The sequence below is a fragment of the Pantherophis guttatus genome, chromosome 2 (genome assembly GCF_059756535.1).
Source record: "Pantherophis guttatus breed Tessera chromosome 2, ASM5975653v1, whole genome shotgun sequence".
NCBI classification, from domain to species: domain Eukaryota; kingdom Metazoa; phylum Chordata; class Lepidosauria; order Squamata; family Colubridae; genus Pantherophis; species Pantherophis guttatus.
Window position 1 is genome coordinate 215,038,048 of NC_142064.1, and position 225,123 is coordinate 215,263,170.

Sequence of the window (225,123 nt, forward strand, 5' to 3'; positions counted from 1 at the left end):
GTCAGACTGATTAAGACAGCTTTTAAATTCTTACTTAAATTGTGTATTAGTGCTTTAAATTTCTACATGGCAGTAGTTTTATATAATCCAGCTGCATGGAAATGCCCGAGTGTTCCCATTGTAGGTCGTTATAGTATAGAACCAATAATATGGACATATTATAGAAGAGAAATGATTTGTGAGAATGGTTGTGACAATTACTAATTCTTATTATAATACCTGGTGCACATTATTCTCCCTTCTTGCATGGGCCAACATAAGAGGAGCCTTTTTCCATTCCTGTTTGGATAGGAAAATGTTGCCAACAAAGCGATCCATTGTGTGCTTTTTCACAGCTTGACAGCCCAAAAAGATACCATCAATAGAAAACTAAGCCACAAATTGAAACGACAATTGATTATTTTCCTGCAGAAATAATTAGGATGTGAGGAGGAAACTGAGATTTTAATCAACACACAAAATTATTTTTTTTAAAAAAACCTAAAAATATAAGGATGACTTCTTATTATTACCTACACATTTATTTAATCTCACTTATTCAGATTTTTCTTGATCTTTTTTTAAATTCACCAGATATATTTTTTTCTATTTGTGAACATGGGGTGTGTAAGTGCATGCTAAAAGCAAAATTAATTCTCCAGAAAACCTTCAGAAAAATTAACAGCCTTAGAAAAATTTAGAATATCATGTTTAGTTGTTACTACAAATAGTCCTTGCTTAACAACCTATTGTTTAACAATGGTTCAACATTATAATGGACCCCAAAAAAACATACTTATGATCTGTTATACACAAGCCAGCTCCCACAGTCAGTTGTTCATATTTTGGGCATTTGGCAACCGGATCACATTTATGACTGGTTGCAGCATCCTGTGGTCATATGACTACAATTTCTGATGTTTTTTGCTGGCTTTTGGTGTTTCTTGCTGGTTTCCAGTTTTGCTGAATAACTATATGATTTCCTAATGACTGTGATGACTTGCTTTATGACCATCATAAAAGTGGTTATGAAATTGAGTCAGGTCACGTTAATGACCACAATGATTTATGACAGAATTCTGGCCTCAATTGTGGTTGTTAAGTGAGGACTACCTTATCATGTTATACAATAGGTAGGCAAACTAGTGCTTTAACTTTAATCTGATTCTTAATTTTTCTAATATTATTTTTACTGAAAAGTAAATAAGCGGGAGCAAGAGTACCCACAGGGTATTGTAAAACATCAAGAGTTGTGGTGAAGCAGTGGTTAGAATGCAGTATTGCAGGCTAACTCTGCTGACTGCTGGCTGCCAGCAGTTTGGCACTTTGATTCTCACCAGCGTAAGGTTGACTCAGCCTTCCATTCTTCCAAAATTGTTAAAATGAGGACCCAGATTGTTGGGAGCAATATGCTGACTATGTAAACTGCTTAGAAGGGGCTGTAAAGCACTGTGAAGAGATATATAAGTCTAAGTGTTATTGTTAAGAGCACAGCTCATTTGATGCACATAAATAAATAAATGGGATTTTTATCATAGACATCATCTTGATGTCTTTATCTTATCAGTGAGATGGGTGGCATATAAATTAAATAAATACATAAATAAATATAATATCCTATGAAGATCCCTGAATGAGAAGTCACCAAGCTGTAAAATATATCATTTCTAGAAGTACCATATTTTTCAGAGTATAAGATGCACCAGAGTATAAGACGCACCTTAGTTTTGGGGGAGGAAAATAGGGGGGGGGGAAATCCACCTAACAGGTATTCATCTGGCTCATCCTTAGCCTGGTCAGCTTTAGCACATTAGTTCACTCACTGGTTTTGAGGTTGGGGCTGGTTGAGGCTAAAAAAAACAGCTTCTAAAGCACAGCTGATAGTTGGAGGGAACAGCAATTTGAAAATCAGGCAAAGCACGGAAGATCGCTTCGCTCGCAAGCGCCACGTTGGGGCTGAAAAAGAGCTTCAAAAGCACAGCTGATTGTCAGAGGGAGCTCCGGTGACTAAAGCAGGGGAAGCGCAGAAGGGGAAAGAGAAGGCAGCATCTGTTCTGGATAGTCATTTTGGGCACCGCGTGTCGCGTTTTCAGCCTCCATACATGTCATGTTTTCAGACGGCAATCAGCGGCAATGTGGTTTGGTGACCCCTGCAGCCTTGAAGGGCTCTCAGAGTTTTTAGAGGCTGAAAACGTGACGTGCGGAGCCCAAAAACACAAGTCATTGTTGGTGGCAATCTCTGCAGCCAGGAAGAGGACATGTGGAGGCCGAAGGGTGGGGGCCGGCAGGCAGGCAGGCTTACATTCAGAGTATAAAACACACTCAAATTTTCAGCCTCTTTTAGGAGGGAAAAAAGTGTGTCTTATACTCCAAAAAATATAGTAACTTTGAATATACTCAGAAAATATTAAAAATAATGGGTGGCTTTGCACATGTCCAGAAAAGAAAAACATTTGTAGATTTAACACCTCACCTCTAATTTTTAGAAAAATTTAAAAAAAACAGGGCCATTACCTGAAGCGTTCACCTGGTACATAGTCATTCACGATCAGGAAATTAAACCTTTCCTAGTGTTGCAGTTTTACCACAAAATCCTGAGCTCCTATTCAAATTTCTGAACTCTTCAGTTGTGTGGCAGACCTAGAGCAACCCACTTCAGAAAGCTTATCACACCACTCAATGCTGCCTCAGCATTTTCCATCTATGTCACTCGACAGTGCAATATTATACAGTATTTGTAACAAGTCCAAAAGCTTTAGAAAAGCCATAGAACCTGGAATGTGCTTCAAAGAGGTACTGAGCACTTCAAAACCACTTGTCTGATTTTTCTACTTAAGAGTACGTCCCAGTTCAACCCACAAATCAGCTTCAGTTGGATGATTTGATCAAAGCATTTCTTTGAAGCTTTTGAAAGTTTTGTCCAGTATTTTAACTGTTCTTAGCACTACACTTATCTGGACAGAGATCTGATGTTGTTCCTGGGATCTGAGCAAAGAATTCTGACGATATACATATGTGCACACATGCACGAGTGCCTGCACATGCACACACATACACACACACATAACACCAGTGTGAAGCGTAGGTCTGGAGAACAATCTCTTAACCTAAGAACTTGTCATTGTCACAGTATCAGACATCCAACAGTGGGATCAAGAACATGGAAAACTAAACAGTATCTGGCCCAGACATGAGCCACACCTATTGGCTAAAGCAATTAACAGCACTGCATGAATGCCTACTAGCACTGATAAACCAGCTGTTAATAGCAGGCTCCCTCCCACATTGGCTAACCTAAGGAAGGACAGTGCTGATCATGAAAGACCTTCCCAAAGCAATAGCTGTGTCCAACTACCGACCAATAACCTGCCTCCACAACATTGGAAGTCCTACCAAGCATCATAATCGCCAAACTTACAGGATCATATGGGCCAGTACATGAGCACAATAAGTAAGCTGTTCCAGGTAAAGCTGCCTTTTGCAATTGACTGGTGATGATTTTGTCAATGCCAATGATGTTAAAGTAGTGCTCCAGTTGTTTTGGGATTGTACTAAAAGGTGCCTATTTACTATTGGCACTGTTCTTACTTCTTTTCTTTTCTTTCTTTTTTCTCCCCCCCCCCCCCCAGTCATTCTATTTGGAAGTCTTTGTATTTTGCAGGATCCAATCTGGATCGGTCACCGGGATCAGAGTTTTTGTCTTCTAAGTTTTCAGGCTAGTGCTGGAGCCCATTTTCAGGGAACTTTGTATCTTGTCATTTTTTTCCCCAGTTCTTTCTGTTTTATTCTGCTGTCTCAAGGTACTGCAACATCAGCTGTTGAGGCAATTTTTGTCTTTCTTATTGACAGTTTTTAAGTCTGGGCTGTTGTGTGGCAGGTGTTTGTCAGTTTGAATTCTAAAGTCTCAGAGCACTTTAGCTTCTTCATTTTTACTACTTTGTGTAATTTGTGGCCCCACCCAGTTCTTGCTTGCAGGCAAATGAAATTTCTTGCAATGCACTATTGTTGCTACTTCATCATGCCATTGTTCATAACCCGTCTGTGCGATCTTCTTCAGGGGCTAACTGTTTTGTATGTATACATTTTTAAATCATTTTGGAAATCTACTGTATGTAATACTACAAGTAGTTACTCCACTAGTTTACAGAAACTTTAAACTCAGATAATTTAAAAAAAATAATTACGTCAATAGTTATTTTCAAATAAATGTACACAAATAAAAGCAAAAAACTCCTCATTCAAAAAAAAAGCTACACAATGCACCTAAAACAGAAAAAAATCTGGTAATTTAGCTTTAAATAATTACCAAACCTAAGAGTTTTTTCCCCAATGGAAGAGATAATGTAACATTTTCTCATTGACAATATGGGTGGGCCTCCTTAAGAGTGCCGTTGGCCAGGCAGTGTCGTCTGGCGACTCCTAGGGAACGGGCTTTCTCTGTGGGCGCACCTATCTTATGGAATCAACTCCCCCTGGAGCTCTGGGTGGCCCCTGACCTGCGCACTTTCCGCTGTGACCTTAAGACATGGTTATTTCACCAGGCCAGATTGGACTGAATGGGTTTTTAAGGGGAGTTTTAATCGTTTTTAACACTTAATATTGATTTTATCTGTTTTTATTGCTGTGAGCCGCTCTGAGTCCTTTCCGGAGAGAGGGCGGCATATAAGCTTAATAAATAAATAAATAAATAAATAAATAAATAAATAAATAAATAAATAAATAATGATGGATAACACTGTAACCTATCCCACTTTCGCATTTTTGGGTTTGTTTTAAAGTTTCTCTCAGCTTATATCAACCCCCACAATGGAAGAGTATGCATAAAACATGTGATATGACAATTTTAAATGAATTAAAATGATTGAACTGTCTATGGAGATTCTCAGCCATCCAGGTTGTCCCAAAGGAGCTTTTTCAAGAGGCAACTGGACTTTCTTGTTTTTTTTTCTTTGAAGACATTTCGCTTCTCTTCCAAGAAGTTTCCTTTGGTCCCAGCACCTTTGGGACAATGGATTGAACTGTAAACTTAATCCAGCTTCTTTTAAAGCATCAAATGAAAGCTTATTCCTACACATATGATTTCCCTTTTAAGGAATGAAGAATTGCCATAAACACTCAACCTCAAAGAAGAGATAACAAAAAAAAAAAAATGCTTTTGACCCAGTGATGACCCCAGGTCAGCTGTTGATTTATGTCACTCCTAGAGACAGGAGGAAGGGTTAATAGCTTCTATGATTTTCTTGTCAAGTTGCATTATTTTTATATTTAAAAAGTGGGAAAGGTTTAATTAATATTTGTCTTCTTCTTAATATCGTGCTAGGCTGGCACTCAGGGTCACTGGATTGGCCAGAATCTATCACATCATAAGGTAATGCCATCTTGTATAAATTCATGCTTCCTTGGAAGAATTGCTATTGAACTTTAGAATATTTAATTCTGAGCAATTATGGATTGAATTCTTCACTCCATCTATACTAAATTCTATCAGTCTGAACCTGCACAGCCAATGTGAAAAAAATATTCTGGAGGGTCATATGTTGACCATTCCTGTTCTACAGTGCCTCACACACTTGCAGATCATTCACAAAATCACTTCATTTTGCTTCTTATCTTCAAAATTGTACCTTTTGTATCTGAGTATTCTTCTATTCCATTCTTCCTACCTGTGATCATTTCACCATTAGCAACTTTTCTAGACTTATCTAACAGTTGCTGGGCCAAAATACTGGTAGTAATAATGAGCAAAGGCTTTATATTACTTCAGTTATGGCTGAGTAATGATCCAAATATGTTCTGAGTTATTGCTGAAAAATAGCCTATCTCTTTCCAGTCACCATTTTGAATACTTCTCTACATGCAAACATGTTTCCTTCAGAAATCTAAAAAACAAACAAGTAAATAAATAGTAAACATTTGCAAACTCATTTGTCCTTGCTCTGAATTTTAAAAATGTGTGTGAGGAGGGAGTATAAAAACATTTACTTTTGGATAATCTATGTCTCATGAAATGAGTGTTCGTATTTTTGGGTGAAGTGGGAAAAAAAACTCAAGGATATTATCAAGAGAGGTGGTACATGGCAGCACAGGGGCAATCCAAATGGCTATATCTTATTTGAGATCAAGAATGTTGGTGGAGAAAGGAAGGCAATGGAAAATTGGCAGAAAGGTCAGTATACAGGACATGTGGAGAACTGGAGAGGAAATCCTACTTGCTCTTAAGACCCCCGTTTTATTTTTATTTTTTATATAAACTCAGAAGAATCTAAACGTTCCGGGTTTTGGTTCTATGAACCTCAGTCCACTTTGACCGACTTGATAGGACTTCCAAAACACTGGATTTTTTTTTTGTTCTGGATTCAAAACAAAACACTTACTTTACTTGTGCATATAGCTTTGTATGAATTAATGATTTTAAAACATTGTGTGAACTGTATGCAGTGGATCACATGTTGCTCAAGCTGCATTATCTTTTTCTATGGCTGTAGTATGAGTTTACATTATATGCTAGGTAACTGTGAATTCAGGCTAGAATCCAGGAGGCTAGGAGATCTAATCCTGCCTAAAACATGAAAAACTGGCTGGATAATTTTGGGCCAGTCACACTCTCTCAGTCCAACTCATCTCACAGGGCTGTTACTGTAGAAAAAATAAGAGAGGAAGGAGTATTAGTATGTTCACCACCTTGAGTCACTATTAAGTAATAAAGGCAGAATTAAAATCTAATAAACAAAGATAAAATAAAAAAGATTTCAAGATACAGTACGTGGGCAATGGTTAACAATAGATTGGGTTTATTACTTTAAAAAAGTAATAAAATAACTAATAGACAATTTTATTTCAGCTTACTAAAGCTTTGTCAAGCTAAGGAAACAAAGCAGTTTTTGAAAACAATGTGCTTACTGATAATGGTGAGTGGTTATTTATAACACTGCATGATTAAACATGTTTACTTAACACTATTTTTTATTTCACTGTGCTTACTTTTTATGAAAGTGATTCATATTTTAAAATGATTCACCTGTATAGTTCCTTTTTTAGATTTAATATGAGCCATATGCTCAAGGACTTATCCCAACTTGCGTTGGTACAAAGTACCTGTGACATTACAGTAATTCATCACATTTCTTCATTTGTTCTGGGGACTCACTGGAAGGGTATGATAGTGGCTGTAACAATGGTTAATAATATTTATTTTCAATTAAGGCAACATTCTTACGCACAACAATCTAGGAATCAATCTATTGACTAAAATAAGATTTCTGTGAAAGCATGCTAGAAGCTTCCCTGTTTTGAACTCATTGAAGCAATTCTCAAGAACATCCCTCAAGTATCATATCATTAGTGCTTAGACATTTCATTTATAAAATATATCACTAATATTATAGGATCAATTATAGTTTCATAATATTAAAATTAATATTAAATATTAATTTTAATATTCCTGGGTTTTAACTAATCCCTTTGTCATATATTCAAACCCATATTATTTAACACAGTTACCATATCACATATTTCTAACAAACACATGGTTGTAGCTGTGAAAATAAAACCAAGTACTGAAAGATGTCACACATTATATTCATAGGTGTACATCTAAGATATTCTTGGCATATGCAAATGTAAAGCACCAATCTGATAAAGTTTTCAGTTATGCATATTATACAATCATGTTTATCAAAGCACTAGAACTAGTATGCCTTTCCTGATCATTCATGTGTGACATTAATGACACACACAATTTGCTTCTGTATTAAATAGCTCCAAGTGTACAGGGCCGGCAAATGTCCGTCGATTCAGCCCACCAACGCTGCATCAAACACAATGGATATGTATCATTTATACTTTTTTTATTCCCACCAATACTTCACACGCATTAAGTTTCCTTTCCTCCTATAAACTATGTATTCTCTGAAACATCTTATTTTCAAATTCTTAAAATTATTTGAAATCCAGCCCTTAGATATGCCTTTCTCACACTTTGTTTCCATGGATTGCAGGAGCCACAATATAGCTTCTACAAGTATCATCTATATATCTATTTCCTCACAGAAATGTAGAACATGCTTCCCTTTTCTTCTTCAGTCTCTAATTTGGCTGGCTACAAATCCTTTCAGATCTATCTTCCTTCCTTCCTTCCTTTCCTCCGTCCCTCCCTCCTCCCTTCCTTCCTCCTTCACATAACATTAAGCATCATTTGGTACAATACATTTTTGATTTAAGCTCTTTTCTTGTTTCTTGATCAAAGACTCCAAAAAGGAACTGCAATTCTTCAACTAGATTACTGTCTTCAATATTTTCTCTCAGGATTTTGGTACTTGCAAGGTGACCAAAAGAAAGCTGTAGGCAAGAGAAGACAGTAGCTGCTCTTACTTTCTCTCTCCCTTTGTCCCATGGAGACCTTACTTGATTATGTGCCATTTAATTCCTAGTGAACACATTAGATTTTCTCCATGATGAGCTGTCCCTAATCTGGTTTAGAACTTTTAGCACTCACAACATTCTGCACTGATGGTGACTGTGATTGAGTCCAGCTGCTGGTCACTTACTTATGGTCCTTTATAGTCTGCCTATACACGGCTCATTTACCCCAGTCCAATCCGAAGGCTGATTTACTTCCAATCCACACATGATCCAGCATGACAGAAACAAAGAGTAAGTGTAAGTCCCCTGAGTACTCTAAGGCTTGTTCCTTTCCATATGGGTTGTCCATGCAAACCCAGCTCTTCCTGCTGCCTTCTCAAAGCTAAACAGATCATCTGAGTTGCCGAGGAAGAGATCAGGAGAACACCTGGAAAAGTTGCCAAAAAGAGGTCGCATGGAATCCCTCTGAAGCTCCCACCACCACTCTCTTCTCCCAGTGAGATGGCAGGAAGGAATCTGGTTCACCAGGAAGGATTTGGGTGACGGTGGGAAGGGAAGAAATGTCTTCTCCTCTCAAGCCACATCCTAAATATTTCCCAGAGGGAAGGTGACTAAGCAGGGCAAAAGTGCTGCTCCTCCTCCTCTGGTTCTAGGCAACCTCCGAACCAGGTACCAGAGATGCTATATACAGTCCAGAAGAACAAAAGAAATGTCTATGGAGATTCTCAGGTCATGGTTGTCCCAAAGGTGCTTTTTCAAGAGGTGATTGACCATCCAGCCATAGCTGAAGGAGCTTCTTGGATGAGAAGCGAAACGTCTTCAAAGAAAAAAACCCAGAAAGTCCAGTTGCGTTTTTGAAAAAGCACCTTTGGGACAACCATGACCTGGATGACTGAGAATCTCCATAGATGGCAGTTACACACACACACACACACACACACACTTGATTGTTTGAAAAAGTGTGAATCTCTGTTGGTTCTGTCTGAAAAAACACCTTTGGGGCAAAAGCCCCAGAGAGCGGGGCGCAGTAGCTGAATTTGGGCTTTTAACTCTTTCCCACGGACTGCAAGGCAGAACTGCAGGCTGTCTACTCCTTGAGTAGAGTAGTCTACCCCTGTCGCCCTCCTCTCAAAACAAACGCGGCTGCCTTAAAACCGCCCGCGGTGTTCCTAACGTGCGCGCTCAGCCTCGCCGTCGCGTGTAGGTAAGCAGATCCCCCCCCCCAACTCAAGGTAGGTCGCCCCCCGATAGTTTACGAGGAGGTGGGACCGAGGCAAGGAGCGGGGCGGAGGAAAGGGGATCGATGGCGTGGGGTGGGCTGGAGGGTGTGTATGTGTGTGTGTGTGTGGGGGGGCGTTGTTGCACGTTTCCTCCGCATAGGCTGAGCAGTCCAAATCCCTTTCGGCTGTGCGGCGTGGCCGGAGCGGAGCAGCTTTTGCAGCCGGGCAGCAACAGCGCGCAGAGAGAGAGAGCGAGGGAGAGCGAAGGCAAAGCCGTCGCTGCCTATCACGAGCCTTTCCCTCGCTGCTGGTTGCCGCCTCCGCCGCGGGCGCCTGCCTCAGCTCAGCTCACCTCGCCTCGCCTGCCCTCCCTCCCTCCTTCCTTCCCTCCCCAGGCGTCAGTGCCACAGGACGGCCCAAAGGTCTGGTGGACGGCAGCCGCAGAACCAGCGCCGACCTCTTCTTCCTTTCTAGCCAAGAGCGCGGCCGGCGTCCTGGGTGAGTAGCGCTCAGTGGAAGAATCTGGCCTTCTCCCCTAGTCTGCACCAAAAAAAAAAAAAAAAGGGAGGCGTCGGAGGCAGGTCGGGCAGATTTGGAAAGCTGGGCTCCTGGTTCAGGAAGGTGGGTGGGTGGGTGGGTGAGGAGAGAAAAACAGGTAGGCTTTCCCGCTTCGCTCTTCACTTCTCCCAAGTCAAGTCGCCTCCCAGCCCATCATCAGCAGGTGTTTTGATCTTGAGAAGTTGGCCAGAGCATCTCCTGCGCTTTTTGGTCCTTTTGTGAAGGATGCGAAAGCGGACCCGTTTGTGGTCCAAGGGGAAAAGCGGTTACAAGGAGCATCGCTGCCGTCTTGACTCCCCTTCCCCTCCTTTCTTTATATTCTTCTCCAGGCTTTGAGAGAGAGTCATGACAGCTGAAAAGGCTATCCCTATAATTAATGGCAAACCCGAAGATGCTCCGGATCCTGAAGCCTCCAGCACCAATTTGGTCCACAGCAACGATAAGAAGGTGCACGAAAGAGGCCATTGGAACAATAAAATTGAATTTGTGCTGTCTGTGGCAGGGGAGATTATTGGGTTGGGGAACGTGTGGCGATTCCCATATCTCTGCTACAAAAATGGAGGAGGTAAGATGGCATCCTGTCTTAAGTGCAGAGCATGCACGTGCTTTGCCCACCTGCTAAAACATTTAATTTGCTTAATGTAAGGGAAAGGAGTGTGTGTGTGGGGGGGGTTATCATGGTAGGTTAATATTTAGACAACAGGAGGCTATCAAGCAATGGAATGGAATTTAAGGGAGTTAGATATACAAACCGGAAAGAAAAGGGCAGGTGATAAAAGTAGAGATGGATTTGCTTACTGTAGTTGTACTTATAGTTTTGTGATCCTTTGAAAGTGGGTGATTAGTACTTTAGTACGGAGACTGATGATGATTAATTTTTAAAGTAAAATATTTTCCTCCTGTCGTTGGAGACAAAAGTTAGAAAAGAGTAAGCCCATCATCAGCCTATAATTATTGGCAAATAGCAGCTTCATTAAATGCATGTTGAACAAGGATGGTATATTAAAATAAAGAGTGTATCGGTGTCAGTCATGTTTCCATGATATACATTTATATAAACATGACAAGAATAAATCTAATAAAATAAAATCTTTAAACATTTTCAAAACAAACTGAGATTTTAAAAACGGGTAACTTTAAGCAAAGTTAGCATTTATTTTTTCACTTGAAGTTTTATTTCTGTAAGTCATAGCAACAGGTGTATATATAGAGTTTGCTTGATGTGACACTGCAATCCTAAGTGTTTGCTTTAGAACCAAACCCCAATGGGTCTCTATAGGAAATCTGTTCTCTATAGCAAATTTTGTTCTTATCTGCTTTCAGTAAATCCCAAATTTTCAATGATCAATAGAACAGCTAGATTTTATCATAAGCAAAGATAGACTTCCACAAAGCAAAGAGTTGCTCCTGAAGCCATTTCAGAATTTCAAGATTTAGACAACACAAAACAGATTTTCCTTCACACAATTCAAAAAAGAAAAATCCCGAACAGGGGAGAGAAACAGAAAACTTGTTTTGTAATTAACATTTTTACTTTTCAATCAGCTGAAAACTTTAGCACAGGTTTCCTTTTAGTTAAAATGCTTTTAAGAGGAATGGAGAAGAAACCTATCGAGTTGATGACATCCATGCAAAAAATGCAAAGCCTCAAACTGTTCTTTCTCTAAATAAATGAAATCCCTACCTCTGCCCCTCTCCCTTTAACATTCTACAGGTTAATTTCATAGGACCTTTTAAAATAATAGTCCATTTTATACCAACTCACAGACTTCAAACACTACTCTTGCACAAAACTCGTCTGTCTGAAATGAGTGTCCCTTTAGATTTAAAAGAAGACCTGCCAATTGCATTCAATTTAGAGCCAGAATGGTTGTTATTCATTTTCTGATGGAAATTAATGAAGAGGCTTATAAACACTTAGATTGGTTTTGGACCCAAGGCAAACTGGGTTGTATTAAAAGCTCTCTGGGGAGCTTAAAAAAGAATTCAAAACTGTGGTACATGCTTCATTTTGCAAACTGTATGGTTTTCTTTACCAAGGGCTAGTGGTTGGTAGCTTTAATTTTCTTAATTATCCTTCACAATCAATTAGTCTTCTTTAAATTCATGTACTTGGATTTTTTCCCCTGGATTATTAGGTATAACAGTATGCAGAGCTATCAACATTACGTACAATTCTGTATAGAATTGTAATTTGTAGCCATATTGTCTACAGAAAAGAATGTTTTGATTACATTGACATTCAGTATAACTTGAATGGTCGAATCTTGTTTTGCTTATTGAAGATAGAGCACAAGTTACTTCTCAGAATCTCTTGGGAGTTATTACTTTCTTAGAAAATAAATATTTACATGTCATACTCTTGTTTTATTTTATCGTATGGATGTTGTTTGAAAGCAAGTCAGAAACTTTATTAGTACTACCAACTCTTTGATCTTTGGTGAGCATGATAAATTAAGTATGATCATGACATGACACTGGATATAAGTTTACAAACTGTAATATTTTGGGGTATATGGTATTGTGAGCCATATTCCAACTAATATAATGCAGGAATGAAATGTCAGTATAATCTAAATGCTATCATTTGCATGGCAAATATATTTATAAATTCCATCATTACACTGGGAATAGGGTAACCAAAAAGAGAGATTATGCTGTGGGTATTTAGTATCAAGTTTGCAAAAAAAGAGAATGGCAGGCATTGAAAAATAAATTACAAGGAAAGAAAAAAAGTAACCCCATTACTAATGAAATTATTTTGTTAAAGTTATCGGTTTCAGTAGTTTCAAGGCAACATAATTACTAGGAGTATCATTTTAAAATATTTTCTTGTTAAATATTACATCAAAAACAATGAAAATTTTTATTTCAGCTACACACACAAATTTATTCCATGAGATTTTGTTTTGTAGTGATAGCCTTGATAAAGGATTTTATTTGAAGCATGTCAGTCTGTTACACAATAATACATTTTCCCTTGGATATTTCATTTCATCCCTTTGTGTTAAGTATAGAATTGAGCTATAATGCAATTCTGCAACTCAATCCATGGGTTTTGCAAGAATGTTTGACTGTTTTTAAGAGAACATTTTTCCATGCTATGTTGAATTGGTTGTGGTAAAACAGATTGTAGCCATCTCCAACTTTGACAAAACTGTGCTAGCTGGGAATTCTGGGAATTGAGGTCCACCACATTTGGATTCTCCCTAGATCTGGATGTTAGCTATAGAAGCTGAGAGCAATAGCTCAAATTTGGCTTAAATCCTCATACTTCCAAAGTTCACGGGGCTAAAATAATTTGTTCAGGTGCTTCTTCTTCACTGTTGTTTTTCTGCTGATAATGTCCCGCAATTAATGTTGTTGCTGAAATGAAAAGTATCAACATGTATTTGGCCTGTTGCCTTTGCTACTTTTTTTAAAAAAAGCATGATGTGTTGGTGTGTTTACTTTTCTGTATTGCCTTCTGTTGCTTCATAGTGGCAGGAAACCAAGATGAAGTGAGACCTTCTGTTTAATTGTACTTATTGATGACTGCTAGTCTGTTCTTCATGCTTTTATTTTATGATGCTGAACCTAGGCAAGTTATTTTTATACTACATGGCTAACTATTTTTTATTAGCTGATCAACCCTGTTACCCTTATTTTCCAGTTTAGATGCATTAGTAAAATAATGATAAGCGTATAATAAAAGCAAATACATTCTGTTTGACTTTTTACACTATTCACTTAAATATATTTAGACATGCAGTTTATTAGAAATGTATTGTTTTGTTCAAAGCAGCAATGTATTACTCGTCGTATCTTTGCTGTTGTTTAAATAAGGGAAATAACTCACTTGGAATATTTTATTCAGGAAACTCCAGTGAACCAAATGTCTTTACTGATTTACAGGCCCCATTTGCATTTTCTTCTTATAAAGCTTTGTGCTAGAATGAAGAATATAATTCATTTTTGCCTGATTATGTGTATATAATAGTATCCTTTTTGAATATAGTGATGGCTCATGAAGAAATATACAAGTACTTAAGAAAATGATATAAGGTGAAACTTTATTTTTGATAAGAGGTCCAGTTTGGGTATCAAGTAAATCAACAGATTGTTGTATATTGGTACAACAGACTGTCGATATGAGTAATAGATTGAGTGTTCAAAGGAATTATATAGAGAAATTTAATCTGATTGCCATTGTTCGGATACGTCACAATGTGACTTCTAAACCTCCCATATCCCATTTCTATTTTGTGTCAGAGCTCCCCAACTTCTGTCAAACGTGTAGCTTACGATGATCATAATTTTCAGACAGCACCACAGCTGGCAAGATGCCACGTTGAAATCTTAGTTTTATTGATTAAATGATTTAATTCGTTCAGATTTCTGTCCTGTCAGAAATCAGAAAGGTGAACATTTCCTATCTGTTTACAGTAAAAATGTCAAAAAAATAACACCACAAGGAAATTATAATCAGTTCTATGGCCTCTACATCACAAAAAATGCACCTACATCTCAGGAGCATTGCAAGAATCCATCCTACCTATGAAGTAGTCCTGAAGCACCAGATCTTCATCATTGTTCAGAAATATAGTATGGAAGGAAAAGTCATTAAAAATGAGGAAAGATGTTAATCACTGAGAAGGCTTAACCATAATGGCCCTCAAATTGTCATTCCTTTTGCATGCCATTTCTTCCTGTCCAAATTGGATGAGCAGGGTTTTATCAAGTGTAGATCATCTCCAAGATTACTGAAAGTTTAACCATGTAGGGCAGGGGTGTAAAACTCATGTTGTCAGAGCAGCGTCATGTCACGTATCAGGACTTCTTCCCCCTTCGTTAAACCGGGCATGGGCGTGGCCAGTGCATGACGCATCTGGCCCCTGGACAGGAGTTTGACAGCTCTGATGCAGGCCTTTAAAAATGGCATCCAACACCTTAAATTGTATTCTGAAGCAATCCCTCAAACAATGAAGTTGCCACAGCATAAATTTCACATGGGGAAATTTAGGAGTATTCATAACTAAATAGACTGTTATATATCGAACCAGCTAAAGTTTCAATAGCAGTTTTCATATAAAGGGGGTTGCAATAATCTAATCATGAATAGATAAAGGCTGTCAATGTAGCCTCCCATTCCAGAAATAATTACAAGTGGCACACAAGATGGAACTGCACAAAAGTGCTATTGGCCAAAGGCTCTACCTGCATTTTAATGGGTTAACTCCTTTGCATTATTTCAAGAAATCTTGTATTTTTTTGTTTTCAGCATTTGACACATTTTACAATAGGAATGAATAGGTTCTGAAATCTAGAATAGGATTATGTTAGCCTTGTAAGGTAATCTAGACAAATACTATGTCTATCTTTATTGTACTGTAAATTACATCAAAAGAATCTTGCAAGACTGAAAGTATTACTCCCTTCTTTTCTTTTTACTCTCTGGAATATTAAGAAAGGTCCTTCCTAAAATGCTTCACAGGCCCACACTTTTAACTTTGTATCTCATCCAGTGATAAATTGGGCAGCCTTAGAAAACCAAGCTATAAATAAGCAAAAAAATATATTTAGGAAAGTTGGAATAGCATGCATTAGGATATATTCAATGTTTCTCTAAAGCAAAACTAAAAATGAAATGAATTTGTAAAATAAAATAGAAGTGCTTTTACTGAACAGTTAAGATTATGCAGTTGATCCAAATGTTCTGCATGGTTCCGAACTAGTAACTGAAATATAATTATCTGTGGTAACATCAGGGGTGGGTTCTACTTCCCTTTACTACCGGTTTGCAACGGGAGTGTGTGTATGCGCAGATCGTCCATTATGACATCCGGGCAGGTGGGCAGAGCCTTCTGCCACTTTTACTACCGGTTCGCAAGAACCAGACAGAACCAGGAGCAACCCACCACTGGGTAACATTATTAATAAAACTTACATAGATATAAATCTATAAAGCTGACCAGTTATGGAACCAATTAAGGTTTTCAAAGATAAACTTCTCTAGAAAAATACTTTTCTACTACTCTATTTAAATATTGAACAATTACTAATACTAACAGCATTTGAATGTATTGAGCTTTTTTCCATTATAATAAAGCATACTTTCAAATATTGCATTTTTGCTGTAGAATTTGAAAAATAATGATATTTTTGTTTTTACGTGCTTTAAAGTTTTCAATGTATTATATGTACTGTGGCATGCCACAGATAGAAGAGTATCTAAGAATGTTTACTAATTAGTTTGAAAGCAGCATAGAGATACTAATGTACTGTATTGTTTAACTGGAAAAGTACATAATTATTAAAAATATAAATAACATATGTAGGGTTAACTATATATTTATTTATTAACACAGTTTCCTATCAGATTGTCTGGTAACTTCACTTATTTTTAGTGAAACAGTTTGTAAGAACTTAAGAATACTATTTGTAAGAACTTAATACAATGAAATTTCAGTTTAATGAAATAATGGAGAAAAATATGTTCATTATTGAGGCAATCCTAAGAATGAGCAATGATTCATGTCCTCCACAAGAGGACATACTCATATATTGATGCATTGTTTTTGCCACTTTATGTTATTTGAATAATGATAGAAAACAGAGTGATAAAATTGTCTAGTGTGCACGACATCCATTAGATTAAGTTCCAGTGAAGCGAAATTTCATAATAAATTCTTTGTATGATGAATGCTACTAATGAGCAGAAATCGGTTATGGACTATATCCATCACATTATAATCATCAATATCTGATTTCCACATTTTAGTTTCTAGTGAAAGTAGGATTCATTGCAATAAACACTCTATAAACTCACTACAATGAGGTCATTTTAAGTTCATTCTAATAGCATGTATAGTGTACAGTCCATTCGAGTGTCGTTATATTTAAAACAGGAATTTAATGTCTATTTATAAAAAATATCGGTTTCAGCTCTGTATGGTAATGAATTGCATGCAACTAAGATTGATTTTTGGGTAGATTTAAGTAGGATTTGCTGGTAGAGATTAAAATTACTGTTATTTATTGCACAGTCATGAAGTTTTCTAGTGGATATATTACAGCTTCATTAAATCATATTATTAAAAAAATTTTCCATACTTTAAGAAGTTTAGCAAGTTCATCATATTTACTTAATGATTAATACTTTCTTGATTGACTTGATTTTCTGATCTGAAATCATACCTTTTGAGCTCATATTCTCTGGCATTCTGCATTGATATTTTTGGAAATACCTTTCCAACATGAAAAGTTTATAATTTTTATATGTACAAAATTGGTATAATTTCACATGAAAACTATTTTCAATCTGGCAGCCAGCTAAAGATAAACATCATCTATTTGTATCTGTAAGTAAATATTTTTTTTATTTAGACTTCTATACCGCTTCATAGTGCTTTACAGCCCTCTCTAAGCGGTTTACAAAGTTAGCATATAGCATATTGCATATTAGCATATTGCATTAGCATTAGCATATTGCCCCCAACAATCTGGGTCCTCATTTTACCCACCTCGGAAGGATGGAAGGCTGAGTCAACCTTGAGCCGGTGAGATTTGATCTGCTGATCTGCTGAACTAGCAGTCAGCTGAAGTAGCTCCAGTACTGCACTCTAACCACTGCGCCACCTTGGCTCATATAAATAGTAGTTTATAATCAAAAAATTGCATAGGATTTTATTCAAAATTTAACTAAAATTAAAATATTTATTTTTGCACTCAAAGCCATATCTTGTTTGTATTATGGATAGTCTTGTGCAACAATTGCATACATGAAACTAAATGTCTAATTTTATCTTTCTAAGCAATTAGGTCTCATTAATAATATCTATTCAATGTTTGCTTTAGGTGCCTTCCTTATACCCTATGTCATTTTCTTCATTTGCTGTGGAATACCAGTGTTTTTCTTGGAAACTGCTTTGGGACAATTTACTAGCGAAGGAGGAATTACATGCTGGAGAAAAGTTTGCCCACTGTTTGAAGGTATACATCATATTCATTTTTCCTTGCTATACATATTCAAGTATTTTTGTGAGTATAGATACAGAAGCACCTTTATGACTATCGAAAATATTTTACAGGTAGACTGAATTTTCAGTGTTCAAAATGGAAAGAACGTTTCAAATCTTGTTGCCATTAATGACAACAAAATGTATAGTAATCGCCTAATTGCCTTTGAATGTGCAAAGATCTCATGAATGTTCTTTGTGTTTACTTACATTATCCGACTAATAAAAAATGCAGCATAAGAGTCTGAGGTATAAATTTGGGGATTTCATTTGGACCAAGAATTTTCTTCTTGGGAAAGTCATTGTCTCAGTTTTTCAACCTATTTGCAACATGGAAGGTTGAAATATTTGCTTGCCTTACAAATGAACTTTAGCTTAAGATTGTATGCCAAACCTTAAAAGGATTTGGAAAAAGTGATAAATTAAAGTTTGATAAATTAAGTATTCTTAGTTTGGAATGTGCCCATTTGCTAAGTAGAAAAAGACCTAAAAACTGTTTCCTGGGTCCTTTAATCAGTTTATTTTTGGGTATTATTTTTCTCAGCCCCTGCCTTTGTTTTCAGTCTAGCCTGTAGCTTTGGGATTTCCTGATGGTCCTGCATCCAAATGCTAATTAGTTTATCCCTGCTTGCCTTTTTTCAGGGTCAGCTGGGTTCTGCCTTTGAGACAGCCAAACTTCTACCGTACATAGTGCATTTAGACTCTCAAAATTGGAGGATTCTGTTTTAGAAACTAGAGTATGTCAAGTATTCATTGAGCCTGTTTGCTATCTAACCCATGCTTTTGTCTCCATTTATGGCTAAAAAATTACTTTCCATTATTTTTCAGGGATTGGATATGCCACCCAGGTCATTGAAGCACATTTGAATGTTTACTATATCATCATTTTAGCATGGGCTATTTTTTATCTATTTAACTGCTTCACAATGGAGCTTCCCTGGGCAACCTGTGGTCATGAGTGGAATACAGGTACTAGCACAAAAGTGAGATAATGTTAATAATAATAATAATAATAATAATAATGTTAATAATAATAATGTTAATAATAATAATAATAATAATAATAATAATAATAATAATAATAATAATATCATCGACCACCTGATCAGTGGGTGCAGCAAAATTTCACAAACTGACTACCTACAACGCCATGACCGCATTGCTAAGATCATTCACTGGAAATTGTGCCAGAAGTTTGGATTTGAGTACAGCAAAAACCACTGGGAACATCAGGTTGAGAAAGTTTTAGAGAATGAGAAACTCAAGATCTTGTGGGACTTTAGGATTCAGACTGACAGGCACTTGGTCCACCTGACATAACAATAGTTGAAAAGAAAAAAGTATGGTTCATTGACATTGCAATACCTGGTGATGCACGGATTGAAGATAAGCAGCAAGAAAAAATCACAAAGTACCGGGACTTGCAAATTGAAGTTGAGCGACTGTGGAAAAAGAAATTGTGTGATGTCCCAATTGTAATTGGAGCCCTTGGAGCAATACCCAAAGGGCTACCCCGCTATTTAGAAATTCTAAATTTGCCGGACTTGAACATTTTAACTCTACAAAAAACACCTTACTCAGAACAGTTTACATCCTCCAACGATACCTTAACAGTTCCTAGGTTCTTGGTTAGGACTCGAGTTGCTCAGCTATTAGCCAACCTCAAAGGCTGTGAATCTCACTAAAGATTAACCAATAATAATAAATATTCAGTTGACTGAGTTTCATGTTTAATGAATAAAAGTTTATAATAATAATAATTTATTAAATGGTTCATCATACAGTCAGCCAGATGTTTACATTGGATTTGCCATTTTTGTCTGCTTATTGAGTCCTTCCAGGCAGATGTGGCTGTTCGATGGTGTTGCAGATATTGTTGCAGGATGTAAGCTGTTCTGAGTGAAGCTGCCTTTTGCAATTGACTGATGATGTATTTAATCTCATCTCTGTAACAGTTTAATTTTATTAAGAACTGAAATTTTCTATCACCATTCTTATATTATTAAATAGCTTTGGAGTTTTGATCAGCTCTATAGTGTTCGGCTAAATCCAAGAATTTTCATGGATTTCAGTAATTTTTGGCATATATTTCAGAAATCTTATCTAATATTGAATATTATCCAGCTAGTACATGTATCAATTCACTTATGAAGAATTTTTTTTCTTTCCCCAATTTCCGGAACACCAGCTTTACCAGTATGATTATGCTACTTTCTCCCTTAACAGATTAAAGCTTTTAGGTTGCTGCTTATAGCAGATGATTCTCAAGCCAGTAATATGCATTGGGAATTAAATTGTAATCACTTGAATTGCAAAGCATTGTCATTTGTAAAGCCTGTTTCTACTTTTAGAAATTTTAGATTTTATATTTCCATTGGACAAAGGGAAAATATTGAAAGAATGGTATAATGGGAATTAATTACTAAAGCACATTACCTCCATAAAAAAAAAATAAGGCAAATGTTATATATTTTTTTTTGTTCTATTATAGAACATTGTGTGGAATTTCAGAGACTTAATATGAGCAATTGCACTCAACAATATTTGCAGAATGCTACTTCTCCAGTCATGGAATTTTGGGAGTAAGTATTATTACCATTTTATTTTAATTGAAAAGGCATTGAAAAGAAACATTTGGAACAAATAAGAATAAGAAAATATTAGTTTCTGCCAATGGCAGAATTTTAGGTAAAAGTGATTTTCATGTATTCATCCAGGTAAATCAAGACACTTTTCCTTTGATAAGACGTACCAAATAATAATGACTCCTCCTCCTAGTGCTACAGTATTATCTAATAATATTAACTATTTTAATAATAGTTACTATAAGCTAAATCTCAGAATTTCCTTTCAGATGTTTCCTTTCAAATGTTTTCTATGTGAAAACAATTTGCAACATTACATGTTCTATGGGACTAATGCGAGATACAGATTTAATCCCAGCTAGTTGTTAACCAGATGATGATGTCTCCACTTCAGAAGTTAGATAAGGAGAAGAACAAGGAATTTGGTGTTGTAGGCTATACAAGGATGTTAAATATGTCCTGAAACAGGGGTCCCCAACCCCTGGTTCATAGACCAGCATTAGTCTGTGGCATGCTATCAACCAGTCCATGCAAACATGAGAAGTCACATTCGTGGGATGCAGGCAGGATGCAAAACCACGCCCACTCTGGTCTGTGGAAAAAATCTTTTCCCAAGGAACTGGGCTATGGTGCCCAAAAGGTTGGGAGTTGCTTTTACAGTATTGTCCAGAAAATGGCCTCCCACCGACCAGTACGCTCACGCAGGGCCTCCTCAGGGTGCCGCAAGCCAAAGAATGTAGACTGGCGACCCTCAGGGGGAGAGCCTTCTCTGTGCCCTCTGGAATGAATTACCCCTGGACATACAAAGGATCCCCGACCTCCGCGCCTTCCGTCGGGCAGTGAAGACCCTGTTATTCCAGCAATCCTCTCTGATGGGATAAATGATTTTAATTTGGTTTTAATGGGGTTTTAAAATTGGTTTTAAAATGAGAGTTTTAAATTCGGCCTATGATTTAATTATTTTAATCTGCTTTTAAATTCTATTTTTGTACATTGTTTTTATTATGGCTGTTCACCGCCCTGAGTCCTTCGGGAGAAGGGCGGTATATAAATTAAATAAAATAAATAAAAAATAAAATGTCATAATTGTTTTCATGTATAACATACTGAACAGAAAAATAGAACTTTCATGATAAGAAATAAAACCATTGAATTCATGTATATAACTTTCATATTTTTGGAGACAATTATTTTGAATGAGACAGCTTTACCAGTGATAGTCAATTGTTTCTTTTGAGTGAGTAAGCTGAAAGTTTGCATACAGATTTCTTTGTATCGCTATGGATTTTCTTCTGGTAGTATTTATAACCAAAGACATTGTTAGTTGTTCTGAGATATATAAGTATACCAATGTTTGAAGAAACACATCACATTTGCACTTTATTGTTAAAAGATTAAAATCTGTTTTAGGTTGAAATCCTTTGGCACCAGGGTCATCCTTCTAAGCGCCATAGGGTATATTGCATCTTTCCCTCTGACATCAGAGGATGTCTGTCCCTTCTCTCAGGCACAACGGTGTACAGGAGGAACAGGAATATGCCAGGGGAGAAAGGGAATTTTTAGGTTATGTAATCTGCTAAAACACAGTCTATGATGTAGAGGTATCTACTGTCTTATATGTTGGCTTATATTACTTTTTTGAGTAGAGTAGAGTAGAGTAGAGTAGAGTAGAGTAGAGTAGAATAGATGAGAAGAGAAGAGAAGAAAAGAGAAGAGAAGAGAAGAGAAGAGAAGAGAATTCTTTATTGGCCAAGTGTGACTGGACACAAGGAATTTGTCTTTGGTGTATATGCTCTCAGTGTACGTAAGGAGAATAAAATACACTCATCAAGAATAAAAAGATCCAACACTTAGTGATAGTCAATCTTACTAATAAGCTATCAAATCATACTAGGAAACAAATAAAAACAATATAAATTGAAAGATACAAGCAACATGGTTATAGTAATAAGTGCGAAGAGATAGATACTAGTAAGGAAGAGAAGAATAATAGTAACACAGTCTTAATAAATTACTTGACAGTGTTGTTCAACCTACTGAATCAAGTCACAGAGATTTGTGGTAAGAAAATGTAAAGGTGAAAACAGTATAGGACACCATTGTCCTGATGGCACAAGCTCTGTAGGATCAAGATAAGAAAATTCTCTAAATCTTATTGATTCCTGCAGCAGTAATAATGATTACTATGTTGGTGGCTTAATTAAAAGATTGTACAACTGATAGTATATGCAATATGTTTATCATAGGCCTTCTCAATTGACATGTTTACACTGTTCTGCTGTCTCATTGGAAGCAAGATTTACATTATTTACTACTTACTGTTTCATTGGTTTAAATGGGACTTAAACACTACAGCTCGTTTTAAATGGACTTGATCTAATAATCTGTGATGCATTATTGAGTGTTATCTGAGGTGCTACCACCCAGACAGGGCACCCAATCCTTGAATCTGAGTGCAGAATATATTTGGAAGTTTAATAGCTAGCCAGATGCCATATTCATTTTGAAAGTAGGAAGGTAGAAATGAATGAGAAATTTGAGAGGCTGGTGTGCAGGGGAATGCTTTAGTTGGTTCATTATTTTAATTTTATTTTAAAATAGTTAGAAAAGATAGGCACTTGTTATACCTTAGGTATCTGTTGTAGATACGTAAGGTATAAGGCATCTGTTATACCTTAGGTATATATTGTATAATTTTATTAATTTTAAAAGTATTTCCTACCTTTTTGCATTGAGTCCTCATTAGTTTTGTATCACTGCGTGTATGCATTCCTCCCAGCATGCAAATAGACTAGCCCTATAAATTGAAATTTTGACATATGGGCACACAAATAGTTTCACATGAAACAACCGGGTTGTGATGTGTCTTGCACTGTTCAGCACGAATCTTGTGAAATTAGCACGCGGTGAACTTTTGGGAGACTCTTTTCTCTAATGTGTCATTATCTACAATTTATTAATTGTAGTGCTGCAACATTAGTACTCAATAATTAGTACCTATATGCAACCAGCGTTTAACAAAGCCTTTTTGATAAGTTAGAAGCTTTGTTCCATTTAGTTTTGTTTTAATTCAAGTTGTATGCTACTTCTAAACATATTTGTTTTACTTTTGCTTAATTTCATATTAGTGATTTAATGTTTTCCGTAGATTTGTATTTCTGTTCTTCCCAAAGTATGCTGTGATCTTTCACCATCACATTCAGATTGTTAGAAGAAGAAAATATAAGTGTTTTGTTTATGTATGGTTTATGTCAGACATTCTTTCATAGTAGTTTATTTGCATTTCACCACATGACTGCATTTTTGTTCAACACAATGTATAGAATGGGCCCTTTCTGCCTTATTGTTTTTAGACTATGACACTGCAGAGTTTATGGGCTTTTACCTGCAATTTTTATGATAGGCATTCTTTTTAGAATCATCCATTCCTCTCTCCCTCCCTCCATGGCTAAATATTTTTGTAGAAGTTTTTCTAGCACAGCTGTGCTTACTACCAATGGATTAATGCAATTATTACTTCTGAGATGTGTTAAAGTGTTTTCCCTGAATAGTTACAATTTGATCAAAATGTTTTTATTAGCCATGTGTTCTGGAGATCCCACTTCCTGGAATAAGAACTGTAATTATTCAGTCCTATCATAATATTTGGCCAGTGATTCTAGTAAAAGACAATAATTATTGTAAGTTAATTTCCTCTGAATTACTATCTTGTGAAATCTAAATCCACATTTGGTGGATCCCTGAACTTAGTTAATGACCAAGGATTTACAGTATGTATATGAGCTACAACTTTTTTTTAAAAAAATGTTTAATGAGAAAGACTACCTTCAATTTTAGGAAGTATTAAACATCTTATCTGGGATGCCCTCTCATCAGACATGCTTGATATTGATATTATTCCTTTACTTTGAAAAATAATACATTTACTCATACATACTTATACATAGGTATAAAAAAGTTTAGAAAGCAGGCTTCTGTATTAAAATGACCCCTGCCTTCTTAGAAGAATGTCAGAAAGGGAGCTATTAGCTACCTATAATTCTTTAATATTGCTCTTGTTAAAGAATGCTATGCTATTTTCAGAAATATATTCATACTTAAGAAGAGCATATTCTTTGAAGGATTCATAACTTAAAGAATGAAAATAATTAGAAGTTCAATTGAATAATATAAAAATAGTTCACTTAAGTAGCTTTTCTTAGATGAACAGAATTTTCTTTTTTTATGAATTTGTGATGTGTGGATTAACATTTACATTACTGACTTGAAAACTTCTTTTCATTTGAACTCTGGTTCAGTAAATTCGAGAAAATGGAAATAGAAATTTAAATGGGCAGAAAAGGTGATGTTGATATTGGACATCTTTAGCTGAAAAAGCATAACTTTGGAACTAATCTAAATATGTGAGGTCAGTTTTACAATAGAATGAGTGAATTTGGTTACTAAAAAAAACCCCTTTGTCTGATATCATAGGATTATAATTAAAATATTGCTGGGGATTTAACAGTTGCTTATATCAAAGCTGTATCTGCATTTTGTTTTAAGCGATTTCATCCACAAATTGTGTCATGTTGGTTTTCTACACTTGAAACACTGTGGAAGTAGAAACAACAAAAGATCGATTACTATAACTTCTAGTGTTGTTGATCATATGGTACTTTTATTATAGAAAATATTAAATGCCTTTAATAATGATCAACCTTAGTTGTGAATGAAAGTACAGAAATAAATAAATAAAATGAATAAGAACTCCAGCTTCAGTTGCAGTTAAGTCTTACATTTCTATAAAGAATGGTATCTCCAGAAAGTGTGCAGATATATCTGTGAGGGGTCCTTGGTACTCTCTGAACTTGGTTGTTTTCTTGCAGATGTTTCATTACCCAAACTAAGTAACATCATCACTGCATTTCATGCTTTCATGAATGTAACAGTGTTATTTAATGAGCAATCTAATTCCTCAGCTATGGTAAGTATCAGAAAAAAAATAATGAATATTTCAGAATGTCTGAGGGAAGTCTGACAGCCTAGAAAACTTAGTAGGTGATGTTTTGGAAGCCACATAATTGGACATGGAGTTCTATTAATTAATCCCATTAATTATTTACAGCAAGTAAAATGACTGAAGTATAATATTTGCTATCTACACTGAAATGTCTCTTAAGTCATACTTATAAGAATATCAGGGATGAAAATTATGTGTTGTCATAGATTAGATATGCTTCAAACGTTTTATAGCAAGAAAGGGGGTCTTCTATCAAGTGAGAGTGTGCAGTTGAGGATATCCATTGGTGTAATTTCTTTTTAATGGTTCTGCTTTACTGCTTCTTAGAAAAGAATTTGGATAAACAAAGGTGACATGGTGATGAACTTATTTCTGCCTTAAGAATTTCTTTTGTTAGTTAGGTAGCAACTTAAACATCATCTTAAAAAAGGACTTCCATTCACTGGAGGAAGTAATGTATTCTTTATGTTTTCAAGTAAAGCCTAGTGAGAAAATACTTAGTTTTCCTTTTTGGTCAAAGATATAAGTCTATATTTTATAGAAGGAAAAGTTTAAGAAAAAAACTCTTAGTTAAAAAGTGTTTTTCCTAATCCAGGGTGCAAATAACTGCAGGATGTCAGGGTTCCAAGAAATACCCCCAACAGAATTAAAACTCCAAGGAAGCTGTCTTCCTCAAAGTATAAATTTATTAGAGATGTCATATTGATACATCTGGAGAAAACCCGAATATGAAAGCCCTGTGTTTTCCCCACCAAAGTTTGGTGAAACCAAAGTTCCTTCCCCTCCATTCACAGGTGCATCACATGGTCCAATCAGGTCACTGTCCCAGTTAACATCGAGTCCCACCTTTCTAGGTGCTGGTGAGACATCCTTGACTCCCAAGGGAATGAATGTTGTCATGATTACATACCCTACACTATCTCCACCTCCCCCGTCCTGTTCCCACAGCTTGCTGTGGCAGCCCTGAAGACACTCTCCAAAGATGGCTCCAGGGCTGACACAGGAGATACATTATTACGACATTCCTATAAAAAGTCATTAACAAGTTTAGGCCTGATCTTGTCACACTTAGTTCTCGCATACTCATCTCTTCCTCTCTGGACTAGACCTTTCCTTGTGTTCCATTTGAAGAACAGTGTAACATGCCAGACTGGTTGGACCAGTTCACAAAAGGCCGTGTGAAAATATTTGTTCATTCGGATATGTCAGGTTTTTTCCCTCTGTGATTTTGACTAATTTTATTTGAAAAGATTGAATGGGGCTTGAATAGTTATCTTCTTTTGATTAAAAAAAATCTTTTGATTTTTTAAAGGATTAAAAAATCCTGATTTATAAAATCAGGATTTTGATTTATATTGACATCAATTTCAAATAGAAGTTTCTGTCATCTCTTCCAACAATGGGCTCTAAAAAAGATCATTTAAAAAAAAAATCGGTTCAAATATTTACTGTATTTCCAAATAATTTGAAAAAATTTTTTTGTAAAACATTTATTGCAAGCTTTTTAATCTGGAGTGCATATACTGAAATCATGTTTTCCTCTGGAATTTCTGAAGTATTTCTCTATTTGCACTTTTGTATTATTTCTGCTTTATAATCCTAAATTACACACATACGTATAACAATATGGAAGTATTATACTTTATAGCATGTTAAAAAGTTAAAAATTAAAAGCCTTTAAGCATCTAAATTATTATAATTAACATTTATTACTGTTTACAAAATTAAAATGGAGAAAAGTGTTAAGAAGATATGAAATTCCTTCCTCCTTCCCTCCTACGTTCTCTTTTATTTTCATGCTCTTAGAGGTTCATGGATGTTCTTTCTATTGCTCTGGATAGTGCAGAGATTTACTAAATTTAAAAAAAATAAAATAATTTCTTACTTTTCATGATTGAAATGAACACTAAACTGACTTTATACCTTTTGTTTCTAATTTGTGATTTAAAAAATATGCCCCTACCTTTTTTCCCCAAAGGAAAATGATAGGATTTTTTAGAGCTAGAAAATGACCCACAATTTTCATGGTTGAAGATGCATAGTAGATAACTGAAAAAGAAGAAAAAACTAAGAAAACATTTTAATATAATGCTGTTATCTTGATTATATTTAATTTAATGTCCATTCAAAGCTAATTTATAACATAATGAATTATTTTATCAGAGAGATATTATTAAGCTTTGTTCAACATATCACTAAAATGATTCTATTCTCTCTCTCTTTCTCCATATATGTGTGTGTGTATATATACACATATACATACACATAAATATGTAAAATAAAAACTAACAAAAACCAATGCAGAATGATTGCTGTTTTGAACATTGCTCCCCCCAGCTATTTCATTTGTAACATTTGACCAGTTAATCTGTTATTCTGTCTCTAGCCCCATGTACAACGTAGCCAGGACTAATTTGATGTCTCTCTTAAGAGACAGATTTCTGTGGGCCCAATGATAGTGATTTGGCCTTGTATTGTTTAGGGGATGGCTCCTCATACACTACCTCTCAGGTCTCAAAAATTTTTCTAAGAGCCGTAACCATTAGAGGAGAGCGCTGTGGTCCCTCTCAGCCGGGGCTTCTGGTGGCCGGCTGTTCGTGATGTTCTTTTTCCTATGTTTTTCTGTAGCTATGCTTGCATTTTGGTCTGTGACCGTAAATAAATTTATTATTATTATTATTCTGTCTCTAGCTAGGATTCTCAGATTGGTTCAGGGTCAGAATTATTATGTGTTTTAGCTAGAAGCAGATTATCCAGACTCCTTTAAGTCAGGATTCAGGGACTGAAACCCCATGGATCATGTTCTTGGATGATCTCTGGTGGCATCAGGATAGGGGTAGTCCTTCCATCCCTGCTCTTCTTTCCCTGCTACCTTTCAGTAGCATTTCATACCATCAGTCATGGTATTCTTTTCACTCTGCTCAGGGAGTTGGGGATAGGAAGCATGATGCTGCCGGTTTTCCTTTTTTTTCCAGGCTTGATTTCAGTTGGTGTTGGTAGGAGGAGAGAGATCCAGCCCATGGGTCCTCTTATGTGGGATGCCTCAGGGCTCAGTTCTCTCTTCTCTTCTATTTAACATCTACTTGAAACCTCTGATGAGGTGATCTGATGGTTTGAGTTGAGGTACTATCAATATGCAGATGATATTCAACTATATATTTCCAGGACTCTTGAGTGATGCCATATAACTAAAGGGCCACCATCAGTGAGCTGTTGGACAGTATTGCTTAGTCTGTTGTGTGGATGTTTGGGTGGTTAGGGGTGGGGAATTGTGGTGGGTGGGAGTGTGTTTGGGGATTTTGTGTGTTGGACCTGGTCTTTGGGTGTTAAGTGAATTTCGTTGTATGTGTATACTGTGTTTACACATACAATGACAATAAAGTTTATTTATTTATTTATTATTATATGTCCTATCCTAGCGTTTGGAAACTGTTAGGCCTAGATGGAGGGCTCTGACTCAATCCAAACAAGACAGAATAATTTTGGATGTTTAGACTGCCTGGGAACAATGTTCTTTCTGAATAGGGGAGACCTGACCCAGATCAGTCCAGTGTACAATTTGGGACTTCTCTTGGAATTGTGGCTCCTACTGGAGAACTGGTAGCAGCTGTGGCTCAAGGGCCTTTGCACATCTTCAGGTGATAGACTAATTCCACCCATTCCTGGATTAGTGGACTTTGCTTACAGTTACTGGTGCCCTTGTTACCTGTCATTTGGATTACTGCAACATGCTGTCCATGAGCATTTGGAAACTTTACCTGGCGTAAAATGCAGCTGTATGGATAGTTAATTAATTATATGGCACATGTAACATCACTACTATGATAGTGCACTGGTTGCCATTTTGTTTCTGAGTGCAATTCAAGGTGCTGTTTGTCAGCTTTAAAGCCCTACATCCGTTTAAGGATGGGTTGAATGATGACCTGTACATTGCTTTGCTTAGCTTGGGGAGCCCCCAACCGCTTGCATGAATGGTACCTAATGGTGAAGGAAGTCGAGATCGACATGACCCAAACCCAGTGCCGAGCAGGTAGAGTTTGGAGAAAATCCCCCACCCCTTTTTTCTAAGAAGGGCAGTATGTCTGCCATTCATCAGGGGAGATTTTTAATTACTTTCTTTACTTATTACTTTCTTCCTTATGTGTCATGTATCCTGCAATTTATTGATTTATAACTTTTAGCCTGGCACCTAAGCGCCCTGGCATTTTTCGCACCTTTTGGGGAATGTAAGGGGAGGGAGGGCCATGTGGGTTGCATCGCTCGAAAGCCGGCAGAGGATGGCCCTGAGAAAGTTCCCTTATCATTTTCTCAGAGTGGCTGGTACAATAACATCTTCTCACCTGCAGATTGGCTGAATCCACATTGGACTGTTGGGAAAGGTTTCTAATTCCTTTATTCTAACTGTACGGCCTGAGGGACCCTCAGAGCCTTCTTTCTTTTCGCCCTGCTATCATCCCTGTTCAATAAAAGGTTCCTTTTGAAATGCCAAGTTTCGAGAGTGTTTACTTTCTTGAATAAGGGGAAGAGGCTGGACCTTACAACATGGCTTACCTAAGTGACCATCTTCTCCCAATAGTTTCTGTCTAGTAGAGTGAGGATGCTTCAGATCCCATCAACCAAGGAATGTCCATGATAGGAATCAGGAGGTATACCTTCTCAGCAGTAGTCCCTGCCCTTTGGCAGATTCTTCCTTTGGAGCTCAGGAGACTATTAGCCTTTCACAAGGTTTCATGACCTGGTTAGGTGCCCGACCCCAAGATCTTGAAAGTATTAGGGGCCCCACTACATGGTTGCACTGTTAATTTTTATGTAATTATTAGGTTAATTATCAGTTGCATATATGTATAATGTGTAACTCTTTTTCTGTTTTGATATTTTACTTGTGATATTGATTGCCACCTGGAATGAATTGGATTTAGATGGGTAGTTACAGAAATTGAATCAATCAATCAATCAATATAGTAAATAATTGTACAATTGTGGGAGATAGGCAGCAAAATGCAATCTCTAGGTTCTCTATAATGTATTTTCTATATAACCAGCAGGCAGTAGAGCTGCCTGATCTTGGTGGATCTAGAAAGTTAAGCCAGACAGGCCCTGGTTAAAACTTGGATGCGAACCTCACTTGGGAAGTTCAAGAATATAGGAATCCTAAACGAAGGCAATAGGAAAACTTTTTCCATATCACATAAAGAAAATTGAATGTCTTTGCAAGTTACCAAGAGTTAACCTTGTGTTCTGACCTAGGCTCCCTTAACAAGCAGGAAGCAGGAATTGGTTCCGGCAAAACCTCTTTTATTTACATGACTGTGAATTACGTTTATTCATAGTAAGCAAGGTTTGTCTAAACAGTTTTTCAAAGGAATATTTCTCAACACAGTTTATCTTGTTTGGCAAGCTGCCACGTAACTTGTTTCCAACCACAGTACAAGGCAAAACTTGGCACAGAGTTTCTCATAGTCACGGAATGAACGAATTGTTTCCTGCAAAAGCCCACTCCCTGTTCACTCTTCTTTTGTTTCCTATGGGAGGGGCCAATCACCAAAGTGTGGCTTTACTCCCAAATCGACCCTGCTTTCTGAGTTGTTCTTGTCTTCTGGCAGCTCTGCGCATGCGCACACTGGAAACAGGCTCCAACTCTTCTTCTGACTCACTGCTGCCTAGCTCCCTGTCTGCTTCTGACGCAGAGCCCTTGTCCGAGCTTTCCCCAGCCACCAGGCCTGGCCCATGTTCCTCCCCAACCTCCTTACTGTCTGACTCTGCTGCCAGCTCCGCAAGCCACCAGCGGGCCACAAGACCTTGACTCAAAGATGTCTTAAAAATAAAAGTTCCTTTTGTTTGTTTGTTAGATTTATATCTTGTCCTTCCTTCAAAGTGAAATAGTTAGGATACTGTCTTTTTATTTCCCCCACAAAAATTGCACTGTAAAGTACATTAGACTGAGTCAGTAAGCTACAGTTGTAAGGCTGAACTTGAGTCTTTCAGTTCTAGCACCAGAAGACCACACAAGTAGTCCTCGAATTATGATCACAAATGAGCCCAAAATTTCTGTTCCTAAATGAAACAGTTGTTAAGTGAATTTCATCCCATTTTGCAACTTTGCCAAAGTTGTTAAGTGAATCACTGCAGTGCTTATGTTAGAAACATGGTTGTTAAGTGAATCTGGCTTCCCCATTGATTTTACTTGTTGGAAGGCCCCAAAAGCTGATCACATGATCCTGGGACACTGCAACTGTCATAAATATGAAGCAGTTGCCAAGCATTCAAATTTTGATCACATGGCCATGGAGATGCTGCAGTGGTCATAAGTGTGAAAAATGGTCATAAGTCACTTTTTTCAGTTATGTTGTAACTTTGAACGGTCACTAAATGAACTGTTGTAAGTCAAGGACTATCTGTAAACCAAAACTCAGCTATTAATTGGAATACATGTCATGCATCTTCTGAGATTCTAGTATAGAAGCCAACAAAACATGGGCTGGACTATGTACCATTCTGAATATTAATGGGTATAAATTAGTGTCTCTGAATTATACTGGAAGGAAGCATCAAATAACATTCCACAGGGTTTGTTATAGGTCTGTGCTGTTCATTGAATTTATGATGATTTTATGAATGAAATTGGTAAAAAATATTGTCACATTTGCAGAAGATACAAGCTAATGGGGGTGGCAAACATTTTAGCAGGCGTTATCAAGATTCAGGAGGAACTTGTTACTGCTGGAACTATAGGTGTAAGAAATAAACCAAAAGTTTTTTTGGAGAAACTATATATGTAAATAATTGCTCTGAACCATTCTTTAGTTGAAAATTGTGCAGGTTCCTTGTGATCGTGTTAGATTGATATTTCTTTTTCCATTTTTGGTTTAGTATAATTCAGCTTTGAATGTTGTATATACAGTATAATTTCAAATCAGGAGAAGTGCATTAATAGTTTGTTTTAGTTGGATTTGTTATATGACAATCTCAATTTTACTTTTCTGAGTTATCTGCATTTTTTTCTGGAGCCATTAAGTCCAAAAGGTGCCTGAAGTTTCAACCTTAAAAATAAAAACTTTACTACTGCTAGTATGTTTGTTGTGTTTGATTTCTGACTTATTGTATAAAGGTAATTTATACGATATATAAATCTATGTCTTTTGTCTTGAGACATGCAAATAAAAATGTTGGCAAGGGTAATATCGTCTCATGTACGGTTGGTCCTGGGTCTATATTTTGAACGGATGTTTATGATTGATGTTCAGAAACCATCTGCCAGGCTCTCCCACCTCCTTTACATGAATGATCAGCATTGTAAGGAAAAACATGATCTAAAATGGCATCACTGCTCAGCACTGTCTGAATATATAGCCAAGATATTTTAATGAAATTTAGATTGGACAAGTGTGCCACCTGTACTATCAACAGGGGAAAATAGTGAAAACTGAAAGAATCAAGATACCCTATGGAAATAATATCAAGAGACTGGATGATGAATATCATTACAAATACCTGGGCATCATCCACGGCACACATCAAGAAGAAGGTTAGTAGTGAATGTATCATGAGAGCCTGGAAAATCTTAAAGTCCAAACACATTGGAGAAAATATCATCAAGTCAATTAACACCTGGGCAATTCCAATAATTAAATACTGGAATAATGGACTGGACTCAAGCAGAACTAAAAGCCCTTGATAGGAACAACAGGAAAATAATGACAATGAATCATGCCCTTCATCAGAGTTTCATGAGCTATATTGACAGATTCTGCTTACTAAGGAAAATAAGTGGATGTGGAATATTGCAAGTGCAGCAGACAGGAGAAGAAGTAAATGGGGCATTGGAAGAATAGCTAAAGGATACTGAAGAAGATGCACATGTGAAGCTAGTATACACTGAGTACACTGAGCTTATTGAGTACTGGAGAGACCAAACTGGCCTACAAGAAAAATCAAACGAAGATATTTTGCAATATTCAATTTTCTTGCGAATATTCTTGTGAAGCTTTTTCTCCAGTAATATTGTACTGCAAACAAGGGCATACAAAACCTTTGCTAAACCAATTCTCGAATACAGCTTGTCTGCCTGGAATCTGCACTGTATATCGGACATTAATACAATTGAGTGAGTCCAGAGGTATTTCACGAGAAGAGTCGTGAGCGGAGGAATCCACTCCTCTGCTTACAACAAAATACCTTATGCCACAGGCTTGAAATTTTGGGCTTGGACAACTTAGAACTACGCCGCCTACGGTCTGACCTAAGCATAGTACACAAAAGTATCAGCTATAACGTCCTACCTGTCAATGACTACTTCAGTGTCACTGCGTTATTTTATTCACCAGCTGAGCTCATTATTTCTGGACTGTCAGACTCTCCGTAGCTTTGCCAACTTCTTATCAGTAAGCTACGTGTTTCCGCATCCACCCACATTCCTTCTTCACTCTCTTTCCTTTGTTCTCTTTCCAGCAAGGTCCGGCTAAGAGATAGCCGGCCCGAATTACTTTCAAAAATGTAACAATTAACTTTTCTTAGTTAGTGAGGTGTTTTATTTTCTTTATAATAAATGAGTTTTATTAGAAACCTTCCTTCGCGTTTCTTTATCAGAATAGTGCAACTTGGAACATGGGATTAATAAATGCCCTGACATTCAGCTTCAACTACAATAATACACGAGCACACAAGGTAAACTGCTCCAAACTCGATTGTAGAAAATACGACTTCAGCAACAGAGTGGTCAATGCCTGGAATGCACTACCTGACTCTGTTGTTACATCCTCAAACTCCCATAACTTTAACCTTAAACTGTCTACTGTTGACCTCACCCCATTCCTAAGAGGTCTGTAAGGGGCGTGCATAAGCGCACCAGTATGCCTACTGACCCTGTCCTACTGTCCCCAATTATTTGTACCCATTTCCTGTGTTCATAGCCATGTTTATACTTATTCCTGTTATCTCGTACATGTTTGACTAAATAAATAAATAAACGAATAAATAAATGAATAAATAAATAAATAATAAAAATAATAAATAAATAATAAAATAATAAAATAAATAGATAAAAAAAAGAGAGACATGGCAAAGCAAAGTATTAAATATGCAGAACATATAAAAATGAGCAGGCAAAACAAATAACGAGACCTGACAATGGCTAAGAACAGGAAAGTTGGAAAAAGAGACAGATGGGCTAATACAGGCTGCATAAGACCAAGGCTGCATAAAACCGCAACAGACACAAATGCCATATCTGCAAAAAAGCCAAATACCAGCTAATTAACTGCTACAAAATGATTACATATCTGAATACAAGCAACAGCATGACAAAGGAACAACAATGGTGCAATGTAGTATCTGTAAGAAGTACTACTTGCCAGCAAGTAAGAACTGGTAGGGCCACAAAATAGATAAAGTAATAAAAAATGAAGAAGCTAATGTGCTCTGGGACTTCAGAATTCAAATAGTCAGGCACCTGCTATACAACATACTAAACCTAACAATTGTTGTTAATAAAGACCAAAAAAAAGTCTGAATAGTGGATGTTGGAGTACCTGGAGACAGCAGAATAGAAGAGAAAAAACTGGAGAAAATCATAAAATATAAAGACCTGCAAATAGAAATGCAACAACTGTGGCAAAAGAAAGCAAAGATAATACCAATAGTAATAAGTATTTGGCTACAATTCCAGATATCTTGAGCACCATTGGCATTGTCAAAATCACCATCAATCAGATTTCCTTGGAACAGCTTACATCCTACAATGATACTTTTAACACTATTAAACAACACTATCTGTCTATCTCAACTCCTTGGGAATGACTCACTGGCTGTGCAAAAATGCCAAATCTATCTTAAACATTTGCCTGACAGTATAACCAACCATAATATATTGATGGCAAATCCACGTTTATTAAGATACCATTGTCATAAGCATTTGGTATAGGCTTTAATTTAATTTTAGTCACCTCTTGTGGTGGAAAGTAGACTGGATTCCCAGGACGTGGCATTCCAGAAGGCAAAGAGGAACATGGAATGTTTGGTAGGGAGGAAATGGGTTAAAATGACTCCTCCCTAGTAATTCTCAATGTACTGTATATCTGAAGTTATGCAAGTAGTTGCTTTACTTTGGCAAGATTTTGTTTATAGATGAGGAACAATAAACAAAAGTACTGAGAAGTAATCTCAAAAGTACTTTTTCAAAAGGCAACTAGATTAGGTCTTTTTTCCTTGAAGAAGACATTTCGCTTCTCATCCAAGAAGCTTCTTCACTTCTGACTGTATGCTTATTATACTAGTTATGACTTTTTTTTTCCTAATTAAAAGAATCTTTTAAAAGTTTGGACATTGAACTTGGTAGGCACTAAGAAAAGTATTCTTTGCACATTTATATCTGTAAATCAGTTTCAGCTAATTCTGTATCTTTAGCTTATCCCCCTCTTCTTCAGGGCTCTGTCCCATTTTTTGACCCTTAGCTATTTTCAACAGTGGAAATGGATGGTGCTGGGAAAATATAACAGTCTTTCCCCTCCCCAAAATGTTGTTGGGTAATAGTAGAGAAGAGAATGCATTGTTGCAGAGCCTGATTGCTTAGCCAAATGTATCTCAGCTGACTGTGAAATACAAATTAAAAATTCCAATAGCACTTAGACTTATATACCACTTCACAGTGCTTTACAGCCCTCTCTAAGTGGTTTACAGAGTCAGCATATTGCCCCCAACAATCTGGGTTTTGTAGTTCTAATAAGAAAACATTTTCCAGGTTAGTCTTTTGATTTATCATTTTGACTTCCCATTTAATTTTCAAAATTTCAGCTGGTTTCTTTTGTATATTTAGTAAAGAGCCCTTTTCCAAATCATTATCTTGGCCTGTCATTTGTAATTAGAAGAGAAGAGAATATATAGAATTCTTTATGGGCCAAGTGTGATTGGACACACAAGGAATTTGTCTTTGGTGCATATGCTCTCAGTGTACATAAAAGGAAAAAAAAAGAAAGAAAAAAATACATTCATCAAGAATCTTAAGATACAACACTTTGTGATAGCCATAGGTTACTAATAAGCAATCAAATTATACTAGGAAACAAACAGAACAATATAAATCGTAAAAATACAAGCAATGGTTATAGTTATAAGTGGGAGGAGATAGGTAATAGGAAGGATTAGAAGAATAATAGTAATACAGTCTTAATAAATAGTTTGACAGTGTTGTGGGAATTAGTTGTTTAGCAGAGTGATGACATTTGGGGAAAAACTGTCCTTGCGTCTAATTGTTCTGCTGTGCAGTGCCCTGTAGCGTCGTTTTGAGGGTAGAAGTTGAAACAATTTATGACCAGGATGTGAGGGGTCTGTAAATATTTTCATAGCCCTCTTTTTGACTCATGCAGTATACATGTCCTCAATGGAAGGCAGGTTGGTAGCAATTGTTTTTTCTGTAGTTCTAATTATCCGTTGAAGTCTGTGTCTTGTTTGGTTGCAAAACCAAACCAGGCAGTTATAGAGATGCAGATGACAGACTCAATAATTCCTCTGTAGAACTGAATCAGCAGCTCTTTGGGCAGTTTGAGGTTTCTGAGTTGGCGCAGAAAGAACATTCTTTGTTGGGCTTTTTTAATGATGTTTTTGATGTTAGGTCTCCATTTTAAGTCTTGACATATGATAGAACCTAGAAATTTGAAGGTCTCTACTGTTGATACTGTGCTGTCTAGTATTTTAAGACATGGTAGTATAGGAGGGTTTCTCCTAAAATCTACCACCATTTCTGTGGTTTTGAGTGTATTTAGTTCAAGATTGTTCTGGTTGCACCACAAGGCTAGTTGTTCAACCTCCCGTCTGTATGCAGATTCATTGTTGTCTTGAATGAGACCAATCACTGTTGTATCATCTGCAAACTTCAGTATTTTAACAGAGGGATCTTTTGAGATGCAGTCATTGGTGTATAGTAAGAAGAGAAGTGGAGAGAGCACACAGCCCTGGGGGGCTCCTGTGCTAATTGTACAGGTATGTGATGTGATTTTGCCTAGATTCACCTGCTGCTTCCTGTCTGTTAGGAAGTTTATGATCCATTTACACGTGTGGTCAGGTACCTGTAGCTGATTTAGTTTAGTTAGAAGAATGTCTGGAATGATGGTATTGAATGCTGAGCTGAAGTCTATAAAGAGGACGCTTGCATAGGTCTTTGGAGATTCAAGATGTTGTAGGATGTAGTGCAGAGCCATATCAACAGCATCATCTGTCGATTTATTTGCTCGGTAGGCTAATTGCAAGGGATCTAACGTGGATCCATGATGGTTTTCAGGTGGGCCAGCACTAGCCTTTCAAAGGTTTTCATAACTACAGATGTTAGAGAAACTGGTCTGAAGTAGTTCAGTTCCTTGATGGAGGGTTAATTCTTTAATTAATTAATTAAGGGTTAATTAATTAGTTCCACTTTGATTCCTTTTTTGGCTTGTCATATAAAATTTGTGGACATATCTTTAATTTTCTATATCTCCCTCAGAAGTCCAGTTAATCAGTTGGTATTCTAAAGTCAGAATTAACAGCTTGAAGGCTGAAAAGATATTTTTATCAGTTAACTATCCATGAGGACTTTAATATATTGGTTTGCTGAAAGAAAGATGAACAAAGAACGTCGAAGAAGCAGGTTTCAAGAAAGGTTCTTTTTTTATGGAGCATTCTGTACACAAAATTTAGCTATAAACCAACAAACTACAATGTTGCAATATTTTCAGGATCAGACTCAATAAAGATAATAGAAGTTAAAGCTTTAAATATATTTCTTTTTAATTATGATAGGCATTCTATATTCACTGAATATTCAAGGTAGAAGCGACGAGAATGGTGAGGGTGGCTCCTTTTATATACAAGGGGTGGAGCTAGGAATGGGAGTGGTAAGTTATGAATACATTAAAGTCCAAAGAATAAGTTAACCTCTGATGTTCCATATATACATTATTTACACATTGGAGAATAAGGCATTTACATCTGACAAATCCCCCTCTAAATGCCGGTTCGTTACACAACACCAATTACATTCTGATTCAGGACAATATAATACATATAATTTAGAAGTTAAATATTTGTGTTGTTTAGAAGGTAAGGGTTTTGTTAATATGTCAGCTAATTGTTCAGAAGTATCGCAATGTATTGCTTTAATGAATCCGTCTTGAGACAGTTGTCTCACATGCTTAAACTTTATATCAATATGCCTGGACCTTTGCCCAATTGCATCGGATCTGGATATTTCAATGGCCGCTTTATTGTCTTCATGCATAATAAATGGTAAGGTGGGTTTCTTCCAAACATCAGTGATCAGATCATTGAACCATACAAGGTTATTTGCAGCTTTGGACAAACAAACATATTCCGCTTCTGTAGTAGAAGTGGCTACTAGTTCTTGTTTACCAGTATACCAGTAAACTGGACAATCATTCAATAGAAAAACATAACCAGAAGTACTCTTTCTGCATGATGTATCACCAGCCCAATCTGCATCAGCATAACAAGTAATTTTTGGTTCTCTGTCATTATTGGGTTCCAACATTAAACAAAAATCTAATGTACCCTTCAGATATCTTAGAATTCTTTTGACAGCTTCCCAATGATACAAGGTTGGTTTACTAACATATCTTGACAATAGATTGAGAGGTAATGCAATATCTGGCCTAGTCCAATTAGATATATAAAGGAGTGAACCTATAACTGATCTGTAAAATGTGTTGTCTTTAAACTCAGGGGAAGATTCATCAGTGTTTCTAAGAAAATCAGTTTGCATAGGGGTGTCACAGGTTTTAGCATTATTTAAGTTACATTTGTTTAGGAGTTCGATGATTTTATCTTTCTGTGTAAGTTTGAATCCCCTTTTAGTTTTGTTAATTTGCACACCAAGGTATTTATTCACTTTACCCAGAGATTTCAGTGAGAAGTGTTCATTTAACTTATTTACAAAGATTTCCCTGCTCTCTTTATGCTTTCCAATGTATAAAATATCGTCCACGTAAATTAATACAAATTCAATATGATCATTACTCTTTTTTACAAAGAAACAGTTATCAGCAGTGGTGGCGTTGAAATCCATGGTCTTAAGTACTTTTACCAAGCAATCGTACCATCTTTTGCCGGATTGCTTTAATCCGTACAGACTCTTATTTAATAACCAAATTTCGTTCTTATTAGTGTATTGACTGTGTGGTGCTCTTACATATATTTCCTTATCTAATTTTGCATGTAAGTATGCGGTCTGTATGTCATATTGGAATACGTCCAGATTGAGTGCAGATGCTACTACAAGGGCTGTTTTGACACTCTCAGTTCTCACTGTGGGTGAATATGTATCAGTATAGTCTTCTGGATATTTTTGTGCATAGCCTTGTGCAACTAGTCTAGCCTTGTATAAGGTATTGCCTCCTTCTAAGTTCTTAATTTTATAAATCCACCTGGTACCTATAATTGTTTTATCCTTAGGTGCGATCGCAGGTGTGAATACATTTAATCCTTGTAAACTTTCCATCTCTTTTTCCATAGCTAGTTCCCATTTTTCTCTTTCTTCATGTGGAAGTTTCAATACTTCTTCATATGTATTAGGTGTTATTTGTTCTCCATTCATATGCATTATGTAATCTTTGTATTTATTTGGTATTTGGTTTCTATTGTTTCTAATAGTTCTTTCAGGCTTGCTATGGTTATCATGCAAATATCTAGCTTCCTTTTTTGTTAATGTGTCTGTCTTTATTTTATGCTGACTATTAGTCCAAGTTTTGGTTTTGTTCTTACTTTTGTTAATATTTTGATTTTCTGTTGTTCCTTCCTCGCAAGATATCGTATCTTTACATTTATTAGGAAATATTTCATTAAGGTGCAATTTTGACCAATTGGCCTGTTCATGGAACACAGCTGTTCTGGATACTATAAATTTGTTATTACTATCAATAAATCTGTACCCTTTGGTTCCAGTTTCGTATCCCATGAATCTTAATCTCCTGGATACGTTTTCTCCCTTTCTCCTCAATTGTTTAGGTATGTGTACGTCTGCAGTGACTCCAAATATGTGCATGTGTGATAATTTGGGTTTTCTATTGTACATCACCTCATATGGTGTCTTATTCACAATACTGGACCAGGTTCTATTTTGAGTGTAATTCGAATAATGTAATGCCTCTGACCAAAATTGTTTGCCTAAACCAGCATCCTCTAATGTGCACCTAATCATGGTTTGTAGTGTGGAATTTTTCCTCTCTGCGACTCCATTTTGAAATGCAGAAAAAGGATTGGACGTGAAATGTAACATTCCTCTATCCTTTAACCATTGGGAGAATTCTTTAGACATGAACTCACATCCCCTATCTGTCATAATTTGCTTTATTCTGATATTATGTTGTGTTTCTATACGTTTGTAGAATTCCTTAAATTTCTGAAATGTTTCATCCTTGTGCTTTAATGTGTAAACAAAACCATATCGGCTGTAGTCATCCACTATAGTTAGGAAGTAACGTTTTCTATAGGTAATTGAGGGACTTAATGGACCAACTAAGTCCATATGTACCAAATCAAAAATATTGTTAGTTGATCTGTTAGATTTTTTTGGTCTGGGACTGGTTTTTAGTTTGGTGGACTTACATACTGAGCATTCCAAATAATTTTCACAATTTTTTATTTTGACACCTTCTGCGTGTTCAGTCATTTTTTGTACTACAGGAAAGCTTGCATGTCCTAACTTCCTGTGTAAGATGTGAGCACACTCATCATGAATTGGTTTACCTATTTTTGGTTTCTTTTCCTTGTATGTATTTTTGTGATCATGAGTTATTCTACACTCATCATTGTCACTGTTACTGACATTTTCATCATCTGCTTCAATACAATCTTCCATATTTGAATCAATGTTATGTAAACATCTTTCTTTAGTTATCAGATAGGGTAGACCTCCTTTTATCATTACAGTACCTACATTTGTTTTGTTCTTTTCTATAGTTGCTTTCCCCTTTGAGAAAACTATATTGATATCAGATTCTCTGCTTAATTTTATGGCACTTAGTATGTTGTGAGGTATTTCTGGGATTAATAATACCCCCTCTATTTTCCCTAGACCAGGCAAGGTCACATTTCCTTTGCCTAGTACTTGAACCTTTTCTTGATTAGCTACCTTTATCACAAACTTATCTTCTATAAATGAAGATAATATACTTTTGTTGTTGGTGGTGTGATTTGTTGCACCAGAATCAATAAGCCAATTGTTATTCTCATCCTGCTGTGTTCTGGTGCTGTCTTGTTTATTTAGCCCATTCAGTGACCCAGATTTCCTCTCTTTTGAATTTTCTCTACCCCCTCTACCTTCTTTGTAATTTGGTGGGCTTCTATATTTGTGTCTATCTGTGGAAGATTGTCTGTAATTATATTTGCTCCTATATTCTGGTCTATGTCTCTCTCTTGAGACTTTGGGGCAGTCTCTTCTACTATGTTCCCTGGATCCACAATTGTAGCATCTAAAGGCCTCATTATGTTTATCTTGAAAGACTACTTTCCTAAAAGGTTTGTGGTCTGTTTGGTTACTGGATCGATTTTTTCTTGAATTGTCTTCTGCTATCAATTTGTTAGATAGACTTTCTATGGATAAATATCCCAAATTAATGGTATCTAAGTGTGACATAAAGCTATCCCATGATGGATCAAGTGAATTGATAATAACACTTTTCATTGTTTGATCTGAAATCACTTCCCCCCTCAATTGTAGCTCAGCTCTTATTTTGTTTAGATTTATCAAATGCTCACTTATAGAAACCCCTGGTTTTACTCTAGAGGAAAAGAAATCCTTAGACATTCTTGTGGTTGTAGCTACGCTATCGCTGTGAAATAGATTAAACATGCATTGAATTATTTCTGATACAGTTAGGTTTGGTTTGATGCTATGATACATTGCAGGAGACACGCTAGATATTATTATGAAAAATGCTCTATGATGTAAACAATCTATTTTTAAAGTCCAAGGTCTTCTTGGAGGGCTAGTTATAAAGAATAGTAGATTTTCTTTCATGAAAATAACCTGAAGCTGTTGATACCACTCTTGTAAATTAATGCCATCAATTCTAAGTTTTGGGAAGTCACTGGGTAAGTTACCTACATTATTCTGTCCATTACTTACAACCTGGGGCAGTCCGTGATCTCTCAAGTGCAGGAAATTACAGAACGGCATTGGGATGCTTGCAATGAGTCTGCGCGGTTCTCTGGCCAGTTCAAGTCCTTCTGGGTCGTCTACGTAGTTTCGCACATGCGCGTTGCTCATTTCTTCTTTGGTGGCGTCGTGGAAGGTTCTCTCCCTTTCAGCTCTCTCGATCCGCTCCTCCTCAGATGAGTCGGTCTCTGTCTCGGTTTTTGGGGTTCTGGTGGTGGTGACGGTTCTTTTCTTCTTTTTGTGTGCGTTGGTATTCGATTTTGTCTGTGGTGTAGGGCGAAATCGGCATGGCTCTCTGGGCTCGGGCGTCGTCGCTTTCGAAGTCAGGATGGGAGCGTGCAGGTCTTGAGTCGCCGGTTTGATTTCTTGCTTCTTCGTAGATGTCTTGGTAATTTTCAGTCTTGGCCCAAAAGCAGCAAAAAGCGTTTTCATTGCTGATTTTACTTGAGATTTTGTTAAATCGTCTTCACTTTCTGATTTTGGATCATCTGAAGAGTTTGAGACTTCTTTCTCACTTTCTTCGTCTGATAGTGTTTTTCGCGCCAGAAATTTTGAACTGAGTGTTTTGATTGGCTCTGCTCCATTCTCTTTTGAAGTTCGTTGAAACCAAGATGGCTGCCATTCAAAATTTCGCGCGGGATCACATCTTTTCTTTTTAACAACTATTTTCTCAGTAGTCATCTCACTTACGATTTTTTGATCTTTGGGTTTTTCTTTAATGACGTTTTTCTCTCTCGCTGCTCCGCTGTTCTTCAGCATCTCCTGGAGGTCCGCGATGAGACTTTCATCATTCTTTTGGCTTTTTAGTATCTTTAATATCTCTGACCTGAGTTCGTTATTTTCTATTTCGATTTCTTTCTGGTCATTATTTTCACTCATTAGTTCTTCTTCTTCAGTGGTGTATTCTTCGGATTCTCTCGAAATCGCATTGGTGGATTCGTTGATCATCTCTTGATCAGTTTCTATTTCTTTGCTGTAGGCCCTGGTGTTGGGCCTATCTTTCTTGGACATTTTTAATTACTTATTGAGTCAATTAACCATCCTCTGCTACCAGCTTGTTGCAATATTTTCAGGATCAGACTCAATAAAGATAATAGAAGTTAAAGCTTTAAATATATTTCTTTTTAATTATGATAGGCATTCTATATTCACTGAATATTCAAGGTAGAAGCGACGAGAATGGTGAGGGTGGCTCCTTTTATATACAAGGGGTGGAGCTAGGAATGGGAGTGGTAAGTTATGAATACATTAAAGTCCAAAGAATAAGTTAACCTCTGATGTTCCATATATACATTATTTACACATTGGAGAATAAGGCATTTACATCTGACATACAAGATTTCTTCCTTAAGGCAAGAGGATGAAGGATTTGGAGTAAGACTGGAAAAAAATAGCCGTCTCATCAAGCAAATCAAGTAAAATGTCTGATTATATTCCCATGTGGGTGCAGAAAAGGGAGACCATCTTGCAGGAATGCACTTTCAAAGAAGAAAAAGTTATATATTTAGAGGAAAAGAGATTTTTGTTAGAGAAAATAAAAAAGAATAATCTTCCTGGTTTGGATACCTGCTAATTTGAATATGCATCCTGGGTTCTTATGTTGAATGGTAAAGGACCAGGTTTTTTAAAAATTCCTTGGAGAATTTAGCAAATACAAAGAAAACAATACCAAATTCATGGGCTGCACCAGTCCCAAATGACTTTAGGCAGCATATAACATGGAACATTTATACAAGATATATCTGATCAGAACAAAAAGTAAACAAGCAAACAAATAATAAATAAACAAATAAAATAAAATAAAATAATAAAATAAAATAAAATAATAAAACAACTAAACTAAACTAAACTAAACTAAACTAAACTAAACTAAACTAAACTAAACTAACACAACCTAACACAACACAACACAACACAACACAACACAACACAACACAAAACTCTCCCTATAAACTGGGAGACAATCAAGACTTCAATAGTTTCCTGAATAACATAAGGTTGACATATGAATCAAGGGGGTGGGGGAGATCATTCTCTGCAATAGAGTAGGCATGCTTCCTGAGTCCCAGTCTGTATCATTCTTTAATTGATGGGAAATGAACTGCATCTTTTCAGCAGAGATGACTGTAGATAAACCATCACTCAGATAGCAAGCCCCTATGTCATCAAAAAGGTAATAACCACCACCTTAAATTGTGCCTGGAAACCAACTGGTAAACAGTGCAGCTTGTAAAGCAATGGGGTGAGATATGGATAACACAGCACCCCCTTCAGTGCCTGCACCACCACATTCTGGACCAGCTGTAGCTTTGGATGATCTTCAAGTAGAGTGAATTCCAGTAATCTAATCACAAGGTGACTGGGACATAAGTAATTGTTTTAAAGTTCTCCTGATCCAGGAAAGAGTTCAATTGGCACATTAAGCGTACCTGTGACAAAGTTTTGTTAGTCATAGCTTCCATCTGCTCTTTGAGCAGGAGCAGAGACTTGAAGTGGACTCCAGATTGTGTACATATCTTAAATGGGAAAGTGCAACCCCAATGAGAGTCAACAGTAGTATATCAGTGGTATATCTACCAGTGGTAGATCTGGTATATCACCAGATCTGAGATGGTGGTAGTGGAAACAAATATAATCACTCAGGTTTGGGCCGTGATGGTACAGTGGTTAGAATGCAGTATTACAGGCTAATTCTGCAAACGGCTGACTGCCAGCAGTTCGGCAGTTCAAATCTCACCGGCTCAAGGCTGACTCAGCCTTCCATCCTTCCGAGGTTGGTAAAATGAGGACCCAGTTTGTGGGGAGCAATATGCTGATTCTGTAAACTGCTTAAACAGGGCTGTAAGCACTGTAAAGCAATATATAAGTCTATGTACTATTGCTATTGAGTCTGAGTCTGTTCAGTCCCTTCCAGACGCACATAACCTTCAGGCACTATGTCAGGATATTAGCCAGATGGCCAGAGATTGAGATGTATCCTATCTGTGGTTGGTAAGATCCACTGTTTGTCTTTACCCAGTAGAGCTCCAGGTTTCCTTGGCTTTATTTCCACATTTATTTCCTTGGCTCCCCATTTCACATTTGATTTCATATTTATGCAGATATATTGAAATTTTAAAAAGAAGTCATCAAAAGTTTTAAGCACCACTGTAGAATGAAACTATAATTATAAAAAGAATTATTAGTGAAGTGCAACATGATTCCTATATGCTTGACTGGAAATTCTGAAAAAAATGTTGAGAGGATTTCCCTGCTTTTTCCCTTTATTTACCAAATAGCTTCCAAATCTATTATCTTTTTACCAAGATTAGTGATGCAGTTATAGAGATAAATGTTTGCATCCTTTGGTAAGGCAGCTTGTAGGGAAGCTACAGTATACGACTGCTGTCATCTTGGATCATTATAATATTGTTTTGTTCTGTGATGCTTCCATTTTTCTTCCAGACTGATGCACTTTCTCAGACAAACAAGCATCCTGCTTGCCTTCTTCTGGTGCTTAAGAGTACTGGCTTCTCTTTTGGTTACCAACAGTTTTTTGTTGGCCTCAGGGTTGACCAAACTATTGTGGCTGAGCAAATGCTGAGCCAGTTATGAGGACATTTTAAGGGCCCATTTACTTAGGTAACAACCAGATGATGTTAGTGGGCCAAAAGTGTCAAACCAATGTTCAAACCAAGCCATTGAAAAAAGTCAGAACAGAGTTACAGGGAAGATCAAACGTTTTTTAACAAAAACATATGAAGAAATGCTGAGGGCGGGGGCGAGGGCAAACAGTTACCATAGAGATAAGACAAACAGATCTAAACATGTTTAAATGCTGTCAGAACATTGTGGCAAGAAAGATAGGGAAACTAGGGTTTTTTTTCCCATGTCCATTGAGATGAAAACACACAGACTTTTTAATAGGCATTTCGATCTTCTTATTACATGATTTAGAAAGAATAATCTCTAAGATGTTTGATGAAGAACTAGGTAAAGAACTACCTTCTAAAGTATTCATCTCTTGATTCTTTGAAAGGCCAAGCTATCACACAGACAGCTATGAAATGGTTAACTGACACAACAGGTCTTTTCCAAATAAATGAATTCATTCTTTTGCTTCCCCAACTATAAAACAATGCAGTAAGTACTCTGGTACATTCCTTTTTATGAAATGCTGGCAGTGATTAAAACTCTTGCTATTCAGGAGCGTGCAACAACTCTACCATGCTAGAAAGCCTTGTAAAAGAATCTCTTTCCCAAAATTCACTCAGTGAAAGTCCATGGGAAATGCAATGCTGCAATTGCATTATCCCAAATAAACATACTTCTAAGAAATGGGGAAAATATACCTTTGCATTGCTAAAAAGATAATCTATAATAATTTCATATAAATGTTTTCAAACAATGATGTTTTAAAAGACTCTTAATTTCCCCTCCATCAGCACTCTCATCAATTTATGCCTTCCAAATGCATTGTAGTCCTAGCTTATCTGAAGAATGCCATTTTCAGAATTCTGCCTCATAAAGTTTAATTTGTTCAGTATAATAGGTTATGAAATGTTTTCCCAATTAAGGCTATTTATTTAATGTGTGTATGCCTTTGAGTCATTGTTGGCTCTTGGCAACTTCCTGGATTGGTCTCTGCAGTTTTCTTGGCAAAGTTTTATGGAAATGGTTTGCCCTTATCTGCTTCCTAGGGCTGATGAGAAAGAGGGACTGGCTCAAGGTTGCCCAATTAATTTATGTCTAAAGGACTAGAACTCATGGTTTCTAGCCTAGGGTCTTAACCACTACACCAAACTGGCTCTCTATTTATTTAATACGATTGTTTAAATAATTATATGTTTAAATTGCTTTTCAGGATTAAATCTTCAAATTCTAATAATCATAGAGGAAAATCAGCTAACAGCTATGCTAACAAGGAAAGTTATCTTTTCAGGTTGCTTTGAACAACATGAGTAATAAAATGATACCAAAATTATTTTGATTGTTTTCTTAAACTCCCACACAGATGGGACTAAACGCATATCCGTATTGTAGTTGAGCATATAAAAACTAATGTTCAGAATGGTCTTTAAATAGCAGATTATATTGCTTTATGGTGAAAATTCAAGCAGGTCTTTGCACATTAATTTCAGTGAAAATGGGCCTTCAGATAGGCTGATTCCGTGCTATTCAAGTGGAGTTTTTAAATGAGCTTTACAGGAAACTCCAGGTAATATGTATAGTAGTAGATCACTTTGGGGGCCACTAGTACTAGTGAGGACAAGTCCAATAATTTTGCTTAGAATATAGACTTACATTATATTTTTCTTATAGAATATATAAATTATTCCTAGTCAGTGTTCCCAACCCAGCTCACAGGGTTGCTGTTCTTGTTGTGCTGTTGTATATTTATTTCTTAAATATAAATTGTATCTGGTGACCTAAATTCTATTTCAGGGAACTTTATGTAGTTTATTTTTGCTTTCAGCATTCACAGTTACACTCTTTTTGATATAATTAGTAAATTTTCTTGAATTAATTCTAATAAGACTGAACATATGATTTTGGTACTGATCAAGTTCACTTGAAAGAATGGGTATTACAGGGGAAAATACAGATTTAAATAGATGAGCTGGTGTCCATAATGTTCAAAAACAGATTTGATTAGGTTGCTGCAATGAATTTAGAGCCAATTTCTAACGGCCACTGAGCTAAGAGATTTACTGAAGCTGCATTGTACTTGATAGGAAAATGGTTTTTACATTCTATAAATAAAGCTTATAAGTAAAGGCTTTCTTCTTCCATATATTCCGATTGCACAAATCCAATGACACATTGTCCTGCATGTGTTCATTGTAATGGAAAGTCCTATTTCCTATTATTAACATGATTGATGTTAATGATAGGAAATTGATTAATTTTTTATGAAATTTTAAACTCTTATTTGTTAGGATTGGAAGTTGTATTTAGCAGATATATAGTTTGAGAGATCTGCAGCAGAACTGGCTATCCTTGATAGACAAGACTTTTATTTTGGTTTGTTACTTATGGGGCATTTGTAAATGAGGTTTGCAGAATATACATTATTGATTAATTTAGATCTTTCTTTTCACCTATTCTTAATATTAGCTATTTAAAATTGTATGCAATCTTTAGAGGCTACTCTGCAACACTAATAAATAATAATAGCAACTATTTTCCTAGCATTTTTTCTACAAATGTTTTCCCCCCCAGATTGAGTATTATTTATTGGTTGCGATAAGAATTGACTAACCAGCTTGTTCATCAGGTCTGACATTGTGGGCTGACTAGCCTAAAGTCACCCTGTCAGCTTTCATGTGTAAAGTGGGACTAGAAGTCACAGTCTCCTGGCTTCTACCCTGGTGCCTTAACCACTAGACCAAACTTGCAGTTATTATAACAACAACGACAACAACAATGCTAAATTTCAATTACTCTTAACAGATTGGGAGATTTCTGGCAAGTGGTAGCTTCTGCTTTAAAGTTTTAGCACTGATGTTTATTTATATCATTTTTAGACGAAGAGTCTTGGCCATATCAGATGGTATTGAACACATTGGAGATCTCCGCTGGGAACTGGCACTGTGTCTTCTGGCTGCCTGGACTATCTGTTACTTTTGCATTTGGAAAGGTACAAAGTCAACTGGCAAGGTAAAAAAACATACGTGCTACAATTTATGTTGCATAATATAGTCTGGATTCTTTTTCCTTTACTTATAAGTGCTGAGGACTGTTCATGAATTTCCCACAAGATAAGCTTCCTTCTATTTAATATTAAACACTGGTGATCTGTCTGAGCTGCTTCAACGAATACAAAAATGTAACACTCCATGGTGAAAAATATTAACAAGAAACTGGGTGAATCAATTTTTAAAATAGGTATTTTCAATAATGTTTCTTTTTCTTTAAACATTCCAACAAAAAGGACTAAATTGCAAACAGTGTTTTTGCACATCATGGTAATCTAAGATGTGAAGGATCCTTAAATATGAATGAGTTATATGCTAATTCATATGGCTCAGCTGATCCTTACCAGCTATATTTCTCTGTCCTGTCAGAGTAATCAGCTAATCAAAGATTGAAATATCTCTTCTGATTGTTTGATGATGAGGATGATGATAATGGTGATTAATCCAAGAATTCTGGCTTGTCCTCCAAGGAAAAGCTAAGCATGGCTTTTTCTTGGCGACCCACTCTTAGCTTTCTTTAGTTGCTCACTCAGGCATGCTATAATATAAACTAGGAGTGAATTTGGATTAGGACTATGCAGTTAGTCACCAGTGGGATTGATGCAATTTAAAGATTTAAAATGCAATATAATGTTCTGCACAAGGGCTAGCTTTAATCAAAATGATATCTGCTAGGCTTCGGCTTGTTGCTTTAACAAAATCAATATAAATTATTCCCTACAGATAAAAAGCAAGTAAGAGGCATTCTATAATCAATGTCATTTGAAACCATGCGGAATATCACAATGAATTGCAGCAATTTGCAATCCCTTTGCCTACATACATTCTGCCTTTTAGAACAGGGGTGTGAAACTCTCGTCATCACGTCATCGTCACATGATGTTTTGCGACCTTTCCCCCTTCGCTAAACCGGGGGTGGGCGTGGCCAGCGTGTGATGCATCCAGCCAGTGAGCCACAAGTTTGACACCCCTGTTTTAGAATATAGAGCACATGAACGACTGGTATAGCTAGAAATCTCTGTTGCAATAATTTTGAGTATCCCTGTGTTATTGACGTTAAGCTGTTGGACTAGGTTTGGGAAAACTTAGTGTTAAATCAGTGAAATTTAAATCTGAAAAAGCTCCAGGCAAAAGCTCCCCAAGTGACTTTAGGCCAAACACTATGACTTGGAGAATACTATGTATCCTGCCCTGAGTTCTTTAAGCAAAGAAAATGTATATGTCCCTTGACTGAATATGCATATGTATGTGTATCAGAATTAAACTACTTTTTTTTCTTCAGTTTATACTTGAGAGAAATAAAGTAAAGAATAGTGTTTTTATTGTAGTTATGGTGCAGAGCAGTGCTTCTAAACTTTTTTTCTCTAAAGTCCTCAATTTATGACTGTTGATTAGCAATAGTTCATGGATTCCCCAAAAGATACTTATGACCCAGATTCAAAGTTTTTATGGTCAGAAACTCCCCCTCACCCCCGGAAATGCTCAGCAATCAGTCCAATATTTATGGCTGTTTGCAGCATCTCATAGATAAGGTAAAAGTAAAGATTCCCCTTGCACATATGTGCTAGTCCTTCCCGACTCTGGGGGGCGGTGCTCATCTCTGTTTCAAAGCCAAAGAGCCAGCGCTGTCCGAAGATGTCTCCGTGGTCATGTGGCCTGCATGACTAAATGCCAAAGGCACCGGAATGCTGTTACCTTCCCACCAAAGGTGGTCCCTATTTTTCTACTTGCATTTTTACATGCTTTTGAACTGCTAGGTTGGCAGAAGCTGGGACAAAAAACAGGAGCTCAACCTGTTATGCGGCACTAGGGATTCAAGCCACTGAACTGCTGACCTTTCGATCAACAAGCTCAGCATCTTAGCCACTGAGCCACCGCATCCCATAGATACATGACCACAATTTACAACATTTTTTTTGCCAGAAACCAACTTTATCTCTTAATTTCTAGGAAAATTTCAGACAATCGTTCCCTTAAATACCAGTGTTCTCTTAACGATTGCGGCAAAAAAAGGATATAAAATTGGGTATGGTCACATGACTACTCAATTAACACTGGGACAACTTGTAACTCTAACTCCAGGCTCAATTACAGTTATAAGTTGAGGACGGCCCAATATCAAAAATTAAAATCGATGTATTTTAATATTTATTTTTTGAATCATGTAAAAATAATATTAAAACCATTAGATATTAGCATAAATAAAACAATTGTCATGAAAATACTATTTTTAACAAATAAATAATTACATTTTAATTTTTTTCAGGCCCCTTCAATAGCTCACAAACAATTTTGATTTTGTGGAACTCTAAGGAGGTCTTGGGGGACCTAAGGGCCTGAGGACCACACTTTTAAGAAACACTGGTGTTGAACATTACCAACTTCCTTTGGATTAAATGCAATGAAGTACGTTGCGTATACAGTAGGTTTCATAAGAAGATATTTTTGACTGAAAAGCAACCCACAGGGATGAAGTAAAAGCAAACCAGAATAATTTTACATAATTTCAACAAACCCCTTTAGGTTTGGAACAGTCGTACACTTAAATAGCAAGGGATGTTATTTTTTTCTTTTCATCTTCTGGCTGTTTGTATAGCATGGTTAGCATAAGAAATCCTACTGACTTCATTTGCATGATGTGTGAAAGTAAATTTAATTTTTGGTATGTTTACTTACAAAAGCTTAGCATTTTGTACAAATCAGTCCATTTGGGTGCATTATGCTTCCATCAAATGTGTGAACTCAGAATGAGTTAATTCTGCAAACAAATGCTTTGTGTGAATGCAGACTTTATGCACTAGGTTCTATCATTTCTTCTATTTCTTCTTTCAATTCCAAAAATTAAGGTGAAATTGAAAGTTTTTTCTGTTATAGAGCAAACGTCTATTTACCTGTTTACTTTATTATGTATTAACGGCATCTATGACCTAATACCTGGAGTTTAGTCTGCCGTTTCTGATTAATAGGGTAATAATAATAGAGAATCATTATAGAGAATCATTATTCTCTATGCTGCCTAACTGGACAATTCAAAGATTTTTTTTTGAGGCTTGAGATAACACCCTGATCATGAAAAATGTGTGTTTAGCCAATAAGCTTTAATTCCTGCTGAAGAAATATGCTATCAGAAGAGCTCTGGTGGCGGAGTGGTTAGAATGCAGTATTGCAGTCAAGGTTCTCAGCCTTTCATCTTTCTGAAGTTGGTAAAATGAGGATCCAGATTGTTGGGAGCAATATGCTGACTCTAAACTGCTTAGAGGGTGCTGTAAAGCACTATGAAGCTGTATATAAGTGCTATTGCTTTCAGAATCTCAAAATCCCCTCCCTCATACCTCTGGTCTTGTATCTCAGTTGCAAAACCTAGAACTTAATGGAAGTGTGTCAGACATCATGAAGAATATATATATACTCTAATGTCCAGTTTAAAATTACCATATCTGGCTGCAAAAATCTAGGTAGTTAATAAATGACATTAAAGGGTTAGAACTTTGTCTACTCTTAGGTCCCATTTACTGGCCATTCAGATGTTTGCAGTCTGGACTGGTAACCGTAGTTTTTAAAAAAGTACCTGCAACTTGTCTCTGTAGTTTTTTCCTATCGGTTTCTAGTTTCATTACATGTTTAATAATGAAGTCCATAGCAAATGAATGGAACACAGTTTTAAATTTGTTTGTATGCTTATTTATTTAATTCATCAAATTTATAAAACCGCCCATTTCACAGATGTGACTCTGGACAAGTGTGCAATAAAACAAACAAAGCAATAATTTAAATAGTTTAATCATAAATATAAATAAGGTCCAATAAGAATGGACCTGCATCTTGCATATAGGGTAACTGTCTCATGGGTTCCCTGTTTTCCTGGGATCCCCAAGTGTGTTGGAAGAAGCATGTTTTGAGGGATTTCTTAAATGCCAACCCAGATAACCTAGCTGGGAAATTATGGGAGTTGAAGTCCAAACATCTTAAAGTTGCCAAATTCGAAAAACACTGCTTTAACCTTTAATTGCTAAGGGCCTTAATTAAAGTAGCATGAACAAACAGCGGAAGAAAATGTATTCTTATGAAATATTCATGTTTTAATCTTCCAGTTACAATGATTTACCTTCATAGTTTCCATTTTTATAAAGAAAGTGTTGCCTTGATATTAATCATTGACAGCTTTTGATTTTAATGCAGTATCTTTGAGATTCAGTGTCCATTTAAAGAATTCTAAGTAGATGTGCAGCAAACAGTTCAATAGAAGCTGTTCTAAAAGACAACTTTGTCACCAAGAATTTTTGTAGCTGTTGTTCTTTATATTAAAAGCTTTCCTTAACTGGGTGTTCTGCATATATAGTGGACTTCAAATCCCATAGGCTCAGGGAATTGTAGGAATTCTAATTAGGAATTAGATTCCTATGAAGAAATCAGATTGCTATTATCTGGCATGTGCAGCTAAAAAGCTAAGTGGGTCCCATGTATAATGCTTTTTTTAAATACATATAGATATGTATCTTCAAGGACTTGCAGTTTCATTTCAACACAAGTTATAGGAAGAAGAAAAATAACCACAGGTTGTTCACTTGTTTTACTATTAAACTAAGGAAGTTCTTAATCTTCCTGCTTAGCCCCTGCTTTAGCTATTATTTCTCAAGCCTGCTTACAAGAGTGTGGCCAGGAAGATCATGCTGAAGAAAAGCATTAACGCTTAAGGCTATAGCTTGATTAATCACATGTGCAAATTTATAGCGTGGTATTCACAATTTTACTTGGCTGCTCATTAATCTGTTAGCACTGTTTACATATTATTTCTTCATGTGAAACCATGATTTGTTTTAGCTATGATTTAGCTAAGTCCTAATTTTATATTTCATACCTATGTGCCTGCTATTTGCATCATACTTGTTTGCCTCTGACTTAGTATAATGGGTAAAATTGACCCATAGTATACTGGTTTAGCATTATATCTGAATAATGCTTATTCTACAAACAAGTTATCAAACCAAGCTTTTGCATTCTACAGTGATATCACATTCCTAATTAATTTCACTTCAGTTTTTTCCTTTCTCAGATAAGGTTTTAAAAAATAAAGTTGCACATTTTGTTCATATCTGTAAATGAATACTTTCATGATATATAAATTAGGCTGACTCATGTTCTGGAGCATCTACGGTAGTTTTACAAGAAGATAATTTCAGTGATTTTCAGTAAACCCTGTTCATTAAATCAAATCCAGGAGGCAATTTTAAGACTGGTAAAATTTTACTTATCATTTACTATTTTAGGGCATATAATCATATTCAATATGCTATCTTGTTTATGTGTTCATATCAGCTTATATCATATTCAAACACTTGGTCTGTACGCCAGCTGGTCTCCTTTGGACAGAATAACAGAGTTGGAAGAGACCTTGGAGGTCTTCTAGTCCAACTCCCTGCTCAGGCAGAAAACCCTTTACCATTTCAGACAAATGGTTGTCCAGTCCCTTCTTAAAAACTTTCAGTGTTGGAGCATTCACAACTTCTAGATGCAAGTTGTTCCATTGATTAATTGTTCCAACTGTCAGAAAAATTCTTCTTATTTCTAGGTTGCTTCTCTCCTTGATTAGTTTCCATGCATTGCTTCTTGTCCTGCTTTCAGGTGCTTTGGAGAATAGCTTGACTCATTCTTCTTTGTGGCAGCCCCTGAGATATTGGAACACTGCTATCATGTCACCTCTAGTCCTTCTTTTCATTAAACTAGACATACCCAATTCCAGCAACTGTTCTTTATATGTTTAGCCTCCAGGGCAGTAGTGGGATTCGAATCCCGTCGCTACCAGTGGGCTTGGGCACTACACGCACGTGGGCTTGGGTACGGTCATGCACAGAAGCTTCTGCGCATGCACAGAGACGTACGGGCGGGTGGGCAGAGCCTCCTGCCATTCCCCACCGCTACCGGTTCACCCGATCCGGGGCGAACCGGTAGCTACCCACCACTGCTCCAGTCCCCTAATCATCTTTGTTGTTCTTCTCTGTACTGTTTCTAGAGTCTCGACATCTTTTTTACATCATGGCAACCAAAACTGGATGCAGTATTTCAAGTGTGGTCTTACCAAGGCATTATAAATTGTTATTAACACTTTGCATGATCTTGATTCTATTTCCCTATATACGTGTCCTCTCATATTTTCTATCAAAAAAAGGTTGCTGATTGTTTCCCATCCTTTGTGCAGGCTTTTTAGGACATATCTTATTTTTTGTGCATGCATTCACACATGAGTGCACACACAAGTGTATTTTTGAGCTTTGCTTAGCATTTAGAAATTTGTCAGCAGAATTTTTTAAATTGCTATTTTTAATTTTCTTCAGCAAGCTATTCATCCCTTCCTGATATTTGTTGGTTGTTTTTTTACTTAACTAAGTCTGGGAGTGTAATATTTTACCATTTTTCTATTAACCTGGGAAGCAGTGGTGGGATTCAAAAAATTTTTACTACCGGTTTTGTGGGCATGGCTTGGTGGGCATGGCAGCGGAAGGATACTGTAAAATCTCCATTCCCTCCCCACTCCAGGGGAAGATTATTGCAAAATCCCCATTTCCTCCCGATCAGCTGGGACTCGGAAGGCAGATAATAGATGGGGTGGGGCCAGTCAGAGGTAATATTTACCGGTTCTCCGGACTACTCAAAATTTCCACTACCATTTCTCCAGAACTGGTCAGAACCTGCTGAATACCACTTCTGCTGGGAAGTGGCTGGAAATCTTCTATATACCAGACAAAATTATAGCCACTGTGCAATTTCAGCATGGATGATTAAAGGAAAGTGTAGAAGCTATTAGAATACATGATAGGCCCTGACTCCGTTGAAGGCAAAGTAGCCAGTGGATTGTTGTGGTTAGCCTGCAACAAACTGAAGCATGCTATCCCAAAAGGACCAGATTGTTTACTTTGACATAATCTGGATGTAGCATCATTATATTTTGGAAGAAATGGTAAAAAGAGACAGTGGTGTGTTTCACTTTTTCTCTCTTTGCAGAGGCAAAATATACCCACACTCAGAAATTGTTGTTTAAACAAGCTGTTGCATTTCATATTTAATAGTTTTTGATCTAACAAAAGCAAAAGCAATATAGTTTTTAATAAAATCTGTATTGCAACAATTAAGATAAAGTGAACAACATGAACTCTCTAAGTGGCACCTGCAGAGGGGAGAATGTGCAGTAGCATGCTAGGAGCGATGTCTTGTGTGAAAATGTCTTTAGAATTGTGATCATTGATAATTTATGCCATGTACTTCCTGTCCCTTGAATATTTATATAAAGGTGGAAATGTTGGAAGTGTAATTCGGCCAGGGGTACTTTCTTTCACCAGTGGTGGACCTGCCCTCAGATCAGGAAATTTTGGGAAAAGATTCAAAAATAACAGGTGCAAGTTTCCCCCTAACTCCAGATTCTTACTTACTTGGAATCAAACTAAAAGACGTGGGCAAACAAGACTGGCACCTATTTATCCATATTCCAACAGCAGCGAGAGCAGCACTTGCCCAGCATTGGAAAAATACAAATACACCATCAGATCAACTTATAATAAATAAGATATTGAATTGTGCCGAATTGGACAAATTAACATATATCCTAAGAGACAAAAAAGAATCCATATACTACAGTAACTGGGAACGCTGATATATATGACTAAAGAAGAGGACAAACATAGAATAAATAACATAGTATTAAATATATATTTAATTATAATGAGATAGCGTTTGGTATTTAAAATAGTCAACGCTATTTGAACAAAAGGATTTACCAGGATGTAACTATGAATAAGTATCTATAGTTCGATATAACCCCCGGTTAGTCTTTCTTTGTGGTTGTCTTTATGTGTTGTGTTGTGTACCTATATATAACTTATATCTGTTTGAAAATTACATTATATGTTTTTTTATTTGTAAATAATTAATAAAGATCTATTTTTTTTTAAAAAAAGAATATTTATATAAAGGTGACAAAAGCTCCCAGATACCTTCAATCTCAGGTAAGATCTGAAAACTTAGAACCTTCTGTGCAGCAGTCAGCAGCAACGTGTGTGTGTGCACGCACACGCTCACACAAAACAAACAAACACACACACACACACACACACACACACACACGTCCATCCACTGTCATTTAGGGAGTTCCTGACAGGCAGAAAAGTTATAGTCTGGTATACTTTCTTTTTCCTCTGTAACCCTTCTAATTTTTATTCAATAAAACCTCTTCAGCATTTGCACCAGTTTGAGCCTATTGTCTTTGCATCCCAGAATCTAGCCGCTCTTGCCAACACAGTCAAAAAGTGTACTTCAGAAGTAGAGCAGAAAAACATGTCCCGAGGTCACTTTGACAGTGAATGAGGACATCAACTGTTACAAAAAGGATTTTGTCTAAATTATGGGCATCTTTCCCCCTTAGGGACACCAGTAATATCATATAATCACAATTCATATTATGTTTTTGAGAAACATATCAAGATGTTCTTGATATCTAAATATGTTTAAAACTGATGCATGTTAATGGTTTGTGTATGTATGTATATACATTATAAGAATGTAGTGAGTGATCTCTCTCTATCCCCCTCCCCTCCCTCCCCCCTCTCTCTGTCTCTTAAAGAGACAGTTCTATATCAGGTGAAGTCCAGAATACATTGTAGGTAATAATTTTGCATTAAAATCAACAGGATTTAATCCTTTTATTATACACTGGAATGCAAGTGTGTGTGCCTCTGCTAAATGGAAAATTAGTAAGAATGATAAAGTCATATTAATGTTCACTTATATGGAAGAAATTTAAAAAAGAAGAAGATTAATTCCTGGTGAACCTATTTGGAATGATATATTTCATTAGTATTAACACATCTGCACTGTACCGTGCTGAATTAAAAAGCTTTGTAGATTTTATCTTTATAAATAATAATAGTTATTATTATGTACACAAAAATTTGAACTCACAGTTGCCAGTTCTTTAGCTGATGCTGGTCTTCATACACATTAAATTCTTCCCAAGAACCAAAGATGTTGTAATGATTTAGCATAGTATACATGTGTATTATCCAAGCAGTGTGATCTTTTGTTAATTGACTGATGGAAATTTTGTCAATGACCAGATTTTCTAACTGCTGTCCAAGATGTTTTGATATGGTACCCAGTATGTTGAGAACACTGGGACCACCATGGCCAATTTATATCACAATCTTTCAACTTTAATTTTTAGATCTTGATCCTTCAGGGGTTTTTTTTCCAATTCTTTGTTTTCTAATCTATTCAATTCAGTTCAGTTCAAAGCCTGTATTGTCATTCGTGTATACAACGAAATTGGTTTAGCCTCTACTGGTGCAGTCCATACAAGAATACAAGACAACATGAATAATATAAAGAATAATCCTTATACAAGTAGTTAGGGAAAAAATCTAGTCATATGTTTCCATATGTACGTCATATTCAGTGAAACATGTATATTACTCTGGTGTACGATCTTATATCATGGTATATGCATATTACACAGTACATTGGCACCAGTAAAATTCATCATATTAATCTGTTTGTGGTGCTATATTGTGTTTAGGAGGCTGACAGCCCAGGGGTAAAAGCTGTTTTTAAACCTGTTTGTCCGTCTGGCTATACTTCTGTGTCTTCCGCCCGATGGTAAAAATGAAAAGAGACCCTGGCCAGGGTGTGAATCATCCCTAAGTATCTTCCTTACTCTGTTGAAACAGCAAGACCTGGCGATGTCATCCAGTGGTGTTAGGGGGCAACCAATGGTTTCTTGAGCTGAATTAATCACTCTCTGTAGTGCCTTCCTGTCCGCGGCTGTTAAACCAGCATACCATACTGTTATACAGTATGTGAAGACACTTTCTATTGTGGACCGATAGAAAGAAGTCATCAGCCGTTGTTCCACCTGATTTTTCAGCAGGACTCTAAGGAAATGAAGTCTCTGTTGAGTCTTACTAACCACCAGGGATGTGTTGTTTTTTGTACTATCCCCTGACATTGCCATACTAATTATCCACAATTTCTTCTTTTCAATCACAATTATATCTGGTGTGTCATGAGCCAATGCATTATCTGTCTGTATTCAGAAATCCCACAACATTTTAGCCTCTCTCATTTTCAACTCTCTGTTCTTACTGATTTTTCATTACTGATCATTTTTACAGATGCTTTGGGGAATCATTCAGGTGACTTGGTTGTTGTTTATAATCAGTTTATGCAATCATCTTGAATGAGCTGAGTATATGATTTACTGCTTCTGCTTTTTTGTATAATCTGCACTTCGAATCATTTAATGATTTTTCAGTTCTGGCCTTGATTGAATTAGTTCAAATAGCTTGCTCTCAAATCAAGCCTTCAGTTTCTTTTTTAATGCCCCATTTGTAAGCCATTGTCAGGTTTTATCTTTATCCAGTTTTTTTTCAATTTTTTTTGGTAGAAATTGATCATAAATTTCTTTGCCAACATTCTTTTTGTGTTTTTAGATTTTTTGATATCCATGCTTTGTTTCCTGTACCATTCTATGCAATTATTATTCCTTCCTATTTTCTCCACAACAAGAACAGTATCGCATGCATGTCACAGACAGGTGGAGTTTGAAGAGTAACATCACACCATTGCTTTTGTCAGAATGATAAAATTGGCAAGTGCCTCTGAATGCTGTTATTTACTATGAAAGATTGTGAAAATTTGTGTTGTATACAAGAATGATGAGCAGCTCTGGTTGCAGGAGAGATCATTTTTTTGTAATGTAACAAGGGAAATTAGGAAAAATGGACATGGAAGAAAAGAAAAAAATGATAGAAATGAAAGTTAAGAATAGAACAATGGTAGAACAAAATATGAGCCACATTTATAAAGGTATCAGAAGATAAACGCTCAATGGAGTAAATGGAAAGTGGTTCTTAGGAAAGAGGATGTAGAAGCTGCTTGAAATAGAGTGAAAGGAAATATGTTACAGTGTCACTGAAGTGTGTGGAGATTTTTAAAGAGATGTCTGGGAAATGATTCTTGATAGAATTATAAAACGAATGAGGCACGTGTGAGAAATATAGAATTACAGAATGACAGAGTTGGAGGTCTTATAGTCCAACCCCTGGCTCCAGCAGGAGATCTCATACTATTCCAGATAAATGGTTGTCCAGTCTATTCTTAAATACATTCAAGGGAATGATTGTTGCAAAAAATAAGATTTGGGAAAAGTTATTATGCAGTCGACATAATAGTTAATAACATAGACATGAATAATTACAAACAGAGAGTATAGTCAGATAGTAAGAACAATACTGTACATATTATAAAGGACAGAGTAAATGCAGAGTGATTTTGATGGAAATAAAAATTATTTTATTAGCTTAGGAAGAGGGATAAACAAGGATCCTCCAGAGGAGTGAATAAAATTAAAAATAAAAGTGATGCATTTATTACAGATGAAACTGAAAAGAAGAAAGACTGGAAGGAGCATTTTAGACATTTATATTAGGATGACAGTTATACAGGTAGTCCTTGAGTTATGAATGTAATGGAGCCTGCCCATTCCATTTGCAACCCAAGGATTTGTGGAAGTGAATCTCGTACCTTGAACAAGATCACTCCCTCCTTTTGCCCATGCATTTGCTAATTGAATGTGAGGCTCGTTAAGTGCATATGAGATATTTCAGGGTGGGGAAGGCCATGGGGCGGCCTACCAATGGAACAGGCCACCTGCCTAAGACCCCCCAAGGCCTCCCTGACCCACTGAAATACCTCATGCTCTCCAAATTGCTTCCCACCCCCCAACCTGCCACACCGGGTCACTTACCTTGTGAAGACCTAGCAAGGAGTCTCCTCTCCAACCTTGTGTGCCCCTCTGATGTTCCATTTGGCCCTCTGTGGGCCTCCCCCTGCTCATTGCAGGCCAAAATGGACCCTCCAGGGGCTGGATCTGGCTCCTGGAGGCTCCATTTTGGCCTGCAATGGGCCAGGGGAGGTCTCTGGATTGTGGAATAGGGCTTCTAAGGGGTGGATCTGCCGCCCTGGGACTTCATTTCAATCATCAACATGCCGGATAAATGTTGCTGAGCCTCTGCAGTTGTTTGTAAGGAAGAACAACTGCCATGGTGCTGAAAGATTCGTAGTTTTGGGTCTCATTTGGGAACGCTAGGGGGGACTGATCGCGTAACTTCAAACATTCGCTAAGAGAGCGCTCGTAACACAAGGATTACCTGCAGGGCCAGATTTAGATGAAAAGAGGCCCTAGGCTATTCCACTTATGAGGCCCTTTCACCTATAGTGAAAGTGTAATTTTAATTTTGCTAACAATTTTAATGTAGGCCCCTCTTGATCTTGAGGCCCTAGGCTGAAGCCTAGTTAGCCTATAGGAAAATCCGGCCCTGATTACCTGTACACTTGTTTATTATTAATTGATTTATATGTGTTTCTATACCAGCCACCCACCCAACTCTAAAACCTGGAATTAAAACAAATGCAATAAATGTTGATATTTAAGAATTAGTGGCTAAAAAGGAAGACTGTTAAAAAATTGAATGCTGCAGATATGATTATGTAACAGGAGAAACATTAAAATGTGATTCAAATTTGTTTAGGGAGTGACTGTCTGCCTTGTTTAACCTGTCTGTGAAGACCACATCTGTACCTCATAATTGGAAGGATGTCATTGTAAAGGCAAAGATTGTAAAATTTAATGCAATGATTACTAGGGATCAGTTTGTTTAGTGTACCTAGGAATGTATTTGGCGGAGCTTTGATTGAAACAACAAAAGAGATAATAAAGAAGAAAATTTGGAAAATGCAGTGTGTCTTTATGCCAGTCAGAGAGTGTGCAGGATTGGTTATTACTTTTCAGGAATCATTAGTGTGACTATGACAAGGAAAGTTTACTGTATATTCATGATTTATAGAAAAAAACTATGAAAAATTGCACAGGCTTGGATTAGGGAATGTTTTGCACAAATATAGAATTGAAGATTATTTATCAAATGTTCCAAGAGCAGTGCAGTGGGATGAGGAAAAGGCCTTGAGGGACAACCCCTAGTGAGATAACAGTCAGACAAAATCTGTATCTGAATCTGGAGCAGAAATGTAATCTTAAAAAAATGTCACAGGCAAGACTGTCTCTAATGCTAATTCTCATAGTTAAAGGAGAGAATGGGGAAGCACATTCAAATTTGCAAGATTCTGTACTAGATCTTTATAATAAAAGTAAATTTGGCCTGCATGCCTTTGATTTCCTAGTCTGGTCTATCTTGTAAAATTATCAGCATGCATGTGAATAATGAAATATGCTTAGCGAGAGGTTCAGCATTGAGCAAGGAAGAAGAGAAAGATGTGAGAAAAGCAAATCTTGAAAAAATGTTGTTTATTATGTTTAGGGATGTTAAGGTATTTTGGACCCATGAACACATGTACCTTTGATATGCAGATCATACTTTGTTTTGTGATTGGGAACTTGAAACTTAGATGCATGATGTAATGAGGAGGATGGATCTGAAAATCAATGTTTCAGTGGCCAAGGTAGCTGTGTTTTACAGGAAATGTAAATGTAATGTAGTGATTAGACCAAGTTATACATAAATAATGAAAAACCTACAAGGAACTTTTTGTACTTTGGTAGAATATTTACTGAAGACAGAAAATGGAGAAATGTTAAGGTATGCAAAACTGGTGGCAAGATAATTCATAACATTTGCTGCAATATTGTGTTGCAAGGAATAAATATTTGTCAGAAAAAAGTTAAAACAATTGTTTATAAGCATGTATTTAGCTAACTTCTATACTTTTTCATACTATATTATACAGTATGAAGAAGAATGTGGACGTAAAGGTCAGGAAAAACATAAAGATAAGTTGAAAATGAGGAATTGGTACATAAGTTTTATGTACAAGAAGAGATAAAATTAATAAGTGATTAATTAACCTCTCCAAGTCCGAGTGGCTGTGGCTTCCGGCGTCCCGGTATAGTCAGCTGGTACCATCATTGACAATAGGGGATGAGATCTTGCTCCCCACAGAGAGGGCCCGCAACTTGGGTGTCCTCCTGGATTCACGGTTATCTTTAGAAGATCATTTGACGGCCGTGGCCAGGGGTGCCTTTTATCAGGTTCGCCTGATCCGCCAGTTGCGTCCCTTTTGGATTGGGACGCCTTGCGCATAGTCACTCATGCCCTAGTTACCTCCCGTATGGACTACTGTAATGCTCTCTACATGGGGCTCTCCTTGAAAAGCACCTGGAGGCTCCAACTGGTCCAGAATGTAGCCGCGCGGGTGATTATGGGCGCAGCTCATTACGCCCATGTAACACCTCTCCTACGCGAGCTGCACTGGCTCCCGGTGGTCTTCCGGGTGCGATTCAAGGTGTTAGTTATCACCTTTAAAGCGCTCCATGGCTTAGGACCTGGGTACCTATGAGACTGTCTTTTGCCACCAATAGCCTCGCACCGACCAGTTCGTTCTCACAGGGAGGGACTACGCAGGGTACCATCAGTCAAATTATGTCGACTGGCGACTCCCAGGGGGAGGGCCTTCTCTGTGGGGGCTCCAACCCTTTGGAATGAACTGCCCCCAGAGATACGGAATATCCCTGATCTCCGTGCTTTCCGCCATGCCCTCAAGACCCTGATGTTCCAACAGGCGGGGCTAAACATACGAACATGTGAATGATTTTTTAAATATTATCTAATTCTGGGTTTTATTTAATTGACCAAACTAAGTAATAATTTTAATTAGCAATTTTATAATGTTTGTGTGTCTATATTTTTCTTGACTGTACACCGCCTTGAGTCCTACGGGAGAAAGGCGGTATAGAAATATAATTAATTAATTAATTAATTAATTAATTAATTAATTAATTTGGAATGGATATAAAGTTAAATGACCAGTACAAAAAGATGGGTTTTTTTTAGAATTAGAATCAAATTGCATACCAAATATATGAAGTTACATTGAATGGTTTAAGAGAAAGAAAAAGTTTGAATGGTTAAGTAATGTATATATTAGTGTAGTAGTAGAATAAGGAATATTTTGGAAAAAAGAGAAAAGTAGGGATAAGATATTGTATAATGGGAAATGTTGGTATAAAATGGAGGGAGTTGGTTTGTTTATTTATTTAGAAAATGTATATTTATTTATTTATTTATTTATTGCGATTTATATGCCACCTTTCTCCCTAGGGACTCAAGGCGGCTTACAAAATGACAACTTCAATACAAATCACAATACAATACCAAATTAAAATCAGTAACCCAATTAAAAAACGATTTAAAATTATACCAGTGTACCCTCAAACGGATCAGTTTAATTGGCAGAAGAGCCACGTCTTCAGCTCGTGACGGAAGGAAGAAGGTCGGGGGCTATCCTGAGCTCAGTGGGCAATCCATTCCAGAGGGTCGGGGCTCCCACAGAGAATGCCCTCCCCCTGGGGGTCGTCAGCCGACATTGTTTGGCCGATGGCACCCTGAGGAGGTCGACTCTGTGAGAGCGCACAGGACGATGGGAGAACGGCTGGAGATGGTCCTGCAAGTACCCCGGGCCTAAGCCATGAAGGGCTTTATAGGTGAGCACCAGCACCTTGAAATGTATCCGGAGTGCTACTGGTAGCCAGTGCAGCTCACGCAGGAGAGGTGTTACACGGGAGTATCTAGACGCCCCCGTAACTATCCGCGCGGCTGCATTTTGGACTAGCTGAAGCCTCTGGACACATTCCAAGGGCAGCCCCATGTACAGGGTGTTACAGTAGTCCAACCTAGAGGTAACAAGGGTGTGAGTGACCGTGGCGAAGGCATCCCGGTCTAGGAACGGGCGCAACTGGCGCACAAGACGGACCTGTGCGAAGGCCCCCCTGGTTACGGCCGTCAGATGGTCATCTAAAGACAGCCGAGAATCCAGGAGGACACCCTAGTTGCGGACCCTATCGGAGGGAGCAAGGGTTTCACCTCCGATCATTAAGGATGGAACCTCCAGATCCCGGGATGCCGGCATCCACAGCCACTCAGTCTTGGAAGGGTTGAGTCTAAGCCTGTTCCTCCCCATCCAAACCCGCACCGCTTCCAGGCAATGGGACATCACGGAAAGGGCATCCGTAGGGTGGTCAGGGGTGGAAATGTAAAACTGGGTATCATCAGCATATTGATGATACCTCACCCCAAAACCACGGATGATCTCACCCAGCGGTTTCATATAGATATTAAAGAGCAGAGGAGAGAGAACTGAGCCCTGAGGCACCCCGCAAGTGAGAGGCCTCTGGGAGGATCCCTGACCCCCCGCCCAAACAAACTGCAGACGGCCCGAGAGATAGGAGTAGAGCCACTGTAAAACAGTATATGACAGTATATATATCACTGAGTAAGACAATACATATTGTATTACAGAGCATATGAAAAAAATTGTTTAAGAAATTATCTATATTACAATTATTCCTCCAAAAAAAGAAAATAAAGTTATATTCATCCATATAGTCTTCTGCTCAATGATGTTCCGTGGGGGAATATGAAATTTTATTTCTTGAAAAACCTTTTGGTTACCACCAATAAGTTCTGCTTTGGGGTGAGGATTCTTATATATACTATCAAGCGTGCACTCTTTTTAATAATGAAACAGTGCTTTGTTAAAGTTTGAATGATACAAATTAAATTTGTATTCTGAATTTTTCTTCCTTTTTTATATAATACTTAAAACTAATATAATTTAAACATCAAGATTTTGTTTAACATTATGAGCAACATGCTTTGAAGATATTTATTGCTTCATCAGTTATTGACTTCTGTAGAAAGTAATCAGGGACACAGCGGCTCAATGGCTATGATGCTGAGCTTGTCGATCAAAAGGTCAGCAGTTCAGCGGTTCGAATCCCTAGTGCCGCGTAATGGGGTGAGCTCCCGTTACTTGTCCCAGCTTCCGCCAACCTAGCAGTTTGAAAGCAGGTCAAAAATGCAAGTAGAAAAATAGGGACCACCTTTAGTGGGAAGGTAACAGTGTTCCATGCGCCTTTGGCATTTAGTCATGCCGGCCACATGACCACGGAGACATCTTTATACAGCCCTGGCTCTTCAGCTTTGAAATGGAGATGAGCACCGCCCCCTAGTCAGGAACAACTAGCACATATGTGCGAGGGGAACCTTTACTTTTTTATAGAAAGTAAAAAACAAAAATGGAAGAAAAGAGACTAAGGTTGCCTTACATATAGATAGATCCCAAAAAAGTTTCTATAAGAGTTTATTATTTTCTTAAGTTTCTTAAGCAACATTATCCCTTTAGAAGGATAATGGATGGAAGGATGATTAGTATGATCACTATGATATGTAAAGATGAATATTATTGGTGGATTGTTTTAAAGTTTGAAAAATCAGTTAGTCTTTCTAATTTACGTAATAAATAGCACCTTAAAAATAAATAGCACCTTAAAAGCTGATAAACAAATTATAACATACTGTATGTCCCTTTAGATTTATATTATTTATTTAATAGCATATTGTGATTTACAGACCATCTCCTGCTAGGAAGAATGTCTGAATGTTAGCATTGAATAAAATATGATGTTCATTTCTGGAGAGATTGGCTAGCCATAACATATTAATAGCTTGATTGAAATCTTTAGACAAGCAATAATGAATGCAATTGGGAAATGCATTGAGAAGGAATTGCAAAATGTGGGCAGTGAAGACATTTGGACCTACAGCTGGACTACAGATTTGCCAGTTGCTCCTTATTTTTCCCATTTAAAATAGAGTAAAGAACTAGAAAATTGACACCATATGGGGTTGATAAAATCTAACATCTGCACATTCTCATAACATTTAGGAAACATGCCTGTGTATCTTTTATCTTCTGCTGCTGCAGTAGTCCCATCAGAAGGAGTTAAGCTCCTTTTGCCAGCAGTTAAGACTCAGTCAGTGGTTCCACACAGAAAATATTTTTTTTTTTCAATAGTGGACTATATAAAGCCTCTAATGGATTCAATGAGGCATAAAGAAAAGTGAAAAAGGGACAGCTGAAGAAAATAAAAGAGAAAGATGTGCGGGAGGAAAAAAAAAAGAAAAAGGAACTGAGGGCCATTGTAAGGCTTTAGGAAAAGGAACTAGGCAGCAATGATTATATCTCCTGAAGTGTCTTTTGTTTTGGGTTGAAGTAAGAGAGGAGAATGGTCCTTCATAGTGAGGCTTTAACATGCAGCCCAAGATTGATCTCTGTATTCAGAGAAGGAAAGTAGAACATTCATGAGATGCATGCAGAGTTTTAGGCTTTCCAGCCTGAAGTTTTAAAATACTGAAAATAATTCGCTCTCTCCCTCTCTCTCTTAACTCACTGCTGAAAGCTTAAGGATATCTCTCACCTGCCAGCAGTGAAAATCGTTGTGCAAGTCTAGAACACTTTTTCAGTCAACTGCAATCTGCGCTGAATTGCAATTATACATAGAAACTTTTATTTTCACGCACATATACCCCAACAACCCCAACTTGGTTCTTTGTCTCAAATAGCTTATTTAAATTGGCAATCCACTGTATAAACTAATTAGGGTTCAGTCTAATAGACATGAAAAGAAATGCGGTTTTAACCTAAAATTTCGGCTGGTATTTGTTTAGCTATAAAAATTCAGGCATAGGGAAACTCTGAGTCATTACTGCTTTACATGTGCTTATGTGTGAGTCTGTGTGTTTAGGATAAACACAATTGTAGTCATACAAATTTCCATCTTATTTAGCTGGAATTTCCCCATTCATGTAAAGCAAGCAGTGATTTCAATTATCCAAAGATCTGGTCTTCCTGTTTTCTATAATATAGTGAAAATAATGAAATAAGAACACATGTTATATAAGTAAAGGAAGAACAGAAAATAGCATGGCATTTTAACATATGACTGCCTATTTACTAATAATCTACTTTCAGTTTTCATTGTATCCTTTCATATAAACATAATTACATGTGAGTATTTGAACAAGTTGCAGTGAACATTTTTGCAGGCACATAGAGCATACTGATCAACGTGTTAATTATATGCAGATTAGAGAAAGCTGAATGATTTTTGGCATGCAACAAAGAAAATCTAAATGGAAGCTTCAAACTGAAATTATAATAAGGACTTTAACAATGGATAGTTTGATATTCTGAAATCATGGGAATCAATGGGAGAGTAAGACAGGGACAAATAATAAAATGTACCATATAGTGTTCTTTTTGTACATGATTTGTTAAACCGCACAAATATATGAAAGGAATGGAATTGTCATTACAATGTCATGGCACATGCTTTTTTTGTGTGACAAACCTATGGCTCCTATGCTTAATGTCATTACCAATCTGAAAATGGAGATATCAGCAAATAGAAATCATTCTATTTTTCTATATCTGATAAAGAGTTTCTGTTCTTAAAATAGCAATGCCACTCAATTTCACCAAAAGTAAAATTTCATAGTAATCAAAAGAATTTGTATAGATCAGGGATGTCAAACTCATGTAGTCATGGCATCACGTGACGTATTGGGACTTTTTTCCCCTTCGCTAAACCAGGTGTGGGTCTGGCCCGCACGTGACGCATCCGGCCCGCGGAGTTTGACAGCCCTGGTGTAGATCAAAATGCCATGCTTATCACTGCCTACTGCCTAATGCAACTTTCCAAGTGAAACTTAAAAAAAAACAAAAACCTAGAAAGCTTATAAAATAAATTTAATTGTGGTAAGCACAACATGGCAAAATCAAATTTATCTAGCATGTTCATTCTACCATCACCACTCCTAAATTGGAACTATGCATTACCATTGATGTTTCTCCATGTCATATAATATATGTAGGTATATGCATATTTTTGTATTTATTTATTTATTTATTTATTTATTTATTTATTTATTTATTTATTTATTTATTTATTTATTTATGCATGCTTATGTAGTGTATATTGGAGGTGGGGACCATCTGAGAACTGTAATGCAACAATTTTTCATTTTAATGTTTGCCGATTAGTGTACATTTAAAGTGACAATAAAGTTATTCTAAGTTCTAAGACAGTGATCACAACAAGAAACATAAAAAAGAGCCAATGTTAAGAAGAGAGCCAGTTTGATGTAGCAGTTGAGGTACAAATCTGGAAACTAGTCTTGTTTTAATAACAAAGCCAGCTAGGTGACCTTAAGCCACTCACTGTCCCTCAACCCTAGGAAGCAGGCAATGGGAAACCACTTCCAAACAATCTTGTCAATAAAACTGCAGGGGCTTACCTGGGCAGTCAGCAGGAATAAAGACTGACTTGAAGGTGCTAAAAAAATTAAGAATCAAAGTCTAGTACTTCTATAATTACTGTTTCAATTTTAATGGAAATACATTTTTATTAGTATTAATAAATAGGTACAATAGCAGCTGCATATATAGTTTCAAAAGTACTTAATTCTACCAAAGGAAGAGAACATTTATAGCTCAGGGCTGAACTTTGGAATCTTTGGTGTTCTCTGACTCTGGTGGATTTCTTGTAGATGTTTCATTGACAGACTAGGTAAGAAGCACTGATGATGTTACCTAGTGTGGTAATGAAATGTCTGCAAGAAAACCACCAAGATCAGATAGTGCCAAGGACCCCATAGCTATTAATTCTAACATATTCTGGCACTGGCATTTACCACCCAAATACTCATGGGTGAGATGGTTTTATGTACCAAATAGAAGATATGAAACCCTGTGTAATATAAATATTTATTCTAAACTTTATTTTAAATGTTTATAACATTATTTCTCTATTAAATGTTAAAGATTATTAAAACCAGCTTGGAATAGTGATCAGATAACTAATGGGAAACATGTTGATATCAAATAATTATTAATGGCAATATAGTTTGTATTTAAAACTTGACTCAAAACATATGTGAAGCGATAGAAATACTATTATTTGCATGCTAAGCTATCATGACTTAGAACATTCATCATGATTAGTTCACTTGATCATGATAATCTTAATCTTAAAAGGTTTGAATGACTATTAGATATCAAGAAATCAAAGAGTAGAGGACAAACAGTAAACTCTGATTTATTTTTCCAAAATCTTCATTGATGTTTTAAGATGCATGGAAACCAATATGATGTACCAAATTGCTTGGAAAAAAGGAGGCATTGTTGCACAAATGGCTGCTAAATTTAACTAGGCTTTGTTAACCTTAGTTAGTAAAATGTGTGTGTGTGTATGTGTAGTTTTGAATATTTGTGTGTTTTATCTTTCTTGTTAATTTGACTAACTACTTCTGGATCACCAAGAATTGAGGAGATTTATTTTGTTTTTATGTTACCTGTTTCAATATGCAATTTTGAGAAACATCATTTTGATAAGCAAATAAAAAAGAGTAGCATTAAAGTTTAAAGGAGTAATAATGCATGCAAGCAATATAACTAATTAGCTATTTAGGACCTTTACACATTATTTTCATATTGATATTCCTTTCTCACCATGACCTTTAGTCATGTTGCAAGAACAATTCTAGCAATTGCTAGAAGTCCTTTTGGCTACCTGGGAATCTGGATATCGAATTCATAATACAAATAAAGGGCATCATGCTGAGAAGAGAGATGTAAATATGATCTTCCAGCAAGGTAAATTTCTTCATTAAAAAAGCCAATCTTTAATTATTTATTATTTAATTAAACAATAGAGTGCAGAAAGATGATTAGCAATAGCACTTAACACTTAGACATATATACCCTTTCAAAGTGCTTTATGGCCCCCTCTAAGTGATTTACAGAATGAGCATATTGCCCCCAACAATCTGAGTCCTCATTTTACCGGCCTTGGAAGAATGGAAGGCTGAGTCAACCTTGAGCCAGTCAGGATCGAACTCCAGGCTGTGGGCAGAATTAGCCTGCAATACTGCATTCTGATCACTGCACCACCACGACTCTGTTTATCTAATGGTAAATCATGGCAGTGAATCTAAAAATATATAAATAGAAACCATTTTTGAAAATATTATATTTTTCTCTATTTCTACAAACAATAAAGTCCATTCACTTACTCATCTTTACCATTTCAATGGTCTGCAACCTTCTCTTTAGTATTTGGCCCAGAAGGATTATCCTAGGGATGAACTATAATTATTTTGCTTCAATCTCTTTTTTCTCTATTTGAGCAGAAGCATGTCATAAGTAAGAAAATCCAGCTTGATAAATTTATGCATTTCATGTCTGAAAAGTAGTATTTCTGTTAATGTATCTGATATAGTAATTGATATGAGAAAACAGTGAATTTAATCTACTATAAATGTTCATTGATATTTTTAATAATATGGGAAAATCTCATTATGTATTTTTGAAATTCTCAGAATTTACATCTGCTTATTCTATATCTTTGTCCTGAACATGCATATGTGTTGTAACTTTTGGGGATGCTCATTAATGGGAAAATGTGCTACAAATGTGTGGCAGGGTTCCAGTTTCTCAATATCTGGATTAATTCTGCTGGAAGACATATTTATTTAATACATTTTATACCACTTCCTATGTTTTGTTTGGATAAAATACTAGGAAACTTAATCTGATCCATTTTCAACATAGATGGATTTGGAATACCCCATAAACCAAGAACTGAGCTGGCAAAAGCTGGTGAAAAATCACAGTTCCAGCTCAGTCAGGGATATCATCTAAATTAAGGAACAGTTGGTTCTGAAAATCATTAATTATGTTTTCCCTTCAGAATGAGAAAATCAAAGACTAAAGACTCTTAGTCTAAAGAAAGACTAAAAAGATTTTTAAATCAATTTATACATTCAGACCAAAATGGTTATTTTTACCTAAGAGACAAATCAAAGACAATATGAGAATAATTTTAAATACACTGCAGTATTAGGAAGCACATTCAGAGAAACAAATGGCATTGATTTTCCTAGATGCACAGAAAGCATTTGACAATGTGAACTGGTAATTTTTTGCTAGCACAACTAAAAGACATGAACTTCGGGGAGGCATTTATTAATATGATTAAGGCAATATATTATAAACAAAGTGCAAAGGTGATGGTAAATGGAGATATGACTGAGAAAGTTAGCATCAAAAAAGATACAAGACAAGGATGTCCCTTGTCTCCCCTGTTATTTATATTGACACTGGAAGTATTAAATAGAAATGTTAGACAAGATATAGAGACAAAAGGTATGGAAATAAAAAAGGGAAAGTATAAATTACAGACGTTTGCAGATGATTTAGTCTTCATTCTGGAAGATCCACAAGAAACGGCCTAAACTAATAAAAAAAAGTAGAAGAATATGGTGAAGTGGCAGGATTGAAAATAAATAAAGAGAAAAGTAAGATTTTAGTGAAAATTTTTACAAATAAACAGAAAAAAGAGTTAATGAAGAGAATAGATATTCAGATTACTAAGAAACTAAAATACTTAGGGATTCAGCTGACAGCAAGATGTGGAAGATAATTATTATAAACTGATGCAAAAAATTAAAGTTGACCTGGAAAAATGGAAAAATTTGCAACTATCACTGGTAGGAAGCTACAATTAAAATGAATATACTGCTGAGATTATTATACTTATTTCAAACAATTCCAATAAAATTGGGGGGAAAATATTTTTAGGAACTTAATAAAATAATACAAAAATATATCTGGCAAGGGAAAAAAGCAAGAATCGGTTTAAAAATGCTGCAGGACTCAAGAAATAGAGGAGGCTTTGGACTACCAAACTGGGAGTTGTACTATCAGGCCGCGGTATTAACATGGATGAAAGAATGGATTGTATTGAGGCATACAAGACTATTGACTTTGGAGGGACATGATTTGCAACTGGGTTGGCATGCTTTCTTGTGGTATGGGAAAAGTAAGATACATGGTTACTTCCAAAGACATTATATTAGGAATGCACTGCTGCTAGTATGGAGAAAATCAGAGAGCAGCACTACTTGAGGATACCAGTTTGGCTTTCAATGATGGAAGCACTGATTCACCCAAATGTTATTAACATGGGATATAAAGATATTTTGAATGAAAAGGGGGAGTTTAAAACTAAACAAGAACTGAGTGATCAAGGGATTGATATGGCATGGTATATCATGGTATATCATGGTACAAGTTCCGGTACATTCTAGATATGAGAAAGATATTAAATTATATGGTTTCTATAAAGAATTGACGGTATTAGATAAGATATTAACAGGGACAGAAGAAAGATTGATAAAATGACCCTACAGCTACTTACTGGGCATCAAATTGGAAGATGAACTTGGCTACACAATAGAACTAGATAAATGGCAAAAATTATGGGACAGAAACTATAAATTAATAATGTCAACTGCATATAAAAAAAATTTGTACAAGATGTTCTATAGATGGCACTTTGCACTGGTGAGGTTGGCAAAGATGTTTAAAGATAAATCAGCTAAATGTTGGAAATGCCACCAGATACCTGGCTCTTATTATCATATGTAGTGTCCATGCATAGAAGCAAAAAAATACTGGACAAAAATACATACGTGGCTGGAAAAGATGATAAAATAGCACATTGACTTAAAACCAGAAATATTTCTGTCGGGGATTTTACCTGAAACCTATAGTAAGGGGAATGCATATATTCATGTATTAACTGCAGCTAGAATTGTATTTGCACAAAACTGAAAAAGTGAAGAGATCCCTACAGATGAGAATGTGATTAGGAAAATCTTAGAATGTGCAGAAATGAATAGATTAACACTTGCAATTAAGGAGAAAGAACAAACTGAATACTACACAACATGGGAATTATTTTGTCGATGGTTAGAAAATAAAAACGGAAGTTAGAAATAGGGAAATAAAAGAAGAAGATTAATGAAATATAGAAAATATGTTAAGAGAGAGATGTAAATACTATGATTATTATTATGACTATTAGAATTATTATGTTTAATAGTACTATTATATTCTTACTAGAAGATATGTTAAGAGGGAGAAGTGAATATATTTATGTTCAATATTAGTATTGTAAAATCAGAGAATTAGTGTTAATGTAATGAATACTGTTGTAAACTTTTATTATTACTGCACAAAGACAACTATACCCAGACAACACACTGTTTAATAGAAGATGGAATTATTATACTAAAAAATAAACATTTTTATAAAAAAAAAGAATGAGAAAATCAAAATAATTAATTGTTATGATTTAAAAATCCATCTGATTTTAACAAAGGTTAAGAAAATGTGGTATATCAGCACACATTTTTCAGATGGGGATTCTGAAACTGATTCTCTTAAATTTCAAACTTGATTTCTCATAATCTTGAGAAATCTAATTACATTGAGAAATATAGTAACTTTGGAATACGACATTGCCAGGAAAAAAGTCATCTATATAACAAATTCCTTTTGTTTTAGATGGCTTTTGTTGGAGGGTGGGGGGGAAACAAAAGACAATTAGAACAGTTGGTTTTGGTTGCTTTAGTCAGGAACTGAAGAAATATGGAGCAGTAGCTTGATATAGCTTTTGAGTGTGGATATAGATGTTCGATGAGATTTTTTTTCTGATTGCACTCCTTTTTAATACTGTCATTTCATCTTAATGGCAGGCTGTGCAACAACCTGACTTAAAAACATCATTGTATCAAGGGTTATGCTACCCTATGACGTGAAGGAACTTGTAATTGAAGGAAATGGCCGTTTCAGATTTGTGTTCTACTGTGATAAAAAAAAGATATGATATATGGACAGCAGTTATTGAAAAGTACCATCCAGCTGTATCGCCCAAACGGTGCTATTATCTAACAAAAGTAATTAAATGTGTGGAAATGATGTGTCAGTCTTATGAATTAGGGGGAGCAATCTCTTCTTTTTGTGTCACTTAGAAAGTCATACACCTTAGAGAAAAAGCTAAATATAGTTCATGTCATCCAGGAGCTTTAAACATAAACATCCCATCTTAGTATTTCCATGAGACCTATTTGTTTAAACCTTTTATCATGCTTCCTTGCCCCGGCAGTAAATCAGGCATCTCCTGCTGCTTCTCTCTTAACCCCATTATGAGGATAGACCTGGCAGAAGTCTCCAGACAGGACGTAGCCAGATAAGGATCTTTACTGCAGATGGGAGCAGAGCCATACCAAAGAGCTGACTGCCAAATCAGAAACATTAGTGGAAGAAGAAAGTGACAGTAGTTTTTCAGTGACAAAGACTTGAAATAGAAAAAAAGATAAAGCACACTCAAGTATCTATCTAATTACCATTTCATCTGGGGGGGTATTGATTTGTTTCCAGTTTTATGCAAAAGCGATCCTAGCAGCGGTTAGTATGTGTAATATTATGTATTGATAATTCTTACCCATTTTTGGATCTAGTATGCCTAATAGACATAATTCTGGTTTCAATTCTATCTTATGTTCCATGATTCCTTCCAGCCATTCCTTAATTTTGAGCCAATATTTCCTGGTGTTGGGACATGTGGGCCATGACATATGATAAAACATTCCAGATTTATGTCTACATCTCCAACACTCAGTTTGGGAACACTTTGGTCAATCTTGCTGAGGGTAAATGCCATAGGTAGAACATTTTATACAGATTCTCCTTATAGGCTACTGCTTATAATTTCTTTCCTACAATTTGTCCCAATGTTCTAGCTCAATATTATAGCCGAAATTCCTGGCCATGCAGTTAAAAGAAAGAGAAGAATTATAAAACTATTATAAAACTTGGAGTAGACTGTACAAGTGGCTAGAGAATAGAAGCCAAACAAGAAATAAAAGTTCTAAAACCATGGACTATAATATAAACATAAATGTATATATGTATAATCAGAACAGTTATAATCAGTATTATATTATTATAATATAATTATTATACTATTACTAGAATTGTTAAAATCCATGAAAAGGCAAATATTGAATAGGAAATTACAAAAGCAGAATATACATGCTAATACGGAACGCTGTAAAATTGTATTACATTGTTGTGTTGTTTGTTTTTTCTTAAAAAAAAGGCAAAAAGAAAAAAAAATAAAGCAATGGGAAATGCATTCATAGGTTCCTGTAGCTCTGTCCATTTGGAGTCATGTAATTTATTTGCCAGCATCTGAAATAATAATTCATGATAAAAGCTTAACTCTCCAAAAATGGTGAGTTTCTGTTATCATTTCTTAGGAACAGTATTTCAGGTCTGTAATTGCAAACATATGATACATACAAAATCACGCTGTAAGCGACTACGTTAAAGGAATGTTATTTGAATACCAGAAGATTTATGGGCATGATATAAGCAAAGCAATGGAGTAAAATTTATGGTAGGTGGTTCTGTGTTCTGGACTCAATTTGCTTTCAAGCTTCAGTGATATAGTCTGTGAAGATTGAACTGACATCCTGTATTGTAAGGAGAGCACAAGAAATCTATTTTTAACTTTTGCAGCTAAATTCACCATGCTAAGTGCTCCTATTCTCTCGAAGTATACCATATGGTTACTCTGATTCTTGTCTTTTGAACTGGGCCACAAGGTTAAACCTGCTCCTTTTGCATGCTGTGCACTGTGATTTGTGATCACAGAAGATTAGTTTTTAATTAAACTGTTCCAGCAGAGGCAGCAAGTCTTCATATTTACTTTATTTCCTTAATGTAGACATGGATGTTGCTGTGACATAGCAATGGAAGAACTATTTTGAGCATTGATATGCAAATTTGTACATCGAGCAATTAGAAGCAATTAAAGCAGGATGTAGTGTAATTAGAAACTGTTTTGTTCTAATTTTATTCAGAGAGGTTTGACATGTTGTGGAAAAGTTTTAAAAATAAAAGCATAGGCAGTGCCTAGTGCTTATTGAGATGTATGCAGGAAAAATAACAATAAGGACTGCGCATACAATTCTGTGAGATGCTTTCTTTGTGAGCTTTACTTCCTGGATCTGCTTCATAAAGCCATAAAGCAGCCCTAGAAGCTTGAAACCTAATAAAGCTGCTTCAAGAAATAATCAAAGTCCTCAAAACTTGGATGTGTATGTATTGAAGTACCTTCCACTGGAAAAGTTTGGGTAATTATTAATAATAATAATAATCTATATAAATAAAAATGTAAATGTTGGTTTGTTCAAAATCTTAAATCTCCAAAAGTTCTTCACCGATTGCTTTGAAATTTTGACACAACGTTGCATTCGAATACACACGTGTTTTTATATACCTATATTATATAGATGTCATACCTGTGACAGGTAAAAACCATGCCATCTGTTGGACCTGAGTTGCCTTTCTCTACGTTTCTTTTTGGACTTTAATGTCGCAGCACCACAATGGCAGACGCAAGCCGGGTCTTTTCCCCTCAGTGCCACCGCCGCCACCGCCGCCAAACCCACAAGCAAAATGGCGGGAAATGTTAACCGCCGCAAAGCGTCCTCCCGACTAATGGACTATGCCATACCTTTGCCAGGGACCCCGATGCTGCCTGTGGTGCAGAGAGCTGCGAAGGTGACGGCAGTTATACCGGCAATAATTTCCCTACAGAGGGAAATTATTGGCACTTGGTCAAAAAATATTGTATACCCACAAGACTGAGCCACAGCAACGCGTGGCTGGGTACAGCTCGTAAAAATCAATAAAAATTAAAATATAAAGATTCAAGATGGTAAATATGATGAACACTCTTCCTCATTGAAGGCCTGGATGAAGAACCAGTCTGCCTGGCTCTTTTAGACAACGGCAGAATGGGGGCCATCCATATATTATGATGGCAGAATAGGGGCCATTCCAGAGGACAATAGCTGCTACAGCAAAGGTTTTTTTGGGGGGGGGTTGGGGACGGGCGTGGAATCACGACTAACAGCAACTCTCATTGAACCACATTTGAAAACTTCTATGTGTTTGGTTTGAAATTAATTAAAAGAGATAACAGTGCAAATAAACCAAGGTCTTACAACATCTTTGAAAGAAATGTTGCACACTGGGTTAGATGTTCATATACTGTCACCTGTACCACTAGAAAAAGGGGAGGCAGGGTGACTGTATATATGTGTTGGGAAAAATTTATGAAGCAGATGTGCAAGACTGGAAAAATATGCAAATCTGTAACTATTTAAACAGAGACATATCATAATGTCATTCTCCTATGTGTGAAATGCCTGTTTCGCAAAAAATAGGTAGCTCTGAAATAACTTTTTAGTACAGGTTGGCCTCACTTAATGACTGTCGTGACTATTTGAAGTTGCAATGGTGCTGAAAAAGTAACTTTACGTAAAACCCATGTGAATATCATTTGGGCACTTTGAAACCAGTGGGCGTTTGCAATCATTGCAGCATCCCATGGTTGCATTATTGTCACTTGTACATTTCATAACTGGCTTCTGACAAACAGAATCAATGGTTTAGCTGGTGATAAAAACAAAAGTTGCAGTCACATGCTTGTCACAACTGTGGGTGGTTTGCTTAACAACTGTGGAGAAAGTGACATTGTAAGTCCATCACCTTCATATGATGGTTTTGCTTAGTGATTGCATCACTTAGCAATGGAAATAGCCACCCCAATAGTGGTCACTAAACTAGGATTATCTGTACTCTTATTTACATAAATTTATTGTGTTAATTCCAGTTTTGATTTAGAGGTGATGTGGAACTCTTGGATCTGCTTTTTGAAATTTTGTGTTCTTTTGCTATTGATTTGGTGACAGTGAGACTTCTGTTGCATTTATATTTGTTAAAAGCAGTCAGAGAAAGACTGGATATTTTCCAGAATGTTTTTAATGTGGACACTAGGGATAATTCTGGAGCTTTTTGTGCCATGACTGTTTAAAAGAATTGCTCCTGGAGAATCAGAAGCTTTCCTCAAAAGGATCAAAGCAGCAGCATCCCACCCCTTTTGTATGCAATGCCATGTTGCCTGTAGAAAGACAACTGGTAGGACTTGATCACAATATTAATTTCATTAATCTCACATCATTTCTTCCTCTTCCCCCTAAGACACCATTGCCTTCAGATATTTTGCACCTCAGCTTCCCTCAGAAGAACCAAGGTGGGCAAAGGCAAAGAATTTGGAGAATTTAATTGAAAAATATCAAGATAGCCAAATGTCTTATCCTGCTGTAGACATTCACTTTTAAGTGTTTTATGAACATAAGGATATTGTGTGACATAAAGTAGGTGATTATTGGTAAAATGATGTGTTCTTTGGTTTTTCACTCTTTTTTTTCATAGGTTGTATATGTAACCGCTACATTTCCATACGTCATGTTGTTGATTCTACTGATTCGAGGAGTAACATTACCTGGGGCTGCTGAAGGAATAAAATTCTACTTATATCCTGACCTATCTCGTCTTTCTGACCCACAGGTAGGAATTTATAATAAAAACTTAAACATTTTGCGCATTGTTTTTGCTCTTTTCTGCCTGTGTTTTTCATCAGATTCTTAACTATAAATACCCACACTTTCCACTACACACTGAAAGCAAAGAAACACAACAATGGGACTCAGTTTTTCTGAATAATCTATGCTATAGACACTTTGCACAACGTACAATCAAATTTGTAGCAAAATCTGAATAACCTTTCTCTCAAACTCAGCCTATGGTAAAAATGATACCTGTAGCAAACCAGTGAAGTCTGTACCATAAATAAAACTCATGCCTGGCTTTGCATTTTAAATTATCAGCTATCATGTCATTCAATAAGAAGAATGAAACTGATGAAGAGATATTGCTTGTGAACAGAGATGATAACATTCCAAAACTATTCTGATCTGTTTTTTCCTTTGGCGTTCAAAAATCAACATAGGGGAAATGGAAGTGCTTATAAGGTTACATGCATTTTATTGCTTAGTTTTGGACTGCCGCCAAGAAATTAAAAGACGCTTGCTCCTGGGGAGGAAAGCTATGGCAAATCTAGATAGCTTACTAAAAAGCAGAGACATCACCCTGCCAATAAAAGTGCATATAGTCAAGGCTATGGTGTTCCCAGTTGCAATGTATGGCTGTGAAAGTTGGATCATAAGAAAGGCTGAGCGCCAAAGAATTGAAGCCTTTGAACTATGGTTCTGGAGAAGATTCCTGCGAGTCCCTTGGACTGCAAGGCGATCAAACTGGTCAGTCCTAGAGGTGATCAACTCTGGCTGCTCTTTAGAAGGCCAGATTGTGAATATGAAACTCAAATATTTTGGCCACCTAATGAGAAGGAAGGACTCATTGGAGAAGAGCCTAATGGTGGGAAAGATTGAGGGCAAAAGAACAAGGGGATGACAGAGAACGAGGTGATTGGATGGAGTCACTGAAGCAATCGGTGTGAGCTTAAATGGATTCCAGAGGATGGTAGAGGACAGGAAGGCCTGGAGGAACATTGTCCATGGGGTAGCGATGGGTTGGCAACTAACGACAACAGCAGAGATCAGCATGTGTGCTGCTCTTGGAGGAGAAATGGGAGACACCATTGGTCATGTTAAGTGCCTTTCTAGAAATGACAAACTCACCTGTCCTGCTGTACAGTAGATTTTTCAGGTACAAAGGCTGTATGTTTATTCACAGGTCTTTGGATCCTGTGTAGATAAATTAAGTTCTCCCTTTTCAAAACGACCAGTCACTTCTGACTTCAAAACTGAAAAAGGGAAAAATGCTTTGGATTTAGTCACAAGTTAGAGGATTTGGGATGAATATAGCAAAATTTATTCTAACGGTTTAACAGCAGTCTCAGTTTGGATAAACTGTATTGACTGGATGTCCCTGTCATCCAGGGACATGTGTTTGTTAATTGAAAAAGTGATGAAGGTCTGAATCTGAAATAATGGAAAGACCAAAGGTGTGTTTTAAAAATCATAACATTTCTCTCTCAGTCCAGTCCAGGATTATTATGGGAATAGAACTCTGGAAAGCCCATTTGTATTCTTCAGAGAAAATGAAAAATGGAGGACTTCAAGAGATAAAATACTAAATAAATAGTAATATTCTGAGACAAAATTCTGAATACTGTGTTTTCATTTACAATGTAAAATGCAATATTGTAAAATACAATGTGAATTCATTAATCAAAATTACTTACAAAACATAGGCTGCTATTTAGTAGCTTTGCTTTGCAAAATTAAATATAAATATTTCGGCTGCTTTAACTATAGAAGCAGTCTGAAGCAACTGCTATTTTTTTATTAGTTTGACTATTTTTTTGTAGAGGTGTGTCCTATGTGGTGAAAACTAGTTTTATATGTATTTACTTCTAATCTATACTGTTATGCTTAACATGGTGATTTTATTGTTTAATATATATTTTTATTTTAAAGACAATATGTTTTCTAAATACAGTAAAACCTCTGAAAGTTAACCACCCAAGGACTGAACGAAATTGGTCAACATACGGAACAACATGTACATGTGCCACATTTTATTGTAAAGCTTTTCGTAGAGAATGTCATACAGAAACACACATAGTGAAAATATAGGAAAATCAGTCATACAATACTGGATCATACAAAATTAATACATTTACGTATGTATTCTTTTCTCATGGTTTGATCATTCTTTCTGAAAAAAAAGAGAGTCAATTTTAGTCTGTTTCTTATTCTTTTTATGAGAAAAGGAGAAAGAACTCTCAATGCTGGCTATACCACTCAGTGTACCTGGGCATTTTTCTACAGCAAATGTCTTTAACTGCATTATCAAATGACTGACATCCTGTTCTTTTGGAATATTTTCAATTTCTGTGTCCTCCTCACTTAATTCACTTACGTTAGAGTTAAGGGTTAGGATTTTGCTTCTTTGGATGGACCGTAGATTTGTGTTTTACCAATAACCCACTGCAGAAGCTGGGTTCGGTAGTGCATTCTGAATGTTTTGATTATGCCTTGGTTGATTATGCCTTGGTTGAATTTTTGATGTAGTGTTTGGAGGCAAACATGTTAGCTTCATGTTTGTAAGATGATTCACTTGGGGATGGGTAGGACAAGGAAAATGGACAGTTTCTTCTTCATCTCTGCCTCATTTCTGTGTCATCATATATCTGTCTGCTGGTAAAGTTGTATTGCAAGGCTTTATGAGAGACTCAAGGGTGTTGACCTCAATGTCCAGTTCAGCCTCAGTTAGGAATCTTACAGTTGCAGGAAACCCCCCTCCACCCCACAAATGCATAAAATGACAAACAGCCAGATGTAGTTCCTAATAGTTACTTACAGAATGGATAAACCCTGCTTATAACTTTTAAAAAATACTGTCAGATTTGGGGACAATAAATCAATCTTCTTAATAGCATACACCAATTAAGGAAAAGGTAATATTCAGTTTCTATAATGCTCCATTGTGTTGTATCAGTAAATAGTTCTTGTGACTGTTTGACTCCTTTCATTTTTTTCAAACTATAAAACATTTCCCTCCAAAATTGAAGGGCAATGCACTGCCTAATATAGAACTCTAATAGGTTTTTGCACACCTACCTTTCAAATATGAAATATTTCTGATGCTGTGCAACGCCAGGTCCGTGGTAAATAAGGCCCCCCTCATTTACGATCTTATTCAAGAGGGAGGAGTGGACCTGGCGGGTATTACGGAGACCTGGTTGGGCCCGGAGGGAGGGGTCCCTCTGGTTGAGATGTGTCCACCAGGCTTCAGAGCATTCCATCAGCCGAGGGCCCAGGGGAGGGGAGGGGGGGTGGCGGTTATTATTAACGAAGGTCTGGGTCTGAGGGAGACCACTGTGCCACAGATTGCCGGATGTGAGTCCCTCTTTGTGAGATGGGGTCATGGGGTTCAGATGGGCTTGCTGCTTACGTACCTGGCTCCCTGCCGCGTGGCAACGGCCCTGCCTGAGCTACTTGACGTGATAGCCACGGTGGCAGTTGATACACCCAGGCTTATGGTCATGGGTGATTTCAATCTGCCGTCCGTTGGTGAAACGTCAGAGATGGCTCGGGAGTTCATGGCTTCCATGACGGCCATGGACCTGACCCAGTTAGTTCATGGCCCCACTCACAGGGGGGGACACACGCTGGACCTGATTTTTGTCTCTGGCCAGTGGTTGAGTGGTCTTATTATAGGGGATATAGACATGAAACCCTTGTCATGGTCAGATCACTCACTCCTTCGTCTGGACCTTCGAACCGCTACACCCCGCCGCAGGGAGGTGGACCCAATTAGATGGATCCGCCCCAGGCACCTGATGGATCCTGATAGGTTCCAGACGGAGCTTGGGCCAATTCCTGAAGATCTGGCACACGACTCGGCCGAGGACCTGGTAGCTGCCTGGGATCGGGCGGCTGGTGGGGCCTTGGATCGAGTCGTGCCTTTGCGGCCTCTGACCCGGTGTCGATCCCTCGCGGCTCCTTGGTTCACCGAGGAGCTGAGGGAGATGAAACGCCGGAAAAGACGCCTAGAGAGCGGTTGGAGGGCCAGTCTCGCTGAATCTGACCGAACACTGGTAAGGTCGCATATTAAGACCTACCTAGTGGCGATAAAGACGGCAAAGTTTAACTACTTTTCCGCCTCTATTGCGTCATCAGGGAATCGTCCGGCCGCCCTGTTCAGGGTAACCCGCTCCCTGCTCCATCCAGGAGCGCGGGAGGATCCCTTGGAAGGCAGGGCGGAGGATTTCGGACAATACCTGTATGACAAAATCGCTCAGATCCGGGGGGATTTGGACTCTGACTGGGTAGATCAGGGCAGGGTGACGAGGAATAGTCTTGAGAATGTTACCTGGGAGGAGTTTGATGCTGTGACTCCAGATGATGTGGACAGGATTTTGGGGAGACTTAGTGCGGCCACATGTTTACTGGACCTGTGTCCCTCCTGGTTGGTACTGGCCTCCCGGGAGGTTACACGAGGCTGGCTCCAGGGTGTTATCAACGCTTCGTTGAGTGAGGGTCACTTCCCCACCGCCTTGAAAGAAGCAGTGGTGAGGCCTCTCCTCAAGAAGCCGTCCCTGGATCCGGCAATATTGACCAACTATCGTCCTGTCTCCAACCTTCGCTTCCTGGCGAAGGTTGTTGAGAGTGTGGTCGCGCGACAGTTTCCACAATTCTTGGAGGAAACATCCTATCTAGATCCATTCCAGTCGGGTTTCAGGCCTGGACACAGCACGGAAACGGCATTGGTCGCGTTGGTTGATGATCTCTGGAGGGCTCGGGACAGGGGTTGTTCCTCTGTTCTGGTCCTGTTAGACCTCTCAGCGGCTTTTGATACCATCGACCATGGTATCATGCTGCACCGGTTGGAAGAGTTGGGGATGGGGGGCACCGTATTACGGTGGTTCTCCTCCTTTCTCTCCGACCGGTCGCAGTTCGTGTTGGCAGGGGGGCAGAGGTCGACCTCAAGGCCTCTTATATGTGGAGTGCCTTAGGGATCGGTCCTCTCACCCCTCCTGTTCGACATTTATGTGAAGCCGCTGGGCGAGATCATCCGTGGCTTTGGGGTGAGATACCACCAGTACGCTGATGACACCCAGCTGTACATCTCCACCCCAGGCCACCCCAACGATGCCCTTGAAGTGATGTCCCAGTGCCTGGAGGCTGTGCGGATCTGGATGGGGAGGAACAGGCTCAGGCTCAACCCTTCCAAGACTGAGTGGCTGTGGCTCCCGGCATCCCGATATAGTCAGTTGACTCCATCACTGACTATTGGGGGCGAGTCGTTGGCCCCCACAGAGAGGGCTCACAATCTGGGAGTCCTCCTGGATAAGCAGCTGTCCTTGGAGGAACATCTGACGGCTGTAACCAGGGGGACCTTTTGTCAGGTTCGCCTGATCCGCCAGTTGCGGCCCTTTCTTGATCGGGATTCCCTGTGCACAGTCACTCATGCCCTCGTCACCTCTCGCCTTGACTACTGCAATGCTCTCTACATGGGGCTCCCCTTGAGGAGCACCCGGAGGCTCCAACTGGTCCAGAATGCAGCAGCGCGGGTAGTGACGGGAGCAGCCTGGCGCTCCCATTTAACACCGCTCCTGCGTGAGCTGCACTGGCTCCCAGTGGTCTTCCGGGTGCGCTTCAAGGTGTTGGTTATCACCTTTAAAGCGCTCCATGGCATAGGGCCTATCTATCTTCGAGACCGCCTGCTGCCATCGATGATCTCCCATCGACCTGTGCGCTCCCACAGAGAGGGCCTCCTCGGGGTGCCATCAGCCAAACAGTGCAGGCTGGTGACCCCCAGGGGGAGGGCCTTCTCTGTGGGGGCACCTACCCTCTGGAATCAATTGCCTCCAGAGATAAGGAGAATCCAAGACCTCCGTGCCTTCTGCCGTGCCCTTAAAACCTTCCTTTTTCAGCAAGCCGGGCTGGCCTAATTTTTTAAGTGTTTTTAAGTGTTTTGTTTATTGTTTTTAATTAATGGGGCCAAATTTATATATGTATATTTTAACTGTATTTTAATATTTGTACTTGATGTTTTTACTTGGCTGTTCACCGCCCTGAGTCCTCAGGGAGAAGGGCGGTATACAAATTCAAAATAAAATAAAATAAAAAAATAAATATGATGTAATCCTGAATTTTCTTCCATAATACCTAATATCCCTTAAGTTTTCTAAACTTAGCCCCCTTAAATATGTTGAATGTGTCTGTTTTATAGTTCTTGAGATCTGAAATACCCAACTTATGATAGCAATTCGGACCAGAATTTCTGTCACTAAGTGATACAATCATAAAACACAATTGCATCACCTACCAATGGCAACCCCTGCAGTCCCAGTTGCTATCTTCAACTGAATCCCACAGGTGTTAGGCAAAGCAACGTCCTGCAACCAAAGCAGTGGGGAAGCCAGCAGGAAGTTACAAGTCTCAGACTCACAAGCAGGTTCTGTGTGCATTGGGATGACTACTTCCTGAATTTTTGATAGGAAATGTGACCCATAGCCAAGTTGTATTTCATAGAGTAAAATTTGCTCTGGTTCTTTGTATCCCTCAATCAGGAAAGATTCTGACGGGCTACTTTGTTCATCTTCAGGCCATTAAGTGGCATGCTTTAGTAATATTTGCAGCATGACTAGTTGACTTAATATTAATTTCTAGCTCAGATATGATCTTCTCAAATTGATTAAGAAAAAAATTTAAAAAGTCACCAGAACTGATAGAATTTAATTTAATGGACCTCCTCTTTGGTTTTTTTTTTTTTTTTTGCAGTGATTTTAAATGAAGAAAACAATAAAAAAAACAAACTCTGTGATCAGCATGCTGCCTGTATTCATTTCCCATTTGATGTTATGATTATGTGTATATACAAGGTAGTTATTCATACAGAATCTTGTTCATAAATCTGTATGTCTGAAGATAAAACAGTATTTTGAACTTGGCTGCTTTTAAGTGCGAAGGATCCCATAGGGGCAGTCCATAAATCCTGTTAAAAGGTATCTCTGCTCAGCTATAACAAGACACTTGGATGTGAAATCCAGTCGTTCCTGTTCACAGGTCACCTCTTCATGAAAGCAGTGTGTGATAGCACTTTCAGCTGAGCAACATGCTGTTAGTTTGCTTTCAATTTTACATGCTGCTCTTAGACGTTTGTTGTTGGTTCTTGGAGTCATTTTATTATTTTGACATTTCACAGATTGCATAGAGCAATGATTTAAAGTTTTGAAAGAGAAACTAAAGTTTTAGGAAGCTATTTATTCAGTTACTTGCAAATCTTTCTTGTGAATGTTTTTGGACTTACATAAAGGATAGATTTGTATAGCAATTTATTCTCATATGCTGTAAAGCTTTCCATGGAAACGTAATTATGGCAGTGATTTACTATGCCTTTTCATGTTGTACTGTTTTGCTGATGGACATTAGTTAACAAAGTATGGAAGTAGAATCCCAGTGAGCTACATCAGTGACTTTATTTCTGATATATTTGTGTGTGTGTGTGTGTGTGTGTGTGTGTGTGTGTGTGTGTGTGTGTATGATGTAGATGTAACTGCTCAAAATGAATCCTCATTGATTTCTGTTTCTGTTAACGTATAGGACTATGATATCTGTAACACTATGTTGGAATTACCTTGGGAGATAGGAGGAAGATCTGTAGACTAGATGACAGTCAGATAAAAGGCAGCCGAGTCCATAGAAAAAATGGGGGATGGCCGATATCTCAGCAAGATTCCTCCCTAGTTTCTTGGAATGTAAAAGCCAGTGGGGAGAGATATACTTTCAGATCTGCAAGATTCTGTTTATAGAAGCTTACAAGCTTATTTAATGTATATATAACAAACGTACAGCTTATTTATAACAAACTTAGAGCTAGTACTAAGTGTGATTCCTGTCTGGACTAGTTCACCAGGCTGACAGCATCACAACTATGCTTCTTTTGTTACAAATTTCATTCATTCATTCATTCATTCATTCATTCATTCATTCATTCATTCAATTTATATACCTTCCCCACCTCACATTCATGACTCTGGGCAGCTTACTATTTAAACATAATGCAGTACCAAAATAATAAAACAGTTATATAAACAGTGCAAATGTTAAAAAGAATTAAACTCATACAGTACAAGCACCATGAGAGCACAGTTTAAGAATATTACAGCCATTTTATGAGTTCCACATCATTCAAGACCAGATGAAACAACTAGGGCTTCAAGCCATTCCAGAAAGCCATCAAGATCGGGGCCAATTTGACCTCAGGGGAATGATTTTCTGTAAAAATTGTACTGTATACTAAATTATTGTTTATTCCGTCTATCTCTGAGATGAAATGAGTCACATCACATCTCACACAGGAATAATTTGAACCCCTGGAACTCCCCAAAAATCAGTACTATGATTTCCCTTCATTTTTATATTAGGCACACTAAGACATGTGATATAAACCTAAATAGTCTTAGCACATTATTTATTTATTTAGCATATGTGATGAAAAACTTGGATAGTAGCAGTAAAGATGTATAGAAAGAACATAATATGATACACATAAAATGGAAATGTGTGGTTAATTTTGTAAGATATAAGAAATTCAAGAAGTTATATATTAAATTACAAGTTACATTTCGAAATGCATTGGTGCACATAAACTCTGTGGATCATCTAAGTGATATGGGCAGATTTATAGAAGCTGAATACACATTTCTGTGCTTTACTTAGCTAAGCCAAAACATTTCCACTGAAATACTCAGTTCAACAGAACATTGTGCTGCTGTTAAAAGCAGCAATGCCATCTTGAGGTAAAAATGTGTTCAAGCAGGCTGACTCAATGAGCTTTTTAAAAGACCATAATAAATACGGGTTTTGATCTCACTGCAACATGAAAGCACTGAAAATACTGCTGGCTTTGTGATAGCAGTTGCAATCCAACTCGAACACATATTGCTTACTTCTTTGATACCAGGTAAAGAAAACCCTTTTTGAGGCAATCATCTCTGCACCTTTTCCAAACTGCAGATAATTATGATCAGTGTGCAAATTTCATTGGAAAAAGTTGTATGTAAGGAGTTGGCAATAGGCAAACTTTTAAGTGTGGAAAAATTAAAAATAAGCGGAATGAAAAGATATTCCATATTAAAATAGCTTATTTATATTAAGCTATTATATTAATATTTATATTAAAAATATATACTTATTTTTTAAAGGCTACTTTTAAAAAAATCTGTTTTCTTAAAATGTTCCTGTCTTAATAGTATAAGTAGTATCAACACCACAGTATTCTTCTTTTATCAAACAGACAAGAGACATGCCACACTTTTACTTTGCTTTCATTTGCATTTCCCCCATATTACTTCATTTCTGATACATCACTTTCTGTTTTTGAACAGTTTTTGTCTGCATGTATAAAAACTAGGAATGCAATACCTTTATAACTGGAGATAATTATATGCTACAGCCTTCCATTTTCTGTCAAATTATTAGGCACCTTGCAGTTACCATCTCATTAACCAAGAAGGCTGGAAGAATTTTTTTTCAGTCAGCTCTATAATTATGTAGTTCTTGTCAGTTTCCCATCTCCCATCTTTTTATTTCAACAAAATCACACCATTCAGCTCTATTGATCTTGCGTTTTCTCTACATTCCATCTTTCAAACTTAGCAAAGAATGGGAGGCAGAAATTACCTAGCTGGTGCTATTCCATGCCGATCTATTGATCTGTTTTGCCATGTAGTGGGAACTCTCAAGTAATAAGAGAGGAATTTCTTGTAGAAATAGATATGACCCTTTATGTGGCTTATCAGTGGCTATCACAGCAGGCTTAACATGATAACATATTTTAAAATATAAAATGATAGCTTATTGTGCAATGTTCGTAGAACTACAGGAGCTATGCCATAAAATATTTGTAATTTTTTTGCCCAGCTTATGTTATTGCTTATAGGAAAAAGCCAGCACTCAAGATAATCCCAATACCTTTCATAATACTATTCTTTTTCTTGAATAGTCTTTTGATGGTATCTGTACCTAAACATACCATGTTTCCCCAAAAATAAGACCTTCTCGGATAATAAGCCCAATTGGGCTTTTGAGCGCATGCATTAAAATAAGCCCCCCGAAAATAAACCCTCCCTGAAAATAAGTCCTCCCTGAAAAATAAGCCCTCCCAAAAATATTTAAAAGCATGTGCAACAGGTCCCCACCATTTCCTCTTGTTAGGGTTAGAGAGACAGAGATGGAAATCAGGTAAGACAGCAAGAGGAGCCCCGTCTTGCTCCATGTGCCCCAAAATAATAAGAGCTCCCTGAAAATAAGGCCAAGCACTTATTTTGGGGTTCAAAAAATATAAGACAGGGTTTTATTTTCAGGGAAACACGGTAATAGTTTCTACAATTTCTAGTCAGTATGCTCTTGATTGACAAAGATGGCTCTAATATGGTATCATGAATGAAGGCAAATATACATCTTCCAGGATAATGTTGCAGGATCCAGTCTGGGTCAGTCAGAGGTTTACTCATCTGAGTTTTCGGACTCATTCTGGAGCCCATCCTCAGGGAACTTCTCTCTCACATGTTCTGGTTGAGAGAGAAGTTCCCTGACGATGGGCTCCAGAATGAGTCCGAAAACTCAGATGAGTAAACTTCTGGTCCCAGTGACTGACCCAGATTGAATCATAATATTCCAAGTAAAATCACTTAGGGTTTTGCACAAAAACTATGGAGACAGTTGAACAGGCTGGAGCTCAAGTTTCTCTGATTCATTATCTTCTTTCACATGTACTGTAATTCTTTTCCCATTTCCTATCAGTTTCAGAGATAATTAAAATGTATATATGATCATTGACTTAAACTGTGGCTAAAAAAATCAGTTTTAATATATTTAATCTTGATAATTGAAGTATGAAAAAGGCAAGAAAAGTAGTCTGTGGGTAGTCTTTTTTTAAAGGACCCAAGGATCTGGTAAACATATTCCTAATCTTTAAAGGAAAGATTGTACTGGTCTGGGCCATAATGTCTCCAAGGCCAATGTTCTTTTTTGAATTTGGTAGAACTTTCACTTGTTCTTGAAAGAAAAAAATGGTTTAGTTCTTTGGCATGCACTTGCTTTTTCTTATTTAGGCTGACGGATCTCCTCTTGTTCTCCACTAGGCTACACTAAATGGTGGCTTCTTTTTATTATTTATATCTGCAAAAGGTGCTAAAAAGTATTTTAGTTTTATCTTGAAATTTGTTTTTCTTGACTTAAAATTCCTTTAAAATTATATGGAGTTAACATACTTACATATCTGGACCATATGAATTATTTAGATTCTGGGATAAACAAAAAGGTCAATAAAGAAGAATATTTGTAGCTCAGGGTTGAAATGAGGAGTCCTTGATGCTCTTTGAGATAGATTGTTTTCTTGTAGATGTTTCATTAACCAAATTAACTAACATCATCAGTACTAGCACTTCATTTGGGTAATGAAACACCTGTAAGAAAACAAGATTATTTATTTGATACTAAAAAGATCAAAGAGATGGTGTTGCACTAACTTGGGGAATGCTCTCCTTTATTGGGGTCCACAATTCAAAAGTCCTCCATGGTGTTACCTGCCTTAGTTCATTGAAAGAAGTAATGTCTTCTGGAAACATATGGAAATTGTCAATTTCTTTTTGTCAAATAACAAATCTTTTAAAGTTTTAATTTGAGCTACAAATAGAAAGCGTAGGCATTCTATTTGGCATTCAACATGCCAAAACTGCTCGGGTTTTCTTAAGCATACATTGTAAGAATAGACCTGGCTTTTTAGAGTAGCCAAAATTCAGAAGGAGTCTTTTAAGGCTAACCCATTTTTATTTTAAGACATAAGCTTTTAAGAGCTACATCTCACTTCATCAGATGCAACGAGTTCCTTGATTGATGTTGGAAGGAGGATGTGGGAGAAAGGAAGGATATGCTAGGCTAGCAATACAGATGAAGGTTCCATAAAAGATAGGTTGCAAGCACCTTATCAATTAACAAATGTTACACTTATTAATCTAACCTTAGACTTTGTAAAAAGAGATTAATAATGATTTGGCTTCCTCCCCCAAGCTTTGGATAGGGCTGAGCCCAAAAGATTTGGTTGGTGAGGCACCTGATAGGAATAATTGTCTGTTTTTATTGTATTTTATTCATTGTATTTTATTCATTGGGTGTGGTAAACTATTTAGGATTACTGTGCAAGATAAGTTGCCATATAAATTCTTTAAATAATCAATAAGAGCTAGCCAGAGGTGGCAAAAAATCAGGCAAAAACTAGTAGCACTTTTTCCATGGATGATGTTATCCATTCAACTCTTGGCAATTCTGTGGGCTAGGTTTCTCCATGTCTTCCAATCTTGCATTAATTCTTTGAGCTGTTCTATGCTCTGTTCGGTGTCAGCTTAGATGGTGTTTCCAACTAACATATTTTATTAAAAATATGTTTTTGTGAACTGTAGCTTACTTCATCCAATCTTTATCTAGCTTACTTCATCTAACCTTACTAATGTAGAAGTCTTACTTTGGATCTATTGCTGTTAATGAGTACATTTCAAAGCCTATAGCTACATAATAATATTTTTTTCAAAAAAAATAGCATTACACCCAACCGCTGAGTGGTTCACAACAAAGAAATTACAATAAAACCAATAAACCAAAAAATAAATATAAAAGATAGCAACTGTAATGAAATGAGGGACCTGGATAAAGAGAGAGTGAGATATAAATATGATAAGAGATAAAAGTAAAATATGAGTTAAACATGGGTATTATCCACAATGCTAAAACACTTCAAATCTCAGAACTAATCTAAATGTCTTTGAATGGTTTTATATAGTAGCTAAAGAACAGAAAATAGAGGTCAGTCAGTAATGTTTCAGCTAAACATTCTGGAAATTGCCAGCCATGGAGAGGTATTGCTGTGTTTCAGAATCCACTTAAACTAATGTTACATTTAATGGGATAGAAAGTCCACAAAACGTGGCTGGAAAATCAAAGAGAGAATATTTCTTCACTTCTAAAACATATACTTTATTTTCTTGACAAAAGTAACTGATGACTCACAAGCAGTGCTTACATTTTATAAGAGAGAAATTAAGGAGTTAGAAACGTTTAGAAACTAAACATTGGGTATATGATAGCAAATATTTTGACTGTCAAAACTAGGATTGTATATGACAATTTTAGCATTTTCAGGATGCTAAAACATTAATTTAAAAATTGTAAAAAATGACTAAAACATCATAAAGTACTTACAATAATTAAATGCAGGATTAAATATGTTCAGACATCTCTTCTCTAATAATTTTAATAAATTACAAAGAACTATGACCAAACATTCAAGTGAGCCAGAACAGGTACAGGCAGCAGATAATAAATTCAGCTGCAGCCAGGCTTTTCTCATCAGTTTGGATTTTCTCATTCTTTTCTATAAGATCATAAGATCAAACTTATGACAACAGATAGAACCGTGATGGCAGGCGTGCCAGAAGTAGCATGCAGAGCCATCTCTCCAAGCACGCCAGTTGTCACCCGTTGCTCTTCCAGATTCCAGCGCATACATGTGCACCGGCCAGTTGGTCTTTACATGCATGGGAGTGCTGGAAACTGGAAGAGCAGCTCCCAGGTGCGCATCTGCACACTGGGAAGCAGAGCTTGTGCTTTCTGGCACACACATGTGCGCCAGCCAGCTGACCTTCACGTGTACTTGCATGCCAGAAACCAGAAGACCTGGTGACTAGTGCACAAGAACATCTCAGAAACTGGAAGCTCAGCTTCCTGGGAGCGCATGTGCGCCAGGGAACTGCTCTTCTGGTTTCTGATGCTCCCGCGCATGTGCACCAGGGAGCTGCTCTTCCGGTTTTTGGCGCTCCTGTGTGTGCGCACCGAAGAGTTGCTCTTCCAGTTTCCGATGGTCCCCCTGTGCGCGCGCTCCGGTTTTGGCTCTTAATGCCGAAAAGGTTCACCAACACCGAGATAGAACAACCAGACTTAGAACTGACAATGTAGATATTGAAATGGTGGCTAGCTTTTGCCTTTTAGAATCAACCATCAATAATAAATAAGCAGGCAAGAAATATGCTGCAGACTAGCACTTGGTAGAGCACCCATGCAGGCCTAGGATATTCCAAATGCTATCATGTCTCTATATTTAAAAAGCATAGAATCATGCAAACCATGGTATAGCCTGTAAGACTTTATGGAAGCAAAAGTTGGGCTTTAAAGAAACAGAATAGGAAAAGTATTGGTGGTGTCTTTGAACTTGAATGTTGGAGAAGACTCCTGATAATACCGTGGATATCTAAAATAAATAAATATATACATTCTTGAACAAATCAATCCAGAGTTCTCATTTGAGACACAAATGACCAGGCTGAAATGATTCTATTTGGACACATTATGCAAAAACCCAGCACTCTGAAAAACATTGCTGTTGCAATATTTTTAGGATCAGACTCAATAATAATAGTAAGAGTTAAAGGTTTAAATATACTTTCTTTTATTTACAATAGGCATTCTATATTCACTGAATATTCACAGATAGAAGCAAGGAAAAGGGTGAAGGTGGCTCCTTATATATACAGTGGGTGGAGCTATATGAGGGAGTGGTGAAATATGAATACATTAAGAATAGAAGGATAAGTTAACCCCTGATATCCCATTCATATACTATTTACACATTATAGAATAAGGCATTTACATCTGACAAATCCCCCTCTAAATGCCGATTCGTTATGCAACACCAATTACATTCAGATTCAGGACAATACAAGACATACAATTTAGAAGTTAAATATTTGTGCTGTTTAGAAGGTAAAGGCTTTGTCAATATGTCAGCTAATTGTTCTGAAGTATCACAATGCACTGCTTTAATAAATCCATCCTGAGATAATTGTCTCACATGTTTAAATTTTATATCTATATGCCTGGACCTTTGTCCAATGGCGTCGGATCTAGATATTTCAATGGCTGCTTTATTGTCTTCATGCATAACAAAAGGCAAAGCAGGTTTTTTCCAAACATCTGAAATTAAATCATTAAACCATACAAGGTTATTTGCAGCTTTGGATAAACAAACATATTCCGCTTCTGTCGTTGAAGTGGCTACTAGTTCTTGTTTACCAGTATACCAGTAAACTGGACAGTCATTCAAGAAAAAAATATAACCAGATGTACTTTTTCTGCATGATGTGTCGCCAGCCCAGTCCGCATCTGCGTAACATGCAAGCTTTGGTTCTTTATTATCACTAGGTTCTAATACTAAGCAAAAATCTAGTGTACATTTCAGATATCTTAAAATCCTTTTAACAGCTTCCCAGTGATACATTGTTGGTTTGCTGATGTGTCTGGATAATAAATTGAGTGGTAAGGCGATATCTGGTCTAGTCCAATTAGATATATAAAGAAGTGAACCTATGATTGATCTATAAAATGTGTTATCTTTGAATTCAGGAGAAGATTCATCAGTATTTCTAAGAAAATCAGTTTGCATAGGAGTATCACAAGGTTTGGCATTGTTTAAATTGCATTTATTTAAAAGTTCTATAATCTTATCTCTTTGAGTAAGTTTGAATCCCTTTCTAGTCTTATTAATTTGGACACCAAGATATTTGTTCACTTTACCTAGAGATTTCAACGAGAAATGTTCATTTAACTTATTTACAAAAGTTTCTCTTCTCTCTTTGTGTTTTCCTATATACAAAATGTCATCTACATAAATCAACACAAATTCAGTGTAATCATCACCCTTTTTGACAAAGAAACAGTTATCAGCAGTGGTAGCATTGAAATCCATGGTCTTAAGTACTTTTACTAAACAATCATACCATCTTTTACCTGATTGTTTTAATCCGTATAAACTTTTGTTTAACAGCCAAATTTCATTTTTGTTGGTGTACTGACTGTGAGGTGCTCTTACATATATTTCCTTATCTAGTTTCGCGTGTAGATACGCAGTCTGTATGTCATATTGAAATACATCAAGGTTGAGTGCTGATGCTACCACTAGAGCTGTTTTGACACTCTCAGTTCTTACTGTGGGGGAATACGTTTCAGTATAGTCCTCCGGATATTTCTGTGCATAACCTTGTGCAACTAATCTAGCTTTGTATAGAGTATTGCCTCCTTCTAAGTTCTTAATTTTATATATCCACCTGGTACCAATAATTGTTTTATCTTTAGGTGCAATTGCAGGTGTAAATACATTTAATCCTTGTAAACTTTCCATCTCTTTCTTCATAGCAAGTTCCCATTTTTCTTTTTCTTCATGAGGAAGTTTTAACACTTCCTCATATGTATTAGGTGTTATCGGTTCACCATCCATATGCATTATGTAATCTCTGTATTTATTTGGTGTTTGATTTCTGTTGTTCCTAATGGCTCTTTCAGGTTTGCTATTGTTATCATGCAAATATCTTGCTTCCTTTTTTGTTAGTGTGTCTGTCTTTATTTTGTGTTGACTATTTGTCCAAGTTTTGGTTTTGCTTTTATATTTGTTGATATTTTGTTTTTCTATGGTCCCTTCCTCATGAGATTTTGTATCTTTGCATTTATTTGGAAATATTTCATTAAGATGTAATTTAGACCAGTTGGCCTGTTCATGGAACACAGCTGTTCTGGAAACTATAAATTTGTTATTATTATCAATGAATCTGTACCCTTTGGTGCCAGTTTCATATCCCATAAATCTGAGTCTTCTGGATACGTTTTCTCCCTTCCTTCTCAACTGTTTAGGTATGTGTACGTCTGCAGTGACTCCAAATATGTGCATGTGTGCTAATTTTGGTTTCCTATTATACATTACTTCATATGGTGTCTTATTTACAATACTGGACCAGGTTCTATTTTGTGTGTAATTTGAATAATGTAAGGCTTCTGACCAAAATTGTTTGCTTAAGCCAGCATCCTCCAATGTGCACCTAATCATGGTTTGTAAAGTGGAATTTTTCCTCTCTACAATCCCGTTCTGGAACGCAGAAAATGGACTGGACGTGTAATGTAGCATTCCTCTATCTTTTAACCATTGGGAGAATTCTTTGGACATGAATTCACATCCCCTATCTGTCATAATTTGTTTTATTCTGATATTGTGTTGTGTTTCTATGCGTTTGTAAAATTCCTTAAATTTTTGAAAGGTTTCATCTTTGTGTTTTAATGTGTAAACAAACCCATAGCGGCTATAATCGTCTACTATTGTCAGGAAGTAACGTTTTCTATAAGTGATTGATGGAGTTAATGGGCCAACTAGGTCCATGTGTACTAAGTCAAAAATTTTGTTAGTTGTTCTAGTAGATTTTCTTGGCCTGGGACTAGTTTTTAGTTTTGTAGATTTACATACTGAGCATTCCAAATAGTTTTCACAATTTTTTATTTTGACACCTTCTGCGTGTTCAATCATTTTTTGCACTACAAGAAAACTGGCATGTCCTAACTTCCTATGTAAGATGTGAGCACACTCATCATGAATTGGCTTACCTATTTTTGGTTTTTTTTCTTTGTGTGCATCTGCATGATCATGAGATATTTTACATTCATCATTGTCACTGTTGCTAATATTTTCATCATCTGCTTCAATACAATCTTCTATATTTGAATCAATGTTATGCAACCATTCTTCCTTTGTTATCAGATAAGGTAGGCCTCCTTTAATCATCACAGTGCCTACATTTATTTTATTCTTCTCTAAAGTCGCTTTTCCCTTTGAGAAAACTATATTAATGTCAGAGTCTCTACTTAGTTTTATGGCACTTAGTATGTTATGAGGTATTTCAGGTATTAATAATACCCCCTCTATTTTTCCTAGACCAGGCAAGGTTACGTTCCCTCTGCCTAATACTTGAACCTTTTCTTGGTTAGCTACCTTTATTACAAATTTATCTTCTGTAAATGAAGACAATATATTTTTGTTATTAGTGGTGTGATTAGTTGCTCCAGAATCAATAAGCCAATTGTTGTTCTCATTTTGTTGTATTTTAGCGTTGTCTTGTTTATTTAGTCCATTCAGTGAACCAGATTTTCTATCCTTTGAATTTTCTCTGCCCCCTCTATTTTCTCTGTAATTTGGTGGGCTTCTATATCTATGTTTATCTATGGAAGACTGTCTATAATTGTATTTGTTCCTATATTCTGACCTATGTCTTTCCTTTGAAATTTTGGGACAATCTCTTCTATTGTGTTCCCTGGATCCACAATTGTGACATTTAAGTGTTTCATTATATTTGTCTTGGAAAGCTACTTTCCTAAAAGGTTTGTGCTCTGTGTGATTGCTAGTACGATTTTTTCTTGAATTGTCTTCTGCTATCAATTTGTTGGATAGACTTTCTATGGATAAATATCCTAGATTGATAGTGTCTAAATGTGACATAAAACTATCCCATGATGAATCAAGTGAATTGATAATAACACTTTTCATTGTTTGGTCTGAAATCACCTCCCTCCTCAAATGCAGTTCAGCTCTTATTTTGTTTAAAGATATCAAATGCTCACTTATAGAAACCCCTGGTTTCACCCTAGATGAAAAGAAATCCTTAGACATTCTTGTGGTGGTGGCTACACTGTCGCTGTGAAACAAATTAAACATGCATTGAATAATTTCTGAAACAGTTAGGTTTGGTTTGATGCTATGATACATTGCAGGAGACACACTAGATATTATTAAGAAAAATGCCCTATGGTGTAAACAATCTATTTTTAAAGTCCAAGGTCTTTTTGGGGGACTAGTGATAAAAAATAGTAAATTTTCTTTCATAAATATAACCTGGAGCTGTTGATACCATTCTTGCAAATTAATGCCATCAACCCTTAGTTTTGGGAAGTCGCTGGGTAAGTTTCCCACATTATTTTGTCCATTACTTACAACCTGAGGTAGTCCGTGGTCTCGCAAGTGTAGAAAATTGCAAAACGGCATGGGGATGCTCGCAACGAGTCTGCGCGGTTCTCTCGCCAGTTCATGTCTTCCCGGACCGTCTGCATAGTTTCGCGCATGCGCGTTGTTCATTTCTTCTTCGGCGTCGTCGTGGAAGGTTCTCTCCATTGCGGCTCGTTCGCTCCGCTCCTCTTCAGACGAGTCGGTCTCTGGTTCGGCCTTGGGAGTTCTGACGACGGCGGCTGCTCTTCTTTTTCTTTTGGGGGCGTTGGCATTTGCTTCGGTCTGTGGTGTAGGACGGAATCGACAAGGCTCTCTGGGTTCGGGCGTCGTCGCTCTCGAAGTCAGGATGGGAGCGGGCAGGTCTTGAGGTGTCGGCTTGCTCGCTCGCTTCTTCAGTGGCTCTTTGGTAATTTTTAGTTTTGGCCCAAATGCAGCAAAAAGCGTTTTCATTGCTGACTTTACTTGGGATCTTGTTGGGTCATCTTCACTTTCTGTTTCTGACTCTTCCGATGAGTTTGAATCCTCTTTTTCATTTTCGTTGTCTGATAACGTTTTTCGCGCCAGAAATTTTGAACTGAGCATTTTGATTGGCTCTGCTTCGCTCATCTCGGAGGTCTGTTGAAACCAAGATGGCTGCCATTCAAAATTTCGCGCCGGAGCACATTTTTTCTTCTTCGTAATGACTTTCTCTGCAGTCGTATTACTCACTATTTTTGTGTCTTTAGATTTCTCATTAGTGATGTTTTTCTCTCTCGCTGCTCCGCTGTTCTTTAGCATTTCTTGGAGGTTCGCGATGAGGCTTTCATCATTCTTCTGGCTTTTTAATAGTTTTAATATCTCTGACCTGAGTTCGTTATTCTCTATTTCGATTTCTTCCTGGTCATCATTTTCATCTCTTATTTCTTCGTCTTCAGTGATGTATTCTTCGGATTCTCTCGAAATTGCGTTTGTGGATTCGTTGATTATTTCTTGTTCTGTTTCTATTTCTTTGCTGTAGGCCCTGGTGTTGGGCCTATCTTTCTTAGACATTTTTAAGTTTTTATTGAGTCAATTAACCATCCTCTGCTACCAGCTTGTTGCAATATTTTTAGGATCAGACTCAATAATAATAGTAAGAGTTAAAGGTTTAAATATACTTTCTTTTATTTACAATAGGCATTCTATATTCACTGAATATTCACAGATAGAAGCAAGGAAAAGGGTGAAGGTGGCTCCTTATATATACAGTGGGTGGAGCTATATGAGGGAGTGGTGAAATATGAATACATTAAGAATAGAAGGATAAGTTAACCCCTGATATCCCATTCATATACTATTTACACATTATAGAATAAGGCATTTACATCTGACAATTGCAATGCTGGGAAAGGTGGAAGAAATGAGAAGATGTCCAGACACAAGCTGGGTGGACTCAGTTACAGTGGTGTTAAGGACATCGGGAGACTTAAAACAATAGGTTAGGGGTAGATCATCTGGGAGAAAAATCTGTGGTTGCTAGGTGTCAAAATGACTTAATGGGAAATAATAAAATAATGTGGTTGATATTGGTTAATTAGGTTCACATACAGTTTGTGTCTTTTAAAAAGGGAAAATTATAGCTTTAGCGTAAGTAATAGTTAACTGAAAAGGGTGAGAAGCACTAACATCTATTGACAGGGAAATTGCATACTGATTTCAACAGATGCAAAATTTTAGCTTCTTAGAAGAAAAGCAGCCAATGAGTGCAAAGCCTATCCTTTCAGCGGTTCTTAAAAATAATTCTAAATAATTTTACTTTAGCAAATGGCTGAAGTGGTAGTAACAAAAGAACATGTGGCTTTTATCACAGTGAGAATGGAAGATTCCAGGAACTATGAACAAAGCCACAGCTAATGAAAGAATATTGGTATTAATGAGCCAAAGAAAAGGGTAGGATTAGAAGAGAGACAGGCACTCATTATGCAATATTGTTGCAGCTAAAAATCCATAGATGAAGGCAGGGAGCAGATAGAAATGAAAATGAAGAACTAATATGAAATTATTTTCCCCCCAATATTTTTAAAGATTATATTATAAAAGAAAACTTATACAACTATGGAACATTCTCAGCAAATATAATTAATATTAATCACTTATTGCTATCTCTTAAAATATAACCAAAATCTCCTCATTCTGTATCTCACCACAATTTTTAGAAACCTACTTATAGAGCCTCATAGAATATAGAATAGAATAACAAGAGTTGGAAAGGACCTTGGAGTCTTCAAGTCTAACCCCCTGCTTACGCAGGAAATCCTATACCATTTCAGACAAATGGTTGTCTAATCTCTTATTAAAAACCTCCAAAGTTGGAGCATTCGTAATTTCTGGAGGCAAGTTGTTCCACTGATTAATTGTTCTAACTATCTATTCTTATTAAAACTATCATCTATCCTTATTAAACAGTAAAAACTCAGCAAGGATTATCAGAAATAAAACATAGATGTTATAAATTATATCTATGACATCCAGTCTGAATCCAGTCTTCCCTTTTAAACAAATATCTCCATTTCTTCTCCTAAAAATCAATGCTCAATACCACTCAAAAAAAATATTGAAGCATTAAAAGAAATAACTATTATCATCCAGTCCAGATTAAAAATGTTAAACATTTTCCAAAATAACAACTCATTATTTTAATCTTGGTCAAATAAACCAATTCTATATTCTTTCGAAAACAGCCTTTAAAACCTCAAAAAATAAAGTAACATCTATCTTATCATACTCTCGTCTTTTCTTCTTCTAAAAGTTCTTGATTTCATCTTTATCAAGCCCATTTTGTATTTGCAATGTAGCAACTCCAGCAAATCCCTTTGGTAAATCCAGTATGAAATAATCCTGATCTCTCATCTGATTTGTTATTTGTATTTCTTTTCCAATATTTAAGTCATCATTTTTTATTTGTAAGTCTGTTATTCTGATCTTCCTCTTGTAAACTGTAATTTTTAATTCCACTTGTAAGTCAGTTTTATTTTATTCAGTGGGCTTTTAGTTTTATTCAGTGAGTAATATTATGAAAGAGTTAAAGAACTGAAACAATTCCTGTCACCATAGATCAAATTTTGAAGTAGCCATCTCGTGACCTTTAGTGTCTAATTTTCAGTCTTATTATTGGTTTCAGGATGTAAAGAAGTATTTTCCTGGGAGTGAGGAGCCTTTCAATCAATTTCAAAGCCTTAAATCAAGTCCATCTGATCCCTTAATCTTTTAAAAACTTTCTAAATTCAACAATAACTATCTTTCTGCTATATATATATTTAAAAATATAAATATTTTAATTTACAGTTATTGCATATTTGAAGGAATTGAAGGCAATTCACCTTCTCATTTCAGTAAAACTTGTCAATCTGAAAGTTCTCAATCTTTAAAGAAATCTTAAGGAGGAGAAAAATAAAGTCCCAGTGATTAAGAGATGAGCCCAGTCAATCCTTGTTGGTGATATTAAGTTATAAGTACGATGGAATCCCATGATTCCCAGCCAATCATGTATGCAAAAATACAAATTCCTGCCATTTGCTCACAAAAAATGAGCTGTGCAGAGTATATGTCGGTTATCTGATGTTCTTTCTTTAATCCCAGAGAGGTTAAAGCAGCCTGATTCCTGCACTGTTTTGGCCACGGTATTTGTTCCTCCCTTTTAGAGGGATGTCAGCTCATCATTATAGTTTACCCGAAGTGTGATAAATAAGAGAAATGATTGAAACCCCCCAAATCTGTGATTTATTCATAAAATACTCATAATTATCATATGAATCATCTTCTATACAAGACAACACTGCCAATTTTCTCAAAGAGTACTCTGGCCTCTCAATTTGCCAGAAAATGGTATAATTGCAATGACTGGATCTGTTAAAAGACAGCACATGAAAACTGTAATCGTGGCCACCTCTTCATCATTTGATAGGTTACATTATTGTACTGCTCTTTGCTTATTTGGCTTTTTAAACATGGGAAGCAAACTTATTGTGTGCAGTTTTATCAAAAATAAAACTACATGAGTATTTCAGGAATCTGCATCAGTTTTATGTGGTTATTCACTTTATTAGCGGAATACCAGGGAGTTTTTCTGGATGCGTAATTTGCATTTTAATTTGGATTTGCATTTTAGTTAATAATTTTCAAGATAAACAATTAAAATATTATGAAGCTGACAAAGCACAGAAATTGGGAAAGTGCACAGGGAGTGGAAAGATAATTAAATAGTTTGGTATTTGGCTGTCTCAGTCAGTGTTTGAACAGGTATGACAAGAAGACTTGTCTTTCTATCACCACACTCCAACCTGTTGCCAGTATTCAAAATATTATTTGGGTATTTGCAAGTCTGTGAGATAAATATTATTTTTCTATTAAAAAAATACTAGAGCCAGCACCCAGTAATTTGCCCATCCATCAATTTGATGCAGTGCAGATCATCGTAATGAGGAAAGGCTTCTAAAACCTTGAATAACATACGGCTGGGATTTTTTTTACCAGATATTCATAATGAGAAATAAATCAGAGTTAAAATGGATCATTTGCTGTTCATTTGATTCCTGTTCTTCCACTTCAGATGGAAAAAGCACAAAACATTTAAACAGCCTTAACATTCTGTTGCAATGAAGAAGTACTCTAGCTATTATAAAATATAAAAACACACATGTGATAGACTATTGTTCAGCATTGAAAATTGCATTCTTAACATATGGAGTGTTTCAAGTGTATTTTCTGTTAACATGCCTTCCATTTGTAGCCAGATGGTAAGCAAAGTGATATTATTGATTACAATTTTAGCATACTGAATAACTCAAAGCCTGTGGGCAGTGTAAACATTTAGTTATAAGTTTAAATTTTTGACTTATCTTTCAGCATACTAAAATCACTCACAATGGTAACAATTTATTTTTATTTATTTTATTTTACTTCAAATTTATATACCGCCCTTCTTCCTGGGAACTCAGGGCGGTGTACAGCCAGATAAAAACACATAATATAAACATTAAGAACAAATTAAAAGGAAATATCTCAATTTGGCCAAAAATTTAAGAAACATACAAATTTAAAATCATTTAAAAGGCATTGTTAGGCCAGCCCGGCTTGTTGGAAAAGGAAAGTTTTAAGGGAACGGCGGAAGGCATGGAGGTCTTGGATTCTCCTTATCTCTGGGGGCAGCTGATTCCAGAGGGTAGGTGCCCCCACAGAGAAGCCCCTCCCCCTGGGGGTCACCAGCCTGCATTGCTTGGCTGATGGCACCCCGAGGAGGCCCTCTCTGTGGGAGCGCACGGGTCGATGGGAGGTCGTCGGTGGCAGAAGGCAGTCTCGGAGGTAACTAGGTCCTATGCCATGGAGCGCTTTAAAGGTGGTAACCAACACCTTGAAGCGCACCCGGAAGACCACTGGGAGCCAGTGCAGCTTGCGCAGGAGCGGTGTTATGCGGGAGCGCCATGCAGCTCCCGTAATTACCCGCGCAGCCGCATTCTGGACCAGTTGGAGCCTCTGGGTGCTCCTCAAAGGGAGCCCCATGTAGAGAGCGTTGCAGTAGTCCAGGCGAGAGGTGACGAGGGCATGAGTGACTGTGCACACGGAATCCCGATCAAGAAAGGGGCACAACTTGCGAATCAGGCGAACCTGACAAAAGGTCCCCCTGGCAACAGCCGTCAGATGTTCCTCCAAAGACAGCTGCATATCCAGGAGGACTCCCAGATTGGGCGCCCTCTCAACGGGGGCCAAAGACTCGCCCCCGATAGTCAGCGATGGAGTCAGCTGACTATATCGGGATGCCGGGAACCACAGCCACTCAGTCTTGGAAGGGTTGAGCTTGAGCTTGTTCCTCCCCTCCAGATCCATACAGCCTCCAGGCACTGGGCCATCACTTCAAGGGCAATATATTATTTCTTCTCTGGAAGTCCATAACGATACATTATATTTAAGTTCCATTAAATAATTAAATTTAAATTTCAGTTGGAAAAGATTGTGTATCTAGAATTTCATAGACTAGCCCTAATAAAAATACATATTGGCAAAATATTTGTTAAACACAAGTTTTCATATGAGAACATATAGTAAGTTTTAATATGGGAACGTATGGTTGTTGTTTTGGTTTTGTTCTTCTGATTGACCTAACTGAGATTTTAACCAAAAAAATAAAAGAAAAGCTGTCGTTTTAATTTTGTGTCCCATGGGTCATCATTTCAGAGAAATTTCCTTACCTAAACAGAGAAACAGGCAAGCAAAAATGCAGTAGAAACAGGAGCAACTTTTACTTCCTGCCAGCTTCTCCATTTAGTTTTCTTGTGGGAATCTGGCAGGGAGCATCAGAATCCTTCCCTTCCCTTTCCCTTTCCCTTTCCCTTTCCCTTTCCCTTTCCTTCCCAGCAGGCAGGTTAGTGGCTACTGCTGGGTGGCAGAGGGAGAGAGGGATTATAAAACTGTCTGTGAATGTGAGTTCTAGTCCCCCTTAGCCCTGAAGACAACTGGGTGGTTTTGGGCCAGTCACTCTCTCTCTCAGCTCATCTCACAGGGTTGTTGTTGTGGGGAAAATGGGTGAAGAAAGGAATATTATGCATATTCACTGCCATGATCTATATATAAAAGTAATAAAGATGGGATAAAAATAAAATAAAATTAAATTAAAATAAATAAATAAATAAATAAATAAATAAATAAATAAATAAATAAATAAATAAATAAATAAATAACAACAATCCTATGAAATGGTTTGGGTTGTGAGAGAGTGACTGGCTTAAAAGTGACCACCTGATTTTCATGCCTAAAATGAGACTGCAGCTCACAGTCACCTGGTGCCTTAGCCACTAGACCAAACTGGAAAACCATTGCTATTTAAAAAGTTCAAACATCATATTCTCCTTTAAATGATACAAAATTTATTTTAGTCAAAAATTCCTCAACCAATTCCCCAAATCAACAGTGAAATTGGTGACTGATAGTCAAATATTTGAATGATATATCATGATGGTCATGGAAGGATTGTGTTGGGTGAGTATAAGGCTTTATTTGTAAAGAGATAAAAGTCATTTTATATTTGATAGCTTTAACTAAACCCTTTCTTTATTTGCATTCGTAAAAAGCTGAGCAAGTAGAGTTACATTAATGTGTTTAATTATAAATGCATAAATTGACAGATTTAGTGAATTTTTCTAAGGAACCATTTGCTTTGGTAAGCAAAATAAGGAATGCTGAGGAAAAATATTTTCTTTAGATGCAATAGTGGAAGTTTTAAACACATGTAATAGTATATTTTTAAAAGTATATTTCATGGTATAACTCCTATTATTTTTTTTACAATTAAAAGTAATTTTAAATCACCATAGTTTTGTGAATATAAGCCTTTAAATGTGATTTCAAACTTCTATCTTTGACTGACTACTATTAAGATGTGGTTCTGAATTATGGAAGAAATAATTAAGAAGCAATTGAGTTACAGAGGATTAGTATGTTGTAAATATTGTAAAAGCATTTGCTTTTTGAATAAGTCACTTGGCTGAATTCAATTTCTGCCAGGATATTTTGGTGGATACTACAGTTGCATTTATGGTTAGGAACTGGGTGAGTTTGGCAGGAATGTTACAATAATTAACAAACTTAAAAAAAAAATAATGACTTGGTGTGGCATGTCACATGGCCTTTGGGTATTCAGACTGCTTGTTTTTCCCTGCACACTTGTGTAGGCCAAGTGTGCCAGTAGTTTGGTAATACTGAGTTAAAATAATTCACATTTATTTTATTGTGCACTAAAGCCATAGTTCACCACTGCCTGCAACATTGCCTTGAGGTTTTGCAGATTTATGTCCTTGTTTTCTATGGGTCCAACAATGTAGTTTTAGTAGCACTAGCCTCTGGGCAGCTTTGAAGTGCTTGATCTACGACTCCTGCAGATGCTACTTAGAAACAAGTTTGTTAATGTGATAGAACTCTTTATGCATTGTTATGTTGAGAAATGCACTGGAATTATCAGTTTCCTTCTGTAAATAAGTCTCCAATGAGTCTACTATGCTGAAATTTTGCCTCACAGCAAAGTTAGCAAAAATGTCATCAATTCCAGGCAAGGAGTATTCTCAGATAATTAACAGTAATTTTAAAATCATAATTCCTGACACTTTTATCCTCTTAGCCTCCAAAAGCACACAGACTTGTCACATTTTGGAAGTATTCCTTCTGCTTCTACTTGAGCCAGTTCATGGAACAGGACATGCTTTGTGAAACTTGGTGTGGCATTCTTCTGTATTATTATATCTTTACCTTTCATGTGTGTCTCAATGCCAGTTTTAGAGACAGCTGCAGCATCATGTGGTATCTTTTTCAGCTTACTTTTTTGACAGTTTCCTGGCAAGATGTGTGGCTTGGAACTTAAGCCCAGGAGTCATGGTCAATCAGTACTCGTCCATCTGTTTACAGTACCAGTCTACCTGATTAAACAATACAGAAGTCCATTATACATTGCTACTTATTGTATTTACTGTTACATGTATTACTTCAATGAAAATATTTTTTAAGAATCTTTTGGAGTGAGCAGCTATCATAAATCTAAATAATAATACCATGTTTCCCCGAAAATAAGACCCTTTCTTATATTTTTTCGAACCCTGAAATAAGCGCTTGGCCTTATTGCCATGCGCTCAAAAGCCCAATTGGGCTTATTATCAGGGGATGTCTTATTTTGGGGGAAACAGGATAGTAGTAATAATTGGAGACAGCGGAATAGAAGAGAAGGAGCTGGAGAAGATAACAAAATACAAATGCCTGCAAATAGAAATAGAACAACTGTGACAAAAGAAAGCAAAGGGAGTACCAATAGTTATAGGCGCCTTGAACGCAATCTCAAAATGACCTCAGCATAACTTGAACACCATTGGCATTGACAAATTCACCCTCAATCAATTCCAAAAGGCAACTTTACTTGGAATAGATTACATCCTGAAATGATATTTCTGATGCCATAAAAAACATCAATATCTGCCTATCCCAGGTCTTTGGAAAGGAGTCAGTAGGTGAATAAAAATGCCAAACCCAGTCTGAACATCTTTAGCAAATAGTTTGCTTGTGTTGTTTGCCATTCCACCCCCCAATTCATCACAATTTATATTCTATATGAATCAAGCCCCTCTGATGAAATGAGCTGCAGTTTACAAAAACATATGAGAGAAAGGCAAGCCATGAAACTGTGTGGTTAGGTAGAGTTGATGAGATATTGGAAAAGAAAGAACTGAGCAACAAATATGGTTAGGGGCCTGGAGGCTGAACTGTATGATGAATGGTTGTAAAAACTGGGAATATCTAGATTAATGAAGAAAAGGACTAGGTGTAACATAATATCACTATTCGAGGGGCTGTGACAGAAAGAAGGGGGTTTGTTTTATTTTAAGAGTTAAAGAGATGTAACAAATTAATGCAACTTGATTTGCAATAGGAGACAAATTTCACGAACGAAGGCAAATATACATGTCCCAGGATACTGTTGCAGGATTCATTCTGGGTTGGCCACCAGAATGTCAAATTACCTTTGTGAGCACTTAATAGCATTTTTTTCGTTTTTGTAATTAATTGCTCAGTTTGTTTACAATTCTGCTGCATACACTATAGTCTAGGATCTGTGTCAGTGTTATAGCCTTTTAACCATGATCAGCCCTAAAGTAAGTGTGTGTGTGTGTGTTGAACAAAGTGAGTGATACACTTGGCTAGATCATATTTTTGCTATGCTTCTGGTACTCCTTTAAATTTTTATCAGGCAGTCAGAACATTCTTATTAAGGTCACTTGCCTGTCAAAACAGATCAGTGATTCTAAAGCTAATCCAGTCTCAGATTTGTTTTCCCCAGAGGAATAGTTCAGATTGTTTAAAATGAATATTTGATTTTGGAGGTTTAGACGAAGTACTGGAGAAAAAAAAATCAGCACATACTACAAACCCTTCAAATAGTAAGTGTATAGTAAACCTGCTGATCTGGTTCAGCAGGGGAAAAAAGACATTGTTGACATGTAGCTGTCTATTTATCTATTTATCCATCTCTTTATCTCTATTCCTAGTAGCATTGCTGATAACAGTTACACAGCAACAGCTCCATATTGCTGAAACATGATGAGAGATTAGGCACTAAAGCCTTTTTTCATCAGCTCTCTTTACACAAAACTGCAATATCCTTGTTGATGCAAGTTCCTAAGAATCCTTGCAGGCAGAAGTTTAATTTACACAGACGAATGAGGAAGGGACCAATCAATGATCCACTTTTCAGTATCCCATTTCTCTACGCTGATATGAAAAAGTGTTATTTTTGCTAAAATTCCATAGTTAAATAGTCCTTCTTTCCAAACTGCTGAGAGCACATCAAGATAAACTCTTTTGGAGGCATAGAAAAACTTCTAACTAATGTTCTATCAGCCCAACACTCAGCAATATTTTGTTTACCAACTGAATGGCCAGTGTGTTTTTTTACAGATGTAATTGACCTTCAGCTTTCCTCATTCCTTAAATTGATGACAAGATGCTCTGCAGCTACCAGAAAAGACTGACATAGGACTCATAAAAAAAGATATAAACTAACCTATTGTGAATTATGTGAAGTTTTATTGTAATACTTCTTCACAACCTTCCTACGTAATGAGACAAACATGAACATTAAACTAAAAAGTTAATTTATAACTTAGAGACTAATTTTATACCATTATTTCATTCTTATAATAATTAGGATTTCCATATATTCATTACTTGGCATGGTGTGGTAGCCACACTGCATGTCCCCTCCCCCATTCTTATATCTGAAGTTTTCTTAAGAACAACAGCCATAACTATTTTTGAGGCTATGGGGATATGCTGTAGGAATTTATAGACAATTTTTATTATATTTTGCCTTTTTCCTTTATTCTGCTTTAATGTAGCCCAACCCAAAAACAAAGCAGCAAATAAAAAAGAATGTGCAGATTGTGTAAGATTTGACATTGGCTAGGACAAGTTATTTTTATCAAAAGAAAATAAGATGCTTATGAGTTGTAATAAGACTTTGCTCACTGACAGCTCTATTGTTGTTTTGCTGCCTTTGAATCAGTCCTGACTCCTGGCAACTAGTCCCTGCAATTTTCTTGTTCAGATTTCAGAAGTGGTTTGCTTTTTCCTGTTTCCTAGGATTAATTGTCAAAACATCATCCGGGTGGCATTGTGCCTAAAGTAGGACTAGAACTCAGGATGTCCTGGTTTCTAGCCAGATTCCTTTACCACCATTCTAAATTGGCGGTCTACACTGACAACAGGCCTATAGAAATCATTAAATTTCTTAGATTCCATTGATTCCAAATCTAATACTAGTTAATTCTAGTTCCAAGCATATTTGTGTGACATTGATTTCAAATAATTTAAGAAATCAGCAAATATGTTCTTTTATCACAGGGCAAAAATCTTGTTTTACTTAGTGTACTTAGATGAAAATGATTGTCTAATTAGTTGGATCCTTGTGCTTAGTTACGAAAGTATGTGATCGGACTTGATAAATCCTCCCCTATCCTATCCACTTCTCTCCCTCAGCCTTACCCCACAGAAACGTCTCCTATCCTATCCCCTTCTCTCCCTCAGGCTTTCTATCCCCTTCTCTCCATGAGGTTTGTCTCACAAAAGCCTGTTCTATGCTATCCCATTCTCTCCAGAATTATTTTCAAGTTGGGAGGGAGAATAGAATGTCTAACTAATTAGCATCAGAGCATGTTATAATAATATAGGAAATACTAATGCTTTGATGTTCATTTCAAAAAATCCTTTCTTAGTGAGCACCTAGAAGCCAAGAGGAACATATGTGGCAAGTTTGTAGGCTGTACGTTTCTGGAGATTTCGTGATTACGGTGTGAATGGTTTTTGCTTTTATATATAGAGATTAGAAGATGAACTATAAGGCAACCATCTTTATATTCATATTATTTGATATTGACTATCAGACTGGCTAAACTGGACTGGAGCTAGAGAGAAGCAATATGATGAAACTATTTCACATGGAATGTCTCACCATCCTGGTTCCATCGTATAGTTCTTTAAAATTCAGGCAGCTATTCAGAGAAGTGTCTGTCTTGAAATAGCCCATGTTGAACTGTATAGCACAGTCAAACATCAGAAGTGCTTATAATATTTTGTATTATGTTAAAAATGCTTTATAATAATTTGTATGTCATAAAATGTTTTTTCAAATTTGTCAAATTTCAATTCCATAAGTCATGGAGTTTGGAAGTTAGTGCATTTTAAGTATGTGGTTGAAAAGACTTTATCCCACTGTGCACAATTTCTCTCAGTGAAAGGTTATGGGAATGAGAGTTTTAAGGTGGAACAATCTGCAGTTGAACACTCTTAAAACTGTAGAGATCATTGTAGATTTTAGAAGACGCTCTCCTATTCTACCATCTCTTACAACTAGTCTATGTCAACTTGCCATGGCCAACTCACCACAGTCAACTTGTCACAGCCAACTTGCTGCGGGTCGCTGCAGCCAACTCACCATAGGACCATAGGTTCCAGTTTTAGTATCCATTTCAAGTCCTTGTAGATAATACAACCTAGAACCATGAACGTCTCTATTGTTAATACTGTGTTGCCTGATATTGTAAGATGGAATGGGACAACTCACCGCAGCCAACTCGTCATGGCCAATTTGCCTTCTCCAACTCGCTGTGGGACAACTTGACATGGCCAGTTTGCCATGGGACAACTTGACATGGGACAAGAGTTAAACTAATATCGAAGAAATAGTGGAATAGAATCATTAAAGAAAGGATGCCAAAGCAGAGATAAAATGAAATGTGAATGACAAAAATTAAAATATTTTAAAATTTATTTTAAATAATTTAATTAAATTGTTGAGTTGTCCCATAACAAATTGTCCCATGGCAAATTGGCCATGTCAAGTTGTCACACAGCGAGTTGGCGAAGGCAAATTGGCCATGGCAAGTTGGCCACAGTGAGTTGGCTGCAGCGAGTTGTCCCATTCCATCTTACAATATCAGGCAACACAGTATCAACAATAGAGACGTTCACGTTTCTAGGTTGTATTATCTACAAAGACTTGAAATGGACACTAAAACTGGAACAATCATTAAAAAGACACAACAAAGAATGTTCTTCCTGCTTCAACTCAGAAAGCTTGCCCAAGGATCTGCTGATACAGTTGTATAGAGGAATTATTGAGTCTGTCATTTGTACCTCAATAACTGATTTGGTGCATGCAACCAAACAGGAAAGGTACAAACTTCAACGGATAATTAGAACTGCAGAAAACACAATTGCAGCCAGCCTGCCTTCCAGTGAGGATCTGTACATTGCATGAACCAGAAAGAGGGCTGAGAAAATATCTACAGACCCCTCATATCCTGGACATAAACTGTTTCAACTTCTCCCCTCTGGATGCTGCTATAGGGCATTACATGCCAAAACAATTAGACACAAAAATAGGTTTTCCCCTGTGCCATCACTCTGATGAACACCTAATTCCCACAGCATTGTCTTAGCCCTAAAGATATTTACCCATGTAGGCTGTATTGCTATCATCCTTCTCATCTTCTCTACTATCTTCTCCTGTTGTTATCTATGATTATCTCTTGTTGTATCTTATGATTAATGATTGCAATTATGCTCTATGATATAACATTGTTTGTACGAAAACAGAGAGTTTTCGCACCGAAGACAAATTCCTTGTGTGTCGAATCACACTTGGCCAATAAAGAATTCCATCTATCTATAACTGAACTATACCAAACTGAAACTTCCAAACACTTGTAGATTGGTTTTCTCCTAATTTCTCTCTAAAACAGTGGTTGTCATGGAAAAAATATCAGATCTTCCAGTATCCATTCTCAGTACAGCATAATGCAAGTCCAAAACTCTTGTCAACTAAATATGAAAATATAGGTCAACTAGATTGCTCATGAATAAAGGAAAGAGAAAAATGTATGTAAAGTATTCCCCACAAATACCTCTTCCTTTGGTAGCTGACTTTCTACATTGGTTGGCCCCAAAGAAACATGATATAAGTGTGGCTTTTCTTCAAGAATTGTTTTGCTTCATTTAAGCTAGAAGTTGGTTTCTACTCAACATGCCTGGACAAATTACCATTTCAATGTGTGTAAAGTATTCTACGCCTTGGTGCTTATTTCTGGAGGCAGCAACGAATCAACAACAACAACAACAAAACTTGAGTACTTAAGTCCTTCTCTCCTTTTCCCATAATGAATGTGCTCCATTCATTGGTGTCTGTAAGTAACATTAGCAGAAGGTAGGAGAGGAACTGCTTAGCAACTCACAGAAATCCCAAAAAGAGGTGGAAAGGAAGTGATTTTCATGTAATTATTCACTCCCACAAAAGCTGTTGTCAGGTAGACACTAGAAACATAGCTGTTTTATTGTTTCCCTAACCTACTTTTAATCTTTTGAGAATCACTTCTGTTAAAAGAAGGAAAAAGAAAAGGCTTAATTCAGCCATTTTTTGCCTAACTATTTAAGTTCTGCTTTCTCCACTAATGAACCCCTCTGCTTACAGAAGTTGTGTTGTTGAATACCGCACACACACACACACAGTACAATCTCGGAAACAAGAGTGAATCTTGTATCCAAATACAGCACATTTCAGCTATTTTTCTAGACAGCATACTTTGTTTTACTTTATTTTTCTGTTTAATTACAACTGTTAATAGCATAGCAAATGAAAGGCAAAACAAAATTATATGTACACATCGTAATGAAAGGCTTGGGTTACTGTGGTGGAAGGTTAAACACATTTATATCTGACTATGCCACAGCTCTTTCAAATATTCCACTACAATGACACCTGTGTTTTACTTTTGTCAGTATTTTGTGCATAATTGTTAGCTTTGGCTTTAATTTTGTACTGATATTTTATGCTTATATCGGGGTTCTGTTGGCATATTTCACATTGCCAAATTGTCTCCCGAATGGATTTTTTTCTATTGTGAATGTGAATTCAATATAGGTAATCCTCAATTTACAACCACAATTGAATTCAAAATTTATGTTGCTAAATGAGAAACTTGTTAAGTGAATTTTGCCCCATTTTATGACTTTTCTTGCCATGTTTGCTAAGTGAATCGCTGCAGTTGTTAAATTAGTAATATGGTTATTAAATGAATCTGATTTCCCCATTGACTTTGCTTGTCAGAAGGTTCCAAAAGGGGATCACATGACCCGGGGATACTGCAATCGTCATAAATGTGAGCCAGTTATCAAGCATCCATATGTAAATCACATGGTCATGGGGATGCTGCAACGGTCACAAGTGTGAAAAATCATCATAAGTCACTTTGTTCAGTGCCGTTGTAACTTTGAACAGTCACTAAATGAACTGTGGTAAGTCGAGGACTGCCTGTAATGGAAGATTCTTTTCTCTTTGTCCTAATTTTATTCAATTCAAAGTGAAAGGTAAAGTCTGCCTCCTATTGAGTTCAACTTTTCCTAAATCCATGATCATGTCCATGATATTTTCTTAGCAACAGTAGAGAAGTTGTTTGCCAGTTCCTTCTTCCAAGATATTTGTTTCAACTCTTCCATATATTATACAGCCCTAAAATTGTTGGTGGAATCTCCCATTTAATTAATGAAACCTAAATCTGCTGGTCTTTTTTTGAGATAAATGGTGTGTTGCCATTTGCTGAGACAAGTAAGCTGACACAAATCAGATGAGTAGCAAGCTCCATTTATCTTTGGGCAAAAGTTGAGTATTTAACATTTCTGCTGTTCTGTTTATGTATTTCAAGCTTCAGGAGCTGGGCATTTCAAGTGGGGACTTAAAAACTGAAAATTTTGGGCCAAGAGGGCCAAATGATGAAGTGTGCATCTCAACATCATGTGTGCAAAGCCACAATACAAATACAAATGGACAGCACTAGCATTCTGATTTCACAACACACAGTTTGTCACTTGGTACTATCATATTTGGAAAGAAATATCTATGAATTGCCCCTTTCTTGGATAGATTTACATTAAAAAAACCTATGTTATATTTGTTGAAGACATTTCTTTCCCTAGAGAAAAATACTAAATCATGCTGTATTATTCAGTGGTTTCCTGCCAACATTTTGTAGATTCTTGAGAAAGGGAGTATACAAAAGAATATGGGACACATGCACCCTGCATTAGGTATTCCAAATTTACTATGTCCAAGAGACTGAAGGTCTGAATTATGCTGGCCTTCCTGATAATTGGGAAGCAATCCTCTGAGTTGGTTACTCTGTAGCTCAGGAAGGTTTGCCCTTTTCAAGGGCAGTTTTCTTTTCAGCTGTTAAATTTATATTTTACCGACAAAGAAATAAAGGGAGACTAGTATAGATCTATTTCAAACTATTTAGGCCTCGTCAGCTACCCATACCCTTTAGACTAGAGGTGAAATTCAAAAATTTTCTCTACCGGTTCTGTAGGCATGGCTTAGTGGGCGTGGCAGGGGAAGGATATTGCAAAATCTCCATTCCCACTCCACACCAGGGGAAGGATACTGCGAAATCCCCATTCCCTCCCTTCATGGGTGAAGGAGATTGCAAAATATCCATTCCCACTCCACTTGGACCAGCCAGAGGTGGTATTTGCCGGCTCTCCAAACTACTCAAAATTTCCGCTACCAGTTCTCCAGAACCTATTAGAACCTGCTGGATTTAACCCCTGCTTTAGACGAGAGCTAAATAGCTTGAAATAGATCTATATCAGTCTCCCTTCATTTCTTTGTCGGTAAAATATAAATTCAACACAAAAATAATTTGTCATGAAAGCGACTGCCTGTGAAGGCTCCTGGATTGGGGCTGAAAGGTGAAAGTGGAAAGAGTATACTGCGTCCCATATTTGGGGAGACCAGGTTGCCTTGATAGACTGGTTTCACTGGAAAAAACACTTTTTCTTTTCCGCTGTTTTGATAGACACTAAAAATAGTCTTTCAATTATTTATTCGTGCAGCCTTCATCAGGCTTGTAGGGTGAACTTGTGAAAATTGTCATATTCATAAAGGTGCTTTGTGAGTGAACCATCATGAAACGATCATCTTCCTTGCTTCAAAACCAATCTGAGCTTTTTCCCATAGAGGTTGCACAGTGGGAGAAGTCTGGAAAGAGCCTTCTCCTGCAGCTGAGTAGCTCCGCTGGAAGCTGAGTTGTTATGCTATTGACCATGCCATTCAGTGGTGGGTTGTTCCTAGTTCGGTCTGGTTCTATAGAACCAGTAGTAAAACTGGCAAGAGGCTCTGCCCACCCACCACAACGTCATCATGGGTGATCTGCGCATGGGCAAAAGCATGCACGTGCAAGTGAAGCATGCATGTGTGCTCCCATTGGAAACTAGTAGTAAAGGTAAGTAGAACCCACCCCTGTTGCCATTGCATGTGCTGGAGTTAGCTAGCTTGAAGCTTTTTCCAGACTCTTCAAAAGGCCTTTTGAATGCAGCTTAGAGAAACCAAAGATGTGGAAGAGCTCTTTTCATGCCTCTGGACTTCCCCAAAGGCTGATGACCCGATGATGGTTGAGAACACCCAACAGCATGAAATGAATGTCATTTCATACTGATGTCCTTCTCTAGATTGCTGGATGGAAGAAATTAATGGTGTGGAAAATCTCTTTTGCAACTGATTCTTTTATCTGGAGTACTAGCTAGCAGGTGAATGTGGAAAAACACCTCTTTTGTTGCTGAGCTATCCTAATTGCTTTCAGCTATGAGAGCTTGAGAGAGTCCAGCAGTGCAAAGGAGAGCCACTAGCTTTCTGTCCATTGATGGAGAAGCTTTGAAAGCATAGGACAGTGATGGTTAACCTTTTCTGGACTGAGTGCCCAAAGCATGCGTGCATGTGCAAATGCGCACATGTGCACTCGAATCCCCAAAATACAATGCGTACGTGACCCCACACATGCCTGTGGTGCCCTCCACATGCAACCCACCCCCATGCATGCACACATGCCCCCCACATTCGTCCTGCCTCCCCACGGCCCTCCTCCAGCACATGCACGGCAGAGACCCGAAGACTAGCTGACTGGCTGGAGTGTGTGCGCATGTTCAGAGGAGCTGAACTGGGGTGACAGCTCGCGTGCCATCAGAGAGAGCGCTGCGTGCCACGTCTGGTACGCGTGCCATAGGTTCGCCATCACAGGCATAGGATTTGGTACTGATGGCACAGTAGGTAGGGAAAAATAATAATTGGGTACTTTGCATTGGAAAAGCAAACGTATTTTCTGTTAGCTACCTTCTGCAATAAGTAGGTAACTGCAGTCTTCTGTAAATAAAAGTAGATCAAAATACAAATGAATCAAACCAAAGTTCTCTCTAAGCCAGCATTATATTTTTCTAGCAGCTCTCGCCACACCCTGCAAATAAAAATCTTTCAAACAGCATGGGAATTCAGCATAAAGCTCAGTAGTAATAGAAGTGACTATATAAGAATTAAGCAAGTAATCACTGATACTTTTCATTTTTAATTTGCCACGAGTTGAAAAAGTCTCTTTTGATGTTATGAATAGTGATGATCACTGCATTTTCTGGTGAAAAAAACATGTAATTAATTATGTTCTTTGTGAAGCCCTACTTATTTTATCTTGGTCATCACTGCTAGTTTATACTCTACCTCACCTATTTATATATAATAGTAAACTGAGAATTGGAAGTCGTCAACTTTCAAAAATAGAGTCTATCAGAAAAATAAAATTGGGGAATCCAATGTGCCAAACTATGTATTTCCATTACATTTCATATGATATAGTCCTGTGGAATTAATTTTGGACATATGTTCAAATAATAAATTCCAAATAATATTTTATGTATATATGTATCTAAAATGTTTACAGTATAGAGCTGTCCAACTTGAATTGTGCTACTGTGGTCTGTTTACAATAAACAGAACAAAAGTATTTTTTTAAAAAAACCAAACAATACAGTTAAAAACAAGGAACAGTATTAAGATGGAGGCCGATCCACCTGCCAATCAGCTTTTTTCTTATTTTCCTCCCCAAAAACTAAGGTGCGTCTTATACTCCAGTGCGTCATATACACCGAAAAATATGGTAGTCCTCAACTTATAACCACAATTGAACCCAAAATTTCTGTTGGTAAGCGAGATGTATTTGCTAAGTATATTTTTGGCCCTTTTTACGATCTTTCTTGCCACAGTTGTTAAGTGAATCACTGCAGTTGTTATATTAATAACATGGTTGTTAAGTGAATCTGGATTCCCCATGGACTTTGCTTTTCAGAAGGTCATAACAGATGATCACATGACCCCAGGATACTGCAATCATCATAAATATGAATCTGTTGCCAAGCATCTGAATTTTGATTATGTGATCATGGGGATGCTGCAATGGTCGTTAAGTGTGAAAAATGATTACAAGGAACTTTTTTTCAGTGCCATTGTAATTTCAAACAGTCACTAAATAAAATGTTGTAAGTTGAAGACTACCTGTAGAAAAACAATATCATGAGTACCATGAATAGTTGTTGTTTCTCTTGTCTCTTTCTCTTTCCCGTATATTAAAAATAGTGGTTGGTACTAGTCTAACTTTCTGAATTAAACATGGTAAAAATTGGAACTAAAGGAGAATCTTTTAGGAACAGAACAACTGCATATCATGTTCAACATTTTGTGACCAGCCAAATGCATCTGAGAACTCAGAAGGAAGAGAAGATAGCAATAGGACTTTTCCATTGTCGTTTCTAACAAGTGGTTTGAAAGTGTGCATAGTTTTTTTACAATCGTCCAAGAGCCATAAATAGCCCTTCACAAATTTGTCTTTAATGCCTTTAACCATGTCTAAACTGATCTCCATCACAGCATCTAAAGCCGCAAGAGAAATTAATACATTTTTCAAAGAATTTTCTGAAAGAAATGGATGATTGACTGTAGCTGAGACAGTCATAAGGATGTAATAGAATGAGAAAAACATCAACGTTGCCTTGATCTTCTAAGAGATGAGGCAAGATATAAATAATGAAATATATAGAATGAAGCATAGACAAATCCCTTACCATGTGCACTGAAGTTTAACACTCAAAATAGGGGATGTCAAATTTGAATTTTGCTTAATCATCTCATTATTTTTGCCTGTTCCGTCAGTTTGAGAATTCAGAAAAAAAAGGCTATGTATAAAATTAAAAGTGTGATTGGGGTTCTTCTGAGAAATAGTAATGACTTGTTTGCTGGATATCAGTTCCTATACAAATCCACCTTCCTTTGATTGGAATTATGGATTACAATAGCCTTCTTTAACTTGCTGCCTGGGTGTAAATATAGTATGCTATAACTTCCATTTACTCCAATCCGCATTGCCAAAATCCCTGGAAACTGTAGTTTAAAAAAAACATTTTTTTCCAGTGTACTTAATTTCTACAAACATTAGTTCCACTGATGCAATGTTTACAGATGTACTTCGTGTGAGTATCTAACTCAGTGGTGGGTTGCTACCGGTTCTCCCCAGTTCTTGTGAACGGGTAGTGGAAATTTTGAGTATTTCAGAGAACCGGTAAGTACCACCTCTGCCTGGCCCTGCCCCCAATCTATTCGCTGCCTCCCGGTCTCCCAGCTGATCGGCTAGAAGGAAAAAATCAGGGCTCACTTGACAAAGAAGAGGAAAAAAAACCACACCATCACTTAAATTGACAAGCCAAGAAGCCTCCCAACTGATCAGCTAGAAGGAAAAAATCAGGGCTTGCTTCTCAGCCAGGAGATCACTTGGCAAAGAAGAAGAAGAAAAAAAAGACACCGTCACTTTAAATTGACAAGCCAAGAAGCAGCTGCTGGAAGGAGGTTTTTACTTGCAGAAGCAAAGTGACATTCAGCAGTTTGTTTCTGGGTCAGCTGAACAACAAACTGGATAAGAGGAGGGATTATATGGTTCTATGTTTTTGAATTTTTGGGGTTTGTGCAACATGGGCTTTGTGTTTCTAAAAAGGTTTGGGCGATTTCCATTGTGAAATATCCTGTCTTGAATGAGTTTTCTGCCTGCTTGTAAATGGAGCTGAACTTCCGGCTTCCACCTTCTATTATCTCTAAGCACCGGTAGCTGTTTTCTTCTTACAAAGTTTCCTTTATGCAGCTGGCAGGAATGTGGAATGAGTATCAGGCAGGTTCCTTATTAGCAGCTTGATTTTTCCTTGCTTTTCTGGGAGCCTTTTCTTATGAGTAATATTTTATTTGGGGAAATGAAGAGGTGGGAGTTTGATTCCTTCCCAGGGCAGGTTAGTGGGGTGGGGGAAGAATGGAGATTTTGAAGTTATCTTCCTCTGGAGTGAGGAAGAATGGGGATTTTGCAGCATCCTTCCCCTGTCACGCCCACCAAGCCACGCCACACCATGCCCACGAAGCCAGACCCACAGAACCGGCAGTAAAAAATTTTGAAACCCACCACTGTTTCAGTGGTCCAGAAAAGTGCATCTATAGTATATAGATAATAAAGTTGAAAAAAGGTGAACAACATTTTTACAGAACTATAGATATGTTGAGGCTGGGTGTGACAAGGAATAGCTGGGAGGGGAGGGGCCAGACAAGGCACCCCTTGACGTGAGTGACATTAAGTTGGCCATGCCCATCCAGTCACATGACCATCAAGCCATGCCCACTGTCACGTGACCATGAAGCCATGCCCACAAAATTAGCCACGCCCACAGAACTGGTAGTAAAAAAATTTAGAATCCACCCCTGATCTAACTTTAGAGGAAACCCATGGCCTCTTAAATCAGTTTTAGACTACAGTAAGATCATGTAAGGGATGCGGTGGCTCAGTGGCTAAGACGCTGAGCTTGCCGATTGAAAGGTCAGCAGTTCAGCGGTTCGAATCCCTAGTGCCGCGTAACTGGGTGAGCTTCTGTTACTTGTCCCAGCTTCTGCCAACCTAGCAGTTTGGAAGCACGTAAAAAATGCACGTAGAAAAATAGGAACCACCTTTGGTGGGAAGGTAACAGCGTTCCGTGCACTTTTGGTGTTTAGTCATGCCGGCCACATGACCATGGAGATGTCTTTGAACAGCGCTGGCTCTTTGGCTTTGAAACAGAGATCAGCACCACCCCCAAGAGTCGGGAATGACTAGCACATATGTGCGAGGGGAACCTTTACTTTTAAGATCATGTAGTCATAGTAGAAACTTTCTGTCAATAAAACAGGAGTTCTGCCCCCCCCCAAATAAATGAGTATTTATTTTAGGTTTGCTGAAAAAAATAATTGTATTTACATTAGAATAGTGAGTGTAGTGTATCTAGTAAATCTAGTGAATTATTATTCACTAGAATAAACAAATCACAAATAATGGGAGGAAAAGGAATAACAACAAAAGCAACCAAAAGGCAATGTTTATTTTTTAATCGCATGATGATCTTTGGATTTTTAAACTGGTTATCTATCTAAAAATATGGCCACAAGGCCTTCTGGTAATAATATATATGAATTATTGTATACAGTTCTGAAACAGAAAATATTTCTTCCTTCCTAAATTATTTTTGCATTTTTATGTTTGCAGGTCTGGGTAGATGCTGGAACACAGATATTTTTCTCCTATGCTATCTGCCTGGGATGCTTGACAGCCCTAGGAAGCTACAATAACTACAATAATAACTGTTATAGGTAATGCACAATTGGGTCATTCTATTTATAAATCTGGGTGTATAATTAAGGAAATTATTTAGAGATTGTATGCAAGACTAGTTAAAACACTTAAAAACATACATGCATACACACTGCGTACACTAATAAACACTATGCATTATTTAAATGGTTTGGACACTGTTTCATTGGTGAGATACATGTTGATCTCCAAGATAAAATCCTATCTTGGATTGAATATGTTAAAAGTAAAACTGGGTGTGCTTTGGGTTTGGGGCCAGCACATGCCAATAAATGCCAACTGATTGGTATTGATCTCATCAGAAATAGGAAACGCTACATATGGCATCAGTCTCATTATCATTATAATGCATGTTTTATTGGCTCCTTATCTGAGACAGAGTTCAGTTTAAATTGCAGTGATTAGAGCCCTGTATCCACAACCCAACCAATATCTATCTGTCCTATTTCTCTTGCAATTCTGTTCACTCCATATCTTCTTCTCCTCATCATGGAGGAGAAGAAGATATGTTCTTTGGTACTATAGTACCAATAGTAACAGGCTCCTATAATCCCAAAGCAACTGGGGCATCACTTGAACATCATTGGCATTGAAAAGATCACCATCAGACAATTGCAAAAGACTTTTTTATTTGGAACAGGTTACATCCTGCAATGCTTCCTTTAATCGTCATCAAGTATTCACATTTGCCTATCCTAACCTTAGGAAGAGCTTGATAGTTAGATAAAAATGCCAAATCCAGTTTGAACATTGTCCAACTGTGCAATGAATCATATTAATCATATTAATAATAATATTAATATTATCAATAATAACATCATCAAGATAATTTAATAATATTATATTGACCATAAAATAAATGAGTAATATTCATCCATACTGAATTTTTCTTTTGAGTGTAATTTTTAAAGAATTTTAATTACAATAATAAAAACTAATACGAATAGGGAAAGAATAGAAAGGGAAAAAAACAATAAAAAGGGCAGAAAATAAAAAATATAAAGAAGAAAAGAAATATATAAAGAAATGTATTCTAACCTTCATTATCTCAAATATAAACAAAGTTAATAATTCTTAATCCCCTATAACAGTGTTTCCCAAACTTGACCCTTTGAAGATGTATGGACTTCAACTCCCAGAATTCCTCAACCAGGCATACTATTCCTCAACCAGGCATACTGGCTGGGGAATTCTGGGAGTTGAAGTCCATGCATCTTAAAATAGCCAAGTTTGGGAAACACTGCCCTATAACATAGGTGTCAAACTTGCAGTGTCACATTGCCATCACATGATATCTTGCAATGTTTTTTCTCTTTGTGGAGCTGGGGTGGAGGAAGCCAGTTTAACATCTCTGTCCTCTAAGGTTAAATAGGTAACCTTCAGCCCATATCTCATCCCTTTTCTAGAAGCAAATTGATAAAACATCAATGTTTCAATCCTGGTATCAGCACAAAATCCATAAATAGTTGCCAGAACATTGCAAAAACAAAAAGTCTTACTTTAACCTTGATCAAATAAACCAACTTTATTATCCTTCCTTTTATGTCTAACAATCTTATATTCAATTAAATATTGTTTTAGGATTTGATTCTTCTATATCCCATCACATAGTCTCCCCCCTCAATTGTAATACATAAAACATTTTCCAGGTTATTGTTTATCATTTGCATTTCCCTTTATTTTTCTATTCCCTTTTAATTTTTTCAATTTTAATCATTTCTTTCATAGATCCAGTAAAACATCATTTTCTGTATCATACTCCACATTCTGTATTTTGTCTGTCTTGTCAGGTAAAAATACTGAATCTTTGTCAACGTATTTCAGATAAGTCCTTGTGGAATATAAACCTTCAAAGTACATTTAAAACTGACAAACCTGTCAATCTTTAAGGTGCCACAAGATTTTATATTTCTTAACACAAGCTTTCCTCTTTTCAAACTGATTGACAACCATGAATTCAAATATTGTAAATATTTACCTACACAAACTGATATCATATTCTGAAGAAAGTAGAAAACAGAGATTATTAATTAATAGTTACAATAATCACAAGTTATTTGAATATTAAATTGTACACTTAGCTTAACATAATGCTACATTTCACAATGCTCTGGTTATGCATTTCTCCTTAAAGCCTTGCAAGAAGAACTTACATGTGAATGTTATTGTGCATATGCAACATAATGTAGTCAATCATATAATATTGAAATTCCATAAAGCCAATAATTATATTCCATGTGAGATAGTTTGTAGAAGTTTCTTTTCATATTCTGAGAGGACATTGAATTTTTTAAAAAATGCATCCAAATGGAAAATAATATTGACAAAGGCTACCAATGAACAGCCAAATACTTTAGTGGTGCATTTTGGACACAAAGTGAAAAAAGAGGTGTCATTAAAATTCTCATCAAATCTCTAGAACAGTAGAATTTGGTGATACTAAGTATGACAAAAATGTACTATAATCCATTTGACACTATAAATGTACTAGAAGTATAGCAGAGGTGGGTTTCAGCAGGTTCTGACCAGTTCTAGAGAACCAGTAGCGGAAATTTTGAGTAGTTCAGAGAACCGGTAGTAAAAATTCTGACTGGCCCCTCCCCCATCTATTCTCTGCCTCCCAAATCCCAGTTGATCAGGAGGAAAGGGGATTTTGGAGTAACCTTCTCCTGGATTGGGGAGGGAATGGAGATTTTACACTATCCTTCCCCTGCCATGCCCACCAAGTCATGCCACGCCCACCAAGCCACACCCACAGAACCTGTAGTAAAAAATTTTGAAACCCACCACTGAAGTATAGCCAATAAGCTACCTGGAAAACTTCTGGAAGTTCCTGGTTTTCTCTTTCTGAATTTTTTTTCCAAAACTGTGGTAAAAAGTCAAGCACTTAAAATTAAACAATGATTTTGCTCTTTATTTGATAGAGACTGCATTATGCTCTGTTGCCTGAACAGTGGTACAAGCTTTGTGGCTGGTTTTGCCATCTTTTCTGTTCTTGGCTTTATGGCTTATGAACAGGGGGTTCCCATAGCAGAAGTTGCAGAATCAGGTAAGTTATACAAATATATTTGATGGTCTACTTGAATATGGGATTTGAAGATAAGTTAATTGTGCAGGAAAGAAGTTGGACATTTTCTATAAAGAGATTTGATCCATCCCATGCCATCAATTATATACATATAGGGAATATTCATAATGTAATCAATATATGAACAAGTCCTCATTTATGTATCTAATTCCTGTTTATTTCACTTTCAGGACCTGGACTTGCTTTCATTGCATATCCAAAGGCGGTAACAATGATGCCTCTTTCTCCGTTGTGGGCAACTTTGTTTTTCATGATGCTTATATTCCTTGGATTAGATAGTCAGGTACAAATCACAGTTACTGTAAAACTGTTGTAAACATTGCAAACTAATTTCTGTGAAGGTCCCTAAAATGTAGAATTGTTACATAGTAAGAGTTGTTCTTTACCGGTATAAACATACATGACTTGTTAATATATCCAGACAGGTATTATTTGTGAAATAATAAGAGAAAACGGAGAGGCAAATGTATAATAACATGAATTGAAAATAATGGGCCTCAATCCGCAGGCTAAACTTGAGAAATTTAAAAGGCTAACAACCAAGAGTTTGACAGAGAAAAGGCAATGAAGCCAGCTTTGCCATTGGAGCCATGGGTTCATTGGAAAATAGCAGTTCTAAAAGAATGAAAGCGTATACCAGCCACTAAAGTACAGTCGAGAGATAGACATATACCTGGCGAAGTCACTGACTTTTAGGACAGTGAACTAAAGAATTAAGAAATGGTGTTTAATCACATGAGCCATGGTGGCACAGTGGTTAGAGTGCAGTACTGCAGGCTACTGCTGACTGCTGGCTGCCTGCAATCTGGCAATTCAAATCTCACCAGGCTCAAGGTTGAGTCAGCCTTCCATCCTTCTGAGGTGGGTAAAATGAAGACCCAGATTGTTGGGAGCAATATCATGTTGACTCTGTAAACCACTAAGAGAGAGCTGTAAAGCACTGTAAAGAGGTATATAAATCTAAATGCTATTGTTATTGAAGGATTAGATTCCAAGAACATATAATTAATACTGTTGAGTTTGAAGATGGGAATGAAAAAATGGAGAACTGTCCTCAGCCCAGGATATCTCTTTAAGTGCTGAATAATCTAGTTATTCATAGCACAGTCAAGAAATAATACATCTAGTGCCTAATTTTGTGCTAAGAAAACTATTAAAATCTGTCCTGTGTCTCTTTTTGAGGAATAATAGGGATGGTCCAACTCTACTAATGCTAATCCAAAAACCAGCAATATACTTAATCAGAATCACAATTTGCCTCACACGCCATGTCGTTTGAATAAAGCTCCCTATAGCACTGGGCTGGGAATGCTACAAAACATTTCATGCACTGATTACTGCTATAGAAATGGGAATGTATTTGTTTTCCTTGCTTCTGTTTTTTATACAGTTTGTGTGTGTTGAGAGTCTTGTGACAGCAGTAGTGGATATGTACCCCAAGATTTTCCGGAGGGGATACAGAAGAGAAATGTTGATTCTAGCTCTTTCAATTGTGTCTTACTTTCTTGGCTTAATCATGTTAACAGAGGTAAGATACATTTAATAACATTCACAACTGTGAAGTAGGGGAGAATTTTTTCAGGAATTCTATGAAGCATATTGGATGACTCATAAATGATTGGAACCAGAAATATTTATAAAAAATGGTTTTGGAATAAATTACCAATAATTTAGAAATATTAAATCTTCTTGTCAAATGTATTTTAGCATCCTATAAAATGGTGATCTTGATTTGAAAAGCTATGTAGGAATTAGGACTAGATTATCCCTTTCAACATGCCCTTCTCATTCACCAAGTGAATCGAATTTTTGTATGTACAAAATCTCTCCAATCATCACTGATGGATTATGCTTTACTACAAACTCTTGTGAGTTGCCCAGAATCACCTAGATGAAATGGGTGGGGGAGGGGATAAATTGAATAAGAAGAACCATATTAGTAATCAACTATTGAATTGCCATTGACTGTAATTTTTATATGACAGAGGCAAAAACACAGGAGTATAAATAGTTATTATATTTCATAACATTAAATTGAACTTAGTTTTTTCCTGAGTTTACCAACTCCTTCATATTGGCTGAATAAGATATCCATTCTTAGTTCCAGATTGGAATAGGGTAGAATCTGTTTTAATCACTGATGGATGACCTCTGCCAAGATACATGAAATTTGAACCCTCAGTTGCCTTTGATATTGCTCATCAAGATAGTGGTATTTTACTTCATCATCTTCACAGAATGGATTAATCGTAAGCAATCAGGTTACCTTAAAGAACAATTATATCTTTCCCTACAAGATATATGAACTTAAGAAGACATGCTGGTCTCTGAGATACAGTTTGTGATACTGCTGATTACATCTCTGCCATGATTGATATCCCATTTATGGAAACTGTCATGAATTGAACAAGGAATTGGATTCAGCGCACTAAATTATCCCTTCCAACATTGATTTTATGCCACAACCATAAAATATGTATATAAAAGGAATACCTTAAATAAACAAAGGAAGTAACCTTTTTTTAAAAAAAAATCTAATTCCAGAAGAGATATGTGGCTAGTGTCAGGTTTTGGTGTGGAGAGGTAGTCTAGAAGATTCTTTCACTGGAAAATATGCATACAAACCTATTGGAGACATGTGGTAAGCCCTACTTTACACAAGAGGCCAAAGCCTTACTCACAGTGTTCAGCTCTATGTGACTGGAAAAGGATATGAGAGTCACACCACTATTGTCACTCTCCAGAAAATAGTCTTTAGGGGCCTATGTTCATGATTCTGAGGCAAACCTAATTTATCTATTATTGCAGTTGTTTTGAATAGAATTTAGCAAAAGGAGATTTTTTTTCCCAAAGCACACTGTTTCTATGCCTTTTGTTTCAAAGAGTATATATGTTGTACATTCTAGAATGTGTGATTTGCAAATCAAGTTGCAATGTGTATCATGGTCCACCAAATGGCACTGTTGCATCATTTACTGCCACATAAGATTTTTCATTACAATTTTTTTTTTCTCAAAAAACCCAAAACATTCAATGAGTTAAATTTAGGGGGCAAATGTACTGCTGTTGAAAAGAACTGCAATATCCACTCTGGTGCTGTATAATTTCCGAGGAACATTTTAAACGCTGTGCAAATTTTCTTGTCGACTGAATTTTACTTTAAGCTGTATTGCAGAGCTTAGAGTGAACAGCTAGCATTTTATCAGATGTCTCTTACCTAAATTTACTGATGAAGGTTAGCTTTTAACTACTATAAGGTAAATCCTTGCTGTGACACTAATATTACTACACTAATGGAGGTGTCCCACAATGAAAATAATGCCTTTAAAGGAATAATTTTCCTCTTGACTTGTGCAAAGGAGAAGAATGTTGTATTTTCTTCTTTTCCAGTTATAATTTGAAAAATTACATGGTATCCTCCAGTGAATGCTTTCTGAAAATAATCCTCACTTTTAACACTAAAATGTCACAAAGCCACAACCTTCTTATTTTTTTAATTTTCTTTTTCAGGGTGGAATGTATGTTTTCCAACTATTTGATTCCTATGCTGCTAGTGGAATGTGCCTTCTTTTTGTGGCTATATTTGAATGTATTTGCATTGGCTGGTTTTATGGTGAGTCAACTATTGATGTTATTGCCTGAAATTACATAATACTTTTCCGGATAATTTGAATAATGTATTTTTGATGTCAATTATTTATGTCCTGTTTCTCATTAAACAAATATGTCTCAAACATGTTAAATATACACTAGATATACATTGTCATCAGTATCTTTTCCAGGGAGTAGTTGGGGAAATTTTTCTGGCCTTCTGCAGAGAAAGGATCATGCAGGGCAACAAAACAAAATGTTTAGTGTTATCTTTGTTTGCCTCCATCTTTCTAGAATTCTTCCCACAGAAATTATTTCCAAAATGTACCTTGTCAGATAAAAATGTATGAATTGAGGCAAAATTTTAGGATTAGAATTGTCAAGGAGCATGGTTTATGGATCTTCCCTTCTGATAAATATTGTTTCCCATATAGCTATCCTTGTTTAGGATGGTTTAGGAGTTAAGGTTAAGGGTTTAGGAGTTAAATACAGAGTGCAGGTTTAATACCCTTGACTCTTTTGTGAATACTTAATTAATTAATTTAATACTTCTATAATTTAAAAAATAATTTATTTATTAAATTTATGTGCCACCTATCACTCTATCCAAAGAGACTCCGGGTGGCTGTGCTGTCCCACTCATTCACTCACGTGCACATAATGGTGATTTAGTGGGTTTATTAATATTCCCCAGAAATTCCCTTCACCCAAAACCCAGAAGTCTCAATTAAGTCCTTCCAAAAGCAGACTAATGCTAGTCCACAGAGGTGGCCAATGAGTCCACAAGGCACTTAAAAGTTTCCCAAATGAGATAAACCCACCTGGCAAAGTTAAATCCATAATACAAGCGGGTTCACAGGGCAAGGAAAGTGCAGAGTTCACAAGGCACAATCCAAGTCAAGACCTGGTATCAATCAAAGCAAGGACTGCATCACAATGACCAGGGAAAACACAGCTAGGAAATGAACACGTTGTTCCCAGCATCGCCTCCATCTGTCTGCTGTGCTAAATAACCAGCTTCTGGTGCAGCTCATTAAAAAGGGCGAGGCTGCCTCCTTGCAAGTAATCGGGCTGACCTTCGCTGCTCCAGCCTTTTCTCTGCCCTATGTATTCTTGGATCAGATGAAGAAGGCATCACTGACTGGCTGCAGCTATGTGGTTTTCCCACCTGAAGCCTCAGGGCTGTCCCGCTGCAGCTGTTCTTCAGCCAAATCCCTATCAGATGGCTGCTTGGAGCCATTGACCAACTCCCCTCCAGACATGTAACTGATTCATCTTCCCCGAGTTGATATCTGGAGAAGTATCTGGGAAAGTGTCTTGGGGAGTCATCACAATGACTCACAATGCCACAAAAGTAAAAATATAGAAACAATTATAAATATAAGAAAAAAAATTAAACTTACAATAATTAAATACAGACTGTAGTAAATGTGTGAACTGCATTCAGTACTAAGTATATGAGATGCAACCCCATATATGTGGACTACATAAAATGCTCTTAAACTAGAATATTCTCAGAAAGCTGAATTCACCCTGAACAGCAACAGTGGGAGGAATCAGTCAGGAACCAATGGCCCAGTATATGAAATAAAGTATGAATAAAGAGTGTCCCTTGATTTATCAATCTAATTCATTAAAACTGTATTGCTATAGTATACAAGCAAACCCATCCAACTTCCATGAATTAATGGTTTAATACAACATTCCAAATTTAATTTGGGAATTTTTTTTCTAGAGTTAATCGGTTTAGGTACATAGATACTCATCATCTGCCAAAATAAGTGTGCAGTGAAATGGAATAAACATCCTATCTTTCTTCAAGGAAAATAGAAGATCTTATTTATTTATTTATTTATTTATTTATTTATTTATTGGTTCGATTTATATGCCGCCCTTCTCCGGAGACTCAGGGCGGCTTACAATGTGTTAAGCAATAGCCTTCATACTTTTGTATATACCTGCTTAGTAGGGCTTTTGCCCCCCCCCCCCAAGCGGTGTTCTTTTTAAAGATTTTATTGGTTTATTGATTTTATATAGCTGCCCATCATATTTCCATGAGTCTGGGCAGCTTACAAAGTTAAAATGCAAATATAATTTTTAAAAATAGCCAAAATCATAACAATAAAATAATTATAAATAATAAAACTATTAACAACCAGTACAACATAGTATGTGGGAGAATACCATTAATTTCCCCAACAGACTCCAGACCACCATTACTGGATTCCTAGTCAGATAGCAAAGCCAGGTCTTCAGGACTTTCCAGAAGTCCAACAAAGTCAGGGTCAGCTTGACTTCAGGGAACATGATCTTCCAAAGAGTGGGTGTTGTGGCAGAAAAGGATCTCTCTTGGGTCCCATCAGATGGCATTCATTTGTGGATGGGACTTGCAACATGCTGTTTCTGCCAGACCTGATGGGATGGAAAGATATGATTGGGGAGAGGCAGTCTCTCAAATAACCCAGCCCCATGCCAGTCAGGACTTTATAAATCATTATCAGCACCTTGAATTGAACCCCCAAACAAACTGGTAATCAGTGCACTCAATGAACAGAGGTATAATGTGCACTGATCTATGGGTAATCTTTTTTAGTGATTGTCTCATATGGCAATTGTTCAGAGCTATAACAAGGATGAAGAAGTAACTGTCCAACAACCATATTTTTCGGAGTGTAAGACGCTCTGGAGTATAAGACATACCTATCATTTTTGGGGAGGAAAACAAGAAAAAAAATCTGCCTCTGCCTCCCATCAATTTGCCTTGTTGCAGCAAACAGCAAACAGCCTGCTTTAGTTTCATTTTCATTTTCAGCACAAGAAAAAAAAAATCTGCCTCTCAGCAATTTGTCTCCTTGCAGCAAGCAGCGAAGGCCTGCGCAGCAATAAGCAATGGCAATCCCTGCAGCCTGAAACAGCTGACGGTCGGGAGGCCAATCCAACGACAATCAGCTGCTTGTGCTAATCAGGCTGTGCTGAAGCTGAAATGGACTGCGTGCTGCTTGCTGCTAGGAGGTAAATTGCTGAGAGGCAGATTTTTTTTCTTGTGCTAATCAGGCTGTGCTCAAGCTGAAATGGGCTGTTTGCTGTTTGCTGCAAGGAGGTAAATTGCTGGGAGGCAGAGGCCAAAGGGTGGGGGCCAGCCGGTGGGCGGGGCTGCATTTGGGGTATAAGACGCACCCAAATTTTCACCCTCTTTTAGGGGGGGAGTGCATCTTATACTCCAAAAAATACGGTAATTCTTGCATTTATAACCTTTGCAGCAGAGGTGAAATCCAATTTTTTTTACTACCGGTTCTGTGGGCGTGGCTTGGTGGGCATAGCAGGGGAAGAATACTACAAAATCTCCATTCCCACCCCACTCCAGCAGAAGGATACTGCAAAATCCCCATTTCCTCCCCATTCTTGGGGGAAGGATATTGCAAAATCTCCATTCTCACTCCACTCTCGGGCCAGCCAGAGGTGGTATTTGCCAGTTCTCCAAACTACTCAAAATTTCCGCTACCGGTTCTCCGAACTGCTCAAAATTTCCGCTACCGGTTCTCCAGAACCTGTTGGATTTCACCCCTGCTTTGCAGTGCCGTGAAGCAAATAAAAGTTGAGGTCAGCACAGTTGAACTTTAACTTAGTGAACTTAAGTCACTTAGACTTAACAACTATATTCCTGGTCCCAATTGTATTCCCGAAACCCTAAGCCACTCAGTCTTGCCAGGGTTGTATTAAGCCTGTTGTTCCCGTCCTCCAAGGATCGAGACGGGACATCAGTGTTATTGCTTACTTCACCAGGGGCAGAAATATACAACTGGTATCATCAGCATACTGATGATATTTCACCCCATGGCTACAGATGACCTCCTCCAATGGCTTCATGTAAATGTTAAACATTTAATAAAATGTCTTAGCATGATGTTTTTGCTGTTCTCTTTCCCTTTTCTTGCTGATAGTGAAATATTTGATGCTGAGCTAATGTTCATCCCCTTGGAGTCTCTCCTTATCTTTAGCAATAGGTTCCATCTTATTTTTGGGTTACATTTGGAAGGTGGTGGCATCAGGAAGCTTGAGGCTCTTCCCTACTCTTGTAATGTCATAACCTCATGATACAGCATCGTTCTCAGGTGGCTCCAAAGGAAAATAAAAGTGACAGCCTTGTACATCCCTTCCTCAGATGTGTAGTGACACAATGGACATCATGCCAAGAGCACTCTCGGGGGCCTAAAGCAGCACTGGAAAGAACTGTGTTACCATAGCTGATGTAGTTACAGCGAAACCAGACCCAGTAAATAATGGACAATGTCTCTTTCCAGTAACAACCACATTTTTAGCAGCTGCCTTGCCTTCCATTTTTAGGCATTCATTGACAATCACAGAGAAAGGGTGAATCTAAGAAATAGTGTATAAACGTCTGTGTCACTACAGCATTCCAGAAGCATTGTCACTAGACTGAAACTAAGGTGTTCATGGATGCACACTCACACTTTGCTCTTTTATTTCGCATAGGAAGCAATCGGTTTTATGACAACATTGAAGATATGATTGGGTACAGACCACTGGTATTGTTTAAATGGTGTTGGATGTTCCTTACTCCTGGCATTTGTGCAGTAAGTAATAAAACACATGATTAATACGAGAACACAATTAGTAAGGCTCTGGCAAGGTTTCATCCAGATGTCTTGTTCAAATTATTTTGCAGAAGTAGATAATACAAGGAGAATGCAACAAATCTCAAGTGGTTAAGTGGAAAAAAAACCCTTATGAAATATCCTTCCATATACTTAGCTATTTTTTTAATTGATCATGTTATATTAGATTTTTTTTTCCTAATGCACCCTGATTCATGGCAAGAAACAATTCAAGCCATTGTTTCTTGCCATCGTCAATTTGTGTATGTGTGTGTACACATATGTGTGTGTACCTTTGAGTCAGTGTTTACTCCTGACAGCTGCCTGGACAGCCCTGATGTTTTTTGACAAGGTTTCAAAATTAACTTGTCATTGCCTCCTTCCTAGGGCTCAGAGACAATGACTGGCCCAAGGTCCTGCAGCTGATGCCTTGGTGCCTAAAGACAAGAATTCAGGGCCTCCCAGTTTCCAAGCTGATGCCCTAACCACACTGTTTCTTTGTACATTAATTCATATTGCAATGATAGACTACATAAGAGATGTAACTTATACAGTATCTAAATATATGGCATTTTCTACATGGCATAGGAGTTTACTAATCTGCCTATTAGATTAGATTGGACACTTGGACAAAGATGTGGTAGACTAAATCCTAATTGATTTACATAACTCTTGTCTCCAAATCTTGCTGTACCCTGCCCTCAATTCCTGGAAAAAACTAACTTGGTTTGCTGGCACGAGCCATTTCACTCGTTGCCACTGATATACAAAAGAAAATTGATGGATTTATATAGACAAATGTGTGCATGTGGGTGGGTATGGACACAAGCATGCATATAAATACATTCACAGAGGGGTCTATGACAGTGATGGCTAAACTGTTTGCCGTCGCATGCCAAAAGCAGGGGGAGCATGGGGGGGTTGTGTGCGTACGTGCCTACACCCATAATTCAATGGGCCCCACCCCCGTGCATGTGCACATGACCCCTCCGCGCTCCCCACGCTTACGGCATGTGATGGCATGGTGGGCCCGGTGGGCCCATTTTTTGCCCTCTGGAGGACCTCCGGGGGCTGGGGAAGGCCGCTTTCGCCCTCCCCAGGCTCCTAGAAAGCCTCTGGAACCTGGGGAGAGTGAAAAACAGGCTTTCCCCACCCCCCTGGAGGCCGTCCGGAGGCCAGAAACAGCCTGTTTCCCGACTTCCAGTGGGCTCGGAAGGCCCGAAAATCAGCTGGCTAGTGCCTGCATGCGTGCTGGAGCTGAGCTAGGGCAACGCTCACCTGCCCACCAATATGGCTCCATGTGCCATCTGTGGCATGCGTGCCATAGGTTTGCCTATGGGTCTATGACAATTTGCCACAGCCAACTCGCCACGGCCAATTTACCATGGTCAATTCACTGCAGAACAATTTGCTACAGCAAATTTGCCGCAGGACAATCACTGCAGGACAAGAGTTACACTGGTATTAAAGAAATAGTGGAATAGAATCATTAAAGAAAGGATGCAAAAGGAGGGACAGAATGAAATGTGAATGGCAAAAATTAAAATATTGTTTTATTTATTTTAAATAATTAAATAGATTATTAAGTTGTTCCGCAGTGAATTGTTCCACAGTGAGTTGACTGTGGCGAGTTGTCCTGCAGCAAGTTAGCCATGGTAAGTTGGCCATAGCAAATTGGCCATGGCAAGTTATCCCATCTGTTCACATACATACACAAACACACTCACTATATACATACATACATACATACATACATACATACATACATACATACATACATACGAAAGATTGCAAGTAATATAAATGGGTGATTCAGAGATATTTTTGAAGTGATAAAATAAAAATGAAAGCCTTATGTTAACACAGACAGTGATGTAAGACTGTGGTAATTTTCACAACAGTTTAATAATTTTTTAAAGTTCATATGAAATTTATATGCATTTTATATATTCATCTAAATATATGTGTATCTGTATATACATATTTATGTGTGTGTTTTTACAAATTATGCAAGCAATTTTTATGATATAATGCATTTTTCTCTGTGTATCCATGTATGGTTGTGTACATTTTGCTTATTGTATATTAAGTTATATATATAATATATGCTTTGTTGTAACAATGTTTTATTGGAGAAATGCACTGCAGCAAAACATGTGCAGAATTCTCAATTCCTTTCTGTCCTGAACATACCAAACTGTTGTGATTTAGCTATTTGCAGAAATAAATATTCCAAACTTGAAGTGGTTTGGGGTCTATTGAACATTTTGATATTTTTGTCCAGGTTGAGGTCACCTGAAATTGCATACATTGCAATGTTTGTGAGAGGTTTCTGAGAGATAGGAAAAAAATCAACGCAGTAGTATGCAAATGGAAACATGTTCTACTCACAAGCCCTAAGTCGATCTGCACAAATGCAACTTGTGACCAAATTGAAAAGAAGTCTTTATGTCTTTCTTATTTAAATTAAAGCTCATTTGGATTTCAATGTGAAATCTGGTTCCTTTGGGTAAAAAAGGAGACAGATGCAAGTTACGTTGAAATTGAAGGAAAAAGCAGTGATAGCATGCTGTCCATCTGTCTTCCAAAATATGACCTACTATATTAATTTACTAGGATGAAGAGAGTTTCCTGAGCAAGATTTCACTCTCTTTTTTTCTCAAGTATATGTAACATATTCCTTCCTTATTTCAGGCCATCTTCATATTTTTCCTGGTGAAATATAAACCTTTGAAGTACAACAACGTATATACATACCCAGACTGGGGTTATGGTATTGGATGGATGATGGCTCTCTCCTCCATGGTCTGCATTCCTTTGTGGATCTGTGTAAAATTGTGGAAATCAGAAGGAACCATCTTGGAGGTGATGTTTATTTTTATTATAAAGCAGTTTGATATAGTAGACGAGCAGTTCTAGGTAGAAGCCTAGGAAGAAAAATTAGAATATACATCTTTTTGAATACTGAGTCTTTACATTCTGTTGGTAGTACTTCAGAACGGATGGACTTCCGACTGCATAAATTTGTGCCTATTATTGTGATTCAATAAATGCAGACATCAAATGATAGCAATCAATTTATTAACTTACCCAGTGGTGGGATTCAAATAATTTAACAACCGATTCTCTGCTCTAATGACCGGTTGGTTGGCGTGGCCATAGTGGGTGTGGCCAGGGATGTGTGACAGGCAGCACTCGGCCTCCCGCACCTGTCTGGGAGCAAAAATGAGCCGTGGGGGGTATGAGCCCACCGCACCCCATTTTGGGCCTAGTAGGCCTCTCTGAAGCCTCCTGGGAGTGAAAACAGGCCGCGGGGGGTGCACCGCACCCACCGTGCCCCATTTGGGCCTAGGAGGCCTCCCTGCACTTACCTGGGAGCCAAAATGGGGTGTGTGGGGACTCCTGGAAGGGGCGGATCGGGCCAGCCAGCAATTTAACTACTGGTTCACCCGAACTGGCTGAATCCCACCACTGAATTTACCCTTTATTTAATTTATGGTGATACCTATGGAAAAAACCAAGAGACAGCTTGGAAGGGTGCAAAAGTGGACATTTTTGTTACCCAAATAACATGTTTACATTTTGGACGGTTGCTTTGCAGTTGTTGTTGTTGTTTTAATAATCACAAGCCTATTTAAGGACTTATTCCTTAAGTCCTTAAGGAATAAGTTGAGGGCCACAAATTTATGCACATCGTAGCAACAATATTTTTATCTTAAGTAATCTATTATGGAATGAATGGAGAACACATTATTAGGGCTGTGTATGCCTCAGATTCGCTTCCAAAGAGATGCTTTCGAACATGCTTTATTTGAACACATCACCTGACTATACCTGTCACTACAGCTATCTAATCCTGGAAGGAGACGTGACTGCTTTAATGAGGCATAGACTGGTGCTGCATTCATCCTCCCATGCTTTCTGACACATTTCTTCCAAATCAAATCCAAAGCCCTTATAGTCATATTACATACATACATACATACATACATACATACATACATACATACATACATACATACATAGTTTTAAGTTTGCACCATGCAACACCAAAATATATTATGATGTTAAAACCCTGATATATTCAAGAACCAGTGCTTAAAAAGAACAATATGTGTGAACTAGGTTTTATTGAGTTGCCATAACTATAAGAATGACAGAAATACTTAATGTTTTTTTTTAATTTGCTTATTCTTTTCCAGAGATTCAGAAAACTGATTGCAGCTAGCCCAGATCTGAAAATGAGAGGCAAGATCAGAGCTGGCTCATATGTTGCTACAGCAAACGACTACGATGCCAAACTGAAAGGTGATGGCAACATTTCAGCCATTACAGAAAAAGAGACACATTTCTAAATGAACTTTCTATTATTATTTTTTTGTAAAAATGAAGACATAAATAAATGAATGAATACTTCACTTAATTATAGAAAGCAGCTTGTTTTGCACAACTTTATTAACAAGTTAATTTTAAAGTGAACTTGTATAATTGTTTAAAAGTGATTTTTAATTATTATATAAGTAACAATTATATATATAAATATAAATATATATAAAAATGAAATAGAATTCCTTGTTAGTGATGACTTGTAATATTGTGATTCCGGTGTTTTTATAGCTCCTAGAAGGTTCTGTATAATCTGTTGTAAAACGTTTACACTTTTTTAAGGCATGTGTTGTATAGTTACTACACCCTCTAATTTGTAAGCATGTCCAACCGTTTCAGCTTCTACTGTATGTATATAAAGGGAATCACAATGTCATTATGTTAGTATCTATAAGGGTACTTTCTTCAGATATGTAGCTTTGTTTAACACCTAACTTCCTGAATTGGGGCCTGATCCAATACCATGGATGTTGATCTAAATCTTTCTGTGGGCCACCAGAGTTGTTTACTGGAGCACTGATAGCCTTCAGTCATGCTTGTGTATTGTTAAGTAAAGAAATGATACAAGCCTACCTTTGGCCAGGCCAAACATTGACATTTGGCAAGCCTGTTTTCACAGGTTTTGAGGCAATGCTTTTCTGCTCAGCCCTTTGAATTTCTGCTTTGGACTTGTGTTGTCTTGAACAACACACTCCACATCTCATGGAGTCATCTTGGAAGCTTTTGGGAGTTTCAACGGCAGCCTCTTCAATGTATGTATTCAAATATGAGAAATCTCGCTCTGAGTCAGTGTGATGGATATACATATTAAGGTTTCCCTTAGGATTACAGAATATATATTTTATTTATAAAAAGTAAATGAGGAAATGCCTTTTCTAAACTTGTTTCTTTTGCCTGACCTACTTAACATACTTACAGAAATGTGGTGGAGACAAGTTGAATTATATTTTTCCTGAATTCTCATAGAAATTATTTTTATACATTAAAAAAAGCTATTAAGATGCTAGTGATATTAATAGAGTTTGATTTCCCAGGTGTTGGTGTATGAATTTTATTCCTCTTTGTTTGATCCTAGTGATTACATAAACTCAAGTGTTTTGCATTTGACTTTTGATTTGTTTTTAACAGAGAGGCATGCATAGTTTATGCATGTGACATTAAAAGAAAGTCATAGTACAATGGTAGGAAATTATGTCTTCAGTTTTCTCCAACTTGGTAGTACAAGATCTCTTGAATCTGCCATTCCTATAATGCCAATTAGCATGCTTATCTGCTGACCAGAGATTTAGGGAATTCTACTTCTGGCTTATTTGGAGGAAACTGGTTAAAGATGACTTCTTTCATAAGTAGCTAGCAAAAGTTACTGTACTTGAAAAACTGATATATGCAAGTATATATATAAGGCATTTAATAAATCCGTATGTTTCTTGTGCTGTAACATTAGGAAAAAATCCACCAGATATAATATAATAGTTAAAATTATTTTAAAGGTTAGTCTAAAAAGTAAATTTAAAAATAACTAAACCATATTAAGACACTTTGAACTCTGGGGTCTGATATCATTTATTACAGAAGAACTACTACAGGAAGAATGGATTTTATTTAAGTATTGTTGAATTTGATCAGCTTTTTTTTTTTTCATGGGATGCTTATATTGCTGATTTTAAAAAAAAAAAACCAAAGCAGGAAACACTGACAGTTTCAGTTAAGAATCTTTAAATATAAGTCACTAAAAAAATGAATTATATGCTTCAGGTGTTTTATTAAAAGAAAATTCTGAAGTGGGTGGTGGTACAAAGTGGGAAGGTTCATACATACCAAAAACTATGTACTTTTATTGCTGTAAAAGCACATTCAGATATGCTCTATATTAGTCTTCATATCTCCTGTCAAACCTATTGAACTACTGTAATTACATCTCATTATTCAAGGAAGAGGAAAGGTGCAATGTAAAGAACCCTTTCACGAACCTTTGCAGTTGAATACCTACCCACACAGTTTCTATAGATTCAAAAAGAACCGAAAAAGCCAATCACTATATCATATGCATGCTTTGATCTTTTGACTTATCTTGACAGCAATATGTGATAAATCTGTATTATTGACTTTTTTTTATTTATATTTTCTTCATAGACAATTACCCATTGCTAGAATCTATGCATTGCCTTTTTCAAGTTATAGATGTGGTAAGTACCAGGCTTTTTTTAAAAATAAAAATAAAAAAACAAAACAAATCAAGTTGTTAATTTAGAACAGGGGTGGGCAACTGTGGCCCTTTTACAACCTGTGGACTTCAACTCCCAGAATTCCTGAGACAGCTTGGCTGTCTCTGTTGCCCACCCCTGATTTAGAAGGTAGTTTGTATTCTATGTTCCTGAATTTCCTTATGAGTTCCTATTATTACATGAATTACTAAAAGATACAAATCTGCAATTTAAAATTCTTTGGTTATCTATGGAAAGTAGCTTTAAATAATTTAACTATTCATGTATAGGTATTTTCAAAAATGTGAAATAATTGCCTGAGAAATTATTGCTGCCACATCTACTAATCACAATATAGTTTTTTTTTTTCAGGTAGTGTAACCTGTCTTTAAAATACCTTTAGCCCAATCCTATGCAGAGATAAATTCCATTGTGTTCAAAAGGCTTTCCTGTCTGGTAAACATGAAGAGGACCTGTTTTTCATTGTCGTGAGATGATTCGCTGATATGGATTGTCACATGTAGAATGTTGCTTTCATCCAGATGCCCCAACTCAAGAACTATTCTATGAATATGATTCCTATTTGCTGCTATTCACCAATAGCTTTACATACATTCATGTGGTTTGATATGGTCTAAAGCAATGTTTCTTATTTGGTGTCCTTGTTAATTCCCACATTTACTACTTGATCCATTTAATTCTTAGACTTCTTTTTTAATGTATTGCTGGGAGAATTGGGTTCAATTTTCTGATTATGTTTGTTAATTTTCTGGAAGTTTTTTTTTTTTTTCTGGGACAAAATGTGATGATGATAAACAGCAATGGCATTGTGATAACTTCTTGTGATGTGCAGTAGGAAACAATAATGCTCATTTTTGAAGTATATGCAGTATTATTCAAAAGTAAAGAAGAGATGAGATTTATGTACACTTTTACACAAATTTTTTATTTGGTATTCAAGGAAGCACATCATTTTGTTGGCGTACTTTTTAAAAAAAATTAAAGAAAATGGGTAAACGTGTGGTTCTTGCTTTACTTAATCCACTGCCTACTTGGCTTGCATTAAAGGTACACTTTTCTAAATGGATAAATACCTGTATTTATCATGGCAACAATGCAAAAGTGGTTTGCTATATAGTATACCTGTGGAATTGCAGCATTCTCTGTTCTATTGGGCAGAAAAATGAACAGCATTCATCACAACAACAAAATAAAAAAAATGCTGCTTTAGAATTTGATTCTTGGATAGAATCAGTTATTCCATTTCAGCCGGCACTGATTGAACTCTTAGTATTAACCAATGTGTCACCTGAATGGTTCATAAATTCATACCTTTTGATCAGTGTGGCAACATACTAGTCATTCTGATAAGGAGATGAACATACATTTATTAATGTATTAACATAATATATCAAAAGAAGAGCAATGCCTTTTTAAGTCTATGTCCATATATCATCCCTTTGACATCCAATAATCACATATACACAAAGTTATTAATGAAGGAATACTATCTCAAGTAGCTTTACGTGCAAAAACTGTGGATGTGAGACATCAAAAAGGCATTGGATTAAGGCAATGAGGCAAAAATGTGGCCTTTACACATTTTAACTTACAAATTATTACATGATTATTGTCCTTAGAAACACTGAGCAGCACGGTGGCCTAGAGGTAAAGATGCTTGCCACCCACTCAGAAGGTTGAGAGTTCAATCCTAAGCAGCAACAGATGTTTCTCTATCAGGATGCAAAGAGAAAATATCTGCTACGAATTCCATATAGGCATCAGGAAGGGCATCTGGCCAGTAAACGCTGAGCTCCATTCAGTCTCCCCAACCCCCACCCTCCTGAAGCAAAGGATTACAGGGTCATAAAAAGATAAAAGAGTTGCAATGGATGAAAGTTGTTTTTGAAGATAAATGATTATACATTTCTTTTTTAAAAAACCAAAAACTGCTAAAAGAAGGGTTTTTTTCTCTTATCTTACACCACTTAAATTTTTAAAATAAATTTTAGGAACTGTATGATAACTAACTAACTAATTGGCTGGAAAACAGTATGGGTAAATTATTTAGACAGTTGAATTACTTAAGATAAGTCTTGTATTCTTACTGATCACCTGAAAGTAAAATGATACTTTTTTTAATCTTCTAGAAAATTGATAATTCTAATTTGCAGATTATTTTTCCCTATATATGCAGTTAATGTAAAAGGTTTTCTAACATAATGTGTAAGACTTCAAATGCCAGGTCTCTCTGCAGTAAGATCACATTCATTCACAAACTGCTGTGGCTTTCAGATTTGCACGTTTGATGTTAGCCTTACCAGGTAGACTGAGTAGGAAACACAACCAGATAAGCTAATTCTACATTATTGTAAAACTTTATAAACAAAGGCCTGAAAGTACAATTTTCTCACTATCACCTCTACAGTCCAAGAACTTAGGGAAGTCCCTTCTGAGTCTCTTACTCCAGATTCTATGTAGCTGCACTCTCTATTCTGGCTGACCCCGAGTATCTCTTCATCCCATCTCCCAAGGTCATTGCCATATACCAATAGGCATTTGATGCTGTCATTCATGGTATTTTTCTAGATTTCCTACAGTTTGGGGATTCTAGGTACCACCTTCCCATGATTCTGTCCCTTCCTACCAATTGGTAGTCAAGGCAAAGGAGAGGTCACTTATAGTTGCTCACTGATTAAGGGCCATAAAGGTCAATCTTCTCTCCCAACTTTTTAACATTGACATGAAGCCATTGGATAAACCAATGTAGTTTTATTATACACCAGTGACAATCAACTCTAAGTCACCATTCTAGGCTGACCCTTCTCTATACCCTTCCCTAGTGTCTAGAGGCAGTAAGAATTTGGGTGGGACAAGTAGACTTATATTAAAAACTAAACTAACTGAAATGACTGTTTATACATTAGGATTCTATGCCTTTAGTGGTTTCTTGCTTTCTTTTTTTTAATGGGAAGATTTCTGAGAGAGCAAGCCCGAGGACTTTTGACTTTCAGTCTTCCTGGATTCATAGTTCCTGTTAAACTAGCAGAGGGAAAATGTGGCTGTGGATACTTTTGCCCAACTTCAACTGGTGCATCAGTTACCTGAATCAAAGGACCTGGTTGTAGTGCCTCATGCTTTTGTTACTACAAGACTTGACTACTGCAATGTGCTATACATTGGTATTTAGCTGCTTCAAAACTCTTTGAATTTGGTAGTACTTTATGCATTTTGACGTGGAACTATTATCCTGGTATTCAGCATTTGTTTGTTACTTGATGTACTGCAAAAGGAAGTGGTGGACAGCCACAGTGGCCAGACAGGAAGTTGGTCATGATGGGAAGGTCACTGCAAAAGGACATGGGGGACAGTTGCAGAAGGCAGAGAAGAAGCAGGCCATGCTGGGAAGGTCACTGACATAGGAAAAGGGATAGATAGGAAGTCCTTCTCAGCTGAAACAAAGCATCATGATAAGTCAAATGGTTTGTTTGGTACTCATTCTTTTTATTACATGTCATGTCTCCCAGAACCAATTAAGGACAAATACAGAGGTGCTACTGTATATACGGCTGCCTATGCAATTTGTGCCTTCAAGTCAATCTTGGCCACTGGGCCACAATCTGGACAAGTCATTACAGTTTTCCTGAAAGTGGTTTGCTGTTGCCTTCTTCCTGGGGCTGAGAGAGAGTAACTAGCCCAAGGTCACCTAGCAGGCTTAAGATGGGGGTTAAGATGGGGCTAGAGTTAACAGTATTCTGGGTTTTAGCCTGGCGCTTGAAACTCTATATCAGACTGGCTCTCAGATTCAGATTAGATCTTTAGATCTAAAGATTACCAGAAAACTACAATTGGTTCAGAAGGTAGCACATGTATCACAACTGTATTTTGACTTCTATTTTTATCATCAGGTACAATTTAATGTTCTGGTTTTAAATGTCCCAAGCCCTCATGGGTTGGCAGCTAGTCATATCCAGGACCATGTTTCCCAGCTAGAACTGCCCTGACCAACAAGATCATGTGGACAAAAATTACTGCTTCTCACTTGTAAGAAATTGTGGGGCTACTACCAGGAGGCACTGCTTTTTGGTTGCAACCTCAGTCTCCTAAAGTAGCCTTCCCATAGACATCAGTCTCATCTCCCTGTCAATATTCAACAACCACTAAGAGATCCATGGAAATTTTCCATAAAGCTTTTCCTTAGTATATTAATTCCAGCAGATGTCATGTTCTCATTTAATATCTTAAATGTTTTGAATATTTTTAAACCTACCATGGAAGTTTTAAGGCTCCATTTCACTGTCAACTTCAGCAACATAAGATATATGGTCTTCATCTCCTAAAATTCTTCTGCCTGCCCTGCTTGTTGAGGTTGAGAAATGGTGCTATATGTCAGAGTTTCAAGTAACACCTCCAATGAAAGAAGACTCCGAGGCTAGAAGGTCCTCAAAGTTCCATTTTATTAGAGATGTCATATTGACACATCTGGGAAAACCCGAATCTGAAAGTTTCCAAGTTTTCCCCACCCAAAAGAAAGTCTAAGTCCCTTCCCCTGCACCCACATGCCTATCACATGGTCCAATCAATGCATCATCCCAACTGTAATGCCTCCCAGTCACACCACTCCAGGTGCAGACTGAACGTCCTTGACTCCCAGAGAAAAGAATGTTGTTATGGCTAGCTATCACTACAACTCCATGCAATCCCCCCTTCCAGTTTCCCACAGCACTAAGTGTGGCAGCCCTGAAGATCCAAAGAAAAAGATGGCCTCCAGGGTTGACACTATATTTGTTATTCATGTGACCATGAATGTACTTTTATACTTTTTCTGTAAAGCATGATGAATCACTTCGTTGAGATTGGCAATATACAAGTTTAATAAATACAGAATATAAATAAATAAAGTATATTGATCTTGAGGGCAGAAATAAAACATTGCCTTTCCCTTCTAAGAGCACCTTTATGCTTTATGAAATAATTTACCACCATTGTCTTCTCTTGGAAGTTCAAGTAGTTGAAAGAAATAAAATAATAGCCATGTATATGAAGAACTTTGGACTGTCTGCCAAGACTATTTACCAGGATGTGGCCACTGCATGAGTTTTATTCAGCACTTTAATATCCTGACCTTATCTAATTCCTCCATACAACTAGGATTATAGAAAGAAAGTTATTTTAGTTCTCTTGGGGTTCTGAATTGAAAACAGCCATCTTCCAATTCTTTCGGAATACTTAGCCCACTTCTATATCACAGCAAGAATAAAATCACAATGCAACATTTTGGAATTTCCTTTCTTACAATATTCAATTGGTACATATAATCTCTGTGTAGAAGAACAGGATTTAATTCACAGACCAAATGAATTATGTTTTTCCATTATTGTACTTGGCATTACAACAAATAAACTAAGTCACTAGATGGAAAATATGGAGTACTTCATACAAAAAGGCTGAGCAACCATCTATTTCTGCACTTTGGATGAGTTAAGCAATATCTTTCTTATTATTATGGCGAATCTGAGTAGATACACTCTTCAGTGTGTAGAAGATTATGAAGATCATTATGGTTTTTGTTATATAAATAGTGCCAAAGCATGGAATAAATCCTCTTTGTATTTGCTATTTATTTTCCATTGGCAGCAAAAGGTACTTCGCTTGAAATGCAAATAGTCAACGGGGAACTAACTCCTTCCAATCCACCATACAATATTGTAAGCCACCATGAAAACCTGGCTATAGAGGAAGCACATAATTTTTTAAAAATGAAGAATAAATCATTGCAATGATCCCAAAAGCACCTAGATGCTTATGGTTCTTTACAGATGTCAGGTATATAACAGATAATAGACAAGCAGGTGATAGATTCTCACCCACCCACCCCCATCCCATCTTGAAATCATGAATAGTGTTTGGTATAGAAAACAGGATTATCAACTACTGAATCAAAAGTGTATTAATACATATCAGATGCTGCAATGACAGTAGACATCACAGATGCTAGAAATTATGCTGAATGGTAGGAGGTATTTCTTTAGGCAAGCACTGAAATCTTGCAACAAGACTGCAGTTCTGAGCAATTTGATGTTTCCAGTATTGGGGCCTTGCTGGCATGGCATATTTATCAGCAAGAAATTTAGCCATGGATTGTTCAGTTAAACCTATTTTATAGGTTTGCACCAGGGGTGAAATGCTCCCGGTTCAGATCAGATCACCCGATCCGGTAGCGATGGAGGCGGGTGGTTTGGAGAACCAGTAGCAAAAATTCCTGCCCCCCCCCTCCATTGTCCAGCTGAGCCGCGCAATCATCAGAGGCTTTTTTTTTTATTTTTAAAAGCATTTTTCCTACAACCTCTTTGGCCAAAAAAATGCTTTTAAAAGTAAAAAAAAAGCTTCTGAATATCACACAGCTTAGCTGGGATCATCAGAGGCTTTTAAAAGCATTTTTCTATAACCTCTTCGGCCGAAGAGGTTATAGAAAAAATGTTTTTAAAGGGAAAAAAAGCCTCTCCCGATCAGGCAAGTCAGCTGGGATCGTCAGAGGCTTTAAAAACATTTTTTTACAACCTCTTCAGCCGAAGAGGTAGTAGAAAAAATGGTTTTAAAAGTAAAAAAAAAAAAAGAGTTGGCCATGCCCACTCAGTCATATTACTCTCCCCCACCAAGCCACACCCACACAACCGGTAGTAACAAATTTTACATTTCACCACTGGTTTGCACAATACTAAAAAATAAACGAATGACACTGACCATATTCACAAAAGATGCTAGGATAAACTACGGTTGGCTTGTTTGTAGTTCAATGTATTGTGCAATCCGGTCAGTAGATGTTACCAACAACTTCCTCACAGGTTGATCCATGCTTTGCTGGTGGCAGTTTCCTATTAATCATAAGAAGAGATTTTGGGGGGCAGAGGTTAATAATAATGAATGCACTGTTTAATCTATATGCCTTTTCTTTAAAAAAAAGAAAACCTATCATTCTTTAATAATGCTAATACAATATCTTATATACTTGTAATTGTATTATTGTATACTGGATTAGCATTATAACAAAAGCTATCTGCTTTTGTTGTAAACTGAATCAACCCTGCGCAGACAACAAGCTATAGTGTCAGGCCTGCAACCCTGGAACCCTGACATATAGATACAGAAAGTTCCCAAGGAACAATTTTAACTTGGTGTCTTGGTGTGGATGTGGTCTTAGTTCTCCACTAGTCACAGCTCACTCACCACCACAGGTAAGCATTGACTGGACCAAGAATGTGGCACAGATGAGAAAGACAGTTAAGTGAGTCTGAATGCTCTTTCTGGACTTAATGTATAGTTGTATAGATTCTGCCTGTTTGAAAGAATATTTCATGATTAAGCCAGGGATGGGCTGCTTGGGGTTTGCAGGGGTTCGGGAGAACCTCTAGCTAAGATTCTGTGCAGTTCAGAGAACCCCCAAATCCCACCCTTGGCTGGCCCCTCCCATCCCACCCCGCCCCTCCCAGGAGTCCCCACATGGCCCGTTTTGGATGCAGGTAAGTGCAGGGCATGCGTGGAAGCTCAGGCAGGGTGAAAAACGGGCCTACCGGAATTCTCCGGAGCTTGGGGAGGCTGTTTTCGCCCTCCCAGAGGCTCAAAGAAAGCTTCCAGAACCCGGGGAAGGCAAAAATGCCCCCCCCCACATACCATGGTGCAGGAGCCCGACTAGGCCATGCCCACCATGGCCATGCCCATCCAGCAACTGGGCAAAGAACCCCTTGCTAAAATTTTTGAAGCCTACCCCTGGATTAAGCTATAATATAACCACGTTTAAAAGCAAGGAAGTTATGTTATTTCATAGTTAAGACAAAGTTCTATATTCCACACTTAAAATGCATAGCTCTACGGATTGTAACATTTTTTGGGCAAAAAATGCTGGAGGAAACTTGACAAGCAAAATACAGAAATTTCCTCTGTCAAGATCAGTCTCAAACTGGATAACTACTGCTATACCTTCCACTACAATCCAGTTACTTTATGGCAGCAGCAACCAATTATTCATAAAGACTGTAGCTGATCTGTCTAAACTCTGACCCATCCATTTCTTATAAACCGTATAGGCTTGAATTCGTCCATGTCATTTGCCCATGGGAGAAAAATCACAGCTAGAGTGGAGAAAATAGGAGTGTAGAAATAAATAAGCAGGGTTATTTAACTGGTACGAAAGCCTCCCGATCCAGCTAGATTCTTCCCTCAAACCCAACTGCCATCAGCATCTACTGCTATTGGAGAGAGGAGGAAAATTAAAGATGTTTCCAGAAGTCCGTTCCACTTGATTCTTCCTTTCCTTCAGAGAGCCATTCAGCCTTAACCATGTTCCTGAAAAATTAGCCTGGAGAAATGGATGGTTGGCCTTGGGAAAGGGTGCCTCCCCTGTGATGGTTAGTCTTCACTCCTTATTGAGACATATTTTGAGATTTGGATACAGGAAGTCCATTCTCACAGTGAGTAATACTATGTCAGTTTCCATTAGTTCCTTTTATTTACATATAGTTATTAATTTAGCCTTAGAGAAAAAGACTCACGCTGTGCCAAGCACTACTTCAGCTTCAGTTACTAATATTTTGTTTGATTATCCCCTCAAGGTTTGAAAGACAGAGCACATGCTATTTTTACTGATGCACTTATTTGCATATTATATTTTTAAAAGGACCAAGTCTAAATGGAACAGGTTGCATCATTTCTACGGGAACTTGCTGGTGTCAGAAAGAGCATCCTCAGGGATCAACAAGATTCCACAAGCCCAACGCAGCCCTCAGCCATCTCCTGTCCCCCTTCCCCCATGACTGATTTTCCTGTTACACAATAAATATTAGACAATGGGATGCTGTTTCAATTTCCCACAACACCCTTTAAGCATTATAGAAAAATCACTGTATAAAATTAAAGTGGTATTTTCCTAACGTGACGCTCAGTTCAGCATGACTGATGTCGTCTGCTGCTAACAACTGTTGCCACCCAATATTCAGGATAGATGGCAGCGACAGGACAGGACATGCCCCATGATTGCCATTCTTGCATTTAAAACTTGATTTTTAATTACAGCTAATTTAATAGAGCTGCTGCGCTATAGCTACTGTGTATACATTCAAGGCAACTCCAGTTGCACAGCCCTGTCCAATATGCAGGATTTTTTTCCATAACTCCAAGGCTGTAGCTAAGTTGACATTGAGTTGAAAGAATTGCTAGTGCTCTTTCTGTGTTACCATACAGAAAATGGTTCTGAGTTTGGAACACCCATTCCCCTGAAAATCTTCAAGCAGGATAACTTTTAGCACCTATGGAATTTACTTTAGATAAACTTGCTTCCAATCCTTCCGGCAGCAATATTTATTTCTCTCCATCAAATAAGGAAAAGAAAAAGATTCCACCTTTCGTTTAGAAATGTTTTTACAGCTTGTCCTTACTAAGAAACAGTGTGTAGGCAAATAATGATTTTGACGTCTGGAACAATACCCTTCTCTCTCTCTCTCTCTCTCTCTCTCTCTCTCTCTCTCTCTCTCTCTCTCTCTCTCTCTCTCTCTCTCTCTCTCTCCCTCTCCCTCCCTCCCTCCCTCCCTCCCCCACACACATATGGCCATGACCCTATTGGCCTTCAAAATGGCAGTAAAAACTAGGTGTCATACTTTATGGCCAAGAATGATTGGTGTTCCCATATGGAGGGTAGTTAAATTAAGTTGTTTATTTTGCTTTTTGGAAAAAAAGAGAGAGAGAGAAATCAGAGTCTCTTTTGATTTCTTGGGGTGGAAGTCATGTAAAACATCTGTTTGCTCTGAGAATTTCAGGGAAAGTATAATGTATATATCAGCAATTTTCAATGAATTGTTTGTGGATCCCTGGAGGTTCCCCAGATCCTTTTATGTTGGTCCATGAGGTGAAAACTATTTTTATAATAATTCTAAGACATTATTTGATCTTTCAAGTGAAAATTATTACTTTGGAACATACTTTCACTTTCAAGTGAAAATTATTACTATTACCACCACTCTGAACTTAGCAGCTTCCTAATACTTGAGACTTTTCTGGTGCAATTGGTGGCGATATTAACGAATGTCATTTTTTTTATATTGTGTAATAAAATAGGTCAACATTTGATAAATCTGCATTAACTCAGTGAATCAATATTTTCCAAATGACCGATGCATAAATGTTACAAAATCATGGAACATCCATTCAAAGTGCAAGAAAGATAAAAAAAATTCCTCCATTAATATGATTTCAAATTCCGTGTTATACCTTTAGGAAACCATTTTTTTATATTGGTGTTTTTTTAAAAAAACATCCATGATTCTCTACAAAGATATTCTTTTCCAACTTTATTATCTGTGTGAGGCCAGATTTTCTTCATATTCTTGAACCAAAACAATATATAACAGACCAAATGCAAAAGTTTTAATTTTTAACGCCATAACTACTGATAGATAATGCCTACATTAAACCAAAGGTCTTTGAGATTCTGAATAACTTTTGCTTCTAACAATCATAGTTTTTGATCCATTCAAATGCTGTTATGGGTTTTATCTTCCTTTCTTTCTCCCATTTCTAAAGTTGCTTCAAAAGTTTAGCAACCCTTTTTTATAACTTTATCAGGAAGTTATTATCCAGATCATTATCATGGCTTATCATTTGTATTTCCACTTTAACTGCCATTTCTATCTTGTATTCCACAATTCCTTTATTTTTTTTCATAAATCTGCATAAGCTTTTACCTCTTCATCTGTAGCTCTTACAAAAAATTTTCTTTGAAAACTTTCTTTTTCTTTCTTTAGTAAATAATACATACATATAAGTAAATATTTTTGCCTTTGTACCATTGTAAGTCTCTGTCCTCATTCTTCAAAATGTCTTCAAATTTCATAGCATTTGTCTGTCATTCTGTACAATCCATTGCTTACTCTCAAATTCAAAATTGAGAGACAGACTTTTTTCTTTTTTGTTTCCTGCTTGGACTCTTTAGTTCCCTCTAGTGTCTAATTTCTGAAATCATAAAGTCAAAGTCAATTGAAAGTCAAATTTATACTCAGGATTCATGCAATTTTCTACAGAAAAGCCAGCGATTCATTAAACTCCTTCTTGAACCATCTGATGAAGCTGCAATTCATATATACATTCATATATATATATATATACTTACATAAACATATATATATATATATATATATATATATATATATATATATATATATATATATATGCACATACACACACACAAGAAAAACAAAGCACATTTTATTTTTCAAATAGAAATGCATAATTTGTGAACCAAAAAAAATGTGAATTCAATAGTGTCAGTGGCTTAAAAAGTTAGTAAAATATTTAATAACTTGTGGTTTGTTCCTGAAGTGGAACAAAAGATGTTCTTATTAGTTAACCCTGGATATAAACAGCAGTAGTTCTGCTAAAATGTGTGATCATAATATTGTGATATGGTAATGTATTTTGTTTTATTTTTTTCTTTTGGTAAAAGTTATGCTTTTTTCTATGTGTTTCTCCTTATAAACTTAGCATCCTAAATATGTTTTTGGACCAAACCTTCTATTATTTTGGAATTATAATTTAAGTACATTTAGAAGATTCTAAATCAGAGAAGCCTGCCTATTTCTTTAGATTAGTAATGGCTTGTTTCCTTTTGAAGACTGATCAAATGCAATGGTAATTCAATTCTTTTATTTAACTTTAGATTTTGAACTTATATAGTTTAATCAATTGGTCAGTCAGGCCAAAATGTGAAATGTTTATCTGACCTGGGTTAGTCATAACACTTTTTCCAACTGAAAAGAAAAATCGGTCACTTTAAATAATGGTTGTCAAATGCCATAATGCAATTGCATTCATGACTTCTTTGCAATCAGCCAAATCATTAATACTGCATAAGTAATTTCCCACTCAAATAAACATCCTTGTTCATAGCTGAATATCTTCAAATATATAGAAAAATCCAGTAAGTATCCCCACATAAGTAATAATTCTTTAAATATCCTGATATAAAAGTTTAATCAAAGTATCTGAAATATATCTAGCCTAATAAAGATTATAAAAAATACAACCAAAAGTTAAAATAATTCCAAAATAAATTTAGTTTTTAAGACAATCAGATAAACATTTTTCAATTTTAAATTGTCAGCCTGCTCTTTTTATAAGTCAGTTTGGGAAAATTGCTCTTGCCATTACAAATCCTTCACCTCTGTGGGGACTGCAAAACCATCATAAGATTGCTAAATCCATAGAGAAACTAAGAGCCACGGTCCCTGTTCTATCAAGTAATTGTCAAACATAATTTGTATGCCAATACATGTTAAGACACAGAAATAAGTAAGATACCTCAGCATGCAGATCCAAACTAAAGTCTGTTCCTCCCCAAATTATACATCCATTTTTCCATGGAGTTTTCCCTCTAACATAGAACTGTGTCTGGTTAAATATTTTGCACATGATGCTTTCAGGCATCCTTTTCCCATGCCAATAATAATTGTAGACGTTCCTGTACTGGGACATCTTTGCAATACTGACTCGTGCAGTCATCACCTTGTAGTTAGATTACTGCAATGCACTTTTCAGGGGTTGCCTTTGAAGGCAATTGGGTTGCTGATGGGTTCAAAATGACTGCCCCAACTGCATATGGTAGGGAGTAGGCAATTTGCGGAAGTGATTGCACTGATTATCAATCGGCTTCTAGAGATAATTCAATGTCCTGGAATTAAACTTTTCTACAAGGCTTGGAACCCATGCATTTGCAGGATTCTATCTTTTCAACCGAATCGGTCCACAGTGGCACATTCATCTTGAGAAGGATTCCTCCATCCAAAGTGAGGGGCCTAATGGCATGTTTTCTTGGTAGAACCCCTCCCCCATATTGTGCAAGATCTTGCTGGGAAGCTCCCCACCATACTTCTATTTTGCAAATCTGTTAATATTATCCCATTACAATTGGCTTTTTTGATCAGGGGCTACATTTATAATGGTTAGTGTATGACACTCTTATAATGGTTTAATTTTTTCTTCTGTGTTGTAATAAATCATAAAATAGACATGAATCAGGATAAAAATGATGTTACATATCTCCAAAATTCATATATTATTCTTGTCAGAACAGAAACGTTTATGAGCATACCAGAGGCATCTGGATCTTCACTGTGAGAAGTGACATTATGGACTAAAATTGAACATAACCAAGCCACAGGCTCCCTCATGCCTGGGAGTCCATATGTCCAGAAACAAGTAGTAACATTAGCAAAGTTAAGCACTGTAAATATTTCCCTTCAATTTTCAAAAAATGAAAATTCAGAATCTAATAGGGTTTTTAATTTGGGGATCAAAAGAATATTTTCTATTGGAGACACAAATGAATCTGAGTTTCACTTGAAAAGGCAATTGCAGTACAGTTTTTAAATAGTTTGATCTGCAATTATAAACGGCCCGTGTATAATTACTCTCCATAAACAACTGCCTAAGACAGGAGCTATTTAAAGTTGTACATCAACTTAGCATTTTTCTTGACAAGGTTGTATTTTGATTCTGACATGCAGATTGACAATGTTGTGGCATTTTGAATGTTCCAGCCACATTAATGATGTGCTCCTATTTACAAATGCTATTCTTTCAGCAACAGACACTGACTCAAAACAAAGCAAGGAAACAAAATCTGGTAGTTTTCTGTATCCTGTAACTCGGCTGGTTCATCAGGCTTGCTTTATGTAGATATATATTTTGGATCTAGTGTGTGGCATTTTAGAGAATGCATCAAAATTATTTTGAGAAAGGCTTTCAAGGGGAACACAAAAGCATATACATTTGGAATAAATAACATAATTAACCTCTAGTTACAACCTTCGTATTTCTGTGAATAGAGAGAAATTTGGGGATTGGCTTCCTTTTGGAAAAAAATATATATCAATGTCATATTAAATTTTATAATGCTTGCTTTATTTTTAAATCCGTAGTGAAAAACTTTTTATACATGCAAATCTCTAAACAGATTAATATACCTTCCAAGATGCTTTTTTGCCACATTTTCTTTCTTGCTTTATCATTATTTTTCTTCCTTTCTTAAACTGTATTCCTTTCTATGCACACAGACAGGTCCAAAGCAAGGGGATGGGAAACAGTCAAACTTGTTAACCCTCCTGTACCAGAAACTAATTTGGGTGGGACATGGGACATTTGTAATGTTCAAACAATATTTCACTTATTAAAACACCTCCCAAATCCCCAAAAGGACAACAAAGCGGAGTAAAATGTCCCTGCTCATTCTGGGTGGTTCTGGGGCTCTTGGGCTGCCTGTTCATTCATGAATTTTGCACCCTGTCATGTACACATCAATATTTAATTGTACATATTTTGTGTTTCTGAATAATTATTGGGCTCATGCAAACCCTGGATAATGTCTTGTCTTTTTCTGTGATTTGACCATTTGGCAACCGGAGCAATTTCAGTGGAAAAGGAAAGCAACCAAAGCATCTCCATGAACTCTACACAGAAGAGAGGAGGAAATATTTGTTTTTAATTGTATTGAGGTATAAAGAGCCCCTTCAATGGTCTACAGTATGAATGAAGCAGGGGTGAAATCTAAAATTTGTTACTGTCGGTTCTGTGGGCGTGGCTTGGTGGTAGGGGTAATGTGATTGGGTGGGCGTGGCCAATTTTTTTTTAACTTTTAAAACCATTTTTTTACAACCTCTTCAGCAAAGAGGTTGTAAAAAAAATGCTTTCAAAAGGCTCTGACGGTCCCAGCTGAGTTGCCTGATCATCAGAGACTTTTTTTCTTTTAAATGCCTCTAATGATCAGGCAACTCAGCTTGGATCGTCAGAGGCATTTAAAAGAAAAAAACCCTTTTTTTCTTTTAAATGCCTCTGATGATCCAAGCTGAGCCACACGATCATCAGAGGCTTTTTTTTTTACTTTGAAAAGCATTTTTTCGGCTGAAGAGGTTGTAGAAAAAATGCTTTTAAAAGTAAAAAAAAAAGCCTCTGATGATTGTGCAGCTCAGCTGGGCATGGGGTGGGAGGCAGGGATTTTTGCTACCGGTTCTCCAAACCACCCGCCTCCATCGCTACCGGATCGGGCGATCCGGTCCAAACCGGGAGCATTTCACTCCTGGAATGAAGTCTAGAGTACTTACTTATTCTCAACAAATGTCATGTTATCCCCTACTTTAACAAACATTTTCTGTTATTTTTTCATGTAACTGAACAGAAAAAACCCACAAAACCACAACATTATTTTTAAATTCATAACTCTTTAAGCTTTGCACTCATAATGACATTGTAATTTTTTTTACATTAACAGAATAACAGAGTTGGAAGGGACATTGGAGGTTTCTAGCGCAACCCCCTGCTCAAGCAGGAAACCCTTTACCATTTTAGACAAATGATTGTCCAATTTCTTCTTAAAAACTTCCAGTGTAGAAGCATTCACAACTCCTCAATATATAAGTCGAAGTGCTATTGCTATTAATATGTTGTCATGCTAATAACATTATTCAATAGGTAAAACAAAGAAAGTTTTTTGACTGATGGTTCTTTTACTGTCGATAGTCAAAAAAGCAAAAGCTATCCATCACTTCAGTTTCTTCACTGTAAAGTTCATTACTTTGATCTTCTTTATATTTAATCTTACTTCCATTTTTTTTTCATTGTGCTCCTTGACTTTCATTAGTAGATCTTGCAGACATTTGCTTTTTCAGTTATCAGAATAGTTATCAGAACTTTCTTTCTCCACTTTTAAAACCATACTCATCTTCTTCCAATTTTGCTTCCCTGTAATACCGTGTTTCCCCAAAAATAAGACCCTGTCTTATATTTTTTTTAACCTTGAAATAAGCACTTGGCCTTATTGCCATGAGCTCAAAAGCCCGACTGGGCTTATTATCAGGGGATGTCTTATTTTGGGGGAAACAAGGTATATATTCTGCATAAAGATTGGATAAATAAGGACAGAGTATGCAGTCTTCTCCCATTCCTTTGCCAATTTGAAGCTAGTCATTTTTGTCATGTTCCATCCAGACTGTGGCTTCTTGACCCATGGACAAGTTTTGCATGAGAACAATCAGATATCCTGGGAATCCCATTTTCCTAAACACATTCCATATTTTAACATGATCGAGAGACCCAAAGGTCTTTCTATAATCAATGAAGCAGGCATTGAGCTCCCCCCCCCTTTTTTTTGTTTGACTTTCTCAATTATCCAACAGCCATCAGTCCTCTAATTTTTATAAAGTCAGTTTGAAAACGTGACATAACCTTTTCTCTGTAAGGCTCACTTCTGCATTGGATGATCTTAAGCATTATTTTTCTAGCATGCAAAATTCAGAATTTATATAATAATTTGCCTACTGTTAAATTTCACCTCTTTGATATCGGTATATAGACTGACCTGTTATTGATTGTGTTATTCTCCAGATTTGCAGACATAGTTTATTCAAAAATGTTTTAAATATTTCTTTTCTTTCCTAGCATATTTCTGTAAATAGAAATGGATATTATATTTTGGCAGTGGTTTGCTCTCCAAGCTTGTTTCAATTTAGTTTCTGAATGTTTCGTTACCAGACTAGGTAACCTCTTCAGCAGGATTTCCTTGCCCTATTCCTCTTTAGCTTATATATGTCTTGTGTGCCTGTGTGGTCAGTTGTTTGTGTGATTGGTTGTTCGTTTGCAGCTATGTTTAAATTCTGAGCAGCTTGAATGGCCGTGCGAATAGTTTGGTTTCTTACGTATTCATATGCTGGATCTAAATCAATATGCTTGTTAATTTCTCTTTGGATATTATCTATCTAGACATAAGTATCATGGCATTATCGTCTTATTATATTTGTAAAGAATGAATGAAATATTAATTACAGAGAACTCTGAAGCAATTCAAAGAATGTTTCTGTTCCAAAATATTGGTGTTATTAAAAATATACTCATAAACTATCTCAAATCCAAAGTATAATATATTCAGCAAGGATGAAAGAAAACACCCTAGAATTTTGGGGAATAAAGGTTTATTTATTTATTTATTTATTGGTTCAATTTATATGCTGCCCTTCTCCGGAGACTCAGGCGGCTTACAATGCGTTAAGCAATAGCCTTCATACTTTTGTATATACCTGCTTAGTAGGGCTTTCGGCCTCCCCTGACTTTATACAAAGTCAGCTTATTGCCCCCACAATCCGGGTCCTCATTTTTCCTCCCTCGGAAGGATGGTAGGCTGAGTCAACCTTGAGCCTGGTGAGATTTGAACTTGCAGTAATTGCAGGCAGCTGGTGCTATTTAATAGCACTTTAGTCTGCTGCGCCACCAAGGCTCTTAGTTTATGATCCATTCCCTTTGGGATCGTGGTATAAAAACATATGAAGTCCAATGAATTTATCCTATGGGAGAATGGAACTGCAGTGGGAAAGGTGGGATTGTACTAGTTATTTTTTTTGCTGTTGTTTAAGAATCAATTTGTAGGTAAACATATCTTACTGAAGGGAAAGTGATTGTTACTGTTTCCCCCTGTTACAGCTTCTCCCCCCACAAATTCAGAATCACAGAACTAGAAGGGGGAAGTTGGGTCATCAAATTCAGTCTTTTGTCATTGCAGTAATCTGAATTAAAGCATCCTTTAAAAATGGTTTCTTAGCCTCTACTTGAACACCTTCAGTGAAGGAACTGATTCCATTGTCAAACTGCTTCTTAGAGGTTTTCTTGCCATTCATCAGGATTTGCCTCCTTGCAACTCAAGATGATCATTCTCTGTCTTCTGGGTCACATCCTTTCGAGTACACCTCCTTTGAAATGAGTTTGAAGCAACTTTTTTGGAATAATTAAAGGATGGTGTCATTCCACTCTGACAGTAGTAGCAGATGCAACAATTCGGTTCCTCAACTGATGGAGCGAAAGCTGCTAGCCTCATTATTAATTATTATTATTATTATTATTATTATTATTATTATTATTATTATTATTATTATTATTATTATTATTATTATTATTATTATTATTATTATTATTATTATTATTATTATTATTATTTATTTATTTATTTATTTATTTATTTATTTATTTATTTATTTATTTATTTATTTATTGAATTTATATCTCGCCCTTCTCCCTGAAGGGATTCAGGGCGGTGAACAGCCGAAAATTAGAATAACATACAATATAAAAGTTAAGAAAACTAAAAATAAATTAAATTAATCGGCCTCCCAATTTAAAACCCCAAGCTATACAATTAAAAAACTAACCCATAAAACCTATTCAGGCCAGGCCGGCTTGCTGAAATAAAAATGTCTTCAGGGCCTTACGGAAAGTGCGGAGATCCGGGATCAGCCGTATTCCAGGAGGTAGCTCGTTCCAGAGGGCGGGTGCTCCCACAGAGAAGGCTCTCCCCCTGGGGGCTGCCAGCTGACATTGCTTGACCAATGGCACCCTGAGGAGGCTTCTCTGTGAGAACGTATTGGCCGGTGGGAGGTTATCGGTAGCAGAAGGTGGTCTCGTAAATACCCTGGCCCTAAGCCATGGAGCACTTTAAAGGTGAGAACCAACACCTTGAAGTGCACCCGGAAGACCACCGGGAGCCAGTGCAGCTCATGCAGGAGAGGTGTTATATGGGAGCACCATGTCGCTCCTGTAATCACTCGTGCGGCCGCATTCTGGACCAGTTGGAGCCTCCGGGTGCTCCTCAAGGGGAGCCGCATGCAGAGAGCGTTGCAGTAGTCCAGGCGAGAACTGATGTGACTGTGCATAAAGAATCCTGACTCAGAAAGGGGCGCAACTGGCGTATCAGGCGAACCTGATAAAAAGCCCCCCTGGCCACGGCCTCATTCTGGAGATGCATTAACAAGGAAACTGGGGTGGCAGCAATTTTCAGGCCAACATACTTTCTTATTGTCTTGACAACATTGAGGTTGTACGCATGAGCCTTATTTCATGTTTCCTTGTAGTGAGAGAAAATACTTGGGAATTTAGGGAACTTATAATTCATATTAGAGGATAATATTTGACCGTTAAAAACTTCCATTCAACCAGTGACCTAAATATGAAAAAGCAATGGATTTCATTACTAAAGTCATCTCAGGAAAATCAATAAACCATTTCAGCACAATACGCATTGATCTGCTGTCTTGATAAATGTCAGAGGGCTGCTTAATAGGCACCTGATTGCTTCATTTTTTTTAAAAAATTAACCATCTGGCTTAGCTATTTATTTAACATCAAATGAATAGCTTGCTGCTGAATCAACAAATATTTATTTCCTTCTAAGAACATAAAATTAGAAGCAGAACATCAAACAGCTTAGGGCTCAGCAGAAGTTGTATAATAAAATATTCTGCCAAATGTCGATCACTTTTAGGTCCTCCTGCAAATGTGTCTTAAATTGAGATATAAATAAAGATTATGGGAAAATAAAAGTGGGAAAGGGGAATAATAAAGAATTACTTTACACATAATTTAAAATATAACTGGTGGCAATTTTAAGGAAAGTGAATCCTCAACTTATGATCACAATTGAGCCCAAAATTTCTGTTGCTAAATGATACAGTTGTTAAGTGAATCACTGCAATTATTAACTTAGTAACCAAGTTGTTAAGTAAATCTGGTTTCTCCATTGACTTTGCTTGTCAGAAGATCACAAAAAGTGATCACATGACTCCGGGACACTGCAACCATCATATATATATTGTAAATAAACCATCAGCATCTGAATTGTGATCACATTACCACAGAGGTGCTGCAAAGTGCCGTTGTAACTTCAAACAGCTACTAAATGAACTGTTGTAAGATTAGAACTACCTATAAGGTAAGCAGTTTGTTTACTACAGCATTTATTGCTACAGATATTGGAAATGTAGAAAAGTCCATTGAAAAAAGTCTCTCCAAGACTACTTAGCGAGAAAATCTGGAAGAAGACCTTGTTGAGAATGAGCCTTAAAATATTATAGTTTTGAAGGTACATGGCAGTTGTATTCTTTGACACTATTCCTTTCTTTCTCACTATTTTTTTAAAGATTCAGACCTATTAAATGTTAAATTTATCTTTTATGAATCTATGAAACAAAATACAATTTGCTTTCAAGAGGAAATTGGACAGCCATTTGTCTGAAATGGTGTAAAATTTCCTGCTCAAGCAACGGGTTGGACTAGATGACCTCCAAGGTCCAATCCAACTCTGTTATTCTATGTTCTATATCTTGGAAGAATGAAAGCACAATTCTCTATGATGTTGAATTTATATTTTACTGACAAAGAAATAAAGGGAGAAATACATTCAACACAAAAATAGTTTGTCACAAAAGCAACTGCCTGTGAAGGCTCCTGGATTGGGGCTGAAAGGCGAAAGCGGAAGCAGTATGCTCAGTCCCATATTTGGGTAGACCAGGTTGCCCTGATAGACTAGTCCCACCAGAAAAACACTTGTTATCTATGATGGCACTCTGCCTCAAAGTGTAGGCTGTGCGGTTGACACATCTGGCCTTGCAAAGGATCTGTCTGAGGTCACCCTGTCCCAATTAATGGTCTTGCCTTGAACAGAGTGACTTCTCGTTATCCAGACCAGGTAACCTCATCAGCTAAGCACTGATCACTAGAACTGATGTTGTTACCTAGTTTGGATAATGAAATGTCTTCAAGAAAACAACCAAGCTCAAAGAGCACCAGAATCCCCTCACTTCAATCCTGAACTACAGATATTCTCCTTTAGAGTGACTTCTGCATACTGTGGTGGTTCGCTTGCAGTCACCCAGCTCTGAAGTGGGAAAATGTGTTTTTGCTTCATAATTTTGTTTTGTGGAAAAGTTTTGGTCAAAGCTTTCTTGATGTGAGGTACAATACATCCATTATGTGAGTTCATAATTCATCTCTCAGAGATAATATTAACAGAGTGGTGTAGACATTTTCTGATTAGGTTGGTGTGTCAGTTAGTCAGATATCAATCAATCAATATCGGACAGCATGAGTGAATATTTGGGTTACACCTTTTCCCTCCCAAACCCAACCCAGCAACCAGAATGTCCACAAATGATAAAATGACTGATGGATTCCAAGAATTTAAATTCTACTCTACACCCATATACCAATATACAACATTGGGTCACAAGTAAAATAACTCAGAAGTTGCATTATGACATTGTGACACAAAGTGACACTCTTTTTGTTGTATTCTCTTCCCAGTCACTTATGGTAATAGACACCATACTGAATAAATCCGCAATCATTTATTAAGTGAATTGAACACTTGAAATGCCGTCAGTATCAGTTGAGAATTAAACTCAATTCTTTCCCACAAAACAAACAAACAAAATGTCAGATATGCCTCCTTTCAGTACTCAAGAAAGAAAAACCCCAACTCCATTTTCATAGAGAAAAGTACTTTTACTGAGTATGAACTGAATGCAACCAAAGAAAAGCAAGGTCTGAGGCAATAGGTGCAAAAATTACATATAGAAAGCATCCTTAAAACCCTCCCCTGAATGATCCAGTCAGGATTACCCAATCCACATCCCCCCCAAGGGATCATGTGGGGTGCAGCTTCCGATGGCTCCATCCTTCTGGTATGCCAGGATGGTTGATCTTGTCTGGTTATCAGCCCGACTCCCAGCTGCAAGAAACGCTGAGGAAAACTTTCTCCAATTTACTCCACCAGCTCACTTCCCCCCTCCCAACTATCCAGATAGCTCCCCCCTCCCCCGGTTTCAATGGCAGCCATAGCAAGCAAGTAATATAAAAGCGGAGGCTAACAAAAAAGCGGAATTGAAACTGTATAACTTTGACTTCACACAAATTTTGTTCATTTTTATAACTATATTTTTTAAGGAAAATGCTTCAATTTCCTGAAACAAACTCTATAAAAGGATTCTGCAGCATTAGAAGCAGTAAAAATTTAAAATTAACAAGGGCTGACATGATCAGAATTACAGAACTGGCTTACAGCAACTATAAATGATGCATTTCCATGTTTAATTCGTTTAGACATTAAGCTACTGAAAAAAGCTTTTCCTTGACAATGGCACATGCTTATTTTTACCAAGACTTCAAAATTTGACAATAGCTAATTACCATATCATTAAAAATATATTATTTTGTTGGTTGTAGAGGACAATTTTTAATTTCCTTGCTTTTTGAAACTTAAATTTTCCTAATCTCATGATTTCAACTACAGTTGATGAGACTTTATACTGCTACTCTGTTTGTTTGTATTTTTAAATGTAAAAATTAACTATTGGAAGAGAGTTCATAATTGATCATTATTGGAATTGTAGGAAGCTGAGATGGAGATTTCCTCTGGGGCAAAATCCTATAAACAGTTCTCTTACCTTTCTTAAGGGTGCAGACAAAATACGTTTCATTCATGTCTCAAATGTGCTTTTTTTTTTAAGGCAACTGGACTGTTTTTTCCTTGAGGTAGAAGAAGAAAATGTTTTGCTTCTCATTCAAGAAACTTCATTAGTTCTGATGGTGGGGGATTGAAGGATTGGTACTCAGAATTGATGAAGCTTTTTGAATGTTTTCTTCCTCCTCCTCAAGAAAAAAACAATCCAATTGCCTTTTGAGAAAAAGGACCTTTGAGACAACTATGATCTGGATGACTAAGAATCTCCACAGATATGTTTCATTTTAATGAATTTGTATTTTATGAACCAATATATGAGTCAGATAGAGTTCAACCAGTTTTCATAACTTGCTAAATTTGTAGTTGCTCCATTGGAGAATATATTATACTCTGGATAGTTTATCACATTTATCATTTTTCTCCGTTCCTATTCCACAATTTTCCATTTACTGAGTTTTAGATTGTCATTAGAAAATTCTGTCTTGATTATTTGTTTTATGCAACTGTTCTATATTAAGGCTTTTGATTGCTTGGTTGATTAGGAGCTTGAATGTATTATTTGGTACTGGGAGTTCATAAAAAGGGGGTCAGGCTTTGGCCTTGAGCAACATTAGTATTGGTAGACTGCTAGGGAGATTTGGCATAAAGAGGAGCACCTCTTGTCTATTCATCCTGACTTCACCTTACCATTTAATGAAATTTGCCTCCTCTGTAACTCAAGACAATTATTCTCTCTTTGAGATTGACCTTCTGGGTAACATTCTTTCTACAATTCCTTTGAAACTATTATGAAACCGGCTGGGGAATTCTGCAATTGAAGTCCACGCATCTTAAAAGTTGCCAAGTTTGAAAAATACTGTTTTAAATACGGATTATGTAATAGCTCTTATCCACTGTTCTGAGTGATCAGCTATTTGTACAATATGTAATCATAACTAAAATGATGGGCATTTTTTAATATAATTTATTCATAAATTAAATTAATAGGCCATCCAATTTATAAATAACTAGGTGGCATACAGATTCAAAAAATAACCATCACAATAAAAGAAGTACGAAAACATCCTAATGAAACTCCCACAAAGCAACGTAAGACTCACAGTTCCTAAGCTACCCAGCCTGATGATGATACTCCTTTCATCCTAAAACTGACACTTGTGCAATTATTCCTCCTAAAGGGAAAGACAATAGGTATTCTTCATAATTTTATCAGATCAGAGTTATAGTTTTTAACATCTTAACTCTCCTGGATGGTTGGTTGGTTGGTTGGTTGTTGGTTGGTTGGTTGGTTGGTTGAACATGACATCATCCTCTTGGCATTCACAAATCCTGACCTGCAATTATAAGCATAATTGCTCATGATTTCCACGGGCACAGATAAAACACACACATTTGGTCAAACTTAATTTCAAATCTTATTTTTGTTTTCTCCTAAGCCTTCCGTATCACATGCAAGAAATGTACTTTTCTTAGTGTGCGCAGTGTAAGCATTAGCAATCAGGATGGGTTAAAAGTGTGTTAATCAGTCCTCAAATAATATGCCAAATTTGCTAGGACCAGTTTCGAAAACAGTTGTGTGACCTGCTTCTTACCTTATTTTCTCTGAGTTGCTTTTCCCCATCCACTAATTGTTCCTGATAAAATGGGACACAGCATGCTCAGAATTAGTTAATGGAGCATGAAATTCTACATGCAGGCACAGTGAATCCAGGGCTGGGATGTCAGTTATCCATCAGATCCAAGATCAGCTTGTGCCATTGCACATTTCCAATTGTTTGCACTCTTGCTTACAGCATTCATTGTATTCTTATCATCCAAGCACTGGTAAGCTTGGATAACTCATTACACGTTCTTAACCAAGGGCTGTATTTCTTCTTTTTCTCCCTCTCCTTTACAAAAAGAAAAAAAAAGCCACATTCATATTAAATGGATAACCTTTTCCATCCAGTCTGTTCCTCTAGATAAGATGTTGGATTATAAATTCAGAAAGCTGCCTCTCTCAAGCTTTTAGTGTATATATATATTGCCGTTCTGATTCAATTTTAGTAATAACAAGAATAAAAAACAATAACAACATGTGGGAGTCAACATATATCTTTTCCTATCTTGCTAATTTTAATTACACATCACAGGCATAGAATGTTTAAGGTTGGATTTTTTTAAATGGCTAGTGTAATGAATACTCTGACCTTTTTTGCCACCATGAAATTTATGGGGGGGAAAATACAGAACTTGTCTGTATTTATGGGGGTGAGTTGCTTTGCTATGAATAGCTTGCCTTAAGTAATGTATTGCACTAATATTACTGAGCTACTTTTTGTCACAGTAATGAGGAACTAATAATAATAATCTCAACCAATTTGGAAAGCCTTTTTTTCCCATTTAAAAGTCCAACCAGGCACATAGTATAGAATTAGAAATATGAGCCAAACTCAGTCCTTTTTTCTGCTAAATTGTTCTCCAGATATAATCTCTTGATTGATCTCATTTCTGGGATGTCACTTTATACAACTGTAATTAATCTTAACTAGTGCAGATAGATGTCTCACCAATTTATTAACATGTCCTGTTGACATATCTATTTTACTGCTTAAGCCAGAAAAATATTTTGATATTTTTTTTAATGGAAACTTTCGCTTTCTAAGCCTTTTCAAGAGTTTTTTCTGAGTTCCTCCTGAGTGTCTGGTGATGTTCATTTTTCCACTAAATTTTAATTATGTAACTCGTATTAGGGGCATATAAAAAGTTAGAGGATATTCTGTGGGGTGCAGGAAGTATTAAACTCCTTTATTTCCTTCTGAAATAACCTGCTTGTTCTTCCAGTGAATATGGACTTACAAGCACATATTTATCAAGATATCATGAATAGCGTTTTGTGAATCAATAATATTCAGCCTAACAAGACTTAAATTCAGTTCACTTCCATTTATTCTCTTGTCATCTGGTTCTTGAATCAGGTAACAAGAGTACATGAAGCAGAAATATCACACAATAACTTGTTAAATTTATTTGCCAACCATCTCACATGGGGCTCCTCTGGGCAGCTTATAACAACAATTACATCTACACTACATTAATTTGTGCCTTTTAATCTTGAAGATGACTTTTGGACCTTATTGAATCTTGCCCTCCTACTGACATTTCATTCTTTTCATCCAAAAAGCATACATCCTAAGGTTCTTCCCTCTTGAAAGATATAAAGCTGAGAATCTGGAATAATATTTTAAATTTCCCTGCTATTGTTTAGCTGGATGCTATCCAAAAGTAAATATATAATTTTTGAAAGCTGCGATACTTATTTATAAAATGAACTTCATAAATTTCTGTGCTTACCTTCCTGATATCCCCTATTGGATCATAGGAGCATTGATAGGCAGACATTATTACTGTAATGGTAAATTTAAGGGTTGGTTTGGGGGGTATTTTGGGTTTTTGTTTTGTTTTGTTTTTGTTTTGTTTTTTGTTTTGTTTTGGTTTAGTGGTTTTGGGCCTTGATTTTGCTTCAAGTGGCGGGGTGGGTTGGTATAAGGAAATAATATTTATTTCTTCTTGAAGAAAGTGTAGATTGTTCCTCATCATTTCCTTATAATATAAGTAATCAGAAAAAGTAATCATGCTATAGTTATTTTGGTTTATTTTTTCCAAAGGGAAAGACTAGAAATCTAAGCTTCTAATAAGGACAGAAAAGTTAAAAATACACCCATCACACAAACACACACACACACACACACACACACACACACACACACACTCCTCTTAGTTATCTGTTCATTTACAAATACACAGGTTAAGGATGTAGAGAACAAACATACAGCAGTAACTGTTCATATATTAAACAGGCACATAACAGGCGCCATGGGCGAATAGGCGACAAAATAAATAAATAAATAAATAAATAAATAAATAAATAAATAAATAAATAAATAAATAAATAAATAAATAAATAAATAAATACATACATACATACATACATACATACATACATACATACATACATACATCTATTTCTATGTTCAAAATTTGAATGCCATATATGTTTCCATCTAGTCTGTCCTAGGTATTAAGACAGAAACTTAGCTGGTTAATGTTGGTTACACCATAGTGTTTTTTGCTTTTCTATGATCATAGGCAATCAGCTTCACAATGTTTTAAAGAATTATATACATATCAGATGTAAGTTTGTTTACAATAGAAAGAACAATCCAAACTGCTACATCTAGGGGAAATTTAATAACAACTGCAACACTCATTTTCAAATTTATTGTAAGATTCTTAGTTGCTTGCAGAATGAAGAATAACACAATTGAAAATGCCAAAGGTGCAAAATTTGTTTATATGAGCTTGACTGCAAGAGGTGCTCTTTATCTGTGACTGGGTGTACTGTTCATAATACTTAACAACCAACCCTTGCAATAACTAAAGAGGCCAAAAATATAAGATTTGGCTGCCATTGATAGACTTACATAAAAGCTTATTATCCTGCAAATGCATACAAATGTCATATATTTTGTTCCTTATAGGTTCCGACATCCAGTCAGTTTCTATTTAATTCAGAACTGAGATCTTAGAAGGTAAGAACAGCCATCCCAGGTCAAATCAGTAGCCCATCCCTTCCTATGTCTTGCAAAGAAGATCATATCTGATGAATTCAGGATGAGGTGCTAAGACAGCATTCTGTTCCTTACTGTGTTCTTCCAATTTCAGAAATTTAGACAGTAGAAATCTGTTGAAAGGTTTTCCGAGTAGTTAGGTTTGGATGAAAATTGGGTCTTTCTGAATGGAAGGGCTCCTTCTGTTCCTGGAGGGAACAAGAATCCAGAGTGGAATTTTCTAGCTGGAGGAACAGCGTAGAGCTGGTTTCTCAGCCTTGATAACTTTAAAATGTGTGGACTTTAACTACCAGAATTCCCTAGTCAGCTGGTTGTGGAATTCTGGGATTTGAAGTCCACACGTCTTAAAGTTGCCAAGGTTGAGAAATATTGGAGTAGAGCAGCAGTTTTTCCCTAGGACGTGTGTTGCACATCCTAGCAGCTAATCTTCCAGAACAATGTAGGGTGCAGCGTAAGGAAGTAGATTTTTCACTTGATTTCCCCCCATGTTCTGCTTCAACATATCCAATGGAAAATTCTGGGTGCAATTCATTGTTGTTGTTATATACCATATTTCCATCTGAAGGAACTCTAATCACTGTACAAAAACATGTAACTAAAACAATCAACAATAAAATGTACCCTAAAAAGGGAGGAGAAAAATAGTTAATGTTAACTAAAAGATGGTGAGGGAGTAGGATGATGGGGGAGGAGGTGGGATCTATTATTAATCTATCACCCTCTGCCAAAGTGAAGTCCCATTCCTTGGAGTCCCAATCCAAATGGCACAACCAGGTCTTTAAATTCTTGAGGACAGGGAGGTGGAAGCTGACCTCACTCTGGGGGAGCAAGATGTTCCAAAGGGCAGGCACAATGGCAGAGAGAGCTCTTCTCTTGGAACCCACTAGCTGGAATACCCTGGCTAATGGAGCCTGTAGCATGCCTGGGTGAAGCAAGACCATCCCATTGGGATGAGACAGTCCAGGGGTGGGTTCTACTTACCTTTACTACCAGTTCACATCGCACCTGCGCATGCGCAGAAGCTTCTGCTCATGCGCAGATCACCTATGATGACATCCGGGTCAGTGGGCGGAGCCTCCCACCGGTTTTACTACTGGTTCTTGCAAACTGGTCTGAACAGGGGGCAACCCACCACTGAGACAATCCCTCAAGTAACCTGGACCCATGCCATGAAGCGCTTTAAATGTTGAATTGTACCTAGAAGCAGACCAACAGCCAATGCAGCTTGTGAAGCAGTAGTGTTACATGGGCTACTTTTGGGACCCCCAAAACTACCTGTGCGTCTGCACCAGCATATTCATGATAACTCCCCATCCCCACATTCAGCCTGAAAGTTTCCTTCTGGGATTCTTTCTTAAAAATTTCAGTCTAGCCTCTGAAGTCTTTTGTCTCAGAACTCATCAGAGATGACCCTGCTTAGCTTCTGGAATCACCCACAATTAAGTATGGTATTGCTATTTATTTTAGGAATAAATAGCACAGAAATGAAGCAAAAAATTGGCCTTGAAAAGTACTATTTCTTTCACTTTCAATTACAGAGATTTAAAATATGACAATTGTCCTCACTGTAAACAGTTCACAGTCATAAAAATGTAAAAGGCTCATTTCAGTTTTCAATTAACATTTTAGAAATTGAACCCTACATTTCAGTCTCTACTGTAATTATAATCAGCTCTTTTTTTTCCCTATGGAGCTAAAAAAAGAAACTGACAGGCAGAATAAAGCGAAATATTATAAGCCTTTTGCTTGGCTTTTAAACATCTAGTCAATCTACTTTGTAATCAGTATGTAAGTATAAATAAAGATCTTTTGGGAGAAAAAGCATTACAATCTTTCCAATTAAAAATGTTTGAAAAGCAGCATCTAAATTTGCTTTTGCACAAAAGCATAGAAGAGGGTGTATCATGCAACTATGGTTTTGGCTAAAGAAGGAAGATGTCCTATGTTACATAGATAACACTAGGCCCAAGACCTATCAGACAAAGGTTTCAGCCAAGCCATCCAGAGTTGCTTTAAAATGAGATGGGTAGTAAATACATTTAATACATAAATACATACACACACACACACACACCACAAATACACAAAAAATCCTTTCTTCACCTCAAGATAATCCATGGGTGGGACTGAAGGTCCCAGAAGCAGCAGCTTCCTACATCTTTTGTTGTAGAGATATTGCACTGGTCACACCTTGAGAGTGCAAATCAACAATCTGGAGAGCTCTCTCAGGCCTTACACAGCATGCAGAGATCCATCTTTCAAAATGGGGTAGCACAAGGGTCCACTTGGGAAGAAAGTGTCATAAATTATCAAAGGAGAAATGGTGGTTTAAGTCTCTCATTTTGCATTTTAACATTGCAAGAGAATGAGATGAGAATGAGAACATTGATAAAGGAATGAAATAAATAAAAGAATTACAGAAAGGGGGCCAAATTTTTGAGTCCACCCATCTCAGTGGGTTCTGGTGCCCACCAAAAAAAGAGTGATAGATCTTAACTTAATTCACTGAAGGTGATATTTCATCTATGCTTACAGTGATCTTTATTATAAAGGACAGAAAGCTGTCCTTTAGATTTATTTGATTTAATAATTTATTTTATTGATTTTGCTCTTGAATTTTTCTTTATAAAGGAAAGTTATAAACATAAAGAATTAATTTTAACCTTTATGAGTCTCTTTCAGCGTTGCCTCTTTTCAGGTTTGTCCTTTATTCTTTTCAAGAAAATATACATCCATACACCCAATCTACCCACAGCTCTGGAATTCTTAGTTGATTCTCCTCCAACAACTAACCAATGTTAGTTTACCTGTTTACCTTCAGAAAACAATTACTTGGCCAAAAGCCATATCTTAGTTCAAATTTCTGCTTTGCTGTTTACTGATTGTGTCTTTGGTGATGTCATAATAGACAGGGTATCAAACAGACAATTGTATCAAATAGGTCAGTTCTTGAATGTGACATTTGTGTTACATTTGTACCAAAATAGAGACTTTCTTTTTTTTTCTGATGTAAATCGATTTGGAAAGATTTCAGAATGGAAAGCAAAGTCTGGGCCAACAAGTGTTTCTTCTCAGACATTTGTGAGAATAAAATAGAGAGGACTATTTACAGTATTCTGAACTCCTCGTTGAAAAAGGGACAAATTATTAATAGTCAAAAATAATAGCAATCTATTTATTAGCTAGTTTAGTAGTTAGAAGAACTGGATTTTAAAACATACTAAGCTAGGAATCTTTTGATTGATCATTAAACAGATATAGTGGCATCAAATTGCTTATACTTTACCAAATTGCTTGCAAATGAATAGGCAGACAGACAGGCAGATAGTCATGAAAATATTTAAGACTCTGGATTTCCCATTCTTGGTTTCTTTGCAATATTTAAAAGCTGAATCAGCTCCAAATTCTTGATATAATGAATTCAGCTTTTCTTGTGATATGTAGATATTTGATTTCAGAAGCAGTAGTTTCCCTCTTCTTTCTCAGTCATGTTGAAATGCCGACATCTTAGACCTAATGTAAAATGTTGCTTAGCAACAAAACTAACCCTGCTTGGATAAACTGGCTGTTGATTTTCATGAGATATTTGGGGGTTTTATAGTGCCTCTTTTGGCATAATAAAAACACTGCAAATTCCATCTTCTTCGCGTTCATCATTTTTTCACAACTTAATTAATAAGTTTAATTAAAAAGAGAAAATGCATTTTCTTAAAATTTTGTTCTGTTTCTACAATCAGACATTATAGTCACGGAATAAATCCTTGAGCAGCTCACATGTATCCTAAGGGCTGAAAAATAGTTTTTTAGTTCCAGAGGATATTTGGCAGTGGCATTACTCCTAATTTTCAATATGAAGGAGACAGCATTAACTATGGGATAATAGAGAAATATCTTGAACCAGCTGGTGAATGGTCACAAATACAAGCTCTGATTATTTTTCTTTATATTACATTTTTTTTGTATTTCAAAACTTTTTTCATGTCCAGCTCATCTCATTTACAAGCTCTGAATATGTATTGGCAATGTAAAACAAAGCATTTTTATGCCAAATGCACAAGGCAAGGAACCTTACATTACTCTCTGTATTGACACAAGCAGACAGAGAAATGTGACTCACAAACATTGATCGTGCAAAAAAGTAAAATAAATGTAGAAACAAATAGCTAATGTAGAATAATAGGATAAAAAACAATAAACGGTAAATTGCATGAATTTTTCAAGATTTTCAAAACTGAGCGGTAAGAAATGTAAAGAATAGAAGGCAATATATGAATTGATGTATGGATGTGCTGGAAGCCAAAATAGTTTTCAAAGACAGAAAGGGATGGAGAGGTAAAGTGAATGGCATTAGTATAGAATAAAATTAGTTATATTTCCTTTCCTTTCCCTTTTGTTTTTAATTTCTTTTTCTTATCATTTCTACTCTTTAAATAATGCTGCTTTGTATAAAATGTCTTACATTAATGTCAGAGTCTTCAGGAAATACTTTATCATCAGCATTATGAAGTTTTTAGCCCTACAATTAATTTTATAACAGATGATTGGTAAAAAAATGTTGGGCATGTAATAATTAGTACTTCATTTTGCCTGGCTGTCTCTTAATCTAATCCAAAGTTAATGTTTTATAGTGTTTGACAAGTGACAGGTCATAGCGATTCATTATAGAAAGATTGAGCTTCATTGTTAATCACATATTGCTTCAAGTGGACTTGCGGCAGCTCCATAATGTTCTGGATGACATTTATTTTTACTTATAAAAGATTTGGGAATGATACTGTATTTCCAAGCTTTCACAACAAGAAGTTAGTCAATTGTATATTGTTAGAGAGCTTGACCTGTTGTTTCTTGACCTTTGTATCCGCTGTTGTTGACTCGTACGGCACAACAGAAAATGTTTCAGCAGTGCACGATCCTTTTGGGCATTTGCTTTGCATTGTTACATTAGTGGCTTGGGAATGACAAGACTGACAGTCTGCCCTGTAGGGTTCCTTTCCTTCTTTCCCCGTCGTCTGCTGAGAACTCTATTTATACATCTCGGCTTTAAACCATGCAAAACATTTCCTACTATAGCTAAGATATTTCTGGACTTCACCCAATAATCAGTACATGGGCATGCAAAATTATATGCCAATACATTACAATAAATTAGAAATGGGGCCTAATTTACCAATCATTGGAATTTAGGCCAGCATGTTGTACCTTTAAGTCTGCAACATTGCATTCTGTCATGAGAGAAAAAGTGTAAAGACTCTTGAGACATTAACACACTCTGAAAGGGTATGACAAATTCTGAAACAGTAAAGCCATTCCCTAAAGGCACAAAGAACAATCCTTTTTAAATATTGTTTTTATATATATGCTTTTTCCTCAGCGTATGGAACAGAAGCAGAATTTTTTTTTCCTTAAAGAGTTAAAAGAGGTTTTAAAAAACCCTCAAATTATTATCATCACACCAATTTATTTGCACCCATGACATAAAGACATATTACATGCATCAAACAGCCTGTATTTCTTTTCAATGTGCTTGCCAAGTTCGTTCTTTCTCACAATTATTTGTCTGATACTGCCATGTCTGGAACAGTAGCAATATGTATGATTCTGTCAAACTGCCAAGCACTGAATTCAATGGATGACTTGCCTGGGCTGCGTATTCACAGCAGAGATCGATCCAAGTTACGATTGGGTTGGAAGTTTAATAGAATTCTCACAACTCCCATATTTCTTTTTCCTGGCTATACTTTACCACATCTACGGTGCCTCAACCAGGCAAGCATCTATGCTTGCCAATAGATGTGTATTGGGGAGATTCCTGCCAGAGAGCTGGAATTATTTGCAGCTTCTTGACATGTGTAGATTTTTAGCAGCAAAATGAGCTTGTCACTGCATTATGCAAAATAGCCCTAGGGGTAATTTACTGTTAGATATTTATTTGACCACCTTTCAATATATTTACTGTGCCTGCTGGCTCTTAGAAAGCAGATAACTGTTTTCTGTGAATCACATCATCTACCAGGCCTACAGTATTGTCAATGTTGATGAGAGGTTCAAAGCTTCAAGGCTTCTAGAAGCTATTTTCTTCAACCCTCATCCAAAGATGCCAGAGTTGAATTTGGCATTTGCTACATGCCAGATGTTTAATGCTCAGTCGTAAGATAACAGCAACAACAAGCAACAGTAAGAGACAAATTAATCTCATTGCAATAAAACCCAAAATGCATAAGTATAAACTTGCAAGCACTGTACTTTTGCTACAGCAAAAAACAGGCAGTTCCTATCTCCTATCCCATTCTCATCTAAATGCTTTCTCTCTTTTATAGCCATTTTGCAGAATTGTTTTTTAAAAAAACTATTGTATTCTGATTTTCCTATCTAATTAGGAAAAAACATTATTTTACAACCTTCCGTCATCAGTGGTCTTTTTCCATAACAAGCATCACTGTACCACAGATAAGTCCTACAGATTTAACTCTATGAGTTCCATAGGGACAAGAACATTTTGAGAGTGAAATATTACGAATATGGAAATGATTCTGACATGCTGATGCAGTGGACCAAGGCAAACATACTTCTGGAATAGCTGAATGCCTCTCTGGATTATAAACTTTCTTCCCCAAAGCACTGAAAATAGAAGAAACAGACCTCTGCTCTGTCTCCCCAACCTTTTATGTTAAGGACTCTGTGCCTTTGCCTTTCCTAAGTACTATGAAAAAAATGCGGAAATTCTGAACTTACTCTATTCCCCTATGACTGAGAGGGATCTATCAAGGTTTAGGATGTTATGGGCCCTGAAGAAAAGCTATTACAAGACAAGGTACAGTTCTTGATACCTTTTGGGGGATTAACATGTTAAATGGCCGCAATACATTATCATACATTATACCAAGTTTGCCTTTTATTCATTTTTAAAATTGTTTTAAAGATCAATGCTTCCTCTGAATTCAGATACATTAAAGTTGATTGTTTCATGTATTAATCACAGCTTGCTCTGCCTCTAGATCTTTTTTTAAAATTCTATTTGGTCAGTTCCAAGCAATCTGACTCCAATTGTATATTTTTGGCAAAATAGCCTTATACAATTAGCTATTTGAAATGAATAATTGCTATTTTTGTAATCTGTCCAAATAACATCATTTGACTTTAAACAAAAGAATATCCTCCAAATCAAGTCCAAAACCAAAAATGTGCAGATTATTTTTAAAAAGAGCTACCATTTCAAAAAAAATATACCTTATTTACTTACAATCTTTAGTAATGTGAGGTTATTCAAAGAGCCCTTAATGGTATATATTACAATCAGAAACTTACCTGTGACAGCTTAAAATAAAAATACAGAAAGATAAAACAGTTATTCTATTCTATTCTATTCTATTCTATTCTATTCTATTCTATTCTATTCTATTCTATTCTATTCTATAAGAAATAAATTCTACTGTTAACCAAGAAATATATTGCAAAGTATCCATGTACATTTTTACAAATAAATAGGAAAAAAGCAAAATACCAAACATTATTTTTATTTATAATTTATTAAATTTGTTTGCCTCCCATCTTGTCTCAGGGCAACTCATCTGTTTCTTCAGAAAGAGTACAACCTCATTTAGAGCTACATCTGGAACTTGTCTGGAGCTAGAAGATTTCTGGATAGACAACTTCATTTTGCTGGGGTTCTCTCTGAGCCTGTTTTTCACAGGTATTGGATACCATCTCAAGGCTCAATATCCTATCTGATTTTATTCCTCAAAGATTATTTATACCCACCCAATAATACCCAACCCAATGTCTTTGGGACACCATTGCCCCTAAAACAGGAGTTCCCAAACTCCTCCCATTTGTGTAATCTTAATATAAATGCCTATTTTAAAACTCAAAAGCCAAAATAAACACAAATTAACAATGAAAAGAATACAATGAAACTTTGAAAAAATTGGCGATTTATTGTTTGGGAAATTTTGGGATTTATTGTAGAGATATACAGCTAAAAGATTCTTCACACCTAGCCTAGACGCTGTCTGCACCTTCCTGAGGGAGGTACATCCCATATTATAGGAAACCGGCCCATAGAAATGAAGTGTAATTTTAATTGCATCAAGGTGTTCGAAGCCAAATATAATATCCTTATCAAGGATTTCAAGCATTTTCTTTGAATAGCCTCCACGCAAGAAACTTCTTTGCATAAACACAACTGGGTACCATATAATAACTGGTCAACACCCAGATGAGCAAAGATGAACACCAAAAGTAACATAAGACCAACAATCAAGAATCAAATATTACTCCAATTAAGGAACTGCTAAACATGCTAACAATAAACTTGATCAAGGAACTGTTGTGACTTTGGCTCACTTAGTCATTACAGGAATAGAATAGAATAGAATAGAATAGAATAGAATAGAATAGAATAGAATAGAATAGAATAGAATAGAATAGAATAGAATAGAATAACAGAGTTGGAAGGGACCTTGGAGGTCTTCTAGTCCAACCCCCTGTCCAGGCAGAAAACCCTACACCACTTCAGACAAATGGTTATCCAACATCTTCTTAAAAATTTCCAGTGTTGGGGCATTCACAACTTCTGCAGGCAAGTTGTTCCACTTATTAATTGTTCTAACTGTCAGAAAATTTTTCCTTAGTTCTAAATTGCTTCTCTCTTTAATTAGTTTCCACCCATTGCTTCTTGTTCTACCCTCAGATGCTTTGAAGAATAGTTTGAGTCCTTCTTCTTTGTGGCAACCCCTGAGATATTGGAACACTGCTATCATGTCTCCCCTAGTCCTTCTCTTCATTATACTAGACATACCCAGTTCCTGCAACCGTTCTTCATATGTTTTAGCCTCCAGTCCCCTAATCATCTCTGTTGCTCTTCTCTGCACTCTTTCTAGAGTCTCAACATCTTTTTTACATTGTGGTGACCAGAACTGAATGCAATATTCCAAGTGTGGTGTTACCAAGGCATTATAAAATGGTATTAACACTTCACGTGATCTTGATTCTATCCCTCTGTTTATGCAGCCCATTTTGATTGACCCTATGTTTACTGTCTACATAACCTGTGTTGTGCCTGACTGCTCTTGCTTACTTGCCACCTGTTTGATTAATGCACATGGTATGGTACTTGCTATTAAATGCTTGGTTTTGGTTGACAGCAGGGGTGATAATCTTACTCGCACAGACATCTATGTTACATGCACTGATAGCCCTATTAATTTTGGATTGCTGGGGACAGAAATGTTCTGTATCAATTAATTCTCTGTCCCCACTGTTCAGTTTAAATGTTTATCCAGAAAATCTGTGAATGTATTGCTAAGGACACAATTATTCTCAAACAAAACTATTTTATTATAACTGCTGAGAATTACTTCATTCCCAGCCTAGTCCAAATTAATTCCAAAACAAGTCCTTCAGAAAAAGTCCTTCGGACTTATCACAAATCTTTATCTTCTTTGGCACCCGGCCTTTCTTGGCAAAGCCCCACAAAGTTCAGAAACAAGAGACGCTGACTGGAAAACAGATTTAGCAATGTTGCTTTCCTACAGAGAGCCCAAGAGCCTTTGCTGTTCTTTTAAGCCTTATGGGAGGGGTCAATCATCTCCTGGCCTTACTCCCGAGTTGTCTTTTTTGCTTTAGTGGATCTTGCCTTCTGACAGCTCTGTGCATGTGTGCACTAGGAACAGGCTCCTCCTGTTCCTCTGCCTCTCTGCTGTCCAACTCTGGAGGCTCCAGAGTCCGCACATTACTCCCAGATGGCCCTGGCCCCATCTGCCTCCGATGCAGAGCCCTCATCTGGGCTTTCCCCAGACTCCAGGACTGGCCCATGGTCCTCCCCAGCCTCCTCACTGTCCGACTCCACTGCTAGCTCCACAACAGGAACCACCAAGACCACTCCCACCAACACTAACAGGGAAAGCCCCAGTATATAAAAAGAAAGCAAACCTTACTGCCTACTAGCACTGATGATGCTACTTACTTTGATAATAAGATGTCTGCAAGCAAACAAACAACCTCAGAGAGCACCAAGGACACCACAGTTAAACCCTGAGCTACTAATATTTTCTTCTATTATAATCAAATTTAGCCTTTAGGAGTACTCAGGAAATTGTTTATATGAGTGAAAAGAGGGGGCAGTATAGAAGTCTTTCAAACTGGGTTAGATTTTTTTAAAAATCTGGCATAATGAAATTAGAGCTGGGTGTCTTACCATTATTTGATTGACAGATCAATTGTTTTAATTTCTGAAGGCAAAACCATCCAGGAAATTATCTAGTGACAAGGCATATGGATCACTGCTTGCTGGAGCAGTTTCTCAGGGCACTGAGTGGTTACTGATGGTTTGAGGGACATGCAGTGCAGTTGTTACAAAAAGAGAGAGGCCTTTATTGCAAGGATTTATTTCTACTGTGTTTCCCCGAAAATAAGACCCTGTCTTATATTTTTTTGAACCCTGAAATAAGCCCTTGGCCTTATTTTCAAGGAGGTCTTATTATTTTGGGGTGCATGGAGCAAGATGGGGCTGCTCTTGCCATGTTACCTGATTTCCAGCTCTGTGTTTAAATATTTTTGGAGAGGGCTTATTTTCAAGGGGGGAGGCTTATTTTAGCGCATGCGCTCAAAAGCCCGATTGGGCTTATTATCAGAGAATGTCTTATTTTCAGGGAAACAGGGTACTGGTTGGGAAACAAGAAACTAGATGCCAAAATAAGGAGCCATCTCTGTCTAACACAGCCTGATGCTGCTCCCTCAGGCACTTCTTATATCCTTTTTTAATTAAAAAATAAAACATTCATGCATGTGAATGTCATTATATGCACAAGTAGCTTCTTTTTTGGCTAAAATACAATCCTTATCAAACCATGGTTTGGAATACTTATTAAAGCAGTGGGAGGATGAAGGCTGTAAATATTCTTAGGTCACGATAACAATTTGTGAAAAAGTAGAAATTATTTTCTGGGGATTGTTGGGATGAGGTAGACTTACTGTATTAAAATTTTAACATGTTCTTTTGATATTTACCTGGTTTTTATATTTTTTTAATAATTATTTTTCCTGTCTTGTTTTGCTTTGGTTTCACATTTTAAACAAAGTGTATCTCAGTCTTACTAAATGTTTTGTTTTTATTATTTTTTGTTTATGTACAATTATTTTTTTTACTTACTTTAATATTGAAAGCTGCCTAGAGTGATGTATTTTAGATGGGCAGCTATATACAATGAATGAATGAATGAATGACAGTTTCTCTTTTTTATTTGGCTTAAAGTCATATTGATCTGCTTTACAAAAATATCCAGATTGTGATATCTTCTTTAATAACTTCATGGAAAGTTAAATGATTCAGGTGCCATCAAAATGAAGGGTTTTTTTCCCCCTAGACAGGGTAATTTAAATCCTGAAACTTTTTTTCCCTGATGAGAAAGATTTGTTTTGTAAAATCAAGGAAATAGTAGGTCAGGTTTTTATTGTTGGTCAGTCCAAGGTCCAGGTAAATTGTGATTTTGATTAAAAAATCTTTCAATTTCGCTCAAGAATTTCTAACTTCTCTCAAGAACTATAACACAGGATGTGAGTAGGTATGTGTGTATGTCTATGTGCATCTATGTATTTGTGCATACTGTCCATGCTGTTGAATAGCTTTTATTAATTACCAGAATCCTACCCAATTTAAATTGTACATACATATTTTTCATTATTTGCTTAAATGTGCATTATATTATTATTACCAGTTATTTTAATCAAGTTTTAGATCCATTAAGTCATAGTAGTACTATCCAAATTACATTAAATTCACATTCTGGAATAAAATTCAAGATTATCTTCTGGAATTTGGTAGTTGGGCATATATAATGAAGTAGTTTTGATCAAATTGTCCTTTCCTCTTTTTATGAAGCCAATATATCAAAGTTCTTGCTGAATGGTGATGCTATTGCCCTGTTTCTTTATTAAAAAAATAAATGCCAAAAATTTGACTGTCCCTGTTACAGAATATTATGAAGTTCAATCTTGCCTCATAAAAGCATCAGGCTGGTAACTATATATTAGAAATACAGTAACAGAAAGTGAATAATGCAGTTGTATCTTCAGCAGCACCAGGAAAAGCCTTTGTTGTAGTGCAGATTTTAAAAATTGGAATCTGTTTTGGTACAGTGAAGATATCCTCCTATTTGAATCAGTGGGATTACAAAATACCTTAATCCATCACCTAGAGTTATTCAAATGGAATTATTTCTTCACCAAATAGTCAGGTCTCATGGAACTTGACAAAGATGTCTTTTATTCCTTCTCCCATTCCTTTCTCCCATTTCTTTTGCTATTAGAACCACTGACCTGTTTTATTAGACGAATGATGGGCATAACACTGATTGCACTCAAAATTCAAGCTTATTATATGCAGATACAGGTAGACCTTGATTTACAACAGTTCATTTAGTGACTGTTCAAAGTTACAATGGCACTGGAAAAAAGTGACTTATGACCATTTTTCACACTTATGATCATTTCAGCATTCCTATCAGAGGTGGGTTTCAGCAGGTTCTGACCAGTTCTGGAGAACCGGTAGCAGAAATTTTGAGTAGTTCGGAGAACTGGTAAATACCACTTCTGACTGCCCCCGCCCCCATCTATTCTCTGCCTCCTAAGTCCCAGCTGATCAGGAGGAAATAGAGATTTTACAGTATCCTTCCCCTGGAGTGGGGTGGGAATGGAGATTTTACAGTATCCTTCCCCTGCCATGCCTACCAAGCCATACAACCAAGCCATGCCATGCCCAACAAGCCACACCCACAGAACTGGTAGTAAAAAAATTTGAAACCCACCACTGATCCCTATGGTCATATCAATATAATATTTTATGTCACTGACAATTATCAAAGCTCTTTAACTACAGTATATTTGTGGTTAACACTTAGTAGTACAATAAATTACCACATTATTTTCATGCATAGACACGGCAAAAATGCTGAGTTTGCCTGTGGCATCCTTTTCATTTTCTTCTGAACAATGACTCCAATGCCCTTTTCCTGTGCAAAAAAAAAAAAAAAGGCATGAAGAAAAAGGCATAGGCTTAGAACAAACATATTCCAAAATAACTCCTTAATCTTAAACGAATGCATTTTCTTTCATGTTTGTGAAGAGGCCAGGCCTAAAGCTCAGCTGTCTCTGGAAATTTGACAGGCAGGCTAATGTAGCATAAATAAACAGCACCATCCCATTTACTAGACTGAGCATTAGTATTTATTAGCAGCCAGCCAAAAAGGTTGCAGCATTTCCTTCCTTTCAGTGTAATAACCTTTACTTAAAATGCTTGCATCCAGGAAGGATGATCACTAATCATGCAAAGCCAGGATTCTTCCTTGCCCCAGTTTTTCAAAATTTAGTAATGTTGAAAGTACAAACACTTTGGTTATCCAGTTGAAGATGCCTGATGATAATTGCTTTCTTTCCAAGCAATATCGGGCAACTCATCAGAATAATGATGTTACCAGCTGTGACTTCTAATGAAGTTTGAGCCTGTCATATTCAAGGTAATCATTGTCTTCTTCCTATAAGCAAAATAAATAAATAAATAAAAACCCTGATATATTATTATAATCAGTGCTTAATAGAACCCCAAGATTATTTTAGCATTTCAAGTTAGATGTAGAATGATGAATGTATGTTTACAGGTTTTCAAGATCCTCTTAGGTGCAATTTGCAGCAATTTTTTTTTTTTTTTTTTTACTTCTTGCATCAAGATCAAACATCAAAATCTAACACAGTGGTCCATTTGGCACTCTAGAAAATGCAAAGTCTATACCGGTAGAGGTGGGTTAAAACTGAGGATGGAGGGGGGGGAATGCAATTTCAGAATGGAATGTTTTCTTGGAGTTTGTAATAAAAAAAAAAAGACCAAAAAAGTACACAGGGTTAATCTCTCTGTATATAAGCCAATGTAGCTTTGCTCAAAACCCAATCCCACCCCAGTGAAGCCAAAATGAATATACCAGGCCTCTGGGAGGTGGCTTGGATCTGCCTTGATGAAAAGCTTCACACTGTGGAAGCAACATGATTCTCTTTGATAAGGTGAAGGGGTGATGTGATTTGCCTCAAGGAGGCGCTTTGCAGTGCTTTGCCTGCCTCGGTTGGCACTTGTGTTAACTGGAAGAGACTTCTGAGCATACACAGCACATACACAGAAATCACTGCCAGCTACTGCGAGTGCCTGTCACATCAAGGCAGGCAAAAGGGATCAACATGACTGTTTCACTTCAGTTTACAAGCAGGAGGGCCACCTTGCTTCCTAACCCAGCTTCCACATTTTATTCCTGTGAAGCACAGTCCAATATTATGTTGCTATGTATAACATTTGCAGCCGAAGTTGCAGAAGAAACCTAAGAAAGCAAACAGCCCTTTTTCTCCCCCTTCCTTCCCCCCACTTTTTTTTGTGGCAACATTTTTAAACAATACAAAATCAAAAGAATTTCACTTGAACAAAATCCCAGACTGACCAATATAAAAATAATAAAAGATCAAACAGTTCCTGCCCTCAGGCTTACAACATGAAAGGTTTCATAATCCTTAATAAGATGATGTCTTAACTGAGAGAATTTAAATCTCAGAAAAAATATGCTACAAATAGAAGGCAGGGAAGGCTGAGTTTGTGCTGAAGCTATGAAATCTGCTCCATCAGACTTTACCTGGTGACAAAGTATTTTCTGAACCAACATTTTTGCTACTTATTTCAAAATAACACATACAAGGAAGCTCTGCTCTGCTTCCATTTTTGACTACCCTATCTCACAGAAAGTTAAAAATTTCACATATCCAAGTCATTTGGTCACCATCTCATCATCTCTGAGTTCAGTTTCAGAGGAAGAGAAAAGAAGTGGCAGAAGGATGCCAGTGCCAGTGACAGAAGAGTGCTCTGGAGGAGGGGTCTCCAACCTTGGCAAGTTTAAGACTTGTGGACTTCAACTCCCAGAGTTGAAGCTGAATTCTGGGAGTTGAAGTCCACAAGTCTTAAACTTGCCAAGGTTGGAGACCCCTGCTATGGAGCATTCCAGGTATCTGAACACCTAGGACACAACTTGAACCAGATCTTCTTCTATCCAGCTTAGCAGTACCTGACCAGAACTAAACCTAAGTCCATAAGAATGCTACCTGAATGCAGAAGTAGGAGGACACAAGACTGGTTTGCTTAGGAGTAACAAAGAACAAGTGCGAGTAAATTGTGGTCTGGCTGGATTTTAATAGGGCTCAGCAGTTTGAAGCATGAATAGAAATGTAAGTCCATGAAAAAGTGATTGAGAACTGCTTTTGCAAACTTCTGTCTGGAAATACTGACTTGATGTACCAAGGCTCTGTTTTTCTGACAGCTTCTTGAGCATTCCTCCATTCTGACTTGTACATTTCAACTAGACTTGACTTTTGCTTATTCCTTTATGTGAACTGTAATATATTATAAACTCTGAATCTGTGTCCTTGGTGTTTCCAGAAAGATCATTTCCCTTTCTCTCATTTGTTCTGCTTTTCTTCAATTAACAATTCATATTCTTTAGCCTATCATCTATCTTTTTCTTTTATTGCAGAACTTGTAATTGTGATAACTTAAATTATAGTTAAATAATCTTTTCAAAAAAATAACCTTTTAAATATCCGTTTAATAACATAAAATTGGCTTGATATAGGCAAGAAATCAAAGTGCACACTTTTATGACATCACTATAATAGTTACTTGCTAATTATCACTTACATGCAAAGTAACCCATAAAATTTGTACTCTGCAACACTTACCTGTATTTTTTTAAATTATCCCTTCCTCTCTTATACTTGCTTGATATGAACTAAATATTTAATAACAAAATATGTTCATCACTGCATAAAATATCAATGTAATGCACCCACAGCAGATTGTAAAAATTCACAGAGGAAGCCCAAACATCTCCTGTATATATTTATGGCCTGTCTTATAATTAGCTGAAATGTCTACAATAGACATCCTCACTGATTTATGTGGGAGGCAATAACAGTAATGTTTTATTGCATAGGGTATACAGTACTGACAGCATTTTTTAAAAAATATATCCAGAGAAATCAATAAAACTATAGTTTGAAGAAAGTAAAAATATAGCCAAAGGACATATAAATCAAGAACTCAGTGGGTGTGGGTATTAAAATTGAAACTTAAATCATCAGGTGCTTTGGTGCACAGTTTCAGATGGATTTAGAATCTTAAAAGTGACAGATTTGTCGACTTCTTAAAATAAAAATGCCATATAAAACCTTGATGGCTTTCTTGGAACAGCCCTACTATCAAATGAAGGCCCATCTTTGTTTGATATTTTGTATCGCCTGGTGGCCAACTAAATGCTTCTGCAATCCTTACAAGCAGTAAATACAGCAGTATTTCTCAACCTTGGTAATTTGAAGATGTGTGGACTTCAGCTTCCCAAAGTCATGCTGTCTGGGAAATTCTGGGAATTGAAGTCCAAACATCTTCAAGCTGTCACTGAAACAGACAGATTTCCTTTCCTGCTCTTGTTCGTCTCCAATTGATATTTGGAGACATGCTTCCCCTCATAATCTAGAGGCAAATCTGAGCCTTCAAAACAAATAGTTCTAGTATTGTCTTGTAGAATAGACAACTCAACTTTGTTAGATGCTCAAGCTTTGTGAGAACAAGAGAAACCTGTCCCCGTTTGACTTCTTCAATGCTATTTTTTTTATTTTACACCTTGATCATCTTATACCACTCCTGTTATTGTTGTTGTTGTTATTGTTGTTGTTGTTGTGGTGGTGGTGGTGGTGGTTTTAGCCTAAAGAATTCTAATGCTCTAGTTTTTGCTCATAAGTCAGATCTTTGCCCCGCTTGATAATTTGTTTTGCTTCATTTTTCCTGCTTCACAATATCCTTTTTCAAATGTGGTAACCAGAACTGCACACAGTATTGCAGAGGCAGACGTATCATAGTCTTACATAAGGGAATTATAGTGTTGGCAATTGTAATTTTAATCCTTTCTTAGTGATCCTTATCATACAATTGGTGTTTTTATAGCTTCTGCCACTGAATCCACATCATTATTGAGCTAATCACTATGACTCCAAGCTCTTTTTGCTCAGCCCCCATCAATAATCAGAAGTCTTTTGCCCCAGTGTGCATTAGTTACACTTGCTTAAGCTGAACTGCATTTGCCATTTTGTTGACCATTGCTTTAACTAAGAAACAGATATGTTCTCGCCGGTCTTTTTACCAAGATTGAAAAGGAAAGGAAAAAATAACACTCTGCTGACTTTATATCCCATCTGAACAGCATGTATTTGTTTTAAGCATTCTCTATGGACAGTATCAAATTAAACATCAAAACTGTCCAATAAAAAAATTCATCTGCAATAAATTCAGTCATAGATCATTTGAAAATAAGGGAATAAGAAGTTGGCCTCTTGAATGTGCACTTCTAACCAATTTTAGTACTCTACCTGAGAGTCATTGAGGTCTATCTGTGCCCTCAGGGTCACCTGAATAGTGCAAATGGGTATGGAACCTTCTTGGAACTGCTGAAAGGACTGTGTTGTAAACACAGACAGAACTTAAGAAGTTGAAGAAGCTTCTTGGATGAGAAATGAAACCATTCATCCAAATAGCCTCAACAGAAAGAATGTTTATGACCAGATGACTGGAAGGAATATAAATTCTTACATTCTTCACCATTCAGTCAGAACTGAAAAACTTTCTTGGATGAGAAGTGAAATATCTTGAAGGAAAAACAAAGAAAATCCAGTTGCCTTTTGAAAAAACATGTGTAGACCTACCTTCTTCTTTTCCCACCGTTTCAGATTTATCAATCTGGTATCTTAAAGCAAATATCCTCATCATAATCAAATGTGATTTATTATTTTTTACTAACTGGTGGGACCGTGCTTCCTATCTCATGATGGTGTATGTATTGGGGAGGGGGATTGGAGATTCAAATAAGGCATGCCATTCATTTCAGGTTCATGATTCCAGTTTTGAGGGCCACTTAATTCAAAATCAACCACTTAAGGATTTGATCAAAAGATCCATCCATCAGCTGTAATGGGAACTGATCAGAAAGCCTAAGGCTATTCTGTTGTTGGAATAGAAGAATGAAAATAGGATTGTAGCAGTACAAGTTAACGTACACTTAAGGATTCTGCTGGTATCCTTAAGGCTTTTATCACAATACTGTTTGGAAATATTCCCTCTACATCTCTTTTATGGCAGGGATGAGGGAAGTACATAACAATTAACTCAAAACTGTTCATACAGGAGTCTGTATACAAAAAGTGCTGAGCTAATTCCAAAAGTATCATATTCCAGCTTCACATTTTTATTCTATTTTCTACCTGCTTTTCCAGAGCATAACTCTTGTTCGTAATACCAAAGAATACCAACTGGTAGGGTGCAGCTTTGTTGCAATTGAAATTAATATTGGAGGCTGATGAGCATGGCTCTTCCTGGAATGGATCTATCTTTACTGGATTTGAAGCAGTGCTGGATTGGAAAACGTGGCTTCTTATGGTCCAGCCTCAGCTTTGTTAAAGTATGGTTCTATGTTGTTTACTTGGTGATCTGAGATAAGATAAGCCGGTTGGAAGAGGCAGCAGTGGCATTCATTTCCTTAGAAGCATTCTTACAAACAATCAGTATTGGATATGCCTTTAAGGATCTTTCCAGCTCTCCACTCATCCTTGAGTTGACAGGGTACAATACCAGCATGACACTGACAGCCGTTTATTACTGATCTTTATCTCAAGTGTCTCTATTGTTATAGAGTGTCTGAGTTATTGCCAATAACCTGACTTCCCGTTATGATACGTAAAGGCAACTTCTAATAAATTTTTAGGCACATTGAGGCTGATCATAAGCATCATCAAGGTGAATAGGGGTTTAAAAATCCACTATTCTAATATTGATACAGTTTATAATTTAAGGTTGGTTTGCTCATGGGCTGTAGAAGAAATAAAGAATAGAATAGAATAGAATAGAATAGAATAGAATAGAATAGAATAGAATAGAATAGAATAGAATAGAATAGAATAGAATAGAATAGAATAGAATAGTTGGAAGGGACCTTGGAGGATCTCAAAGAAACAATGGGGAAAATGAATATTACCAGAGCATGATTATGCTTAGTAGACATGACCTAAGGTTAAGAATGACTCTAAGTTTTACCCATTCAAACATTATCAAGAATGTTAAATCAGTTTCATTCTTGAAGAAACAGTGGCACTGGAGTAGATGACCCTCAGACCTTTCCAACTCTATAATTTAATGAAAAGTAAGGTCTGTTCTAGACTTGAGTCCATATTCAATTTGGCTGTGAACTAAACTCTTAACTGTATTGATAGGGCCAGAAAATAAATCTTACATTTCTTTAGCACATGAGACAGTAAAGTTAAGGATGAGAGCTGAAGCCCAAAGGAGTGTTGACTTTGCCATTTTAGAGTGAGTGATCTAGTAGCAAGATGGCATTGGCCAAATATTCTTCTCAATGTCAGACAACCCACATCCTCTTTGCATTCTCCATAGAAGAAGTTGCAGCATCAGAGATTACTTGAAGTTACATTTCGAGATGCAGCAGAAAAGTCATGTATCCACCAGATTAGATTTACAGCTTCAAAACCAATCTCTCCCATGACTTTGATTCAATGGCTGATTCAAGAGAAGCTTTATCAAATCAGATTATCCCTTTGAAGCTTTAGACAACTCTACTAAGCAGAATCTTAATATTCATTTGATCCTGTTTGAAGATTGGGGGTGGGGTAGATAAACCAATATATCAATCTTTTCATATTCAGAGCAAAAGAATAAACTATAGATTAAAGATCTCAGGGACATAAAGAGTGGTGCCACTAGGTGTTTCGAACTTTGAACATTCCATTATTTTGCCCTTTCATTATTTCAGAAGGAAGGAAGGAAGGAAGGAAGGAAGGAAGGAAGGAAGGAAGGAAGGAAGGAAAAGAGAGAGAGAGAGAGAGAGAGAGAGAGAGAGAGAGAGAGAGAGAGAGAAAGAAAGAAAGAAAGAAAGAAAGAAAGAAAGAAAGAAAGAAAGAAAGAAAGAAAGAAAGAAAGAGAATCAAAGGCTATGCATTTTTTCACAAGTTCTCAAAACCTTTTATCAAAATGAGGAAGCAAATAGCTATTTGCCTCCAGAGAGGTTAATATTTGATTTCTCAATCAAGAAAGACTCTGATGACTTCCCAAAGCAGATTTGAAGAGAGTTTTATGCCATAAAGAGTTCTAGGGTGACTCATCGGGTTCAAAATGTTTCAAGAAAGCCTTGAAAGAGAAGAATGTTATAGAATATTGATTAAAGGGCATCTTTCCTTGTATCAGTGAAATTAAAAATGTAGGAAATGGCATTTTGCTAGAAAAAAAGACCTAAAAACATACAGAAGGAATTCCTAACACAGTGCCATGGTCTATCCAAATTGACCATTGGGAGAGAACAAATACATAAGGGTATTTTAAATATATGTTTTCTTAATGATGCCCTTGAAGTGATGTCCCGGTGCCTGGAGGCTGTGCGGATCTGGATGGGGAGACACAGGCTCAGGCTCAACCCTTCCAAGACTGAGTGGCTGTGGTTCCCGGCATCCCGATATAGTCAGTTGACTCCATCACTGACTATTGGGGGCGAGTCTTTAGCCCCCTTGGAGAGGGCTTACAATCTGGGAGTCCTCCTGGATACGCAGCTGTCCTTGGAGGAACATCTGACGGCTGTTGTCAGGGGGACTTTTGGTCAGGTTCACCTGATCTGCCAGTTGCAGCCCTTTCTTGATCGGGATTCCCTGTGCACAGTCACTCATGCCCTCATCACCTCCCGCCTGGACTATTGTAACACTCTCTACATGGGGCTCCCCTTGAAGAGCACCCAGAGGCTCCAACTGGTCCAGAATGCGGCCGCGCGGGTAGTCATGGGAGCCGCATGGCGCTCCCATACAACACCTCTCCTGCGTGAGCTGCACTGGCTCCCAGTGGTCTTCCGGGTGCGCTTCAAGGTGTTGGTTATCACCTTTAAAGCGCTCCATGGCATAGGACCTAGTTATCTTCGAGACCGCCTGCTGCTACCGACGGCCTCCCATCGATCTGTGCGCTCCCACAGAGAGGGCCTCCTTGGGGTGCCATCAGCCAAACAATGTAGGCTGATGTAGGCTCCCCAGGGGGAGGGCCTTCTCTTTGGGGGCACCTACCCTCTGGAATCAGCTGCCCCCAGAGATAAGGAGAATCCAAGACCTCGGTGCCTTCCACCGTGCCCTTAAAATCTTCTTTTCCCAGCAAGCCGGGCTGGCCTAACACTTTTTAAAATGTTTTTTAATTGTTTGTTATTGTTTTTAATCATGGGGCTAAATTTATATATATCATTTTAATTGTATTTTAATGTTTGTAGTTTATGCTTTTACTTGGCTGTTCACCGCCCTAAGTCCTCAAGGAGAAGGGCGGTATACAAATTTAAAAATAAATAAATAAAATAAAATTAAGATTTGTTATACTTTCACTGTCTTTCTAATTATTTGTCATTATCTTTTTTTAATACTTGCACTTTGGGTGTTTCTTTTGCTGGTAGAGGGTTGACTGTATTTTATGCATTTTTTATCTTTATTGTTTTGTTGATCACTGATTAATTTTTAAAAAAAATTATCTAGCCAAATCTGATTAAGCAACAATGTCATTGTTCTTCAGCCTTTGTAATGTGCCAAAACAGCAGAAGATTATAATGACCGGCCAATGCCAAAGTTGAGGAGGGACTAATGGACTTTGAGTCTCATTCATTTGGCCTTGGCTCTATCTATATGAAAAACAGGACAATGAAGAGAAAATAAGCATATCGCTTGAGTGGAGATGACATACAAATCTGGAAATAATTTTTTTCTTACCTTGATTCTGTACATTTCTATCCAGCCAACTAACAAGCGTGTCATAGTGACTAAACTTTGGGGCATTCCACTGAATGTTTATATTTGAATACTCAAAGAGTTGTTTACAATGCCTACTAGATTAAAATGGGGTGGGTAATTATGATTCTGAGTATTATAGAAATCCAGATGTTGTCTTCACATGTTGACTTAACCTTGCCAACATTTGGGATCTAAAATATTTGGAATGCAAAACTTGACAACCATTAAATGTTAGCAAAGAGATATGGAAATCTCAAGCTATCTGCTGCCATCTAGTGTCTGACTAGATTTTTACATCTCAGACCTGATAGTCTTAATATTTCACTGGTTTTATTGAGTAAACTGGTTTAATTAACCGAAGCACAGACCATTTCCAATTATATGCTCTTGCTATCTCTCCAAATGTTAGATATGTGAGGGGAAAGTAATGATTCTCCTGTACTGACATTATTTAAAGTGAGGAAAGCATTTTATTCCACAAATAAGGAGCCTAAAAGGGCATCAAGTTTTGTAAGTAAGTCACACACACACTTTCACCCTTCCTAGCAAACATCCAATGAACATTGATCCAAATTGCCCAGATCTGATTTTAAACCAACCACTAAAACTAGGTGGGTGGGGGGACGACAAAGGAAAGGAAAACAAGCACAGTCTGATTGGATAAGAATACAACTGACATCAAACACATGAAACTAATCGCTGGTTGCAGCTGCCATGGTTTGGAAACTGACCAACTCAACAGCTTCCTGAGTTGTGCTGGGGTCCTTTTTCTACTCCTCTCTCTCAATATTCACCAGTTTGTGAAAGAATAAGAATTTCCTTTGCCACTGGAAGTGTGGTAGGGGATGGAAATGCCTGAACCCCCAAAACGTTTCGAAGGATAAGGCACAATTAAAAGCCGTAAGCTGACAATCGTTCAGACAGCCAAAATCATCTTTGTATCCATTATCAATAGAGATACTTTTCTCCAAATTGTAGTTAACTGCTTCTTCTTTTGTACAAATGCTTTCACTGCTGGCAAAGCTGTCTTTTTGCTGTGCTTAAGGAAACCCCTGAAGCAACCCTTTTCATTACGGCATTGAGACACATTCAGTGAAGCACCTGTTAGTTTGCCCATGACGATATTGTCATGGCTTCTGTTCTTGGCCATCTTTATTACCATCCTTCAGTCAGAAAGACTGTCCCTAAAGGATATTTCAGATCACAAATAAAATCTGTAGGATTAATAACGGAATGTACATGTCTGTTTAAGTACCTAATATATATGCAAGCAGATGCAAATGGTGTAATTATTACATGTGATTATCTTTAGGGGAAGTCAGATGTTTTTCTACATAGAAACATCCTTCTTTTGTAATGTGTCAAGCAGAACTTGATTACTGTATGAATTTATTATCTCTTGAGCAAGATGCAAGATAAAGCAGTTGCATCATTAGAAGGCATCTCCAGCCCTGACCAAACCTGTGTTTTCTGTGATCCAAATAAATCCAGATATGTTCAGCAGGAGTTATTTCTAGTTATGTGTGCATAAAATCCCGACATCTAGGATTTTTTTTATGACTGGATCAAACCCATCATAGTCAGAAACTATGTTGATTTACCTGTCTATGCTCCTGTTTGCCTCTCTTATTTACTGTAAACATATTTATTTAAATAAAACTGCTTTGTGTCAGCGTCTCTGACTCTATTTGGACATGAGCTGTGCAATTCCTTGACAGAATCACTGTGTTTGCTAACTTAATAACACATTTGTTAATTGTATCTGGCTTTCTCATTGACTTAGTTTGACAGAAGGTCACAAAAGGTGAGCACATGACCCTAATGTCATAAATGCATGCCAATTGCTAAGTGTCCAAATTTTGATCATGTGATCATGGAAATGTTGCAACAGTTATAAATGTGAAAAATGGTCCTAAATAACTTTTTTCAGTGCTGTTGTAACTTCAAACAGTCACTAAATGAATGGTTGTAAGTCAAGAACACTCTGAATTCTATTTAATATTTAATTATTTTTTTCAAGTTTGTATAGCTGATCACCTCATATACGTGACTCACATGTGGTTCACACCATTAAAATATCAAAAAGAGAAAACAAATCACAAAAATCATTCGAAAAATTAAAACAAGTAGAATATAATTTGTGAGATAGTGCAAACCATATCTCACAAATAGCATAACCATTTTGTAGATCCATACCTCCACTAGATTCCCAGGCATAATGGCAGAGAAAACTCATTCAGGCCTTCCAAGAGGCCAATAAGGTCAGGCCAATCTGATTTCCAAAGAGAGATGTCCCAAACATCCTTTTCAAAAGGCAACTGGACTTGAAAACATTTCACTTCTCATCCAAGAAGCTTCTTCAGTTCTGACTGAATGGTGGGGAATGGAAGGGTTTATATTCCTTGCAGTCATCTGGTTATTAGCACCCTGAAGGTCGGTTGTTAGCTCTCTGAAATTGTTGAGACCCCTTGAAGATTTATCTGTACCGTCAGGGTCAACTGAATCAGAGTCCAAATAGGTGTGGAACCTTCTTGGTCCCACTGACTGCATCTTTGGGCAACCATGACTTGGATGATTGAGAATCTCCATAGACACCCAAGGGGAGATGTTCCAAAGGGCAGACACATGACAGAAAAGACTTTCCTCCTGAGTTCCATCAGATGACACTCCTTAATGGATGGGACATGTGCCCAGATCTGATGGGCCAGAAAGATTTAATTGGGAAGAGGCAATCCCTCGAATAGCCTGACTCTATGCCATGTTTTGAATTAACCCCGAAGCAAATTGGCAACCAATGCCAACCTGGCACAAAACTGCATTTTGTGCCAGGTGCAGCTTCTGGGTGTTCCTTAAAGATAAACCCATCTGGAGTGCATTACAGTTATCAATTCAGGAGGTGATCATAGTAAAAGTGACTAAGCATAGAGTAGGTGTAAATCTGGTGAAATAATAAATTTTAAAAAAAGAAGGCTGTGTGAATTGTTTAATGTATATGTAGCTGAAAATTGCACCTGTGCTATTTCCTATTCAGCGGGAAAGATAGCAAGAGTAAATGGAAAATCTATGATGGGCTTCAGTAGTTAAAAGTACATGGGAGAAAAACTTAGGATATGGCCTTAATTTCAATGACTGGGAGATAGCTTGGAACAGGAATTTCAAAATAACGAAATCGGCAACATTCAGGGAAAATCACTACAAAATGTTGCATAGGTGGTATCTAGCCCCGGACAGGCTGGCCAAAATATTCCCAAATTCCTCTTCTTTATGTTGGAAATGTGGAAAGACGGTCGGCACCTTTTATCATCTTTGGTGGACTTGCCCTGAGACCAAAAAGTTTTGGTTAAAGATTCGACTCTGGCTCTCTGAAATAACGGGACAGAAGATAGCCCTGGCCCCGGAATCCTTTCTCTTAGGTATGATTGAAGATGGTCTCGACAATAATAAAACCCAACTGGCAATTCAAATTATTACTGCGGCTAGATTAGCCTTTGCGAAACTCTGGAAATCTAACTCTACCCCCTCTGAGGAAACATTAATAAATAAAATTCTAGAGTGCGCAGAGATGGCTAAATTGACGAGCGAGCTAAAAAATGAAGAGAATTCTAAGTATTACGAAGTATGGGGAATTTGGTATAACTGGTTAAAGAATAGGATAAAAATATGATAATAGGCTATGATTTGTTAGACACCCGAAATGGACTTAATTGTATAGAAATGTAGAGAATTGTATAGAATTGTATGGTATATCGTATAGTTATGGATGGAATCCATCCAATGTTTGATTCATGAGATGTGTAAACACTGTACCTCGGATCAAGATTGAGATTGTACATTGTCTTTTTAAAAATTGGAAAATTCAATAAAGTATTTAAAAAAAAAAGTACATGGGCACAAAGGATGTTTGGTAAAATTCTGACTGAAAAGATGATACAAGAGGTGATTAGACAAAAATTTGGCAAGCGTTGTGGGGCTTAATGACAGGCAAAGAAGTGGAGGCTTAAGTTTTTATTTACACGCCATTGAGGAGCCTTTATGAATACGAGCTATATTTCCTCTTTTTTATCATATGGATTTTCCTTTTCTTATATATTTTCTCTAGTTTACATAACAATGCTGTTCCCAAATGAATAACATGGTGACTACATATGTGTATATGATAAAGCTCAGTCCTGTGTCAAGGTCAATCAGTTTTATTCGCTAGTAAGTACATTTCAGATTGCATCTTTAAAGAAACAATTAATTATAGCTTTTCTCCAGTGCTCTGTTCCTTTCAGGAGGAAAAAAAATGTCTTTTCTTTGTTATTTATTTAATGTACTTCAACAAGAGTCAGCTGTTAATTAGTATAAGGTGGATAAATAATCTCTATTAGTAGTAATGTGTTTTGAAGTCATTTCATATTAGCAAATTCTTTATTTAACTTGAGATTGGAAGAAAAAAAAAGACCAGTACTAATAGATTTCAGCTGTTGCTATAGCAACAAGGTAGCCAATAGAAACCCCCGAATATATCCTTTGTGACTCAAAATGAATTTGTTTACCTTAATTTCACCACATTCACTGAGTGAAGTAACTCCCCACAACCCAATCTTCAACAGCTGGCTGTTAGGGTTTTTCAAGTGTTGTGTTGCTCAGGGTTATTTTTTTCCAAGATGTATAAAACCTGTCCTTATTTTGCATGCGCATTAAAGGGAATTCTAATTCTGATTGATGACAATTTAATATTTTAACAATTGGGAGAATCAACTGAGTCCCTTTACATGTTTATCTGTCAGCAAAGCCCTAAACCTGGGCTAATAAAACCCACTTGGTATGTTTACATAACAACCCCAAGCCAAGAAGCCATATTATGACTTAACTAGGGCTACAGTATCTGGGCTGCAAGAATCCAACAAAAGAGTCATTGTGATTGCTAATGAAATTCTGCAACATGAAGTGCTCTGGTTCAATATGCTCCATTCCATTGGCCTCCTTCCTGGTTTCCTGCTTAGAATGCTAAGGACTGTTAGCATTCTGAATCCAGTGCTCCGTCTTCACAATTTAATTCTGTTTTCCTTTCCCTTTTCCATTTAATACTTTGCCTTTTTTTTTTTTTTTTTGGTGGTTCTGCAAACTTGTTCTTTTTCCCTGAGCCTGTTGAGAGCAACTGCTTTGTTTACATAATGACTGACCTTAAAAACAAGGGAGAGAACTTTTTCATCTCAGCCTTAATCATTTCTCTTTCTTCCATTCAATCATGTCTGATTCTTGGAGGCTGCCTGGACAAGTCCCTGCAGTTTTCCTGGAAGTGATTTTCCATTGTCTCCTTCCCGGGGCTGAGAAAAAGTGACTGGCCCAAGTGATCAAGCTAGCTTTGTGCCTAAGGGCGGGATGAGAGCTCACAGTCTTCTAGCCTGATGCCTTAACGACTACCCCAAACGGGCTCTCAATAATATATAGAAATTGGTTGTTGATGCTTGGGTGTCCAGTAAAAGTCACCGTGATGTTAAAATGCCATTGCACACGTCGTGATGGAAACTTCATTCCTGTATTATTTTATGTGATGCTTAACTGAAAAACATGATTTATATCATTTCATGAGGTCATGAAATGCCCATCGCTTGCTCCCTTCCCTCTACCGCCATTGCTACCTGGCCACCCATATTCTCATATGGATTTTCATCTTCATGGAATGGAGAATTGTTTACAAGTGGATTTATAAAAGTCTGTGTTTCAGAAGCCTGTGAAAAAAATGGCAGCCTTACAGAGACAAAAAAGAAGGCAACCAACTGATATCATCACGTCCACATTAGCAATGGTAATGCATCAAGCAATGCAATTTGGCCCAGGGTCTGCTTTCAGCCATTGTGTGGCTGAATCCAATGACAATGATGTCTCCAGTAAAACCTCAGAGATAGTAGCATAATCAGAGCATTCAGTTTGATCAACATTATGAGCTCAATGGGACTTCTACAGCCCACTGAAAAAGGGGGACCACTTCCTACAAAGGATTAAGCTTTGACCCCCTAAATTGGAATAGCATTTAATAGCCACAGCTTTTCTTATTATTGCAGTTCTGGGACTTGGAATAAAATGCCGTTCATGAACCAACCATTTTTAAAGGAATAAAAGGCACTTTGATTTGATATATAGACACATGGGTTTTCCATCATGTTACCTGCAAGACCATTTATGCAAGGATCTTTCTGTGAGTTGTTCTCCTTTGGGACCAGTTACTGTTCCTACTGTGAAAGTTTCAGCTGGCAGTCACTATTTCCCCTTCCCAGCTCAACTGTGGTTTTTCTTTCCTAGAATGGTGCTTTTTTTCACAATGTCTAACTATGGAAAATGGGTTATTTCTAACTATAAATTGAATTCTTAAGGGCTTAGTAGATGTTTAAGGATATATGCTGGAAAAAGATGCATTAAAATGTTGCCTATTAGGAGCAATGGATTCTGACTTTTTAGTACTCTCACTTGATCTTTTTTTTCCTTCAAATATTGGATAAGTGAGCCATTTCTCCATGGCTCAAGAAAAAGTTAATTTTAATTTTCCCTTTTTCCTACATAGAAACATTTTTCACTTTTCTTTTCTTTTTTGCAAGGGTAGAATGTTAGAATGAGGCAGAAAGCTCATTCTGTCTTTGCTAACCAAGCTTTTGTATCAGTGGCCTTAATCTCTGAAATCTGCATTTTGGCCAAAACATTTGCAGAAGGAAAGCCAAACTCTGTTTTATTAAGTCTGCTGAGTTACAAATCTCTCTAGCTGGCTGCAGGAAATTCTCTGCTGCCATCGAATGGCCATCTGGACTTTTCAGGTCCAGATCTGATAGCCCTGGCTTTATAGTGGAAGTAGATGTAGGTTGCGGGATGCACAATGCCATAAAACAGGTTTCCCTTTTTCTCTTGGATTTGGTGACATGAGTTACCTTTCTATCTTTTTACAATTAGTCAAGCCTATTTAAAGAAGGCCACCATAGCATTTGCCCATCCTTGCCTTGTTTTCTCTAGAGGTAAAAATCAAATAACTGAATACATAAATAATTGCAATTGCAATACATTTTACTACTGGTTTAACCTCAGTTTAGTGGAAAATGGGCTTTGCTAACATTCCTTAAATCTGAAGGTTGTTTTTAATGGGTTACCTCTTGAAGCAAGTGGGTTGGACTAGAAGCTCTCCAAGGTCTCTTCCAACTTGGTTATTCCTTTTGTTGTTTTGTGGTTTGTTTTCCTCCCCGAAGATTGTTCACAGGCCAAATAACAACAGCAACAACAATAATCATCACCATCACTATCATCTTTTGAAGAATGAAGTACTCATAAAGACAGCCCTATAATTCTGGATATCAGTCTTAGGGACTCTTTTTTCTCCAGCTGCTCTTTTAGGGTTGGTCAAGCCAAGAATTGGGGAAAAGAAATCACTGCTACTACAGTACCTTTTCCACAAGTCCTCCACCTACTCAATCAATCCAATTTCCAAGGGCTTCCCTTCTTCCATTCCCCTTCAGCTTTCATAGGCTCAACTTTCTTCCTTTAACTTAGCCGTCAGTCTGGCTCACTCACCTACATGAATTCTTCCTGGGCCCACCTGCCTCTTCTCTCCAGGATCCAAGCATGAAGCAGGAACAAGCATATACCCATTCAGGGGACAAACAGTGCCCATGTCCAGACTGCTTCCATACATCATGAATAGTCCTTATTTTAGGGTGCTGTTCAAATAAAAATATAGTCCCTGGTGTCTGAAGTCTGCTAAACTGAGTTCTGTTCAATATGCATATCATCCTTTCTTCTGTCACTAGTGGGTTGATGTATTTAACAAGGAAATATCTCTCAATGTACATTTTTTTCCTTCCCTATTATTTGGGGTGGTTTTTAATACCCAGAAAATTTTGTTTTAAAAACACTGAAGTATATACCTGCAATCCTACAATGCTCTGAAGAAATCTTTTTCTTAAGCAAATGATGCATTAGTACATTCTATATAGTAAAATATAGCATATGGTATTGGACGATGTTCATATGCAGTATGCATAGATTACTAACTTGGATTAAGTAATCTTAACATTATAGTTAACCACTTTACCTTAACCACCACTCTAACCCATAATTCACCCTTTATAGGGGAATTAGATAAGTTTTTTAAAAAAGTATATATATATATATATATATATATATATATATATATATATATATATATATATATATATATATATATATATATATATATATATATATATATATATATATATATATATATATATATATATATATATAAAATATATAAATGTAAAACAATCTCCTGGACAATTGCACTCTGAAGCTGGCTGCATTGTGGCTTTAACTCACTATGTTACATGTTGTAAAATGTCCAGTTATGATTTATTCAACATAACATTCATTATTAAACAAACTATAGATTATATGATGTGTGATTCAGGCTGAAGATTTGGCTAGTGAACTGCTAATTTCAGGCTCCATCCAGGTGCTTAGCGAACATAAGCCTGTGTTCAGTCATGATTCAAGAAAGAACAGCTCAGAGAGAGATTAGTTCGGTTCCCTGTAGCCGTTTGTCAGATCTCTCTCCCTGTCTCCCTATTCCATTCCTCTAAGGACCAATTTGCATAAGATGCTGCCTTCAAGTAACTTTTCAGAATGCCACCATTAAATCCCACAGCTCTCTTATAATCTGAATACTATCTACAGCACACACATATATGGCATGCTTGTATGGTTCTCTCCAAATAAAACATATACAAGCATAGATCTGTTCTGACTTCTTTTCTTTCTAATGTTTGTTAAACCCTCAGGTTTCCAACACATTTCTGCCAAAAGTAAAATTATTTCTCATGTCTCTGCAGATTTGCTATTGGCGTGAAGACAACATGAGTTTAACCCCTTGTTTGCTGGGATATAAATTTAGGTAACGTTCCCTCCAACACTGTTTCACTACAAAGGATTCTGATTCCTCTTGGGAAAGATTAAATTCTAGTGCAATTTCTTTCTTTAGGGAAAGGAGCAGATTTGCAGCACAGTGTGTGTGAAATTAGAAAGGCAAGTCCTATTACTGTTAATGGAATATTTATTCTGTTGTGTCCTTTCTGGAAGGTTACGATTTTGTTCTGTCCATTTGAATTTTCCTTTGCATAAATTCCTTGTTTGTTTATAGTTCCAAGGGTTTTATAAATGTACCCAAAGCTGAGTAACCATCATTAAATTGAATTTGCAGTGACATATGCTTGTCATTAATTATGTTGCAGATTTTTCATGCAAATTTTTGCCAATGTTTGTTTTATACAATGGTTTCTTCACATTTCAGTGATTTAAATTATGGTTATGTAAATAATTATACTGCCTGAAATGCCAGCTTCTTTGGATTTGCATTTTTAAACATTAAACATTCAATTGTGTATTATTTCTTTCTCAGTAATTGGCAGGGCACACCTGTATATATATATATATATATATATATATATATTTATAACTAGCTGTACACGGCCATGCGTTGCTATGGCCCAGTCTGGTGCTTCCGCTGGGCTAAAAGAGCGAGGCTGAACTTCCAAACTTCCAAACTCTCCACAAACATTTGGTGGGCGTGGCCAACTCACTCACTTTCATCAGTTACGTGACAGCCCCCGAGCCATGCCTACCCAGCTGGTGATTAGGGCAGAGAACCAGTTGCTAAAAAACAATGGGAACCACAAAATCCTTCCTCTCTGTCTCCCCCTCTTTCTTTGTATCTCTCTATGTCTCTCTCTCCCCCCGTATCTCTTTATGTGTCTCTCTCTCCCCCTCTCTCTCTCACTGTCTCTCTCTCTTCCACCGTCTCTCTCTGTATCTCTGTATGTGTCTCTCTCTCTCCCCCCTCCTTCTCTCTGTATTTCTCTATATCTCTCTCTCCCTCTCTCTCTGTTTATCTCTGTCTCTGGCCTGGCCTCTTCTGCATCGCCCGCCATTGCCCTTACCTTTTCAGGCCAGGCCTTCGCAGCTCTCCGCACCACAGCAGAAACTCGAGGGCCCCCTCCGTCCTCCCTACACAGATGTTCTCTGGGGGCTCGACGGGGAGATGCATAGCAGGGAAGGGAAGGGAGGGAGGGAGGGAGGGGGTGCGGCGGGGGTTCGAGGCTGGTTTGGGGCTTCCCACCCGAAGGAAGAAAGTGGCAAAGCCAGGAGCTACACACACCCCACTGGACCCCTGCTGCGCAGTTCTCCTCCCCCGCCTACCAAGGGCAGGGGAATAATTAAATCCCCCGCTCTTCCAGGCGACACGAAGGAGGGCCGGCCATACTCCCTTCTGGCCGTTTCTGCCCCCCCCCGAAGCCTCCCCGGAGCCCCTTTTCTGCCAGAGGCCAACATTTTCATGTAGGCTCCATGAACTGCCAGAGCGCCCACCTGGGAATCAAAGGTGGCGCTGATCAAAGGCGACCTCGAAGCTCCAGTTGCCTCCATCTCCCGCTCATCGACCTGATTCGCATAGCGCCTGTTAGCAACTGGTCTTTCTGACCTCGGGGCCCATGGTAGCGTGGGCCAGGTGCGATTTGGGCCAGGCAAGGGATGGAGGGTTCCCGCTCAGCGGATCCAGGCAGCCTCGTTGCCAGGTGTTCTTTGGAGGGAGCCCTGAGAATGGCTGGCAGGGGGGGATGGGCAGCAGTGGCGGGCAAGGCTAGTTCGTGGGGCGGCTGGGAGAGGGGACGGTCAGAGCCAGCCTCAGGCAGGCCCCACCCAGCCCTAGAAGTGCCGGCTGTGAAGGCTTCCCAGCGGGGAGCCGGTTGCCTACCTGCCGAGCCTGGTGGCAGGATATGGCCCTCAGGCGTCTCTGCCTTCCAAATGCACAGTTTCTTGGAAGCAATATGGAGAGTCTAAATATAAGGAGCAGAAATCTGTTGAGCGTAATCAGGGCAATATGGAGAGTCTAAATATAAGGAGCAGAAATCTGTTGAGCATAATCAGAGCCTGTAGTACAGTGGACTAAAGCACTGTTATTAACAGATTAACATCTGCTACTTGCAATTACTGGAAGTTCAAATCTCACCAGGCTCAAGGTTGACTCAGCCTTCCATTCTTTCAAAGGTAGGTGAAATGAGGACCCAGATTGTGGGGGCAATAAGCTGATTTTGTATAAAATATCCAAAAGTATGAAGGCTATTGCTTAACGCATTGTAAGCCACCCTGGGTCTCCGGAGAAGGGCAGCATATAAATTAAAGCAAAAAAAGGGGGGGCTGGGAGGCTGCCATATTGGTTTTAAGTCCAGCAGATGGCGCTGTTTTTCAATGTTTTTCAATGTTTGTCAATGTCTTTCAATGTTTTCCAATGTTTTTCATGTTTTTACCTGTCACAGGTGACATGTATATAATATAGGTATATAAAAACACGCCCGTAGTCAAATGCAACGTTGTGTCAAAATTTGAAAGCAATCGGTGAAGAACTTTCGGAGATGTGCGGTTATGTACAAACGGACATTTACATTTTTATTTATATAGATTCACACTTTCCTTCCACTCTTTTTTTAATAGCATAACCTGAAACTTTTTTAGCTGCCCTATTTCTGTTTTTTAGTTTATGATAGTCAAATTATCATGCCAACACAAACTTGTACTCCTAATACTTAGCATCAATCAACAGATTAAAACATTTTAAATGTATTTTCAGTGTATTTTGTTGTCATTATACATCAAATGGAATCATTATAAATTATTACTGTTAAGTGGAACACAAGAGCACATTGAAACAAAGTTGTATTTTATAAAATGATACTTTTGATAACTAATTATCTGAAAGATGTTCTTTTTCCGAGTTTCTCGCTGTCCAGTTTAATCTAGCAGATTGGGCGAACTGCAGATCCCGTCAGCCAAATCCCGTTGATGGTAGAGACTACAAAACGGACCTTTTCTGCAGTAGCCCCTGCTCTGTGGAATATCCTCCCCCTTGTAGATTAGAATGGCCCCAAGCTTTTGGCCTTCCATAAAGTTTTTAAAACCTGAGTTGTTCCCAAACCTAGGGTGCTGAATATGTTAAGGGCCCTGTTTCTTGGCTTTACTGTTAATCCAGTACCTTGACTGCTGTGTATATTTATTTTGTTTTTTTTATATTGGTTTTTTTAAAAAAAATATTTTTTATTGTTTATATATTTTTGGAATGGTAAGTTGCCTAGAGTCATCAATTGAGATAAGTTAAGTGGCTATAGATATTGAATAAATAGATAAACTATCCAGTTTTATTCAAAAAAATTCATGACCACCCCCTTACAATTGCAATGGAGAGGCCCATGATCTCTGATTAATTCAGATGTACCCCTTCCTGTAGTACTGGAGCTCCTTTCCCAAAGGGATAGTTCAGACCAAACCACTTCAGCTTCTTAATTTATCTCACCTGCTTCACACCTGCTAAGAATAAGCTATCTGTAACTGTGAACTTTTACATACCTAAAAAAATAGTGTATGCAAACTCATGAGTGGTATATCCACTGATACAATGAACTTTAAAATGACACTAAACCGTTGAATTAATAGTATCAAAATAATTCTCCTCTACATTTTCATTCAGCTGTGCTACACTTTGCCCAAAGCCTGGTGCCTTCTCTTTTTAGTATTATCCTCCAAAATAGTCTTGTTCCTTTCCTGGGTCTTTATTTCTGTCTTATATATGCATCTAACATCTTTCTCCCTCTCCCTCTCCCTCTCCCTCTCCCCTCCACTCCCTCCCCTCCCCTCCTCTCCTTATACAAACCTTTAGGACTGGCAGCTGGTTAAACCTGGAGTCAGCACATCTTGCCTGAATTTGTACCTTGGTTTATCTGCCTAGCAATCTGCAATTTGGTCAAATAACTTCAATTCATCCTGGCCATTTTTACTGCAAATCAATAGAATCACAGAGTCATAATAGTTAGCAGCCATCGATTGCCTTATTCTCTATTTTTCGAGTTGTTTTCAGTAACAAGTGCTCCATTACAACTGCTCTAAGGCTTTTCTGTGCATTTCTAGATGGAACAGACTTTCTACCTACACACAACATTTTCCTGCTGATTAGTAAACGTTTCTCTAAATATCTGGAAAAAATGTACTCTGCATTGAAATGGATTAAAAGAGGTTAATCAGCTGCCTTTAATCGTCTTTTAATAGTGCAATCCTATATATGTCTGCTTGGAAGTAAATCAAGGATTTCAGTGAAAGCGTGCAGCGAATTGCTATTGAAGTGCTTCTTTTTCCATCTCTTTGGATTCAAAGGGGAGAGAAGCTCAGAAGCAGACCCTTTCCTCCTTTAGCTTCAGACTATTCAGGGGAATGTATTCTGTAATAGAACATGTGTGAGTTCGTTCATTCCCAGTTTTGATGCTGCACTGAAGCATAAAAGAATTAGGAGACAGCCACAACTGTTGCTGTTTGCTTTGCTCTGGCAAAAAGCTAAAAGAAAGCCGAAGTATTGTGGACGGTAAAGTTTCTTGGGCTATTTGTGTTCTTTTTAGTGAATTCTTCACAAACGCTCATGAGCAAGTTGTAAATTAAAACTCTTTATTATACAACAATGTTAGATCCAGCAGTCTCATTGTTTTCCATGTTGTCTTTTCCAATAGAAAGAGAACTGGGTGTTGATATACTTCACAAATACAATAACAGAGTTGGAAGGGACCTTGGAGGTCTTCAAGTCCAACCCCCCTGCTTGGACAGGAAACCCTATACCATTTCAGACAAATGTTGTCCAATCCCTTCTTAAAAACCTCCAGTGTTAGAGCATTCACAACTTCTGGAGGCAAGTCCTTCCACGGATTAACTGTTCTAACTGTCAGGAAATTTCTCCTTAGTTCTGGGCTGCTTCTCTCCTTAATTAGTTTCCACCCATTGTTTCGTGTCCTACCCTCAGATGCTTTGGAGAATAGATTGACTCCCTCTTCTTTGTGGCAACCCTGAGATATTGGAATATGAACACTGCTATCATGTCACCCCTAGTCATTCTTTTCATTAAACTAGGAATACTCAATTCCAGCAACCATTCTTTTTTTGTTTTAGCCTCCAGTCCCCTAATCATCTTTGTTGCTCTTCTCTGCACTCTTTCTAGTGTCTCAACATCTTTTTTATATCGTGGCAACCAAAACTGGATGCAGTATTCCAAGTGTGGCCTTTCCAAGGCATTATAAAGTAGTATTAACACTTCATGTGATCTCGATTGTATCCCTGTGTTAATGCAGCCTAGGACAGTGTTGGCTTTTTTGGTAGCTGCTGCACACTGCTGGCTCATATTTAAATTGTTAGCTAGCGCCCAATTTCAAGTCTGTTAAGATCCTTCTGTATCTTAAGCCTATCTTCTGGAGAGTTGGCTATTCCTGCCAGCTTGGTGTGTCTGCAAATTTGATGAGTTCCCCATCTATCCCCTTGTCCAAATCATTGATGAAGATGTTGAAGAGTACTGGGCCTAAAGCAGAGTCTTGGAGTACCACACTGCATACTTCCCTCCATGTAGGTGCAGTTCCATTGAGGACTACACACTGATTGCAGTTGGTCAGCCAGTTACGAATCCATCTGGTGATGATACTGTCTAACCCACATTTTTCTATCTTATCAAGTAGTAGATTATGGTCTACTTTATCAAATGCCTTACTGAAGTTCAAGTAAATTATATCCACAGCATTCCTCTGGTTCACAAATTTTGTCACTAATAATCACTTTTAGTCACTAATTTTGTCCACTAATTTTGTCTTTTTCCACTCCTCTCCTAAATTCTTACTCATCCTGTCCACTTTAGCATATCCTAAAACTTTGAATACTACATCATGTTGCTTCTCACTATGCCAGAAGTAAAAATGCTATCAATCAGTGTCAAATACTTTTTTAAAAAAAGAGCCACAGAATGAGGGCAAGGCAGAGGTTGGCAATCAATCAATCAATCAATCCCATTGCCAGCTACTTAAGATAGGACACACTTGGAAACTTGGAGCATCATCTTTTGATATTTACATTTTAGGAAGACAAATGGACTTCCTAATAAAACCAGGTATAGGCAAAAGGGTCCAGTTTTCAAAAAGGAAAATGGTGAATCAAAGACAGCAGGGCCCACTCACAGATTGCAAGATAGGCTGGAAAAGAAACAAAGGTAACTTGCCTGATTTCATGTCCTCCGTGTGTTGCTATCTCGTGAGAGCAACTTGCTTTATTGCTGGGTGTACAAAAGCACTTTTAGGCTTTTAGGATGAAAGGTGTAATTTAACTGAAAGCAAATTCTTTTTTCTATGGCTTTATCATTATAATCATGCTTGTGTCTAAAAAGGCTGCCGGCTAGATATATGGTATTTTTACCTAATGTTTTCTAGTGTTCACCCAGGGGAGAGGGGTTCTGCTGAGAAAGGCTACAGACTAGCTTTTTTTTTTTTTTTTTGGGATGACTGTATTTATGATTGCTAATTTCTTAATTCCAGCAAACAAAATAAAAAAGAAATAAAAACACTAAAGAGTTGGAAGGCTTATCTGCATTATGGTTACCAATGACAAACACAATTATTCTAAATTCTTTCCTAGTTTTGAAAGGACCATAAGCTGAAATACAGGTGGTTAATACCTTACTCCATTCTATATCTCCATTCTATAGCCTGGTTAAGGCACCAGGCTAGAAACCAGGAGACCGTGAGTTCTAATCCCACCTCAGCCATGGCCTAGGGTCAGTCACTCTCTCTCAGCCCAACTCACCTGACAGGGTTCTTGTTGTGGGGACATTAGGAGGAGGAAAGTTATTGGATATGTTTACCACCTTGGGTTATTTGTAAAAATAATAAAGGTGGGAAAGAAATAAATAAATTCCAGAGAAGATCATATACTCATTCTTAGTTTTCTTGGTTCTAAGGGAGAAATGTCTTCATCAGAACCAGAATTCCCCAAATCACCTGAGATTGACTGAAGACCTTTTACTTGCAGATGACTGAATGTTTATTTTCAATTCATCTCTCCTGTCAAAACAGTAAGAGTTCTGTTTTTCCATTCAATCAAGGTATCTCCATCTATAGGTTTCATATTTGAAAACAGAACCAGACGTGGTTTCCATGACAACAACCCCACTCCCCCCAAATCTTTATGTTGATTCCTAGGAGAAATAGCCATGTTTAAGATGAGTTTGAGAAGCTTGGTAGATTGAGGTTGGGGCAGAGGCTGAGGCTAAGAAATTAGAAATTATAATGTTACAATTGGAAGCACATCTTTGAGTGGCCATTGAGACTAAAGTTAGTGGTCATCAATGCTGGCTTTATTCGGTCTGGTGCACTTGTTGCCAGGTGGGCCAAAGGATAATCTGGAAAAATGAAGTTAATATCATATGATGCAACATCATGGTAAGTGCTAATACTGTTCCCTGGCTTGTAAACAATGACCAAGCAAAAAAGATTGTGGATGATGATGATGACAAATGTTTTCATGCTACCTCAATCATACAAATCTAAGCAACTGGCAGAAAAACAAATAGTATGTAACATTAAGTTAATTTTAAAAAAACTAATATTATAAAATATAGTAATAAATACTATGAACATCAATTCAACATAAATCATAACAACTTCATAAAAACCACAATAAGGTAGAACAGTAAAGCAGTCCTATGGGTAATCTCAGCCAGATGTACAGAAGAGAAAAAGAGGATAGAGCAATGATAGCAGCTAAAACCATATTTTTTTCCCAAGGAAAACCAAGCCACAGGTTGAGGATTGGTAGGCAGGATGGAGCTAAGTTAATGACACTGAGGGCCACCATCCTTCCTTCCCCGTGACTGTCCATGTTGAAAGAATGAAACCATATTTGCTGCTATTCCAAGTGGAAAAATAGATCATCCTTTATTGAAACTTAGAAAATGTTTCTCAGGATAAAGACATATTCTATAATCAGCAAATATATGCTGTGGTTTTTACTGTATAAATACTACAAAGACAATGAAAACTGAGAAAGAAATAACAAAACATTCTGAATGAAAATAGCATCACACACTGTATTCCAGAAGGCTTTATGTTTAAAGATGGAACTAAAAGTAGTATGAATTGGTCAAACTGTGAAAAGTAGAAAGCTTGAGGCTTGTTGTTTAATCCATATTATAACTGTTATAAAACTGTGAAATGGAGAAGAACATATTTTGATTTGAATGAAAATTTGACAGCTATTTTCAGTATACAAGCACTGAGATCATGATTCTACTCCTAATTCACTCTACATTTTTAACATTTCCCAGGAGATATAAACCAGAGGCTTGCTATCTGTCTACAAAATAAGTTATAAAAACAGTGAAAACAATCCTTCCAATCCTGTTAAAATGGTTCTTGAATTTGTATTGGTAATTGTGTTGAATTTATTGGTTGGGTTTATAGCTTGTCTTCCTCCAGGATCTCCAGAAGATGTACACTGTAGTCCCATCTCCAATTTTATCCCCAGATAAACAACATCAGGTGAGTAGAATTGAGTGAAAAAGTGAAGACCAAATGTTACTTTTGGCTGAGGGTGACTTTGATATATAATCTCAAGTAATACATTGGGTCTCAACCAATATACTAAGCACTTTGTCACGACTGATAAGTTTCATCCCTCAATCAGTCCATTATAGAAAGTTTCCTCACATACTGTATAACAGTATGGTATGCTGGTTTAACAGCCGCGGACAGGAAGGCACTACAGAGTGATTAATTCAGCACAAGAAACCATTGGTTGCCCCCTAACACCACTGGATGAAATCGCCAAGTCTCGCTGTTTCAGCAGAGTAAGGAAGATACTTAGGGATGATTCACACTCTGGCCAGGGTCTCTTTTCACTTTTATCACCAGGCAGAAAACACAGAAGTATAGCCAGCCGGATAAACAGGTTTAAAAACAGCTTTTACCCCTGGGCTGTCAGCCTCCTAAACACAATATAGCACGACAAACAGATTAATATGACAAATTTCCCTGGTGCCAGTGTACTGTGTAATATGTATATACCATGATATAAGATCATACACCAGAGTAATATGTTGCACAGAATATGATGTATATATAGAAACGTATGACTAGGTTTTTTTTCCCTAACTACTTGTATAAGGATTATTCTTTATATTATTCATGTTGTCTTGTATTCTTGTATGGACTGCACCAGTAGAGGCTAAACCAATTTTGTTGTATACATGATGTACAATGACAATAAAAGCTTTGAATGAATGAATGAATGAATGAATGAATGAATGAATGAATGAATGAATGAAAAAATAAAGTGAACATTAAAGTAGAAACACGAAAGTCAGGGACTCGTTCATGACTCTTTCTCAGTGATTCATTTCATCTTTTAGATTTGTTTTCTGTCATTAACCATATCCATCCTCAATAGGCACCACGACACAGAATTCAGATTTAGAAAATAACCAATCAAATAAGACATTGGAATGTCTGGGTAATTTAACTTAGCTACCCTTCCAACCCTGACACATAAGCAAAAAGCTTATGTGTCAGCATTGGAAGGGAAGCTAAGTTAAACTTTTAATTTTTTGAACGAGTATTCAGAGCCGTTGAGTGTTATTGATATCTGGAGCTTTACTGCTAAAATCCAAAAGCAATGAGCACCCTGTGTGGATACCTAATTGCTGCCTTATGTGATCCCCGAGGCCCTGTTTTCAGCAGAACAGTTGTGAGTGTTGCTGCAGTCCATTTGTGAGGCCTTTAACGGGATTTCAGGCTCATGCATTTACTGCATGTTGTGTAAATTCTCACTGAACCCAGTTAAGTGTAAAGATGCATTCCAGATGGGAATTTAAATGGTAAATTTCACATCATATTATTTAACAGGTTTTTTTTTTTATCCCTCATTTACCTGCCATCTGTCATAATTTCGGTTTCTCAGCAAGATAACCTAGGTTATGTGCTTGCTTATGAAAGCAAAAACAAAACCAACAAAAACTCCCAGAGAAACTTCAGAAAAAGGCTTTAACCTGTTTTATAATAAACTTTGAAATTGTTTGCTGCATAATCACTCATGAAATAATAATGACATAATGATGCAATGTTGCCCTTGTATAATGTTGCAGATTATGTACAATACATCATCCATTTCATGATATGACTGATACAATTTTACCTAATTCATATGTAATGTGGTATCAGTGTGGCTTCTACCAGATGCCTATTAAACAAGTAATCATTGATTGGGTTTTCTTAATACTAGGGAAAAAAATAATTATAATTTTTCTTAGTATGTTTTCCAGTACTGTAATCAAAATCAAAGGTCATAGTCAATGTGCCAGTGAACATCTTACTAGTGTAAATATTAACAATATTTTACATATTTTATAGTTTATTTCTTAATACTAATAGTAAGATTGTTTGCTTTTACTGCACATGCTTAGAAATTATACCAAGTCCTAATTTTATATCTAAAATATCTCTCCTGAAAAAAGAAATTGAACGTATTTCACAGTTTTATAACAGTTATAATATGGATTAAACTAGAAGCTTCTACTTTTTACAGTTTTGACTAGTTCATACTATTTTTAGTCCTATCTTCAAATTATTTGCCAAAGACAGTACAAAGAACCTACTGGTAAGAAAAGGGTGGCTATATTGAAAGATGTTAGATCAGTATTTGCCAGTCTAATGCCCTTTAAATAGGTTAGACCAGGGTGCTATTCAGAAGGTTCTGACAGGTTCTGGAGAACCGGTAGCAGAAATTTTGAGTAGTTCAGAGAACCGGCAAATACCATCTCTGGCTGGCCCCAGAGTGGAATGGAAATTTTGCAATATCCTTTTCCCAGGACTGGGAAGGGAATGGGAATTTTGCAATATCCTTCCCCTGGAGTGGGGTGGGAATGGAGATTTTGCAGTATCCTTTCCCTGCCATGCCCACCAAGCCACGCCCACCAAGCCATGCCCACAGAACCGGTAGTAAAAAAAAAATTGAATTCCACCACTGGGTTAGACCTCAATTCATATAATTCCCAAGAGATCAGCATGGTCAACAGACATTCATACCAACAGGTATGGCCCAAATATTAATGGCTTTGATGGTGTTTCCACTGTTTAATTTTGTCTTTAGCAATTTTATCACTCTTTAGATGTATTTTTAACATTGATATTATCTAATCATAAAACGCTCAGATATTTGTAGGCTTCCTTCTGGTGGCTCCTGATAGTTTGATCTTTCAGCATTTTAATTCTATTACTGTTTGTGATTTAACATTTGTCTAGGACAAATTCCATTGCAATATCTGTGCTAAAAATTCTAAAATGTTTGTCAATGATTGGATTTTAATTTCTGAATTTCCATAAACCTTCAAGTCATCCATAGAAAATAAATGTGAAATTTTATTGGCATTTTTTGCAGTTTGATAGCTGAGATTTGTTTTCTTCAAAATCATTGAAAGTCATATCATAGCAATGACAAATAATAAGGTGACAATGAGCCACCTTGGAAAATGCCTCTCCTAACCCTAACCCTATCTTCCATTGCCTCATTGATGTTTCTATGAAAGTGTTAATATTTTTGCTGACATCAATTGCTTGCAAACATTTAATGATCCAACTATGTTGAAAACAGGTTTTTATAATCAATCCAGACTCTATGTAAATTGATTTTTCAGGTTTTGCAATTCTGCAAAACTGTTTTATCTATCAGAAACCGGTTATTCATATCTCTGTTTTTCCTTTTATTTCTTTCTGTTCTACAAAAGGATGTTATTTTCTTATAAATAATCATGGAAGTATTTGTAATAATTATTTAAGTATTTAAACACTGTAGCAACCTTGCTATCCTGGTGTTTTCTGGTGTTTTCCCTCTATAGGTCTTTTTGAATCAGATGACTTTTGCAGTTATTAACCAGTTGCTGAGGTCTCCCTGATACAATGCTTCATTAAGCTATTTAGCTGTAATTGGATGTAAGCTAGTCAGATGTTTAAGCCAAAGGCCATGCAATTAATCATTTCCAGGAGGTATCCAGTTTTTAATATTTTTCAATTAATTTCTGCTGTTATTATTAGTTCTTTGCCTTTCACTAAATTCACTTTCAAATTCTTTTATCCATCCAATATTTTTATTGTAGTTCTTTTTGTTGTTGTTAATTTCCCATAGATCTTTCAAAAATTGGATTTTTTCCTTTTCATTTGGTTTTCCATTTTCAGAATTTTTGTTGCTATTTATACATCGATAGAATTGCCTCTGGTCTGATGAAATATTATGTTTAAATTTGTGCCTTATAGTATTCAATTTTCTTTACTATGGCAGTTATTTGTTATTTTATCATTTCCAAAGCTTCTTCAATTTTTCTGGTGCTAAGTCAATATTTTTTTATTAGGCTTGTCTTTATCCTCGCATTCATCCATTTTTGCTCTGTCATTTTCTTTAAATTACTTGCATCTGACCTTACTTTCCTTATCTTCCACTTTGGGTTTAAATATGATTTGGGCTCTTCCATTTTCAAAACTTTTCTAAATCTCTTCTAGTTCTGCATTCCTGATGTTTGTTTGTTTGTTCATTTATTTATTCATTTATTTTATTTTATTTTATTTTATTTTGAATTTGTATACCGCCCTTCTCCCTGAGGACTCAGGGCGGTGAACAGCCAAGTAAAAACATCAACTACAAATATTAAAAAACAGTTAAAATATATATATATAAATTTGGCCCCATTAATTAAAAACAATAAACAAAACACTTAAAAACACTTAAAAAATTAGGCCAGCCCGGCTTGCTGGAAAAGGAAGGTTTTAAGGGCACGGCGGAAGGCACTGAGATCTTGGATTCTCCTTATCTCATTCATTCATTTTCATCCCACCTTTATTATTTATGCAAACAACTCATGTTGGTGAACATATCCAACCTACCTTCCTCATCCTAAATAAGGATGTCCTAAATAAGGACATTTGAGTTAATCTCTTGAATATTTGTGAAATGTGAAGTACCATAGATTTAAAGTAAGACAGTGGGGATCTTTGAACATTAACCCCAATGATTAAATTTCTGACATAATCTTATTTGTTCAGCTGCCACTGATTTTATCACATGACTCTACAACTTATAGAAAATTGGAGATATATTTAGTTCATCTGATTCTCATCTTAACTTCCATCTAGTGCATAAATTAGACCAGGACAACATATGTTTACAATCCAGCTTTGTGGATTTATTTTGTGGTAAAGATTTATCTATACTTAATAAATATCATTCCTTGACTGTCCATGAAAAGTGGTTTGGTAATATTACCCTTCTTTCCCAAAAGGCTGACCTAGATCAAAAAAACAAACATATGAAGTAAACTAAGGAAGTATACTTCCTTAGACAGAAACTTGTGTTAATCATGCCTTTCCCTTCCCATTTTAAGACATAGAGAGGAAAATGCCTGATTTCAAGAGCAGCAATATTTAGGAACATGGATTTGGAATGTTCATTTGGTGAAACATATTAAGGTAAGATACCATTCAGAAAGTTCAGAATTGAAGGATTGTAGGACCAGATTTGTAATGCGAAGAGAAATACATAAAATAGGAGCAATGTAACCAGAACAAAAGGTTAGGCCTCTTACCTCCCACTATCCTTGCTAAACATCAAAGAACGTTAAGCGCATATGAGGCCATTAGGCAGCTGGAGTTTTTCAAGAACAGCCAATTCTCAGCAACCTGCCATTTGCTAGAAGAGCTCCAACAACACTAGAGAAACAGCATCCTACCAGTAAACACAACAACATCCCAATCATCTCTCCTCCAGGAACTAATTCAAAGTTCACTAAAGACAGTGGTTTGGGATGATATAAAAACATTCTTTCATTACTTTCCTGCTTGGTTCAAAGACAGCACCCCTCTGTTTCAAAGTCTCTCTGTAGAAATCAACAAGCAGGCTTTCATTACAAAAGTCTCCATACTTTCTTACATAGCAAGTTCAAATATTTGTCATCCTGACTCTTGTGGCCCAGGAAAACAAAACAGCTTGGAAAAATAAGGTTCTGCTAATTCTATTCTCCTCTTCCTTCTGCTTTATGTTTTGATTTGATGCAAATTTATCTATTTGACAAAGCTAGGAATGTAATAATAATAATATTGATCCACTGGTCATTATGTAAAAAAATACGTTTGACTTGTATCCGAAAAGTCATGGGAACTTAAAGTGGAAAAAGTTATTGAAACTAAGATCTGAAGATCTAATACAGACAGATCGTCCTTTGAAACACAACATGCCAGATATCACGGTTGTTGAGGGCCAAAGCAGTTTATTGATATCGCTGTACCAGGAGACTCCAGAGTTGAAGAAAAAGAACTGGAAAAAATCACGAAATATTGGGCCTGGCCATTAAAACTACATGGCTATGAATGAAACATGTAACAGTGATACCCATTGTCATTGGGGCACTTAGTACCACGTCCAAGAATTTTACAAAACACATCAAGAAATTGCAGCTTCTTGCAATAACACCAGTGGAACTGCAAAAAACAGTGCTTCTCAGAACATCATATATTTTAAGAAGGTACTTGGTTGATACTTAGGACACTGGCAGCAACCCATATCAACCATTAGCACCAATCAATGGTATTTGTGACACACATTTTTAAATGTTCAGTTGACTGAGTTTCATGTTTAATGAATAAAAGGATAATAATAATAATAATGTATTAATTTTGTATGCTGCACCTGGCTCTCAGTGACTCAGGGCAGCTTGCAACAATCAAAGAAATTACAATCAGATCAATAAAATATGAAATATAAAGGTATGACAGGGCAAGTGTGATGAATGATGGGTCTTCTTTGCCAAAAATCTGGGTAAAGGGTCAGGTTTTAACAGCTCTTCTAAACAAGAACAGAGTGGTGACCATTCCGTTCTTGGGGAAACCCAACATTTGTGCTAAGAAGCAGTAAATACAGTAACTATTGGTCAGTTGATTGAGGTATTCAAGAACATGACTATTGATCAGATCCAGCTTTTTTTTTAATGAAGTTGATTTTTTTACATCCATTTCAATCCAACTTCAAGCCTTAGTTTAGATAGAAGTGATTGTATTTGTTCCATGGGATAAAATCTGCCAAGACAGAAATGAGGAACACAATCAGATTATTTATTTTGGAGTTCTCATCAGCTTTGCAAAAGGCGCTACTAAGATATTAGTTTTGGTATATGATGTGGTAGTTTTGTCATGGAGTTCACCTGGCTTTACTTTATCTCCCATGCTTCTTGACATTGCATAAAACTCATTCAATGAAGTCTGTTGAGTTCTCATCAAAATATAAACAACACTTAGCATTATTTCTCCTTTATATCTGTGGATCCTCAGAACTAGTATCTGTGTTCCATGTTACATAAAAGTAAAAATCTAATATTATTTAGATTTTTGCTATTAAGCTATTATGATATTCAGTTAAATATTCATAAAATTCTATAGAAGGCTTTAAGCAGTTGATGCAGGCTGTTCTCCCCATTCAAAATATATTATGTAAAAAATTTGAGCACTTCCATTCCTTTTTCTCTCTGTTTCCTCTGAAGCAACCAAGCTGAATTAAGATAGCACAGTTGGGTATCTTTCTTTTCCAAAGGATTGCGAGGTATAATCTAAAGAAAATTATAAGGTAAGAAGTTTTGGATATTTTTTGCTAGTTATCTCAGGAGGGACACAACTGATGTCAGTGAGCATTAAAGTATAAGTAACTTTTATTTGACAAGACATCAATCACTTTGCAATCATTTTTTTAAAAATACAATTTGAGATAATACTGATAAAATAATTCCTCTACCTATGACTCCTTGGAAGATAACCTATTTCCAATCTATTTCCTATCCTCTTTGAAATCCTTATTCCTTTGGAACCCTTAATTCTTTTGAAGCACATCTCTGTGTTACTCAGCCTCCTTATTTACTTCTTTGGTGTTCTGCAGACCTTGCTTCTGAGGATTCAGTAGTAACAACATATCTCCATCTTCACTCCTAACTGAGCAATAGAAATAACCTGCTTAGGGATTTTTTTTGAGGATTGACAGAGTGACAGCGGCGTGGTCACCCTTGCAGACTGAGGTACAAAAGTTTTAAAGATTTTATATCATTTATCTTAGTTACTGGGTTTCATTCTAAATTAAGTATTGTAGAATGGTAAACATACAAAGGAGTGTATGTTTTGTGAAAACCTAAGATTCCCTTGAAAAGTTATTATAGCTTCTTCTGAATGCAGATATAATGTGCTATCAGGACTGACTTTAAAAATAATAACCAGCCATGTACAAAATAATAGCTGTTCCTAGTAAATGAGAACTGTAGCTGTTTACTAATTTTCTCTCTATTTCCCCAACCAGAAGCTTTTCTCAAATAAATTTAACTTTTTAAATCAGGCCCCGACAAATAATTTGAAAATGGTGTGTTCCTCTTTAATTATAACTTCAAATGTTTTAAAAGAAAAAATAACATTGGCAATTAAAAACATGTTTATATTTTATTCTGATATGCACCATCATGCTCTACATCTTAATCACAGTTTTATTTTGTCACCTCCCAGTAGTTAGAAAGACCATGGAAATATGTGGATATGGAAAATGAAGTTATAATGAGCACAGTATGTAAAATACTAAAATACTCTTGGTTGTGAACTATCAAGTCATTGTCAATTCCTAGTGACTAACATGGTTTTCAGGTCTTCCAAAGTTGCACTTGGTGCATTCCATTCGGTGTCCATCTACCTTGGTACTGGTTATCCTCTTCTCTTGTTTCCTTCTACTGCTCTCAGCATTAGAGCCTTCTTCAGACAGCTAGGTCTTCATATTATGTGTCTAAAGTAGGGTAATTTGAGGCATGTCATTTGTGCTTCAGATGACAACTCTTGTTTGTTTTGTTCCATGGTCCATTTGTTTGTTTTGTAGGCTGCCAAGAGTATTCTTAGGATTCTTCTCCAATGTTCAGTAATGACAAAGAAGTAGCAATGGTGCATTAGAATATCTGCAAGAAATACCACTTGCTGCAAGCAAGAACTGGTGAGACCCCAAAGAAGTCAAATTAATAGAAAATAAAGAAGCCAAAGACTCCTGGAACTTTAGAGTTCAAACAGAGAAGCACTTGCCATACTACATCCCAAGCTTTACAATTGTTGTTAATAAAGACAAAATAATCTGGATAGTGGACATTGCAATACCTAGAGACAAGTCAAATCAAACCTTTATTGTCAATGCACAACATGTGTACAATGAAATTGAATGAGCCTTTCTTGGTGCAGCCCACCCAAAACACAAAATACATCTCAATAACTCAATAAATGAAAGAAATAGAATCCCTAAACCCAAATAAGTACCGTGTTTCCCCAAAAATAAGACCCTGTCTTATATTTTTTTTAACCCTGAAATAAGCGCTTGGCCTTATTGCCATGCACTCAAAAGCCCAATTGGGCTTATTATCAGGAGATGTCTTATTTTGGGGGAAACAGGGTAATAACTAACACACATTCCCATATACCTATATATATATGTAACATTATATTAATTATATTATATTACATTGGTATGGACACATTGCATGTTGCGCTGGCCTTGCAAGTCTATCATATTAAACCTAATTGTGGTGTTACGTTGCATTCAGAAGTCTGACAGCCCATGGATAAAAGCTATTTTTCAGCTTGTTCGTTCGGCTGGTTATGCTTCTATATTTCCTGCCCAATGGTAGGAGAGTAAAGAAATGCTGACCAGGATGTGTAGACCTCAGTTGCCAGAATTCTGGAGCTGGCAAGTTTGAGAAATACAGTTGTAATATATTAGAACATGTCAATCATTGTTCTAACTGATACTGGTAATGAAGGTACTCACATGGCTCTTTAAAAAGGAGGCCTAGAAAACATTTCTGGATTAATTTTCAGAATGGCTAAATTTTAAACATTTTTGTCAGGCAGCAGACATGTCTGTAAATAAGAGCTTTCTCTCTTTTTTGGATATTTGTCTTGTAACCCATCTAGTAGATATATTCATAATCAGAACAATGAATAACTCATAGAACACTATCTGAAGGGAGATTTGCCCACCTACAAAGTAGTGGCAGTCATACTTCCTTGCTTTCTTGTCACGAATGACTTTAGGAATGACATCATAGTGCTTTTTGGCCTGCCTTTGGGTAGCCATATATCTGATATTCATTGTCTACCTATTAATTTGTAGTCCATTTTCATAGTCTTTTGCTGCTCTCTCCCTCCTTTTTACATATCTCTTCTAGCCAGTCATGGGCTGCTGCCAGTTCAGACCGGTTCAGGCGAACTGGTAGTTGCAACCGTGGGTGGGCCCATCCATCCATCCCGGCACTATGCCATCCTATTTAGCTGTGTTTTTTTAAGCTATATGTATGTGTGCAAGCCGCTTGTGTGAGCAAAATGCATGTGCAGAAGGCCACACGTTCTCACATTTTCAGTGCTGGGCAAACCGGTTGTTAATTCATATGCCCCCCACCTCTGCTCCTAGTCCATTCTTCTTCCCTCTATGGAAGCACAACTTAAATCTGAACTGATACTAAGGGTCATCGCTAGAGTCATCACAGTCTTCAGTCAACCACCAATAGAAAAATTCTCAAGTTAAATATTTATTTTATACTTTGTCATTCTGAAATTATGTACTGCCGGGATCAGGCCATAGAAACAAAAGACATTTCCTTTACTTACCATATTTTTCAGAGTATAAGGCGCACCGGAGTATAAGATGCACCTACCTTTTTTGGTGAGGAAAAGAAGAAAAAGAAATCTCCCTCTGCCTCTGAGCAATTTTGCCTCGTTGCAGCAAACAGCAAACAGCCTGCTTTATTTTCATTTTCGTTTTCAGCATAGCTTGATTAGCACAAGGAAAAAAAATCTGCTCTTTGCAGCAAGCAGCAGAGCCCTGCAAACAGCTGAGAGCAAATCAGCTGAGAGTCGGGAGGCCGATCCAATCAACTTGTGCTAATGAGGCTTTGCTGAAGCTGAAAGAAGCTGTTTTTTCTTGCTGTTTGCTTGCAAGGAGGTAACTGCTGCGAGGTAGAGGCCAAAGGGTGGGGGCCAGTGGGTGGACAGGGCTACATAAGGTGTATAAGACGCACCTAAATTTTCACCCCCTTTTAGGGGGGATAAAAGTGCATCTTATACTCCAAAAAATATGGTATATATTCAGATCTCCATTTCTTCCTTTCTCAGCAAGTTAAAAAACTGGTTGTCTCCTAAATTTGTAACTTGGCTTAAAGGAATCATAATGGCCTGTTTTTCTATGGCACTATAAAAGGCATTCTATGATTGGTTGCATTCCAATAATTCCACTTTGCATCTATAGAAATTCACTTCTTCCTTTCCAGATGTGAGTCAAATTAAGTAGTATTATTTGGAGTTTAAATGCTCTGCAAAGAAAGCCAAGGCTGCCCAAAACTTTCTTTATAATTAAACTGTGTTTCAAGCCAATATTAATTAATCAAACAATTCTGAAATATAAAAATATGTTAGAAAACTATGGTATAATTTATGCTGTAGCAATTACAGTAATTATTTCATTGGATTATTTGCTTCAGCCCAAAATAAAAGCTATGGCCATTATAGCTACTGTCCTATGCAAGATTTATTTAGGAGCATTTATTTAAATGCTCAGTGAATCTTCTTTTTAAAATTAAAATTCTTTTCATTCTATTAAAACTAAATATTATTCTAGAAAAATCTTTACAAGCCACATTTTACTTCCCCTGACATCTTTTAGTTATCATAAGATGATTGTACTTTATTTATTATTTCTTTATTTGATTTGACTTCAGAGGTATCTTGACTCCAGATCAACTCTAGGTGGCTCACAATAGAAAAAAAAAATCTTGCAAAGGTTTCTATTTTGAATTTGGAAGAAAAACAAGATTCCCTACAGTTAAAATCTAGATGGAATAAAAAGATAACTGAAAAAGATCTGTTTTTCCTTGCTTTCTTTAGAAAGGACAATCTGGAAACCAGCCTCATATCTACTGTCCATCTTTCACTGAGGAGAGAAAAAACACCAAATCATGTAACAGTGTCACAAATGGAATCCTTCATATACATGCATATTATTATTAACTATCCTTTATCAATGCATAGACAGCTGAGATGTTAGATATAAGTGTAGTATAGTGTATACCAGTGGTGAAATCCAAATTTTTTTAATACCGGTTCTGTGGGCGTGGCTTGGTGGGCGTGGTGTGGCTTGGTGGGCATGGCTTGGTGGCCATGGCAGGGGAAGGATACTGCAAAATCTCCATTCCCACCCTACTCCAGGGGAAGGATACTGCAAAATCTCCATTCTCTGGGGCCACCCAGAGGTGGTATTTGCCGGTTCTCCGAACTACTCAAAATTTCTGCTACTGGTTCTCCAAACTACTCAAAATTTCCGCTACCAGTTCTCCAGAACCTGTCTGAACCTGTTGCATTTCACCCCTGGTATATACTATATATCTAGTTTTGTTGAATAAGAAAAAAAAAAAAAGAATAAGATGAAAACAAATCAAGAAATACTCTCAGAATTATTCTCTAGAGAGCAGAAATTGCAACAAATATAATTTTTTCCCATAATATTTGGAAATCTTGTAACTGAAATGTGATAAAACATTCTTACCAACTGGCAGGATGAGGCAGATAACTAAAATGAGAGAATAAGAAACCTTCACCTACAGATGGTTATACTCATTGAGTGCCTAGTGATTAAGAAAGAGAATCAAGGATTGAATCATAATTTTTGGTCTGTATACTTTAATATCTGGTCCACAATTTCTCTGAGTATATACTGTATATCTGTTAATGTCTATTATATTATTTAATCTGTGTTTGCATTCTGATATCATAATCTGTGAGGATTATATAATCTATACTTTGTGAAAAGTACAGAAAGTCTTGATGACTATAGGAGACACCCGGAAGGTTTTTGTGACTATTGCCATTGTTTTATTCTGGATGTTGCTTCTGCTCCTATTCCCTATAGCCTAGTATGATCAGGCTGACTACCTTCCAAAGCCCAATATTGCTTAATTTCTAAGCCTAAAAAAAATCAGGCAGTTGTTTCCATCTGTTGCTAATGCCGTGTGTTGAAGATAAAGATGAGGAAAGACATTGACATCAGCAGTTGCTTCTTCTCTTGCCACTGTTTTATACTTATGACAAAGAACTGATTCCTCTATATGGGCAGGGCCAGCTCTAGGCTCTAGACCAGGCCTGTCAAATTGGCAGCTCAGGGGCCGGATGCGTCAAGTGTAGGCCATGCCCACCCCAGCTCCACCAAGGCGAAAAAAGTCACAATAAGTCATGATACATCACGTGACATGATCGACTTTGACACCTGTGGTCTAGACAGTCTCTAGGACAGGTTGACAGATGGCACCACTTTTCCTACTGTGAAGACTTGCATTTATAGAATTATTTGAAAGGAGGGCAGCCGTGGTACTACTTAAATTTTGACACCCTATGCCAGTGCTGGCCCTGAGTATTTGCTTTCTTTTTCTTCCTCTCTCAAAATTGTTGTTCCTCTGTGTCACACCTTTGATATTTTATAGCTGGGGGGCTGTTTTCTTTTCTGGAAGTCTCTTTGCAAGGTTGTTTTGGCTGAAAATCAGGGTAAAATGGTTCAGGCATTGCATAAAGTTAATCCCATGCTTGAATAAAAAGTAATATGCTTCTGACATTATTAATAATCTCCATATTTCCAATTTTAAAATGAAATGGACTTGCTATAAAAGTTTATTTAGTGCAGTACAACTCATGTACATTATAACTTCTGAAACAGCAAGACAAATTTTAATGTGACCTATATTCATCTTCAGCAAATTAGTTAAAAAAATTAAATAGCATTTTATCTCTAGGGATCCTAAATCCCCCCTTTTTTAAAATTCAGGCCAAAGCTTGTGTTTCATTATAATCTTCTACTACCAAATTAAGATCACAGAATTAGTTTTTTGCTTCATGTTACCACAATGCAACTGTTTAGGAAGTGGTATGTGGAATTTCCTGCATCCCTGTAGAACAAACATCAGTAACATGGACATAGCTTAGCAAATAATTATATATATTATCATAATGCGACCACAGCTTGATAGGTTTTGATTTTTTTTTCCAACAGATTCTCCAAAAATGATATTGAATCCTTTTTCTAAATTAAAATAAACTCCTTTCAATGTGTCATTGGTAATTTCTGGGTGGCTGAGATGCAAATATTGTGATAGGTGCCTTGGTGACCTTGAAATTAAATTACTCTATACAGAGCTGCTTTGGAACTCCAGCTGCTCCAGAATGCAGGAGAGTGACTATTGATTAAATTTTACCTACAGAACATATAAAGTGTATGGAATCTCACTTTTTTCCACCCTCAAGTAAAAATGTTGTTTTGATATCTTGATGTTTAAACTTAATAACTCTATCTATACTTCAGGTTGTGCCTGTGTTTCTTGTAGGACTTATCCCTATGATTTTAGATTTTTTTAGAGGAAAACTACTGTTGGTGTTCTGACCTAGGCTTCCTGAGTCATTAAAACACATGAGTAGTCCCAAAAACCTCTTTTATTGCAACAGCTGTGAATTCTGTTCATTCACACATGAGTCCCAATTAGTTATAAAGAGTCCTTTGGGAGAAGTCCATCAGGATAATCACCCTCCTTTATCTTCCTTGACACGCTGCCAAAGACCTAATTGGCAAAACCACATGGAGTCCAAAATCAAACAGAGCTTCAGGCTTTAAGCTGAACCAAATGAACAAACGTTGCTTCCTGCAAAGGCCCACTTGCCTTTGCTCCTCTTTTAAGTCTTATGGGAGGGGCCAATCATCTCCCAGCCCTACTCGTGAGTCATCCCTTTTGTTTTAGCTGTCTTGCCTTCTGGCAGCTCTGTGCATGTGCACACTGGGAACAGGCTACCCCTGTTCCTCTGCCTCGCTGAGGTCTGACTCTGGAGACTCCAGAGGCAGCATGCACCTCCCAGATGGCCCTTTCTCTGCCTCCGATGCAGAGCCCTCATCCGAGCCTTCCCCAGACTCCAGGACTGGCCCATGTTCCTCCCCAGCCTCCTCACTGTCCGACTCTGCTGCCTGCTCTGCAGGCTGCTGGCGGACCACAACACGTTGTATCACTGCTGTCAAATGTGAGAAAAGAAATGTTTTGGTAGTGATACCCTCATTTCTGAATTTTATGGTGTCATTGGGGTCAATTCACTGGACACTTCTAAGACAATGGGTATAACTTTTTCCTCTTGAAAATATCTTTCTAAAAACAGGTTGCTGATACCAGTTCAACTATTGTTGATTACGTTATTTTCACTTTATTGTTTGCAAGGGCCCTGCAAATCCTTCAAAGTATGTTTCAGAGCATGTGGCAGCATATACAAATCACCTCTTTTTGAATAGTGAAAGCAGCTTTATTTTCTAGACCTGAGTGGTTGCTTCAGTGAGCCTGATTATCTCCAGACTTCTGAAGCCACCACAGGAATCCAAAAAGTTACAGCTGCTTTAACTGTTTGAAAAGAGGTGCTTTGCAGGTCTCCTGTGTGTTCTGAAGCATATCTTGCTAAGTATTTGCTAACTGATATTTAAAGGTTTCTAAATTGTGTGGTAGCTATACAACCACATTATTTCTGGCAACCTAGCCAGAAGCAGCTAAGCAGCAGGTTCTGAAGCAGCTGGTCTGAGGCTGGGAAAAGACAAAGGTGTTTTAACAATTCAAAAAGAGGATTTCAAAGGATTTGCATAACTTTAAATTATATATTGATATTGTTAATTGTTGGTGGCTGCCACGAGGACTGGGTTCATGGCCAGAAGGCAAGAAACTGATTTTAGAATAAATAAAAATAAGAAATGAATTCATGCCTGACAAATTTTCTATAGATCTTGAAGTTACCCAGAAATATAATCTTAAATATTTCATTTCATATGTTCCTGTAACACTTTTTCCTATTATGCTCTTGTGATGGCATGCATAAGGTTTCTAGGCAGTCTTATATCATTCTTTTTACAAATGAAATTCAGCAATGAATGTAGAGGATTGAGGATCACTCCAATGTCCTAAATCAGAGGTGTCAAACACAAGGCCAGATGTGGTCAGATCCTGCTCGCGGGGCAGTCCTGAAAAATGTAAGGGGCCACTTTGACCCAGTCTACCCAATGTGAAGAATTAACATTGGGCCAGTGTAGCTTCAGCCTGGTCTACCCAGTGTGAAGACGAAACATCAAGCCAGCGTGGCTTCAGCCTGGTCTACCCAATGCGAAGAGAAAACATCGGGCCAGCGTGGCTTCGGCCCGGTCTACCCAGTGCAAAGAGGAAACATGTCAGCAATTTGGGGAGTGGCATCAAGCTGGCCATGCCCACTTAGTCGGCCATGTCCAGTAAATGGCATCAAGCTGGCCATACCTACCCAGTTGGCCATACCCACCTAGTTGGCCATGCCTGGCCGGCCCCCTGAGATCAACCACGGTCCTGATTGGCCCTCAATGAAATTGAGTTTGACACCCCTGTCCTAAATCTTTTTTAAAATAACTTCCAGAGGCCTTCTGAAACTTGTTGCTATGTAACGTTTTTACATAATAAAAAACTACTTTGTTTGATACATAGTATTTATAAGAGCCAGTTTGGTATCAATTAATTTTATTGATGGTTCAAAAGAATTCAATACAGCAATTAAGGTACTAGGTTAGAAAACAGGAGATTATGAATTCTAGTTGAAGGTTGTGTACCTTTGATATAAACAAGTTTTATTTACTACACGGATCATTTCAATAAGTTCAAAATAGACACGGCATCCTAAAGGATTTGTCCTCAGAGTCTGAACAACTCAATTTACAGAAATTGGAATTCTACAGACAAAATGTAAAGTTTTGAAATTGTGAGACTTAGGACTGAATTAAATATTATTGTTTTCAGATTCTACTTTGAATTCTGCATCTTTCATTAGACTAGCCATCCCTGGGTTAGGGAACTAACTTTTGATTTAGATTTAAAGTTGTATTTCTCAACCTTAGCAACTTGGAGAGGTGTAGACTTCAATTTCCAGAATTCCTCAGAAAGCCAGTTCTGGGAGTTGAAGCTCACACATCTTAAAGTTGCTAAGGTTGAGATACATTGAATTAGAACAGGGGTGTCAAATTTGTGTCATCATCATGTGACGTATCGTGACTTTTTTCTCCTTTGTGGCCAGCGCATGACGCATCCAGCCCACTGGCCGCAAGTTTGATACCCCTGAATTAGAATGTTCCTTCTATGTACTGCTTACCTATTGATTTGACTCATTATTACATTGATTAAGGACCATAGACTCTTCAGTAGTTCCTAATCCTTCAATCTTTTCCCTGAAACTTAGCTGGATAACTGCTACTAGAAATCTTGCCACCCATCCAGCAAGGCATAATTTTTGTATAGATAAATTATTTTAACATTGATTCTTTCCTCAAACATTTGACTGGATGTTTCTACTGACATATTCACCTTGTGAATTAAACAAACCCACACAGATTTCTTTACACAGAATAAAATGCTATCATTCAGATCAGCATGAGATCTTCAGAATGTATAGGTTGGACTGTGAAGAATCAAAAATAATTCATTTTCTCTCCTTTGGCAAACTATGGTGTCACCTTTGTGTTAGACCTCAGAAACAAGAGAATAAACATTAATATTAAAAAGTTCTTCTTAAAGAAAAGGACTATGCTGTGTTATGAAACTAGAGCTTCTCAGAAAACATATAATTGTATGTCAAGCAGAAATTGGCAACCATTGGTCAGAAATATTTTCATTTGGATTCCTGTATTAGAAGGTGGTAGAATTGAAAGGTTTAAAGCAGGGGTGAAATCCAAAATTTTTCGCTATCGGTTCTGTGGGCGTGGCTTGGTGGGTGTGGCAGGGAAGGATACTGCAAAATCTCCATTCCCTCTCCTCCTGGGGGAAGAATATTACAAAATTTCCATTCCCACCCCACTCTGGGGCCACCCAGAGTTGTTCTCTGAACTACTCAAAATTTCTGCTACTGGTTCTCCAGAACCTGTTAGAACCTGCTGGATTTCACCCCTGGTTTAAAGGCCTGAACTCTGTTCTTTGATTGATCTAGCATATACTCCAAGATGTAGAGGAATATAGAAGAAATATGCAGCAACTGTGAGGAAAACATCAGCTTAGTCCTGAAACATATGAAAACTCCTGAGAAAGGAACTGAAGGAACTCAAGATTGTCCTGCTTTGATTCTTTTTGGTATAAGAAGGAAAAAGAACAAAACTCTGTCAGGCTTTCAAAATTTTGTTCTTATATCTTATAACAGTGTATTGCCTTGTTCCTGACTTGGCCATATCTGAAGAACTGAAAGCAACTATCCTAATGTATGAACTGAGGAGGAGGCTATCCTTCCTTAAGGTTTCTTCATAGTCCTCTCCATTGCCTGAAAATCTGTTATGTTGAGCTGGAGCAGCCAATGAAACCGGAAGATAACAATATTGCAATATTTGGCTAGGTGAAAATGAGCATCCTTCTTTCCCCAGATGGGAGCATTATCAATTGAATCCATATTATTTCATAGGAGTACAGAGTTTAATTATCATATTTTGTACTTGTCAGAGACAGACTTGATATAGTACAGATTATCTTTTAAGTCTTGCAAGGCCAGAATTGAATATGTGCTTGTAATTCAGGGTATGATTTCACTTGTGCAACAGAATATAATTATCTGAAATCTGTGATGAGGACCAGTATAAACGAGCGTCCTTTTAAATATCATTTGGTTTTGACAGAAGTAATGTGATTTCTGTTAAATTAGTTTTTTATCACCGTATGTCTGATTTTAAAAAGCTGCAATATGGACATGTGCAAGCAGGATAAAAAGTCTGAAGCAATTATGTGAATGGCTTAAGGCATCAGCTACATGAGTGCTTTTGAGAGCCATGTTACACATGTTATTTTGCAGCCAACAGCACTGAATGCAATTAAAAAATGTTGTGAATATAGTGAAATCAATTGTGCCAGCAACTATTAGAACAATATGAGCATTTCTTTTTCATTCAATGCTGCTATTTTTTTTCCTTCCTTCAGGCATCCAAATAACAGTCCATTTTTAGATTGCTCACTCAAATATCACTTTCCTTGAGGATAAGAAAAGTGTTAGTCAAAACAGAATCTCACTAACACATTTCTTTGTAAATTTTTGGTACGTTAATAGTAAAAAGTTGAAATGAACAAGTGCTTCTGCAGTAGACACTCATCGCTTTCCAACCCAGATGCTATTTTACCATCAACAGGGTTCATAGTTCAGGAGACATTCCGGCTTCAGGATTATTTTCTGCCAATATTTCAACACAAGCGGGAAAGTAAAAGCAATAAATTACGGGTTTATGGCATAGCAGCTTCTATATTCATATTATCAGCAAGATGCAGCTGTTGGTGAAATGTTGGTAGGCTGTGTTGAAATATACAGATTGTAAATTTTATATTCTGTGTATTCTGCTATTTCTCATTATGACAGATTTGTTGAGGACCAACCTCTCTGCATCTATTCAGGCAGAATCTATTGATAAGACTTGAAATACTGGTTTTGACCACTTACAGACTATAAACATCATAGAAACTAGATATTTGAAAACACTAATAATTCTAACCTCCTGGGAGCACCTTCCTGCATGTCTACCACTGTAGCAGAGCACTTTTTAACCAATGGCTTCAACTTTATATTTTTGTGGACTCTGCTCCTTCCTATCTGTGATTTTTTTTTATTTCTGTGCTGTTCCACACACGGTTTTGTCAAAATACAGTTTAGAAAAAAAGGTAAATTATCCATCAGTTAAAAATGTAATATTTTTGGATAAAATGAGAAAATTTGTACCTATTTCAATCAGTCTTCAATCAGATTGAAAACATCTGACTGTTTTAGTCATTTTAGACCTATAAAAGACAGGCATATAGTTCTTACCAGACTTCTTGGACCACTTAATTGTTTTTAATAATATCACCATGCTCTTTCTGAACTGCCTATTGAGCTTTGGCAAAAATAGTTCCTGTTGAGCTGTTGATATATTGATGAACCCATTCAACTTCTTCTTGCCATTTAAAACTAAATCAATCCCTAGACCTTCCCTGGATCATGGCCTAAATTAAGGTAACAAAATTAAATCTGAGTAAACTAGAGGTACTCATGATCAGTGAAAATCAAAATTGCAGCATACATGGAACCTAGTACATCTCTATTAAAGGATCTGCTGAGATTCATTCTTTTTCTGAGCCCAGTTTAAGATTTTGGTTTTAAACTGTAAAACTTTTTTGAGCTTAGGGCTTGATATCTGGGAGAAATCTACCGTAATAAGAATTTGTCCAGACATAAAGTTGAGCAGGAGAATTTCCTTATTTTTCACTGCTGAATCCAGAAGTTTTGTCATCAGGATCAAATATGTATCATGATGTTGC

General features: G+C 37.1%; 1 protein-coding gene and 1 long non-coding RNA gene across 4 annotated transcripts; both read left to right on the forward strand.

Moving 5' to 3' along the window:
* The first annotated feature begins 9,523 nt into the window (after nt 1–9,523).
* On the forward strand, nt 9,524–136,870 carry SLC6A11 (solute carrier family 6 member 11). 3 transcript variants are annotated; one of them, XM_034438393.3, is made up of 16 exons: nt 9,527–9,544; nt 9,956–10,058; nt 10,448–10,683; nt 17,955–18,089; nt 18,944–19,084; nt 20,607–20,697; nt 49,349–49,481; nt 79,613–79,747; nt 121,048–121,151; nt 124,077–124,201; nt 124,411–124,523; nt 125,631–125,768; nt 127,751–127,853; nt 132,326–132,426; nt 135,142–135,312; nt 136,650–136,870. In XM_034438393.3, exons 3-16 carry the CDS (start codon nt 10,464–10,466, stop codon nt 136,800–136,802), a joined length of 1,863 nt encoding a protein of 620 aa, XP_034294284.1. In that variant the 5' UTR covers nt 9,527–9,544; nt 9,956–10,058; nt 10,448–10,463; the 3' UTR covers nt 136,803–136,870. The 3 variants fall into 3 exon arrangements, with proteins under 3 accessions (XP_087743903.1, XP_034294284.1, XP_034294274.1); XM_087887777.1 differs by lacking the exon at nt 9,956–10,058 and having other exon boundaries at nt 9,524–9,544; XM_034438383.3 differs by lacking the exon at nt 9,527–9,544 and having other exon boundaries at nt 9,699–10,058.
* A 574-nt stretch (nt 136,871–137,444) lies between these two features.
* Nucleotides 137,445–140,058, forward strand: LOC148115514 (uncharacterized). The gene is made up of 3 exons (XR_015732647.1): nt 137,445–137,585; nt 138,967–139,019; nt 139,410–140,058. It is a non-coding gene; the product is annotated as an uncharacterized LOC148115514 (long non-coding RNA).
* The last annotated feature ends 85,065 nt before the right edge of the window (nt 140,059–225,123 follow it).

Excerpts from the sequence above, each read along its gene's own strand:
- SLC6A11 (XM_087887777.1), top strand. The coding sequence starts at position 10,464 with ATGACAGCTGAAAAGGCTATCCCTATAATTAATGGCAAACCCGAAGAT. Across the intron at positions 10,684-17,954 it reads CTGCTACAAAAATGGAGGAG|GTGCCTTCCTTATACCCTAT; the intron begins GTAAGATGGCAT and ends TGTTTGCTTTAG. Across the intron at positions 19,085-20,606 it reads TGGTCATGAGTGGAATACAG|AACATTGTGTGGAATTTCAG; the intron begins GTACTAGCACAA and ends GTTCTATTATAG.